Source organism: Aptenodytes patagonicus, chromosome 1 (genome assembly GCF_965638725.1).
Source record: "Aptenodytes patagonicus chromosome 1, bAptPat1.pri.cur, whole genome shotgun sequence".
NCBI lineage: Eukaryota > Metazoa > Chordata > Aves > Sphenisciformes > Spheniscidae > Aptenodytes > Aptenodytes patagonicus.
Window position 1 is genome coordinate 226,891,172 of NC_134949.1, and position 261,938 is coordinate 227,153,109.

General features: G+C 52.8%; 6 protein-coding genes and 1 long non-coding RNA gene across 9 annotated transcripts; 3 read left to right on the top strand and 4 right to left on the bottom strand.

Annotated features, from left to right (window-relative positions):
* Positions 1-80,450: 80,450 nt before the first annotated feature.
* Positions 80,451-143,408, bottom strand: SLCO2B1 (solute carrier organic anion transporter family member 2B1). Of its 2 annotated transcripts, none has more exons than XM_076328554.1 (15): positions 143,345-143,408; positions 129,876-129,979; positions 117,425-117,562; positions 117,162-117,324; positions 115,522-115,749; positions 113,742-113,840; positions 111,066-111,196; positions 100,015-100,123; positions 92,961-93,125; positions 91,176-91,368; positions 90,186-90,345; positions 84,806-84,975; positions 82,882-82,946; positions 82,056-82,176; positions 80,451-81,018 (listed from the first exon to the last, which is right to left on the bottom strand). In XM_076328554.1, the coding sequence occupies exons 2-15, from the start codon at positions 129,954-129,956 to the stop codon at positions 80,844-80,846; spliced, it is 1,998 nt and encodes a 665-aa protein (XP_076184669.1). In that variant the 5' UTR covers positions 129,957-129,979; positions 143,345-143,408; the 3' UTR covers positions 80,451-80,843. The 2 variants fall into 2 exon arrangements, with proteins under 2 accessions (XP_076184669.1, XP_076184670.1); XM_076328555.1 differs by lacking the exon at positions 143,345-143,408 and adding an exon at positions 130,195-130,213.
* Positions 143,409-162,985: 19,577 nt separating this feature from the next.
* OR2AT4 (olfactory receptor family 2 subfamily AT member 4) lies at positions 162,986-163,957 on the top strand. The gene has a single exon (XM_076340515.1). It carries the CDS (start codon positions 162,986-162,988, stop codon positions 163,955-163,957), a length of 972 nt encoding a protein of 323 aa, XP_076196630.1.
* Positions 163,958-171,489: 7,532 nt separating this feature from the next.
* LOC143161491 (disintegrin and metalloproteinase domain-containing protein 20-like) lies at positions 171,490-204,388 on the top strand. The gene is given in 25 exon segments (XM_076340609.1): positions 171,490-171,497; positions 171,580-171,651; positions 174,422-174,692; positions 174,694-174,755; positions 175,614-175,711; positions 176,992-177,074; positions 177,265-177,329; positions 177,431-177,509; positions 177,996-178,072; positions 179,865-180,060; positions 183,357-183,431; positions 183,530-183,601; positions 184,452-184,621; positions 185,598-185,673; positions 186,079-186,233; positions 188,531-188,699; positions 190,665-190,757; positions 191,448-191,640; positions 193,829-193,934; positions 196,001-196,184; positions 197,435-197,512; positions 199,542-199,653; positions 201,104-201,215; positions 202,276-202,330; positions 204,347-204,388. Coding segments are annotated over 25 exon segments (2,703 nt in total).
* Positions 204,389-205,181: 793 nt separating this feature from the next.
* LOC143155582 (uncharacterized) lies at positions 205,182-210,341 on the bottom strand. Of its 2 annotated transcripts, XR_012994437.1 has the most exons (4): positions 209,993-210,341; positions 209,197-209,652; positions 208,645-208,830; positions 205,182-208,303 (listed from the first exon to the last, which is right to left on the bottom strand). It is a non-coding gene; the product is annotated as an uncharacterized LOC143155582 (long non-coding RNA). The 2 variants fall into 2 exon arrangements; XR_012994436.1 differs by having other exon boundaries at positions 209,197-210,341.
* A 483-nt stretch (positions 210,342-210,824) lies between these two features.
* Positions 210,825-217,084, top strand: WDR73 (WD repeat domain 73). The gene is made up of 8 exons (XM_076340721.1): positions 210,825-210,931; positions 211,252-211,319; positions 211,825-211,913; positions 212,623-212,711; positions 213,659-213,726; positions 214,513-214,677; positions 215,727-216,101; positions 216,679-217,084. Exons 1-8 carry the CDS (start codon positions 210,825-210,827, stop codon positions 216,915-216,917), a joined length of 1,200 nt encoding a protein of 399 aa, XP_076196836.1. The 3' UTR covers positions 216,918-217,084.
* A 7,422-nt stretch (positions 217,085-224,506) lies between these two features.
* On the bottom strand, positions 224,507-243,472 carry ARRB1 (arrestin beta 1). The gene is made up of 16 exons (XM_076328556.1): positions 243,339-243,472; positions 234,167-234,197; positions 232,945-233,005; positions 231,753-231,797; positions 231,116-231,312; positions 230,141-230,200; positions 229,944-230,011; positions 228,911-229,046; positions 228,739-228,823; positions 228,576-228,648; positions 227,908-228,045; positions 227,613-227,696; positions 227,165-227,188; positions 226,005-226,075; positions 225,632-225,683; positions 224,507-224,771 (listed from the first exon to the last, which is right to left on the bottom strand). The coding sequence occupies exons 1-16, from the start codon at positions 243,356-243,358 to the stop codon at positions 224,660-224,662; spliced, it is 1,257 nt and encodes a 418-aa protein (XP_076184671.1). The 5' UTR covers positions 243,359-243,472; the 3' UTR covers positions 224,507-224,659.
* Positions 243,473-255,201: 11,729 nt separating this feature from the next.
* PDE2A (phosphodiesterase 2A) lies at positions 255,202-260,961 on the bottom strand (the record flags this gene model as incomplete). The annotated part of the gene is given in 18 exon segments (XM_076340828.1): positions 255,202-255,455; positions 255,674-255,780; positions 255,964-256,002; positions 256,318-256,430; positions 256,608-256,707; positions 256,876-256,950; positions 257,060-257,107; positions 257,224-257,311; positions 257,403-257,525; positions 257,643-257,713; positions 257,934-258,056; positions 258,292-258,369; positions 258,668-258,780; positions 260,407-260,472; positions 260,475-260,583; positions 260,681-260,748; positions 260,751-260,758; positions 260,898-260,961. Coding segments are annotated over 18 exon segments (1,616 nt in total), but the record flags the coding sequence as incomplete, so codon positions are not given.
* Between the last annotated feature and the right edge of the window lie 977 nt (positions 260,962-261,938).

Sequence of the window (261,938 nt, forward strand, 5' to 3'; positions counted from 1 at the left end):
ACCAGTGATGGTGTGGCCTTGGACACTCTTGCCCTTGGTGGCATTGCGAGGAAGAGGGAGGGGGGTTCAGAAGGTCCCCAAGGGGCAACTTGGGGAGAAAGGTGCGATGTGCAAGTGGAAAGAGAAGGTGTTGGACTTGCATGGTTGTGGGCAGGAGTCAGCCCAGCAATGCCAACTCTTTCAGGGGGATAAATGCTGCCCCAAAAGGGTGGCTGGGGACCTGGGTCAGTCACCAGGTTGTTGCAGCAGAGCTCTGGGCGGGTGTGGGATGGACAAGCTGCCCTAACACACCACATGGGAAGGTCTCATGGAGTTGGGCTTAGAGTAGCCAGCACCAGCCAGAGGTGTGGTGAACCGGGGCCTTTTTGCCTTCAGTCTGCAAGATGTGAGTGGCAGGGCTGGGGACGTGTGCTATCCCTGCTTGGAGAACTTTCCTGCCTCTCCTCATCCATGGTGATGTCTCCAAGCCTCCTCCAAGTCTTTCCCTGACCTTCCATCACCATCCCTGGCCAACGCTTTTGTCCTTCAGCCCAAATTGCACCAAGAGATCCCATTTGTGAGGTCTTGAGGAGGGCGTGGTGGCAGCGGGAGGCTGGAGAGCCCTGACTGGTCTCCTGGGCCCTTGATAGCTGTTAGCCTTGTCCATGTATAGCAAAAAACCGGTGGGGTAGGAGGTGTTGTTGGACAGAGGGCTCCCAGCTGGGTGGAGAAGGTGCTTGCAGGGAGGGATTGCTGTCAAAAGCGGCGGTGTGACTCAGCAGAGCCAGCAACCTGATATTTCCCTCAGGAGCATCTCGAGCACCATGAATCAAAGTCAGGAACGACCCACAAGGCAACTGCCCTCCAAAGCTTCCCGAGCCTGCGCTGGGGCAGAGCCCTGGCTCTTCTCCCTCTGCTGCTCCTCCTGTCTTGCACCCAAGCAGGGGGGGCTTTTCTCTGCCACCGGAGAGACCTGTGCCACCATGGGCAGGGCAGCAGAGGTGGTACCTGAGCAAAATGCTGCAGCCAGAACATTTTGCAGGAGAAAATGCAAAGAAGGGAAGTGATAACATCTGGTAAATGATCCTGCTGTTATTGCTGTTTTATTTGTTGGCGTATAAAATCCCAACAAGATTCATCAAGGTTGTGATGAAACCTTCTGAGAATCAAAGCAAGGGCTGCTCTGAAACTGCTGCATGGGAGGAGGAGCATGGAGAGCCCCCAACTTTTGACTTCTCAAAGACATTTTCTGAGTCACCTCCCCGGGGGACCTCTCTGCTGATGACGTGGGAGCTGAGGGAGATGTCATCTCCGCAGGGTCTCTACACCAGGGAGGGCAGATACCTCTCAGCAGCCCCCAAACAGCTTTTATGCTGGGCTTAGAATAGAGGTTTTAAAAAAAACCCTGCTACATGGAGAAGATTTTAGGGATGAGCAAGCCTGATGTGATGACATCCAGAGTTATTATTAACTTCAGAGCTGCTAGAATTGCTCAACTCTGGTGTTGCACCAAGGGCATGGGACCAGCTGGCCTGGGAGCAGAGCCAGGTCCGGTTGCCAGTATCCGTCCTCACCTGGAGGCTGCTGCACATGGGGAATGGGAGCAGGCAAGGCCACCTCCCTGTGCTGGCCTTTGGGGACACACAGTTGTCCCTGGTGTCTTGTTCTGGGCAGGGGGAATTATTTAATCTCTGGCAGCCCTGCTCCTCTCCCAGCCATGTTCACCTCTCCAGGCTGAAAGATGCTCCTTGGCATCTTCTCCTTGGGCTGCTGTAAGGGGGAATGTGTGAAACAGCTATTTCTGCATGAGGAATCTGTCCATCCCTCTTTGCCCAGGGTTGTCCCATCCGTCCACCCTCTAAGGGTCTTTCTCCAGGTACCATCAGCGTGTAGGGTCCCGCTCAAAGCAACCATCTCCATCGTCTCTGTTGAGGAAGCGTCTCCCTCCCCTCTAGCACCGACCCATGCCGGTCCTTGACCTCTCTCCAGAGCAACCCACCCACACCTTGCCATGGTCTGCCAGTATCCCCAGGGCTGGAAGGAACCACTCATTCCTGAAGACCCCAGGACATGGTCCCTGGAGGCAGCCCCCTGCAGAGAGCCGGTGGGTTGTTTGCAACTGGCAGAAGCGATGGTCCAGCCGTGGTGGTTCTTGTTTGCTGATCTGAAGCCTGCAAAAGATTAGGAGAAAACAGATGGCTCCTAATTGGCAGCGCCAGCTTACCTCCTGCTCTCCAGATAAACCATTAAATTAAGGCTTAAATCAAACTTCGTACAAGTTAGGAGGCTGCTTGTAATTATTTCGAAATCTACACAGACTTAAAGGCCTGGATTAAGGCTCTGTTTACTGTAAAGGATAAAAAACGCATGCTCTTTCCTGTAAGGCTGAGCAGCAAAGGGTTGAAGTGCTGGAGATGGGACTAGCAAACTCCTCAGCCTCTGACGCCCAAGGTTTTGGGGAAGAGCAAGAGGTCATGGACTTTGGCCATGCTTTTACGTGGTAGTGGACCTGTGGGGCCACCTGCGATGGGGCTACTGAGGACGACGCAGCTCACTATGGGACGTGTCAACACAAGCAGGAGACTCTGCAGACCCATGGGGAGCGAGAGCTTGGTGGCAGCCAGGGAGCGGTTCAGGGCTGATCAGAGACATGGGATATTTTTAACTGAAGCTGACTTCAATCATATGCAGCTCAATTAAGATAAACAAAAATAAATGAGGTAGCCATCAGCTGAGGCTGCTTAAAAGGGAGCGATGCCTCTGGAGCGCCTGTGAGCATCCCCCGCCGGAGCAGCGTGTGTTTGTGGCTGGTCCAAGGACGTGCAAGTGCATAAATCTATGTGTTTGGGAAAGACCTGTGTCACCTGTGTCACCTGTGTCCCTGTGCCAAGGCAGGGGCATTTCTACCCAGCCATTTCCACATTTCCAGGGTGCGTGAAGGACCCTTCCTGGCCCTTCCTGGCCTGACTTCAGGTGCATTCACACTTCAGAAAACCCAGGGGACATAAGCACATGCCTAAAGAATTTTCCCAGGCGCTGTGGGATTGCTTGAAACTTCAGACTTTGCTGGATCAGACCTTCAGTTCCTGACCTGTATGCATTTGTGGATGTATACAGCATTCGGAGCCATTCATCGTCAGTCAGGAGTGTGGCTCCTTTTTCCCTTCCAGGCAACAAGTAGCAACATCTCACTGAAAAACACTGATACCCCCAAAAAAGTCTTCAGGAGATGAGATTTTGTTGTTTTTCCTAGAAAAACCAGCATGCCTGCAACCCTGACCAAGCGATGTCTGAATCTTCTCCCTTTCTCAGCCCATCCAAGCAGGGAAAAGGCCCTCACCTCCACCCCAAAACCACTGGGGAGCTGCTATCTTTTCCTAAAATTTTGTTTGGGTGCCAAAATTTAACTTCTGCAGGAACTTTCTTGGCTTGTTACCGCTACGAGCAAAGCACAAGCCTACATAAACCTGGAAAGAGGGGCAATATCTGGAGAACGTTGAGACTCATGAAGGATAAGGACCCATCCTCAAGGTATTAAGGCAACCAACTCATCCCGAGTCAAGGCGATGCTTTTTAAGAACTGGGCCCAAAAACCTTGTCCAGGGTCATGCTGGGAGTCTGTGGCCCAGCCTCTTATCCAATGTCAAGGTCTTATGTGCTGATAAAGTGCAGGAGACGTTGAGCACAGCGAGTTGCGGGAAATAAACACTACCCCTTCCCTACTTTAAGTTTTGCAGCTTGTGGTTTGAATGCCAAGATTAATGGGAGGGTTTTGCAAATGTAAAAGCTTTATTTTGGGGGAAGAAGTGGTTTACTTGAGTGTGGCATGAAATTTTAACCTCTGTCGTTACATGCTTGGCTACGTCTGTTATCCAACAACGTTTAAAAAGCTACAGATGCTGTGATTTGTGCACCACAGCCCCCTCCTCCCTCCGGCTGTGCAGGATTAGCCGCCTCTTCTGACATGTGCTTTACTCTCTGTAATGCCCATTAATAAAGTTTCCTTTAATCCCAGATACTTCACAGGCGGAGGGGAGACACAAGGGGCAGAGAAGTGGAGCCGGAGCCTGGTGCATGGCTGAGGTCAGCGTGGTGACTCAAAGGGAGATGCATCCCAGAGCTGCTTTTCCTTTCCCCCCCCCGAGTTGGGTTTAGGGGATAGTTAAATCCTATCTGAATCCATAATGCTGCATGGCATCCAGTTGGCAGCCGGTCACGAGCGGTGTTCCCCAGGGCTCAGTTTTGGGGCCGGTCTTGTTCAATATCTTTATCGATGATCTGGATGAGGGGATCGAGTGCACCCTCAGGCAGTTTGCAGACGACACCAAGTTGGGCGGGAGCGTTGATCTGCTGGAGGGTAGGAAGGCTCTGCAGAGGGACCTGGACAGGCTGGATCGATGGGCCGAGGCCAACTGTATGAGGTTCAACAAGGCCAAGTGCCGGGTCCTGCACTTGGGTCACAACAACCCCATGCAGCGCTACAGGCTTGGGGAAGAGGGGCTGGAAAGCTGCCTGACGGAAAAGGACCTGGGGGTGCTGGTCGACAGCCGGCTGAACATGAGCCGGCAGTGTGCCCAGGCGGCCAAGAAGGCCAATGGCATCCTGGCCTGTATCAGAAATGGTGTGGCCAGCAGGAGTAGGGAAGTGATCGTGCCCCTGTACTCGGCCCTGGTGAGGCCACACCTCGACTACTGTGTTCAGTTTTGGGCCCCTCACTCCAAGAAGGACGTCGAGGTGCTGGAGCGTGTCCAGAGAAGGGCAACGAGGCTGGTGAGGGGTCTGGAGAACAAGTCTGCTGAGGAGCGGCTGAGGGAACTGGGGTTGTTCAGCCTGGAGAAGAGGAGGCTGAGGGGAGACCTCATCGCTCTCTACAACCACCTGAAAGGAGGTTGTAGCGAGGTGGGGTCGGTCTCTTCTCCCAAGGAACAAGCGATAGGACGAGAGGAAACGGCCTCAAGTTGTGCCAGGGGAGGTTTAGATTGGACGTGAGGAAAAATGTCTTTACTGAAAGAGTGTTTAAACATTGGACCAGGCTGCCCAGGGAAGTGGTGGAGTCCCCATCCCTGGAGGTATTTAAAAGACGAGTAGATGAGGCACTGAGGGACATGGTTTAGTGGGCATGGTGGTGTTGGGTTGACGGTTGGACTCGATGATCTTAGAGGTCTTTTCCAACCTCAATGATTCTATGATTCTATGATTCTATGGCGTGGGAAGGAGAGAGGCTGGGGTGGGCTGTGATCCTGCACCGCCCCTAGGAGAGGTTTCCCATGGGAGGTGGCACCATGGGCAAAGGCCACCGCTTCGCAACCTTGCGGCATCTCGCATGCCCCCTGCTCTCATCCGCAGCTCCGTCCTTCCTCCCTTCTTGCTCCCTCGTGAACTTTCCTCCCAGGGCAGCTTTGCCGAGCTCTGTTTATTTGGCATCCCTGGCTGACAGCTTGCTGCAGCGCTAATCACCGCTCTGAAATGGCAATTAGATTTGTTGTTCATGTGCATAGTACAAGCAGCCAGATTTACCGTCCTCTGCAGCTTTGCATGCAGACGCTGCTGCTCTGTTCAATTTTCATTAGCAGCGCCGTATGCCACACGTGGTGGGGAAAGAGGCACAATTACAACAAAATTTGAAGGTGCTTTCCCAGGAAAGGTAAGACCCCCTGGTTTTTCTTGCAAAGCATCATCCTGGGCTCCCCTCCTCCGCAGCATCCATCAGCCCAGGAGGAGGTGGAGAGCTCGGACGGGAGTCACAGGAGTGCTGGCCCAGATCCCAAGAGGTGATTTATTATTTACTGGGTCACATAGTGGAAATAGGAATAATAATATAATAAGTGATGCTAAGGTGTCACCTTGGTGCCTATCCATCACATGATAGGAGCTTCTTTGCCACCTGAGAGCTTGGGCCCCATGGGCTCCCTTCTAGCAGGGAGGGGAAAATTTGGTCTCTGTGTCCAGAGAGGTCCCAGCTCTCTCCCCAGCAGTGAAAGGACATGGTGCTGCATTTCTCTGGCTCGGGGGACCATGCGCTGCCGACTGCAGTCCTGCCTCTGCACAGCCGCACCTTGCTGAGGCCGGAGCAGGGTGTCTTGCTCTCAGCCTGGATTTGGCATCCCCCACCAAGGGATGCAGGGACTCATTGCCGCTCAGCCTGGTGCTCTGGGTCTGGCCAAGTGACTCACTGTGATTTTAGCACTGCAACGAGGCTTCACGGCGATGGTGGCAGCTGCGGGGGTGATGTAGGGCTGCAGGGAGGATGGAGAGCTGCAGGAACCAGGTTGGGCTTGTCCTGATCTACCAGGGACTGATCCCAGGGAAGGACGAGGACGGGGTGTTCCCGTGATGCGTGCTGTCTCCTAAGTCTTTGCTTGTGCTTTGCTTTGAGTAACTGGAGTTGGTTTTGGGGCTGCGTGGGGAGCTGTAGAGGGGGGGACTCCTTTTGGTGCAGAGTGACCATCTGTGCTCACCTTTGGGCTTTGACACTCCGTTTTGAACTGGTGTCCTGGTTTCGGCAGGGACAGAGTTAATTTCCTTCCTAGTAGCTGGTACAGTGTTTTGGATTTAGGATGAGAACAAAGTTGATAACGCAGCGATGTTTTAGTTGTTGCTAGGTAATGCTTACACTGGCCAAGGACTTTTTGGTTTCTCATGCTCTACCGACTGAGAAGGCTGGAGGTGCACAAGAAGCTGGGAGGGGGCACAGCCAAACTGGCCAAAGGGACATTCCATCCCATGGGACGTCATGCTCAGTACATAAACTGGGGAAAGCTGGCCGGGGGGGCCGCTGCTCGGGGACTGGCTGGGCATCGGTCGGCGGGTGGTGAGCAATTGTTCTGTGCATCACTTGCTTTGTGTATTATTATTATTATTATCATATTATTATTATTATTATAATTTTATTTCAATTATTAAACTGTTTTTATCTCAACCCACGAGTTTTTCTCACTTGTGCTCTTCCAATTCTCTCCCCCATCCCACCGGGTGGGGGGGAGTGAGCGAGCGGCTGCGTGGTGCTCAGTTGCCGACTGAGGTTAAACCACGACAACTGGGTAAATAGGATCATCATCCAGATTGGATCCAGCCATGGGGCTCAGGAACCAGAAGCCAGGGTGTTCGCTGGACCTTAGGATCTCCATGAAAGCATGGCTTGCTCTTGACCAGAGGGACTTGTGCCATGGTGCAAGCTGAGCTGTCAGGGAAGTTTGCTTTGTGACTGTCCCAATCTGAGGGCTCAGCCGAGTGTCCTGGGGCTGAGGGGATCAGGGCTGTATTTGGAGTGCAATTGCAGGTAGGCAATTCCCGGGAGGCTGGGAGGAGAAAAGAAAGCATCTATTGTGGCACTTGGGATGAAAAAGAAAATGGCGATGCTGGATGTGGAAAAAATTGAAATAATGGTAGCGCTCACCTGGGAGAGGGGGTCTGGGACATGGGCATTGCCTGCGGAGAGGGAAGGGAGGTGGGCTTGTGTCCTAAAGGCCATGTCTCCTTCAGGGGCTGGCACCCTGGCACAGAGCAGGGGCTTACCCTGGCTATAACCAATTGCCACCCCTCGAGCCCCCATTTCCAGTCTCTCCAGCCATCACTAATCTTAGCTCAGGCTGAGCTGAAAATAAAAAAAGAAGGTTTTGATGGAAGCTACACTAAAATCTCATGAATAACTGATACAGGGAGCATATTAACCTCTCAGCATGAACGATGAATATTGCTAATTAAACCTTTTTTTAGAGCAAACGGCTCCCAACAGGGCAAGTGCCACACCACGCACCCTGCCTCCTCTGAGACGATGTCTGTCAGACTCTGTCTCTCAGAGCCACGGTGAGCTGGCCGAGCATCCTTCGATGGAGGTGACAGGGAAAGATGTTACAAGCCCCATGCAGCAATCTGTTATCAGCAGTCATGGCACCTCTTGAGGAGAGCAACTCACTGAGTGCTCCCTGCTAACCCCAGCCCATGCTGACTTCGAAAAATCAGTTTAATGGTGAAAGAAGGGTTGTGCAGGAGATCTCCATCCCACATGTCCTCCAGCCATGGGCTGTGCCTCCCCGGGGTGTGCTGGGCATGGTGAGCAGAGGGAAGGACGTGAGCTGCCATGCACCAAGGAACCCGGGGATGAAAATGGGCAGGGTGTAGCGAGAGGGTTACAAAAGCATTGGGAGAAAACAACAAGGGGACATGGGGACACGGGACATGGTCCTGGGCAACGTAATCTAGGTGGCCCTGCTTGAGCAGGGGACAAGGTGACCTCCAGAGGTACCTGTCAACCTCAACCTGTCTGTGACTGTGTGATGCTGGGATCACCAAGGGATGCTCCAGCTCCTGACAATCCCCATCCTGAGAGCTGAATGTCTCCGAAGGGCTTTTAAGCACACGGTGTCCCTCTGAGCTGAGACAGTTCTTCACTCAGACACAGTTTGCATATGTTATAGCAAGGGTATGTATACAGAATCATAGAATCATTTAGGTTGGAAAAGACCTTTAAGATCATCAAGTCCAACCATTATCCTAGCACTGCCAAGTCCACCACTAAACCATGTCCCTAAGCACCACGCCTACACGTCTTTTAAATACCTCCAGGGATGGGGACTCCACCACTTCCCTGGGCAGCCTGTTCCAGTGCTTGACAACCCTTTTGGTGAACAAATTTTTCCTCACGTCCAATCTAAACCTCCCCTGGCACAACTTGAGGCCGTTTCCTCTCGTCCTATCGCTTGTTCCTTGGGAGAAGAGACCGACCCCACCTCGCTACAACCTCCTTTCAGGTGGTTGTAGAGAGCGATGAGGTCTCCCCTCAGCCTCCTCTTCTCCAGGCTGAACAACCCCAGTTCCCTCAGCCGCTCCTCAGCAGACTTGTTCTCCAGACCCCTCACCAGCCTCGTTGCCCTTCTCTGGACACGCTCCAGCACCTCAACGTCCTTCTTGTAGTGAGGGGCCCAAAACTGAACACGGTAAACTGAACGCAGTAATATATTATAGCAGAGTCCCCTGGCTATAAGACAGCCACAGCTGCTCTTGCAGAGGGCAGGTTACAAAGAAAGAGGGGTGGCCTTGCTCCAAGCTGGGCTATGCTGGGACTGACATGATGGTGGCCATGGTGGTGTATCTGATGGGGCAGGCTCTGCTAGCCGGCACTGTGCGCTCTGCTCCTGCTCTTGCTTCAAGATGAGGGTGATTTGCCCCATGTAGTTGGGGTTCCCTGGGGGTTTCTTACCCCAACCCACCCTTGTTTCATTTCTGAGGTCTCCCAGACCTACAGAGGAATGGGGCAGGGTGATCAGTGCTGCCACTGTCTGCCCTGCTCCACGTGATGTGGAGGAGGTGATGCTCCTATGCATCACCAGGCTCGGGGTCCTGGCAGAGCAGTCACCTGCACTCAAGTGACAGCAGAAGTGTCCTTGGGAGGTGGCTGCCCCCCTCCCCACCTCTCCCCGCATTGAGATGCAACACTGCAGGCACGAAAGCCTTGCTAAGATGGGTGCAATAATGATCCTTGGCGTTTTCTTTCTGCTGGGAGCTGTGGAGAGGGGAGCGTGTTAAAAGCAAGTTTTGATTTATTGCTGTGCTGAGGAAGGGGGGAGCCAGGAAAGCTCCAAGTGACGGTGACAACAGAGCTGAGGCACCGCTAGCTGCAGGTGTTTAGGAGGATGCCGGTTGTCAGTTTAGCTTATTGTATCCATGTACTAATTAGCTGTACTATGATATAACAGGATCTTTCCACCCAAACCATTCCCTTTCCATATCCCAAAGTTTCCCTCTTTCCTGTCTCTCCCATTTATTACTTCTTCTATCCCTTGTGTTGACCCCTAGGGAGTTCAAGTTGGTCCCTTAAAAGGAACTTTGCCTGAAACAGTGAGTTTTCAATACCGCAAGCAAATAAAAACCACAGAAAATCCATGTAATACAGTGGTATGAAACATTTCCATTTGATGCTTGTATGGAAACTGCAAGAAAGTGATGAGTAAATGTAAGAAGAAGGAAAAGATGCTTTGAATTAATAGAAAAGATTATTGCAGAGAGGCCTGACCTCCTAGCCTACTAGGAGGTAAAATCTGGGCATCCAAAGGTGGGAACCTCTGCTTGAACTTGTGTTCAGAGCTGCAGGAAGGCTAAATCCTCCTTCCTCCTAATCTCTATATAAACATCTTAATTCTTATAGAGCAACCAGATATCACTGTACATCCCATCTGCACCTAAGCAAGGTAAAAATTATCCCTACTATGTGATCAGGCTGGTTCTCTGACTTTCTACCTCTCACAATGTTGCCCAGTTACCTCATTTCCCATTAAACTAATGAAAACTAATTTCACTGCAGCACATCTTAGAATCATAGAATCACAGAATAGTTTGGGTTGGAAGGGACCTCTAAAGGTCATCTAGTCCAACCCCCCTGCTGTGGGCAGGGACATCTTCAACTCGATCAGGTTGCTCAGAGCCCCGTCCAGCCTGACCTGGAATGTTTCCAGGGATGGGGCATCCACCACCTCTCTGGGCAACCTGGGCCAGTGCTTCACCACCCTCAGCCTAAAACATTTCTTCCTTAGATCTAGTCTGAATCTACCCTGGTCTAGTTCAAAGCCATTCCCCCTTGTCCTGTCGCTGCAGGCCCTGCTAAAGAGTTTGCCGTCATCTTTTTATCAGCCCCCTTTAAGTACTGACAGGCTGCAATAAGGTCTCCCCGGAGCCTTCTCTTCTCCAGGCTGAACAACCCCAACTCTCTCAGCCTTTCTCCATAGCAGAGGTGTTCCATCCCTCTGATCATTTTCGTGACCCTCCTCTGGACCCGCTCCAACAGGTCCGTGTCTTTCTTATGCTGAGGGCTCCAGAGCTGGACGCAGTGCTCCAGGGGGGGTCTCACCAGAGCAGAGCAGAGGGGCAGAATCCCCTCCCTCGACCTGCTGGCCACGCTGCTTTGGATGCAGCCCAGGGTACGATTGGCCTTCTGGGCTGCGAGCGCACATTGCCGGCTCATGTCCAGCTTTTCATCCACCAGTACCCCCAAGTCCTTCTCGGCAGGGCTGCTCTCCATCCCTTCATCCCCCAGCCTGGATTGATACCGGGGCTTGCCCCGACCCAGGTGCAGGACCCTGCACTTGGCCTTGTTCAACCTCATGAGGTTCACACGAGCCCACTTCAGGAGCTTGTCCAGGTCCCTCTGGATGGCATCCCGTCCCTCCGGTGTGTTGACCGCACCACTCAGCTTGGTGTCATCTGCAAACTTGCTGAGGGGGCACTCGATCCCACTGTCTGTGTCATTGATGAAGATATTAAACAGTCCCGGTCCCAATACGGACCCCTGCGGGATGCCACTTGTCACCCATCTCCATCTGGACATTGAGCCGTTGACCACTACCCTCTGGATGCGACCATCTAACCAATTCCTCGCCCACCGGACAGTCCACCCATCAAATCCATCCCTCTCCAGTTTAGAGAGAAGGATGTTGTGGGGGACCATGTCAAAGGCCTTACAGAGGTCCAGATAGACGACATCTGTAGCCCTTCCCGTGTCCCCTGATGTTGTCACTCCATCATAGAAGGCCACTAGGTTGGTCAGGCAGGACTTGCCCTTGGTGAAGCCATGCTGGCTGTCTCGAATCACCTCCCTGTCCTCCATGTGCCTTAGCAGAGCTTCCAGGAGGATCTGTTCCATGATCTTCCCAGGCACAGAGGTGAGACTGACTGGCCTGGAGTTCCCCGGGTATTCCTTTTTTCCCTTTTTAAAAAGGGGGGTTATGTTTCCCCTTTTCCAGTCAGTGGGAACCTCACCGCACTGCCATGACTTCTCCAATACGATGGATAGTGGCTTAGCAACTTCATCCGCCAGTTCCTTCAGGACCCACGGATGGATCTCATCGGGTCCCATGGACTTGTGCACCTTCAGGTGCCTTAGATGGTCTCGAACCTGATGTTCTCCCACAGTGGGCGGCTCTTCATTCTCCCAGTCCCCACCTTTGCCTTCTGCGGCTTGGGCGGTGAGGCTCGGGCACTTGCTGGTGAAGACCGAGGCAAAAAAGTCATTGAGTACCTCCGCCTTCCCTGTGTCCTGGGTAACCAGGTCTCCCGTTTCTTTCCAGAGAGGGACCACATTTTCCCTCATCTTCCTTTTATCCCCGACGTACCTATAGAATCTTTTCTTGTTGCCCTTGACATCCCTGGCCAGATTTAATTCTATCAGGGCTTTAGCTTTCATAGAATCATAGAATCATTAAGGTTGGAAAAGACCTCTAAGACCATTGAGTCCAACCGTCAACCCAACACCACCATGTCCACTAAACCATGTCCCTAAGTGCCTCATCTACTCGTCTTTTAAATACCTCCAGGGATGGGGACTCCACCACTTCCCTGGGCAGCCTGTTCCAATGTTTAACCACTCTTTCAGTAAAGACATTTTTCCTCACGTCCAATCTAAACCTCCCCTGGCACAACTTGAGGCCATTTCCTCTCGTCCTATTGCTAACCTGATCCCTGGCTGCTCGGACAAGTTCTCTGTGTTCCTCCCAGGCTACATGTCCTTGCTTCCACCCTCTGTAGGCTTCCTTTTTGTGTTTGAGTTTGTCCAGGAGCTCCTTGTTCATCCATGCAGGCCTCCTGGCGTTTTTGCCTGACTTCCTCTTTGTTGGGATGCATCGCTCCTGAGCTTGAAGGAGGTGATCCTTGAATATTACCCAGCTTTCTTGGGCCCCTCTTCCCTCCAGGGCTTTGTCCCATGGTACTCTGCCAAGCAGATCCCTGAAGAGGCCAAAGTCCTCTCTCCTGAAGTCCAGGGGAGTGAGCTTGCTGTGCACCCTCCTCGGTGCCCTAAGGATCTTGAACTCCACCATTTCGTGGTCGCTGCAGCCCAGGCTGCCCTTGAGCTTCACATTCCCCACCAGCCCCTCCTTGTTGGTGGGAACAAGGTCCAGCACAGCACCTCTCCTCGTTGGCTCCTCTACCACTTGGAGAAGGAAGTTACCATCGACGCATTCCAGGAACCTCCCGGATTGCTTATGCCCTGCCGTGTTGTCCCTCCAACAGATATCGGGGTGGTTGAAGTCCCCCATGAGGACTTGTGGGCACATCTCTGGGAAGGACAATGGTCTCGTTGGGGCTGGCGTGGCAAATGCAGAGGTGCTGTTGCAGGCACGGAGCAGTCCCATTTTATCCCCAGACTATTTCCCATGCTGATCCACGGATGCTCTGCTACAGTAAAAGAGCTGATATATTTCTGCGCATTGCCCAAGAGAGGTGGTAATACCCCACACAGGGGTTCTGTAGCCCCGACAATTTCCTAGCAATCTAGAAAAGTATTGATTGTGCCAAACAGCGCATTCATGCTTCATCTCAGAGTGAAAAATTCGGTCCTGCCATGCAGTAAATTCAGCAAAGCATTCACAATTAATGCGCAGTTCCTGGCCATGCCTTTTGGATAGGCTGCCACGGACTGATTGATAATAGGAATTTTGCTAACTGCTTTAAGGGACTAATTAAAGAACAAGTTAAAATATCTGTGCTTCGGGCACTGAAAAACAACCTCAATGAGGAAGCTTTAAGATCGCATTAGTCTAGATGGGCTTTTCAGCTGTCCCTGTAGGATCTGCCTCTTTGCCCATCCCTCCTGTCAGCCCCCCCAAAAGGAACAACATCCATTGGCACATGCGAAGGCAGACTTAGGGGTCAATTCTTGCTCCCACAGGAGGTTTCTAAATTCAAGCTCACCTTATGTATGTCTACACTGGCAGGCAGACAAAGGTCCAAACTCAACCTGAGGTCTGAATGCCCCCACTGACCCCCCTGTATCTTGCAGACCTGTGCTTAGTCGCTGTCCCAGCTGGAGCTGAGGAGCCCCAGGAGCTCCAGGAGCAGATGAGGCTGGTCACCGGCACTGGCTCAGCCAGGACTGAAGGTTTTGTTCATGCAGTCTGGATGGAGAGGGCATGGCAGGGCAGGGCAGAGCAGGCTGCAGCCCTGCAGACACCCCAGACAGGGCTCTTCCTGATCCCAGTGCAGATGTTCTGGGGCTGGTTGCCACCCGGCTCATGGGCAACACGTGGAAGGAGACCACAGGAGCCACAGTGTAAACTAACAAGGATGTGGTGAAGGAGAGACTGGCACCCACATGCAGGGCTGCAGGTGCATTTGCCACTGCAGGAAAGATCTGATCAGTGAAAAACCCAACAAAGTAATGATGAAAGGGACTCAAACGCTACTGCTTTTTTTAGCAGATGGATGCGAAAGCTGGAGGTGCACCAGGCCTTACAGCAACAGCTAAGTGCCTTGGAAAGCAAATGTCTCAAGGAAAGATTGCCTGTTAAATGGAATAACAAATACCGGTATCAATATTCACTAGAGAGCTCGCTATCGCTTCTTCCTTGTCATCCAGGAAAGGAAGTCAAGCAGAACATCTGATATAAAGAAGAAGGGAAATGTAGAGGCTTAACAAACAAGATCCCTTCAGAAAACACCTCTGAGAGAGGGAAGATGAACAGGACTTCGCACAGAACAGACATGCAAAAGGCTGGGCAGGAATAGAGATGCCTTGTTTGCATCCGAGTGGCCTGCATGGGAAGGGTCTGGGCATAGAGGACTTTGCCAGCCCAATCTCCTAAGACCCAGCTTTCAGGATCCATTCCCTCCGTTCAGGAGGTTGTTGGGATCTTTCCCATCAAGGTCTATTATTAACCCACCCTCATTGCCTCTGCTTGCACTCACACCTTCCCGTTGAACACCGCGTTGTAAAATTAAACAGCATTAAGCTTCACTGTGAAGTCCCTGGAAAGGGAAAGCAATTTCAGGCTGACCGAAGCAATGGCTGGCCTGCTGCTCGGCCGTAAACACTGAAGACCGACTCCCCTCTTGAGTGCATGCACCGCCGACGTAAATGATTTCGAGCAGCAACCAAAAGGGGCTCACCTCAGTGTGTTTATGTATTCCAAAGGCTTTGCTGCTGTTCTCGTTTCATTTTGAGAGTAACCACATTCAGCTGGATGGTAATACCAACAGGAGTTGTGTAACCCCGGCACAGTTATATGTCTCTGCAGGAAAAGCAGGCACAGGTTGTTTAAAGAGCAAAGGAGCGCTGAAAAGCCTAATAGCATTGCAGAGTATGCACAGAAAAGGGCTCTGAGAGCCCATTGAAAATCAAGTGCCATTAAGGTATGAATAAGCAACCAAGGGGAAAAAACAAAAGGCCTCCATGTTATAAAGGGGGATGAGGAAGAAGGGGGTAATTCACTGCAGGGAATGAAAGTGCTGCATCAGTCTGATGGCTCCATCAACAACCAGAGGGACTGATCTGTATGTGTGCTGGGAAACATGCCACCATCCCAAATGATCTCTCCCCAGTGCTCTCCCGGTCACAACCCCCTCTCCTGAGTTATGGGGGTGACTGGGTGCAAACCTACCAGGTGCAAAACACCTCCCTGGGCATGCTGGCGTGAACAGACCCCCTCTGCAGAAAGGACCTCCCAGCGCAGGGTCAGTGGTGGTGTGTTGGCCCGTTTATCCCAGCATGGATTTCCTGGTTGACTGAGAGCTCCGTTGCTTTGTTCCCATGGACTGCTGCTAAAACCCCAGCCAAGGCTGGCTGGGACATTGGGGATGAAGGGCTCCCAGGAGATGCTTGGCTGTGCAGGATTTTTCCTAAGACACTGAGCTCTGCCCAGTATTTTCCTAACATAACACGTTCAGTCCCATCATATCCTACCTTCTAAGAGACGCAAAGGATGGCCCACCTGGTTTCCTCCTGTAGGCGCAGCTGATCTGTACATCCCCATGTCCCCCTGGCTGATGACCACGTCTTTCCATTTCCCCGTCACATTTCATTGCATGCTGTCACATTCCATTGCACGCTGTCACATTCAGCCTGAGATGCAGAAAACCTCCAAGGCAGAGATTATGTGTTTTTGTTTACATGGTGCGCTGTTTTCCCAGTCCTGGCTGGCCTCTGAGATCTACGGATAAGGAGATTTTAACAGCAGACAGTTGCAAAATAATAAAGATGATCCAGATGGGCTGGTTTCCATCACCCTGGCCAGCACTCCTGTGGGTCCGTGGGAAGTAAAAGGCTCCTTTCATTTGTTCCCAATGTCCTCCAGCTTCCCGGGCTCTCAGTTTTCACTCCTGTCCAGCACACATTGTGTATGAAGTGCTACGCAGCTGTATTAGGTGTGTTTCATGGGAGCAGAGCAGCCAAATAAGCATCTTTCAGCTCTGGTCTGGGAGAAACTGAGAGCACAGCCCGTGGAGTGGAAAGCAGCTGGGAAGGCAAGAGCAGGAGCTATGAGGCCATCTCGTAGCTGGGATTAGACAACCAATACCTTTTGATTTCCACCAAGGGGTCCATGAGACCCCTTGCACCAGCCAACAGCCTCAAAGCAGAGGGGTTTATGCCGTGAATGAGGATGCCAATCTGCAGGTCAGAGTCCTGCCTTGGCAAAAACACCCTTTTAATGCAGAATTGCCTTTGGATTCACGCGTGAGCAGACATAAAGAGACTGTAGCTTTAGTCCTGGCTCCTCCGTTACCCTGGAGGAAAACCATCGGCAAGTCTCAGTGACCCACAAGTTCAGTCGCTGAGCTCTAGAGGTAGGACTTGAAACAAATTTTCAGATGCTTTAAGGGAGGGCAATTGCAGGTAAAGCACTGCCTGGACACTCTGGAGATAGGATGCAATTTCCAGCTCTGTCAGTGGGGTACGGTGTGATCAGAACTGTGCAATCTTTCTGGACTCAGTTCCCAAACTGTAAAATGGGGATAATTCTGCTCTCTTATTTCTTGACGGTCTTACGTAGACTGGAAACTCTTTGGGGTCGGTATCATAACAAAGCTTCATTCATCGTGTTCCCTTATAGCATGAGCAGTGAAGGAGGAGCACAAGGAGGACACAGCTGCATTCAAGTGATACCTAAGCATCACCTTCATACTAAGGTTCCCGTGTAAATGTACAGCACTGTGAATTTAATGGTTGTGGTCCATCTCTTCCCGTCTTTTTCTGATTTACTCCCATCCATCCCATCCCTGCTTTGTGCTGGCCATTTTCCCAGTGGCTGCTGCTTTTTAAGAGGAGTCTGTCGGACTCTGAAAACAGATGATGACAGTAAGGAGAGCATTTGTGTACTGAGGGAGGGGTGATGCTGATGGGCGTCAGGGGAGGACAGCCAGAAGTGCCAGTGGGTGATGGATGGCTGCGATGTGAGGGGAAGTGCCTCCTCCCCCGGAGCCTGGGTTACACGAGGGAGAGATAACAAAGGGGAAGAAGAAGCAGAGAAGTGGATCGAAAGGATTTACAGCTCCTGCACAAGAATGGGGGGAAAACTCTTCGGGGTCGTGAGGGAAAAGGCAGGGGTGATTGCACTTGGCTTTGCAGCTGGCATTGCGAGAAGGTGACCCAGCTGCCAGGCACTGCAGAGTTAAACAACTTTCCTTGCTTGCTGGCTTCTGACATAGAAATATGATTTATGTGGGGGAAAGCTGTATTTTTACAGCCTTAACATAATGGCCTGACATTCCGGACCTTCAGTATTCCCCTGGCAAAGTGCTGGGTGAATGCCATTGCTGGAAAAGTCTAATGACCTCTCTGGAAATTGAGGGGCAGTCTTCACTTGGAGGAGGATTTTAAGAGCTTCATCCATGCAGCAAAGGACCAAATTCAGACCACTACATATTGAAAAGCAAATGTCCCATGTCCCATGTCCCAACCAATGCCCCCGTGCTACCCCCTGGACGCTGCAATCCCCTGAAGACTGTGGGTGGCGACCGGCAGGAGAGGAGCGTGGTTGTGGTCTGTTGCTGTACAGACAATGTAGTGCAGCAAGAAACAGCTGGGAAGAATGTTTTAACAGGGGAAAAAAAAGGGAATAAAATTGATAAATGCCTAGTGTGCATGTAGAGAGATATGGAGCGTGCCCCAGGTGCTAGGAAAGTTATTTGTAAGCAGCCATGAGTTGTTAAATGAATTTCTCTACGTTATCTGTCAGGAGCTGACTGCAGCTTCATCATCTTTGCTCATGACATAGGATTATTGCCAAATTATTTCTTGCTCTGTTGATGGCTCCTGAGCTGTCAGAGCTTTCCTCGCAAACGATGGCAAGTGCGAAGCTGGAAGATGTTTTAAGCGAACCCTGGTTCCTCCCTGGCTAATTGACGGGAAGCAGACGCAGCAGGGACAGTCGCATAGCAGAGGGGATTACTGATTATGGACCCGAGCGAGGAGTACAGCGATTTTTTTCAGTACAGGTTTCTTCCTGAGACAGATGCATTAGGGACCGTTTAGGGACGTTGTGGAGGATGCAAAGATTTAACTACTTAACAGCAGACAAAGTGAGAAAAGGTTTGGAGGCATCTTTGGGTTTTCTTTACACCTTCAAGAGTTTAGGCAGTGGAAATGAGAGTATCTAGGTGGGGATTCCTTTCCAGGGACATCCCATGGCACTGTGGCTCAGGTATGCACCCCAGAGCATCCTCCTCTCTGAGGGTGGCCATAGAAAAGGACTTCCATGGTTTAGGGGGACCACAGAAGCTAGTCTGCCTATTTCAATGGCTTGAAAATGTTTGTGTGTCTAGTCCCCAAATAAGTTGTTGCAGGGCTTCGTCCTCTCCTCCTAGGTCATCATTTCTGCTTGGAGCTCCTCACCCATCGGTGCAAGCAGCCAGAGGTGGTGCACGGCACTGCTGACTGCGTCCCTCACCATGAGCTGTCCTGGTTTTTGGAAGGAACAAGCTAACTTCACCAAGGCAGAGCTCGCACCTCGTTGTGGGAGTCTTGCAGCTCTTGTCCCCTTGGTTCTGCTCTTCTCGATTCCACAGCCATCATTAATCACACCCTGACCAGCTGCTGGAGGGTTTGTTTTAAATCTTCCCAGACGGCTCTGCAGAGAGTTCATTAAACACGAGCGCTTGCCATCCTGAGAGGGAATTAAATGGGAGTTAACACGTCTTAATGAGGAACTTAAATGCTGGGTAATAGAAATAACAGCTGAGCACTGCGGATTTCGATGCACAGATGGGACGCAGGGGACTTGTCATGAAGTGCCCGGTGATCTTACCTCTTGCTGGCAGGTGCCCTGATGGAAACCGTCCCAGAAATGGGGATGATGAGCTGGGCTCTGCCCTTAAAGAGCTGCACTGTGGTAGCCCTTCTGGGAGTGAAATTTCCCTGGAATCCTACATCCAAAGGCAATTTACTGCACAGCGGGGTGGAGGAGTTAAGCGTGTTTGCAGTGTGCTGCTAATGAAAAAATGGGGAGGGAGGAAGATGGGCAAAGAGAAAGATAAGGCGGGCGGCCAGGGACTGGAAATGCAAGCTGGAGAAATCGAAAGACGTGTTGAGATTATGTGGGGAAGTGATGGATGGCCACAGAAACGGCATTGTCCCCTCAGAGGGCAATTAATACTTGATATACTTTGATGATACTTCACTCCTATATTTAATCTAAAGTCAACAAAGTTTAGTGAGGAAGATGCTGGGCTTTGGAGGAGCTGTTGGTACAGCTCAGACAGCTAAAGGGAGAACCGGAGCTACAGCCCCCAAAACAACTTTTGCACCTTGGTGGTGAGGTCAGCCTCAAACGGCAACTCTCTGCCAGCAGATTGGCCCAGCTAATTGGTTAATTGGCTTCGCATGTTGTAAAGGGGTCCCTTGAAGTTAAAATCCCCTCCAGTGAGGATTTTCCCACAAGCCCCCCCCCCCGCCCCGATGGGACCCCAGAGAATTAGGCTCAGGTCCGGGTACGATCAGCCCTTCCTTCTGCTTTGCAGAAGCAGCACAGTCGTGCGAGAAGACTGTTGCTCTTGGTTTATCGGAAAGATGGCATAAAAAAAGCAATGAAAAGAAGCTTTAGAAAGTAATGTCTTATTTTTCTGATGTCTATGTATCTGGGGGCTGATAAATATTCGCATTTCCCTTGATAAAAGCCAGTGCATTAGAACTGTAATGGGAAGTGGGTCTGCTTCGCGGTGGAGTATAGATCTCGATAAATTCTAATCAACTGCTCAGGAATAGACATGGGGGAGTGGGGAATTGACAGATAAAGCATCAGCTATTAAAAGAAACACCGTACAGCTTCTCCGGGCTGGATAAATCAAGGAGCCCTTTATATTCATGTTCACGTGTAACCAAGGAAGGCAAATTGATGAGTGCTTGCGTTGTACTCTCGTGTCGGATTAAACTTTGATTTATGGCCTGAAAGATTACATTTAAATGTACCTGCTGTGGAAAATTCTTGTCTCCGTTTTTAGCTGTGCTTCTTCCCTACCAGCTAGGTGGTTAGTCAAGAAAATAAAAAAACTTTTCTAGCAAAGTCGAAGAGCCAGACACATATTTCAGCTGGACACGCAGGGGCTAAACTCTGCTCTCCGTTATGTCCGTGGGACTCTGCAAAGATCGTTTTGGAAGCAACGCGTGCTCATACCAAGAGAGCTTTAAAGAGGCATCTGGCCACTTTTCTCCCCTGATCCAAAGCCAGTGCAATTGGTGCTGCCACCCCTCCTTTACTCTTGGGGTCTGATGCATGAGGATTCACACGGTCAAGGGAAATCTCGGTGATGATGGAAACATCAGAGGCCTTTTCTCACCTGCGTGTTGACCCATCCGTGATGGAGCTGCCTGCAGTTTTCCTTTCTCGAGTGGACCGGGTCTATTCATCTCAGTCAGGCTTTGCACTGGTGCCACCAGCAGCACTGGGGACAGCCTGGGGCTCTCTGCACTGCATCGCTGTGGTGCTCCAAGGATGATCTTCAGCATCGAGCCTGACCTCTCAATGTGTTGTGGATGCATGTGATGCCTCTTGCTGCTTTATTTAGCTGGGAACTAAGAAACATGAAAAGAAGCTGCTGGAAGAGCTCCTTCTTGTCAAGAAGGGAGCTGGCAGCACTTAAGGGAATAATTTCTCAGTGCACCTCACTCGGGCTGTGCCAGGCTCCGTGCCCTCAGGCTTTGTCTGACTTTTGGTGGCTGGAGAGGTAGGAGGTGGCTGGGGAGATGAACAGCAAGGTTGAGTATGAGACTTGGGGGATGAAGTCCAAGCATCAGTTGCAGGAGTGACTAGAAAGAGCTTTCCAGACAGAAAGTGAAGGAAGAAATATTACTCCGGTGATAAATCAAGAAGGACAAAGCTAGGCAGGGTGACTGTGGTGTTGGCCCATCTGCTCTGGCATGTTGGGGCCAGGATCGAGTGCTGACTTTGCTCCCTTGGCAGCTGCAGTGGTGAGCTGGAGCTGGGAATCATCCCCCTTCCCTGGTGCAAGGTGCCAATTCCCAAAATGTTCATTGCAGTCCCCCTCCGGAGGGTAACTGGGAGGGAGCTGGATGAGAAGAGAAGAGATTTTACTGATGGTCATTTCAGATGTGGTCGTATGCGGCTATTGATGCGCTGGGCCAGGCTGGGGGTTTCTGTCCTGCGGGGAAGGGTCAGGATTTAGGGTGGCTGCTTGCAATCACTGAAAATAAACCAAATACAGACCCAACACTCACCATAGGTCTGCTCCTGGTTTTGTTTCTTATTTCATTTCAAGGTTTAATTTATGACCCCTACCTGCCTTCAGAGAGGGATGGCAACGAAGCTGCTGGGCTCTTGGGGCAGCCTGGAGTCTTGATATGACCTTGGGCACTCCTGGGGACATCGGACAATAAATTTTGGAGGCAAACATTTCCCCAAAGGCACAGACAGGAGTTGGCAGCATATTCTGCCACCACCAGCCTGGCCTGAAAACTGAAGGAGTAATTCTTGATGACTTCTAATTTGTGACTTTTGTGTCTCACGCTCCCAGGCTTTCCTCTGAAAGCAGGACTAGAGAGAATAATAGCTTTGGCATGGTGACCGCTGTTCTCACATAATCCCCTGACTCCCAGAGCGCTGCTTTAGGCCAAGTTTTTGTAATGCAGCTTGTGACAGTCCAGGTGTGTGGTCTCACACTCCTGCACAGAGATGGTTCGGGTTGGTCCAGGAGTCACACGGAGAGCGGGGGATTGATGTCCCTTCGGTCTGGTCACCCACATCTTCCAAACCATGAGCCACGGACACGCACAGATCGCACCTCTCCTCTCCTTAGGTCTGTCCCTATCTTGTCCCTGAGCCCAGACATGTTGTGTGACACGGAGCAGCCCACGAAATGCATTTGCCTGGACCCAGCTGCCCAGCTGATGCTTGCCTGAGCTTTCCATTCCCAGCTTCAGCAAGCCCAGGTGCCTTTCCCTTGCTCTGCTGCAGACCACTAGCCTGGATAAGAAACTTGTTTGCAATTACCAAACGGAAGGGAGAGGAGAAAATTGCACATCGCTGATTGTGGGAGAAGAGGGAGGCTGGATATTGTGTGGGGCAGGGTCTCCCTTTCTCCTTGTAAAATGCTGGTGGAAGACTTTGCCCATCTGGAGGTAGAGGCACATTGCCATGCAAACGGCAGTCCCAGGGAGATCACCTGTGGGGGCTCAGGAGCAGCACAAATCCAATACTCGTCCCTTTGGGGAAACCACATTCACTGGGGTTGGCAAAAGCGCAGATAAACTGCACAGAGCAGCTTGGAGCGCAGCATCCACGCGGTTGCATGAGCATCTCCTTCCATCCTCTTCTGTCCCTGATTCTGCACCTGTACTTTGGGCCTGGTGGCATACACGCCTGGACCCAGCAGGGTGCGCTCAGGCCTGGCCCCGGGGCGAGCTTTTCAGGGGGATTTCACCTGGGACAAAATCTGGCTTCCCTGCCAAAATGGGTCCCTTTCACCCTGCAGGAAATCTGAAGTCTGCACCTGACCTGCCCACGGCAGGTCAAGGTTTTGAACTGAGTTGATGGGAGGGAGGTGTTTAGCCCAGCTGAACCGGGCTGGTTGGATAGCAGCATCGCTTTTCTCTCTTTTTTCCCCCTGGCATGAGCGGACCATGACATTGATTCATAGAATGGAGCAAATAAACGCATAACTCTGCCTATATGCAGATCTACAACTCACCGTGAATACTGGCGTGCTGAGCCCAAGTAATTACAAACACAGACTTTAATTTTTTTGCTGAGCCTGGTTGAAAGTGGCTGAAAGCCCGGACAGCCCTGCTTAGCTGGAATGAGTGAACCCTGCTTCATCCCATCACCTCTCTGATGGCTAACTCTGCCAAGGCTCATATCTATTCCCAAAACCCATGCGGGACAGCTGTGGTGGTACACGGGGATGGAGGAGGATGGGGTCACCACCCTCTGCCTACCTGATGCTTTGCATGTCCTGGTGAATGCAGCGTCATTTCCAACGTTGGCCTCAGCAAGGCATCATGCAACAGCCTGATCTGTCTTCTCCAGGCTGAATTTCCCTGCTTACCAGTCCCACCAGTTTGCTTTGCATCTGCTAGAGAGCAGGTGCTGGATGAGGCTGGTTTTCCTTCCCTGATCTTGTCCTGGGGCTCCCACCTTTTCCCAGACCTGGGGACACTGTCATCAAAGAGGCCTGTGAAGCATCCAGCTCACACGGGGTCCTTGGAAGCACCCCCGTGTCATTCCTGGTGCTGAACAAGCCCGGCGTGTTTCTGAGGCAGCGTGAGGGGGAACTCTCCAGAAGCTATTTGGAATTATTGATAACCCAGGGAGGAAATCCTCATTATCTGATGGAGTGCCAGCAGCCTCTGCAGAGTGGTTTGGTGGAGCTCTACATGCACGGGCTGCACGAGGACTTGTGAGATCCCTCACTTCCCAGGGCAGATCAAACTCTTTTGCTCTCCTCCGTCCAGCCCATGTGGTGGGGGGAAGCCCCGGTGGGTCGCTGGTGTGTTTGCAACGACAAACAAGGTGGAGAGCTGACATGCGTGTTCAGCATAGGGAATGAGGCAGGGAGCAGCAGGGGAGAAGCACCAAGGAGGGAGGAGGACAACCATGGAGATGCATCATCTCCAGAGGATTCAGGAGGCAGAGAAAAGAGTGATGTGTGCTTTGGAGGATGCAGCGGCAATAAATCCATATTCTGCATTGTTTTTACCGGCAGGGAGGGTGCCCAAAGCATTTAGCTCCCCAAAACACTGGTGTTCAAGCTCCTGAGTAAAGACTGACAGTCACGGCAGCAGTGCCCACGCAGAGGAAAACTCAAGCAGCTCCTGGGCTGCCCAGACCTGGGGCTGTGCCATCCCCACTGCCTGCAGACGCTCAAGCCCCCGGATAAAGATGGCGCATGCCTTTGCACTGCCCAGGTCCACCCTGAGCTTGGGCAAGGGGATGGGGCAAACATCACCCGCTTGGTGTCATTTTAGTACCAGCGATGGGAACCACCACCAAAGCCTCCAGTGCAAGCAGCGCCCAGCTCTCACCCATCCCCTCCATCCTCTTCTATGGGGGAAACTGGTCTGAGATGGGTCAGACCAGCCCTGTGACAGCAGGATCGCCGGGGAAATTACACCCACAGCACCAGCCTTGCTTAGAAATTAGGAGCATTGTGGCCAAGGGAAGAAGCTGCTTGGCTGACTGCTGATGCAGAACTCTCATTTCCACCTCCATCAGTGTGCAAATAGCTGTTTGCAAAGGGAACTAGCTCAGAGAGGGACATTAACCATCCTCTTCCTCCCCCTGCTTTTCCTTCCAATGCCTGTAACTGATCCTTCAAGGCACCTGCCACATGCAAAATGCATTTTCTTGCTGGTTTCCAGGTCAAGGCTTGCTGCAGTATCAGAAGGTTTTGTCTTTGCTTGGGTCCTGTGGGGAGGAGGAAAGACGAGATCAACTTTTTCTCCTTGAACCAGGACCTTTAAGTCACTTCATATGTCAGGGCAGGAAAGGAGTGCTGAGCGTTTGACCAGAGCTCACCTGAAGGGAGGGATGACTCTGCTCCTGGGTTCAAATAAAGTCTTTTGAAGGCAGAAAACATCGCTGTTGTTCCCTGGCCCCTGTAATACAGCAATGCACTTCGTCAGTGGCAGTTTCCAGGGCCACATGAGATGAAGGCAGATTGGTGCAGCTGGGGATGCTATAGGGCACATGTTGGTTCACGCCACTCCTGGTGGCTGCACATAATGAAAACCTCGGTATTGCCTAAAAAGAAAGTAGCTCAGTTATCTGCAAAAAAAACCCCAAACAGAACAGCCTCAGGTGATCTACAGCCCCATCCAGCATCAGGGAGAGAAAAGATCTCACAAACTTGTCAGGAGATGATAGAAACGAGAAGGCACTTTCCACCCAGTTCATATGAACTTGGTTTGCTCTTCCCTCTAAATGTCTTCTCCAAGGGAAACATAGAGTGGTCCCATTTGATGGCTGAGGCTGCAGTGGGCTGCAGACGCTCAGGTGCCATCTCCAGCCCAGGTCATTGGGCACCACCATCTCCTGGGAACCTGGCAGGGAAATATCACAGCATCACCGAACAATGGAGGACAAGGCAGGACCAGCTGGTTCAGTGTGCTCAGGACCTTGTCCTTCCCAGGTTTTAATATCTCCAGGGATGGAGAGTCCATAGGCTTGGACTGTTTGGACTCCACTTGCTCCGGCTCCTCCAGAGCATCTTTCTCTGGCCTGGCCTGTCCCCAGAACGTGTTTTCCTGGGAACATTTGGGAGATGCAGCTCCCTTTTTATTAAAAAAAAAAAGTGTCATCATTGGTTTTGGTTAAATTTGAATCATTATCACCTGTAGACCTGCTGGCTGGAAGTGGAGCTATCAGCTGGAAGGGGCACAGGAGAGCTCAGTGCTCTACCAGTGCCAGTGGCAGAGCTGAGAGCAAAACCCTAATTCCCTCGTTCCCCATGTCTTTTTAACCATGAGGTCACTTTTCCTCGAAAAAAGTTCAAAAACGTAAGATGCACTATTTGTTCCATCAGCAGGTGGGGTAGAAAGAGGGGTCCCTGGGACACCCTGCTCCCCCTCCTGCAGCCGCTCAAGGAGCGGAAGGGGTCTCTCCAAATTTGGGGACACAGCAGAGGGATGGGTTGGGGACCTGCTTTGGCTTTAGCACATCTGTACCATTTTGCATCAGTTTTCTGGGGAGATTGCTCTCCTTCTCATTCCCTCTCTCTTTTAGAGAGCTGAGCAGAGAGTACCATCCAGCTTGTAAATCCTCCTCAACTGCAGTTTTACAAAAAAAAAAAAAAAGAAAGATGGTTTTCATCCTGAAACTGCTCCAGGCCCTGAATATTCACTTAAAAGCTTGGCAAAGGAGGAGAGTTCAACTTTCAGCCTCATTAACTAATGAAGCTCCCCACAGCTCTGCTGTTGCTCACCAGCCGCCGCTGCCCAAGAGGGGCAGGTCCTTGTCGGGGGGTCGGGAGAGGGCTATTTTTGATGTGTACTCCTTGTGCATATCAATGAAGCTCAGCAGGGGATGTGACCTATTTAATCTCTCTTCGGTGGAAATGCAACCAGCCCGAGGACTCGCTGCGTTTGGGTGGACGAACGCTGGGAGCACATTGGAGAGGTGAATGGATGCACCAGAGCTCACTTCTCTCCACCGCCCTGTGGGAAGAAAGCCACGACTGCTCCATCTGCCGGCACCGCACCATGGGGCTACCCCGGGTGAACTGTCCTCCGGGTGGAAAGGTCTCAGGGCCGCCCTTCAGGAGGAAGCCAAAGAGGTGCACGTAGACATCATGACCTGTGCCCATCAACAGCCTCGGAGACACGAGGCAGCTCAGCTTGCAGAGCCCCTCGGCCGTGGTGCCACCAGAGACGTTTCTGATGGGAAAACATCCCATCCATCCCTGTGGAGTTTTGTGTTGTGCTGAAACGCTTTCACTTTTAGCACAGAAAGAGAAGTGAAGTTTTTCACTGCAGGCTGAGGTGACCCAAACTGAGTCACTTCTGTCTTCTGAATCACAGTCCTTTGTTTTGGGTTGGTTTGACATTTATCATCGCTATTTGCTGTGAGGATGTCAGAGGAGATGAGGAGCTTGGTGCTCCTCTTTGCCCCCTCTTGCAGACCAGGAGGGGGACCTGGCTGGTCCGCAGTGACCTCCATGTGATGACGTGGGGTGCTCTGGAAAAGAGAGAAAAGCCCAGAAAAAGCTATGAAGCACCTGAGTTTCCACTCCTATGACGTGCTGGAGCAGACAGGCTGGTTTCATTCAGGACCAAATAAGCAAAAACTAGACTTTCTGATATTGCTTAATATTTGGTCTTTGTCCTTTTGCTCCATGGGGAGTTTCTCTATTTTGACATTTCCATTAAGGCTGAAGGTGAGTGTCGGAATTTCCCGAGGGATGGAAATTCTCATTTTCCTTCAGCCCAAATAATAAATCTGCAACCAATTAAACCTCCCACTCATCCCTATTCCACAAACGATGACCTCTTGGAAGTTCATGGCCCCAGCTGAGATGAAGCTCCTCCATTCCCCTCACTGCAAAGGCAGAAGCTGTTGCTCCTAGGGGACCCATTTTCCTGTCTTTTGGTGATTTTATTCCAGGCATTTACCTGGTCTAATTGTACCACCTCTTGTTTCTAGCCCACGACTGCTCTGGTTTGTCTTTACAAGGCTGCCAGCAAGCACTCTGGATTATTCACACGTATTTTGCTTGCAAACATCGGTTAGTTTGGTCACAGGCAGGCCCTTGTAATCATTATTCTTGCAAGGACCAGAAGTTTTTAGCCTGGTTTGTTTGTTTTTTAAATGTCAGCATCAGTGGGGTTTGCAAACACAGAGAGGGAAAGGGTGGTACAAATGTCCATCCTGGTGTTAAAGCCAGGAACCGAAAGTAAATTTAGAGACTTATAGGTTCAGGGAAAGGGTTGAGGGTGAGAAGAGGACAAGAGAGAGGGGCGATGGTGGTAGTATCTGATAGAGACACGGAGAGACTTTCCTACAACAGAATACAGTGCAGATAATTGCTAGGTCTGCCAGTAAACCGCCTGGCACTTCGAGAAGGATCCTTATGATCTTTGCACTTAACGAGGGATTTTCCTGTTAGCAAGTTCTCAGCAAGTTTGCACTCAGGGCACACCAGTGCTCTGCCCCTGGACAATGACGAGGTGAGACCTGTGTCAAAATGCCCCAAAAGCATCAAGTGACTGAGCTGGAACATAGATGCATACACGCTGATGGCAAATATGGATGCATAGCGCATAGGTGGTGAGGGTCCTGCCATCACTTTTGGCTCCCCAGTGCTGGAGTTGTCAGCAATTGGGATGGAGGTTATGGGAGAACAGGGAGAGCTACTGATAAAATAAGAGGCAAAAGCAAATGGAGAAATAATACATGAAAAAGGGGCTGTAAGGTGCTATTGATGAGCCTCTGAGACACTCAGTGCCCTGCGTTGGAAACTGATTGCTTGATGACATCTCTTTATCCACATCCTGCGAGCAAATGCATATGCATAGTCTCTGCAGGTAAACCTCAGACCCCTCTCAGGACCGAAGCAGCAGCTGGGGCTCATCCTGGGTTGCTATCTTGTCTCAGGGTCATCATCCGGAGGAGAAAAGCCATACCTCCCTCTTGCAGAGAATCGGGAACCGAGATGTGTCCCAACAGGGAACTGTCATTGTTTCTGGGGCTGTGTCATCCCAGAGGGAGAACAGCAGCGTGTGGCCATCGCAGGGCAGAGGCAAGAACCGTAGCAAGCGTGGGAGGAAGAAGATGAACCTGACTCATGCGCCGCTCCTTCAGCTTGCAAATGGGAGCTCACGGAGGCTGCTCAGGAACTAAAAGGATTCGGTGAGGCAGTCAGCTTGGACCTGGGCTGTTAGAAAGATGGATGGGGACCATATGCTTTATTAACTTCAGGGACACAGATGAACAGGCTTGAGGCAATGGGTGGCTGTCAGCTCTGTCACGGTGTCAGGTAGTCTCACGTTTGAAGGATTTCAAACCTGTCCTTTATTTCCAAGTAAACAGTAATGCCAGATGGGTAGCCTCACTCTGCCCAACCATTCAACTCCCCAGGTCCTCCTGGGCGTTCATGGACGTGCTGTACAAGCTGTCCCCTTGTGAGATGACTGCAGGTGTCTTCAGACCTTTCTGATGTTTGGCTTGCACAGGGTGAGGATAGGAAAGGACCTCCAGGAACAATAAGGGAAAGAAAGAAATCTGGCAAGGGAGTTGTTAGGAAACAACCACAGGGACAGGAATCAGCCCAGGAATACGGGAAACGAGAAGAACCTGGATTGCTTTAGAAATGAGGGAAGACGCTTTGCCTCTGCAGATGGAGGGGTGCAGGAGGGAAGCTGGGTGGGCTAGGAAAGCAGGCAGAGACACTGAGCACCCATCCGCGGTGGTGGTGGGATCGAAGGACGCAGCATAAGCTGTGGGGGATAGGTGGGTGCCCCGCTTGCTTTTAAATCCATTTTTTCCACTTTGAAACTACATTCCCTGTCAAAGGTCTAAAGGGGAATTGCTGCTGTGGCTTGAATTCACTTAGATTTCATGGACTTAACTATGCCCAACATGGGGAAACAAGAGACCTGGAGATCGCCAAGGCAGCTGAAGGCTGGAAAATGGTGCAGCTGGTCCTGCTAGGAGAGGGAACCTGTCCTGGGGGACGGAGAGCTATGGACATGGGGATGTTACCAGCACAATTCCCCTTACGAGATGGCATTGGGCTATGGTGGGCTGCTGGATGAGGGAGATCTTGGGTGATTTTATGAAGGACTTTCTCACCATGGAGAAGGAGGAACGTGTGTCCCTTGCATATACCGCCAGTGTTGACCTTAGTCAACAACCACAAGCATCAGCAGCCTCCTGGTTAAGTTACCACCAAGAAGCCTCATTACCTCTAAAAATGTAAGTCTTCCCATCCAGTCCCCATTAAACCACACTATGAAATCTGGCTGCCCTGATTCCCAGCAGTGCTGCGTGGCGGAGGGAGCGCTGGGGGGTCTCCTAGAGCTTCCTGACATTTGATTTATGAGCCCGAAATGCTGCATCACCATGAGTGGTTTGCGGTTAATAACTGATGCAGCAGAGCACTTGGGGCTGTGCAGGTAATAGGTGCTACGAACGTGCAAAACGGGACTTCGGCTCCAAGGTCGGGGCTAGGTAAGGATGTGAGATACACTGGGGAGCTAAAGGGCAGAGGGACAACTCCTTTGCCCTCTCTCTGTTGTGTTTTTTGCAAGATGTGGGAGCGAGTGTGACTCTGCTCAGCACAGGTTGAGTCTAACCCGCGTCTCTAAAGGTGCATCAGTGGTAGAAAACCTGCAAAACCTCCCTTGCAGAGACAGCAAAGAGACAGCCTGGAGAAGGGCAGAGGGATGGAGGGAGGTGACAACTGATAAATCACAGTGAGCAGACCAGGACTCCGAAGGACATGATGGCTCCGAGACTCGTGCAGAGTGCTCAACTTCCAACCCACCCCAGGTGGGTCACCCAAGCAAGGTGACCCCCCCAGGTGTGAGCTACCTTCAGGGTTAGGAATTCATTGCATCCCAAAAGTCACAAGTCCCAGGCTTGTTTACACAGGCAGGACCCAAAGGAATGGATTTGGGCCTCAGAAAATTGAAATTAAGGTTGTAGACTGTTCTTTTCATTTTTTATATCTTCCCTCTCCCAATCTTTAATCAAATATTTCTTCAGCTTTTTATATAGTTCCTATCAAAAAACCCCATCTGTAGAACAAAATTTCCCTCATTTCTAGTTTAATTTTTTTTCTGCGAGTGGCAAAATGTTCTTGTCTGAAAAATGTTTAATGAATTTTCCACTGTCGCTTGCCTTTATTAGCCGTGATTTCCTATTTCTGGCGATGCGCTCTGCCATTCCCATGTTCCAGAGCCTGCTAAATTATTCAACCCATTTATTTCTGACTTTGGGTATTGTTCTGATCTACCAGTACGCGCTAGTCAGATGGTAATGGGGAAGCTTTTCTTCATCAAGCCGGGGAATCAGCACAGGCAGCACCCGATACAAGTGCGTGGGGCTATTTCTCACCAGCACACTGATTTTTAGCAGCTCCACTGCAAAGTCTCTACCGTGCTCATGTCCCTCCCAGGCAAGATGCTGTGCCCTTGGGTGGCAAGCAGCAATCCTGGCCCCTCGCCTTCTGTGATCCCGCTACCCCACAGTCAGAGGAAGCTTATCCTATATTGGGGGGCTTACCCAAGGCACGGATGCTTGTGGGGACAGGCTGATTTTAATGACCTCCTGTATGGGAAAAGCTTCTCCAGGACATCTCTGCCTTGTGCTATGGAGAAATCCTTTCTGTCTCCAGTTTCCCATAAATACAATGTCGTACCTGCTCCGAAAGCGGGCTGGGCTGTTAGCATTTATGCGGTGCAAGGGCCGGGGGTGGGTGTTGGCTGGAAAGGGAATGCAGCCCACATGCGGGAAAACTGTATTTTCACACACTGCCTTTCTGACATCTGTTTGCTGGAAAAGAAATATACCTCCAGGCACGAAACAAATTGGTCCTATTTATGTGCCCTCCACCCATAAAGCAATCATTTGCTGCCTAAAAGCTCCATGCTGTTGGAGAAAAGGGCTTTATTATTTTGGAAAGCAAGGCTTTGGGGAGGAGATCATTATCAGAATTTAAGAGCTGGATAGAGGCTTATCCATTGCTAAAAGTCTGGTATTAAATGGGCTTCTGTTTACTGATATTTATGCTTTCAACCTGGCAAAAAAAAAGACCTTGATTTAACGAAGGATATCGCTACAAAGTATAAACTCATCAATAAGATTTTTAGCTGCATGCTCCTTTTGATTACCCAGTACCCAACCCCTCATTAAACATACATTACTGCAAGCAGGTGACTGAGGTGGGGTAGGCTGAGAGAAGCTGGGAGACAAGAGGTCACTGGTGCTGCTTTTGCCCTAAAACAAAGTCAAGAACTATATTAATAATTGAAGATATTATTCAGAGAAATTATCACCCTTTACTTAGGGGTTCGTGGCCCCAGACCATGGAAAAGTTGAGTTCTCGCCTCCAGGGGTGCCTTGCTCTCACACACTCATTCTCTGCAACATCTTCCCCCACCATTTTGGAGCGGTATCTCATCGTCTCGCACTGCTTCACAACAGCAATTAGGGTGCGCCGTGCCTGAGCCAACCCGTAACGCCACTGCACCATTTCCCGAAGCTCTGATTTGACTGCTCTGCCTCTCCAAAGCACCGTGAGCTGCTGCTCCTCCTTGGTTTAAGCCCCTTTGTTGTCTATCCCTGCTCTCCATACCGTTGCTTCTCCAGCACGGAAAGCCTGGCCCAGCTTGGCCTGGGAGATGGTGGGCATGGTTGAGTTTCTGGAGTTTCTTCCATGCTTTCTTCCATGCTTTCCTGCACTTTTCTGCATAAACTTCAGTGCAGCCACATCCTTGGACCTTCTAAGTCCCACCTTGGATGAGTCCCGAGCTGTGATACCTCCTGAAGTCCTGACAGCAGCCGGGTTCTCAGGGATATATGACCAACGCTCCCACCAATGACCAAAACTGTCTCCTTGTAGCTCCACCTGGCTGCAGATGCCACCTCCATCCATCTGGGACATTACCTGCCCATTAAAACAGCACTGCTTTTCCATCTAGCATTTGCACAGCACCCGGCGATGGGATCGAGTCCCCGAGGCAGCTCCTCAGCACTGCAACAACAGAAATAACTGCAATACAGTTGACCCTCCGTTATCCATGGGCAGCTCATCTTGTTTGAAGCTAAACCCTGTCACGGGTGAAGAGATGTGCATGCCATTTGGAGTCCAGGAGGGCTGATTTTCTCTGCCCAGAGGCAGCTATTCTGTCTGGGACCTGCTCAGGTCTGGCTACGGTGCAGCCCCAGCCTGGCGAGGCGATGCAGAAGCTCCCAGCGGTTCTGCATGGCTCTGGAGGCCTCCGTGGCCAGACCATCTGGAGATCTATGCACCACGTCCTGGAAGGGCTACAAAGCTGGACACACTCATCAGGGACTCAGATAAGTTATTTCTGAACCTGAGCAGCTTCTTGTGTTTGCGTGATGCAGCATTTAAGATGATAAATCCTCCGGGAACAGGGCTGTGTTGCAGAATGCACCATCGAATGCCCAGGCTGGGTCTGGAAGCAGCAGAGCTTGTATTATCTAGGTTTTTCCTCTTATTTGCAGAATTCAGTCTCCTGTTACCCTGGATGAGAGAGAAGCTATTGCAATCATAATTAAATGTCACATATATTTAACAGAGCGCAAGTCTCTATTCCACACTTCTTCTTCCATCTGGCTCCAGCACAGCTGAGATGAGACTCTTCACAGCCTGTGAAAAGATATTAGGGCAGTTTCTGTTTATCACAGCCATGATTGATGCCTGCAGTCAGCTCATGATATAATGAAGGGAGTTCAGGCAGTACAATGGGGGTGTATATTTAGAAGATGAAATAGTACCTTGTAAGCCATTAAGTATCGTAACATTAACACTGGGGAGTGTAAATAAGAAGCATAATGTAAGGGTTGGTGATTCACTGTATCGGGGAGTTTCTCTCCATCCAATAAAGTACCTATTCTCTCTTAAGAGGGAAGAGTTGGAGCTGGATGACACTTACTGTGAGCCCTTTCGTACCAGCACCTCCCCTTCTGCAAGCTCCGCAGACAGCTTGAATGAGTGATTCTTTCATTTACCCGCCCCAGATGGGGGAACAGGCTTGTGATCATGGCTGGTGAGTGGTTTGGCCCCCAAACCTGCAGGCTTGCCAGTGGCAATGTTCTCCGAACACTGCCAAGCCTATCTGCCAAGGGGAGATGAGCGCATCTCCATAAACAGAGCCTTCCTGGGATACCCCATCTCCTGCTGGATGGCTGGTTGCTGATAGGAGCCATCGCGCCAGACAGAGATGGATGGGGGTTTCAAGCCGTATGTGAAATGGGCATGTTTTCGAGTATGGGGCCAAGGAAAGCACCATGCGTCTTGGCCGTGCCATGGGCAGCAGCTGGTTCTGGTAGGGCCTACCTCCAGGGATGCAGGCAAGCTTGCGTGAGAAACCTGGGGAAGTTTACCTTCTGAAGGAAGATGAAGACGGTAGCAAGAAAAAGGCTTGGCCTTTTTCATCATGCTTATTTAAGTGAGGAGCTGTGCAGCCAGGCTGACATGGTAGGACATCTCAGATGTGTGCTGACCTCTTTGGCTGTAGCTCTGCTCTTCCCCATGTGTGCGCTCTTCTCTGCAAGCACTTGTCTGGTGACAGGGTGACTTGTGCAGCTGTGGCTACTTCTTTTGGATGAGACCTGCCCTAATGATGGTGTCATGATTATGGTATCACGATTACCTGCATCTTTGCTTTGGAAGTAGTGCCAGAGGCTCAGACTTGGCGTGGAGTCAAACATCTGCAGAAGAAAGCAGAAATGACAGCACAGCACATCAGGTGGTCAGAAGGGTTTAGTATTTTCTTGAACATCATAGGCCATCCCTGGGATCATGGTGGGAAATCAGAGTCCTGTTCTTCACCCAACATCTCCACAGGTGCATGCTGAGCACAAGCTACAGGTATTCCCAGGACAAAAGTAGAACCAAGCTTTGCTTCATTTCTGCTTCTCAGTCGCCCTAGATGGAAGAAAGACAAGAAAAGAGGATCTCCCAAGAGCTTGAGCTTCTGCTGAGCTTGCACCAACGCCCTTGCATTGCCAAATCAAAGCCACCAGCACTGGCTCAGCCCTGTGTTTACCCAGGACCTGACATCCTCCATTGGACCTCCCGCAGTCCTCAGAAACCCGGTGTCCCCTAATCCCGGAGAGCTTGCTGGCACTTCTCTGCAACCTCCTGTTTCCTTGTTCCTGCCAACAGCCTTGTTCAAAACATGTTAGATCAGGTTTGCAATTAAGTTCAGCAGGGGCTGGTTTATGACAGGTAATCACTGGGCTGTTGCCCGTAGGTAGTGACAGACCTCACCGATCACAAATAATTTCGATGTCTACCTTGCCACATGCCAGTTTGCATCTTCATTTCAGCTGCGATTCCCCTATTTGAGCTGACAGCAGCTCTCGCCATCTGGAGAGAGGTGTGCTTCTCCTTGGCTGAGCTGTTCAGCATGGAGCTGCCGGAGTATCATTAGCAAACATCAGAAACTGGAAGGCGTCAGGTGTTTATTTCTCCACAAGCTGTTCTGGGATGTCTATAAATAGAAAGTGTGCTCCAAAGTGACCTGAGAGCAAAAGCATGTTAGATGTCCATGGCTGGGTGACCTGAGAGCAAAGGCATGCTCAACAGCCATGGTTTGGTGATCCAAGAGCAAAAAGCATGCTAGATGTCCATGGCGGTGGCTCCCTGACTAAACTGGGGCTAAAGCTGAGAGCCTGGTCCAAAGCCACTTGTTAGAGGGAAGTCCTTTCACTGGTTGTGGTGAGCTTTGCAGCAAGCCCTTAATTTCTGCGGGTGAGGTTTCACAGTCAGATTGAGCTAATGGTAGCAGTGCGCGGCGAGCAATGGACTCTGCCTTTGGAAAATCTCCTATCCTGGCATGCCCTGGCCATGCTTCCCACCCAGTCCCTGGCCTGGTGCAGGGGTTTTTTTTGGTTGCATGACCCAATTTGGCCAGAGACTGTATTTTTCCCAGAGGGTATTTTCAGCCACAGTTCTGTCGTGCAGGTCCCCGGGCAGCCGCATGGAGAGGAGAGGGGTAGAACAGAGGGCAGATGGGACCCTTCTCTTGGGGCATCAGGTTGCCTTGGAAATAGCAACCTGCAGAGCCCATGCACAGAGTCTACCTTGGAGTATCATGGACACAGAGGAACCTTCTGCTTGGCCCTCCACCTGGGTTGAAGCCCATTGACTTAACCAAGCTCAGCTGGCTTTAGAAGCGGTCTTTGCTCTGCAAATGTCCTGGCCAGAGTGAAGGTATCCTCTACAAGCCACCTTGTAGTTGGGAAAAAGGTGAACCGTAAGTCTGCCCACCTGGAGGTGACCAAGAGACTGCAGAATCAAAATGACCATGGATTTCCTCTGTGGGGGAGGACAAGGCACCGAAAGATGGAGATGGAGACAAGGTGACCCACTGGAGCTTTGCCATCTCTGGTAGGAGATGTTCCAGGACCTATTTCCATAATAATGCCAGATACATCTAAATATGGCTATGTGAAAGAGCTAATCAGAAATGTTCATAATGATCTTGTGCCTGTAAGGGGAATTTGGGCTCATTCAACGAGCAACGTTTTACAGATATGTTTAATTTCAACAAATCATTGAAAAATCCCCAGAGTGGAGTGTTCTTGTAAAGTTGAAATGGAACAGGCTCGTTTTTCCTTTTGGAACTGCTTTTGGGGGTTTTAAATTAAGCACGTTATAATAAAAAAACCCTCCCAAACCAGACCAGAGTATTGTCCTCTTTAAATCAAAAGCAGAACAAGATCATTTGGCTTCCTGACAAATTGTTAGAAATTATTCCGAACAGGAAAAACTGCAGATATATAGAATTTCAGAAGATAAAAGAAAATAGTTTTTGTCCCGATCTGGGGTTGGGTATGACCCACGGGCTGGGGAGAACCGAGTGATTTTCCAGCATCAGCCGCAAGACCACGCGGACATTTCCACGGCGTGGGTCGCTACTTGATTCAGTGCAGAAGAGTGAATTGTCTCAAGACATCTGTGTCCTTCTGGCGTTATTAAAGGCATCAAACAAGGAACCAGCATTGCTGAACTACTTTGTCAGAGAGAAGAAAACCTCCCGGAGCAGGAATATTGACAGAGTTTATAAACTCTGTCCTGACCTTACCTCCTTCACATAAACTTGCTGGCTGAGTCAGGACAATAAATCTGCTGCATCTCATTCAGGAAGGGAAATTATTATCCCTCTCTCCGTAATGAAAGAGATTTTATTCTGAAGCCTGCCGTGCTGGTGATTTGCAGACCTTCCACGCGGCGTGGAGGGATTTATACAGCAATAACGCGGCCGTGCGTCGGGGTGCAGCTGCGTGGCACTTCCACGTCCCTGAAAAGGCATCCAGATGATTTTGCATTGATGCTGGTCACGGGAAGGAGAAAAAGAAGCAAGAAGAAAGATCTCAGCTGAGACCTAGAAACAGATGGGATATGGATGAGGCACAGAGGGATAAAGTGGAGAGCGTGCTGGCCCCAGAGCTGGGAAAAGAGGGATTTTGCACCAATGCATAAAAACCAAACACAAGAATAGACAAAGGGCAGAGAAGCAGGATCTGTTTGGAGATTACTCATTAATCTCATTAAATAAAATGGTTTTGCGCCTTTTGCAAAGGTCCCCCCAGGACCTTTGGGGAGCGCAGCAGAAAATGGAAGATGTGCTCGCTCAGGCTGGTAAAGCTGAGGTTGGACATGAGGACCTGAATCAAGGAGCTCTTCCCACGCTGGACGCAGCCTTCCTGGAGTCGAGAGGAAGAAGTAGGGTTAATTTTCTTGACGGCAAGAACCAAGAGCTTATTTATGATGGACAGCAGCTTAGTGGAGCCATGTTTAAACAGCCTTATAAAGAGCAGAAGTGGTTTGAAAGCTCTGAATGAAAGCCAGTCAATCTTTTTTTTTTTTAAAGCCTCAGCAGGCTCTAAGCAGAGTTTGGCTTTGGTGCATGGCAGATGGTTCAGGAGATGTTTCTCTGCTCTATACATAGTAATTTTTGACCTAAATCTACTTTTGCCTCTTCTACAGAAAGCACACGTATTTTTGCTGGTGTGGGAGATTTCCAGAGCTCTTCCAGGACAGATCTTCTGGGAAAGGAGGGGGCAAAGCCCACTGCCATCCCCTGGCAGGACGATGACCCGTCCCCAGAGACCATGCCGGGTGCTCTGCAGTTAATAGGGCCAACAGCTTTCCTCTCTTGAGGACGTGGGTGCAACGGGGCCAAATTTATTGCGCCACTTGAACATTTTTCTGCACCACTTTGACGCTTTGGTAGCCATTTCTAGGGTGCAGCTCAAGGCTCTGGGAACAAAACGAGCTGGGAGTCCAGCTCACCAGAAATAGCTGAAGTGAAGCTACGTTTGTCCTTGCACGGGCACCTCCATAGCAATGTCGATGACAGATATGTCATGATGTGAGAGTGCCTTTGGCCACAGAGGAGCTCAGACCAGCACCTGGTGAAATGTCTGCTTAAAAGCAAGATATGCATGAAGAAGGCAGATCTCTGACCTCAGTGCTGCTCTATCCAAGATGAGCAAACCCATGATCTCAGCAGGAACTTTAAAACCTATTAAAATGTAATGCTTCTTGTCTGCAAGCACTGCCTTTTGGGCAGGTACCTCCAGGGTTTTATGTCCGGTCCTGGTTGCTCATCCACAGTGCCATGAGGAGCCTTAGAGGTGGGACAGGATCTGAGGCCACCTTCCTCAGGCACAGATGACACAGGGTTTATGTGAACCATCAATCCCTAAACCCCAAAGCAGAAGGGTGTTACAGAGTCACTTGCAGTCCTCCTGGCAGGAGATCAGGACCGGTGACCGAGACTCACCCTGCGGCACCGCTGCTTTGCAGCCAGCAGCTATTTGCTTTCACTCTGCAGGCTTTCATCCCCCTGCTTTTGCCTGTGGTTAAAGAAGGAAGAAGAAATGAAGTCATCAGGGATGGTGTAACACAGGAATCCTTTCAATGTGCTAATGCGCTTGCATTAGCAGTAATGGGCACCACCACCAGCAGGCTCTCGGGAGGAGGGAGAATACAGAGCCGACCCACGCTGAATTCTTCTAATGCTTCCTTAATCCAACCGGTCTTTAAAAGTGTAATGAAAAGAGCTCCTGTTTACAAATAACCAGGGCATTGTAGGGTTTTGCAGCCATCTTTGGACTTTCTCGCTCTTCGGTCACTGCTGCTGAGACAACAGCCTGGGGCTGCGGGTTCTTCCTTGCATTGCGTTACCAAATCCCACCCCCAAAATCAGAAATCAGAAGTGTGTCCTGTTAAACGACCAGGTTGCCTAAGCTTGGTCTGATGTACGAAAACAACATTTGCAAAGTGCAAATCCCGCTGCCAGTTATGTAACTGAATTATCCCTCCATATGCCAGACAGCAATTCTACAGTTAATTGATTTTAATCTAATCATTTGTAGCCAGTCACCAGTTTTAATCAACCCTGCCCACCCCCAGCCCATCGTTTTGCATGAGCCATCTTTCCAGCAATTCCTGTTTTTTATTGTATGAAAGTCTGGTTACGTTTCATTAATTCTTGTCACATTACCACAACCCTCCATTTCCACATCCAGAGTCCAGCCACCTCAGCATCATGATCCATTACAGCGTACAAAAAAGAGCAGATCCTCGTTCCAGTTTCATTAGATTTTGAATGTTAATCAGCAAGGTTCAGAGGAGGCAAACCATGGTTTCTCACCCCTTTTCCTCTCCCTTCTCTCCCCCCTGCAGCTGGACAAAGCCACAGCCTGGCTCCAACGTTGGAGACCTGCTTCTTGCCTGGTGGCATCTGGTGTGGGGGCATCTGAACCAGGGCAGAGCCCAAAACAGTGTCTGTTTTGCAATGTGCTTCATTTTTCCTTGAGGAAAGGCACTCAGGACCTCCCACGTGAGGGGGAATATCCCCTTCATTTACACTGCTCTAATCCCGGCTCTTGTTAACAGTGTTAAACGCATCCTTGGGGATGGGCAAAGGAAAAGGCACAAAACCTTGTGGTGGTTGGGGTGCAAACACAGCTGTGAGTCGCCGTGCCACAAGGTGGATGGTCTCCCTAGGTGGTGGGTGATGGAGAGCAGGGGCAGGGGAAGAAGGAGGAGGGGGCGGGAGGGTGGGAACTGACCTCCAGGAGCATTTGAGAGGGCAAATTGCATGCCATGGACCAGGCAGCGCCCGCAAGTGAAGGCCAGAGCTTGGATTTGGTGCAAGGCTGGAGAAGTGACTGTAATTGGGATCAGTGGGACGTATCTGGCTAGCACTCAGGATGTGATCTGTGCCAGGGCAAGAGGCAGGAGAGACAAAATTCCCCCTGTTCAGCCTGGTTTGGCTGACTCCAGAGGCTCAGAAATGGTGGCCCTGCACGTGGCCCAATTTGAGTGGGCAGGGTGTCCTTGACCTGTTAGGAAAAGCTGGGTTTGGCCAGGAAAACTGCGAGCAGAGCTGGATTTTTAATCAAGCGTGAAGTTCAGGGGCTCTTGGATGTTCAGAGCTGTTGCTGGAGCGGAGATGTCTGCTCCAACCTGAGCCCAGACTCAGGTCCCGGCTTTGCAAGATTTCAATACCATTGGATTACTGAAATGTGATTCCCCCCCCAAAAGCAGGCACTGGATCCCAGATGCACAAGCGGCCAGTGCCTGTACAGGAGACCCCAGCCCCTCCTTCCCCTCCATATAGCTCCATAGTCCCTCCCCGATTTCCAACAGGGACACAACCCCACTGGCTGATGGGGTCATCCAGGTAGATCCCCAGAGATCAGACCTGTCACTGCTCCCGCGGTGGGGAACCCCCTTCCTGCTCCCATCACTGACCCAAGTGACTAAGTGATGCTGAGATGGAGAAACAGGCATCTTCCCAAGACCGGGGTTTGAGGGACGAGCAAAGGCGTGGGAGGGTTTTGGCTCTGGAAACTACCTACAGGCTTCCCATTTGTCTGGGTGAGTGACCCCAGCCATGGGGTCCAGTTTGTTCCTACTTAAACAAAAAAATACCTAATAAAAATAAAGGATTACTCCATGTCTAGTTGGAAACAACAGCAAACCCTGTTATTCACATAGGAACGTGGCTATTTCTTTCTCCTAAAGCATCTTTGTGAGGATCCACTTGCTGCAGCCTGCCCGGAGTTAGTGTGGGGGAAAGGAGATGCCAGGGAGTCTCACGGGGGGTTGTCCCTGCATCCTTCATGCCATCCTCCTGCTGATGCCGGGGGGACGTGGGCTCTGGAAGTGTCCTGGCTGTGGGGCCGGAGCATCTCTGTCCTGTCCTGTGTCTCTCTGGACGTAGCAGGGCAACCCCTCAACCCAAGGAGCAACCCCAGCTCCAGAGGGACGGAAACCCCACGCACCCAAAACGGGCCAGAAAAGGGAGCCAATCACTCCAAATAAGGAGGTGTCACATATAAATAATGTATTATCAGTGGAATTGTATAATGAGGCTTTTATGGACTACTAATAAAACAAACAGTAAAAGTCTCATTGCTGTCTAAGGTAACGCAGCCAGCATGAGCAAGTAATTTTGGCTCTGGGGATGATTTTATGTTTAATCCTCCCTCTCACCATTTAGGCCGGTTTTATACAGATATGAATTATTGAATCCAGCCAAACCTGCCCTGCACTCCAGCGAGCCATGATCTCCGTTGCTGAAGACTTGTAGTAACACTAGTACAACCACAGCGATAATACTCTCACAGGCGTTTCTGTGTTTATAAATGAGCTAAAATGATATATATAATAACTAGAATGAGATTACAACCTTTGTGCTGGTAATTGTATAGATTATCCAACTTTCATAGCACCTCTACATGTAACACGAGCATTTTATACACATTTATTATGCTATAGATAAACTTATGTATTAATTATTCATTTATAATTTCTAAGATTATCTAGCATAAGGCAAAATGGAGAGTACTCCAGTTGAGTGTTGACATTGGAGGCAGACTCCCAGCCATGAAAGCCTTGGCTGAAGCAAGGTGGGGAGCACAGAAGCATTCTTGCCTTCCAGAGGGAGCTTTCTCCATGTCCAAAGAAGAATGCATTAAGGTGTCTGCCAAGCCCACGATGATCTTGATGACCCAGAGAGGCTCATCAGCTCTTTGCTGTAGAGAATCCTGCACGGCTGGAGTGTAGCTGTTGCAGATGATTAGTGATGGAGACTGACTGAGTACAAGGGAACGTGATGCTTGTGCAGGAGAAAGAATGGCCTAGACCTCAGTGGCTTTGGAGGATTTTGTGTTGGACACCAGAAAGCCCCGTCAGTCTCCTTCCCTGCCTTTGCCAAATCCTCAGATGTACTGAAGCCACATGAACCCATTTTTAAAGCAGCACTGCTGGGGATCTGATGAATCTTCTCCCAGCACACCGATCTCCACTGACCGTGTCCACCCCAGACTTTCAGTCTTAGGCTCTGGAAAGGTGGCCAAAGCTGGTGAGGAGCAGCAAGCCCCCAGTGCCATGTGCTACACGTCCAGGGGGACTGGATGGGTGGACAGCAGAGGGCTCTCGAGCCCTCGGCAAGAAGAGATACCCAGCTGGGAGGATGCTCAATGTGCACTTGGCCACACTGTGAAACTCATTTGGGCAGGCTGCAATGAATCAGCTGCTGGAGATAGCGATGGTGCTAATAGGAATTTACTTCTGCTGTGGAGGAAGCTCGTTCCCCGATGAAATGCCACCCCTGTCGCTGCCAAAAAGGTATGGTCTGATTAGGTACGGCCAGGTTTCCCTGCTGGTTCCACTTCTGCCTGGCTGTTTTGCTAAAGCTTTTCTCAATAACTACCTGAGGAATTAAGCATCTTTCGGAGATAAAAAGGGGGGAAGAAAAAGAAAAAAAAGAAGCTCTGTTTTCTTGTGCAGAGAACCTGCCTCTGGGGAGCAGTGCTGTGGGTGATGAAGTGCTGGGAAGCGCTTGTGAGATCGGTCGTGCTGGGTCCTCCCCTTCCCACCCCACTGTCCCTCCCTGCAGGCACTTGTCATCAATCTGCCTTTGGCTCGAATCTGAGCGGGGGAAGGAGAAACTCCCTTCCCTCGGGATGGGTCGGGAAGAACCTGGAAGGTTATTTTGGTATTTCGAGTGGGAGTAGAGGGGGGGATACCAGATTGGGTTTTTCATCCTTCCCACATTCCCCACTGGAAAAAAAAACAGAGTTTGCCTCCCCTAATGCAGGAAAGATGCCCAAAAGAAGCAGTGGTGGGTTTCCCGTACAGGGCCTGGGGGGCTAACCCCCTTGGGATTCATATTTCCGTGGGGTCATCCACATTCCTTGTGAGCCTACATCTTCACCGTGCGTCGGGTCCCATCTATGCGATGAGGACAAGGAGCCATTTGCTTTTTTTTTGAATGGCAAAGGCTATTTAGGAGCCCAAGAGAGGGAATTCCGAAGCCCAGACAGGAATTAGGCACTTTTCTGCGCAGGCTCTGCCCTGTGCAATGCTCAGGGACGCCTGCCAGTCCCTTGCACCCACAGCATGGGCAGCACCAAGGCTCTGCCGTATTCTCTGTGCACACCCTACTCCCAGAATAAAGCTGTCCCATGGGATGAGATTGCAGAGATCGTGTAGATTCGTGCCGTTTCCCGGGGCCCCTGGTGGGGTGAGGCTGGGAGGACCTGAGGGTTGTCTCGGCCTTTACAAAGCAGGGAAGGAAATTGCCAATAACACCTTGCTCCTTGCCAGGCTGGCATCTATTGTGGAGATTTGCCTTTCTCATTTATGTGTAAATAAGCCCTTTTCTTTCTGATACCAAGCGGGTCCTGCAAGTAACTCTGGGTATGGAGGTCACCCTGTACCGGGGCTGTGAGCTGAGGACTCTGAATGTGCAAACGGAGTTTGGGAGAACAAAGGGCTTTCAAAAAACCTTGTGTCTGGCTAATCCCATATGACCTGACATCATCCTCAGCGTAGAGAACAAGGTGGCGAGCCTGGCTGCCGCTGAGCACACCTATTAAATTGTGTCCGTTCCATCATGAATTATGTATCTTTGCATTTCCATTTCACCACTGCTGCTTGTTTGATGAAATTCTCCTCTGTTGATAAGGATTAAGCCACCTTCTTCAAAGCACAGCACTGAAGCAGTCCTGTGTTTAATAAACCGGAGGGAGCGGGTGTTGCATTCCCGGGGGCAGGGTTTGCACTGCAGCACTCCGAGGCTGCAGCATCGTCCTCTGGTGCATCCCAGAAGATGGGAGGAGAGGCGGATGCAAACCAAGGGTGGGCACCCAAGTGCAACAGAGGTGATGGGGTTGTTTTATGCGCTATGCAATGTGTGGAGGTGGGCCGAGGGCTGGCAGACCTCACCCTGGGTCTTCCTTGTCTAAACACCGGTACCTGACGCTGGTTGAGATGCCCTGTAGCATCCAGCCCGCCACCCAGCAGACACTCCAGGAGCAGAGGGGCTTCCCCTGGGTTGTGTACCCCACCTGCCAGCCCTGCGTGGTGAACAGAGGTGATATTTAGCTGTCTGCTTTCTCATCAAACCTTGCAGATAGGAGGGAAGTGATTTACTCAGATATCATAACCTGAGAGGCCGGCACAAAACCAATCACCATCTCTGTCTTCATCTTGTCTTTTGTCTTTTCCTTGGGGAGAACAGCCTAGTGTCCCTACAAAAGCCACGGCTCTGCTTCTGGCAGGGGCCAAGCCTGCCTCTAAACCGTCATGAGACACAGCTAAACAGATGAGCCATTTGCAAATATTGGTCAGAGTCAAATACAAACAGCAGAGCACATGTGGACCTGCTGCTCTTTTTAGTGACAGAAGGCAGGAAGGGTTTGTCCTGGTTAAACACTGTCGGGAGAGGAGGAAGGTGTGTGCACGTCTGGCTTGGACATATTTGTAAGGTATGTGGTGTCCAAAAAGGGGCTCAAGGACGGTCCGGTTGCCAGTCCTCAAGAGTTTCCCCCGGACACTTTAAGATCCCAGTGTGCAAAGGCAGGAGCATTTCTATAGCAGATACTACCAAGAAAGCTCTCCATCAGGTAAGAGGCTGGAGGGTACCCAGAGAAAGGAGAAAATAGGGTCAGAGTCAGGGAACACTAGCAAAAGGAGCAGCATTTTTGTGGAAAATGGTGGGCACTTGTGAAATCAAGAGATCGGGAGAGCTCTTGGGAGCCGAGCGTTAAGATCATGGCGTTAAAGCAGCAAGTGCACATCCCATCTGGGATGTAGGTGCTGTGCACCCTCGGAGCAGCATGCACTGGCAGGGATGGGTATCCATCCACTCCTGCAGGGAGTCATGCAGTCTCTTCCATCAGCATGGCAGCTTCCATCCCAAAAGCTGTTAACAGGCTTTTTCTTTAGGTTTTGCCCCAATACTCTATCTGGAGTAAAAGAAGAAGCCACCACCTGCCATGAGGGTCTTACAGTGGAGAGAAACAGAAGGTAAGAGTGAAGAAGAAACAGCTAAATGAGATATAACCAGGCTTGACATCACCCTTCAGGGCAGCGGTGGCCCAGGAGGAGAGGACACGTCTCCTGCCTCCTCGTTCCCCGCAGAGCAGATATTCCCAATGAGCAGCCAAGGTCCACAGCGGGCTCATGATTCTGAAGGTGCAAGTGGAAGTGGGAATCTCTGGGAATGGCTGCCTCGAGCCATGTCCACGCCACAGCACTTAACTTCTGCAGGATAGATCATTATTCCTTCCTTGAGCATGCATCTTCCCTGCTTCCCACCAGCTGAGGTCCCCTGCTTATCCCCTCTCAAGACCTCTCATGCATCGACCCAGGCCTACCTGAAACGGTCCTGCTCTATTTCTGGCTTTCTCTGATGGCGTCATGACATAACTCTTTAAAAACACAACGCAAACAGGAGCGATATGCCCAGACAGCTCTATTCTCCAGTTGACCAGTGAGCCAATATTTGCTTTGATGTTTATTTTCTGAGAGGAAGGAAGATTGATGGGAGAACCAGGCATGCTGCTGATGTAACCCCATCTGCCTGCAAAGCCCATCTTCTTCCTCCACACGCGTGTGAGCACACACGCAGTTTGTCCAGGGGCTGATTAAAGCAGACCCCCCCCTGCACCCTTATCTCACCAGCCCGCTGCTGGCCCAGTAAACCTCTGAGGGTGTCATACCCCCCTTAGAGTTATTTTCCTGCTGAAAAGCAGATTACTGAGGCTGGATTTCTCTTAACCTGGATCATTTTGTTTCACTGGTCCGATTTGCTGCCATGAGAGGAGCTGTAAAGAAAGGGTGACCAAGAAGAGCCCAGCAGAGGAGGACCTCCTAAATATCCTTTGCTTTCAGCTTCAATATTGAACGCAAAGGCCTTGCACGGTATTCAGTACTCGCAAGTCATGAATCCCCAAAGCTCTCCCACAGCTCTTTCCAGAGTGTGCTGTAAGTGGTTTTTTGGCTGTCCTTAGCTCTCGAATGCCTTGCAGCCTTGCTCACACCTACTCAGCCTCGGCGGTTGCTTTCAGTCTCCAGCAAAACTCCCCGTCCTTGACCTCTCCATGGAGCTTTTCTCCTGGTTGCTATTATTTGAGGACTTTTTTTTTTTTCCTTTTACCAGAAAAAAGCATGACTGCTTCATACACTGTTTCTGAAGATTACCATCTGTACTAGCTTGAGCCCACAGAGTGAGAATATGGACTTAATGCCTGCAGAGTTGTCAAGTGCAAGGTCAACAGTCTTATTCATATGGATAACATCTGCATGAACATGTTCCTCCTCTCACACTCGTCAAAGGATAAAAGGTTTGGAGTGACGGTAGGGATCTTACAGGGACATGTGGAGATGCTGTCAGATGTTTCTGCAATTGCTTGTCAGCTAGTTAGCCGTGAAACCAGCCACCAGACTGGCTCTCTCCACCAAAGTGTGGGCAATTTTCCTTAATGAACCTACTAGAAGGTGGGAATGCTCTGTTTCTGGTGGTGTCTCTCCCTGTCAGTGTCTTGTCAAACCATGCACAGATCTGGCACATCCCAGGAGCTGGCTGGACCCCAGCCCTGCCCTGCCCTGAATCTTACCTGCCCTCCCGGGGGCCTCCCTGGGACTGGCAAGCAGAGCCTGGATACAGACCCAGGACCTGCCTGCTGCTCCTTTGCCCACGTGGGCAGGGAATCTGGGGGTGGACGGCAAACTGGAAGGAGCCTGGGGAGGGACTTAGGCAAAGCACGGGTGCCGGATGCTGGGGAGAGATTGGGGGAAGACTACAGATTTCCATCTGTATCTTGGAGCTGGTGGTGGCCACCATGAGCAACCCAACAAGCATCCTGGACTCCAAGGGGTAAAAGCGTTTGGTGCAGCCACAACACCCCCAACGCCCAAAACTGCCCTGCTTACCTCCCTCCACCTCCCCATCCTGCCAGGGACCAGGCACCGAGCAATTCGAGGCCAGATCCATGGCATTTAGGTCACTGTGGACAACCACCTGGTGCAAATGTGAGGAGCAAGCTCATCCACAGCCTCCTCCCTGTGCTGTGACCCCCACTGCATAGCAGAAGCCCCTCTTTGCCCAGCTGCACCTTGCAAGAGGGAAGGCAGGGCTGAGTCAGGCCACGGTGATGTTGCCCAGAAGCTCGAGCAGGGACTTTCCTTGCAGCCGAGGGGCTTATAACAGAGCTGTGCCCCGAAGGTCCCGATGCAGGTGGGGCTGCTTGGATGATTTGCACCGAAGGGTATGAGAAGCTCTGTAGTCTCCAGAGGACCTATCCGCATGGGATAGCTGGGTGAATCGGCTTCCTTTATCTCTGCTTTCTTTCCCCAGCAGTTTGTCAGTAAATCAGAGAGATGTCAGATGTTATCAGCACCTGCAACTTTTTTTTGGAAGTGGTACAGAAGCGCATAGGTGACTTTGAGAGTGCTGAAAAAAGGAAACAAGAGGTTAATAAATCTTCCTCTTAGCAGTATCCATTCCAGTGTCCTTATCCCACTCCTGGCCTTGCACAGATATGTGACACCCACTTATTCCTCAGCCATGTTGCAAAGCCCTGCTTTGAGTTCCCTCCTCTCTTTCTGAAGGAAGGAGAGGTGGGTATGTCCTGGGAGAAGGGGAATCGCTCCAAGGAGGAGTTACTGCAGGGGAAAGTTGATCAGGCTCCTAGTTCTGACCCTCCGCTCCCTGTGCTCAGCACAGCCCCGCACCGCTGTTCATTGAACCATGTGGGTGTGCAGCAGCTCAGCTCCAGGGAGGTGAGGGCAGTTCCCCAGAGTGAGCCAAAATGAACCTGCCAGGGCATCTGAGACAGCCGCAGGGAAAGAGGGGAGATGGGACACTCCGCAGGGCCAGGAGTGACGCTGGGTACCTGGGCTTAGGCAGCTGCATCCCACCTGCAGTCAGCTCCCAGCTGCAGACACCGAAACAGGAGATGCTCTCCTGCATCCCACCTGGCCCCCAGCCAGTCTAGCATGGCACATGTCCCCATAGGTCCTGTGTCCTCTCTGTCAGCCCTGCGTGGATGGATGGCTGAGATACCCCAGGGGTCTCACGTGATTTCAGATGCTCATGTACAGGCAGCTGGACCGAGCCAAGGGGATTAATGGCATACATGGGTGTCTAGAGCTGTGTTGGAGATGTCCCAGATGTGCGAGAGACCTGGATGCAAAGCAGGATGCTAAGGGCAGCTGAATTGAGTCCAGTGGAGGACAGGGTTATTGGTAGGTAGGTGCTTACTTTAGGGTGAGCAGAATTGCTCTCCAGACTCCACCAACAGCAATGACTATATAGAATCATAGAATGGTTTGGGTTGGAAGGGACCTCTAAAGGTCATCTCGTCCGACCCCCCTGCCGTGGGCAGGGACATCTTCAACTAGATCAGGTTGCTCAGAGCCCCGTCCAGCCTGGCCTGGAATGTTTCCAGGGATGGGGCATCCACCACCTCTCTGGGCAACCTGGGCCAGTGTCTCACCACCCTCAGCGTAAAACATTTCTTCCTTAGATCTAGTCTGAATGTCCCCTCTTTTAGTTTAAAACCATTTCCCCTTGTCCTGTCGCTGCAGGCCCTGCTAAAAAGTCTGTCCCCATCTTTCTTACAAGCCCCCTTTAAGTACTGACAGGCTGCAATAAGGTCTCCCCGGAGCCTTCTCTTCTCCAGGCTGAACAACTCTTTCAGCCTGTCCTCATAGGAGAGGTGTTCCAGCCCTCTGATTATTTTTGTGGCCCTCCTCTGTGCAGACTATATCTGCACTGAGCATAACAGGAGGTTAGACACCGAGCACGCATGCAGGCACTTCTTCTTAGAGACCTCCATTGAGGTGTCTACACACTGGACCCAAACTGTACCTATGTTTTCCACCAAAATGAGATCCCTTACACTGCTCCATGCCACAAAAACCTTTGAGTGGTGTTACGGTTGCTGTCCCAAGGTCCAGAGAGCCCATATCTGCAAGTATGCCAGCATGAGCCTACGGCCCCTTTGGTCATGCCACTTCCAAGATGAATGCAGGCTGCTTCTCTTCCACTCGCTCCTCAGCTTTTCCTCTCGAGAGAGATGTGGCTGCCCCATCCAGCAGTTAAACCTGATCTTCTCTTTCCTTTGCACTTTTCAGATCGTTTTCCAGAAGTGCAGCTCGGCGCTGGAAGAGATCTGCCATCTATTAATTAACTCGGTTTCTGACGGGTGTCATCATGCTGAAGGGATTTTTAAGGACAGCACTGAAAATGATTAAGGGTTAGAAGGGAGTGATTTATTGGGGGAAGATTAAAAGAGTTAAATATGTAAAGCTCAAATGAATGATGGCAAAGGAGAACCTGATGCCTGTGCAGGGTGGTTTGAAGGGTATAAACATCCAAAAAGAAGTGGTGGCATTGCTGAGATGGGGCATTTCAGCGAAAGCCCCTGGGGAAGGCTCAGGGCAAGCAAAGGGAACCTCTTTCTGCAAGCCTGCAGTTATCAGGGTCCGCACAGACCATTTCCAGATTCACTCCTTTAATTTAAATGCGATGAAGGATTATTGTCTCTAATGCAGCGGGAGCAAAGTGACATTGTTAGAAGCCCAGGGGTTTCCCCTCCCTTTTCCCCAGCACGGGCTCCTCAGTGCCTCGATTCGCTCCGTGCTCAGCACTGCTGCATCTTCCAAGCACCGGGGAAGCAGGGACCCATTCAGGACCTTACAGACTTGTCCTGGTGCCGGCACATATCGCAAATGCCGGTCAAGGCAGAGGCACAGAAAGCAATACCTGCTTTCCTCTGAAGCACTAGATTTTGCTGTCATAGACTTGCTTGATCAGAAGCTTCAATCTGTAAGTGTTGGTCAGATGCTGTCTCTGCAGAGCAAGGTAAATGCGGCGCTGGAAAGCTGTAAGTTATCCAGGCTGGAAAAAGCCTCTCACGCAGGGTTGTTAATAGCAAGATCCATCCAAAGGAGCTGTGGATGGGCTGTGTTTCCTTCCTATTTGCCATGAGAAATTCTGGTTTCCTGTCTTGCAGAAATACTTGTTTCCAGCAATACTGGTTTCCCTGCCTTCCTTCTAGCCGAGTGCACCTCTGTGCCTTAGAGGGCTGCAAAATGTTTATGCGCTGTTCAGATCACGGTTAAATGATAACCCAGCTAATGAGTTCCTTGGTGTCAACCGGTGTAGCTGAGAGGTCACTGCCGAATTCCAGCGTCTGTGCAATTAAGCATCATGCTCGTCTCCCCTGTTTATCTGACCTCACTCTTGCATAGAGCTGCTACCGTTACCCAAAGCTTCTAGAAGGTAAAAAAAAAATGTGTTGCAGTTAGTCTAGTCCTTAATCCCTTTATCTTTAAAAAGTTTGTACCTCTTAAACCAATGCTAGTTATACTTTTCTTATGGACAGCATTTTATCAATACAGCCAACTGGGACTGGAACACCAATTAAAGTCAGGGAGAGGAGAACTACAGCTGTAGCAGAGCACCTGATTTTTTTCAAAATTATGACATCAACTTAATTGCAACTTTCCAATCCATTTTCCCCCCAATTAATCTAAAGTGCTCTATTCTTAGGAGAATTTCGGAGCCGTGATAAAGCAAGTCAATGACCTGTTTTCTGACCCTCTGCTAAACTGCTAATGACTTTTTTGGCGGATTTCATCTCCATTTTAATTGATGATGGACACAGTCAAAACCTGGTTAGGAAGTTGTAAGCAAAGTTGTGCTCTGCCTTTTACGGCAGGGCCATCCAGTTTGGCTTTGGATGCAGAGAAAAAGAGTGGCTGGAATGACCCAAAACTGAGATGTCAGCTGTAAAAACAGGTAAGCAAGCAGTGCAATTAATGCTGGCAAAAGCGCCCAGCTGGACAGATGGCCCCTTTCCATCTAACTCGCATCAGGGCTTTGCTGTGCGGCTCTTTAATCCACCGTGTCGGAGCAAGGCTGTTGTATTTCCAACAGAAAGAAAAGGGGAGCAGGGGAGCTGGTGTTGGCAGTGGGGAGAGGGGAAAGGAGGAGCCTTGTACATGTCCATCACCAGCTGATGATCTCTGCTGGGTAGGAAGCCATCTGCTAATACTCCTGCACCTCTCCCACCTGAATCCCCACCAAGGCTGCAGCCCCCAGCTCTTACCTGTCCTGCCCCAGAGCTCAAATCTCCCAATGTCTCCCTCGTCCCTCATTTCCCACTGCTCTGCCCGGCAGTCCTGGTCCTCTGTCCAAGCTCCTTCTTCATCCCAGGACATCCCCATCTCCACCAGGGCACTCTCTCCCGACCTGCCCCATAGGCATAACTGCATGGTTGAGACCAAAGGTGTCCCCAGCCCATGTCCCATGTTTAAAGAGATGCCAAGGGAAGAAGAGGGCAAGCATGCAGGGGTACTGCCCCAAAACAGACATGCTGTTATCTGTCCCATCCCCTGCCCCTTTGCCCCTTGGTTTTCCTCTGGCTTTCCCTGAAGAGGCAAATCCCACCTCCTCCTCCTCCTCTTCCATGGGGGATTTCCATCACTTGCAGCTTCCAACATCTGTATTTACCAAAAACAGACTTGAGAAGGATCCTCAGGGCAGCAGGCAGGACATGTGTAGATCTGTAACTGAAACGATGCTGAAATATCCAATTCCTTCGAGGTTAGTGAGTGCTTACAGACTTCTCAGGAATGCAACCCGCAATTATCCACGCTGCTTAATTGCTAGCTCTCCTCTAGCCTGTGCCAGCCAGGTCTTCTCCAAATAATGCCCGGACACCGAGCAGGGTGGCACAGACCAGGGATTGCTCCTGGGTGGCAAAGTGGAATAACCCTCCACGTTTTGGGGAGGAGAGGATTCAGCGGCGTGGGCACCACCGTGCGATGCTGCCTGCCCTTGAGGCTGGAGAACATCTCAATGGGTTTAGCATGGGAGAGGCAGCGAGGGAGACTCCCTCCTCCCGCCTTGAGCTGCTCATGGGCTCGGTGATTTTCATAAGACCATGGGGAACCGTTACAATCAAGGAGGGTGACTGTGGCATTTTGAGAGCAATGCATAATTCTTCAAAGCAATGGAAAATCTCCACATCCTTCAGTAATCTGTTGTAGTGGCTAATTACCCTCAGTGTTAAAAACACATGGCTTCTTTGCAGTTTGAACATGCAGTGTTTGGCCCTTGTTATCTGCTAGCCATTAGCTGGCTAGAGGTAAGCGTCCCTTCATATCAGGCGTTGTCTGCCTTTGTTGGCAAGCACGGAGAGCAATTTAAGAACCTCTTAACCTTTACTGTAATAATCTCCATAGCCAGGACTTCTTTCATCTCTTGCAGTAGCGCGTGCTTTTCTAGCTCCTGAATCATTCGGATAACTCTTCCCCGCAGCTTCTCCCATTTATTTCTCTGCTCTTCTAGAGCCTGGACACAGGAACAGATCCATCATTGCAAAATGGCTTTCCAGAGAGTGCAGCTACAGCTAACAGCACGTCCCAGCTCCTGCACAACTTTCTCCTCTTAGCACATCCCAGAGCTGGGTCACCCCAAAATGTATGGTGCTCAGGTCATGGGCTGCTTGTAGCAAATATAGTGCAAACCATTATGGGTGTTTGGGATGTGTAAGACCAGATTAGTAGAAAACAAGACTGGAAAGGACTGGGAGAGCTCAGCTAGACGCTCACTGTCCCCAAAAGAGGGTCGATGCAATGAAACCCCTCTTGGGTGACACCTGGCTAAAAACCTCCCTGCCTCTACAAGCACTCAGCCCCAGGCTGTGTTCTCCTTCTAGCTGTAAAGACTATCTCAGCCTGGTTCTCCCTTGCTGTAATTTCAGTCCATGACTTCTTGTTCTGTCCCTGGAAGAGCTGTTTATTCTCCCCCTCTTTGCAATGACCTTTTACATAATTGAAGACTGCTATTGTGTCTCCTCACAGCCGTCCTTTCTCCAGATTAAATGACACCAACTGCTTCCCGATAGCTCATGTTTTCCCAGCCTCTGATTATTCTTATTACTGTCACATGAACGCTCTTTGGGTTGTCCTTGAAGTGAGACATTGAAACTGGACCCAGCGGTCCAGCCATGGTCTGTAAGCGGAGAAGAGTCAAAGTGCCACTTCTGCTGTCACCTCCTCACTGTGTCAGACCCGGAGAGATCACCCAGAGGTCTGTGCATGCCTGAAAAGGGTAAATAAAGCCTGATGGATGCCGCAGGGTGGTATTGCTCCTGCACTCCAGGAACCGGCTTGCAAGAATCATGGAATCACAGAAGGGTTTGGGTTGGAAGGGACCTCTAAAGCTCATCTAGTCCAACCCCCCTGCCGTGGGCAGGGACATCTTCAACTAGATCAGGTTGCTCAGAGCCCCGTCCAGCCTGACCTGGAATGTTTCCAGGGATGGGGCATCCACCACCTCTCTGGGCAACCTGGGCCAGTGTCTCACCCCCCTCAGCCTAAAACATTTCTTCCTTAGAGCTAGTCTGAATCTCCCCTCTTTTAGTTTAAAGCCATCCCCCTTGTCCTGTCGCTGCAGGCCCTGCTAAAAAGTCTGTCCCCATCTTTCTTATCAGCCCCCTTTAAGTACTGAAAGGCCAAGAGGACACTGCTTCTGGGAATTGCACCGTACAGGTTTCCCAGCAAGGCTTAATGCTGCAAGATCATGGAGATAAATGGGTTGTGGTTCTGCAGAACCAGTTCTACTCGGGGAGCCACGGTGACACTCCTGAAATTACTGAGGACATTGCTGTCACAGAAAGGAAGACTGAGGATGTATGACAAGAGGAAGGCAATTAAGATGCTCCCAAGCTATCCGAAAGTGTGATGCACCATTCATCTGTGCCAGAAGCCCTCGCATTTGTCAAAGCTTAAAGAGAATCAGACATAACTGACCTGGAGGAGAAAACCATCAGTGAGAAGCAATTGACAGTCGTACAAACGAAGCAGGTCAGATTCAAGTCTCTGTTCGCAAAGGAAATCATTAGAAATCACTGAACCCCAGTTTTGTTGGTGATGATAGAAGGAACTAATGAGTCTGGAAGTTTTACGAGCAACTGCCTGGGCTGCTGGAGCAGGGTGATTATTGGGGAGGGTATGCTATTTGTCATGATAACCATACCATATATTTGAAGATTTCTAAAGGAAAAAAAGAAGTTATTTACAAACTGCACCAAATTTTACAACCTTCAGTCTGTTATTGCTCAAGACAAAGATTTCTAAGGGACAAAATTTACGTACAAGCTAAGCTCTTTGTGGTGCATTCACAATATGGTAAAAGCACCAGTATCATTTGGTGCAAAGCAGCCATCTCAGGGGGCTCTTGAAGATTTTGGCTCCAGCTGAAACTGTGCATTTATTTCTGGAAATCCCCAACAAAATAGCTGACACGTTGGCCCCAACATGGGCCAGTGCCCAGACAGAAAACCCTCTACAAACCTCTTCTGCACCAAGATTTCTCTTTCTTCTTTCTTTCCACTAATCTATAGCAGAGATATTAGAATCATAGAATCATAGAATGGTTTGGGTTGGAAGGGACCTCTAAAGCTCATCTAGTCCAACCCCCCTGCCGTGGGCAGGGACATCTTCAACTAGATCAGGTTGCTCAGAGCCCCGTCCAGCCTGACCTGGAATGTTTCCAGGGATGGGGCATCCACCACCTCTCTGGGCAACCTGGGCCAGTGTCTCACCACCCTCAGCGTAAAACATTTCTTCCTTAGATCTAGTCTGAATCTACCCCCCTTTAGTTTAAAGCCATTCCCCCTTGTCCTGTCGCTGCAGGCCCTGCTAAAGAGTTTGCCGTCATCTTTCTTATCAGCCCCCTTTAAGTACTGACAGGCTGCAATAAGGTCTCCCCGGAGCCTTCTCTTCTCCAGGCTGAACAACCCCAACTCTCTCAGCCTTTCTCCATAGCAGAGGTGTTCCAGCCCCTGATCATTTTTGTGACCCTCCTCTGGACCCGCTCCAACAGGTCCGTGTCTTTCTTGTGCTGAGGGCTGCAGAGCTGGACACAGTACTCCGGGGGGGGTCTCACCAGATTATTTTTTAAATATTATTTGCATTCAGAGAACAGACTTGCTCAGCGTTGGCTGAAGACATGATAGAGAGAAGCCAGGAAGATAATGAAAGCAGGTGGAAATGCTGGCTGAGGAAGCAGAGGGAGTATTTTTATTCTTGCAGTGTCGCAAAGCCTCTAACTTCCACCTGGAAGCAATGAGGTCAGTCTTAAGGGTTTCATACAAAGACAAAAAGGTCACCTGAGTTGGAAAAATCTGTGGAGGGTTGAGGATTTTTGCTAGACTAGCCTTGACCTTACAGCCTCTAGCGTCATCACCGTTCCTATTCATGCCCATCCATGAGCACCACAGCCAGGCTCTACTCCGTGTGATTCACTTGGAAATAAAGAAAATGATGAAAAAGGAGAAAGTAAAGTCTCAGGAGAGTGCATATATCCTGTGACAACCTCTCTCTTCTTAAAGCCAAACACAAAAAATTTCCCATTTCACAACAGCTGAGACAAAGACCATTCCAAACCAGCAGGAAAAAGAGCCGTGCCTTCTCCCAGGTAGCCCAGCGCCGTGGGAAGGACATCCCTGTGACCATAGCACCATATGAATATAGAGCTGAGGGGACCCTGAGAGATTGCCTAGCCCAAAATCTGCACCAAAGGGTGGTGGAAAATGGCTGGAACCCCTTCTTTTCATCTCTTGGGTCGGGAGAAGGGCTCTTCAACAACTCTGCTTACCGTAGCTCCTTGCTTTGCCCTGCACCCAGAAACCACCAAGCAACTGCGTGCTGGCGAAGAGCGTCGTGCTTTGATGTGAGTGAATAACATCCCAGGAAGGTAGGACACAGATTTCTTCTATACCCTCCAAAAAGGGAATCTTTCCCCATTCCTCTTGTTCCTTTTTCTCCTCTACGCTCATCATTGCCCTGGGGCCCGCTGGCTTGGATCTCCCCATGAACCCCTCTCAGATGTTAGGAATGTCCCTGTAAGACATCTTAGGGCAGGAGAACCAGATTCTGTCTCAGCAGGGTCCCGTTCATGCCTGGCACCACCTGTGATGACACATGGATGTCTCCTTGGCCTTGGAAGGAGTCCTTCAGGCTGGACCTGCAGGACCAGGAGACACACATGGGACTCACAGGGGGTGCCCTGGGCTGCAGGCTCATGCCTTTTTGGAGCATGAACCTCTTGGCAGTGCAGCCGTGTAAGTTCTAATGAAAGGTTTTCTGTTTCCCTGGGTTTTTATTTCAACAAAAAAGCAATTTCCCAGTCGGTCTGAGTTCTTCTCAATATGCTGTCTTCCTCTTTGGTACTTTATGGTGTTAAATAGCTGCCACGTTTCACTCCAGGAGAGTGCAAATCCCTGTATTTCTTCCCCAAAAGGGCAGAAATAAACATGGAGGTAGTCACAAGTGAAACCACTCATTATTTTTCCATCTCCCTTATCTCTGGTACTTGAACAAGATTTCTCCTGTGTCTTTCTTCTCCTTGATCTTGTGTTTTTCTGTTCCCATCATCTTCTTATCCTCTTTTCTTCCTTCCCTGGGTTTCTGGAGTCCCTACCTTTTATGCACAAAACTAGCAGCTCTCTTTAATCAAACACAGCAATTAAGAAATACTCAATTACAAGTGTCACCCATGTCACAATTTATTCCTGGCTTCAGGATTTTGAGTTCACTTATTATTTCTGTGTCTGAAGAAGTCTATGGGGAATTAAGCACAGAGGATTGGATCGCAGAGAGAAAGCACCCCAAAGAGCGGCATCCCCCGTCTCCAGCAGCCCCAAACTGTCATTCCTGGGGATTCACCAGCTGAGTGTTTTATCCCAATGCCTTTGCAAGTCAGCAGACACCAGATACTTAACAGCTTGCTGGGGAGTCTTCCCTGCCCTCCCCGTGGTACATGAGGAGTCTAAGCAAAAAAGAGGGCGACTCTTTCCTGGGGTTTTTCACATCCCCGTTTTAGTACAGAGAAAAAAGACGATTATGGAAGTCATGAAGAGAAGAGGTTGTTTCGTACAGGGTTGGAAACCAGCTCAGGCAGCCATGCCAAAGCTGTCTTGGCAGAGTCAGACTGTCTTCAGCATCGCCTGTTCCTTCTGTGTGCACTCTAACCCTCCTCCTCCTCTCCAGGCTGCAATGACGAGGCACGAACAGATGTGCCAGGAAACACCCCCTTCATGGAATTCTTGGATGGCTGATGGATGGGGATGTAGGAAGGTTGCCCAGAGGGAGAAGGGGACACGCACATGCCCTACATGCTGGGAAACTCCTTTAGAACAACAGGTCAACCTCTCAGCTGGGTCCTTGTGGTCAAGAGGGATGAGGGCTAACTGGGGTCTGAGCCGTCATTTGAGACTCCTGCTTTGGGAGGATGCTAATCCCAGCCTAGAAATGCCCATGTCCTCTCCTTGACTGCAGGCTGCCCCACGGATAGTGACCCTGACAGAGATCTTTCCATGATGTATTTGGTCAGATGACTCTCCCTGCAACACATGTGGCCATGCTGTCCGATCCCACCTGCAGCTGATGATTTTGTTTTGACCAAAAGACCTAATTTTGCTTGATTTGGAGAGAGAAATTGTAGCTTACTTTTGGGAAGGAGGTGATTCCCGGAGGAACCAATGCTGCATTCTAGAAGACTAAAAGACACACAGTGGTTTCAAGGTACAACAGAATCTCCTTTCTTCCTTTTTTTTTCCACTCAGAAATTAGGTATCCTTGACCTAGCTTCTTCCCATCATGGAAAGCAAACGTGGAAGTGAAATACACTATTTCAAAGCTAAAACCCTGTAGCTCTCTCTGAACTACCAACTAGCCAAGGCTGAGCCATGAGCTCCAGGCTTTGCTCATTATCTTCTAGATTGCTTCATTGTTAGATGATTCCTGGAATGCTGTTGTGGTTTTTTCCGGACCATGCCTGAGCGTGGTTTGGAGGACAGCACAGGCCAGAGGTCTTAGCCAGATAAGCAGTTTGGATGCAGCCCATCAGCCAGGGAAGGGAGCAAGTTCATCTCTGCAGACATGCAGAGGTTGTGCTTCTCACCCTCCTCTGATTTACTAACAGAGACACAGCCTTTAGCAGTGAGTAAGTGCAGTTGCACAGGGGTTTACCGCAGATTAAACAGCTTGCTGTACAATTTAGTTCAGGCAATCATTCCTGAGCAGCGAAGTGGGTGAAACCGAGCTGCAGAAAGATCGTAAATCTGTGGGCTGAGAGGCAGAGGGCTGCAGAGAAGTTTCCAATGCTGCTTTCGGGTTGTAACTACCAAGCATGTGCTTTTAACCCTCGGAGCCTGAGATTCCCCTGCATAAACGATACTGGTCCAGCTGGCTACCAGAGGTGTCCAGTGCAGTTTGAGATGCCCTTGGGCATCCTGGCAGGACCCCAGCTGCCAGCCACCAAGGTCAGAGGCTTCTTGTAGGTCCCATATCCTGGCTGCTCGCCCCATTCAAGAGGATTCACTCTTGATCCAAGCTGGTCTGTGTTTACATAAAACTTTTCATGCACACTCATGTTCCTGGAAGACTTTTCACGCACACACATGCATAAACCACAGCACCGAGGAGGTCTGTGCAGCCACAGCGCTTCAGTGATTCCCTGCACTCAGGGTGAGGGCTGGCCATGGCTGAAATTTAGGGAAGGGGGAAAAAGGAAGGCCACTGGACTTCTGGCTGTGTTATGTGGTGGAAAAGGCTATTTCCCCCTTCATAGGAAACATGCATGCATTTATACTATCCCTTATAAATCTGCCCTTTCTCAGGGGCTGGACCCAGCACACTGGCCCTTATATTTGCATTTTCTGCCTCTGGACAAGAAAGAATAAAATAGCCATTAAGAAATGCCAGCAGAGGAGAGAAAATAATCTTCACGGCAGAATGACAGCTCTTTGGGCGTGAGCTTCCCCCAGCCAAGGTCGAGGATGGATATCTGCAGCCCTGTCTACTCCTACTTATTGCACCAAGGCAGCAATGGGATCTGTGGAGCAGGGAGACTGGGATCTGGGCTTCCTTCCTAGAAGGTGAGCCTTGGGGGCTTGCACAGTTCCTGATAGAGCAGGGCTCCAGATCTTCTCTCTTGATGGTGAGTTTTCAGGTGCCCAGCACCACAGCTGGAGTGATAGAAGAGGTTAGTCAAGAACAAGAGAGTCCGATTCCCCGCTAGTTAAGCTCAATCAGTCTCATTAAAGTTGCAGCAAGGTATTTTGGTGCTTAAAGGCTCCTATGGAGTTTGTCGCTTGCAAGGCAGCATATGTGATACCCCCGGGAGATGGGAAAACCATCTGGCAGGTGCCCACCTTCACATCTGGCAGGTGCCCACCTTCACACAGACCAGGACACAGTAGGAAACAGCCAGGCAGGTGGTCTTGGGATACCCAGACCTGAGGATATATTTTCATGAGGATGATCTAGTTTTCAAAAAGCCTGGATTGTCTAGCTCACCCAGAAGTGCCGCAGGACTGAGGAAGAACTGTTATCTCCATATTTACATAGGAGGTTCTGGAGCCAACAGGGATGACATGACTTATCCAACGACAAGGTGACAGCGAGGCAGCTAGGGACAGCGTCCCAGTCTACCCCTTACCCATGAGTCCCTCCAGCCCCACAAAGCCCTTGCCCTTGACCTATATAGTGCTGTGAACCACGATGCCATGATTGCAGAACCATTATCAACACTTCCCTGAGAGTTTAATTTCTCATTGCTATCTGTAAAAAAAAAATCTGAATACAATTAATATTACCCCGACTCCTTTCTTGCCTTCTCTGCTGAGTTCTTCTCCCACAGGCTGCTCGCATGCTCTGCTCTCGTGGCCATCTCAGTTTATTACAGCCCATTGACATGATGGATGCTGAGGCTTAATGATGACTTGTATATGACTGATAGAGAGACTGGGAAGCAGCTGGCAATATTCACTTGTAGATGGAGCCCCAAGTCCTCTTGCAGCTGAGTTCTGGAAGGGAGCAGGGAAACTGTAAATAAAGCTCTGAAATTGTTTCCTCAGGGAATTTCTGGATATTTCACACTTTGGGTCACTCAAAGCTGTCCAGGCAAAATATAGCCCATGGAGATGTTGCCCACGGAGATGAACATCCAATGACATTTGGGCCACCTCACTGCTGGCACCTCGACTCATCTGGCTCCTTCTGCTGGGCATGAGGAGGGGCAGAGAGGTCTGGAGGCCACTTCATCCTGCCTCAAGATCACGTGTGTAGACCATCCTCTGCTTACCCCTCCCTGCAGACCACAGGGGAAGCCTTGACCCTAGTTTATCAGATATTGAACACGCAGCCAGGTACATCACTGAGCTTGAGGCAGTATTGGCTGAGGCATCCACCCAAGCACAATCTCTTTCCGCTCAGGTTTCCTCTCCTACTATATAAAAACCATATATGCATTAGCCTAGAAGGACTGGCATGATCTATAGGCATGAGAAACTGCTTGTCTGGCTCTCCTCTGGATCAAGGGTCATATAAGAAAGAAGTGATGAGCCATCAGCAGGGAGACTTCTTATTGCTTGAGTGTTGCTTTTTTGCTTGTATCTGAATGTCCTCATTCTTGAGGTCTGAAGCAACTGAGAAGAGCAAGCAGCAATCCTTGTTTGGTGGTATGGGTGATGAGAGAGGATGGACCAGGGTCTGGTGGAGGCTGGGAAGACCCATGGTTCTCATGAGTCTGCAACAGACCCATCCCACCATCCATGATATGAGATGAATAGACCCAAAGGCAGCAGCCCAGGTGGTCTTGGGAGCGAAGGGACACCAGAGTGGTCAGCAGAAAAGCAGCAGCCTCTCTCTGCTCCTGGCCGTGGAGCCACCCCCATTAGGGATTTTACACAGAATCAGAGAAGGGATTAATTTTTAACCAACTTTTCCCATATTCACAACATTAAACTCACCATTCCTTATCCCGAGAGGTGCTGGTAATTGATAGAGAAATCTTTGTAGACCTGCCTGGGTTTCACTTGGCTTGCTCCTCCTGTCATCCGTCCAACATTTTAATTGTGGCCTTAGCTGATCAAACTGCATCTCTGCCTGCTTAATCTAGTAGAAAGTAAAGAGGTATTTTTTGCCCTGGCCTCAAAGCCTCTGACTGTGGCCACATTAGCGTCAAATGCAGGTGGATTCAGGCTGCCCAGGGCATGCTGGTTTCAAGCAACTGCTTTTCATAGTAAATATGAAAGCAAAGTGCAGAGCATCCCAGCCTGCCCTCTGCAAACAAGAGCTCACAGGGCCCTCATCCATGATGAGCGACTTCTCTCTGGGGAGTTCCAAGATTGAGTCCAGAGTCCTTTATTGAGTATTTAATATAACTGAAGCCTCTCACAGCACAGGAAATTCAGACTTACCTTTGTTTTCAAAGAGTTTGATTTTTACAGTGTCTGGTGAAGGACCTCAGCTTTTGGCTGCTGAAGCTCACTGGGAATGGTAGATACTCGTCAAATTTCCAGCATCTCTCAGGAGCTCCAGGCATGTTGCATCCGTCCTCTGGAAGATCTTGGGTTGTCCAGATATGCTGAGGGTGATGCTGAATAGCATCACCTTCCTCCCCAGCACTGAGATTTCCAGAGATCCTTTGGCTCATGGAGCCAGGATCCGCTGTAAGGTGGAGCATTTTGCTCGGAGTGTTGGATTGTCTTTGAAGACCCTGTTATGTCCCTCTGATGATGCAGGGCTGCATATGAATATTTCCCTTGGTCCAGAGGGAAAGGTCACCCTGCCAAGCCATTGCAGTGCTCAGCCCGTCACTCGGCTCAAAGCAGGGGCCACCTTCTGCCTACGCTGCTTCCCTTCCAGAGTAGCCCCAAGACTCCCACTGAGCCTTCTCTGCACATGTCCAAGGGACCCTAAATCCTTTTGTCTACCTGAAGGTGTGGGTTCAGAGGTGATACAGCAATCAGGCAGCTCAGGAGTGCACAGAGGTCGTTTGCTGAGGCCTGTGGGAAAGTCCTCAAAAGCTTAGCTGAAGAGCACAGAGAAGGCGCAGTAGCATCCCTCCTCCTCTTACCATCCTTCTCAGGCTCATACAGCGCCTTTCTCCAAAGCTGGAGTGGTTCTGAAGGCTCATAATTGGGGTTTGGGGGTTAAGGAAGGTGTCTTCAGCATGTGCAGGCACTTACACACAGACACACAACACAGCTTGTGCTCCTCTGAGCTCTTGTGCAAATCAGCTGCTTGCTCTTTTTTATCCCCCCGCACCTCTGCTGCTCCCTCTTATCCACCTCTGCTGAACAAAGGGCTCCGTGATACATCGGTGCCATATTGTACTCCTTCCCAATCTCCTCTTACTCTACGCCTGGGATTTCCCTGAAGGTTCTCATTTCTCCTTGGCTTGATTTATACAGCCGCATTAGAGAAGTGGCGCTTGCACGATCTATCCTTGTTATGACAGCCACGCGACATGCACCACGCACTCATTTCTCTTCCCCACTGACCTCGCCAGTCTTCGCTGGAGTGTGCTCGAACAAAAAGCAAAGGGGGAGAGCTGCAATTACTCTCTGCGGTGATCAGGGGAACATCGCAAAACAGTGTGGGATCATAAGCAACGCAAGCGCCCTGGTGATGGGTTGTCGTTCCTGCAGCTAATAAAAAAAAAAGTGGGGACAGACTTTTTAGCAGGGCCTGTAGCGACAGGACAAGGGGGAATGGTTTTAAACTAAAGGAGGGGAGATTCAGACTAGATCTAAGGAAGAAATGTTTTACACTGAGGGTGGTGAGACACTGGCCCAGGTTGCCCAGAGAGGTGGTGGATGCCCCATCCCTGGAAACATTCCAGGTCAGGCTGGATGATTCTATTCTATGATTCTAAAAGTTGGGGCTCCTGGAGTGGATGAGGAATCATAGAATCACAGAATCATAGAACCATAGAATCATAGAATCACAGAATCATCGAAGGGTTTGGGTTGGAAGGGATCTCTAAAGGTCACCTAGTCCAACCCCCCTGCCGTGGGCAGGGACATCTTCAACTCGATCAGGTTGCTCAGAGCCCCGTCCAACCTGACCTGGAATGTTTCCAGGGATGGGGCATCCACCACCTCTCTGGGCAACCTGGGCCAGTGCTTCACCACCCTCAGTGTAAAATATTTCTTCCTTCTATCTAGTCTGAATCTACCCCCCTTTAGTTTAAAGCCATTCCCCCTTGTCCTGTCGCTGCAGGCCCTGCTAAAAAGTCTGTCCCTATCTTTCTTATAAGCCCCCTTTATTGAAAGTAAGTATTGAAAGTATTGTTTGGTGGTATGGGTGATGGTATTGAAAGGCCACAACAAGGTCTCCCCGGAGCCTTCTCTTCTCCAGGCTGAACAACCCCAACAAGAAGGGGGAAGTTGAGCAGTGTTACCTTCCACAGTATAGATAAATAGTTGTGTGGTTTCCTTTTTTTCCTTTTCTCTCTTGAATTATAGAGAGTGACAGAGAATATCCTCTCGCCCAGAAATGCAGCTTTGAGTATTTGCACGTGCTTTGCTTCTTGCTGTGACTTTGATGCTGTGCTGCAGATGTGCTCTGGGTACGTGGTCGGTGGCTTTTTCAGAGTCCCGAATCCCCATCCAAGGGCGTGGGGCACGTTGGCTCGTGGATGCGCAGTCAGGACAATGGTTTCTTTTCCCAACCTTTTCCTCTCCAACCTTTCCAAGCCAAATCCCTGCTCCTGTTTCCCCTTTCACTCTGTACACTGATGCCCTGGAGCCCAGGCATGGATTGTACCATGATAGGGATTATCACTCTGCTACCCCGCTACACCATTGCATTTTATTATTGTTTTTTAAATGCAGAAAGCCCCAGGCATGTGCAATCGGAAGGACTGCTTTGCCCTGTGTTTGTAGTGCATGTTGCAGCAGTTCTTGGCTGTTCCCGACGCCTTGCTGCTAATGGAGGTGGATGCTGAGGATGAAGTGGTCATCCTAGGACTGGTGATGCTGCAGCCCAACTGAGGTGCAGTGGCTGGTCCCGGGTGACACAGGCATTCTGGGGCTCTGATGACTTAAATTTCTCCCCTGCTGTGTAAGATGGAGAGCTCTGCCTTGCAGGGACGGGCACACTTTGCTGGCCAGCAGCGTATGGAGGTTATTAATGGATGGAGTTAAAACCACTTGTACAGAGTGGAAAACTTCACACTCGTACTGTAAGTGCATCCTGCAGCTGTGGAGGGACATTGGCTTTAAAAGCCAGTTGAGGTTTTCCCAGCTTTTATTCCTCAAGTTGCTCTGTATCGTGCAAGGAGTCCCCATGGGATAACGTGCACAGCGCTTGCTGCACCTGACCCCAAATCGAGCCAGCAGCTCTCCTGTTCCTGGTGAAGCCCCAGTAGATGAAGCCAGGGAGGACCTTGAGCCTTCTCCTCCACAGCTGTCCCTGGTGTCCTCGGTCCCTTTCCACTTCACGTTTCATCTGTTGCACTCTTGCCTTTGCTTTTGTTCAATTCTTTCTCCTTCCCTATTTATTATTAATATATACATTTGCTGCTTAATTTCTCCCTCTTTTTCTATTATTTAACTGTACCCAGGATATGGATAGGGTCCTCTGGCTCAAAAGATGCTTTTAAATTAAAGCTGCAGCTGTGCATGGACCAGAAGAGATTAGAGGTGTGTTTGAAAGCCTCCATCACCTTCCAGGGCTTGGGTCAGCCCCGGCTGCTTTCCAGCATCCCCAACACGATGGGATCTGAGGGTGTTCATGATCTGCCGTGTTTTACAGAACCGTGTCCTTTAACACTTGGCCATTTGGTCGGTACGTGCCAAATTAAACCTTAACAATTACAGCAGGGCTGTTATCTTCGGAAGGGTTTAATCCTGCAGCCTGCAGGGATATTGTGCTCCTCTGAATAGTTTACGTCCTGCGTGATTCGGTGGAAAGGGGAGCGCAGGAGGGGGCTGTGTGCGTCAGGGGGTGGGCTGGGGACCCCGCAGTGGGATGTGCTCCCGGTCCCAAAGGGATGTGCTGAGGAACAGCCCCTTCCCATGCATTTCCCAGCACCTGCACAGCCTTCTTGCTCCCAGTCCAGAAACAAGCGGAAGGAGCTGTTTCCCTCCGGGAACCTGGAAAACAATTATTATTTTACATTTCTGGAGAAAAATAAACATAAAATTTCTTGGTGGAAGGAGGCAGGGCAGGCCGCACATTAACCCTTGTGCATCCTCCTCCCATTGTCCTCTCCCAGAGAGGCCTCATAGGCAGAAACCATCCTGGTGCTACCTGACCTGGTCCATCACAACCTCTTCTGTGGCCTCTGCTTGGCGGCCCTGCAGCGGTGGCAGGTCGTGTGCCTCCACCGTGACGTGCCAGCCCGTGGGATGCTCTTGCTGGATGGGGTATGCAGGAACATATTTTAAACATTTAGGACCCCAGTGTCTTAAATAACACTACACAGCTGTGTTTGTATAGCCAAATCTAGGCTGTAATGGGAGCTGAAATACTCAGTGCACACGGAGGCATGTGGACGTCTACATTTAGGGGATTTAATGTGCAAGCTGAACCGCGTCCCAGCATCTGTACAGGAGGGGTGAGGAAAGATGCTTGTGGCTTGAAAATTAGCATGGGCCTCATCACTCATGGGCTCATTTCTCTGTTCTGTGCACATCTTGCACTTTCAACGTCTCTCAGCCTCAGGAAAACGGGTGTGTGAGACCAGTACCCGAGGGACAGGTCCAGGGAGGTGCGAACGAGATGGTGGAGGCCACAGAGGAGATCAGGCGTCGCATCGCTGGGAGATGTTATCGCTTTGCAGCATGCTCCCTGCAGCTGATACCTTGCTTGAGCTGCCATAGACTCCTGGCTTTTTTTAGATACTTCTCACTCCTGCGTCATCAGTTCCCAGAACATCTTCTGCAACTGCTCCCTTGAGGTATGAGGAATCCTGGACACTTTGCAGCCAGGATTTCAGGGAACGACATTGGCACACTAGGCTGCTAATTGCAGCTTTTCTCTAGTTTCCTGGAAACGGTAAAGCTGTAATTTCCTCTGGGCTTGCCTGTCATTATCACCAGGGTCCAAGAGCAACGTGTTGCCTTGTGTGCCTAAACATCTTCAGTCCAGGATGAGCCCCAGCTCAGACCAGGGACACCTGGCTGTGTCACATCTCTGCTGGAGGGGATAGTCAGGAGGGCTGTGCCTCTTTCTGCTCCGTATGTAGGAGGTCGATGCAACAATACTCGATGCAAGACCTTCTGGAATAGAAGGTGATACTTGTTTTAATCCAGATGGGTTTCAGTCATTTGCTCCTAGATTTCACCCGCTCACCTTCTGCTACCCACGTGTCTGCCAGCACCAAGGCGTGTGTGCCTCAGTCTGCTCAGGATCATAGAATCATAGAATCATAGAATCATTGAGGCTGGAAAAGACCTCTAAGATCATCGAGTCCAACCGTCGACCCAACACCCCCACGCCCACTAAACCATGTCCCTCAGCGCCTCATCTACTCGTCTTTTAAATACCTCCAGGGATGGGGACTCCACCACTTCCCTGGGCAGCCTGTTCCAATGTTTCACCACTCTTTCAGTAAAGACATTTTTCCTCACGTCCAATCTAAACCTCCCCTGGCACAACTTGAGGCCATTTCCTCTCGTCCTATCGCTTGTTACTTGGGAGAAGAGACCGACCCCACCTCGCTACAACCTCCTTTCAGGGAGTTGTAGAGAGCGATGAGGTCTCCCCTCAGCCTCCTCCTCTCCAGGCTGAACAACCCCAGTTCCCTCAGCCGCTCCTCAGCAGACTTGTTCTCCAGACCCCTCACCAGCCTCGTTGCCCTTCTCTGGACACGCTCCAGCACCTCGACGTCCTTCTTGGAGTGAGGGGCCCAAAACTGAACACAGTGTTCGAGGTGCGGCCTCACCAGGGCCGAGTACAGGGGCACGATCACTTCCCTACTCCTGCTGGCCACACCATTTCTGATACAGGCCAGGATGCCATTGGCCTTCTTGGCCACCTGGGCACACTGCCGGCTCATGTTCAGCCGGCTGTCGACCACCACCCCCAGGTCCTTTTCCGCCAGGCAGCTTTCCAGCCCCTCTTCCCCAAGCTTGTAGCGCTGCATGGGGTTGTTGTGGTTGTTGTGGTGCATCATCTAGTGCAGTGAGGAAGATCAAGGCTCCAAAATGTCTGGTCCTCCCCATCTCTCTTGGATTCCTTTTCATTGGCAATGACAAACTTTTTTTGGAAAGGGGTCTGTTGTGGGTATCTTTTGCCTCAAGATCTTGCTTATTTTGGCTTCTGTGAACCTTAGGCAAAGCCACTGCATCTCCTTGCTCTGGGGCTAGGCACAGCTCCAGCCTGTCTCCCAGTGGGACAGCAGGATGAGGGCAGCTCATGGGGCATGAGGTGGCACCTCCTTGCCACCCCCCCATTGCCAGTGCTGGTCTGCACCAAAGGGTGGTTGTGTAGGGCTGTCTGTCGGGCAGAGTGGGAGTAGGGTTTTCCCCAGTGTTCCCAGTTTGTTCACTGTTGATGGTGTCCCCACTTGTCAGCATCCCATCCCTATCCACCTGGCTTTAGTGTTTCTACAGGTGCTTTCACACACAGGCATTTCCCGTCTCCCTCCACCCAGACCAACCTCAGCATCACTGTCACAGACCCCTGGGAGGCACAGGGTGGGATGCACCCGAGGGCACAAAGCCAGCTGGTGTCTCCTGTCCCCATGCTGGAAACACTTAGGGGATGAAGAGAGAAGATCTTTCTCCATCACTTGCTTCTCTGGAGACTCTCTGAAAGCGAATAGACACAACAGCTGATAAGAAGTGCTGTCCTTGGCTATCATGACCCATTCCTCTCCATCACTCCTCCTCCTCACCTCTGTCTCTGTGGGGTCTCCATACACTCTGACATGCTTATCTTTCTCTCTGTACCTGTGCCTACTCCATCCCTGGTGGTGTAGATACCATCTCTATGCTATCAACGTCCTTCACGTTGTGTCCTTGCCCACCATGCCAGCCTCTCAGCCCCCAGGTCACCACTTTATCCATGTCTCTGTGTTTTCTCCAGGGTTGCCTGATGGAAAAGCTATCTGCAAATATTTGCAGATATCTACCTGCATCTCTCTTGCCTCCCTCACATTCCACCTTGAAGGTCTCCCTTGAAAGCCGCCTACAAACAGAGCTGAGACTGAAGGAGTGGGTGATGTGCAAATCCACCGTGTCTCAGCCTGGCCAGACCCACGTCCTCCCTACGTGGCCGCTTGTCCTCCTGCTTGCAAAGATTTCTGAATATCTCTGTACTTGTGCCCAGCCTCTGCTCCAGAGCGCTCCTGCAGTCCTAAGAAATTGGGGAGGGGGGGGAACCTCCTATCAGCCCATCACTAGAGATGGGTGCAAAGTCCCCAAAACTATATGACTGCAATTTGGATACGTCCAGTCGCCAATGTGTAGCGAGGTCATGGCACTGGGAGAAGCAGGAGACAAGGATGGTGGAAAGGGAAACCATTTTTAATAGCATGTATAACAGCAAGAAGGTTTCAATAGCAAGTTTAGCTGGGAAATGTGTTTTTTCACTGAAGTTTGCTCAGAAAGTTATAATGGTGTGCACAGCTTGGAACCATCTCAGGTTCTGGTCTCTTCAGCAAATGATATTTTAACTAGAAAAGTGAGGTGAGAGGGATTAAAATGTTATGGCAGCCTTTATCAGCGCCGTCTGAAAGCACTTCTGTCCTTCAGCGCCCTGAAAGCAGCAGATTAGGATGAAGCTGGGAATATGCTCAATGACGCAGTGTCAGCACTTATCAGATCTGGAGGATAAAGGATGTTGTTCCCTCGCCACAATAATTTCAGAGCCTTCAACAAGCTCCCGCACAACTTCGTTATAAGTACATTAAGCCCCAAAGATGAATTTCATATTTCATGAGTAACCATTACTCAACCTGTCTCTAAACACAGAAGAGAATTGCTGATTTATTCTGCTCTGTTTGTCTTGGACCTTCAAGTAAGCAGAACTGGAAGAGAAGAGGGGAGGGCACTCGGAAATCAGTAGGAAAACTCATTCATTTTAGCAACACGGGGAGATAATTTTATGCCTCAAAGTGCAAGGGATCGTACCTTCTCTGCATAGGACAGCAAGTAAATTCTGGCGAATGCCAGTTTAATTTAAAGGGATGATATGAGCTTAAAACTCTTATAACGAAGGCCAAATCCCAGCAAATTCTACCTTTATATAAACTCTTGTGCATTCAGGCAGCTGCCATCTCCCCCACGTCCTGCCATGCTCTTGGCCAAGGGACAGGGAGGTCACCCCAGAGAGGGCTGCATCCCAGGCATGGGATGGTTGTTCTTCAAAGCACAGCTCATTAATTCCTTTTTTTTTTTTTTCCTGAAAGTATTTTGAGATTCAGCTGAATGAAGAAAGGTTTGTAAATGACAGGTCCTCTGCGACCTTCGGTGTCACAGCTCTGTAAGGAAATGTTGACCCAAGTAACTAGGACTACAATGCAAGAACCTCTTGAAAAGGACAGTCAAATGCCACGCAACACTTCAGAGCAGGAAACGAAGAAGGGAGCCATCGGATAAATGGCTAACAGGGATGATTTTCTTGGTCTTGGTCTGATGGTGCAATTACCGCTTACAAGTAAAGCCCACCCAAGCAAGCAGTAGCATTTCATGGGATCTGAGATATTTCTTTCTTGGTTCCTGTTGTCTAAAAAAAAGCACTATTTTGGAAAGCACAGCTGTCTCCTACCTCTCCCTGCCATGCACCAGGCAGACCCCAAATGGCGGTGGGTCATTGATCAAACCCAAGAGCAAAGCCAGCCATTAGATGACAGCAATGTTTCCTGCAGGACACAGTCTTTTCTTGATGATCTCCTGTCCAAAGAGTGGTGCTGCCCTGGCTCTACTTGTGAGCTCTCCCAGAGTCAGTGCGTGGCTCCACCTGTTTGTATAACTGCAGTTTGCTTGGAAAGCTGAAACTCTAAATTTAGAGACTCTGTAGAAAGTAAAAATTTGGGGGTGATACCTGTTACGCGGTGGAGAAGCATCTGTGCCACTTCTTTAAATGGGTGCAACAAGAGACGGTGGCAGCACAGAGAAGCAGAGGAGCAGCTCAGATTCTTCCTGAAGCCACGAATCCCTTGGCTCTCCCGTTCCTCCTTTCATTTGGTTTGATGGAAAAGGCAGGTGACCCTTTCTTTGCAATGATTCTGTTGGGCTGCAGCTGCTTCAGCGCGAGACCTTCTGGAAAGCAGCATCAGATCACGCCACGTAGGTGTGATTCAGTGATTCTCGACTTGCTACAGCATTACAGGGTCTATGAGCATCATATTGCCTTGTTCATGGATAGTCTCTGTCAACATAACGGTTGGACTCGATCTTAAAGGTCTTTTCCAACCTAAATGATTCTATGATTCTATGACACTGCAGGGTCTGTGCTACTGGAGTGGCAGATCCCCAAATCTGCTCCCACAGCTCCCCTGGTGCTGGGGTGGGAAGCCTGGCTGAAACCCTGGGGTCCATGGGCTTGCAAAGACCCCGGGATGGTGGCTCTGTTCCTACCCCCAGACAGAGATGTGAAGTCAAAACCCACAAAGCAAGGCAGCGAACTGACTGATGGCTGTGCCGGAGGCTGTTTTCATGCTTGCCTGCACAGTGCAGCGATCTCCAACAAGAAGCATTAATTTCTCTTACATATTTCCACGTTAGGGTCTGCTTTCTTTCATGTCGCCAGCTGGGGAACAAGCCACAAGACCAAGACAAGTGTTGTTGGACATGGGTGCTGCCAGATCAAATCACAGAAGCGCTTTGCATTGCTCTATAACCTGTCTCAGATGCTGGACCACAGCAGAGCTGTCCAAAAGCAAGCTCTCTTGCTCTCCATCTGCTTTGAAATATGAGGATTTTCTTCCCTTTTGCATTTAGCATTTGCATTTGCAACCATGCCTGATGTAATTCTGGGCATTACCAAGATCTATATGAGTTTTAACGCCCAAATAAACTCTTGGCTTTAGCTCTCCCACCCGCCAGCGAGATGCACAGGTGAAAAAAGTTGTTCTCTGGGAAAATATTTCCTGTGACCAATACTGAACGTGTCGCCTGCCAGGTTCACTCACCGTCACACAGCTGGCAGCACCGACACGGCGGCGATCCCGGCAGCGCTGCCAGCTCCTGAGCAGTGCCAGCTTGCACAGCTTCCCTGCGGGGTCCCGAGATGTCCCCTCTGTTTCGCTGCTCCTCGTCACTTAAGTAGAGCCTGGGAAGGGCAGGTTGGAAGAGGCTCAACAGCTTCATGTATATTTTGGTCTAGGAGAAGACTTTGCCTTTATTACAGTCACCTTGTGACTTTGGATTAGACAGACGGGTCTTTGCATTTCCCATTCCTAAAACCTTCCACTGGTGGATCCAGGGCTTTACAGTCTGCTCAGGCACCTCATTGCAGGTGAAGGTTTTTTTCCTGCTCCTCCACCTACACCTTTTCCCCAGCTGATAACTTTTTCTCCTAGAAATAACTGATCTTCCCTCCTCCTTACAGCTACGCTGTATGAGAAGTGGCTGCCACATCCCCTTTCTTGCAGGGCCAATTTTGCGCCCGAGCCTTCCTCCCTCGGCACGGCCATTTTGCTCTCAGTGTTGAATCCCAGCTTTATCGATTTCAGGCCATTTCTCCAATGTGCCGTGAATGATTTCAATTCTAATCCTGCCATCTGCAGCACTCACGACCGCAGGCAGAAATTTTATTAGCTCCTCTTTCTCTCATCATCCAAGTCATTAATTAAAATATTGATTAGTGCCAGAGACAGGACAGACCCTAGTGAGATTCTGCTGGATAAATCCTTTTGGGTAGGCAGTAAACTACCTGTAACCCCTGGAAGTGAAGCTTTCCAATTAAGCATGCTCTTTCCCCTTCTTTTTCTCCTCTCTGCATGATATTTTCATATGGCTGATAATTAGTTGATGAGAATATGGTGGGGTAGGGTCAAAATCCTTACTTAAGTCAAGAGGTAGCACAGCTTCCCCAGATGGGCCGGATACCTGACCAAAGGAGAAATTAAATGTTTGATGTGATCTGTCTGTGACAATCCATGACATTATTTTACAAGTGCTTGTACGTGGATTAGCAATTGCTTCAGCATCTTTCTGGTGCTCGGGGCTGAGCTGGGTCTGGATCCGCCTGATTTCTCAGTTTTCCCTTTCTAAGATCCTCCAGGAACCCCCAAGCTCTGTGAATTGTGGGGTTAATCGATAGCAGGTCAGTGATTCCTTGGCTCATCTTTTCAGTATCCTAGTGGGAACTTCCCAGACCTTCCTAAACTGAGTATTTCTGCCTTTCGTATATACATATATATATATATATTCTTTGCCTTCCTCTTCCCCAGACTGGGGGCTGGGTTTCTCTCGCAGCTCTATGGCTATGGCCAGGCACAGGGATTCTCTGTGGTTTTGCTGCAAACTGGGTTTCTCCAATGAGCATTTTCTGGGAACAGATTTCAGGTTGCCAGAGGCAGTTTGAGTGAATTTTAATAGAAACATTCAGTGGGTTTTGATACACATTTTTTCGTTGGCATTCTGCAAACAGTCACCAAATCCACATGGGACCATCCCTATCCCCTCTGCTGAAAAACCTGCTCCTTTAACAGCAGCAGATGACCAGGAGAAACCCTTTGGGCTTTGATTGCAGCAGAGGGGTGGCCAGGAGCACCCCAGGGAGAGATCTAGCTGAGATAACTAGACCAAGGGGATGCTAGGTTATTTAAAAGCTCTAGCTTTGCTCTTTTCCAGAAGAATGGGCATTGTGCTTAGCTATAAAGTAGCTCTCAGCTCCATAAATGCCTTGGATCCTTCCCCACTCAGACAGACAGCGACAAACCAGGTTCACTGAATCTTTGGCAAACTCTTCTGATATTTTTCTTCTCCAGCCTGCAGAGATTTAAACCAACAGTGAGTATTCATGGGTTGAAGACTACAGCCCAGCAGATAGTCTGTTTAGTGGGAAGGGGTTAAAATGCCAGGAGAGGCACCGGTGCAGATGTCTACAAGATGCAACATGTTGAAAACCCTCATGGAGATGGAGGTTTGGAGTCTGGGTTCCTCTGCCCCAAGCAAGGGCTCTAATCATGGGGCAATTGGATCAAAAAAGAGAGGTGCTATGGCTTTCTAGGCAGAGATCTCCCTCACACCTCCCTGGTATTTATCTCTGCTGGGTTCAAGCAGCTCCAGTACTGCACCTTGGCTTCTGCAAGCCTCAGTTTGAGGTGCTGATCTCCATTCCTGCCTTGTGTAAGAGACTATGGGGAAGGTTATCCCAACCACGAGCAGGTCCTTGCCATGTTAAGTGCTGGAAATGCAGCTATGCCCCTTTTTGAGCCTTCATCTCTGCTTGGCGGGACTTCAAGGCACCCAGCTCCCCTTCTACTGCTGGATGGATGGATGGAGTCTGGGTGTTGGCCAGGGACACCCGAAGAGCTGCTGCGCTTGGCTGTCTCAATTTAATACAGTTGACAAGAGCAAATACTGAATTTGCTGCTCTCACCATTTGCACCGCCATTTGTCACCCCTCGGAACGAGGCAGGCATCCTCCCCGGCTGGGACGTTGGTGTCACATCTTCTGCCTGAGTAGTTGCTGGCTTCTGGCAAGGGGCTGCCGGGAAGGGCTGGGTTATCTCTCATCAGGGATGGAGAAGGTGGCCTTGGTCATGCTTTGAGGAAATCAGATGGTCTTGGGAAACTTTTCAAATTCCTTCCTATCCTCTTTTCTTCAAGTGTGAGTCTCTGTTGAGTGTTGTGCTGATCCCCACACCATCTCTCATCCCACCTCTGCCATTTCCCCAGCTCCCCTGCAGTCGAGCAGTGCCTTGGGCATGCAGACCCTGTCCTGGACACAGCCATGCTCCAGTGCTGTGGGTTCTCCCAGTTGATGGGGGTTTGCGGGGTGAAACTGCCCTCCAGAGGCGTTAGCACTGAGCATCATCACTTTCCTACTCTGGCCAGTCCTGAGGAAGTCCCAGCTGTGCCTAGCCAAGTGCCTAGCTGCACTTTCGGAGATGTATGAAGGAACCAGAGAGAGACTGGAGGAGACAGTGATGGATTTATTAGGGGTTTAGAAAACGCGAGCTAGGGGGAGAGGTTGAATCTGTTGGGTTTGTTTACTCCAGAAAAGGGAAGGCCAAAGGGTAATGGATAAGTAAAAAAAACAGGTTGCTGTCAAAAGGATAACAATCCGGTTTTCCCCTGCGTCTCCCAAGGAAAGACAAGAGGAAGTGTTTATTTTGCAAAGGAGAAGTTTTGAGCTGGCTGCTCTGAAGGGCTTCCCAGTGCTCTGACCACTGGGCCGGGCAGCATGGGCGAAAGGGGAAGGACAGCTCTGAGAGGGCTGGTCCAGCTTTATCTTGGTGTCTCAACTCCTTCTGGTTCGAAGGTGACAGACGGTAGCTTGTTGAGGTACTTTGGGGTGGTGCCTCACTGTCCTGGGTACCACTGTTCTACCAGCATCGTGCTATCCTGGCTACCGAGGGATGTTGTGCAGCTGTTGGCACAGAAAGCTTTTTGGGGCTGGATGAAAATGCACGGGTCTGGGTTAGATCTGCCAAGAAAATGGGTTCAGGGCTGGTAAGAGAAGAGGAGGAGGAACTGGATCCATCAGGGGAAGGTTCTGGGCTGGAAACCTCAGGCTGTTAGAGACCTCCAGGTCACTACAGCAGCAGTGCTGGTGGTTGGAGGCTCCTCTGCAGGACAGAAGCACCTACCTGCTGGCCAGACCTGTCGTTTAGGGAAGTTTGCTGCTTGCCTGGAGCCCAGATCCATGATGTTATGGAAAAATTGCTAAGGCTCATCTAAATTTCCAGCTTCCCTTGGCTGTTATCCATGTGGTCATCACTGACTCAGCCAGGGCACACTGTCAGCAGATAAAGATGAATACAGCACTCAGGGTGTGGGGGAGTGGGGACCCATGTGGTGATCTCCATCCTTCCAGCCAAAGGGAAAAACCCAGACAGGTAACAATTTCCTGGTGCAGATGCTGCAGGGGCTGAGTAAGGTGATGCTCTATCACAGAGAAAAACTGACAGCAAATATGTCCACAGAGGCAGCTGGGGCTGCAGCTACCGTGAGATGGGTGAGTTGAGGGTCTGGAGGAAGGCGAGGAAAGCGAACAGCAGTTATGTTTCAGGGCTTCAGGAAAGCAGATTTTCACTTGTTTGGAGACTTGCTAGGCAGACTCCTCCAGGAGCAGCCATGGAGGGTTGGGGTTCCCAGGAGAGTGGGGCAGTTTGAAAAGAAAACTTTTAGGAACCCAGAACAAGCCACGATCTTGGGCAGGGAGAACAATAATTTCAGGGGAAGGCCATTGATAAGGAGCTTATCAGTGAACTAAAACACAAGAAGAGAACACACCACAGGAGTGAGGACAGGCAACAGAGGAGTGCAAATGCATTGTCTGGGCTCTTAGGGACACAATCCAGCACACCAAAGCCCAGCTGGAGATAGGGCCGATGAGGGACGATGTGGTAACAAGAAGGGATCCTATGGGTATTCTACTTGTCAAAAAAAGATGAGTGAAAATGTGGCTTCATTGATGGATGGGGAAAACAGCTGGTATCGGATGCTATGGAAAAGACCGAAGTTCCTAACACACCCTTTTAGCCTCTGTCTTTACAGAGAAAGCCATCGCCTAGACCTTTGTGTGCCCCAGCATGGTTGGGGAAGTAAACGGAGAGCCCAGGGGAGCAGCAGGACTGCTCAGAGAAGCTGGAACATTCACATCCACGGAGTCAGATGGGTTTCACCAGAGGGTGATGAAGGAGCCAGCCAACATGTTTGCAAAGCCACTCTATTATCTATGAAAAATTGTGATGATCTGAGTGCCAGACAACCAGAAAAGGCTGAGAAGGTGTGGGCTTGTGGGCAAAGGGATGTTAGATAGGCTGAAAACTGGTGGGACTGCCAGGCTCAGAGGGTAGTGATCAAAGGCTCTACACCTAGCTGATGGCTGGTAGCAAGGGGAATTATTGATCTTCAGGGATCAATACTGGGGCTGATATTGTCCAATATCTTCATCCATGACTTGTATGATGAGGCAGAATGCATCTCAGCAAGTCTGAAGGAGTTACTGAATTAGAAGAGGTGACATGATGAATGGGACAGCTTCAACCCAAAGCGATCTTGAGAAACGTGATGGTTGGGTCAACAGAAACCTCTGGGAAGTTCATCAAGAAGTGTGAGGTGCTTTGCACCTGTGTCAAAATAAACCCACTCCCCAGTACAGGCTGGGAACTGCCTGGGTGAGCAGGGACCCACCAAAGAGGCTTACAGTGCTCGCCAAGTTGAATTTAGGCCAACATACCACTCTCATTATGAGAAAGGCAAACCACATGCTGGCCATCCCCTATACTCAGTCCTGGTGAGCCCACACCTGGGATACAGTATGAAGTTTTGGGGTCCCCAGGTCAAGAGGGATGGGGAAAAACTGGAGAGGGCCTGGCGAGGACCTGGGGCACATGGTCCATGGGAAGAGGTTGAGGGAGCTGGGTTTGTTTAGTCTAGCCAAAAGGATGCTAAGGGCAATCTAACAGCATCCTACAGCTACCTGAAGGGCAGAGAGAATGGAGCTAAACTCTTCTCAGCCACAGCAGCCAGCGTGACAAGGGGCAACAACCACAAGATGTGGTTTTGGGAGCTTCAGGCCGGACACTAGGAAAAGCATTTTTCACCTGAAAGGTAGCGCAGCCCTGGCACAGGTCACCAGGGAGGCTGTCTCCATCCTTGGAGGATTTTCTAGGTCAGGTCAAAGTTGTGGCTGTCTCCATAGAATCATAGAATGGTTTGGTTTGGAACGGACCTTCAAAGGCCATCTAGTCCAAGCCCCCTGCAATGAGCAGGGACATCTTCAACTAGGTCAGGTTGCTCAGAGCCCCGTCCAACCTGACCTGGAATGTTTCCAGGGATGGGGCATCCACCACCTCTCTGGGCAACCTGAGAGTGTTGGTGATGGTCTTGCTGACTAGATGACCTCCAGAGGTCTCAGAACATTTTTGTGATTCCTGACCCTCAAGGCAGGACAGTTGAGCTCTTGAGGGGCTCCTACAATGTTATATTTAGTGACTGCTTAAACTAGAGGCTGCATTTTACTGCAGACCGGCAGTAAAAGCATATGTATAAAGAGTGTCAGCATATGATGAAAAGATGCTGTAGACCACAGATGAATTTGCAAGGGATTGATAAGAACAGGGTGATTCAAAAGTGATAACTCTGCGCAAAAGCAGCTCCCAGCCTTGGAGATATTTTCCTGCAGAGCTATCTGTCTCTGCTAACCAGCTTGCTGCCTTTGCTGGAACTGGTGCCGCCCACCCAACCTCCCTGCACCCTGCAAAGCCTTCTTGTAGTTGGGGAAATAGCCTTCCCTCCTCTTTTAATTCACCCTCTTGACCTTGTGCAATTCTCACCAGCCCTAAAGGCACTGTTTTACCTTCAGGTCTGCGACGCCCGGTACTACAAAGTGCTGCACAGAAACATCCAGTGCGTTCAGCTCCCGGTCTGGACGTCTTTGCTATACCTGCCTTGCTATAGGTTGTCTCCTTTAGCCTTCCTGGGGCACAAAGGAGCAAGACTGAAGAAAGTCAGTGGATTTACGGCACAGCTGGATTGACTCATGTTAACCTCCCCTACGCAATTTATGGCTGTTGCCTAAGGTATATCCTTAAGTGCTTTGTAAAATCTATTTTGAACTATCTCCAGGGGAATATCTCCTCTGGGGAAAACCTTGCAAAGCATAACAGCACAGGGTAGATTTTGCTGATGCTACACCTTCCTTTGCTTCCTTTTTTTGCAATCCTCCTACCTGCCTGCCCCTTGCTCTCCATCAAACGCTCCTCCTCCCACCTTGGTGCTGACAACCTTTTAATATTTCCTGCTTTTTATCTCCCTCCCTGCTGACAGCGGGAGCTAGCCTTTCCAAACTGCCTCTTTTTAATCTTCCCTTGCAAGTCAGTCCCTTTCAACAGTGTTCTTAAAGAGCACAGAGGAGAGGAAGGGGGAAAAGTGGTTTTATTTCTCTTTATAGAAACTCCAGCCCAAATTGATAGAAATTACCACAGCAAAAGCATAATAACAGGCCTATAGTTGGCCACAAAGCTAAGACACACTGTTTGCAATTGCCTTGGATGCTTATCCACAGAGAACTCTCCTCTGCTGGAGTGGTAATGAGGAAAGGAAGAATTCGGGATGTACCAGCTTGTGCCTTGCCTGAGAAAAATGTCTATATGATGTGACAGGAGTTTTCCAAGTGGAAAATGGACCTAGAGTCCCAAGCCCAGCAGTGAGAACAGGCCATGCTGGGACTGAGCTGGCCAGGCCGTCCTGCGGGTTGCTTCTGCATCCATCACGAGCCCAGCAGACCTCGCCATCATTCCAGCTGGATGGCCGAGGGATGGTGCAGCCTGCCTGCCGCCCAAAATAGCACTGCGAATCCAAGGGAGGTAATTGAACTCACTGTTTATTTTTGCGTGATGCTGTTTGTGAGCAAACTTACAAGACAAATTGCTGTGTAAGGGTTTTTTTCCCCCTGCCCCCTTTTTTCTCCTCCTTTCTATAAGCAGCACCACTGCTTTGGTAATCATGAGGATTAAGGAAGAGTTGCTGCAATCTGGGGGGCTTTCAGAAAGGCTGCGCAGTCATCCCTCTGAGGGTCTCCCTCTGACTTATAACAGAAGAAGTCTGGTGCTACGCTGCCCGCTTTGCAAGAGCACAGCTACCCCCCTGAGCCTGTCCCCACCGCTGCCCAACAGTCTGGCGTGGCAGACCCATGCAGCACAGGTCGAGCAAAGGGTAGGCAGAAATTTTGCAGAAGGATTGCACTGGCAGACCAAAACACAGAGCCCAGGACTCCTTGGACCTGTGCGGTGGCCACCAGCCAGGCTGTGCTGCTCTGGTGCTCGAGCATGGTCTGGTCCCCATCTGAAGTCAGCTGTCCTAATGGTAGGGAGGTGCAGCCTTTCTGGCTTTATAAAGTCATTCTGCAACCCCATCCAGGGGTATTCCTGGCAAAGCACATTGCAGATCTCAACTTTTCACGCCATACAAAACAAATTGTGTTGTTATTAGTTTGTTGTGGTTTGGAAAGTACCCTGGAGCAACTTGAGGTTGCGCTGAACAAGGCAGGAAACCATCTGCGAGCCGAGGGCTCGTGCTCAGCGAGGGAAGAACCTTCTTCTCCACCGGATGCAGCGAGGATGCCACAAATCCATGGGCTGCCAAGAGCTGGAAGGACCACTGCGAACATCATGGCCTGTCCCTTCCCTACTCCTGTCCAAAGAACCTCATTCCTATTCCTAGACTGTTTTAGAAACAGATACTACCTAGTCATGGCTTGAAAACTGAGAATAGTGCAAACCCCCCCCAGATTTGGCTTTCCGATGCTCATGGTTAGCATATGCTACTTAGAAACACAGACTAGAATCATAGAATGGTTTGGGTTGGAAGGGACCTCTAAAGGTCATCTAGTCCAACCCCCCTGCCGTGGGCAGGGACATCTTCAACTCGATCAGGTTGCTCAGAGCCCCGTCCAACCTGACCTGGGATGTTTCCAGGGATGGGGCATCCACCACCTCTCTGGGCAACCTGGGCCAGTGCTTCACCACCCTCAGCGTAAAACATTTCTTCCTTAGATCTAGTCTGAATCTACCCCCCCTCCCCGCTTTAGATTTACTTGTCCTTCCTTGAATGGGTCCACCTACATCTCTTCAGCATCCACTCTCACGTCTATCTTCTAACACCTTCTTTTAAGCTAGAAGTCACTTCTGTGTGTAGGTACCCATGAACAGGGCTGTAGACTTTCTTAACCATCTCCTCAATGAACAAAAGGCACTGCACAAAAATACACAGAAAACCCTAAAATAATAATAGTAATTAGTCTGTTACTCTGAGGTATGTTAACTGGGTCTCTCAAAATGGCTGGGCAAACAGGCTGGTGAAATATCTAAACCAGCCACTTAACCACTGGCCTTTCCACCCTCCACCACCATACTTCTCTGCACACCCGACGCCTTACCATAGGACTCCTTGCCAGGGTGTGAGGAGTTAATGAATTTTCTCCACCGTGCATTTCTTCTCCCTTCTGCATATTTGGGCTGAACTTACAAGTTTTGGCTTCTCTACTGAATTCCATTCTGGAGCCAAAAATTACAAGTTACCCAACGGTCTGTGGTTGCACACTGATGGTATGAGACTGGCAACACAATTTGTGCTCGGGTGGAAAGGAGCCCCGAGATGGGAAGAATGCAGAAAATAGAGGCAGCTGCACCAAAATAACACCAGGCTTGACTTTTACCCCATAATTACAGCTGCATCTGACAGTAATCTCTTCAAGGAGCACAGCAAGGCTGTCTGGCTCTGTGGTCAAATGGCTTAGCCACGAGCTCTGCCCAGTCTGCAAGAGGGCTGGGTTCAACCTCCCTTTTTGGTCCTGCATCCCTGGGAAAAGTCCTGCCTTTCTCAAACTGGAAAACGGGAAGGAGCCTTAACACTCACATGCTTCGGGAAGCTCCTGTGACAAGTACTGATAATGCAAAAATAAGAACTATTATTATTTTTGCTGCAAAATGTGGCCGTGCTGCCAAAGCACGACAAGTCTGTGGCTATTGGAGTTTCTCTCCAATAGCTGGGCCCGCGGTTCCTTTTGATGTCCTCCCCAGTGCCCCCATCCCTGCCCCTTGCCGCCAAAGCAGCATCTACACGGCAGCTGGGTGAAGCATGTGAGTTGATCCTTGCAACGGTCCACAGCCTGGGACAAAACTCCCATCAATGTCAGCTGAAGCTGGACGAAGCCTTCAAGAAAGAGAGACCATCTAACACCACGCGAGCAAAAGGAACAAGCACAGCTGACGTTTTGGGGACAAGGACAGACCATCATTCATGGAGACATATGGGTTCAGTACAAAACCATTTCTTAAAAATGATTTATTAAAAAAACCACAGACCCCTTCAGCTATACGGTTAATGTTCAGTGCTAGCATCACCAACACTGTCAGCAGGAACAAATGCTTTGGAGGACATAAATCCAGAAGACTGCAGTGTCCAAAGGTTAATGTGTGTGGACTAATCCATGTGAAGGAGCAAGCACCATTGAGGTGGAGGCGGCAGGCGTAGAACAGCATATGGACAGACTCCCACAGCAGTACAGAAGTAGTACATCCCACCCAGCAGATTAGGAAGCAGCCCCATCGTCTCTCTCTCCAAGCATCCATCCTTCACAGTTCAAGTGTGGGGTGATTCACATGGCTTCACCCCACTGGACACGGATCGCAATTCACATTTTTGGCATCACACTTTGGATTCTGGGCTCTTTATGGAGTTTCCTGCCAGTTTCTCCTTCTCTGGGTCTGCCTTTGCCTCTGCTGCGTTACTGGCTTCCCTCTCCTGCCGTCCGAGAATCACATACACAGTCACGAAGCACAGGAAAGCACCCACCTCAAAGAAAAACTGGAGACCAAGATACCTGTGGTGTGGAAACACAATAAATCAGGGCACCAAGCACCAACACCCAAAGTCCCCAGGCACCCAGCAGATACTGAACACGGGGATGGGCTCCTTGGGCACATTCAGCAGTGGGCAAGCAGCAGCTGCAAGCCTGGATCCTGAGAAGGGTGGCAGAAAGAGGAGGAAGAGCTAGGAAGAGCCAGGAATAGTTACTTCTCTTTGGTGTTACATTAACAGATCATCTCTCCTGGTAAAAAGGAGGCATATAAAAACATGTCTTGGAGTTGAGGGTGAATAGGACTTGCTGCAGCTACTGGGCAGGGAGGCACTTAACGACAAATTTGCAACAGGGATGGAAGACCACCTACAGCTCCCTTCCAGCCTCCCCACCGTGCACAGACTGGATTTGGTGTCCTCTGTGTGTCGAGCTGGGCTGTTCTGCTGGAAGATGAACCCCAGGGTGCAAGACACCCTGTGTGGAGCCTGCACCACCTCACAGGCAGCTTTGAGGCTGGGGTCACCCCTGCTGCTGCTGCATTACCTCCACGGAGAAGGCGTCAGGACAGGCTGCTTGTGTTTATGCTCATGGAATAAGTAATAGCATCATAGAACAGCCCAGGTTGGAAGGGACCTCAGAAGATCATCTTGTCCAACCTTTCATGGGAAAGGCAGCCTAGATGAGATTACCTAGCACCTTGTCCACTCGCAACTTGAAAACCTCCAGCAATGGGGACTCTAATACATGCCTGTGGAGGTTGTTCCAGTGAACGATTGTTCTCACTATAAGCAGGGAGTGCTTCTGGAAGTGGACCTCTGTGATCTGTAGCATCAAGTTAGCATGGTGCTTGGCATGGTTTTGGCTTGTGCCGATGACTTCCCTGCAAACCATTCCAGAGCACTGCTGGGAGCCAGCACTGGCCAGGGGTTACGAGTGTCCCTGTTTGCTTACCATGGCATGTACAACAGCTTATCCCGCGTTGGAGGCGGCCTGATGCCACGTTCCCCCTGTGTTTCCCTCTGCACCCCCCAGCCTCTATCCTGACCGCCCATCCCTACCTTTGCCTGAAGAGGTTATTGTCGTAGTATCTGCAGGCTGCCTTCCTGTCGCACTTCTTCTCCCAGAGGATGCAGGTCGTGTCGATGGCGCTGCCGTACAGAACAGGCCCCGGCATCCACGCTGGAAGCAGAGGGTTAGAGGGGCCTTTGTTAGGTTATGGGAGCACCTCTGCCGGGACAGACCCAACCCTGGTTACTTTCCCGTGTCTTAGGGTGGAAAGTGGCTGGGGATGGTTTTCTTTGCTGTGGCCTCATGAAGCCACTGGTCCTGCACAGCATGCCAAGGGCTGGTTGTGTGTTTGCACCCCACCAAGATGCAAGAAGGTCCTTCCTTCTCATTGCTCTTTGATAAGGGACCATCGCTCATCCCAGGAATGACGCTCACCTCCTTCACGCACTGCACTCCTTCCCACGACTGCAGTTCTGGGGGCCTCCAGGTGAAAATTAATTTCCACCGTAAGAAAAATAACTAGTGGGCTCACAGGACATGGTTTGCAGCCACCCTGATATGCTGGAGGCAAACATGGCAGCATCTGCACACAGCCAAGGGTTGTCCTCCTGGACCCAAACTTATTCCCTGCCCTCTTTTATTTAGCCGTGTAGATGTAGTCCCCCGGAGATGCCTCTTCCCCTCCCCACCATGTGCAGCCCCCCCAGACCCTGCAAGGCAGCATCTTTCCCTGGCTTAGGACAGGCTTTGGTCAGCCTGAAACTCTGAATAAACAGCACTTCTGCAGCCCTGGGGCTGCTCAGGGATGAAATCCCCACAAATCCCCAAGAGCTGCCATGATTTTCCAGGACAGCATTTCAACACGTTGTAATTTACCTAACACTCTCAGCAGCATGAACTGTATCCCAACCGCAAACGATTTGTCTTCAGGCTGGATGCTCCTGAAAAACAAAATGGAAAGCGTGCCCTCTGGCATTTGCGCAAAGATGGATGTTTTCCTCCCTGGCATCGCATGAAGCCTTACCCAAAAAGTCACCCTTCAACCCAACCACCAAGGGCCCCAGGCAGTTCCCATTTACGTTAGCAAAAATGATGTTTCATTCATAAGGGCTAGAAGATTGCCACAGCCTTTTCTTGGCCTGAAAAACCTACCAAACTCTGTAGGAGACAGGGAGGAGCTCAGCAAAGTATTTTTGCTTTTAGTTTAAAGAATCCGTATGAGCAACACACAAACAGAAGCCAATATAGCCGCTGGCTCTGCCAAACACAAGCAATACAAGGGGTGCTTTTTGTAACTGGAAGAGAAAAGTGATTTACTCGTTGAGGAAGTGGCTTTCTTTGAGGTGGGATGCCCCAGTGTATATCTTGGTGGTACCCCAGTTTTCTGAAATAAATATTTCAGGCTGTGTTTCCTGCTGAGGTCACACATGGGAGAGGACCGGGTGGCAGCGGAACCCCCCCCCCCAGGGTCATCCCACCTCAGGGGACTCAGCTTCCCTTTCCTCTCTGAATGCCTCGTGTATGCATAGCTCACTCATGGCATAAAAGGTGATTTAATAATGCCTGGGGGTGGAGGTAAAAACAGGTTTTAACCACAGCTTTTCCCTAAAAAGCAACTGGAGTGCTTCCACCACAGAAATGTGCTTGGAAATATCATTTATAGACTAACACAGAGATTCCCCCCATGGCTTTCCCCTCTCCCCCAGCACAGCCCCAGCCTCAGCCTCCCCTGCCCGTCCCAGGCTCCAGCCCCACCAGCCTGGGGCTCGCGTCGAGGCTGGCTCCAGCCTGCCGCTGCCTGCCCTGTAGGCACCTTTCCAAGGGTGCGGGAAACTAGAGTCCTAATTGCTTCTCTGCACTAGGAAGGGAGGCTGTATTCAAGCGAGATCCATCAGAAGGAAGGAAGGTAATGAAACTTCTTAACACGGAGCTGCATTAAAAAGTGCCAAAGTACTGCCGTGCTAAATTAATGCTGAGTTAATGGTGCATCTCGTTACTGAGATATCAGCTGTGGGTGGGGAGAAGGAACAGGATGGCTGCTGGATCTGAAGGTTGTGCTGAGACCAGGAATGAGCGGTGCTGCGGGCAACGTGGGGTTCCTGCGAGCCCCACGGCCCCGTCGGTGGGGGGAGGTTCTGTGGGGGCCTGGCATGGTGTGACACCCACTCGCCCGCCGGCTGCTCCTTGCCTGAGCCTGTTGGTGAATACCACGTTGCCTGCAAGAGCAATTGGCCATGCAGCACTGGTGGCTCCATGATAAAGCCTCCAGCAGCCTGAAATCTCCACTTGCTGCTTAACTCCATAGGCCGTTCAGCAGCAGCAGCCGAGGAGACCTTGGAAGAGCCTTTGCAGTCTTAGGGCAGCAGGAGCTCTGTTAGTGCAGGGTCTTCAAGAGCAAGTCCCAAAGGTCTCCCCTGCTTCAACATTTGAGACTGGAGATGCTCGATGTTTCTGTCCTGCCCAGACATGCCAGGTCTTTGCTAGCAAAGCACAGCCTGCTCCCGAGACAGACATAGCCTAGAAGATGGACAACCACAGGCACCGCCAGATGACAGGAGCAGGGAAGGCCCATTCCCCATTCCCTGCACCAACCCATGCAAAAACCATGTAAAAGCAATGGGAGGAACTGGGCACGAGGTGCAACATAGGGCTGATTTAACCCTCCAGTCCCTCAGCTGGAGAAAACCTTCCTCCACAATTCAAGGACCCCTTGGTTTTCCAAACGCAGCCTCTGGATGCCTTTTCTGCCATGCTAAAAGGAGTGGCTGCACCTAGACCATGGCCAACCCAGTCTGCTCACCTGAGGATGAGCATGAAGGACGGCGTGTGGGATGTGCTGGCGAGGATGCCCGCCAGGCAGGACAGGACCACAAAGGGCAGGAAGAGGTGGGAGCAGCCGGTGCCGCAGGTCCCGGGCTTGGCAAACCCCGCGAGCCCGTTTTCAGAGATGCAGCTGCAGTTGGTGTAGTTCTGCAAAGAGGAGAGAAAACCCAGAGGCTGCTCAACGCTATGGAGATACCAGGGATAGCTGCCAGCTGTCATAGGGAGGGAGGGTGTTTAGGTTTTGTCTGTAAATAATTAGCAGTAATTAGCACTCAACACTTCAGGGAGCGGGGTGGGGGAGAAAAAGAAACACATGCAAAGAAGCTGGCTGAGGATAACAGACTGAGTGGATGAGGAAACACATTTCCCATCCCCACTTCCAGCTTCCAACATGCTGACATCTCTGAAAGAAGGTCCCAGTCATAGAATCATAGAATCATAGAATCATTAAGGTTGGAAAAGACCTCTAAGATCATCGAGTCCAACCGTCGACCCAACACCCCCACGCCCACTAAACCATGTCCCTCAGCGCCTCATCTACTCGTCTTTTAAATACCTCCAGGGATGGGGACTCCACCACTTCCCTGGGCAGCCTGTTCCAATGTTTCACCACTCTTTCAGTACAGAAATTTTTCCTCACGTCCAATCTAAACCTCCCCTGGTGCAACTTGAGGCCGTTTCCTCTCGTCCTATCGCTTGTTACTTGGGAGAAGAGACCGACCCCACCTCGCTACAACCTCCTTTCAAATGGAGTCCCACCAGGTCCCATGGGCATCACGAGGATGCCACACGGGTGAGCACGCACAGCTGATGGGGGACCACAGCAGTACCTCGGTTCATCTCTCTGTGCTTCCAGAGGCCCCTGGAAGTGCTCCCAACCCGGATGCATCCTTGCCTTGTTCATGTGAGCCCCAGCAATGCCTCCCTACCCCCTGCAGCAATCTTTCTATGCTCGTGCTTCCAGTTTCACGCCTGTTGTGCACTGAGGATGCTTACGCACAGGTTTATTTCCATGTCATCATTTGCCAGCTGAACGCTTTGGCATCCCGCATAAATCTGGAGTCTCGGCATGGAAAAATCTCACCCGCAGCTCACAAAACATTCAAGCCTGATGTGAGCTTACTGGCCTAGTTTACATCTTTTGGAAGAAATCTCCAGGGGAGCAGCCTGGGCTCCATCACCTGTACCCAGCTTGTCTCCTGTTGTGAGACTCTCCATCCAGGGGCTACGTGTAGAGCAGAGTTGGCAATCAAAGCCAGAGCCCAAGCTCAGGGGAGTATTAAATCAGAAAACACTTGCTGGGGGAAAATGCAAAACCTCACCTTTGAGAGAGGGTCATAAATAATCGGCACAGCGTTAGCAAAGGAAGGATGCCCCGTGGCGAGGGATATGGATTTTTTTCTTTTTCTCCAGATTTTAGTCACAATTCTCTTTTTTTTAAACAAGAAACCTCATTTTTTTGGAAGAGACCTTTAAATAAAACGAGCATGATCTTATTGTTGCTGGAGGGGGACAGATTCACAGCGGGATGCGCTGTGCAGAAGGATGATCCAGAGGCAGGAGCAGCCCAGGGTCTCCCAAATCCCCATTCCCACATCACTGCCCGGGGAAGCGGCATGGCTGATGCCCGTAAATGAGACTCACAAGGAACTGCTCCCTGCTGAGAGCACGGGGGGAGATTTGGGATGGAAGGGGACACAATCCCTCCTCCCACCTCTAGGAAAGAGGATTTAATATTTTAAATTAAGACTGGGATTTATCTTCTCCAGACATCTGAAATGAACTAAACCAAACTCATCATCTGGGCTTCTTCTGCAGTCATGGAGGGAGAGGTGGGTCTCCAGAGGACGCACCACAGATGAGTGCCTATGATAGCTGAGATGAATTTGGGCCAAAGCAGTTAACAAAAATGCAATTAGATAAATTAAAACTCATTCGATCTGTGCAACTGCCACCTTTTACAGAGAATTGGAGTCATGATGTTTAGGGGACTTGCACAAAGCCAAATGGAGACAAAGGGCTGGAGATGCACGCGATGGAGTCACGAGGCAGGGCTCTGCCCCTTTCATTCAAAACCTCGGAGGATTTTAGAGCAGGGAGCATGATCCCGGCTGCAAAAACCTCTGAGCAGGAGGGGCAAGGCACAAAGCCACCAGCAGCCCGTCCCCATGAGCTGCATCGCCTGGGCAGCAGTGCCACGAGGCTGACGCAGCACCAGGGCTGGGAAAAACCACCCGGCGAAGCAGGGAGAGGGCAATAACTGAGAGCAGCCCTGAAACCAGGGCTGCGGTTTCTGGGCAGGGACGGGCTGCCGGATAGCACACGGCCAGCCCCGGGTTTTTCAGGGCTGTGCGTCAAACATCCCCAACAGTACCATTTAGCAATTGTTTTCTTAAGAGAGAAAGCTGCTCACATCAAACTCTGCCTGATGCTGTCTTATTTCTTCTTTTTTTCCCCAGCTGGGACCTTCTGGTACCCTAAATTTTGGGGGGTGTGCTGACCAGCTCAGATCCAAGCCAGCTGGCAGCAGAGGGATGTCCCTGCTCCCACCCGTGGCCATGCACGAAGAGAGCAGAGCGGGGCTCAGAAACCCAAGAGCCCCATGGCACGGAGATTCCCGCAGTCCCAGGGGAGGCCCCATGGCCACCTCACTTCAACAGGTCACGCTGGACCCAAACAAATAACAAAGCACTAAAAGGTTGTCACTGCAAGGTCCTGCTCTTGGGCAAAGTTTGCAGGCTCCTGCTGTTGCCTGTGAAATTTGGGGACATCGGGCGATGCAAAGAGCAAATCCCTTTCTGTGCACAAGAGCTTTCAAATGAGAGTGTTAAAGCCAAGCTTGCACTGTGCAAGCTTCCCCTGGAAGGGTTGCAGCAAAGCTGAGCACAAAATCGCAGGTTTTCCTGCACACTGGGAGTGTTTCTGGAAACCCAGGCGTTTGGGGCACGGAAAGCAGTAGGCAACAGGTCCCTGCACTGGCAAAGAGCTGCTGAAAATAGCGAGGAAAGTGTAATACAGCAGAGAAAGCAGGAGCTGGAGGAATGCCATGAAATGCAATAATCTCATTTTTCCTTTCCTGCAACAGGTAATACCCAAAACCGGAGAGGGACTGAGGTTGCTCTGCAGACACCTGAGCTCAGCTTCTAGTCCAGCATGATAAAGGAGCGGAGCTCAGCATCTGTAGCCACATCACTGTGTGCCATGACCCCCCCCGTCCCAGGGAGATGCAACGTGCTCCAGCTACTACGTGCTGGCACATGGCTTGGCATTTATAACAACATACTGAGATACAGTCCCTGTGCGGAGGAAGCTCTCACACAACTTAAATTGAGTCAAGAAGCATCAATAGGTGGAAAGAAGATTCAGCACATTATCTCAGCGCTAAAGGAAGAGCTAATGCTGGCTTGACTAAGTAGCATTTGCATGGCACCATCAAGGGAGCCCTGGTTTTGTTGGAGCATGTGGCTACACATAATAATACATATAATGAATGCAGGAGTGGGTCACATTCAGGAGCACGGGATGTCAAAGGGCTGGAGGCATCTTTGAGGAGGAAGAAGCAGTTGAAAAGGATCTGCTGTACAAAAGGCAGGCGCAGGGATGCAGAAAAGCACGTTAGGGACTAAGCTCTGGCAGAAAACATAATTGTTATTAAAATGAAGTGGTGTTAATTAACAAAATGCTGCTAAAAAGTGCCCAGACAGTCCCATGCTGCCATTATATCCTGTGCCAAGAACACAGAGGAAAACTACTCACCCTATATGGATTGCTAACATTTTTCAGCTAGGGTTTTGAATTGGCAAAGATTTCCTTACTATTTATTTGTTGAACTGTATTGCCTGGAGACCCAACAGACAACTGGCACTGGGAAAACTCAGCCCTACTGGGGTTTTGGTGACAGGCAGGGAGCAGCAGAGGAGAGAGAAGCACATGGCAGCAAAATAACCCGGCCAGGTCTGCAAATGAAGGGAAAGCCAAGAGCAAACCCCATTTCTCTATCCCCCGCATCAGGGCTCTCCCACTAAATTATCCTCTCACGCAGACGCTTGGCTTGACAACCGGTACTTATGGAGAGGATGCACACTGAAACTAGATCATGATTTTTTAATCTGCAAATCTGCAGGCTGAAAGGTGGAATAACACTGCTCTAACGAGGCCCTCCCAGAGCAGTCAGTGAAGGTCTGCTAAATGTCAGCACTGTGTGTGCTGGGGCAATGGTCCCTCCAGGCTTGGCTTGCCCAGAGCACACAGAGTTGCTCCCTGAGTCCCCAAAAGCAGGATTTACCTTCCCTCTCTTCATTCTCATACCTGATCTATAGACGTAGCCTAACTAAAGCAAGTCGTATGATGGAAACGCCCAGGCTGCTTCTGCAACTGTAGGTATCAGTTGAGTGTTTTCAGCTGGTATTTCCCCCCCACTCTGCAGGAGGGCTGTTTGGACCAAGTGCAGTTTTGCATTTTCCTTCAGCAAAAAATAAATAAATTGTTCATTCTAGGCTTTGAGCAGTATTTTAGGTCAAGCCCAAGCAAATACTATCGGGTGAGCAGCCTGGGTGATACCTGCTGCCAGACATGAAGGTATGTGAAAATGTGTGCCACCTGCATTGATATTTTGCCTTCACAACCCTGAAAAAATGGAAACACTCAGACTCCATCCAGTTTCAGAGAACTTCAGGCCTGTGGTGCCTAAATTGGGAGCCTGGTTTCGGTAGGTCCCTATTCAAGGAACACAGATGGGGCAATTCACAGCAGGAGCCTGGTGGAGGTGGGTTGACTCACCCCGTGGAGAAAGCATCCCTTGAGTACAAGAGGCATCCATGGGCTTGGGGTCATGCTAGGTGCTGTGATTAGCCCTTCCCACACTGCACGTCCTCCTGTCCCACCGCAGGAATCACAAGCTAAGAAAGGTGACCTCGTTGGTCACCATTTAGGTGGGAAGGGAAAGCAGAAGGTCTTTGCATCTTCCATGCAAAAAGACCACTCGAGCTGCTGGGTAGCAAGGGAGATATTGAAGCTAGGGTTTGTGGAGCAAAACCTGACCTGGGAGGGAGCAGTGGATGGGGAAGGACACCTTGACATCCTGAAAGGCTGGATACTAAAAGGTTTCTGCCTGCTGCTTTGGCCAAGGACCTGCGCTGGAAAGGGCTGCGTTATACTGGAGAATGCTAAGAGACACCATCTACAAGGGGTTTTCCTGGGACGTTCTCAAACTTCCCCTGCTCATCCCACAGGGTCACGGAGAGCTTGTCCAACACCCACTAACATCAGAAAACCTATTTGCCAGACTTGAGCGCTGCATTGGTCATCCCTCATTAGCCATCCCAAGCCAGGACACTAGTGCAGTGGGAATGACTCACCAGGACTGAGTTGTTGCCTGCATTGATAATTACGACTCTGCAGCCAGCGGAACAGGGTGAGATGTATTCAATAGCGTTAGAGCCGCAGATGGGGTTATAGGCTTTCTCGGGGCAGTTACACTGGAGGTTACACTCCAAGGCGCGGTGTCCAAATTCAGAGCTACGACGGGAAGAAAATATTAATGCATGGTATTGAGCCTCATTAATACACATCTTATATAGAAAATACACAGCATGTATATCAAGATTAGTAAAGAAACACTTGATTGCTTAACAAAACCTTCCCCATATGTAAGTGAGGACCCACAGAAATTCCACTATAACCCCCCCAAGCCTTTGCTCTGCCTGGGCAAAGCATCCTGACCACGAATGGTCAAGGGAGTCACCCACTTCCTTCATATTTGGCCCCAAATGAGGGGTCTTGGGGTATTTGCAACACCACACCATGGGAGGTGGTGAGCTTCCCACTGAGGGCTCGGACCAGCTTCCACCAAGACCACAGGATGCTGAACATGTGAATTTACAGCAACTTGGATCAAGCCTTGAGGGAAGACAAGAAGGTCCTGCCCATGTTTAGCTGCGTAGGGAAGCAGCCACGGCTTTGAAGGTGTGATCCCAGGGCTGGCCCCTGCCCAGATTATTTGCCTGTGAGTAACGTGCCGCACTTTCCAACATGAAATCGTAATCTTGTGCTGTTTGTGCCAAAAACACCTGTTCCCAGGTGCCTTGCTCTTCAAACATATTGCGGGTTTCACCACCAGTCAATGAAGTTAGAAGTAAGGACGCAGCAGATTCAGTGTTTATTCACAAAAGCATTAATTTCTAGCCTTATTTTATCACCATTAACTGTTTCCCAAGAGGGAATAAGCCCATTTCTGCATATTCTGCTTAAATTCCACCTCCACCCCAAGGAGTGCAGCTGGGGATGGGGGGTACCCACAGCCCTGGGAATGACCCACCCATGCCCAGCCTAGCTGGAGCCGTCAGTACCTCTCACTGTAGGTAACGCCCGCGACCTTCTGCGTGGGGCAGCCGAGGAAGAGGAGGGGGAAAGCCATGAGCAGGCAGAGGAACATGCCAAGGACGCACATGGCGCTGCATTGCCTCAGGGACATCTGGAACCGCTTCAGGATGGCGCCACCCACCACGATCCCCACCATCGCCCCAGGGATGTTCACAGCACCTGGGGAAAGGCAGGTCTTTGTCTTCCATCCCCCGACCCCCACCAGTCCCTTCATTATAGCAAAGGCCCAGATGATTTCTTGTTGGACTCCTATTTTTCACCATCGGTGATAGGGAGGGGACCAAGGTTTTTGCAGGGACTGGTGGGATAATGCTAGAAAGAGCAGTTTTACAAAAACAGTGGGACCCCACAGCAAACTGGCTGTCTTATGTATCCATGCATGGAAGATGTAGGGACCAGTGAAAAGCCATGCTTAATCCAGAAAACGTGATTTTTCAGCGTAGACAGGAGAAAATATCAATGGAGCCTGGAGAGGACATTTAATTTCCGCGTAATGCAGCAACGTGCCCACTTCCGTTGTCATCATTACAAAACCGTGAAGGTTTCCATGACAGGCTTGGAGTTTTGCAAAACCCACCTTACAGTGGGATACCAAAGACGTGCAATCTGTTTAATTCAACAAAGAATCAACAGGGAGGTTGCTTTCAGCCCATAAATACCCACACAGGGAAAGGCTTTCCAACTACAGAAAGCTTTTTGATCTAACGGAAAAAGGCAAAGCAAGATTCAGTAGCTGGGAACAAAAGCTAGAAAAATTCGAACAGGAAATATGGTGCACATCTTCAACAGAGCGGGTAAATCAAGGCTGGGAACAACTCAGCAGGGCACGTCAGTGGAGGACACCCCTGCTTCAGCATTTAACCTTTCTGCCTGTATTTAGCCTGGGTTGCTGGGCTTTACCAGTCTGCTCTGCTCACGTTCTTCTGATTTATTTGTCGCAGACTTCAGAAGGCTCTTTCTCTGAGGATGCATGCTGTTTGTTCAAAAATATATTTAAAGTACTTCTGCGTCTACATCTCTGAACTCCCCAACTGATTGTAAGAGTAGGGCTTTATTCTTCCTATTTTTATTACCATGAGACGCTGGCACAGGGAGACCTCAGCCCCGGACAGGACATTCTGGATATCACAATACAAGCAAAAGCAGTCTACTCTCACGAGCACATATCTTGCTTAACACTTATTCCTTTCCTTCTTAACAATACCAACAGCAAGCAATTAGCCCAACCGTTACAAGCAATTAGTCTAACTATAGCAAACATTTTGAAGAGTTTAAGCATGATTATTACACCAGCCTGACTGGCCTTTTGCTGCAAAGTGCCTTCAAAATGCATGCATACATTACTGAAGTTTTTAATTTTATTTACTATCTACTGTTTTAAAGGCCCTTAACCCAATGATCGATGTAAAGTAATCCCTGCTACAGAAACGTGCACAATCCATATCTGATGTTTCTTTGTTCCCTTGATGCAATGAGTTGGTTTCCTCTCCTTGATTACAGTGAAGAGCTTTAGATAGCAAACATTTCTCCAGGTCTTAAAAGATTTTATTCTAGCAAGCTCCGGCTGCAAGGTAAAGGAAGGAAGGTAGATAGTAGCTGAGAAATCACATGGGCAAGGACCTCGTGCCACGTCTGTCTGTAGGTAATGGAAGGAGACTGGCAGCTCCCGAGGGAAAGGTGCTTCTTAATAATCTCTAGATTATTTTCTAAGAGGTGCTCAAAAGCTGGCAAGCCTTGACAGCAACACTTACCGATGATCATGTTGGCCAAGGATGCCGTGAGGGAGAACTGTCTCTCCAGGAACTTCCCCATGAATGTTGCTAAACCAGCAACCATGGCAGAGAGGTTGACCTGAGCCAACACCACCAGCAGGTAGACGGGATGACGCAGGTTCCTTAACAGGACCAGAGGAAAATCTGAAAGGAAAAGGGGAAACCTGTTGCATACAGAGGAGGTGTACGGCAAAATATTAATCCACGGAAAGTGGCAAAGCTTTGAATTTTCCTTCAATTTTTGTGCAGAATTAACTCTTTAGGAGCGGTGAGCTCTTCCGAACATTTCATTTTTGTAAATGAATGTGTGCTTTCAGGGTTTATCATTTCAGGGCTTGATTGTGTGACCATTTGGATATTAAAAAGTCAGGATGAAGCATCAGGACTTTGCAAAAATTAAACACCTGAACACTGAGGTTTGTTGTGAATAAAGTAGATTTCATCTCAGCTAACAGCAGCCATCTAATGAGAGGCATCTTATTTAAACTGTCTAGGGTGAGAGAGGGAAGCTGACGACCCTCATCCCACCTGCCTCAGGAATCAGCCATGGGATGGGTGAATCAATGGCAGAAGATAGTTGTTGCAAAAGACGAAGCAAAAAAGTAAGGTTCTCAGTGCAAAACATGTCCAGCCGCAAAGTGAACCTGAGAAGAGAGCAACTCCTCTCTGGACACGTCCCAGCCCTGCAGAGCTCACCTCCGTATCTGTTAATCCTTTTGATTTGCTGCTAAGGTCGATCACACGTAATTTCTGCTGAAGCCCATGCAGCGGAGACTGGGAACTGCTCTAAACACACGTGCATGCAGGCAGCGTATAAAGGGTCTGTGCTAGCGCAATGGGAAACTGTTGGAGGCATCAGCATCAGTAGACTAGACTAGACTAGACTAGAATATCTGCAGTTGGAAGGGACCTACAACGATCATCTAGTCCAACTGCCTGACCACTTCAGGGCTGACCAAAAGTTAAAGCATGTTGTTAAGGGCATTGACCAAATGCCTCTTAAACACTGGCAGGCTCAGGGCATCGACCACCTCTCTAGAAAGCCTGTTCCAGGGTTTGACCACCCTCTCGGTAAAGAAATGCTTCCTAAGTAAACTCTACATGGAGCATCTTGACCAAAGAAAATTGGTATCTCACATCAACGCTTGGGTGATGTGCTCAAGCAACCCTGAACATCTGCTAATGCAGAGGACAAATCTGCCGCCTTCTTGCTGAGCTCTTCTTCAGAGCTGCCAGGGTCTTATGATGCCTTAGGAGAAAGGCAAGTGGCCCTGTGACAGTTTTTCAGCCTCAGCTGAACCTCTGTAACTGTGTCTGTATCTCCTGCCTTCAACGGGTGGACTGTACCGGGATGGCTGAGAGCAAGATCAAAACCTGCATGTCTTTCCCCCACCACCCACAGGCTGAGGGCTGCAGCGTTGAGTCATTACAGGGGTTGCTACAAACACACATGGCCCAAGTAAACGCAGCCTCAGTTCCTTTCCCTGAAGCTTTCTGGCAGGGCTTCTGCTAGAAGAAATACAAAAGTAGCTGGGAAGTCATTAAAAGTTAATTTATTTGTTTGCTGAGGTTGCAATTTCAATGTCCTTTTTGTTTCAGTCATAAAAATGTGGTTTTTGATTACAGGCAAGAAACACTCCAGCAAATTCCCCTGTGGCTGAACCCTCACTGCTTGAGAAAAAGGTATCTTCAGCCTGCTCAGCAAAGACAGCTGCCCTGCTCCCAGTGCCGCAGGAATCGGGATGCCCGATGCTGACACCCGCCAGCTGGGAGGCTGCGGTTCTCCAGCCTGGAGGGATTTCTCCTTCGTGCACATCCTGAACCCACTTTCTGCTCGTGCCTTTGCTCCCCCTGAACCATCACCTTCCCCCGTGCTCTTTGTCCGGCTTTGCAGCACACAAGCAAAAGGCGTGCATAAGGGTAACTTCCACACAAACAGATGATGAGTTTCCCAGATGAGGGCCCTGAAAGTCAATATGCTGAAGCAGAGATAAGGAATTAACAGGGAGGATTAATGCAAGGGCCTGCCGTAAATTAATGGTGTTAATTCTTAGCAGCTCACAAACAATTGGGACAATCTTTATAACTGCTCCAGCACAGAGGCACCGGGGGACTGGAGAGGGAGAACTATCTGGTGCTTGTCTGGGAGTTGCCCCAAGCTGTGTATTTGTTTTAGCTGTCCTAAAAAGTCATGTGAAGAGCAAAGGTCCCTCCGTGGATGCAAGGGGGTCCTCCATACACAAAGGCAAAGCTCTCGTTCATGGGAGTATCACCTCTCCAGCTCAGCACTTTGCTCTCAGGGTTAGGCAAGCAGCTAAAGACGTTGGGGAGCAGCAAACTCAGGGCACTGGAGAGGGTCCAAGTATGCAAGGCAAGTTCAAGGACCCTGAAATACTGACACGCTGGAGAGCTGGGAGGCTAGCAGTCAACTGGAGAAGGAATGAGCTGCAATATCTCTGTGCTAGACCAAGGTGAACCCCAAAGAAGGGAGGTGGTTTTGCTCTTAAGTATCGTTACAGGTCTTGCTTTTTGAAGCATATTCCTACCTAGTTTACATACTGGAATATCTCAGACATATTGCAAATATGAAACCTCAGCTTGCTCGCTGAAAGATCTCCTGAGAGATAACCCAGCCTTTTGTGGGAGTTAGTGGGAATCTTCCACCAAAAAGACTTATTTTCCTTAGAGTTCTTCGGTCTTTTCAATCAAACTACGTCCCCTCTGCCACCCCACATCAGCGCTATAAAGCTACGACAGCGAGCAGGTCATAGCTTCATGGTGGGAGGCAGCAAGACTGCCGTCCTCTGCAATCACCATCTCATTACTAATTGGATCTTCCTTATAGCTCCAGAGACGAAGCTGGGCAGATGCTAAAAACAAGTGGAAACTTTAAAATAATAATAAAAAAAATTCCTTGAAACTATCTTTAGGCACCATAGAGAAACAAACAAGTCACAAGCCCAGTGTTTTAATTGCTTTGAAGATCACCTTTAATGGATTAATTCCCAATATGTGCAACAGAAGCTGCACATCCTCCCAGGTGTTTTCAACAGAAGCCTAGAAATTAGCAATGGAAATGACTTCAGGCTAGCTAAATCCTACTTTCTTGATTACTGTGAGCAGGTCCAATGCCTGCAAAAGGAGCAATTTGCGAGCACGAGGAGCAGGGTGCAACCCAATGTCATCCAGCGCATCTGTGCAAGAGCCAAGATCATTCCCCACAGTGCCTTGACTTTCCTACTTTTGAATAACGCCAGTGAGTGGAGCCTGCTCCCTTCTTGGGTAATTGACCTCATTGTTTGGAAATGTCCCCAGTGCTTTGCCTGAGTATTTATCCTGTACACGGCTCCATCCTGTTATTGCTGATTGTGGATGGAAAAGCTCTTCCTGTCCTTGAGGCAGAGTTCCCCGGGCTTTGTGAACTGCTCTCTGCTCATTACGCCTTCCCCCAGAAAGATTTAAAGCCCAGTGGCTTCCAGAGAAATGGAGAATGTGAAGCATCTCATGGGATGGGCTCTAACCCATCCTAATTTTTTTCCCAATAAAGTAAACAGCAAAAATTCCCGCAAGCCTTATTTTGCTTTCAGTTATCTCCACGTGCGCTGAACCAACAGAAGAAAAATCACACAATGCAATCCCTTCTCCATAATCATGCTTCATTTTGCATCATTTAAGCTGAAATAAGTGACTAAATAACATTTCTGAACATATTCCTTCTCCAGGTCAGCTCAGTAATTTAAGGCTTGCCTCTGCCAAGCCCTTAAGAAAATGATGAACACTTAAAGGCACTCTTCCGTCTTTTTCTGCTCAAGAGGCGGACTCAAGCGCTTTGCTGAATCACAGCCTAAGCAGGCAGTGTCTTTCTCACCTGGAGTTTCCCTCAGGCTTGGGCCAGCTTTGGAGCAGGAGCTGTATTTTCCCCACCTGTCAGTGCCAAGGCGAAGCCGTCCCTGTTCCCTCCAGCTGACAGGCAAAGGGACACTTCCCAACGGGAGATGCTGCCTTCCTCCCAGGTGAAGCATTCCTCGTCCCAGGTTGAGTTTGCAGCCATCCCGCATGGGTGGCCCGTGTGAAAAGACGAGGCCAGTTTTCAAAACGCTTTAACACCAGCGATGAGCCAACTCCAAGTGTTGACTCAATTGACTCCAACCCCAAGTGCTTTGTTTGGGCAGACCCAACACTGATGGTGCCAAGTACTTTCGAACTGAAAGTGGATGAAGATCTGCAGATGAGCCAAATAAGAAACCACAGCCCTAATCTCTAGGCCCGTTTTTCAACCTGCTTGCTGTATTCAAACACCTCAACCAGAGGGAGGACTCTGTCTTATGAGGGATGCGGGAGGAACAGGACTGAAATATCATGGGGAAAAATCTGAGATCTTGTGCGGTCCTTGCTTGATCCAATCCCTGCTGGCATCCTAATGCTTTCCTTCATCCCACCCCGAACAGGGGACCCATAGCCATCAGCGACCTTCTTCCCACCCCGAACAGGGGACCCATAGCCATCAGCGACCTTCTTCCCACCCCAAACAGGGACCCATAGCCATCTGTGGCCTTCATCCCACCCTGAACAGGGGACCCATAGCCATCAGTGAGCAGGGGACCCATAGCCATCTGTGACCTTCATCCCACCCTGAACAGGGGACCCATAGCCATCAGCAACCTTCTTCCCACCCCGAACAGGGGACCCATAGCCATCAGTGAACAGGGGACCCATAACCATCAGTGAACAGGGGACCTATAGCCATCAACACTGGGCAGGCCTGGGGCTGCCTGTCCCAGGGACAGCACCAAAGTACCGGGCAGCTCTGGGAAGGGGACCATCTGTAAAACCTCCCCTCGAGATGCAGATGGACCGGCAAGCAGATGAGGTCCAATCCACTTCTTGCCATCTCCAGCATTAGGCTTAGCCCCTTGCCCATAAAACTAACATATTTCTTACAGGCAGTGAGGAGCTGTGAGCATAAGACTGAATTAATATACAGGTTGCTATTTCTCTTGTAAGATATTATAGGAATCTGCTTTGTGTCGTTTCTGCTGGTGGATTGGCACTGCCCATCTCCTAAATGCCCATCTCCTGCCTTTCTGCAGCGTGGGCTCCTGCTCCCCGCGCTGCATGCAGAGACGCCAGGCGCAATCAGAAAAACCAAGGAGGTACGACTCAAAGATTTCACAGCACAACCCCATCAGTTCCAGCCCTCTGAGACCAGCAAAGCAGGACCCTTCTCCTTCGGGAGCCGGGTCACCCTTTTGTACTGGGGTGTGGTGGAAAAGGGGCTCACTATGAACGCGGTACGGGGACCAGGCTGTCCTACAGCATTTCTCCATCACATGTGTTTCGTTCTGTCTCTCTTTTTAAACAACAGAAGGGATAAAACAGCAAGGTGATTCAGGCTGGAAAATCTCCAAACGCTGTTTTCATAAACTATCGTATAGAAAAGAATAGTAAAAATAGAGAGGAAAGAATGCTTGGTGACAGAAAGAAGAAACAAAATAAGCAGAAGAATCACAAAATGGGAGGTAAAATTGTCTTTCTAGTGACCCGTAGATGAGCTAGCACTGAAGTTTTTAGACTTCAACCAAATTGTCCCCCTCTAACCATCACACACTAGCTACCATCCAGTTTTTGGCTCTAGAAAGAGTTTTCTATTAAAAATCCCAGTGATTTCAGCAAGATTGCTCTCCTGACAAAAATTACAGACACTTAATTTTTTTCAGGACTGGGCTTTAGGGGATATTTCTCAGAAATAATGAATTTATTAGCACAGCTCCTGCAGCCCTGACAACAGCAACCTTGATGCAAACCCTGAGCCGAGCCTGCAGCTCGAGCAGAGGTAAGATATTTCCTTCTCTCTTCACCCAGGAGCAGGGAGCTCATTTTTATTCATTTTTCAGAGGCAAAGAACAGAGTGCCGGTGTGAAAATCCCACCTGAGTGCTATAAATCTGTTCCCACACAGTCGCTTCCATCACGCGGGTTTTCTAAATGACAGTGCAACCAGGTCAGAGGGGGAATAAACCCCCGACTTGCTCCTCTAATTTAGCATTAGGCTAGCGAGCAAATGGTGCAGCTAGCAGAATAAAAACCCGCCCATGCTTGTCTGGCTGTGCCTGGCCTGCACTGACCTTAATAAAACAGAGAATTTCCAATAAATTAAAGGGATAATATTCAGGAAATATGGAGGAAGCAGACATGGGTTGACTTCAGAGGGTCACTTTTCTTAAGTAATTGCCAAAGTGCAGAGTTTTTCCTTCAAATAAAACCCAACCCCGAGCAGTAACCTCCACAGACTAAAGTCCAGCTGATTCCCTTCAGCACAAAGAGCTTACTCATTTCTAAACAAGCTAATTGCATTGGATTAAGATCACCCTGTACAAACGTGCATCTGATTTTAATTGCTCAGACCCTGGCTCCACGCAGTGCCGGCCATCCTCAGTGGGACAGGGAGGGCAGCCTGGCTCTGATATTGTCACCAGCCTTTAAAGGGGGGGGAGTCTGAGGAGGCTTTTGGGGATGAAGAGCTGCCAGTGCTGCTGGGGGTCTGTTCCTGCTATGACCTGAGAGCTGAGCAATAGCAGCTGGATGCACCCAAGCTGCAAAACCCCTCTAACTGGGGGACTCTTTCCCTTCCCATGGCTCTGCTCCGGGCTCACAGTTTGCACCCCTCTTTTCTGCCTGGTTTTGGGCTCCGACGAGGTTTTGGCCTCCATTTCCAACTGCCCAGATGAGCCATAAAGCCACGCAACATTGAGAGCTACCAACCCCAGATGCTTTGATCAGCATGAGGTGGAGCTGGGTAGTCTGGACATGATGGCAAGCATCAGCTGTGAGCAGACGAGGAAGAGATCTGCAGGTCTAATTAAACCTAACTACGCCTAAGTTCCATCTTGAGGCCTTACCTAAGAGTTAGGCTGAACACAGGGAGGAAAATCCCTTTTTCTTACCAGCATTGCAACCTGCCCGTTGCCAGGACGTATGTTTGTGCAAGCAGAGAAACCCCGTCCAAGCGGGAGGCGGGGGATGCACACACTTACGTTTGATGAACTGGGTTAGAGAGAGGCTTTGCACGTGTTCGGATCTCGACCTGAGCTGGCTGAGCACATCCTCGCTCTTCTTGCTGTCGCTCTCCTTCCCACTCACCACCTGGGGACAGAGGAGAGGCTGTCACTGCACCGACCATGCCGAAGTTTCCACTGAACTCGCTTTTTCTCTCCCAAATCACGACAAACAGCAGCCCGTGCTTCTTGCAGACAGAGTCTGCAATGTTTCTGGGCTTGGCCAGCACTGTCCATGTCCAGCGTGGGATGTGCGGCCGCCACCGGGCAGGTGTCTTCCCACCCGTATCTGCTGTTCCGTGCCCGCACCATCAGGTTTCCAATGGGGCTGAGAGCATCCACGCAGCTGTCTGCGTTATAGGGGTAAGAGCCAACTTCCCCCCCTTTCCCCAACAGTAATGAATCACACTTCATAAATATTGAGCTGGGCCATTACCCAGGTACAGCACACCGTGTGCTCAGCTCACATTAATATGGAAAGTCAGGAGGTGTAAGCCTTTGCAACGGGAAAGATGGATACCCTTAGGGAGACGCTTTTCTTCCCCAGAAGGTCTGTTTTGGCCCTGTGTGCAGGGGAAGCAGGCACGGGAACCCAAGGAGCGATGCACCTAGACCTCCACCCTAAGCAGGTTTGGACACTGGTTTTGGATGGAGGATGAGCATTTCCCCTGTGCCTCCGTGTGTACCGTAACAAGCTGCTGTGCAGGTGCCTTTGCCCCTGTTACCAGCAAGGACGGTGGGCCGCAATTGTAGGAGGAAAAGATCCAGGCAAGGAGGGGGTTTGGGAGGGAGGCAAAATATTTTTCACCTCCTACACTGGTGCTGGCCCAGAGCCACCCGGAGCGGGGCCATACCAGGGTGTACGGGGAGCAGCTACAGACCCCTCACCTCTCCCAGCCCCTTTCCACTCTTCTCCTGCTCCTCGAAACCCCAGCTGACTTCCAGCAACTCCTACTCTCTTCAACGCTTTTCATTTTTTTTAGCCACATCTTTCCCACTGAACAGCAGCAGTATGGAAATGACATCCTCCCCCACCCTGGTCCATGGAAGGGGACGGATCCTGCAGCTCCCTCCTTTATTCCTTCTCTATTCAGGGGAACAACACTGTGCAGCTGGAGGTCAGATGGGGCCAGCATCTCTGCTTAATTTAGCCTCAGCTGGTGCTTACGGCTCTGCAGGACATTAATCCAGGTGCTCGCAGGCTCTGTGCCCCAGGTGTCACGCTGCCACCGCTCACGAGCAAAGAGGTGCTGGCAGAAGAGGAGAGGTGGAAGATGGAGGGCTTGGATCATCCAAGGTCCACCCCGGCCTCATTAGGAGATGACTGCATGTCCGAGGCAAGTGTCCAACATCCCATTAGCAAGCGGGAGGCCAAGGGAGGGGAGGGTTTCTTGGATGTGCATCGGATCCCTTGCTCTGCCGGCTTTTAGGGGAGTCACTGGATGGAGGGCATTAATTAGATTAGATACGCTACTATACATGTGTAACAGCAGAAAGTGTTCAGCGGGAGTGCGGTTTTCACGGAAAACCACAGCATATTTTTAGCCAGAAGGACAGAGCCAGCGGCCCCGTCTCTGACACCCCACATCGGCTCAGCAACGGCGCTGTTGCAACTCTCAACACAAATTTAATATGAGTCAGACAAAGGAGTTCATTCGATGTTCTTAATTCACAGAAAGAACTGGACAGCTCTTTGGCTAAAATGACCTCTTTTCCTTTGAAACCTAGACTGATTATTAAACGTGGGAGAGGTCAAAATGTCCCGTGCTGCGAATGCCACATTCCCTTTTTGAAGAGCCTCTACAAGGCAAAAGTGATAAAACTCCTTTCATGGTTTTTAATAGTCGAGCTTGGAGAGTAACACATTTTTCAAACGCAAAGATAAAATCCAGCTTCCTTTCACTTTTCAGTTAGGTTACAGGGTCTCTTCTCTCTGCTCTAGAACTGCAGTGTTTTCCAAAAATACATTCAAGCTGTTACTGACTGTGGCTTTCTCAGCTTCCAGCTGTTTGTACTTCAGAGAAGTAACAGTCTGCTGGGCACTGTCTGCACATCTAAAAAAAAAAAAAAGCCCCAAATCCCCCCAAATTCCCCAGTCCAGGATGCCTCTGCGGGAGCGGGACATTTCTGTACACATCTGCTGGCTTTGCACCCGCCCGAGGAGCTGCTGTCTGCACATGGAGCAAAGCCCTCGAGGAGGAGGAAAACTGCTCTCCCCGCGCTGGCTTGGCTCCATGATATATTTTTTTGCTGCCTGAAAGGATCAGGAAATGTGTTCGTTCCTCTGGGATGAAGCAGGCGCGTTCACATGCCGGGGAAGCAAGCTGAGGAGGGACCGGCACGAATCCTGCCCGCTCGCTGCGGGCAGGGAGGCGAACGGTGCTGGCTCTGCTGTTGGAGATGCTCGAGCCCTGCCGACGATGCCGTGCTCCCACCGCAGGCCGTTTTAGCATTACTCAAAGCGGGCGATTTGACAAGCCGGCGTCGGTAGGTGCAATAACACGGGCTGGTTGCTCAGCACTCCCCCGGCCGTCTGCCGCAGCATCGTGCCAAGGAAAAACAAACAAATGTGGGAAACATCTTGCAAAATGCCCCCACGCTTGGATTTTTCAGGATGATTCCTTAAAGGACTCTGGTGCATCTTCACCGGTGAATGGGCTCTCATGTTTTTGCAACGGGATTTTCTTTATCGCCGTCACTTCTAGCCTCGTGGGGGGATGGAGGAGGCAGTCAGGCTTTTGAGGAAGGAGGATGAAGCTCCCCCACGCTTTGCGTTAGGAAGAGCATCCTTAACCTGACCTCGACCTGGGGAAAGCCTCCGTTTCCCTGCACGGACATGAATAAATCAGGTGTGACTGAGCAGGGCTGAGACCTGGACTTGCTTTGCAGGAAAGGCAAATGAAGGCAGCTTGCCTGCGCGCCGGGCTCCTGCTTTCACCTGCCTGCTATTGCACCTGCGAGAAGGGCAGCCAGAGGTCCTGGCAGTCTGGTTTTGTTCAAATACACCACTGGAAAAAGGGATAAATGACCTGCTCTGTGACAGAGAGGTTTTCCTTGCTTAATTTGAGGCTTCTGCAGAGTTTCCCTCTGGCTGTGCAGAACCTGGCACTCCCGGCTCAGCGAAAAGTAAGGTCAGAGAAGCTATTTTCATATTAAATAAACAAAATGTAAAACCTCATAGCTTGGAAAAGAATTATTTTCCTCCTGACAAGGTCGTGCTCCCTACAAACACTTCATTATGCCTCTTCCAGCAAGTGTGGGTCCCACCAGGGACCCTATTTCCTAGAGCATTAAAATAACCAGCCAACAGGCACCTTGTTCACGCGAAATGGGATGATTATTTTTAGCTGCCATTTGTGCCTGTCTTTAAAGCTCCCTGGGTAAAATCTGAACGTAGAGACCAGCCCATTCCTGTAACATGCCAGTGGCACCACCATACCCTGCCACTTGGCCCCCAGTTGCTCCCCAGATAATGCCCTGTATTTCTAGACTGCCTTTGCTGGTGCTTTAGGAGCTTTAATGAGGAAGCCTCAGAGCATCGCAGCCCCGGGAGCGAAGGCTTCCAGGCAAAGACTTAGATTTCCCTGTCCCCGCTCTTTAACCTTTCCCCATTAACTGATAACCCAAATTGGAGCCGGTGTTTAAGAGAGTTCCCTGTCAGTTATTTTCATTTCAGCTTTTCGCGTGCACTGGAAATGCCCCAGGTCACTGCTGAATAAACGTGGGAGGATTTGTATAAATGCAGGCAATCTGTCCCAAGACAGAACCTGGAGAAGTTACTTTTCACCCCCCCAGCACCGTTGCACAATGTCTCTGCCTGCACAGAAGGGTTGAGTCACTGTCCCAGCACTGTCCCACCACGCTGGACCTGGGGTGTCCACTGGGACCCCTAGGGATGACCCCAGACAGAGCTGTCAGCTGTTTGCACCCTGCAAATACCCTCCACACGTTGGGAAGTCCCCAGTGATGCAAGTGAAGGGCAGGAGGCTCCTTGCAGGTTCAGGCTTGCTGGTGCAATCCCATGATGTAGCCGAGAGCAGCACCAGTGTCCGTGGGGCATCCTCAGGGCAGGGCAGGGCAGGGCAGGGCAGGAGGGGTCCCGGCTGCATTTTACCTGCAGGAGCTTCTCCTCATCACAAACCTTCTGCTTTGGGACTGGAGGGACAGGCGTTGCCTGGACCTTGCCAAGCAATGCTACCTCCAGCAGGAACAGCGACGTCCAAACATTTGAGGTGAACGCGTGTAGCCAGGACCCAAACACATCTCTTTCAAAGTTTCTCCGTGCTTGCAGCCCCCTCCTGCCACTGTGCACCAGGTGCTTTCTGGGATAAAACAAGTCAATCCAGTCTGCACGCTGTGGTCCTAACCTTGCCAGCTCCCCACTCCACAGCTTGAGGTACTGCCCAGAAAGATGGGTTTTGCCCTGGGAAATGGGAGGTGACTTCTTAACCCTCTGCCCTGCCACGTGCATCTCCTCCAGGATGAGGCTGCATGTCCAGCTTGGTGTTCCCCTCTTTCCCCAAGCGTCTGCTTCAACTATCTGGCAGGCCAATTGAAAGTAAAATCTGGAGATATTGTACAGATGACAGGGGACACGTCCCTCACCATCCCAGCAGAAAATCCCATCAGATGCACTTTGCTAGGCCACCACAGAGCCGTTGCATTTCTGCACGCCCTGAGCACTCCCGCAGTTCACGTCCCTCCAGCCCCACCGTGAAACGCCCCCAGCAATCCACCTCCTCTGTTCTGCAAAGGATTTCATCCCCTAGCCTCTCCCAGTCTCTCCGTCCCATCCCACGGGAGATGACCTTGCCCCTTCCACCTCCCCTGTTAGCAATGCCAAAGAAGGAGCATGGTTCCTTTCCACCCCATTTCTGCACTTCTCTCAGTTAAAGTGCCACACGTGAAGCTTTTTGATGAGGGACCCAACACGAATGAGACATCATTCTGCTCATCTCTTCTGGTTGGCACCCACATGTCCCCCAGATGGATGGGTACCTTGAGTTAGGGGCTGATGGATCAGCAGCAGCCTGTTCTCCCTCCTCAACAACACCGGTGATTAAATAAATAAAGGCAATGCAGCAGGTCTAATCTCTACAGACCTGGGCAAAGCAGAACATGCAGCATCAAATGGGAAACCATTAGCTAAACCGGAGAACATGAAAATTAGGAGAGTAAACGCAACATGGCTAAATAGGAGAAAGAGAGCGGAGCACCCCAGAGGGATGTACTGAGCTGCTGGGAGGTGCTGGTGGCTTCCTTGGTGGTTTGGCGGAGAAGCCCCAGCTGATATTTTCAGTAACCCCCTTGGCATAGTGAGAAGACATGTACTAAATCTGCAGAAGAGAAGGAAGGTGGGAATTGTCCACACAGAGTGGGCTGGGACACCATATAGGAAAAACTAGGCAACTAGAGGGCTGAAATGACAGAAACCGAACCAAACTTAGTGCCAAGGGCACAGCCGTACACTTAGGGTTTAAAACTAATTTCTGCTACACAGCCAGAAATGTTGGAAATGAGAGGAGGAGAATGACAAATAGCTCCAGGTCTCTTTCTGCATAAGCATATGGTGCAGCCATGGAAGGAGTAAGTGAGGAAGAACTGAGGATGGTGTTTCCAGGAGAGCTGGGGGAGTGCAGACCCTGCTGCACCACCGCTGGAGACCAGATCCAGACTGGTGCAGCACCAGGAAAACCAGCTTGTGGCTGGCACGGGTGAAGAGCAGAGCTCCTGGGATGGAGAAGCTCTTTGGCAGTGGAGGACTAGCTAGCCTCCGTCGCCCCCCAAAAGGAAGGTTTTCTATAACCACACCAATATGGCAATGAGTAGGAAAAAATATTTAATCAGGATTAGGGGCAGAACAACAAGCTAAAGGCCAAACTACATACTGGAGATTAGACAAAGCTTTGCAACATGCAGGGAAATAAGTTTCTGAAACCACCTAACGGTGAGGCTTGGGAGGAAAGCACTGATGAGATGGACTGATACCCAGAGGGGATTGCGTGACATTGAACCGGAGCCACCAGGGCTTGGACACGACCGGGGCATGTAGACCTGCTTCCCATAAAATCCATCTGAGCTTTCTCACGAGGCATCTGTTTGCAGATGAAGTGCTGACATTACAGGGGAGGCTTTGTCAGGGAGAGGAGGAAGTGTCACTCACCCCCTTTGTACGGCGTTTGGGAGATGTTTGGTTCTACGTGACTTTGGAGTGTCACAAAACGAAACCTGAACTGGGAGATAATTGGGTGTGCAAGACAGATCTTGCACATGAGAAATGCTGAGCAAGGGCAATGCTCCTGCTTTTGTTTAAGGTGCTCCCGAGAGCACCTTTCCCCTTTTCAAACCCTTTTCAAATCACTTGCGGAGCTGCAGGGACTGGGGAGGTGCTTTACCAGCTGCAAGGCAACAGACGGTAAGCCTGCAAGACAGACAGACACTGTGCCCAAGCAAAACCACGGGGAAAGCCTTTAGCAGACAGAATACAACTGCCTGGGTTGGGATACGATAACATCGCCAGTGACAGATGGTAAAGCACGGGCTAAACTTCGGCTACTCAGCAGCTGGGAGATGCTCAAGCGCCGTAGTTCCCCACAATCCAGGACACAACCCCGAGAAATGGTTCAGGCTCATGGAGGCAGGATTGAACCGGAATTATTGGAAAAAAAACCCGGTCTTGACTGGAAACAGTTCATCCAGTAACAGCCTCATCTTCTCATCCCCTGCCTGAGATCATGACAACTTTATAGCTTTGCTGTGATTGTCCCTCACATAGGATTATTCAGGATACTTTGGTGCTAGAAACTTACTGACAAGTTTCAAAGCAGAGGAATAAAAGTGTTCTGGGTCTGGAGTGATTGATTTATGAAAAAAGATCAAAAGAGCGAACTCTCATTATCATGATGTTAACATTAAGTGCACAAGTCATTCCAGGAACTTCAAAGAAAGAAGCTATAAAATAAAGGTAAAGCTGGAATGTGGCTGTAGAATAATCTAGATCTGTCTCTGCTGATGGGAGGAGGCAAATAAGTCTCCAAATAGACAGAGGGCTGTGCTGTTATTCAGTGTTTGCTGGATGATGCCCAGGGAAGACAGCTCAGATGAGTTGTACAGAGTGAGGCAGGAGAAAGAAAGGAAAATGAAGTTAGGATGAGAATCGGAGAGGAGAAATATCACTTTGGGCGGCACGAAGGACTGAGCCATGGGCCAGTCTTTGCTGCTGTGATCTCGTTTGGTGGACGCTGCAGCGGGGAAATGTACCCACAGCTTGGTGTGGACACATTATTCCCAGGCAGCCTCATCATCTACCGAGACGTGTGTGGTCCCAGGGGTCTTCAGACAGCAAGTGGCACAAGGACAGCCCGGTCTGGAGCACCTGAAATGCCTTTGTGACCTCCAGAAATGAAGCCCACAGCTGGTGGTGCAGAAACATCTCAGCTGCTTCTGCGGACAGAGCAGATCTGTGCTTGTCCCATGTGTTATTATGGCTGCCGAGCCTGGAGGTGTTTGCTGTGGGTAAGAGATTGTGCTGGGGCTTTACAAACATGGGGAAAAGCCCAGCTGATGCTTCAAGTACTTGCAGCTTGTGGTTGTTCTGCTGGTAGCTTTTTTCCTGCTTTGGACAGGCAGAGACCCTGAAACTGAAGGCAGCCAAGGAAACGCCAACCGTCTTTGAAGCTGCAGCTTTATTTAGACGGGGGTGACCCAAAGGTTATCACAATGTCCGTTCTTGGTGACCTGCTGGGCTGTAAAACCCTGAGGTGACCCCATCCCTCCCTTCCCTTCTGCAGTGTGTCGGGGACGGGGCTTCGTGCTGCAGAGCCCGGACAGGGAGCTAGATGATCAAAGGACTGGGAAGCCTGCCACGTGAGGGAAGGCTGAGGGAATGGGGTTTGTGGAGAAAAGAAGGCTTAGGGGAGACCTTATCACCATGTTCCAGTATTTAAAGGGTGGCTACAAAGAAGATGGAGACTCCCTTTTTACAAGGAGTCACTTGGAAAAGACGAGGGGTAGTGGGTACAAGTTACTCCTGGGGGGATTCCACTTGGGCACAAGAGGAAAATTTTTCACAATGAGAACAATCAGCCATTGGAATAATCTCCCCAGGGAAGTGGTGGATTCCCCATCATCGGACACTTTTGGTTCGGCTGGCCAGGCTGCTGGGCCATCTTGCCTAGACCGTGCTTTTGCCAAGAAAAGTTGTACCAGATGATCCTTGAGGTCCCTTCAACCTGGTATTCTATGATCCTACAGGGGGGATCCCACCTTTCCTCGCTGCAATGCCGCATCTCCCTCTCTGCATCCCAAACCAGAGCCAAGCATAAGAAGAAACAACAGCTTTGCTCTGCGCGATGAGAGGAAACCTGGAAGCAACCCTAAAGCCACAGCATGAGCCACCGCAGGTCCCACCCTACTGGGGAAGGGTGGCTGCTCCGGCTGGGGCAGGGGAAGGCAAAATTGGGGTCAACGCTTTACCAGCGCTGAGCTTTGTGCCTGGAGACACACATTTCCTTCCTGCATTGCATGTCTTACCAACTCTACCCATCCCTTCTACAGGGTTTTGCAATATATCCCCGGCTGATGCTCTTTTGGAGGGGAACCATGTCTCTAACAAGCTCCACGGCGGGTGCAGTAGTTTGGTGGCCCTAGAGACGCTGCTGCCTCCAGCTCACTGGAGAGGAAAGGGGGCTGCCCTTTGCGATGGAAAAGCGTTTGTGCTTACACCCTTAGCCGAACACTGATTTACTCCAAGGGCAAGCAAGAGAAAGTGATTTATGTTTTTTTTCTGCTGTACCTACAGAAAATCAACCATGACAACGCAGACTTCCTACAAAGCTTCGAGTGCTCCCACAGCAGACAGATGTTTTACCCAGAACAGCATCTGGCAAAGTTTCTAAAGAGGCTTTTTTTTTTTTTTAAGCAGGGCCCCTTGCTGCTGCTGGCGGTGCTGATACCCCCATGGGACAGGCACGAGCTGGCTCGGCTGGCCCTGGCATCTCCCGTCCTGCAAGGGGGGCAGAATTTTGCCATCCCTTAGATTATTTTCCTATTATTATTATTTACTGTAAACAGTTTCCAAAAGCTTTCTGGGGGAAATGGTAAAATGGAGAGAAATTCAGGAAGAGCTGGGCTGCAAAGGCATAAATGGGTGCTCAGCCATGTGGAAACACTCCCTACAGATATCAGCCAGTAGAGCAGGTGACATCCTCCTGCTGTTTTCTTAAATCAGCATCCAACCAATCCTTCCTTCTGCTCTTCAAAACTGATCAGACTGATCAGAGTGCAGCACTTGCGAAAAAGTACAGTTGTTTTAGTTTGAAGTACATTATTTTCTCTCAAGAGCCATTTATGAAATTAATATTCCCATCAGCCCTAATAAAGAACCTTTCTCCTAAGATGTAGTGTGCCACCCTTGCACACTGAGCAGGTTCTGCTAATATAGATCATCTGTAATGACTTTAAAGTGAACCAAGCTTCACAAGAATAAATCGGGCACATTGCATTCAGTATCGCCCTCATCCTGCAAAGTGCTGAGCGGTTTCCACCCCACTACCTCGCAGAACCACAGCACCTTTGCAAACCTCACAGCACATATAACCCAGGAGTAGATCATTATATCTCCAGAAGTGTAACTGGTACAACAGGTCACATTTTCCCAGGCAGGTGGAACCCAGCTCTCCCTAAGAACCACTCATTCCTGCGGAAATTCAGGCAGTGGCAGGAGAAATGAAGAATTATTCTGCACCAGACAGCACATGGACTTGTTGAGACAAGAAAGTTTCGATGCTGGCCCAAGGCAAAATATATGTAAAAGACAATCACACAGGCTAGAGTATGGCCAAGACATCGAGACAAGAGCAATTTCACCTACTAAGCGCGTCCCAGCAACTTCAATAACATTCAAATCCATTGCATGACGCGTCCTCTAAAAGAACAATGTGCTTTGTATTACTCCGCACGACATGCCGGTTGCCAGAAAACCGGGACCTGCAGCCAGCAAAGCGCTTGGGAAGCTCGCAAGCTGTTTTGCATCTTGGCGTGAGCGCTGAAGCACTCAGGAGGGCTCTGGAGAAGTAAAAACCCTGGTAGTAAACACAGGGCAAAGTACCGTCCCACCAGCGGGCTCCAGCAAGACCCAGGGACGGGCATCCCCCGAGCAAACCGCAGGCAGGCAGACGTTGGTTTGGCTTGCAATAACAGGTCCAGGCTGCTAAAGGCTTTTCCCTGCCAGTTATCTCTGGGGACTTTACAGAGCCAGGGTGTTTAGGGGCTGGAAAGTGTCTAAAATCCTTTTGGCCAGCAAAGAGGTCGCAGTGAGAAGAGGTGGTGGGTGAAGCTGGATGCTGGAGCAGCAGCTAACCCCGAGCCCCATGGACAGCGAGTGGTGAAAAGGGGCTTTTGCAGTAGAAACGAGACAAACCACCCTCCAGCCTCAGTATTTCAAACACCCCCAGGGTACAACCCACTTCTAAGGAAAGGCTCCTGATGCATTATTCGTATTTCCTATGAACTGGGACCGATTCCCCCATCGGGTTTTCCTGAAGGGAAACAAGGGCCGTTGGCACAGCATCTCCTGCCAGCTCCCTGAAGAGATGCAGCAGAAGGAGCAGGACCATTGCTTCCCTAAAGAAGGCAAGGAGTCCCGCCCCCAGGTGAGCCAGGAGGGTGGCTGTGAGAAGGACCTCAATCCACACAGGGCTCGGCTGGTGCTATACGTTCCTGTGCAGAGGAATCAACACACGGGTGCTGTGCCCCACCACGGAAATTATCACATACATTAAGCTGCTTGCACCAGGCCGGGTTTCACTAAGCATCTGCTTAGCATACAAGAGCCTCTGACACAGGAGATGAGAGCAAGCTACAGCTCACATCTGACTTCGGGATGCAGCTATAAACTGCACGACCACTTCCATAGTCGTGTTTCCCACGGACGCAGCAGGTAATGCTGGCGGCGAGGGAGGAACGTGCATATAAATACATGAGGTATTCGCGTGCAATGCCAAAAGGGCAATCCGCAGCACCTCTCCTACCTCTTTTGGCATTTCCCGTGGGAAGAAGAAATAAGGGACCGCAGACACGGCCACAAGACTGGCTGCGACCAGGAAACCGAGCCACCAGGCGCCGACCCACCGCGGGTCTTTGTTCGTAAGCTGGACTCCGTCTGCAACACAAATGGAGAAAACTGGCATTAAATCAAAGGTGAACAGAGGGATCCCAGTGCACCAAAGGGATGGTGATGGGTGGCCCCAGTCACCCCAAACGTCAGCGTCCTCCAAAGTGGTGGCTCCCAACCTGGTGACCATCAGTTTTGGAGTCTGAGCTGTATTTGCACCTGACTCATCCCACGGTGCTAAATCGCATTTCATTCTTCATTATCACCAGGGTGTCTAAAAACCCACTCAGCCCTTTGGATGGAGACAGCTGGGACAGGGATGTCCTAGAGCTGGAAAGGCAAAGGAAAGCATCCCCAGCACAGCTTTTTCAGAGAAGGGATACCCATGTTGTGAAAAAGCTTGGAAATACTCACTCAAGGGGATTAAGCCATGATATCTGTCAAGACAGAAGGAAAAATCCTTTCTTAAGATTAAAATGGAGTTAACTCCAATTAACTTTCAGCATCCAAGAGCACTGGTTTACTTTTTTACAGTCTGGCTACCCACACAAGGACCCCCTGTTCACAGCAGGGCTTGGACACTGGAGCTCTGCCCACCAGTCTGGTCCATCAGCCAGTGCCTGGTTTGCAGCTCAACCAACGGAAGCCGATCTTTAAAAATGCTTCGATAAGGGTTATATCCCTTTCTCCTGACCGCCTTCCTTCAGTTCACCCAGCCTCCTCTCCTGTCGTCCTCAGGGCACTCTGCCAAAGATAACACTTTCTGTGGGGAGGGTCCTGGGCATAAATAAAACGGGATATGCAGAAGCCAGAATGCAAATTCACAACAGGGTGAGTCTGAACCAAGAAATATTTCTACAGAAAAAGGGGATACCTGTGGTTAGACAGCATTCATGAGCAAGCCCAGGAAATGAGTCCTCCCAGAAACCTCTTCCTTAACTGTGAGGTTTAACACAAGTTGAGCTATTCTCACTGCGGGGGTGCAATTAAAACTGCAATCAGTTTACTGGATTTTGGTACGGTGGATACTGCCACATCTAATTTCCCATCTCTGGAAGTAACAAGTGATGGGTCAAAGAAATTCGATGATCTCCTCCCTGCATGGTGCATTTAGCAAATTGGAATTTTAAATCCCTTCCTGAATAAACACCAACAAGTTTTTTTTCTAGGAAAACTTGAGTTAAATTAGATTTAGCATTAAGCAGCCACAGCTCGATAGCTTTCCCCAGTAGGCTGAAGATATCTTTAGGCTGAAGACAGCTCTAAAACTGGGTGTTTTCCAGTTCTGGCTACTCAGGCACATTTCTCATTCAACGTCCATCTGCAGAAGATGGCTTAGAAGAACTGAGCATCAGGGTGTGCAGGCAGACTGCAGACCCTAATCCCGTTTCTTCATCCTTCAGAGGCAGATAAACCAAGACTCCAGATACCTCGCCAAAGCTCACCCACTGAGGAGGATGGATAGCTGCAGCAATAAGCTTGGAGGTGGCCTGATAGGAGGAGGCAACGTCGAGACTAGAGTGTGCTCTTGTGCTGCAAATGTCATAAATGCATAGAGTGACAAAGTCCAGGTGAAAAAACATCTGATGAAGTCAGTGAGCAGGAATGAGCCGGAGGCACCGAGAAGGAGCCAAAGCTAATGCATCCGCAGTGTCAACACCCGCTGCTCATCCAGCTCCAGCCCTGATGCTCTCTGGTCACCACCCAAAGGACCATCGTCCTTTTCCTCGCGTGAGGATATGCTGAGCTGCGTAACGTGTGTCTGCTCTGTTAATAACCGGGAAGGAGCCTCTTGTTTTCCAGGCTGGGTTTCGAGAGCAGCCAAAAAGCAGACGACTACGAATGCTTTGACAGCACGGCTCAGGAAGAGCTTTTAAAGGAAATCCCTTTCATGCTCCTCTTTTGCCCTACCCAGCATTTCTCTTCTACTTGTTTTTACCTTCCTCCCATCCTACCCTTCTCTCTGCTTCTTCACGTCTCAGGGTCCTGGTACCCGTTCTCCATCCCTTCTCTCTCACTTCTCCCCTCCATCTTTCTCTTTCATGTTTCTCTCTGGGTTTTGCTCATCCTCCACATCCCCACTCTTCCCTGGTGCTGGCTGGTGGCAAAATGCTCCCACTGCTATTGCTGGCATATGGCAGAAAAATCACAGAAGAATGAAAATCAGGTCTGCTCTAAAAGCACGGTGCAGATGGGCATCCCTCTAACCAGACCTGGCAGCAGCCCCGGGGTGAGGGATCCCCAGGTCTGAAGGAGGAGAAAGCGCTGATTGAAATATGGGATTCCAGCAGCCACGGGGCCAGGTTTAACCCTGCAGATGTGTGTGTGACACCGAGTCAGGTGGGAAGGACCCACTTATTTGGGCCATCCAACCCAGCACTGACGGGACCGGTCCCAGAGCATCCCCAGGTGGTGGAAGTGATTTAACAGGGGAGACGGCAGCAGGCAAAGGGAGCCAGCCCCTGCCCTGCAGGTTGCACCCTCATCCCTTGGGGGTCGAGATGCCCAGAGAGGGGATGAACCGCTGCTGGCTCAGTAAATGGGATGCAGTGCGAAGGGTGCCGCCCGGCTCTCCGAGGGCACGTTCACTCACCTCCGGTGACTTTGTCAATGTCGACGTAAAAACGCAGCATGGCAGAGCCCAGCATGAAGGCCACTCCCGGCCCGATGGTGGTCACGGAGAACAAGATCCCTGCAGAGGGGCAAGAGCAGAGAGGGTCTCAGCCTCGCGTGAAGGGACTAGGGGGGACAGGAGGTGCCTTGAGGCAGGACCGCGCTGGACCAGGGTCCACCCCATCTGCCTCCAGCACGGGCTATTTCCCTGGCAGCTTTCTTATCTCATGCATTTCAAAGGAAAACAACCCCGTGCTTTCCAGGTGTCGTGGTTTAACCTCAGTCGGCAACTGAACACCACGCAGCCTCTCGCTCACTCCCCCCCCACCTGGTGGGATGGGGGAGAGAATTGGAAGAGCACAAGTGAGAAAAACTCGTGGGTTGAGATAAAAACAGTTTAATAATTGAAATAAAATTATAATAATAATAATATGATAATAATAATAATAATATACAAAGCAAGTGATGCACAGTACAATTGCTCACCACCCGCCAACCGATGCCCAGCCAGTCCCCGAGCAGCGGCCCCCCCGGCCAGCTTTCCCCAGTTTATGTACTGAGCATGACGTCCCATGGTATGGAATGTCCCTTTGGCCAGTTGGGGTCAGCTGTCCTGGCTGTGCCCCCTCCCAGCTTCTTGTGCACCTCCAGCCTGCTCAGTCGGGAGAGCATGGAAAACTAAAAAGTCCTTGATTTAGTGTAAACACTGCTCAGCAACAACTAAAACATCGGTGCGTTATCAACTTTGTTCTCACCCTAAATCCAAAACACAGCACTGTACCAGCTACTAGGAAGGAAATTAACTCTATCCCTGCCGAAACCAGGACACCAGGATCCCTCCACAGGAAAGGTTTTGCAAAACTCAGATCTTTCCTGCCACTTTTCTTCAGCCTCCTATAAGGACTGAAATACACCCAGGAACAATATGTGCCCCTTGGCATAAGAAAGAAATCCAGGAAATGCAAGGTTTTTTTACAAGCTTGAGGAGATAAAAGTTATCAGCAAACTCTCCTGTGTGAATTACTGATAAAAAAATTAAACACATGTAAGATTCAAATCCTATCTTAGAGGTGATCTTTTCAAATACGGTTCAGAGGTTTGGAGCATCTACCAGAGCCAAATTTGATGCTGTACTTCCAGTCTCTCGGCAGTAACGACCTGTTTTTGAGCCACCCTTGCTGTCCCATTCAGTTCAAAAGGCAGATAACAGCTGGAAAAGGGCTAGAAGGACCTACAAGGACCATCTTGTCCATCCCACCACCCTGGGACATCCCTCGCTGCTGTGTGCCCAAGCTGTTCTCCAGCACCCCCTCCGCTGAAGGATACTTGCCCACCTCCCAGATGGTTGATCCTGTTTTTTTAGCTTCCTATAATTTTCTCTATATCTAAATAAAGTCTTCATTGCTGCATCTTGAGCCCATAGCTGCCTCCTGTGAACATGGAGATCAGATTATTCCTCTTCTCCTTGTTGAAGCCTTTTTGGAGGAGGACACAGTTATTGTCTCTCTCTCTGGCTTATCATTCTCAGGCCAAAAATCCCAGCATCTCCCCCAAATCATGTTTTCCAGCACTCCTGGTCTGTCTGCAGTCTGTCCAAGCTTGAAGCGGATAAACTATTTTTGCAGAAACCTTCCTAGCACTGGGTAGAGCAGAAGGGCTATAGCAAGCTCTGCTCTCATTAATGCAAATTAGTACCGTCTGGCCTTGCTATAGAGGGCTAATTCTGGTTTCCCCTCCTCCCACAGCAGCCCCAGCCTTACCCAAATAGAGGGGGGAGTTCCTCTCACTGGCGAAGTCGTCGATGTAGGATATCCCAAAGGGCTGGATGGGGACGCCACCGATGCCCAGCAGCGCCTGGGCGATGAACATGACAAGGAGAACCTCGTGGTTCTCCCTGGCGGCGTGGGGGGTGCAGCCGGCATTGCTGAGGTTCCCCTGGGACCCCGGCACCCCAGGCTGGCACAGGTCAGTGGTGTTGCTGAACATGCCTGCGATGACAAGGGGAGCAGGTCTAAGGGGCTCAGTCTGGAGAAAGAGCTTCCCTAAGATAGCGGCAAGCACGTAGATGTGCACTCAGTAGATGTCAGGTGGGAAATGTCAGTGGAAGAAAATGCAAAGTGCAAATATTACTGTGCAGACGTTCACAGCGAGATGGATGCACATGCCATGAAAAGCCACCTCCATGGAAAAAGCAGAGCTGAGGTCACTTCCAGGACCTTTGATAGATCTTGCAATAAAGGTAAGTGAGCAAAACTGCAGATTTTGTGAATAGCAACTCAGGAAATGAGAACTTTACCCAGAAATGGATTACAAAGCTGCCTAAGTGAAAGTGGTGATTCTAGCACCCTTATCTTCCCTAAAATACTGGGGGAGGGGGTGGTGGTGTTTATAGCAGGATTTCCATGGTTATGCCCCAAATCATACGCAATTCTGAGTGCTTGACACAAGGCCACCTGCACAGCACTCCTGAAACGCATGGCTAATTGTTTCCAAATTGTCATTAGCACCTGACCCCCTGTTTGCATCCATGAATTATTCACCTATTAAGTCTTCCTTTGGTGGCTGCAGCTGCGTGGACCAGCTGTGCTCTCTCTGACGAGCCAGAGAAAAGCTGTTTAATGGAGGTTTCTAAAAGATTTGCTGGACCTTCATGGCAGGATTTGGGAAGGTAACGAGAGAGTGGTCTTCTCCTTTCTTTCTTTTCTCATCCCTTCCCCTTCCTTCAGGGAGAAAATCCCAAATCCACCCTGACCTGCTCCTCCATGAGTGATTTACACCTGCATGTGTCTCACAGAAGGTTGATTTTCTAGTGGGGTCTAAAACCTCAAAGCATTCCCTCAAAGACAGCTCAGCTGGGCACAGGAAGACAGCTGAGGTAGCTCATAAGCAGGAGAAGTTAGGTGTGAAACCAGTGCTCCCCCATTGCAGACAACAGCGTTCCACCCCCAAAGCTGCCCTGTTGGGTTGAGTCAAGCTCCTTCCCGTACCTCTTGTTTCCTTCCTGTAAAGGGCTTCAGTGTTCATGAGACCTTATCTTATCTACGTTATGAAAATAAGGGAACAGTTCATGTGCATGAGGACAACTTGGCTCAACGCATGGAAGATGAGAGCCCCGATGGCTGGGGAAGACCTTCCTGCTACCCGGTGTTTGTCTGCTACGTGGATGTGCAGAAGACAAGGAGAATCAGAGGCACAGCCTACGTTTTGATGGTTTTCATGCCCTTTCCTGTGGTTCCAGCTGTCCCCTGGCTCTGCTTCCCACCATTAGCTGTTGCCTCTCAGGACTGAGATGATTTCATTCTCATAAAATTAAAATTCCTTGAGGACAAAATTACAGCTTGCAGCTCCCAACCCCTTTGTCTGTCCCAAAAGGCATAAGATAAGTTCCTAGAGTACCTACTAGCAACGGACTGGTCATACTCATAGGGTCCAGTTATGAAGTGGGGGAGAGACATGAGGAACCCGGCCAAGGAGACGAGGATGGCACCGCAGCCGATGAAACGGGGTCTGTGCACTCGGCTCCCAAAGTAACTTATGAAGACGATCAGCAACGTGTTTCCAACCTGCAGCAGGACACACAGACCAAGAAGTCTCACAAGGGAACGACTGGAGCATGGGGAGAGCGTTCACCAGGTAGACTAGGAGAAGCAAGCTGGTTTTCACCTCATTGAAGGAAGCGAGCAGCCCTGATGTCTGACTGGAGAGGCCATATCGTCTCTCGATGGTTGAGATGGAGCTCTTCAGATAGCCAGAGACCAGGAGCTGGGAGAGCTGCAGGAGCCCGTGGCAGAAAACGAAGAACTGTCAACACAAAAAGAGAGCATCCAGCATGATTACGGCAAGCTGCAACATAACAAACTGCATCTCCTACACAAAGGTGTGATTATTGAACATGAACCTTTGACCATGAGCCTTTGAAACATTACCCCCATTCCTGCCATCAGCGGTCTTCTGAAATTAGGTCAGGGCCATTAAATAGTCCTCTGCCAAAAATGACAATAGGATTAGTATTTGTAAGGAGAGTGTAGCTTCTTCAGCTGAAAGTGGCTTTGGACAGAGAGATCATTTCACTTGGGATACTGCTAGTTTGTGTTGGCCTTGACCCCGAGATCCAGCAGCAGGAGTGGAAGGTTACACAACCTTCCCGCTCCCCTCCAGCCCGAGGCAGGCAGCCATCCCCAGTGCTGGCAGGAGCTCTTCTGGGACAGGAACGAGCCCTTCCGAACACAGCAACAAACAGCTTCTTTAGAGAAAGTCAGGAGAAGGTCAGGGAGAATAATTCAGACTTTCTCTTTTCCTTTCCTTCTGGATGTAAAGGACGTATCTCCTTTTGGAGAATGTGATGATTCGTCTCCACTTCCAGAAGGAAACCTTGTCAAAGACCATCAGCTCCCAGAAAATTGTCTGACCTCGTCTCCTCCAGAGTTTGGGACATACTGGTGCTCGGCTACCCAGGCGAACACGTGGCTCCAACTGCCCCACCATTACTGAGAGCAGCATCCATCTTCCTGCCCCTCACACAGAAGCATTTTGCAAGTGCCAAATTAACTGTCCCAGGAGGGATGGAGACCACCCACCCTTCATCCACAGCTCTGCAAAGCACTTCGCAAAGGAAAGGAGGTGGCAAGTCATCTCCTTCCCTGCTGCCACGTGGCTCTCCACAGGCATCCTTCCAGTCCCCAGATGAGTTAAAACAAACTAACCAACCCAAACGGTCGCGTACCCTGAGGAGTCGGACCACTCATCTCACTGCAGGACGGGCTGAATAGCCCTGGGTCCTTGCAGAGCTGCTGCCCTCAGCCTTGGATGCTGCCCAAAGCCACAGGGTGCTGCTTTTGGCAGACGTTTTCCCAGTCGCTGGCCAGAGCTGGGCGTTGCTCCGGCTCTGCATGTTTTGCAGCCAGCTTCCACCAGGCAGGAGTCTCGGCCAGAGGAGCTGCTCAGCCTGGCCTGGATTTCTGCTATGTCTCGTTCTGATACAGAGCTGAAGTGGGGTCACTGCCAAACTGGACTGCTGTGTAAGCAGAGGGACTATTTACAGCACAAAAAGGGAAAAAAGAGGATGGTCAAGCCCCCTCGGCTCCCTGAGAGCTGGAGAACCGGGGTATGGGTACCACCACCAAAAGTGACGTGTTGGCATCATGTAAATCAGGATGCGATCCAGGACCTTCCCCCTTCCAGGCTCATGTCACCACTGAGGGGTACAACGTGTATGGACTAAGAAAATGTCACCCAGCCAAAGGAAAGCTTTCCTAGAGTCAGCTTTGCTAAAACTCCCACGTTCCTGCAAGACACACTGGCTATGTCCAGGCACTGTTTCCTGCATACGTGAGTTCAGATGGAAACGCTGAGGTCAGGTTAATTTTCTCCAGGCAGCCATAACGCACAGCCTAACGGGCATGCCAATCCAGGCACATTGGTTTACATCAGCTCAGTAGCCGCCCACCACTGCCCCACATCCTCTTCAGCACAGGAGGTCAAAATGGGTTGGGAATCTGCTATTTTATTCTCCCCTATCTGGGCAGACTAAAGCACAGAAAAGAGAGATGGGCCTGCGAAGGGCTTGCAGTGGCTTGGTGTCAGCACCGGGGAAAGACCCCGGTTCTTCTGGCTCCAGGGGCCGTTTGCTGTTAGCCATCAGATCACAGCACGGCTGGTGATCTGCCAGGAAAAGGAACAGACTCATGGACTTTAGACCTGCTGGGGAGATATATGTCCCTCTTTGTCTTCGGCTGCACACACGGTGCTGCATTTTGTCCTGCAGCAAAAATCACTTGTTTACATTTCTGTATCTGATCAAGACATCTGGCTCTCTAACTTGTACGGTCCGGAAAGATGCTCTTCGCACCTTACTGACACCAGCATGACCCTCGTAAAGAGAGGGAGAGATTTCCCTGAGGACCAAATGCTGCAGAGCATAAGCTCAGCTCTGCTCGAGAGCCGCAGGGCATAAATGCCTACAGCATCTCCAAGTTGCCAGAGGTCATATGGACATGCGCTTCTCCTGTCCCAGGAGATCTCAGCAGGGCTAGCCCTACAAAGCCCGCTTTCATCTAAATCCTTCCCTGCCAGCAGAGCCTGCTTCTTCATACTCCCGGCAAAAAGAGGGAGAAGCAGCAGACAGCAGTGTTGTTAAGAATGAAGGCAACACACTAAAATCAAATTATATCTGCTTACCAGCTCCCGGGTAACAACCTCCCAACCTAGAGCATCTCTTTCCACCCTCTCAAAGTACAGGCTGTGAATCCTGTCCACACTACAAGCCTAACGCGGCCTTGAAAGTGGGGTGTGACACCAAGAGCCATGATTCAGGCCTCTTCCATTCAAATGCACGGCTGCAAGCTTAGTTTTGGTTGAGTCCCAAAGGTTGAGTCTATACTTGTACATGAAACAGGCCGGGGGCCATTCTCTGACGCCAAGGCCAGTGGGAACAGGATAGCCTGCATCCATCCTATCAAATTCACTGAGCCTTCAAAATAGGGTGGTTTCACCCCAAATGCTTGCTGGGAATGGTCCCCAGTCCTCAGCGTCACAGGTTTTTTGGGAAAGCAGCAGCTGGCCCAGGGCCAAGTCATGGAGTAGGTGATAATTCAGAGGTACAGCCAGATGAGCTGTAATGCTGAGGTCTGCTCGGGCTCTTGGTGTGCTAAATGCCCCCTCCATCCCTGGAGGAGCTGATCTGGGGACCGGTGTCAACATACCTAGCCGTGCTCCCCCAGCCTGTGCTGGGGTGAAGGTGCAGGGCAGGCTCGGTCCTGCCTTTGGGATGTGCCCAGGAACGCGGCCACACCACGATGCTCATGATAAGAGGGTTTTGTTTTTCTCCCAGCAAGCTGTTGCTTGCAGCTCCGGTCATCCAGACCAAAACCCTGCACTGGAAGAAGGATCCTGCACTTTCTGCAGCCCACAGAGCAACCACCACCTGTGTCCCTCCAGTCTGCTCGGGTTTGGGGGATGCCCTCCATGCCACAGCCTGGAGGGCAGGACTTCAGGGGATGAACATCCAGACTTGGAGTGCAGAGAGCTCCTTCACTGAAATCTGCAAGGGGTTTTTACAGGCTTCTCTCTCCCTTTTCTGGAAGAGAAAAGCAGTACTGCAGGTCCTGGGGAACACGGAGAAGAGCAAAAGCCTGGGCCAATGCAAGAGTATGAGGACATCGTTGGTGGCAGGACATCCCGAGGGGATTGCAGCAGCTTAAGGAAACCAGAGGCGGAGGACAGAGGGCCTGGGTAACACCAGGAGCTGGTGGGGTGTTTAAAGACAGCACAGCAAAAGCCCTCAGGTATGCACCGTGTCCCACCGAGGGAGCGGGGGCGGTGAAAGAGCTGCAAAGGCATCCAACCGCAGTGCAAGCAGCAGGATGAAACGAAGGGAAGGAAATCCCCACAGGCTGCCCGGCAGAGCTTCCTAAGATCAAGCTATCGATAGCAGTTTTTAATTAAACGTTTCAATCTCTTTTCTTCAATGCATGCCTTTTTCAAAAATGACTGCTAACAACCAAACACATTAGAGGGGCCAACATCTAACATTTCTGCACTGTCTGCGTTGAAAGAGCAAAGACCACGAGATTTATAAAAACCTGGATACCCAGATAGTAACTGCACTGGTTGCTGCACAGAAGTTTTTAGACACAAGTCAGAACACCAGAGCAAGCAGGGGAACATTTAGAAAGTCAAAATCAAGATGGAAATGGTTGGGAAGGAAGAAACAAACAGGAATGTGAAGACCATTGCCTGCATTTTCTCCAACTTCTGCAGCGATTGTAAGTCAACTAGTTCTGGGAAAATGTCACAGAAAAACTCGGCTTTTTGGAGGATCTGCCAGATTTTGTGTTTCCCATTTCTCCATGATGGTGATTTGCTTTCCTAAGGTAGCAAAGTGGGAGGTCTTGCTTTGCAAGCTTTGCAAGGTCAAGTCTCCTTCTTGCTCCTCAGGGAGTCATTGCGGGCAACCACCCTAACCACGGGGCATTTTTAGGCTGGGGAATATTTTAATGAGCGAGAAATAGAGAGCTGGTAATTGCTAGTGTGTGATTTCCAGTTTGCCCCATTGTAGCTGTGATGGTGGTGGTGGGTGGTTGAGCCACAGCAGTGTGTCTATCACGGGGCTCCTCTGGGACCTGCCATGGTATTTGATGCAGGGCCGACCACATGCAGACTCAGATGCCACCCTGCGCCTTTCTCAGCTAGGTCTGGGAGATAGCCCATGCCACAGGGCAGGCAGATCCTCTGCATCATCTTTCTGTGCCATCTAGTTACTTTTCCCAAGGACTTGAGGCTGGGGTCCCTCCACACCTGGACGGGGTCTGATGGGCTACCCCAGAAGCAGGAGATCGGAAGGTGACCTGGGTCTGCAGACACCAGCCTTTTCCCAAGACCTGGGCCCCGACAGCAGGTCGCAGTCATGGAAAGACAGGAGCAGCCCCAGAGCTGGCTGCTCCCAGAAGCAATCCCAAGTCCAGCTGTCTGGCACCTCTTTCCCATTATGGGTCAAGCCATGCTCACATCCTTTCCCCTCTCCATCAGTAGAATTAAAACAACTTGGAGAATCGAAACGAGCGCTTGCACAGGCTGAGGAGGAAGGAAGGGAGAGGTTTTTTTAAATGGCTTTTTTTAAAAAAATAAACATCTGTGAAGCATTATTATAAGAGCCTGCTTAGGCTCTGTGTTGGGATAACACCAAACATCACACTAGACCAGGGACAGCGGCTGCTTGGTGCTGATGTACCCCTGCCAAAAACAACCCCCTTGCAGTACCAGGGTGTAGAGCAACCTTCCTCCTTCGGAGATGTGCCACGTCTGCTTCCCACCACCAGTGTGGCATGGAGAGTGCCCGAGACATTTTCCCAGTGCCCCAGAGGGAAGAGCGGCATCCCCACCAGGTCTTTGGTGAGGTGCCCTCACCCACAGGCAACGACATCCCAACCCAACATCTATACCCTCCACAACCAGCACTGGGATGAGTGCGTCTCTGCTCTACCACACGTTGAACAGGAGCTTCTCTGCAATCGTGCACTCTTGGAGGAACTCGCTGCTTTTCTGCTTTTCTCTATATTTTTGAATATATTCTTGCAGGCTTTGCTCTACTAAACCTTGCATCTCATCGGCGAGGTATTGCTGCTCCCACTCCGCACGTGTAAGAGAATAGAGAAATGTATTCAATCCTAAGCAGCCAATAAATTGCAGGACTGGGGATTAAACACCAGTATCTCCTCTCTCAGTGGTCTGGAAAAAACTTCTTACAAGGCTTCCATTGTGTTTCTAGTGTTGATGATGCAGTTTGGCAACAAACCTTCCATGTAAGGGCTCTGAAAGTCGCACACACAGTCTTGCCCCAGTGGTCACAGGGAAGTCCCTATCACGCTGTTTCCATGTGTTTGGGAGACTTCTGCTGCTATTTTAAGAAAGGGTTTTGTGCCTTAGCACATGATAAAATCCTGTGCACTGGGCTGTTACAGAGAGGAGAAAACGGGTCTGGGAGGAATCAGCTTGGTTCCAGTTTAATCAAAACCAGTTGCGTGTAATCGGGCACAAGTCCCTACCACTGCGCAGAACCACTTGTAATGAAGGCTTGGGGCAGGGACAGCTCTGGTTTGTTCTTGAACTAAAGCACAGAGCAGAAAACATCAAGGGCTGAAGCTCGCACAGAGGGTGAATGTCCTCAGCCAGCTCCTCGATAGCTTTAGGAAGTGGGCACGTGCACGCCATCCCTTGAGGAAGGGTGTTGGATCCACAGCTGTGTCTGCAAATGAACCTGGAAGCCACCTCTGGGGCATGGAGGTTGTCGTGCATGTCCTCAAGGTGCAGGATGGCAACAGGCAGGGTCTGGCAGGGATGGGAAACATGTGGCTGTGGGACCACGGCATCCCCCTGGAGCCGCTCACCTTCCCACGCGTGTCCCTACCAGGAGGGGTTTCACCAACCTCGCCGCTGGCACGATGCCTGAAAACACGTGCACCTGAGACAACCCAGCAGTGACCGCATTAGCAACCACAGTCTTCACACGTCCAAGTGGCCTTTCAGGTCTTCCAGATACCCCAGTTTTATTGGCCAAAACCTCTTCATACTGACTACAATGGATCACACTATGGGCTATGCTTTACTGCCCAGCAAGTCATCGCTCTCAGTCTGCTTCCTCTTCATCTGCAGGTGAACTGTTGCTGTAACACACACACAGGCTTTCCAAAAAAGTTTCTCCTTCTGTAGCAGTCTCCGTCAGAGGATCCCAAACTACTTCTCCATGTCTTTGCATAAGCAGCTCTTCAGCAGAACTGCTCTTCCCAAACTCGTGTGTCTGGCGTGGGATGCAAAACGCTCCTTGAAGCCAAGACAAGGTGTTGCACTTCACTGGAAGCAGCAGCAGACCTGATTTAATCTGCTCTGATGGACTGTAGGAATTCATGCCAAGTATCTTAAAGGCTCAGGGACCATCAGCCCTGGGAGCATTCCCCAGAAGGGCAGTTTTGAGTTATGCTTCTCAGTTGCATTTTGACACGCGGCGATTAGTTTTCGTGACACACTCTCTCTCTCTGTAGGTACATATATATATATAAAAATTACACTGCTGTGATTTTTGGTCCTTCAGCCACTTCAAACGCGTAAATCACATTGTGCAATGGCTTTGTGTTTCTGCAAGAACCACTCAAACCCTGGACTTGAAGTTATGTTTTCCAAGGAAGTCATTTAGAAACCGGACAGGGTGACCTAACTTCTTGAAAGCCAAAAAAAAAAAAAAAGAGATCTGGGGAAAACATCCTGTGCTGAGTATAATTGTGTGCTTGGTGACATGCATGGTCAGGTCAGCTCTGCCTTTGGGGTAAAAACAAGTCCTTCAGCAGTTTAATGTGAAACTTAGGGTTGGAAAAGAGGATTTGCTCTCCTTGGCCGTGTGCCACAGACAGGATAACGCCTGGCAATGCCAGGATAACGCCTGGCAATGGCTTCAGCGAGGCTGGTCCCAGCCTGCTGTGATTGCAATCATCCCTGCAGCCTCCTGCAACGCTGCTCTGACCTGGAGGGATCAGTCAGGGTTTCTCTGCTGAGCTTTCCAAGCAGAAATTCAGCAGTAGGGTGTCCATCGGGAGCAGAAACGGTCTCCACCAAAATCACTTTCTGCCCTTCTCAGGGTGGTCTCCAGGGACCCTTCAGAAAGCGATAGACTCCAGCAACATGGGCAGTTTCAGAGCTGCCCATTGCCCTGCCCAGGTCTGGCCTGCAATATTCCCCATGAAGAGTTTCCTCCACATCTACCTTCATAAATACCTTTGCTCAGCAAAATAGATGTTGATTCTGCTCACAGACCCAAGCTGACTTTGCACCTCAGTGGCTTTAATCTTTGAAGTTTCAAACCCCTTTAAAATTTCTCCGCAAGGAGAAATCAATGGGATTTTATTTTTAAAGATAACCTTGCTGGCATGTAAAAAAAACCAAGAGCCAAATGGACTGAAAAGAGGATCAGGAGAGAAACCTCAGGACTGTATGGCACCGAGCTCTCCCCTCTCCCGTGCCTCCAGCCACTGGTAACCCTCTGCCTCTGTGACTTCTTCTGAGCTCATTTCCCCTCTGCCGCAAGGAATGAGGGTGATTAAATTACCAGCATTTGTAAAAAAAAAACCCAAAACCCAAAATCTTCCCCACAAAAGTGACAGAAATCTTAAGCCTTTAACACTGGCTGTCATCCTTTGCTTTACAACCTAGTGAGACTCTCTAAATTGGCTTCCAGCTACTCTGAATGTATCATTAAATTGGTGATAATGCTGCCACTATTGATAAGGTGTAAATTATTCAACCAAAGGAGAATGAACCAGCCCGTGGTTCTGCAAAGAGTTCCTCAAACGCTCAGCTGGAGAGGACCTGAGGTTGCACTGAGTCCAGCAGGACACTTCCAGCATTGCCTTGCCGTAAGACTTTGAAGAAGCAAGGTTTATATGACTGGCTCTGGCTTACGCTAAAATTAAATGAAAAGACAACAGAGAGAATGAGGAATCTGATCTCCCAACTTACCAAGTCACTACCAACTCTCCTAAGTAAATGAAACCATCATTTCCCACACACGCTTGCAGCGACGTGCTAAGAAAAGCTCATGTTAAATCATGTGCGTGCATACTGCATACGTACAAAGAAAATCCCCAAACCTGTGGCTGCATAATAACAGAAAAAGCATTTTCCATCTTGTTCTCCATTTATTCGCCCAGCGGTTTTTGATCTGCTCCCACATCATATCACCTCTGGCTCCCCCAGACCTCTGTGTCTCAAGCTCCCACTTCGCAACAGTCTCTTCCCATAGTAGTCTATTCTCTGCACCTGTCATCTCTGTTGTTTAAACAAGAACATCTTGAAAGTTGATGTTCATAAGCCAAACAACATGCTCCATTGAACACAGCAATTGTCATCCAGCTGGACCAACAGTTGGCTTAGTTTTAGTTTCCTGCTTCCTTGTGATGTGTAAGAAAAAAGCACAAAATTTCCAGAATGTCCTTTTTGTAGAAAAGAAGATGGAAATATGAACTTGATTCTGATGCAAGCTGAGAACTCGCGTTTTCCGACAACACTGTAGTCAATGCTGATTATTACTTCCACTCTGCAGATACTTGTCTTACCTAAATGTTTACACTTTTTTTCTTCTGAGTGTTGCTACACTTCTCCAATAGTATCTTGTAGCAGACCACCAGTTGCACAAATTGTGTGATCATCATAGAATCATAGAATTGTTTAGGTTGGAAAAGACCTCTAAGATCATCGAGTCCAACCGTTATCCTAGCATTGCCAAGTCCACCACTAAACCATGTCCCTCAGCACCTCATCTACACGTCTTTTAAATACCTCCAGGGATGGGGACTCCACCACTTCCCTGGGCAGCCTGGTCCAGTGCTTGACAACCCTTTCGGCGAACAAATTTTTCCTCACGTCCAATCTAAACCTCCCCTGCCGCAACTTGAGGCTGTTTCCTCTCGTCCTGTCGCTTGTTACTTGGGAGAAGAGACCGACCCCCACCTCGCTACAACCTCCTTTCAGGTGGTTGTAGAGAGCGATGAGGTCTCCCCTCAGCCTCCTCTTCTCCAGGCTAAACAACCCCAGTTCCCTCAGCCGCTCCTCAGCAGACTTGTTCTCCAGACCCCTCACCAGCCTCGTTGCCCTTCTCTGGACACGCTCCAGCACCTCGACGTCCTTCTTGGAGTGAGGGGCCCAAAACTGAACACAGTGTTCGAGGTGCGGCCTCACCAGTGCCGAGTACAGGGGCACGATCACTTCCCTACTCCTGCTGGCCACACCATTTCTGATCCAGGCCAGGATGCCATTGGCCTTCTTGGCCGCCTGGGCACACTGCCGGCTCATGTTCAGCCGGCTGTCGACCAGCACCCCCAGGTCCTTTTCCGCCGGGCAGCTTTCCAGCCACTCTTCCCCAAGCCTGTAGCGCTGCATGGGGTTGTTGTGGCCGAAGTGCAGGACCCGGCACTTGGCCTTGTTGAACCTCATACAGTTGGCCTGGGCCCATCGATCCAGCCTGTCCAGGTCCCTCTGCAGAGCCTTCCTACCCTCCAGCAGATCAACACTCCCGCCCAACTTGGTGTCGTCTGCAAACTGACTGAGGGTGCACTCGATCCCCTCATCCAGATCATCAATAAAGATATTGAACAAGACCGGCCCCAAAACTGAGCCCTGGGGAACACCGCTCGTGACCGGCCGCCAACTGGATGTATCTCCATTCACCACAACTCTCTGGGCCCGGCCGTCCAGCCAGTTTTTGACCCAGCGCAGAGTCCACCTGTCTAAGCCGTGAGCCGCCAGCTTCTCCAGGAGAATGCTGTGGGAGACTGTGTCAAAGGCCTTGCTGAAGTCCAGGCAGACCACATCCACAGCCTTTCCCTCGTCCACTAGGCGGGTCACCTGGTCATAGAAGGAGATCAGGTTGGTCAAGCAGGACTTGCCTTTCATAAACCCGTGCTGACTGGGCCTGATTGCCTGGTTGTCCCATACATGCCGTGTGATGGCACTCAAGATGATCTGCTCCATAACCTTCCCTGGCACTGAGATCAAACTGACAGGCCTGTAGTTCCCCGGATCCTCCTTCTGGCCCTTCTTGTAGATGGGCATCACATTTGCTAACCTCCAGTCAACTGGGACCTCCCCGGTTAGCCAGGACTGCTGATAAATGATGGAAAGTGGCTTGGTGAGCACTTCCACCAGCTCCCTCAGCACTCTCGGGTGGATCCTATCCGGCCCCATAGACTTGTGTGTGTCTAAGGGGTGTAGCAGGTCGCTAACCATTTCCCCTTGGATTGTGGGGGCTTCATTCTGCTCCCCGTCCCTGTCTTCCAGCTCAGGGGGCTGGGTACCTGGAGAACAACTGGTCTTACTATTAAAGACTGAGGCAAAGAAGGCATTAAGTACTTCAGCCTCTTCCTCATCCTTGGTCACTATGTTTCCCCCTGCATCCAATAAAGGATGCAGATTCTTCTCAGCCCTCCTTCTGTTGCTAATGTATTTATAGAAACTTTTTTTATTGTCTTTTACGGCAGTAACCAGATTAAGTTCTATTTGGGCTTTGGCCCTTCTAGTTTTCTCCCTGCATAACCTCACGACATCCTTGTAGTCCTCCTGAGTTGCCTGCCCCTTCTTCCAAAGGTCATAAATTCTCCTTTTCTTCCTGAGTCCCAGCCAAAGCTCTCTGTTCAGCCAGGCCGGTCTTCTTCCCCGCCGGCTCGTCTTTCGGCACGTGGGGACGGCCTGCTCCTGCTCCTTTAAGATTTCCTTCTTGAAGAATGTCCAGCCTTTCTGGACCCCTTTGCCCTTGAGGACTGCCTCCCAAGGGACTCTGTCAACCAGTCTCCTCAACAGGCCAAAGTCTGCCCTCCGGAATTCCAAGGTACATGGGATTTTTTTAAAAATGCCATTAGCACTACATAAAGAGAAAAGGATTCCCCACCACCTCCATGAGCCAAGGATCACGGATCCTCCTCTGGAAACAAATGAGCGTGCAAACACCTTTGCAAATAATGAGCTGAGGAGCCCCTCTGGTGCCGACACAGCCATGGGTAGGAGATGAGAGGCCGTGAACATCTGCAGGCAAGCTCAGGATCAGCATGCTAATCCCACACAGGCAGCACTGGCCCCACCACCAGAAGATCTCAGCTTCTACTGCATCCCGCCTCACGCCTCTTCCCAGCTTTGAGAAGGGGAGAAAAAGGGACCTTCACCCAGGGTTCCCCATGGCTCAGCGGTTTGGGTGCTCCAGGACAGAGGAAACATGGCTTCACGCCCACGTTGGCGAGTCGAGCCAGTCCTCTGCCTTCCCTGGGCAGCCCTCTGACCATCAGACTGCTGTGCAGAAGTGACCACCACCTCCTGCCGTCCCCACCACAACCAACTTGTGGGACTTCTCCAAAGGGCTTAATGAAGCCCACTCATCTGGTTGCCTGCACTGGACCTGGCAGAGCTCTTGGGTGGAAGTATGGAGGAACCATCTCCCTGCATGCCCCCAGACACCCAACAGCAATACAAGAGGAGCCGGGTGAAATTACACCAGGGTCAGGCGGCATTGCAGGGCTGGTGGCCTGAGTCATTGCTTAGGACATATGTTTTCAGTGAATAAATTCAAGCGAGGGCAGGGTTTAAGCCAACTAGATGCCATTCCTTGCCAAAATGGGGGCTAATACCCAAAGCTTTGCAGGCTGCTGTGTGCTGAGCTCCAAGACCGAGCACCAATTTCCCCTTTCCTCCATCTCTGCTTGCCCCCATTACCTGCATGCATTTATCATGGATATCATAAAAAAATTATTTCCGTGAAGACTGAGGCTCAAAGCTGCTTTAAGATCTGGGATTTGTTTCTCTTGAATGTTTGCTTTGGGCTCTGGGAGTTTCACTGACAGAAGTTAAATACTGCAGAAGCTGAAAGTTAAACTTGCATTGCAACATCGCTGTCCCACCGCTTGCTTTTGGACGGATCCAGCTGCACATCCAATGGCACTTCTGCCGTAGGGAGCACCCAGAGCATTTTCCAAATACATTTTATAAACAGAAATCCTGCCAATGCCTTCTGTAGAAAGCTAAACTCCTCTTTACCAGGCAAGCAATCCAAGGTGGGGGGGAGTTACAGAAAGCAGGAGGTATTTACCTTGACACTGAGAAATGGGTTCCTGCAGAGTGTTTTCCGGGACCGATCCGGGTAGCTGCTCTTTGTAGTGGTACTCGTCATTCTGTCAGATCTGCTTTATCCGCCTGCCAAAATAAATCATTCAGCACAATGCTGAGTTGCTCTGCCTGAATTCATCTTGCTCAGCACAGCAAAATCCTGTCATGCTTTGCAAACACCCACACAGCAGGCGCAGGGTCATTGTAAGCAATTATTAATTATTCCTGGTTTTCATTTTCTTTTAGCGCTTCGCTTTTGCGAAGCAAAAAACCAGCATGCAAAACACTAACACGCTAATCACCAGGGCACATGAGAGGTTAAAAATTATCAATCATTTCACTTCAAAGCAACAAAGCAGCGCTGGGCCAGGATCTCGGTATTCCCAAATCCCAGCCATACCAGAGCATAACTGGGGCCAACGCTGTTCAACATAATCAAGGCCAATCCTGTTTAAACATTATCCGGGTGAGTACTGATTAACATCCTTATCAATGACCTGGGTGATGGGGCAGAGTGCACCCTCAGCCAGATAGCAGGAGATGCAAGACTGGGAGGAGCGACTGACACAGCCGATGGTTGTGCTGCCATCCAGAGGGACCTCAATGGGCTGGAGAATCCCACCCTGAACCCCAGCCGCAAGGAGCATCCTAGGGTCTTCATACGGTGACTGGGGCAGGCTCTGATCTCCACCGTGCTGGTGTGAATCTCCTTGAGCCTTATTCTCCTCCTCATGGTAGTGCAGCTCCACAAACCCCAGAGCAGCTCCTCAAACCCCAGAGCAGCTCCTCAAACCCCAGAGCAGCTCCTCTGATTTGGTTAGATACAGCCGAGACCAGGATCCAGCCTCTGCATTATATATTGCGCTATATCAAGCTGTCTTAGCTTTCTAGGTATGTTTGCAATGCACGTTACACAGTGACACTGTAGTTGAAGGTCAATGCTATGGAGTGAGAAAAATACCCACAGCATTGAAGAGATGGGAAAAGGGGTTGAGAGGAAAAACCCAGCTGGGCATTAGCTCAGCTCTTGAACGGTGCTGGAGCAGTCTTGGGCCAAGTGTGAGGGATCTGCCCAGACATGAAGATCCCACCAAGTCGAGGCCAAGCTCACCAGCTGCAGCTGAGGTCACGTTTGCTGCTAAATGTCCTCATGGGATGTAACTGGTTTCAGCTCCCCGTCAGACAGGGCGGATGGTTGCACCAGGGCGAGGCGTGCAGAAGTGTGTGCATGAGATCAAGCAGCTTTGGAGACGCTGGCCGGCCAAATTGCCTTCCCAAGAGCAGGCTATAGACAACCATTGCTCTGCCTAAACGAGGGTGCGTTTTGGGGACTCCCCTATGGGCTCAGAGGCAGGAGGCACAAACAGCTCCTGCCTGCAGGAGGGGGGTTCAGCAAGCCCTTCTCCATCCCTCCATACGCTGGGTCTCTGATGGATTAAAGCCCTCCTTTCCTGCCTCTCATTTTCACCCGCGGTGCTTTTGCATCTCCCCTGGAAGAATCCTTCCATGCTTGCTTTGTGGCTCCAGGCCACCACCTAAATTTAACCACGCAAAGAAATGTAAATCCGTGGGAAGCCACCGTCCCCTTCTCTGCCCCGCTGACCTCCTTCCCTCGGACCTGCGCTCCCTCCTCCCTTCTCCCTGGCTACCTCCGTGGAGTGAATGATGTGCGGGAGGACGATGTCTTTGTTGGGTTTTTAGTACCCAGACTTCCTGCTCAGGAAGCTGTATTGTTTGCAGGCACGTTAAACCCATTAGGCTTTAGCTTGTTGTTCAGTACACTCTAATAGATGTTTCCATCTCAGCGGCATCTGCAAGCTCTACAGCAAATGGGGTGAAAGGCTTTACATTATTATTTTGCGTAATTCTATTTCCCCCATGATGCGAGGCAAAGGAGCAAGTACTGTAGCCTCAAACAAATTAACAAATGTACGGGTTGATGTAAATTCTAGCAAGAGGAGACTGTCTTAACTATGGCGTTGATACAACCCTTAATTGCACTGCACAGGAGAGGTAAATTCAAGAGGGGGACCTGCATACCGCTGAGTTACAAGCTCCACGGCATCCTCTGCAAAAAGCAATTGCTGCCCTCAGCCCCATTTCAAGAGACGAGATATTGCTACAACAAAATACAGGATGGGATCAATAAAGTAAATTCGTTCGTAAATTAAAACATCCATGAAAAGCTCCCCTGAACCTCTGGAGGGTTACGCAGTGCAGGAGCAAAAGCACCTGCCTGTCTCCGGACCATGGCATCCAATATTGCCTGTCTCTGGGAGCAGCGCTGTGATTAATTATTTACAGCTACCGACTTTGCTGCTGGAGCCTCTTGAAAGCTCAGGGGTGACACAGGGGAAAGAAAAAGGGTGCCAGGGTAGCAAGGGAGGAAACTAAAAGGAGTCTGAGCCCGGATTTCCAGGGATGGGCATGTTCATGGAGCTGGTAACCACTGTAGGTTTAATGTCCTTCTTTCCCTGGTTAACTATATTAATGTCTTTGCTAGCTCTCCTCAACAAAGATGCACTCAAGCAGACCTGCAAACAACAAATCCTGTGGTCTACAGGAGTATTTTCGTCCCCCTGCCCATCCTTTCCAGGCCCTCCTTTAAATGTGTGCACCCTTTAACCTTTCAGGGTGTCCAGGAACCTGCTACACCTGGAAATAGTCCAACCCCTTCCCTAATCAGCTTTCATAGTCTTCTTGGTAGAAGAAAATGGTAGGAAGCACTGGTAGAAACGTTTTCACTAATCCCTGCCCAAGCAGGGTGTAAAAGCCCCTCACCCTTTGCCGGGCACCACAATCACCCCAAATTTCCCACACCGCCACAGAGGAACTCGGTTCTTCTTTCTCCAGGGGAATCCCTTGCCTTGACAAGCTGCATCATCTGTCAGCAGCTGGTGGCCAAGGATGCACAGCCAAGTCTGACTCCATCCCACCGTGCACACCTTCATCTCACCTTCAGCAAGGTTTCCTACTTCCATTTCGGTATTACCTGAGAGTGTGCTATGGAAGAGGGAGGGTGGGTGAGCCACCGAGAGACCCGAGGGGAAACACAGCAGAGATCTGAAAAGCTGCAAAGGTTGCCAGCAGTTAAAAATGAGAATAACCTACTGCATTTAGATACTGCTCATCCACAACGCTTCTTTAAGAATAAAATGAAACAGAAAAGTACTTTGATCCAGCACAAAGGACAATGAGCAGACCAAATAAAAAGGCAGATAAGACTTAGTTGATAAAAAAAAATTTGCATGACTAGAGCAGCATGCTAAGGTCAGTCTGGTTCTTGTTTCCTTTGACTGGATCGAGTCCATTTTGCTCAGCCCAGCTCTCCCATAACGCACCGTATCTCCTCTGGGGATGGCACTTGCTTGGCGAGAGCCGTGTTTTTCTCCTAGTGGATGGACATCTCCGGATGGAAAGAAAGATTATTTTCGATTAATGCAATTTCTCCCAGGTAAGGTCAAGAGGTCTCACTGAATTTGCTCCTCTGCAGGGAGGAGGCAGAACTGGCACTGCAGGATTAGTGCCGCAGGCTGGGTACGGCAGGGGAAGGAGGCAGAAAGGAGGGATGAGATAGCAAATACCAGAAGGTATACCTGCATCAGAGTAAGGAGAGAGGAAAGCAAAAAGACCAAAACCCAACGGGACTGGGGGGGGGGACACACGTGCCTGGCTCAGGTCTCCAGCCCTCAGCTCCCCGACGGCCCAAGCCCCCTCCAGCACCCCAGGAAGAGGATGTACGGTGGGAATTGCTATTCCTGCCTTGCTCCAAGCATCCCCGCGCGTTTGCCGTGGTACCTGTGGAGCACACGGGGGCCATGCCAGCACAGTGCAAAAAGGGGAGAAATAGTCAATCCCAGAGTGCCACCCCTTGATTTCGGAGAGCCTGACCCAAACCCGCTCCCAGATCAGCCCTGCAGGACCAGGACCGACAGCACCCAGCTCCCGACCTCAGCTCCAGAGCAAGCTGCTTCCCATCTTTGTGCCTCAGTTTCCCCAAGAACAAGCCAGGGAATAGGTACCACCTGCCCCTATAACGTGTTTGGGGAGCAGTGGATAAACTGGGACAGGCAAAGGCTGTGGGTTGCGACAGTGGGGGCTGACTTAGCACAGCGGGCGCCATTCCCCGGCCGCGCTGGGGAGGAAAGGGTGCTGCAAAGAGCCTTGCTTAGTCCTCCCTGCAACTTCTGCAAGCTGCATCCAGCTGTGCCCTCGAAGGCACTTTGTCCTGAACAATAAAGCGCCAGCTGACGTGCTGCTACAAGAGCGTGGACTGCCTAACGACCTCCATAGCATCCCTGCAGCCGAGCACCCGCTCCACGCCAAACCTCCTCTTCCAGCTCAAAACTGCATTAGGAGGGTGTCGGACCAAGGTTACCCCACATAACAGCGGGGGTTTTAAGCCAAGCAGCAAAACATTATGTTTGGTTTTCAGGGTGCCGTGACGGGGGCAGCTTCGGTGCCTCTCACAGCTGCAGGAGGTGAGCAAGCTCCTTCCCAGAAAAGCATTTTGCAAGGCTTTTTTTGCAAGCAGTGACACCACATCTGCAGCATCGCAAGGAAGGAACTAATCCTGGGTCTGTGAGACCAGGCTCTTGCAGACGCTGTGAATGCAGCACGCCAGCACCACTTACAAACGCAAGCCCAAAGTGACCATCCCACCTATCTTAATTAGCTACCCGAGAGCAATTAGGCTGTGTTTGCACAACATATCATGATTATACAATGTGCTTAATGAGTGTCAGAGGCTGCTGTCTGCGAGCTGGGGAATGCTGTCCAGAGGGCTGGGGTGGCTGAAGAACTGGGCCGTGGCCACGGGCAAATCCCTGCCTGCAGGAGCGAGGGCAGAGGTTGCCCCGAGCTGCTTTCAGACCTGAGGGCAGCCTGGCAGCATCCCCTCTCCTTCCCGAGCCCCCTCCAGCCAGCCCCAGAGACACGGTTTCTGCACGGTGGTCTATTGGTGCTGGCGATGGGACATTTCTGCAAAGCTGGAGTAGATGCCACCGCTTGACTTCAGTCCTTTGCTCCTGGTGAGACACTCATCAGGACAACACGGCCGCTGGAAGCCTGCTTGGTGAGCTGATGGCCTCTTGCTGACCAAAGGGGATGAGCTTGCCCCATACATGGATGGGAAGGGATGTCCGAGAAACACAACGGTGGGGCACGGAGTGATGGCAAAGGCATGTTTCTCCCCGACCACCTTCCCAGTGGAGGTGCCTTAGCAGCGGGGGTCTCCTCCACCTGGGATGGTCTTCACCACGAGCGGCAAGCAGAGACAACGCAGCCAGCGTCTGCTCCCCGTCACACCTTCGCATCTCGCTAGCCTGCAGAGCAGCTGCAGTTCTGCTCTGAGAAACCCTTCCAAGCATCTTCATCCAAACACTTCACTATTCCTCTTCCCTTCCCCTCCTCAGCCACGAGGATTGAAGCCCCACGGCGAAGCAGCTGCTGCAGCCGGCTCCGGCGTTTCTGCACTGCTCTCTCGTGTACAGCTGTACCCATCAGCTCTGACACAGCTATATTCACTTACACACATCATCAGAGGGGAGAGGTGTTATCTCAGCCCAGCGAGGTATTTATGACGCCAAACGCTGCTCTGTTGGAGCTCTCAATGCTGCGTTTCACCTTTTCTCCCCCAAATCACAGGAGCGTGAAATTCGTCGGCTAGGGAGACGCAGCCACCGAGAGGCTGGTGTTGGGTGGGATGCAGGGTGACAGGCAGAGGTGGCAGGATCCGTGACCGCAAGCGGTGTCACTGACCTTGGCACAAAGCCCTTTAAAGCCAGCGCTGCACCCTGATGAAGCAGAAAATTGCTTCCTTATACACCTGCAAGTAAACTCTCAAGCAAAATTGCTTCTCCCATAAAACTCAGAGGGATTTTCTGTGCTCAACAGCAGCATTTAGGAGTCTAGCTAGGTGCATGGGTGGCCAGGTTTCACCGAGGGTGACCTCTGGGAGACAATGTTTTCGGTGCAGGGGCTCAGTGGAGCGGCTCATGCAGCAGGACCCCAACCAGCAGCTACCAAGCACCCACAGGATTTACTCATATACTCCAGGGAAGGTGACGGATGGATGGTTGTTCAGAGAGCACAGGTGCCTGATGCTGCAGATCCATCAGCTGATATTATTCCTTCAGCTACGGATGAAGGATTTGTCCTCAGAGTCCCTTTTTCTCCACGTTTTTGGTCTGGGTCACTCGGGAAGGCAGAGCCTGGCACGACAAGCCCCAGGTGTTGTGGGTACAGGGAGCTGAGCTTGGACGTCGCCAGAAGGCCAGTCCCACACCAGCTGATGCCATCAGGCTACGATAAAATATTGCCATTAATTACAGCCTTGCTTGCCTGACGTCACCGCTCCCAGGAGACAGCGACCTGCACAGTGGCAAAGCAGGGGGCTACAATCGGGGACATAACCCCCATATGTACAGAGCTTGGCCAGATAATCTTGCAGCACAGATTACGATGCTCCGCTTGTCCCCAAGCTGTCCTTTCTTTGATACCAGGGCAGCAGAGGTACCCCAAAACCTCCCAGTTTCTCTGGGACTTGCACAATGGTCCTGACTGCGATAGCAGGGGCGCAGGCTTGGTGGCACCAGAGTCCTGTCCCATTCCCGAGGACACAAATCTATCACGACGCCTTTATTAATAGCAGCGCGGCTCCTGTTAGCTGAACAAGGAAAAGCACGCACTGGGCTCAGCAGAGCTTGAGTAAATAACGGCGAATGTAACAGAGCAAATTAAATCCCAGCAGGGGAGACAAAATGCCAGCAAATATCCCGTAATCTGTCTTCCTTCTGCTGAATTTCTAGATAATTTACATTCATTGGTCGTAAAACCGGAATAGTGTCAGTGTGTGCATTTATGAGCGTGCCTGTGTTAAATGGGAAGCTGGCTTGGAAAATGTGGGTGCAAAGATGCTTTATAATCCAATGTATACACATCATTCTCTCCCTGGAAAAAGACTGAGGGATAAAATGGATGTGTAAATGTGCCCAAAAGCTGTTTCCATCTTGCACCAACTGGCAAAAAAAAAAGCGAAAATGAGATCAGCCCAGCTCGGTGACTCTTTATAATGAGAAATGTGTCAGGGATGACACATCCCGGAAACCCCACAAGAAGCTAAACCAAAGGAAATCTGTTACTGAGAAGTTAAAAGATTAAAAGAAAGAGAAAAATTGGTGTTGAAACCCATGAAACACAACCACGGGCGATGAGGAAGAGGCACCAGCCCTGCTCCGGCACGGGGCAGGACCGGGTGCTCTCCGGAGGTCCCTGTCAGCCCTGACCCCATCTGATTTGGGAAGGATGAAGGCCTCCTCCCCATTTTTGTGATGAGGTCTCACAGAGCTCCCTCCCCTCCTTGGCACGCCCTGTCAGATGCTGGAGCCCTTCTTGGAGGGGTCCTCACCTGCTCCAGCACTGCAAGATGTGGTGAAGGTGTTGATGCTCACCTGGCGGTACCGAAACAGAGATGGGAGCTCTCACACCGTCCCCCATGGAGATGAGGCGCTGCAAAAGGGTAATGTGGAGGAGCTGGAGCTGTGGATGCTGTCACGCAGCTGTGGGGTTCACCTGACCCTACATCTGCACTGGGGACACCTGCCCCTGAGCTACCCCCTGGACAATTGCATCCAACGGAGAGAGACCATCACTTCCACGGCCCAACCCCACCTGACGTGGCCAACAGAAGAAGTAGGACAGCCAGTCGCATCCTCAAGATGTATTTGCTAATGGCAAAGGCAGCAACATATCCAGCCCACAGACACGGTGCAAAGTCCAGCAGTCTGATGTAAGGTGAGATCAGCCGCAGCCGCACTCATTCCCTGGGGGGACACATGGCAGGATAAAAGGGAGAGGGTCTTCCCACTGCGAAAAAATGGGTTGCTTTTGGGTGGTCATTTCTGAGAGAGCACGCAGCTTTCCTGTAGCTCTGCAGATCAAGGCCAGCAGAGCCCTAAACATGGCATGGGGCTGTCCCCATGTGCTGGATGACCTTTGTGGTGGCGGTTGCCATCATCATGCATCTTTGGGAAGAAGACAACACCCATCGCAAGGGCTGAGGTGGCCTCGCCTGCAAGAGGGGAAAGCACCCGAGAGCAAAAGTGGCTCGGAACGCAGAGGGAAGGAACTGCAGAGGTTACGGGCAAGGGGAGGTGTTGCAGCTGAGATCCCCAATCTCGGCGCACTACAGAAGCAGCAAGGCTGGGAATTGCGTAATGACGTGAATCATCCGCACGGTTTCGTTTTCAAAGGCTGCCCAGGGCTACGGAGCCGTCGGGGTCCAGTACCCCCAGAGACACACACACACACACACCCCCCCCAGCTCGCCGGCTCGCTCCTGCTGCTTCCCAAGCTCTCGCGGGATGCATCCCGCTCCGTGCAAAAGCAACGTCTCGTTAAACCTCGGCGCAGCTCCTGCCCTTATTTCTCCCCGTGTGAACTATGGGTTTGTTTGTGCTGGCAGGGTGAATGCGGTTCAGCTCAAGGACGTGTAAGATGTTTGCCAGACAGGGAGCTCACGGCTTTGCAAGTTTTACTCCTTCTCTATAAGATTTTAGGCAGACTGTTGAATAAAAGGTTAGCCCTCTCCTTTGGACCATGCCAGATGCTGAGCATACTCTCGTACGGGGAGACAAACAGATGTGGCGTGTACCACAGAAAAGTGATGTCTTGTGTCCTCGGTGGGGATTTTCTATTCTAGCACCACCTCCTGTGTGTTTGGCAGGGAAATACTCCCTTCTTCAAGCAGCTCAAAACCTCAGGATAGGAGTTAAAATGGTGAATTAAGTATGAAAATCCCTTTCCCCAGGGGGGACCTGCCTTTCCGTAGGCTGCAGACACAGTGCTCGAGTCTATGGAGAAACATCTGCCAAAAGAAGTCTGAAGGAAGGTGATCCCAAACCAGAGTTTTTTTAATTTGGGATTTCATACACTGTAAATACCTTCCTGATAATTTTTTTCTCCACACTTCACTGATGCTTGAACAGGAGTGAAGACTGAGAAAAAGATGAGCTTTTTGCTGAGTATTTCTAAAGAGCTGTAAGACTTTGCGGTGCTGTTTGCAAGGAGCAGCTGGAGGAAATGTATGAAAGCGAGAAAAAGGCAGGAGCCAGAGGGGCTCCAGCGACTGACGGATGCAGACACGCTCCGACGAGAAAAACTAACTTTTCGAAGGGGAAGATATTGCAAAATGAAAAGCAGGAGATGCTGCAAAAGCCTTGTGCCTTGCACGCACGGCCTGAGTGAAAGCCCAAGTAGCTCCCTGGAGCACAGTCTCCCTGGAGCAATCTAGATGTTGTTTGCTATATATTATCTATAACTTCTAAAATAAAAAAAAAAAAAGAGGATTTTCCACCTGCACACACAGTCTGCCCAGGACCGTGGATCTGATCCCCCACGCTGATGCTGAGTATCACATGAGGAGCACTTACACACCAGCTCGCTTGCTTCCTACCCATTTATTTCCACGGGACATTCAAGGGCAGCTCTTTTCTCCCTCCAGACCAATCCATAGGTTAACAATCAAAGCGTCCCCAAATTCTGGGGGGAGACCGGTAAGATTTGCTTCACCAGGAGCTGTGAACGATGCCGGCCACCCGCACGCAAAAGGGATTGATTGGAGGGAAGGTGCAGAGAAATGCTGCTACGATGAACAGGGAACTGAGAGTAGAGCTTAGGAGAAGTGAAAAACTTCCTTAGCCAGCAAAAGAGAGGAGGAGAGGAGCTGGTTATAAACACCCAGGAGGAAACACTGAGGGTAGAAGAGAGCTGGTGCCATTACAGGGCGATGCTGGGACAAGGAGCAAGCGCTGGAGCAAGCCCCAGCCCAGTGCAGCCGTCGGGGGCTGGAGCTGCCACGGGAAAGGGAAGAAACACTGATATTTTGGGCAGCAGGGGGAATTAATTCATGTCACAGCTACATATCATTCTTCCATTATTTAATATTAATGGACTGCAGAAAGTCGTCTTTATTATGGAAGGATGTTGTTTCTTTTCTTTTTGCTGCCAGGTTTTTTTACACCCTTTGGAAGAAGCATCTCCTGCTCACCCTGAGAGCAGGTACGGGCTGGCACACTCAGACAGATCAAGGAAGCCCAGTGAAAAAGGAGATTATTTTCTGGAAGTCCCCAGACTTGCAGCTGGAGCCACATCTGGCTCCGGCTGAGCTGCCTGTCTGCAGCCCGGCACCCGGCCGGCAGCAAGCCCTCTCCTGCATCCCTGGGAGCAATCTTGTCCAATCTTGTTTCTCCAGCCAGCCACCCACTATCGATCTCTCCTGGAGGATATTTCAGAGCCTTGCAGTGTTTGAATCATGTTTCAAGCCAGAAATTCCCCTTGTCGCTTGCTGCTCCGCAGCGTCTTACACCACTGTCTCCATCTTTTGAAAATTAATATTTTCAAAGCCTGGGGGCTAACGACAGGTCCCGGGTTGGGTAATGAAGCTCCCAAGCCATCCCTCAAGTCCACATTTAGCAAGGTAATGGCTCGAGACACCAAGCATTTAATCCACGGGATGGCTCAAGCCAGGGCACATGCAGCTGGTTCAGGATAAAGCTGGGATGTGCTGCCGAGCTGCAGCGAGAGCAGCACGGTGCAGACCAGCACCCCCAGGGAGGCACTGGGACCAAACTGGGAGCCAGGAACCACAGAGGAAAGGGGGTTGGGATCTATTTTTGACCAGACCAGGGTCCCTGGAGACTCCTGGGCTGCTGCAGGGGAGGCAGCAGACCAAGCAGCCCAGCAAGACTGAACGGCTGGGTTAGGAGTGCTCGGGTGAGCCAGGATGAAGCATTTCAGAGCCTGGAAATGCCACCCACGCCCAGCAGCACGGCTAGCAAAGGTAAGAAAGCTGGAAGTGTAGGAGGGAAATCAAAGAGAAATTAGAGCACGTTGCAAAATAACCGAATAATAAATAACAACCAAGAGGACTGGGAGTCAGGAGGGCTCTCGCAGCCAGCTTGATGCCAGTGGTCCCCCCAACAGCCCTTCAGAAGCTTTATGAGTGAATTGGCCAAAGCAGAGCACAGCTTTGTACATGTCTGTGCAAACAAGGGCAGGGCAAACCCTCACCCAGGCTGCACGGCTTTTCAACAGCTGCTGACTCTTAGTGGATGGCAAAGCAGATGGGTGCCACGATGGGTGCCACAGCAGGGAGGCAATGCTCCTTTCTAACGCTTTTCACCTTTCTGGCATCTTCTGCCTGACCACAAGACACCATAGAACAGTGCCGGGTAGGGAGTGGAAAAAAACGCAGTCATGAAACTTCTGCAAATAACTGATAAAAGGCCCTTTGGAGCAGATCGATATGGCTTGGGCCACTGGTGAGAAATCAGATCCTGATGGGAGCTTGGATAAAGGATGCTCCATTGCCCGCTGGAGCTGTACCAGCAACCGTGGGCGAGCTGCACTGCCCTGCCTCAAGCGGATGCTATATAAGGTTATCATATACAGCTGGTAGGGTGAAATATAGACATGAATTTTGATAAGCTCCTGAAGCAGCTCAGCTCTGGCCTGTTTGTATGGCTGGGTAATCTTGGTTCTGCTCATAACTAGCCGTAAGTGTCTCTCTTTTTTGCCTCATTTGCCCCGTTCTTTGATTTACTCCAACGTCCTTGACCGGCATTTTTCTTTTTGCCGTGGACCTGGAGCACCAAGAGCAGCAGTGAAGAGCTCAGAACCTGCTCGGGTTGGACACGAAGCAGCAGGACCTGACAGCATCCCTGCTAGCATGATCCCACCCGTCTCCCAGTGCGCTGCAGGGGTTCCAGCCGGAGAAAGCCCATGGCACGGCTGCAAACCCATGCACACTGTGAAAAGGTGCCTCAGACACGTATCCGGGTGAGACAGGAGGGGGGGGAGGGATGTGCCCTTCTGACACAGCAATTGCCCCAAAACGCCAGAGATGTAAGAGATCCAGGGTGCATCCGTACACGCACCTTGCAGGGAGCCTTGGGCATAACATGTCTCTTAAGCGAAAAGAAACCTGCTCAGTGCCTGGAGCAGTAACAGGTTTTACAGTTTCTGTAGGTGGGCGTAAAGCACCCTTGAGCAACCCTGAGTCTGTGTCCTGAGGCGTGCCCAGATAAACCTCTGCTCCCTCTCCCTACAACCTGGACGTACTGCCAAGGATGGGGCAGCCTTGCCCCTGGCTAACCAGATCCACAGGGGCTGGAAGCTGAGGGGGTGCAACAGCCCCCACCCAGGGTGGGACATCCACCCCCCCCCCCCCCCCCCCGTCCCAGCACAGCCAGCCCTGTTGTCCCCATGCCCGCCAGGGAAACTACAGCTGAAACCTGACAGAAGCAACAAGCATGGCCAAGGCGTGATCAGCTGGGCTGGGCGAAGCACAGCGCCTTCTTCCAGCGTTTAACCTCACCTCCGAGTGTTAAAAATCAGGGTTTTCAGGGAGGACAGGCTGGTGCCACAGCTGACTCCCGGGAGGATATGCCCACCTCCAAGGCTTTAAGCACTGGCCGGTTTAAGGGACACACCAGTTCCGCCATTTGCAAGACCCAGGAGAAACCAAGAAGCCTGCTTCACCCGAGACCGGTCCAGCTAAGGAAAACTCAGCAGGACGCTGGCAGGAGCAGGCAGAACCAGCAGCTCAGCCCTGAACACAGGGCTTGTCCCCAGGCTAAGCCGGCACCTCTCCTGAGCAGCAAATGCACGTAACAAATAAGAGGGATGCAACCCATCACCCTGGTCACTGGGCTGTTTGCATCTTCACCCACAGCCTGCAGAGCTGCAGAAAGGCTTTCCCCCTGGCGTTAACCCTTTCCTGGTCCCTGCCACCAATCTTTTTCTCAGAGCCAGGAGGTCACATCAGCTTTTTCTGACCAACATGGTGATCCCGCCTTGAATCGGTTCCTCTCCCAAGCAAGGCACTGCCGGAGAAGCTTGGGTCCGGCCAGGGTCCCCGTGTGGCACTGACACTGTGCCAGCCCAGGCACAGGTCAGGTCCACGCCTGCCTGGCATCCTCCCCACGAGCACGGCAAGACCTGGGGTGAGAAGAGGCGTTGCCATAAAAGACGAAGCAAAACTGTAAGAGAAACCAACCGTGGCAGCCTCAGGGGTTGGGAAAACTCCCTGTAAAGGGAGAAATAAGTGGAGCTGCCTTACTGGAAAAAACAAGACTCAAATAAGTAAGCGCAAGCAGAGAGGAAGCGACAAAATACATGTGCAGAAAGCCGGCACGGAACAGGCGTGCAGAACATTTGTAATTGCTCTTTTTTTTTCCCCCCTTTAGCTTTTAAGCTGCTGGGAAAATCCAGCTCCTGAGCCAAACGGGTTCACGGAGTCTTGCAAAACAATACAGGGAAAAGCAGCATGAGAAACTTCACATCTACCGAACCCTAAACCCGTCCTGCAGCCCAGAGGCAGACCCTGAGCGAGCTCGGTACTGAAGTTATCCTGAGCATCTCCTCGCAGCGGGCAGGTGCTGCCATACTCACAATTTCAGGACTCTCCCGATCCCAATCCCACTGCGCTGGGAGCAAAAGTTTTCCTCTGCCAGCGGCTGCTGGGGCCATTCACTACTTTTACTTCCCAGCCTGGAGGTGGGGATGGGTGTGTGGAGGTGGGGCTTAGGCTGCAATTTCAAGAGCCAATGTACATTTTAACCAAAACTTTTGCAATCTCTTTCAATAGGATTTTTTTAATGTTTGTTTGGTTTTTTTTTTCCTTCTGAAGTTGCAATCCAAAAATGACAGAGCTGCCCATGCGGGCAGCTGATACAGGGCTTTGCAAACTGCTTACGCTGTCCCAGTCCAAACCGGTCTTTGCTTTCGCTCCGTCTTCTGGCTCCCGTCTCCTCTCCCCCCCGCGCAAGGGTCCCATCCCTCCCAGCCCTTTTCCTTACATTCATCATTCATTTTCTGTTATTCCAACTGCTTTATCTGCATTTATTTCTTTACCTTTCGAAGCTGTGGTGTTAGCCTGGGATTAATTATTTTTCAATAACTCTCCCCGTTGCTTTTTTGCACTAATCAGTAAGGCATTTCCAGATAAGAACCAGAGGAGTTAAGGAGCAGGCAGCCCCAGCTAAAGCTGTCAAGGAGAACCCGGGATTTCTCCCTTTGGGATTCTTCTGGTGCCTTTGTGTGTTTGGGTTGCAGGCAGGGGACGGCTGCGGGTGGGCCTCGGGGATCTCCTCTCCTTGCTTGGACCCGGGTGGATGCTCTGCCTGGCTGCTGGCACGGCTCCTTCCCAGCCCCACCATCCTTCGAGCGTGTTCCTCCTCCTCACCCATGGTTGCTGGGTTTGCTCCACCTGCTGCCGGCTTGGCTGGAGACGGTGACCCGTGTGTGCCCGCAGTGCCATGGATGGAGCTGGCCCTGGCCCCGGCCGTCTCCGTGCTGCAGAGAGATGAGGGGGATGAGCTGCTGCCCGCACTCAGACACCATGAACGGAGGCATGGGGTGAAAGCAGACAGGGCTACCAACTTGTTCTGGAAATGCATCGGCAAAGAAAAACTGGGTTGTCCCTTTTGCGTGAGCAGGGGTGCGGAGGTTGTCGTACAACCTGGGAGTCACCAGGACCCGCCGCCGAGCATCGCCGGCGAGGCAAAGCAAGACGGGCTTTAGCTCGTCACAGCTGGGGAGACACCCGCAATCTTTGGGTGGAGGCAGGGGGATGAAGTGTGAGGATGCCGTCCCCGGCGGGAGCTGGCTGGAGGGGCTGTGTTTAACCTGCGGGCTTGGAAATACGTCCGAGCACCCAGGGGAGGACACTCACCTTACCTTACCCACTTTGGGAGCTCGATCCACCCTGGGAGGCTCTTCTCAGTCAACTCTGCAGAAGGAGGTGATGGAAACATCACCAAACGTGGCTGGAGATATTGCAGGTGCTCCAGAGAGCAGCATAAACTGCCTCTCTCAAAACAGGTCCCTGGATGTCCATCCCTCAGACCTCCAGCCCTGCTGGCCTTTTGCAGCTTCAAAAATCAGCATTCTCACAGTTTACTGGGAAACCTGGCTGTCCCCGTCCGCTCTAACGTTGCTCGTGCATTTCCCTGCTCAGAAAATCCGGGACCCTCTCTGCAACCATCTGCAGATGGACTAGCTCAGATGCAGAGCCCGATTTATAAAAGCTCTTAGGTGGGACTAGCAAGACGGTCCCTCTCCAGCTCCCTCCCCTCTCGCCCTCCTCCTGCTGCTGTGCCATGGTGGTGGGAAGCCCAGAGGCTGCTCAGGGACCTGGTAGCTTGCAAAAAGGTCAAGGAGGGAAAGGTTTTAGTAGAGCAACCTCAGTTATGGATCCTCCGAGGCCCAGCCATGACCTCGGTCCAGGGGAGCCCAGGTTTGGTAGCACTCCAGGACTGCTGCAGCCATCGTTGCCTCCCTTGAGCTTTCAACGGGATAAAGAGGGCAGAGCAAGGCTGGCATGAGGTACGGGGTCTGGACAATTAATGCTGAAAGTGTTTTACTGCTTTGCTTGATAACCCACAGTCTCTGGAGGTAACATTTTCAGGACCAAATGCCATGAGACTCTATGAGCTGCTGCTCTTTCAGTGGATCATGTACCCTAATCCTGCAAACACTTTTGCAAGTTCACCTTATAGTCTCCATAAAAGCCATACGTGTGCATCTTTTTCCAGAAACCCAACCAAACAGGTTGTTTTGAACCTCTTCAAATACCTGGATTTCAAAAGCTCTGGAGGACGAGTCCATCCCTTCACCTGGTGCTGCCACTTGGTCAAAATGCTGCACCCTGCCCAGGCACTGCTGCTGGTCCTTCCCGCTGCCTTCCTCAAGGATGCCTGGGGGTACATGGCCTCGGCTGCCCTGAACATCGGTGTCCGGGGCTGTCTCGGCTGCAAATGGGCGCCCAAACCCAGGTGGGGTTTGCCAGGGCAAATTCACACTTGGATTTCATGATGCTGCAGCCTGGAGACGCAGACAGCTGCAAAGTCACGTCCGAGGAGAATATAAGGTAGCAGGGGAGATGGAGAGACCTTTGGTGGGTTCCCCATTCTCTTTTCATCCCAAAAGCCACAACAAGCTCCCAGATGGAAACTCCGAATGGGATATTTTCCAACTCAGGGCTGCGGTGCAGCAGCAGCCGAGAAAGGCACAGCCATATTTTCCTCCTGGCATTTCTTGTTGGAGTCTGAGGGATGGGACAGACCAGCCATGGGAAACGGGGCACGCCGGGCAGAGGGACTTGATGTTTCCGAAGGGAAGATTATCTGCTTTCCCTGCACAAGCTCATTAAATAATAATTAAACAACCGCTTTATTAGCTCTAGCAGCAGAGATACATTTTGCTAAGTAGGAGACAGCCAAATCAGTGCGTTCAAAAATACTCTTCACCCAAGTGACCCTGAGCTGTCCTCCCAAACAGGGCTGCATCAGGCAGATAATGCAGTGCAGAGAAAATAAACTTTATCAACTCCCGTAGGCTCTGCGATAACTCAGGAAGGCATTATTAGATCTAAAAAACGTATTATTAATATTTTACAGCTGCATGACTCCTTTCTTTCCAGAGAGGCTGTGCAGCCTGCACAGACAGCCCCCCAGGACCCACCAAACGCGGTTAATTTGGGGGTGGGAGGTCAGAGCTCCTTGACAGGAGGGAATAACCTGGTGGGAAGAGGAGACTCTCCAGCTGCAAAGGAGCAAGAGGCAGGCACCCAAAATGGCCCGGACGAGGGGACCCTCACCCCCCATGCCTAGAGAGCGGCAGGGAAAGGTGGACACCCCTTTCAGCAGCAATATCACACTGCAATATTGCACAAAAGAAGAGCACCATCTATTGACTGCTCTTCCTTAGCGCTTCATTTCTAGCTGCTGTGAGCCAGCACGAGTTTGGCAAGTGCGCAGGCTGCTGCTCCATCCCAGGACCCGGGTGTTTGCCAGAGCACCCTCGAAAGCAGAGGAGCATTGTCTCCTTGCAGCAAAACGCCCTTGTCCCGCTGGTCCAAGCCGGCTGCTCGATGGCACAGCACCGGGTTGCATCTCCATGGTCAGACAGGCTCCTCCCGCAGCCCCAAAGGCTGCTCACCCGTCTTTTCCCTTGTAGGACGCAAACAGCTTCCTGCAAAGCATTAGAGCTGAAGAAGAATTTGGATCTAAGCTAATGGATGCCACGGGACAGTGGGTGCACGCAGCCCGGCCGTGGCCATCACGCACTCCCCTGTGCAAGGGGTGTGCAACAGCCGCCATCCCCTTGGGCTGCGGGAAATCAATTAGCTATACATGAATTAGCAATATGAACTGGCATTGCATCATGTGGGAAAGGGATGCAGGAAAAAAGCCCATGAACTCCTCGGAAGGAAAGTGTTCCTGTTGGTGCCCTAGCCCCGTGGCTCCCAGCTCGGAGCCGTCTCCTGCCTGCTGCTGCCACTCTCTGACCAAGAGCTTTCCTGCAGTTCTTTCAGCTTTTAGGTCACTGCAAGCCTTTGACCTTCAAATATTTGGACACACAGACCCTGAGTGCATCCCGTGTAAATGAAAAGGATAATTCCTACTGAAAACCGAGCATTAAGGAAGTCCCAGAGACTAAAACCTGAATGGGCTACATGAAGTGCTTTAATAAAAAGAAATTATACCAATCTCATTACAGTCAGTTCAATGCTGTTAAATCCTCCGGAGGACGTGGTGGAAGGACTATTTCTTGGAACAATTAAAACCAGTTTGCAGCAAACGATAGCAGCACTTATCTTGTGCAAAGAGATTATAAAATTTCATGTGTCTGAGATTTTAAGTGTCCACAGATGAATAAATTGGGGCTTCCAGCCTGGAAGAGGCCACGTTAGCAAGCCCATATCTGCCCAGGCTCTGCTGGTTACCCCAACTCTGCTCTAGGTCCAAGAGTTAAGCTGGGTTTGCAAAGGAGCAGCTCAGCGTCCTGCATTGGAAATGGGACTCATCTCTACTTGTGGGGCTGAGGCTGATCCTTTTCTGCATGTGGGGTTAGGAAAAAACAGCTGGATTAGGGCCGGGATTTGACATCTGAGCTCTGCTGACGTCTTACAGAGAGCCGGCCAAAATCCGAGACGCAAATGTTTTGAATTCTGTAGAAATTGTTTGCAGAGCTGGGATCTAAACTGGGGGGCCGGAGTCCACCGGTGGCAATTAGCCACCTTGCTTCTATATATTTTGGGGCTGCTTCCTGAATCCCTGCCTCACCTTTTAATGCATGTAGGAGTTGCGCTGAGAGCTGTCAGCAACCGTAGCACAGATGTCGATGCAGGCTGAGTTCAGAAGAGGAAAGCCAAAGACAAAAACAGAGGCTGAACTCATGGTTCCCTTTCCTGTCCCTCAACCACGGGACTTTCCTTCCTGTCCTGAAGAAAGAGGAATCTCGTGGGCTGTGCAAATGCAGTGAGAAGTATCCTCGTTATTCTGCTGATGAACTTCATCCTGAAATTCTTCTACAGCAGCAGAGGAGGGAAATTTCGAGGCATATATTCAACTGAAATTTCAATTCTTATGAATGGGCAGTGCTACAGAGACACACGGGAGAGCAAATTGCAACACAGCAGGGTTTCAACATTTGCAGCAACAGCTGGGAAGGGGCAGAGAGGAATCCTGCCTTGGGTAAGGAGGAGAAAAGCAAAAGAAAGGGAAAAAGTACAGCTTTCCCCCATTCTGTTCTTGCGAAACTGCCAGCCCGCTCCCTTGGGCGTGACTATTTTGGGACAGCATCACCCGCGATGTGTGAGATGCCTGTAGCCTCAGAAAATCTTTCAAAATATGAGAATGTTTTTTATGAATAACACAGAAGGAATAATGTTTCCTGAAGGATGTGCTTTGACTTGAAAACTTTCCAGTGGGGGATTAACTCCGCACTCGGAGGCTGCCTGAGCTCCGAGCATTTATGTTGCTGCGTAATTGCACAAGATGCATTTCTCGGAGAGTTTCAAGTCTATTATAATGCACTTCGCTCCTCGGGGACGTGCTGTCAGAGAGACTGCGATTTATGGACAGAGGCCATCATGCTGTTTGCAATTCAGTTTGAAAAAAAAACCAGCTTGCAAGTCATGATGCTTCGCAGCCCGGTCCAGATTTCCACCCCTCGCTACATCTGAGTGCTAGGTGTTAATTAGGAGACCTAATGGCATTATATAAAGGCAAGTGGCTAAAACGTGAGTCTGCACATAGCAAGAATGCACTGAAACACCTGGTTTTCTATTTTCTTTCTTTTTTTTTTTTCATGAAGCACGTCATACAAGTCGGAGCATGGTGGAAAACAAGGTCCTTCCTTGGTCGAGGATGTCAGCTGGGTGAGCGCTTACACCCACCGTCCTTTCAGCATGGCTTTAAAATGCTGAAGGTACTTTGCAACGCCTTCGTTGAACACACAGTCTTTCTGCTGAGGCAGCGGATGGATACTAATTAACGGCATTCACGATGGCAGCAGATTTATTGAAGCTTAATGTATGGGAAACAGCCCCCCGACCACGTCCACTGTGGGCATCTTGATCCACATCTAATGGGGAGATGCAAGGTCCTGCCATCTCCTGCCATTCCCTAAAGCCTTTCTGTCCATGCAGGCTTACAATTAGTCTTAATTGCTTCTAATGACCTGAGTGCTGATAGCAATGCCATGAGGGGGGGCAGAGTTTCTCCTAAGAAGGATCTTACTGAAAAGTAATTAGTCACTGAGCCAGACTGCACAGCGAGTTCAAGGCGGGCACCACCGGATGCTTAATAATTGAACGAGTTCCTGCTTCTTGGAAGCGTTTGTAATTTGCAGTTGTTATTGAAGTGAAACTTTACAGGAATTTATACACAGAAATCCTTAGAAGAACTGTGCCTTTATCAGCCCTCAAAGTTATCTAAATTATAATACTTTATGTCTTTACTAGAGTAGGCTAAATAAATTGCTATGTAAGTAAATGTTATTACAGCCCTGATAGAGCACTGCATTCTTCCCATTTTCACCAATATCCTTTTTCTTTTTTTTGAAGATATTTACTATCACCTATCCTTTGAAATATAATCCCACCAAGCCCAGACCCAGTCAAACCTGAAGGGATGAGAAAGAATTGTAGTTGGTTTCTAGAATGGCAAAGTCCTTGGGAAGGAAAGCCAGGCCGTATGACCCAGCGAAGAGAGATGTACTGTTTGGGCTAAAGTAATTTAAAAAATCATTTTGACATTACGAAAGTCCATCTGGGAGAATTTCAGTTAAAAACGTGCAGGACTGAGAGATACCGTCCCTCAAGAAATGCAGCCCATGAAATCAATGACGTACGAAAACCCTCGGGGGAAGAAAAGGGCTTGGGGATTTTGCTCTCCGTGATGCCACCAGCTGGATATCGCTGAAACTGGAGAGCGATGCTGCAAGGATGCAGGGGACAGGAAAGGGCAGATCGTCTCCAGCAGACTCCAAACTGGGTTTCTCCAAAAAAAAGCTAATACTGCAGGTTCAAGATGGGGTTTTTTTTACCATGTCCTCACCAGGACAACCCAGTAACAACAAAAATCGTCCTGAAATTGCTCTGCCCTAGCACAGACTTTGTCGGGGAGAAGGGGGCCGGTGGAGGTGCGAGAGGGTTGCATGATGAGCAACTCTCTGCACAGAGGCTCTCTGGCTTTCATCCATAAATCCTGAACGAGGAGCAGAGGCAGCAAGTGGGGAGAGCAGGGAAGGAGCAGGACTCGGATGAGGACCTAGACCCATGCAGAAATAGGGTTAGTCCTAACAGGGGTAGAAAAGAGGGATGAATCATAGAATCATAGAATCATAGAATCATTGAGGTTGGAAAAGACCTCTAAGATCATCGAGTCCAACCATCGACCCAACACCCCCACGCCCACTAAACCATGTCCCTCAGCGCCTCATCTACACGTCTTTTAAATACCTCCAGGGATGGGGACTCCACCACTTCCCTGGGCAGCCTGTCCCAATGTTTAACCACTCTTTCAGTACAGAAATTTTTCCTCACGTCCAATCTAAACCTCCCCTGGCACAACTTGAGGCCGTTTCCTCTCGTCCCATCGCTTGTTACTTGGGAGAAGAGACCGACCCCACCTCGCTACAACCTCCTTTCAGGTGGTTGTAGAGAGCGATGAGGTCTCCCCTCAGCCTCCTCTTCTCCAGGCTAAACAACCCCAGTTCCCTCAGCCGCTCCTCATAAGATGATGATGGGTCAGTCCACCCAACATCCCAGATGTCTGTATCTTAATGCAAGGAGTGTGGAAGGGAATAGGAAGAGCTGGAAGCCTGGACTTGAGTCAATGGCTCATACTGCCCCACCAGAGACCCAGCGAAACAACCTCCATAACTAGAATATTAACAGAAAAAGGACTAATGTTTTCAGGAAGGGCAGACAGGAGCAAAAGAGGAGCGTGATGCTTTCTGTACCGCCGTAGAGGTACGGATTTACTCTGAAGTTCAGACCACGCCAAGAGTTAGACCAGCTGAAAGTCTGTAGGAGATGGGACAAGAAAATGAACACTGTTGTGTGGGTCTGCTACAAAGCCATGAAGATCAGGTGGAGGAAGCTTCGCAGGCAGCTAACTAGGTCAAAAAACCCTGGAGTTTACAGAAATGAGGGATTTTCAATTCAAGGGATGGATAGAAAGTGTTGTAAAAGCGTGGTCTGGTGCTCTGGTTTCAAGCCAAGAAGGAAACCCAGAGAAGGTGGGAACTGGCTGAGATCGCTGGGACAATACTGAAGAGCAGCAGGAGCACGTAGCGGGGGATCCAGCCAGCAAGGACGGCCACCAGAGCCGCAAGGATGGCCACCAGCACGTGGAGAGGAGGAAGCCCAGGGAGAAGCTGGTCTTCTCCATGGTGGCATTGCCAGCCAACACTGCTTAATGGCTTTTTCACATCAATGGTCACCAAAAGGTCAATGGCAGCTGTGAGCAAAGTAGACACCTACAGTGGAGGGGAATGGACAGAGCCAAAAATGGTGAAAGAGGAGTTTTGGGAGTGCTTAGATAAGCTCAGTATTTTAGAATTGCTTGGGCCCTATTTTGGAGGACTTAAGGACAGGGTAATTTCCAGTGCCGGCTTTGGAAAGTCACGGTGAGAGGCTGTGAATCTGGAAGAGTGCAGAGCGAAAGCAGCTGAGAAAACAGGCAGGAGCCACGCTAAGCTGCACCGTGCCGGCTGTGCACGGAGATAAGCCAAGCTTAGAGCCAGCTATTGCTGACAGCCAAGGAGAGACAGTGCGGGCAGCGCCACGGTGACATTCAGCAAGTTCCAAAGTCCTCCCCGTCAGAGCCTCTGCCTGAGCAGGATGACACAGAATAGCCTCAAAGTATTAAAATTTAACTTTTTTTTTTTCTTCATTTCCAAGTGATGATCAGGTCTCACAGCAATGCTGACATGCTCCATCGCTGATCTCTGTTTTACACCAGGAGAGCCTCCCATGGGCAGGACACTTGGCCACGTCTCCAAAGGGCTGAGCTCAGCTGCAGCGACATCAGAAAAACATCTCCCAGGCACAACGGCACCTTCTCATTAAGCCAGGCTAATTGGATTTTCTAAATAGGAGAGGAATCGCTCTCTACAACCACCTGAAAGGAGGTTGTAGCAAGGTGGGGTCGGTCTCTTCTCCCAAGGAACAAGCGATAGGACGAGAGGAAACGGCCTCAAGTTGTGCCAGGGGAGGTTTAGATTGGACGTGAGGAAAAATGTCTGTACTGAAAGAGTGGTGAAACATTGGACCAGGCTGCCCAGGGAAGTGGTGGAGTCCCCATCCCTGGAGGTATTTAAAAGACATGTAGATGAGGCGCTGAGGGACATGGTTTAGTGGACATGGTGGTGTTGGGTCGATGGTTGGACTCGATGATCTTAGAGGTCTTTTCCAACCTAAACAATTCTATGATTCTATGATTCTATGAAAATGTCCACATCTGAGCAATCGTCCTGCTTGTGAGGAACTCTCAAAGGTTGCACGAGCAATTGAGAAGACACCTGTGTCCAGGTGGCCAGCAGCCCACCTCGTCCATGAGATGGTCCAATAGGGGCCCCAAGAGTATAACCATTTACAACTCAATGTTTCCTTGAGTCAGGACAGTCATTAACTATTTAGCAACCCTGAATTTCTCTTCCACTGGCATCCCAGGTCCTTCATTGAACTTGTGTCAGCTTTATCTCATAGTATCCCATGGGAGGGAGTTTCACGACAGGATGGATGGGACACCACATGAAGAGCCACCTCCTCTTGTTTGCTTTGATGCACCCGCTGATGGCTTCATTGGATGTCCCTGGAGTCACAGTGCAAATTCGGGCATTTAGGTTGCCCAGAGAGGTGGTGGATGCCCCATCCCTGGAAACATTCAAGGTCAGGCTGGACAGGGGCTCTGAGCAACCTGATCTAGCGGAAGATGTCCCTGCCCACAGCAGGGAGGTTGGACTAGATGACCTTTAGAGGTCCCTTCCAACCCAAACCACTCTGTGATTCTATGATTCTAACATGAGGCTTGCAAGGCCCTGACCAGCCCATGTCTCACGGTAGGGTTTCACCTGACCAAGTGGAGACTTCCACCTCCAGGTAGCTCCTTTGGGCTCAACAGAAAAAAAATGGATGCTCTGAGGATGTGGTGCCCTGACCCATGCAGGTGACAGTCCCGTTTGGAGGGGGAGGTTGGACTGGTGGCCATGAAGGTTCTTCCAGCCAACCCTTCCAGGGTCTGCACCATGGGTCCAGGGCAGATATTGCTCCACCAGCGCATTTGTCCAAGTCCCTGGGCTAGGCACGGCTGTGCTGATATAATCCCAAATCCTTTCTTCCCTCATAGCACTGCGCTGGGGAGGATTAGAAGCGTGTCCATTGGTCATAAATCCACCATAGGTGAAAACCTGAATGCCGTATACAGAAACAGGTTGTGTGACTTGCATGGACACTGCAAGGAGGTAAGGCATGAGGGACTCTCACCCAGGTGCCAGTCACTCGAGCCATGTATCCCCCCAAAATAACTAGCTGGGGAGTATTTGCCTGTTGAAAAGCTGGTGGGAACATTCAGAGCCGTCAGCTGGTATTTACCACCACAGCTCAGGATGGAGATGGACGATGGAGGGGAGGGATGGATGGATGGATGGATGGATGGATGGATGGATGGATGGATGACCTCTTCTGCCCTGGGCAGAGAAGAGGAGGAGTCCGGCAGGTCCTGGGGACACTGGGCCCCCCAAGGCCGGGGAGCTGTGTGCTGGTGTGCCTGGGGGTGGCAGTGTTAGAGCGGAGAAGGAGGACGCTCCCTTCATGCAAGCAGGGAGCCTGCAAAGTCCCGGAGTCGGGATGCCCCGAGCTCCAAGCATCCTTCACTCCGCAGCCCGCCAGCTCTCCAGAGAGTTCTGGGGCTGGGGATGAATTTTATTTCTGTGCATATCTCTGGAAAAAGGGAAGAAATAAAAAAATAATTAGTTTATCTGACAATTTTTAGCTAGGCAAAAGGAAAAAGCAAACAGCAGTTCTGGGTTCCCGCTGCTCACAGTTTTGTGTGAGCGAGGATTGCACCCACCCACATCTTGAGCAGGTCCTAGGGACATCCCGGCTTCCCGCCAGCCTCAGTTTCCCCATCGGCAAAGTCAGGGCTGTTCAGACAAATTTCCCAGTGAATCAAGTTGCCGCCACCCACCTCTCAACCCGCTGCACAGAAAACACCCAGCCCTGCCTATAAATTTGGGGCTGCTCACCTGAAGAGCCATCCTGGAGGCTGTGGGGTACGAGCTGCATGAGACCAGCTGTGCTTTGGGGAATTGCTGAGTCCTTTGCCCCTTTTTAACAGGATGGCACGTGCCTCGTGCACAGAAAAACCACAAGCACAAGGGGGGAAGGAAGGTGTCATCCTCACCCTGCCCCAATACCCTTCTCTGTTCTTGTTTCTGCAACTTGAGATATGGGGGTGATTTATACAGAATTCACGTGCTGTAGGGAAACGCACTTTTACGGCATCCAAATACCGATTAGATCTAGCCATGTCACTCACCTTGTTCATAGCATATCCATTTATTAATCTTCCCTTATTCAGCTATTTTTTTAATTATCAATCGTGCACACTTGGTGAAATTGGGTAGCTGAAGAGTGACATCCAGCATTTTAGGCACACAAAGAGAAATGAGCATTTCCCTCCCCAGAACTTCTGAAATTCAAAATCAATGGTGCGGTCAATAATCTTTTAAACGGGGGCAAGCTGGGTTCATCATTCCAAGCATTAGTTTGCTCCTATATAGGATCACTCCCAGCTCGAGCAGGGAGCAGGGTGGAGGGGATGGAGTTCAGGTGAATGCAGATCTGACATTTGAAACCCCCCCAGCAGTAGGACCAGCGGATGCTCACTGAAACCAGTAGAGGAATGGTTTAAAACAGGAAAGTCCTGGTTTTATGCAGCAGGCAGTGCACCTTGGGGATTTGCAGCCCATGAGGCTGTAGAGATGTAGAGGACCAGCAGGTCGAAGGGGGATTTACAGCCCACGAGGTTGTAGAGGTGCAGAGGACCAGCAGGTCAAGTTGACGGACAACAGGTCCATGAACAGATGGCGAAGGGACGGTGTGAGAGTTTTGGCTGCTGGGGTAGTGTGAATGCAATGGAGCCCAGGAAGGGGCTCTCCCCGTTAGCATCTCCACTGCGGAGAGCAGGCGGCGTGAGCTGGGCCATGGTCTGACACGGCTGGGCATCAGCTGTGCTCTTACGTTCTTGGCCAAACATTGCTAATTTATTTTTATGCAGGCATGTTATTTTTATTTTCTTTAAAAAAAAAAAAAGAAATAATGAAATAAAGAGAAAGTTATTTCAGATGGCATCAATGTAAGAAATTTTTACATAAATCATAGAATCACAGAATCATTGAGGTTGGAAAAGACCTCTAAGATCATTGAGTCCAACCGTCGACCCAACACCACCATGCCCACTAAACCATGTCCCTCAGCGCCTCATCTACTCGTCTTTTAAATACCTCCAGGGATGGGGACTCCACCACTTCCCTGGGCAGCCTGGTCCAATGTTTCACCACTCTTTCAGTAAAGAAATTTTTCCTCACGTCCAATCTAAACCTCCCCTGCCGCAACTTGAGGCCGTTTCCCCTCATCCTATCGCTTGTTCCTTGGGAGAAGAGACCGACCCCACCTCGCTACAACCTCCTTTCAGGTGGTTGTAGAGAGCGATGAGGTCTCCCCTCAGCCTCCTCTTCTCCAGGCTAAACAACCCCAGTTCCCTCAGCCGCTCCTCATAAGACTTGTTCTCCAGACCCCTCACCAGCCTCGTTGCCCTTCTCTGGACACGCTCCAGCACCTCGACGTCCTTCTTGGAGTGAGGGGCCCAAAACTGAACACAGTATTCGAGGTGCGGCCTCACCAGTGCCGAGTACAGGGGCACGATCACTGCCCTACTCCTGCTGGCCACACTATTTCTGATACAGGCCAGGATGCCATTGGCCTTCTTGGCCGCCCGGGCACACTGCCGGCTCTTCGCTGGACCTTTTCTCTTTAAATCTAGCATATAGGTGAAAATGAAAGTATTTTCCAGCAAGTCATAGTTAGGAGAATGAAAGCACTTGTGCTACTCTGGGACATCCGCAGGGTACAGCAGTGTTCATGAGTTTACTTATGGGAGAACAAAAAGTGGCTTCAGGATGACACCCCACATCTGCAGAGCAGCCCGAAGTGTAACCTCTCTCCATAGACCAAGTCACCCAGAGCTTCTTAACATGTCAGGGCTGAAAAAAAAAAAACCAACAAAACAGTTTAAAGGGTTTAAGACCTTTAAAATTCCTACTGCATGCTCACTGGGACCCATGCAATCTGAGGCTCGGGCTCCCCAAGGTTTCGGCACACTCCAGCACCGGCCGTGCAAGCCCCGATTACGCCGTCCCTGGACATTAATCATTCTGAAAAACATTTCTAAAACCCCAAAGACCTGCAAGCCACCGAGAGACCAATTTGCGCTGTTTTCACTGGCGTTGCCACCTGAGGGTAAGAATTAGTGTTTCGAAACAAACATGTTTGGAAACGGAACTTCTCCCAAATGTTTACGGGGAGTATTTTTAACACGAGCACCCAGGAGCTCCGCCGTCAGGGGCACCGCGTCTGCTCAGATGCAATCAGAACTTCGAATGGGAAATTGCTCCAGAAGGTGTACGTTAGAAAATGGATGGAAACGAGCAGAGTCGTTACCTGTCCTGTTTGCGCTGAGCGTGATCATGGCTTAGCATGGACGTTATGTGCTCTCATGCCCATGGAGCAGGGCCAGATCCTGCCTCCTGCATGGGGAAAAGGGGACACATGCCCTCAGCCTTCTTGCACCAAGACGTGCTCCGAGAAGTGACCGCAGAAACCAGATGACCAGAGATGAGCATGCGAGGGGGGACAGGGAAGGATTAAAGTGGGTAGGAGTGGTAGCAGTGTTGATTTGCAAATTGGCAATGTTTGCAAATTTGCAAAAAAGTTTTGCAGCTTTGAAGATTGAGGGGGGGTGAGGGTGGGATGGGGGTTTTGGGCTCCAGGCATGGTGAGGAAACCCTAGGGAGGACCAGTGAGGCTCACGCAATGGAAGACAGCAGAGGAGAAGCGATTCATGAGCTGGAGGAGCAGGGTGTGGCAGTGGGAGAAGGTAGCTCAGACAAGTCTGAGGGCAAAGGGAAGGAGGGAGAAGAAAAGGAGATGAAAAGAAATATCTTATTGGTTGTAAGTAATGAACTGAGCTGAACTAGCTCGGGGCTTGGCTCTTCTGCCATCCCAATGGGTGGTCCCAGCCAGGAAGAGTGGGAGCTCCCAGGCGAAAGGGCTTGGCCTTCAAGAGAAACCGTGGTCTCATTCAGGAAGGTCTGGTTGGCTTCTGTCTGACAGCTCTGCTGCCCTGTCCCACACCTGGCCAGATGTGCTCGGGAAGGGGGAACGGCGTGGGGAGGCTGCTGCTCAGTGCAACCGTAGCACAGGGAAGGGATTTGTCCCCCACCCAAACACTGGGACAGGTTGCTCAGAGAGGTCATGGAGTCTCCATCTGTGGAGATACTCAAAACCCGACTGGACACAGTCCTGGGCAACCTGCCGTAGATGATCCAGATGATCTCAGGATCTCTCCAACCTCAACAATTCTGTGATTCGGTCATTTGTCTCACGGCATTTAGCAGCCTCCTTTGCTGATATCTGCTAGTCACGCTTGAGCAAGTCCCCGCAGCTTCATGTGTAGCATTTTCATGGTGCAATTTCTCCAGCTACGCCAGACATCTGCTTCCGAATGAGGTGAGCTTCCCCAGCGGACCCTCTCACCCACCATGGCCTGGAGCAGGAACAGGGACCTCAGATCTGCTGAGGGTGTCAACGTTTGTGCTGACCTCTCCATCCTCCCCCCACCATGGCCATCCCACCTGGGACAGCTGCAGACACCATGGTGGTGACATCACCAGGGTCCTACAGAGCTGCACTCCTGGGAGGAGATATCGCAGATACCACCAGACATTGGTGTGCTCAAGACCATACAACATTCAGGTCTAGCAGACTGCTGTGAACCAACTGACACCTTGAACATCTCTGTCCTGTCCCCAGGGAAGCCAGCGATGACATTTTAAGCCGGAGCAGCTCTTAGTCCTGAGCGTGTGGGTGTTTCACAGAATTGGGTAGTTTAATGAAACTGCCATCCTGAAGGAGGGATTGTTGTCCTGTAACGCATTTTTCCACCAATTTGTTGAGAATGAGCAGAGGCTAGATAATCCCAGGATCATCTACAGTGGGTGTATCTGAAGTAATTAAAGTAATTAAAACTTAAATTATAACTGACAAGGCAAGACCACAGCTCGAATGGTTTATAATCAGCAATGAGTTCCTCCTTTGTGCCACGCAAGGGATATTTTATTACCTGTTTTCTAGAAGAATATTAGAACTAAATTTTCAGTTGACTAAAGGTAGGGGAGATTTTTCTCATCCGTAGTCTAAGCTCAGGAAAGCATAGTTTTGTGGGTTTGTCTGCTTGGAAACATAGCTGGTGTCCCCCTGTTAGTCCCTGGAGCAAGATGTGGACTGCAGGATAACATCCACAGCAGAAACATGATGGAGAAGGTGTGAACCTCACACCAAAACCTATCAACAAGTGTCGTGAGCACTTGGCGGCTATCAAGGACACTAAGTCCATTCAGGAGTGACTTTGCACAGCTCCACCACATTATTGTTTCTGGCTGTGGTGGCTCTTGGTCAGGACGTGGCTGGAGAATGGCCAGGGGGCAAGATAATCATGAAAATATACTGAGGATTCAAAGATGCATGCAAACCACCCACTGCAGTAAAAGTTTATTTCAAAGATTCTGTTTAAAAACTAGCTGGCCCAATCTGGCATGAATCCCACCTCACACTTTACAAATAAAACCAAACTGGGATCCATCTTTATGTCCTCAGGTTCCCAAAAAGATCTCAACCTCTTGCCAAGCCCTCAGCGATGCTCTGCTGACCCCATCTCCCCCAGCCTGAGGATTCAGCCCCAGGACATTGGACCCAAGGAACTGGTACCTGAACCCCACCTATATTCTGGCTTGGCTTCTTCTCCCAGGGAGGGAGGGAAAAATGGGAAAAATGACTTTGGAAAAATATCCTGGGAAAAATGACTTTGAGGACACACTCCAGGAGCACCGCCAGATCCCACCATCTGGCAGAGCTCTCCAGCTCTGTCATTTGTCAAAGATATGACTGCAATTTGGGGGAATAATTGGGTCGGAGCAATGGAAATGAGGCTGGTTTGAGTTTCTGTTATGTATCCAGATCCTCCTGAGATGCAGGTCGGTGCATTATTCATTAATTGCTAATACTGTAATCAAATCTGTATTTTTCTGTACCGTGTCCAAGGACGCATCCTGCACCACAGAAGCCTGAGTGCATCAGAACCTATTTACACAGGACAGGATTTAACCCTTTCTAATTGCCATCCAACAGCTTTGACTTAAGATGGTTAGAGGACAGTGAAGATGTTTATGTAGGCATCTGGAGCAAGACGACATTTGTCTGGGAGGACATTTGGAGAAGGAGTTTAGTAGCTCTGAATTGCCCCTCAAAGGGAATGCATCCCTCCATTGACTATAGAGCCAGGTGGCAGTGCCTTCTCATGCCGCATGCCAGGATTTCCCAGTCCACACAGCTCTCAAGGGCTGTCATTTTTCCCCTTGGCCTCAGCCACACTTGACAAAGCCTCCAAAAGAAGAAGCTATGAGGTTTAGAGGCGATGGTCTCGGGCACGGCGAGGGCAAGGAGATGGGCTGCTCACAAAAGTGGCCCAAGGACGGCTGAAGTAGTCACCCGGTTGTCCATGTGAAGGGGTTGTATGTTGGCCAACATACCTAGACATGCCTAAGCATGGTGCATGGAGCAGTCCTGGGCTCCTGTCCGAGGTAGAATTAAGAACCAGAGGCCAACCTGCAGGGATGGCACCCAAGGAAACTCCCGAGCAGCCAGAGATACTGCCCAGCCCAGTCTCATGCACGTTGTCTTTGCGATTGCCCGCTCCTCCTGCACCAGCTGAGCCACGTACCAGGCTTGACCTGAAAATCCTGGAGAAAGGAGATGGAGCTAGAATAGATACAGGTCGGGATCCTCTGTGGTTGCATTTGCATTTGGGCTGTGCCCACATTTGGGAGAGCTGCCGCTGACCCTACCTGAGAGCTGCTCCTCTGCCTTGGCCGTGCGCTACATCTTCGGTGTATGCCCCGGGTGGTGTGCAAGGGGAGATGGAGACTTTCACGCCCTCCAGAGCGCAACCCAGGCATTGGAAAGGAAATGCCAGAGGAAGGGCCAATATTGAACCATGGGAAGCTCCTCCAGATCTGGGAAGAAAAGACTGGTCTTCCTCCAGTGTTTCTCCACCGGCCTCGACACAACAGCTCACTTCCATCACACGACAAACTTTGGGTAGTGAAAACTCTTCCTTTGCTGCTCTTGACTATGCAAATCTGTTGTAGGATCTCCATCCGCTGTGAGCTGCGGCGTGCAACAGGGGGATTCAAAACTGTTGAGATACTCTATCGGGAAAATAACGTGTGGGTCTCCCAGCTCAAGGCAAGAAAAACATCACGGAGAGCATCTCTGGGTGGGGAGCAGGGCAGCGCGTTCAAATATGTTCGATACCAGCAGTGGCTTTGCCCGTTGATTTATTGCAGGAGTTTTTCGCTTCCCACTAAGGATAACATTAAGGAAGGGGAAGACCTTGTTATAACTTCAAAGTGCAAGTGAGTTATTGTTGATACTATTCTGTTAATACGATAATATTTTTTAGACTAAGTGTTTCATTTTGATTTACATGTTCTTATGGGGTCCAGGATGGAAAACTATGATTGTAATACATGTCAACAGGCTCCAAAGAATGAGAATTTGATCTACTATGTCTGAAAACAACTTCAAATCAATGCTAATTTTGAAGACATTACATGCTGGCAATTTTAATTCAATACAATAAATTCTCTTCGGTTTTTTAATAGCGTGGCATTGTTTATACAAATTACATCCTCGAAACTTACCAGTTTGGAAAAAATAATAACGAGAAAGAGAAATGGAGAAGGGTAGATCAGATGAGAGGTAGAGAGTAAACAAAATATCAATTGTATTTAAATCTCAGTGTGGCAGAAAATCTATTTATTTGTAATATTAAATGGAGCTCTCCTGTATGGTTATGGAGATGACTTTCTGGGTGAAAGGTAAAACTATCTGAAAATTACCAGAGATTTAATAACGTTAAGAAATTGCATGAGACCAACCATTACTTTCAACTAGTTGTGGCCAAGCACAAAACATTTCCAAGAGAGCTTTATTTCTCCTCTCTTAAATTGGGATAAGGAAACCAAGAAAAGGCATAAAAACTTAATTAAGCTTCATTTCTCCTTCTTTTTTTAGCATAAACCTAATGAAAACAAGGGTGGTTTTTCCTCTGAACATTATCTTAGTTTCGATTTACCCAATGGTAGAGAAAATAGATAAATTCCAAAGGAATTTGTGCCTAGGAAAGTGCAGCAGCTCTTTCGCGGCTTGAATAGAAGATGCTGGAAGTTCCCAAAACACTGCTTTATTTTGCCGCAGCAAGCAAGCATATTCCATAGGGTTTGGGCAGAACAGTCCTCTCCAATCTGCATTCAATCTTTACGAGCAACAGAGGAAGTATTTCTATTGAGAGGGAAGAAAATCTTTGTAACGCAGGAATCTTAAAAGCTCATAATGTAAAATAAACGGAGAAGTACGGCCTGCTCTTTCTTACCCTTCCTGGAGAAATCCAAAAAGTATCACAAGTTTATATGAATAATGCAATTGTAGAGCTACATTATGTAAAATACGTAAGGGCTGTAAGCTGTCCCACATCGTGTTCCCCTCCGTCTGAGCTGAAGTCACTGGCAGATACTTATTCCTAGTTTTTTTATTACAGTGTCTTTGAACTTCATGAATCTCTAAAACATTTCTTACTATGGTAAAAGACATGAGGCTGACCTACACCAGCCCAAAAAATTACCGTGAAAGTTCCTTTGCTTTTATGTACCAGGAAACGACCTGGAAGTAAAAGAAGTTCTACATTTTCATCTGAATTTCAGCAACAGCAGCAGCAATCGACTGCGTGCTGCAATGACCGTGGGAAAGGCAGTGAGCTGCAAGTAGCCACCCAGAGGTAACATGGGCACGAAAACCGGTGATGAGAATGACTTTGGGTAGCAAAGATTGTAATAACCTAGAAAAAGAGAGATGGATGATTGACTGTTTCTGAGCTAATTCCCTGAATTCCCTTAGAGAAGAGAAATGGGCGTTTCCATAACGCGACTCATCTCCCCCACGGTGCCGAATGGGGCAGAGGAGCTGCATCCCCCAAAATGCCCCTTTTCCCCACGGACCAGAAAAGGGAACCAGGAGGACCGGTGCAGATGGGGGACTCTGCACGAAGAGCACCCAAAGCCAGGTGAGACGAATCCTTGCCCTTCGTGCCCAAAGCTGAAGAGCATGCCATCTATAGACGTGATCCACATCATCAACAGAGAATCCAAATCATCTTAATTGCGGGTTAGAGACAAGAGGGGCCGAGCTGTGTCTTGCAACGTGCTTGGCTCTGCGAGATTTCATCCAACGTGCGTTTTCCTTGCAGAACCTCTGCAAAGCTCCTTAGAGAAAATGCCTTCCTGCACATCAGCCTGTTTCCTTACTCCCTCTTCATCCTCGCAGGTGTTTTGACCAGCCCCACCATGGAAAGCTGCAGCAGCAACGCTTCCACTAAAGTCTTTTTCTTGGTGGGGTTTCCAGCTTTCCAGGATTTCCAGACCCCCCTCTTCGTTGTGTTTTTGCTATTCTACCTGCTGATCCTGGTTGGTAAGGCCGTCATCATCACCGTGGTTGTGGTCGACCACACGCTCCACAAACCCATGTACTTTTTCCTGATTAACCTCCCTGTGTTAGACGTGCTTTTCACAGCCACCACCATCCCCAAAACACTGGCAATGTTCCTGGGCAACGCTGAAACCATCTCGTTTTGGGGCTGTTTTCTGCAGATGTACAGTTTTCATGGGTTGACGGTAACCGAGGCGCTTCTCCTAGCGGTCGTGGCTTACGACCGCTACGAAGCTATCTGCAACCCCCTCTGTTGCCCGGCCAAGATGACAAGAAGAGTGAACATCCAGCTGGCAGCGAGTGCCTGGATCACTGCGCTACTAATACCCGTTCCCATCATCACGCAGACCTCTCAGCTGGCTTACAGGGACACAACCAGGGTTCACCACTGCTTTTGTGACCACCTGGCAGTGGTACAAGCCGCGTGCTTGGACTTCAGTGCCGATTTCCAGACCTTCTTGGGGTTCTCCATCGCTATGACAGTGTCGGTCATCCCTCTGTTGCTTGTCACCCTCTCGTACGTCCACATCATCCTCTCCATACTAAAGATCAACTCCAAAGAAGGACGCATGAAAGCTTTTTCAACGCGTACTTCCCATCTGCTTGTGGTGGGCACTTACTACTCCTCCATCGCTGTGGCGTACATGTCCTACAGAGCGGACATCCCCGTTGATGTCCACGTCATGAGCAACGTTGTCTTCTCTATTCTAACTCCCTTGTTAAACACCATCATTTACACTTTACAGAACAAGGAAGTAAAACCTGCAGTTAAAAAGTCTATTTTTCTGAAAATCTTTCCCCTTTCTAAAAAATTTAATTTATTTGGGTAAAATTTACAGCAGCGCAGAAGCCTCATGCTGTTTATTATTTCAGTCCTCTGGTTAATTAAGACATCATCGCCTTTGGAGTTCTGTTTGGGTCCCCTGAACTGTGGTATATCCTATGTTAATGTATTTCAGCCTATTTCTGTGAAGTTTTTAGTAGACTTGCTGTAATATTTATAATTTTCTGGTTTGGTTTCTATCATTCAGTGACTAAACCAGAGATGCACTAAATAAAGCTGTGAATGCACTAAATAAAGTGAAAATGCACTAAATAAAGCTAAGCAGTACCACATTTCTTTGCACTTTCCCCTCCACATTGTGCTGTAGAGGATGCATTATTTTAATTCCTCCATTTAAGAGCTTCCAGGGGTGGTAGCAGTTATTTTCCCTAGAAATGACAGGGGTGACCCTGGACTGTTACTCCTGGGTGAGGAAACTAAAAAATCACTTTACGGGACTGCAGAACTGTGGGAAAAGTTAAAGGTAAATTAAAAACGCAGCTTGTACAGCTGGATGAAACGGTGCCCATGTGCAATACGGTGCCATCAACCACCTCTTATATCCAACAGCCTGATCCACAGGTTCCTGCACTAGGAAAGCCGATGTGAAGCAACAGTCAACAAAACACCATGAACCTCAAATTTTACCCAGAGATGCTATCAAGCATCAGAAAGTGTGATTGCTTATCTGGAGCTTATTTAAGTCATTTTTTTCTCCAGCGCAGGCAGATAGTTGGGTGCAAATGAGCATCTCTGACTTTTTGAGACGTGCCTGATTTTTTCGGTGGTTAACATACTGAAATACATGTCTTTCCTACGGCGTCTGTTTAACGGAGCCTTTCAAAGCTCGTTAAAGGTGTTGGGGTCTACAATAGAGATTTGGGGAAAGGCTTGGGCTATCTCCTCACTCATTCTTCCACTAACATTTTTAACTTGAGATGCTGATTCAACCCAGATTCAATCCATTGCTTTGATAGCCCATGTAAGATCAGAAGGGTCTCCGTTCCCAGTGTACAAACATTTTTACCCTCCTGTGACCAACCTTCAATGCTCTTGCCTGCCTCTGAGCAGAGGACCTCCAGCCAAGGAGGGCTGGAGCGGTGGAGACCCTGCCAGCCGGGCGAGGAGGTGACAAGGGCCGCTCTCCTGCACTGTCCACCACCAGAAATGTACACGTAGGTTGGGGATTAATTGAAAGAGAGTCAAGAAAGAGTTCATCTAAACATAACAGTAATTTTTGGCAGAATACATTATTTTTTAAATGTTTTTTAAACATTTAGTGTTTCCCACTACATTGAGTCCCTAACGTGCAGAGCGTCTTCTCTATCACGAGTGTGTGAGCAGGAGCTGAAAGCTTGTGCGTAAGACACCGGAGGCATTTGCGTGGCATCATCTCGGTTGCCTGACAGTGGCCACCACGCTCAGGCATAGGCTCTTGCTCCAAATGAGGAGGCACCACGGGATTCGTACAGGGAACAAAAGATGCCCGTGTGTTCGTTAGCACGTGGGCACGCAGACATGGGCATACACATACACATACACATACATGTGAGAGCTGCAGTAATGAAGTAAATCCTGGCAAAAATAGTAGTAGGTCTTCTTCTCAGATGCGAGTGACCTTCCAGCCGTTGTGGTTCCTCTGCGTGTCTTCAGCCTTCGTTTGCACGCATCCCGCCGAAGTGGAAAGGCTGCCGGGAGGTGGAGCACAGAGATTCCCCCAACAGAACAGGGACGCACCCTGAAAACTCAGCACTGATCCCCTGTTCGCAAGAGAGGAGAGCTGCACACATGTTAAGAAAGAGGTTTCCACCAGGGATCTTGCAGACACACGAACAAGCACACCAAGTTCAGGTGCCTGAAGAGATTTCGTGGGACCAGGAGGTCTCTAATGAGCTTTCGGGACTTCCAGGATTAGACTGTGTGAGAGAGTGGGCGCCATGGATCATTAAAAATAATTTTCCCTTCATCCCAGTTTGCGCAGACTGTGGCCTTTGGGTCCAGGAGAGCTGACGTCTCCTCGCAGCACGAAGCTCCATCGCTTCTAGTTGGACCAGAGGAGAGCTTTCAGTTGAAATCCTCTCCTAACAAAGTGTTTAGCAGCAAAGAACTGTTCATAATGACCAGTAAAATGTTCTTTTTATTACTCGCACAGTTAAAAACTGAAGCCTTATTTCCACTTCGATGTTACTCATTTCCAGCCATAAGATCTCGTTTCATTTTCTGTCTGACACCAGATCCCTGTTGTCCACGTAAATTCACATACGAGATGGTCAAACTCTTCTTTATGAAATGGGTGCCCAGAGGCTCTCACTGTAATACACATTTTCCAAACTTCTAACTGTTCCCATGATTTTTCTCACAACCCTCTTTATGTTTTAACGTTCTTCTTGAAGGATAGTCATAAAAACTCGATATAATAATCCTGTATTGGCTGCGCCATCATCAAACAGAGATTACCACTACCTAATGCTTCCAGCATTCCCCCCCTGATATATATAGGATTGTTTTACTCCTCTCAACAAGTCATTTTGCAGAGACAAGTGTTCTTGAAAAAAAAAGCCCTAAATATACGAATCTTAGCTACTGTTCTGATTGCGTGGATTTTTCCAAGTGCCCCAAGGACGGGAAGCAGCCAGCACGTCGAGCAGGGAGCTGTGCAGGGCCCGGCATCGCGGAGGTGCTTAGCCCAGAGGGGTATCCCCCAACCCATCAGGGCTTGCACGCCTTTTTCACCCACAGCTTGGAAACTCCTCCCAAAGCCCTGGGGCGGGATGCTGGAAAGGGATTAAAAATTCATTGCAATCCGGAGGAAGAGGGAGCATGGTCTACGAGGAAATGGGGAGTGCTGTGCTCTCCCCTCGGCTAGTCATCAGGAAAAGAAAAATTAAGCCATGGAGAAAGGACGCGTTTGGGTTTCCCCCAGCGCCAGCGGGTAGGATGTTACCAGCTGCCGTAAAAATCCCATGGTGGGCTTGGGTGACGGCTCGTAACCACAAACCGCAGTGGGAAATCAGCCACTGCAGCCACAGGGGTGAGATGCTGAGACCCACCAGCAGCACCGCTCCTCCCCTTCCAACACCCATGGGCAAACTGGGGTGAAAAAGCCCAAGAAATGAACAAAAAATGAACATCACCTGTCGCTTCTTAAAAGTTTGTTTCATTATAAGGGAATAAACCTCCCCCAAGCTGCAGGTGTCCCCTCTGTGTTCTTCACAGAATCACAGAATCATAGAATCACTGAGGTTGGAAAAGACCTCTAAGATCATCGAGTCCAACCGTCGACCCAACACCACCATGCCCACTAAACCATGTCCCTCAGCGCCTCATCTACACGTCTTTTAAATACCTCCAGGGATGGGGACTCCACCACTTCCCTGGGCAGCCTGTCCCAGTGTTTAACCACTCTTTCAGTACAGAAATTTTTCCTCATGTCCAAAGGAGCCGTCTACAGGAGCTGCACCCAGGAGGCACCATTCCAGCACACGCACCTTTACCTCTGGAAATTATTACGATAAAGCCATTACTGGGACTTCTGTCCCCCCTTGCACGTTGCGGTATTGCTGGGACTTAGCCTCGAGGAGGAGGGGACCTTTCTAGGACCTCCCGAGAAGAAGCAAAGCCTGCAACAAAGGGAAGAGCCCCAGTGCCGCACCTCACTGCCAGCACGACTATAGAAAAGAAGGAAATCCACCCAAAGGATTTTACATCGTTTTTAAACGGAGTTTTCCCCTCGTACGATGTGAGCTGTTCATTTACTTTGAGGAACTGGACTTTTTTGCCTGGGTAGAGCCTGATGCTGTTGGCTGCTCAAGAGGGAAGCAATGACCTCGGCTGGCTCTTAACATCTGCATTCAAGGGCAAGATCAGAGCAGGCAGGGCAGAGAGGCTTGCAACCAGCATTCAGAATAACATTACAGAAAATAACTACCAAGATAGGATGCTAAAGCCTTCCCCATTTCCCTCATTCATCACATTTGACAACATAATCATTTTGCCTAACAGCTAGAAACCATTTCCAGCTAATATTATTTGTTACCTGCAGCAATAGCATTATACTAATATCTAGAGGGTCATGCAGCTGCCTTTTACAAGACATTGTAGTCACATAATGCATTTTCTGCTCCAAAACCTCATCTCATTTTCATATGAAACAAAAAGTAAATAAGAATTACATCGAGCAGAAGAACCTGCAGACTCTGAGCACCAGTTTTCCAGATGTAGCTGGGTATTTCTGAGCCGTGAGAGGCAGCCTGTTTATGAATATGAGCCCCCGAATCCTTCCCACACCCAATTTGTATGTCAGCCAGAACAACACTGCCAAGTACTTTACTCTCCATCCAAGCTGCAAATTTTCTCACCTAATACTCATTATTGTCCTTAAATTACTCCAGTGCTCTCCACCTCGCCTTTGGGGATGTCAGCCCCCCTTCTCCAGCCCCTCCACATCCCAGCAGCTCAGACTGCTCTCCTTTCTCAACCGAAACCTTGCAGGAAAACCATGATTTGATTTTTTTTTCTCATTTCAAAATGAAAGAATATCAGAAAATCAAATCATGTGCGGTTTTGCATCCATATAAAAATATACGCACCCCAAGGAGCTTATCAGTGCCCACATTAATCTGATGGTCTCCCCCTCCATCGCGAGAGCCCTCTCCCCCTTGACTTGCTGCTGCTGCTTCATGCCTGAGATGCCCTTCCCGAGTGGGTCATGAGCTTCTATGTTGTGCAAATTACGTACACATGGATGCGAAGCAGAGCCCGGATTGTTTCAAGTGCCATCATAATAATAGCTTAAAATGATATAAGAGTTTATGTAATCTATTTTGCAATCAGAATTCTTCTACATAAAGTTCTTGTAAAAGCAGATATTCTTTTTCCGTGGTTCCTTCATGCTCACCATCGAACACAAGAACTTCAAAATACATTTGCTTTCATTGCTTTTTGGTTTGTTTTCTTCGTTTTTACATGGCGTCAAGTGAAAGCTTGCCTCGCCTACCACAGTGCTCCACAGGGAAGGCACCCAAGGGTACCCCCCCGCACCTCCTTCCCCCCCCCGCCAAAAGCACAGTGCTCACTGGGGTCACTCAAAAGCCTCCAAAGAAACCCCTGAGCGCCGCAAGCAGCACCCCGTGTCCCCCCCCCAGCTGATGTCCCGCCCTTCTCATCCATCGGGGCCAAGCTCTCCAGCTGAGCTCCTCCATAGCCAACAAGGAAATAAAAGAGACATATTCAGGGGTAAGTCATCTTGCCTCTTGTATTTCTCCATGCGGGACGGTCTGCACCTGGAAATGTTTGCAATCACCAGGGTGACTGGGCAGGACACTTCGTCTCTCCTTAAAGCAGATGAGTTCTGGTCAGCTCACAAGGGATCTTGCTGCAGCATCACAGCAGGGAAATGCAAAGCCGTGAGGCTTCCAGGGCTGTTTATAGATTTAAGAGCCAGGGAAATCTGGGTTGGAAATGTCACAACATCCGCAGCAGAGCGATACACATTCTGGTTAATTGTTTTTAATACAAGTAAAACCGCAGGTTGAGAAGTGGGTGTCCCTGCAGGCAGACCCCCAGTCACGCCGCTTTTCCACTGAGACACGTCGTGGCAGAAGTCCCTGAATCTGGAGGACGAACTCATCGTTTCCTTGGTGGTTTAACACCATTTTTCATAGTCTGCACCAGCGACGCGGCACTTGGTAACAAGGATAATCTGTTTTTTCCCCTCTGCTTTTTGGATAGATTTTTCTGCTTTCGACTGCATCCCTTCACTGCCGGAGATCTACATGACATTTGCTGTGTATTTATCATGCTGGGACAGTCTGAAAATAGTCGGGGGGGGAGGGGGAAGGTTTTTTTTGTACACAGAAGAAGAAAAGCCTTATGGCCCGAACCCCAGGGAGGCTGGGGAACAGCTGGGAAGCCACTCCCAAGTCACGCTCTACTGCAGCTTCCCTGCTTAACGGCTTTCTTCACCATTTCTTCCTCGGAAATCTGCACAGCTGCAAACCCCACCAGGGGCCAGGTGTCTTTCAGAGTCTGCCAGTGGTCGTGAAACCCTTGGTCTTCCCTGCACGCCTCTGCTTCGAGTTGTCTCCTTTCCCATGTCCTAGGTTGGTGACCTGCCCTTTCAGAGCAGGGACGTTGCTGTGTCTGAGATGAGATGGCTCCTCTTTCACCCGACCAGGCAAGGAGGGATCAAGAGAGATCCTCCTCCCCGCTCCTGCTGCTGGGAGCCTTCTCCTTGGTCCCTCTGCACCATGCTGGTGGGAGCAGGGGAGACACCATGCCCTGGAAGATGCTTTTCCCATGTGAGGCTTGTTCCTTGCACTGGGGGTGAGCTGAGCCCTGCACACCCCAAGGGGAGGGAGAAGGAGAGGCAGATGTGCAGCGTCTCACCATGAACCAAATCCTCCAGCTCTTGCTGTTGGAAAGGACGGGGCTCGGGGAGGTCATTGCAAGGATCCTGTTTGGCCCCACACATCTTTCTACAAGTCTTCAAGACGAGAAAAAGCAGTAGCATCCTTCCGCCCTTGCAGCAAAGAATAGGATGAGAGGAAACGGCCTCAAGTTGCAACAGGGGAGGTTTAGATTGGATGTGAGGAAAAATTTCTGTACTGAAAGAGTGGTTAAACATTGGGACAGGCTGCCCAGGGAAGTGGTGGAGTCCCCATCCCTGGAGGTATTTAAAAGACGAGTAGATGAGGCGCTGAGGGACATGGTTTAGTGGGTGGTGGTGTTGGGTCGACGGTTGGACTCGATGATCTTAGAGGTCTTTTCCAACCTTAATGATTCTATGATTCTAAAGAAGGTGAATGGTGTCCTGGGCTGCATTAGACAAAAGTGTTGCCAGCAGGTCAAGGGAGGTGATCCTTCCCCTCTGCTCAGCACTGGTGAGGCCACAGCTGGAGTGCTGGGTCCAGTGCTGGGCTCCCCAGTACGAGAGACGTGGACATACTGGGGAGAGCCCAGAGAAGGGCCATGAAGATGCTGAAGGGACTGGAGCATCTCTGCTATGAGGAAAGGCAGAGAGAGCTGGGACTGCTCAGCCTGGAGAAGAGAAAGCTCAGGGGGATCTCATCAGTGTCTATAAATACCTGCAGGGAGGGTGCCAAGGGGACAGAGCCAGGCTCTTCCCGGTGGTGCCCAGTGCCAGGACCAGAGGTCACGGGCACAAACTGAAACACGGGAGGGTCCCTCTGAACATCAGGCAACACTTTTCACCGTGAGGGTGCCCGAGCACTGGCACAGGTGGTCCAGGGAGGTTGTGGAGTCTCCGTCCTTGGAGATATTCAAGAGACATCTTGACACAGTCCTAGGCATGTGGCTCTAGGTGGCCCTGCTTGAGCAGGGGGTTGGACGAGAAGACCTCCGGAGATCCCTTCCCACTTCAACCAGTCCGTGATTCTGCGATTCTGTAGCTGCTGGGGGAGATACTTGGTGCGGTTGCAATCCCACTGCATGCCAGTGTCCATGCCAGGGAATTACTGCTCCGCAAAACTATGTGAATCCTAATTCCTTGGGGGGGGGGTCGAGCTTTGTGAGCGAGATATGGGCTTGTACTGCCTTTGTGCTACTTTGTGCGCTCCTCAGCCCTTGGATTTGCTGTCCATAACAGTTATTTTATCTGTTTGCCTCCAGGAAGCTTCTGGTCTTCCCAACGTGTGCGCACAGATACATGGAAGAAGGGTTTTCTGGTCAAACCCGAATCTGGTAAGTCTCCATGGTTCTTTGTGCGTGGGTGAATTTCAAATGTGTCGGTGGTGTCGTTCCTCTGCTTGATAGATGCGCTCGTGCTGGTTTGGCTTTGTAATCTGCTTTATGGCCTAAAACGCAATATTCCCTTCGGTCACAGGCTGGAGAGGTAGAAATGCAAGGACACTCTCTTCGGTGAAACATGTTTCTTATGCACAGTATCATTTATGGGTTTAGGAGTAGCTGCCCAACATATATAAATTATACTCGCTAACGTTTATCAACTTCATTGCTAGGGAAGGAGGAGGAAGGTGAATTTAAAAGAACATCTAGGGAAAGCGCTGAAGCCCTTGGCATGCAAACCATTGGCTTTGCCGACTGTGGGTCATTCGAGCAAACTGGAAACTGCTGGTCTGGCTCCTCCTGCGGCGCAGAGGACAGCCAGGAAAGGTCCACATCGCATGCATCAGTCTGCTTCTGGTTTGGATGGGAGTCTACGGATGTCCGTACCCAAGAGGGATTCGAGCAACTGAGACGGGGCACCCAGCTTTCCCATCCTCGCCAGTTCCCCACCGCCTCTTGTGCCTCCTTCCCTCCTGCCAGCCCTCTCCAGCCCCTGCAGTGCACTGGGGCGGGCCGGCCAGGGCTCAGCCAGCCGCGTCCCCTGCAAGCCCAGGCAGCAGGAGGGATGGCGCAAAGCAACGACCAAACATCACCGCTTTTCTAGCAACATCAGCAACGGGGGAACGGGACCCTCCTGCCTCTTGCTGGCAGCGGCAGCTCCGCTGCTGGGCTGGAGCAAGGCAGGAGCAGCACATCCCCAGAGGATTTTTCCGCTTTGCTGGCTATTTTCTACCTTTAAGATGTTAAGAATCACTCGGAGATGAGCAGCGCAAGGTTTTATTTTGCGGGGAAGCTGGGGGCTTCTGCCCCCACCCAGGGAAACTCGGCATGAGCTCAGTGCCTTGGGGCAACGACGCTTTCTTACCTCATCGCATGCACAAAGCTGCAATATTATTGTGCCCAACTTATCATCCTTTCCCCGGTGGATGAGATCTAACTTCAACCCTACTTCACGCCTCCTGGCTACCCTCACCTGTGTGTTCTCACCCTGGGAAGAGTCACCGCTGCTGCAGCTTCTCACATCAGCCTTTTCCTTTGATTCTTCCCCTGACATCTCTGTTTTGCTTAATTTAAGCTTACCTATGTTTGGTTGTTATGTTTTGCAAATTATCTAGCATTTCTATCTTGAAGACCTACAGAAGCCTGTCAATGTTACTCCATCCCCTCCAGCAGTCTCTGTACATGGTTCCTCCTCCTTTATGCTTGAATAGTCATTACTTTCTGTCTCTTACCCTCTGTCGTGGTTTAACCTCAGTCGGCAACTGAGCACCACGCAGCCGCTCGCTCACTCCCCCCCCACCCGGTGGGATGGGGGAGAGAATTGGAAGAGCACAAGTGAGAAAAACTCGTGGGTTGAGATAAAAACAGTTTAATAATTGAAATAAAATTATAATAATAATAATAATATGATGATAATAATAATAATAATAATAATAATAATAATAATAATAATACACAAAGCAAGTGATGCACAGTACAGTTGCTCACCACCTGCCGACCGATGCCCAGCCAGTCCCCGAGCAGCGGCCCCCCCCCCCGGCCAGCTTTCCCCAGTTTCTGTACTGAGCGTGACGTCCCATGGTATGGAATGTCCCTCTGGCCAGTTGGGGTCAGCTGTCCTGGCTGTGCCCCCTCCCAGCTTCTTGTGCCCCTCCAGCCTGCTCAGTCGGTAGAGCAGGGGAAGCTGAAAAGTCCTCAACTAGTGTAAGCACTGCTTAGCCACAACTAAAACATCGGTGTGTTACCAACATTGTTCTCACCCTAAATCCAAAACACTGTACCAGCTACTAGGAAGGAAATTAACTCTATCCCTGCCGAAACCAGGACACCCTCCCAAAAAATCCGAAAAAGGAACAAAGCTACCACAGGTTAAAAGAAAACGTCTCCTGTAAATAAATACCTGGTTAACAGAGATGATGTTCACAAGGGTAGAAATTAAAGGGGAGACAGCCGGGGACTGGTTTGAGTCCCACGTACTTTGTTATGCTTTTGCAAGAGAGAGGGAAGAGGAGCAAGCAGAAAAGCGGCAAAGTTTCCCCCCCCACAAATTACGAAGGGAGGTAAACGTGGTTTGGGAAGCGCTGCAGAGAAATGCCGCGATCCTGGATCGCTGGGTGACGGGGCAGCCGCGTGTTGGCGTTGACGAACGCAGGGTAATGCACGTGGAGAAAGACAAACTGACAACATGCACTAACGAGTTGGAAATTAGGTGTCACCACTTGGGAAAGGGCACGAAGACAACCACGGCAGCTCTCTGAAAACAGCAACTCAGCACCATCGGCTGCCCCCGAAATGGAGCAAATAATCACGAACACTGGGAAGCAAACAGAGCAAAAGCAAAAGCATCATTATCCCACACAGTGTCCTGAATCCTCAGGTACTGCACCCAACGACTTTATCTCCTCATCCACCTCAAAATGGATTATTTGGTGTTTCTCCCGCCACATACACACCCGCAGAAGCTTTGCTCCAGCCCGGGCTGGCTCTGACCCTTCGCGTGTTGCTCCAATTTTGCTCCTGCGGTCTCACGCCGTGTTCGTCGTGCTTTGTCTCCTCTGCTGGGGATCACTAAGGGCTCCCAAAGGGCTGATCTCTCCCTGCATTTTTTGCCTTCCCTCTACACTTCAGTACGTTTTCCTCTGCTTTGCATCCGTGCCCTCCGCAGCATTTCTTTAAGGACCCGCCAGGCCTCAGCTGAGGAGTCACAGGCGACCCAGGTAGCTGGGAGCCTCCATCCCAGGGGAAGCCACACCGTGCCCGGGTGGCACGTCCAGGAGAAGAGCCTCGTGCCACGGGCAGGAGATGGGCTGAGCTTGGTCGTGACCCCCTTGCCCAGCGCCGTGCCCCTGGGGGGAAGGAGAGACGGCAAGCACGTGTGATGCAGCATTTTCCGTTTAAATGCTCCGATGAGAAGAACGACAGTTTCAGCATTAACGGACCCCTGATTTCTGGAATTCAGTTTTGTGGTGCTGGGAAAGGCACAGGCTGAGGGGCAGGGGGTGCTGGATGCCAGTGGGAGGACAGAGGAGAGGGCCCAGGTGGCAGGTGGAGGTGGGACAGGACAGGGCGGGACAGAATGGGTCGCAGGTGGAGGAGGGACGGCGGCAGTTGGAAGTGGGATTGGGGGGGCTGGAAGGTGGCGGAACAGGCCCAGGTGGCAGTTGGAGGAGGGATGGGGATGGGATGGGGATGGCATGGCATGGGGATGGCATGGCATGGCATGGCATGGCATGGCATGGCATAGGGACAGGCTTAGATGGGATGGGATGGGAAAGGATGGGTGGCAGTTGGAGGAAGGATGGGGTGGGGTGGGGTGGGGTGGCATGAGATGGGTGGCAGTTGGAGGAGGAAGGGGAAGGGAGGGAAGGAGAGACTAAGGGAGGGGAGGGAAAGCAGGTAGAAGGGTCTTGGGATGGTGGGAGGTGGCAGATGGAGCCCGGGTGGCAGTTGGAAGGTGGCAGGGCAGGGCTGGGTGGCAGCAGGGTGAGGGGTTGGGGTGGGGGCAGGACGGGTCCAGGTGGGGACAGGACATGGAGGCCCCCAGCGCCAGTTGGCGGCGCAGGAGTGGAGCTGGATGAGGGCAAGCGCAGGGGCTTGGGCGCAGCTCGGGGCTGGAGGGTCTGGGGGCAGTTGGTGGGGACCAACAAGGGGCCGAGGGAGTTGGGGAGTGGGGCCGGGCGGCTGTTGGGAAGGGTGGGATGGGGCTACAGCCAAGCAAGGTGGTGGGGATGGAAACAGGGTGACAACCCCCCCCACTCCCCCACCCCCGCGGTGGCGCAGGCACGGGGCAACTGGAGGGGTGGGCTGAGGGCAGGGGAGGTTGGGGTGGGGGCTGCGCTGATGGAGTGTCCCCACAGGGCTGGCCTGGCCTGGAGGGGCACAGGGATGGGGACGGGGCGCTGCCCACCCCCAAGGGGCGTGTGGGTCACGGCAGTGATCCTGCTCCTCTGCCCAGGTGAGGGGCAGGGAGAGGGGAGGATGGAGCAGGGCTGGGGCTTCCCCAAAGGGCAGGGTGGAGGGGCACGGGGGGATGTGGGTGGAGGGGGGTGGGATGGGAAGCGGGCAAGGGGGGATGTGGAAGGCATGCATGGGGTGAGACGGGATGGGGGGCGTGCACGGGGGGATATGAGTGGGGGACACGCATGGGAGGACGTGCGCTGGGGGATGCGGGCATGGGGACACGTGTGGAGGGACACGGGGGACAACAGGTAGAGGGACGTGGGCTGGGGGACGCAGGCCGGGGACGTGGGCTGGGGGACATGGGCTTGGGGACCTTAGTCGGGGGAAGGCAGGGTGGGGGACACGGGCTGGGGGACACAGCCTGGGGCATATGGGTGGAGGGTGGGGAAGGTGGGCTGGGGACACGAGCAGGGGGACGCGGGATGGGGACAAGCAGGGAGGGACGTGGGCTGCTGGGGAAGGTGGGCTGGGGACACGAGCAGGGGGACGCGGGATGGGGACAAGCAGGGAGGGACGTGGGCTGGGGAAGGTGGGCTGGGGACACGAGCAGGGGGACGCGGGATGAGGAGAAGCAGGGACAAGCAGGGAGGGACGTGGGCTGGGGAAGGTGGGCTGGGGACACGAGCAGGGGGACGCGGGATGGGGACAAGCAGGGAGGGACGTGGGCTGGGGAAGGTGGGCTGGGGACACGAGCAGGGGGACGCGGGATGGGGACAAGCAGGGAGGGACGTGGGCTGGGGAAGGTGGGCTGGGGACACGAGCAGGGGGACGCGGGATGGGGACAAGCAGGGAGGGACGTGGGCTGGGGAAGGTGGGCTGGGGACACGAGCAGGGGGACGCGGGATGGGGACAAGCAGGGAGGGACGTGGGCTGCTGGGGAAGGTGGGCTGGGGACACGAGCAGGGGGACGCGGGATGGGGACAAGCAGGGAGGGACGTGGGCTGCTGGGGAAGGTGGGCTGGGGACACGAGCAGGGGGACACGGGATGGGCTCAGCATCTTGTAATTACAGAAGTCATCTCATTTTTCCCCTTTTTGAAAAACGTTCCCTGGCGTTTCTTGTATCCTAAGCTTCACTAGAAGCCAGAACGGCAGAGCGCTGCTCAACCACCTCCTTTATGCCTCTCACTGAAGACAGATGGACTTGCAAAATTTAAACATACCAAATTTTTCAAACTTCCACTTAAAATCCTCCTTCTGCACTGCAGGGGTGGGGAATCCTTCGTTGCCTGGTGTGATTAATGCCCTTTTCCCCTAAACGCAGAATCTCTTTCAGGTTTTATTGAAGCATCGAGGATCGTCTACTCCGAAGTAACGGTGCCCAGGCGGCTGGAGGCAAAGGACGGGACCTTCACAGAGGTCATTTGCTTTTTAGGAAACGTTTTTTAAAAACACAGGTCGGACCCTGCCTCTGCCAGGGGCCGCGGGCGGGTGCCGAAGGGAGAGCGGGGTGAGGAGGCTGCCAAAAATCAGCCAAAAATCAGCCTGTAAACAGTGTTTCCACCGTTGGATTAATTTCCGAAATTAATCAGTGCCTCGGCCGTTCCAGGGGGACATGTCCTATTTAATAAGGGCAGAAGGAAACCACCACATCGTCCATCTGACGCGGGCAAAGTAAGGCTCTTCCCCAGTTTTCCTTCCTCTGCTCTTTTTCGCACAGGGCCATTTCGGGGAATTAATTAACCCGCACCGAGGATTTCTGCTTTGCTTTTCAGAAATTTGATAGCCAAGGACATCCCAGTTTTCACGTACAGTCCGGAGGGACACCTGATAGCCGAGTTTCCATATATTCAGGTAAGTTTAGACGTCTGTCAAGGATGCATCGACAGCCAGAACTACACCAGTGGATGTGAGCAAGGGATGGCTTTCTGTTTCTAAAAAAATCCGTTATTTTTACACCGTTGGTTTAAAAACAGGAAGGAAATTGTATAGAGACTGATAAAAACTGGAAAAACAATGTCAGATTGATCAGCACACTTAATTTCCCTCTCAAATTTTTAAAGTTTTTAAAATAATTTTACTCCATCAAAAGAAAAATTGAGAAATCAAAAAAAGACCCCCCGAAAACTCATCATTATCCACTGATGAGCTCTCAGGATCCTGCTTTTTCCCTGCCTACCTTTTATGCCTTCGCTTTTTTTGCACGCGAAACACCCCTTCCAAAGTGGTGAAGGGCGGATTTGGGGAGGTTTTACGTGTCCCTTTACCGATGCCGGGGGTTTTTTTGACCTGGGCATGGGAGCTTTTCCCGCAGCCTGAAGCCACGTTTGCACCCTGCAGGACGACTGCTACTACGAGGGGTTTGTGGAAGGCTCCCCGGGATCCACCGTCTCCCTCAGCACGTGCTTCGGGTTCAGGTAGGGCTCTTCCCAGGGGGAGGACGAGGGGTTCAGTATCAAATTAACCGGGCTGGGCATTTAACTCCCTTTTCAAAGCAGGTGCCCTCACTCCTGCGTGCATCCCGCCACTAAAATTCAAATCTTCAAACATAGCTCAGAATTTTTTTTTTAGCACTACAGATTTTACAGCATCTCCAGTACAGATTTTAAAGGCAGACATTCCATAGAAAAACAGGGTTTAATGAAATTTTTGGCCAAAGAATGTGCTTTATATAGCCTCTAAGCAGGTAGCAGGTTTGACATGCCAAGACAGCTCCAAGACTTACTTTAAAAGACAGTAAACTAAACAAGCGCTTCTCGAGAAACTTTCCTCTTCCAGCACACTCCGCATCTGGGATATTTCTGATTTCTGATAGCGCAAGCTCTGAACATGAGACAGAAAGCGTATCTGTACGGGCGTAACAGCCTCCTGCAAATCAGACTTCCCAAAATATGGGTGGTGACCCATCACGGTCACCAACGTCCCTCTTGAAGTCCTTCCTGTAGAACGTACTCACTTTATAACACCAGTAAAACAAAAAAGGAATACCAGCGCAACCTCTCCTCTTAAGAGGGCATTTAAATGAACCGTGCATAGCTCAGCAGTCCTCTTCTTACATTATCCCTCTGCAACGTTATCAAACGCAAACCTTCCACCTTCTCCAGAAATAGCAGCCCTGGGGAGCAGGAGCCGCTTTTTTTTTTTTTTTTTTTTTTTTAAAGAGGTTGTCCTAACTTTGAAAAAGTTTCGTTTTACTTTGTACTATTTTCACTGGCTTTGGTGGAAGGAAGTTATCCAGCCTTCCACGCAGCTGTCCACGACTTACAGCATCCGGCAGAAACGCCCCCGCTCTGCCCCAGTGTCGGACTCCCCACAGCAAGTCTTAGCTTCCTTCACGGCCTGGATGCAGGGGACTCGCGGGGGGGGGAAACTGGCGATTTTTTTTCCCATTAAAGATCTTCTCGACAAATGCACCAGCACAAGCGCCTTAGCAAAGCCTTCTGGGTTTCCAGCTCAGTGTTTGATGAGGTCACGTTTTCCTATTGTGATACGCAAGCCAGTAATTATGAACATTTTAGGACTAAATAACTCAAACTCTGGCAGAACTAAGACCCATTGAGCCTCTCTTATGAGACCAGGCATGAGATTGAGATTTGGCAGACCTACCTGCACCTTCTTTCTCAAACGAGCCCCCCAAAAGGTCTCTGAATTAAGTGAGGTTTTTTTAGGATGCGAACTTATTAGCAGATGCAGCCTATTTAGCTGCAGCGTCTACTTAAAGACGGATGCTCCTTGGAAGAGCCGTAGTGCGGAGCTTTTATTGCCTTCTCACTTTCATTTAATATATAGCATTCATCTGCAGCTTCTTTACTTTTCCCCAAAGCTGCCTGATGGCTCCCTCAAGGCTGTCTTATGTATCCTAAACCTTGGGCACAACACTTTTTTTTCCATAAAAGATCTTTTAGGTGAGCTCCTTGTATCTTCTCAGGAGATCCCTGCCCCCAGGAGCAGTGGTATGAAAGAGCTAAATCTTTCCATATCCCCCCTTTCAAAAAAAAAAACCCAACCATAAAATATGGGCTGATCCCAATAGCCCTGAACCCCAGAGGTGGCTCCTGGAGCTTCTACCTGTTGGCGAGATGCTGCCCCACATCTCCAGCCACGCTATGATGAGCACCCTGCACCTTGTTTGTTTTTGTACTTACTAAATAATTTAAGAAGTCATTTAGTTCACATCTTTTACTGACTTCTCTGTTTGCAAATTCGCAGTGGAGTTTTGCAAATTGGAGAGCTGAGGTACGAAATCGAGCCCGTGGAGAACTCCTCGACGTTTCAACACCTCATTTACCGAAGGGCGTTGGAAGGCGGCTCACGGTGGCTGTGCCAAGTGCCCGAAGAGCACAAGGACCACCTGCCCGAAGACGGAGAACTTGCGAATGGGAGTCGTAAAATCCTTGTTACCGAAGTAAGGACTCCCCATCCGCTCCCGTCGATGTGGCACACTCGTGTCTATAAGTATGGGTTACGTTAAATGCTGGGAGCGATCTGACCATAGGGAAAATTCCTGTTGCATTCATAAAAGCGTGACAGAGGTTTCACACTGTAAAGATCTGAAAGGTCTGGAAGCAAACAGGATTTCTGTATAGTGACGATGAGCAAAGCACCCTCACATGGTATGGAAACCATACCTACAGCCACGCCTAAGCATCACACTGTGAAATGAAGACCCCCATTTTGTTTCTGGAGGAGTGTTAGGTAGCACTTTGTCAGGTGCAGATCATCCTGCCCTGGGTTTGCCTCTCTCTTGAGATCCCTTCCCGCTTGCCAGTTCATCTCACAAACCCTGAAAAAAATATTCAGGTCTTAAAAACGGTGGTTGAAATGAAAGTGGAAGTAGCAAACAAGAATTTTTTTAAGACAGCGATAAAGAGAAGAGTTGACATGTCTGTCAGCTCCAGAGGTAAAAGCAGCTGAAGGTTTCAATAAACAAATCTGAAATTATTAATTATTTTTAAAGACAGTTAGATAACGTTTGTAAATAAGCTGTGACCGGAAGCTATAGAAGCAATGATTTCAATCGTTACTGACTTTCTATTACAGATACTCTATCGACAACCCAGTATTTTACCACCTGACTCCAGAAAGGAAAGTGTAGACTCGTGGACCAGGGGTCTGCATCCAGAGCTCTTCCCTCCAGACCCTCTTCTTGTAGGGCTGCCCAGCCAAAGAGCCTGGGGAGGACACAGCTTGGCGGGTGGGATGTGCTCCTGCGATGTGGCTGCTATCAGCCCCTCTGACAACAGTCTTGAGCTCCATCTCATAGGATCGTAGGATGACCCAGGTTGGAAGGGACCTCAGGAGGTCTCAGGTTCAGCCTCCTCCTCCACGCAGGGTCAGTTCTGAGGTCAAACCAGGTCGCTCAGGGCTTTATCCAGTAGGATCTCGAAGACTTCCACGGATGGAGACTGCACAACCCCTCTGGGCGACCTCCTGCAATGCTTGAATCTTCCTTATTAGTGTGTCAGAAATAGATGCTCTGAGGATGCAATTCCCCTTTTCTAGAGAAACCTCTGCACACCTTCCAGCGCCCTGTCCGTGCTGCCTTTCCCTTACCTCCAGAGCGACCCGGAGGTGCAAGTCTTTGGGGCCGTGGCTGGGTGCCTCTCCCCCAGCAGTCATTTTGCTGAAGTCTTGTGAGCACTGAGTAAGGGGGGAGGTTATGTCGCCTGCCCTTACTGATGCTGCTCCCGCTCCTACATCCTATTTGTTTGCTTTCTTTTCCCCTCATTGAGTAGCAGAATAATTTCGAGTCTCGTGACGGTTCGTCGTACTTCTCCGATGGAGTTGTTCGCAAATCTGCCAGCATGCTGTGTTAACCGCAGGCTGGTGGGATAGATGTTGAACAGTTTCTGCTCTGGGTCTGACTACCTTGGAACTTCATTTAATGCATCTCTACATCTTGGCAATAAAGATCAGCAACTGCTCTCTCTCTGTCTCTAGTTATTAGTCACCTTACAGTAAGCAAATCTGAACGCTACTACCCTGGTTTGCTTAAATTACACGGAAAAAAAACCTTAGCGATGTCAAAATGCACACATCTGCTGGTTCTCTTCTGTTCAGAAACACAGTTTCCATGTTATCAAAGGAAATTAGTTTGTTCTGACATCACTTGATATTGGATATTACTGATATGGTTGTTTTCAGAAACACCTTGGTTAGAAAAACAGTTTATTTGCTTTGATTTGTGAATGCTTTTAGAGCTTGTGAGGACTTTTGTCATTGCTGTTCCTGCTTTTGAAAGAGCCAAGATAAAGTGTTATTTTTGTACCTACGAGTGTGGATTATTTATAGCGACCGCCTGGCCTATGCCAGCGTACTGTGATTGCATTCGGTGACAGAATAAGGAGTGACATTCAGAGATGCTGCCTCCTGATAATAACATGAAGCATTTCGATGAAAGAATTACTTACCAGCTCCCATGGTGAAAATACAGTTTTATAAATTGCCATAATTTCACTGAATTTACTGAGAACCTGCCAGGGAAAGAGGATAATTTATAATAATAATAATAAAGTGGTATTTGTTCAACAGAGGAGAGACATGAGTCCCCACGCTTAAAATGACTTAAGCAACAGCATTTTTTTAGCCATGCATACTTCTGCAACAGCCAAACCCTTCAGAACGTTGTCTTTCTGCGACATAGAAACTCCTCCTCTCTTCTACCACCAAAACGCCTGGGAACTACCCAGGAGAAACGCTAACGTGCCTTCCTCACCCCCACCTCAGCCAATGCCAAAGCAACCAGCCAGGTTTTTGTAGGGTCACCTTCTTTTTCTCCTCGTTACTTAACAAATCTGCAGACCTCGAACGCTCTCACAGTCTCACCGTGTGCTCACTCCCTCAGAGATGGGACATTGCTGCCAATGAGCAATACCTGCTCGGAGGAGGAGAAGAACCCCCCAGATTACCCCTTAACCAATTGCTACCAGCAATTAACGTGCTGGATGTACAAAACGTAGAAGTCAATGAGCTCTACCCAGCCCAAGACTGAGCGCGTCGCACTTAGAGCAGATTGTAACTACGGAGCTGCCCACGCACAGGTAAATGTGCAAAGGGCACAAGCAAGAAGTACTAAAAACCTTATTTCCAGAGGCTGCTGGATCCCAGGCGCAGTACATGGTGCCTCTCACTGGCTGGGTCTATCGGTGGGCACGCTCCCATTTGCTGTATTACGCAGGTGTGCTGGGCAAAATGAAGAAAAACTAAGTTATTTTTGTGGTTTTCATACGGCTGGAACAATTTTACCTCAGGACCAGTTTTTATCTGCAATTATCAGTTTACCCTCCTGGTTTCTAGCACTGAGCTGCTTGACGCAGGCAGCTCGTGTTGACCCCACTCAATTCTCCCTTTGACGCAGTCTTTGCGGTGCCAAATTTAATGATTAAAAAATGGTCCAAGCACGTGCAGAAGTCTGCAGCTCGTAGGGAGACGATTTAAGACGAGCAATGCCAGGTAATCCCCCCGCTACCAAGAAACACCCCCCCTACAACTGTGTTCTGTCTCAGAATCTCTCTGCTCTCGCCCCGATTACTCGTTACTCTCATTAATCCTTCTCTAATGCATAACTGCTCTGTGTTCTTGTACTTAAGGGAAATTCTGGATTAGTTTGAGTAACACCACTTTGGTTTTTTGCAATGCAGTGTAAGCTTTAAAGCTCCTGAACATACCTCAATAACCGCAGTGTCATTTGTTCGCTTCCAGGAGGTTCCCGGTCTCCAGATCCTGCCCGTGCCCACCAGATACCTGGAGCTGGCTCTGATCACAAACAAAGAGCTGGTAAGCATCAGAAATCATCGCCATGCTACGGCCGCTGTGTTATACTGGAGGCAGTCCTTGGCGTTCAGCGTTGTAACGCAGCCCTTCTCCCCTTTCAGTTTAAAGTTAACAACTACAACGAAACCCTGATGCTACATCTGTTCATCTCCATTAGCAACCTCCTGAACACGGTGAGTTTTAATGACGTGGTAATTACGATCGCCATTCTGCTCCGTTGGCTGTCTGTCTAACCCGCCACCCTGGGAAAGAGATGCATGATCTGTGCCTGACCGCAGCTCCTCTACCAGGAACCCATGTGTTCCTCAACACTATAAAACCCACTTCAACTGTTAAAAAATTGCTTCAAATATGAGTGAAGTCAGTCTGAAGATAATTGTGAAATCACCCCTTTAAAACAGTTGATTGGGAATATGTATTATTGCTACCAAACGCTTTCTGGTAGCTCATTACGATCCCCCTGTCTCGTCACCTCCTTCTTTCTCCGAGTCCTCTAAAACAGCACTTGAGTTTTCATATTCTGCTGCTTCTGTGTGAATACACTGACAAGGCGCCAGCGCATCGTGGACATGAGGAAAAATTTCTGTACTGAAAGAGTGGTTAAAGATTGGGACAGGCTGCCCAGGGAAGTGGTGGAGTCCCCATCCCTGGAGGTATTTAAAAGACGAGTAGATGAGGCGCTGAGGGACGTGGTTTAGTGGGCATGGTGGTGTTGGGTTGACGGTTGGGCCCGATGATCTTAGAGGTCATATAATCATAGAATTGTTAAGGTTGGATTTTTCCACCTTAACGATTCTATGATTCTATGATCAGCCACAAGCTCAGCCATGAGGCGCTCAAAAACGAGCTACAAAGAAAGCTCCCTTAAATTAATACAATGCACGAAAATAAATGGCATGCTCAGCTCTTTCAGCTTTAGCAAGAAACCGGTTCTTGCATGAATAACGCGGAGACAAGCGCGGTGCCCAGGGTCGCTGCACGCCCCGTGGGCTGCAGGGGATGCAAGCTCTCGCCGTCTTCCAGGTCTACAAGCCCATGAAGCTGCAGATCATCATCAGCGCGGTGGAGATGTGGACCGGGACGGACCGGGTGACGACCGCCCACAGCCTGGCCCGGACGCTGCAGGTTTTTGCCACGTGGTGTCAGAGGGATGCTGTCGGTCGCATTAATTACGACCATATCCAGTTACTGCTGTAAGAGTCCTGCGTTTTAATCGCTCAGCTCACATACCGGCTGTGGGGAGATAAGCAGGGAGCAAGAATATTTTCACCTCTTTCTTCTTCGAATTTTTACATATACATGCTGATAAGTCTTTTGTCCTGGTGATATCTCGTGGAAAAAAATGTAACAGCTTAATCAGTCCATGTACTAATCAGCACATATTTGTCATGTAAATTGATACAAGAATTCACTTTTCCCTTTCACTGTCCTCTTTTATGTTTTTCCACACATGTACACACACAGAGTGTACAGCTTATTTCCAATTTTGATACATTTGTCTGCAACTGAATTATTTTAATCTCATTTTTAGTTTTTACTCTTTTTTATATATACAAGCCACTCATTTTTTAGATACAGTAATTCATTGTTGTGTGGTTTACAACTCCATATTTCAATTAAACCTCTTTGCTAGCACGAGGGAGTTAGATCTCAAACTGCAAGATGTTTAATCACTTATTTCGCTCATTTGCTTTTTAAGACCTAGCACCTTGTTTCTGTTTTGTCTGTTCCTTTTTCCTTTATTTTGGGGGAAAGAAGCCTTCTGCATAGTAAAATATATATCTCAAAATTTATTATTTCTTTTTTCAAATTCAACATATTATATTGCCAAATCTTTTTAAAATAAGTTTGAATAATTTTATTTTACTGAAATAGCCTATAGGCCACTCTTCCCTTTAAAGAAGGGAGGAGGCCAATGAGTTTATAAACCGTGGCTCTGTTTCCTTAGCATGATGCATCGCTGGTGCTTGCACACCTGATCTGTGGGTACCAGCCCACCTGCACACGGGGCTCCCATAGGAGAAATGGGTGACGCTGGGCTTTTCTTCAAGAAAGGAGCTCCTTGTTACCCGAAACCATTATTTTCCAGCTGTAATTCAGGCGATGCATCCCATTATTGAGACAAAGTTGTTCTGCATTTCTTTAACGTTCAAAACTTTCCTGCTGCAGTGGCCAGCACTACAAGGAACGGGGATTTGCCTGGAAGGGGACAATGTGCCAGATGAACTCCATGGGTGTCGTCTCGGTAAGGGGAGACCTCAAGGGCTTGCACTGCCCGAAAGGAAAAACAAACCTTTCATATCCACAGTGAACCCTGGGAGTTGATTTTACCTAACTCGTGGGCTCAGGCTTTTACCGATTAGCAGGTAACACCTAAAATGGGCATCTAAAGGAGGTGACGCTGGTCTTGTTTTTGCCATTTCTTAAAGAAGATGAGATGGTGAAGGAACAGTTGTCCAGTGCTTCCCCAGACCAACTCCTTAGGGGTCCTTTGGTTTCCCTAATTGGTTGGTTGCCAGTGCAAGTCCCCAGCTAGCACAAATTTCACAATTACCGAGCAAAACATTGGAAGTCTAGATCTGAAGTTCCCCACATCAACATACACTGACTTGAGAAAACATGGACCTGTGGTTTTTCTTCCCACCTGCAGTTCCCTGGCCATGACACCATCAGCGACATGATGACGCTCGCCCACGAGATAGGCCACAGCTTAGGCTTCAGCCACGACGACGCGAAACAATTTCATGACAAATTCTGTGATTGCAACTGCACCCGCAGCGGATGCATCATGCGAACATCCCCGGGGTAAGTAAAGCTTGGTTTTCCCTCCATCTCTGAGGGTGAGATTTGGGTCATTGCCTTCAGCTCTCCACCTCTGAGCAACCGCTGTGTTTCTGTAGGGGGGTGCGTACACCCATTCCTCCACAGCGTTTTTTAATCTTCCAGCTCAACTTGGCAGAGGAATGGGAGTCTAAGTTGCCCCTGCTTTGTGCAGGTGGTTGGACCAGGGACTTCCAGAGGTCTCTTCCAACCCAAATTACTCTACGATGCTTTATCAAGTGAAAATAGTTATTTAGATAACACAAGAGACATCAGCTCTCCCAGAAAAGTTGGCTTCCTTGGCTCCACTGGTCACAGTATAACTGTTCATTTATTTTCCTCTGCTTTCTCCAAGTGATGCTTGCTTTTGGCTTCTTCACAGCTGCATTTTGATGCATCCCGCAGATGTATGGGTTACTGCATCCCCTCCTCTTGCACTGGTTGTTTGCAATTGCTACCCATGAAAATGTATCTTCCAGAAAAGGTGCCTCGTGTACAAGGAGCTGCTCCTCATACCTGCTCTCTTGATATATGACCATCATGAAGAAAAGTAATTCCACTAATTAATTAATGTGTCCTGAAACCCGTGAAGAATATTTGGCAGATGTCAGCTTCTGTTGTTTCAGCATCAAAGAAACCATACGATATTGCAGGAACATCCCTGCGGTCAGCTCCAAGTACTGCTGATAATACAATGTCTTTAAAAATGACTCATTCCCCTCAGCTCTAGAGGTCTGCCCAACACGCAGTGAACTTCAGCAGGCAGTGAAGGTTGCTTCATTGCAGATTTGTTTGCTTCCAAATCCTAAGGTCCTTTTCTTGGTGTGAAGAAGTCCTCATCTCCGTTTCACTCTCTGCAATGCACATACTGCAGCAATGAGAAGGACACAGGCTCTATGCGTAATATTAGACCCTTATCTTTACCAGAGACCAACTAAGCCTCCCTGAAGACGTTAAAGATTTGAGAAACTGAAGTCTCCTAGCAGATTTGTCTGCGTTTTCAATAACATCAGCATTGAAACAGCCCTTTCAGTGCGGTCACCAGCAGTCCTGCTTCACCCCGTGCTGGTCCCTCCCATCCCGTCCGCGTGGAAGTCACCTCCTTGGTGACCTCGAGGTGACGGAGGACCCAGCACACAGGGGCTGGGGTGAAAACCTCAGCCAGTCAGAGCACTGTGTTTCATAGGTCTCTGATCCTTCAGCTTTTGCTGCCACCCATTCAAATAGCAACCTTGTTAGCCTAACGTACTCATTAAATTTATCTGTTTCCAAACCTCTCACTTCAGGCAATAGTTCTTCCAGAATTCCTAAATGGCGATTAATTGACATGTTCAGTCAAGTTGCTTCCATTTTGGCTGCAGTAATTTCCATGCCCATATTTATGCACAACACCAGCAACTCTATTTCTGACTCATCCGTCTTCCATCCACTGCTGCTTCTCACCTGTCCCATGATGTCCATTTTTATTCCTCATCAGTCCTGTCCATATATCACCCTAGGGGTATGTAAGCCCTCAGCACTTTAAGGGATGTCTGCACAGCCTTGTTCCTTATTTGAATTATTAATGATTCTATGATTCTATGAATTGCTCTGTTGTCCCATCAGTGCTGCCTGACATCGTGCTTACCAAAGCTGAGGGCAAGCTCTCATTTTGTTTTGGGCCACATCTACATTTTCTTTGATATCTGCATCATGCTCACTACTTTACCATCTTACTTCAGCTTTCTTCTTAATTCGTATGATTACAAACTGCACTCAATTTCTCTTTTAAAATCCTCTATAAGAGGTAACTTCACATCTGGAAATTCTCATGCCCACGCTCCTGCACAGTTCACGAGTAGCTCTCGTTGATTTGAGCAGCTACACATGAAGCCACCCTGTTTCTCCCCTGGTTACTTTGCAAGTTCCAGGTAGTTTTCATAGCGTTCACACGAAAGCAAGTGGATCCCTCTTTCACACCCGGTGATCTGCTCTCCACATTGTACGTTGCCATGAATCACACCCAACCTCGCGTTGTCTGTAGTGTGTCCTGTCCTCCACCTTCAGCTTTCCACAACAACCAAAACACTTTCAAAGCTGCTTTGTGGCCTTACCCTTTTCTCATCCAGGCAACTGTTCCTGTCTCCCGTGTCTTTATTCATGAAAAAAGGAGAGAAAAAAGGCTTATTCCCCCTAAAACTGCCCATATTCCTCTTTGCTAGTTAATCTATCTGTTCTTTGAGTCCATCAATTACTTTATGTATATGGCATGGTTATACATAATCAATATTTTTTTCTTACAGATCTTGCTTGGCATTCAGTAACTGCACTATGGGAGAATATTACAATGAAGTAATAAGAAAAAATCTACCTTGTCTACTCAACATACCATCTTTAAAGCCATTTCTTCTTGATCTCTGCGGCAACGGTGTCTTGGAAAAAGAGGAAGAATGTGATTGTGGCAGTGACGAGGTTAGCAATTAAATATTTCACTGCAATCTACATGTTAGAGTAGCGTTAGTAAAATCGTGGTGGCTTTGCAACAACAAAAGCTCCCTGACTCATGGGAAGTAATCATCTTTGAAGTGTCACACATTCAAACAAACCCACTGGCTTCCACTTCTGTGAATTCCCCTGCAGTGAGGGTTTTCCCAAATATGGCTTTATTTGTGGGCAAAATATGCATGATATGTGTAAACATATGCAGAGCATATTTAGAGGTAAATTCAGGTTTTGTTCCGTGGCTACGGAGGGACCTTTCGCGGCAGGCTGTGCAGAGCCAACGGTGGACTCTGCAAGTGTCTGACAAGGAGTCACGCTGCTGGGACAGAGATGAGACCTCTCCATACCTCGTCCACATGGGAAGGTGTTTTCCTTCTGGCTGTACTAATGTTCGTAAGAATGAGGGGTCTGAAGAAAAGAAAAGTATCTGATCAGTGCTGCAGTCAAAGTGGGAGACTCTGCAGAAGGGACATGTCTTTGCCTCCAAGCTGCCCTATACACAAGCAAGTTACGAGCACTTGCATCTTCTTGTCTGTAAAACGAGAGTTTTTCTATTTCTGTTCTTTCTTCTGTTGTATTTACCCTGAAGTCAGTGAAAGAAGTGCTTTTCTGAAGTACTTGCATGTTGGTATCTTTGCGGCTCTAATTCCAGGATCCATGCAGTTGTGACACTTCGGAAAGCTTGAGTTTTCCAGTGGAAACTCTTGTTTGCGTTTTGTGTAATCGTTATTTGTACAAAGCTTCTGCAGCTTTGTCAAAACTCAGCCTTTGCCCTGACACTTCCCACGCAGAGCTATCTGCACGCGTTTGATGTCTGGGCTTGGGTTGAACATCCTGCACCTTGCTGATAAAGAGGATTCACCTGCTTTAAGAAATTACGCTAGGAAAAAACAAACCCTACCACCTACAGCCCCCCCAGACCCCCGGTCTCTCCAACAACTGGTCCCAGACCTCTTCTCCTCCGTCAGGCACGGGGCTCAGCCACACAAGTGCCCTGACCAGGAGACCCTTTTTATCATCCCCTTTCATCCCCCGCTCTTTTCCATTTTCCCATAATTCTTCCTCCCCAATCCACCTTAATCTCTCCCTGCCTTTGGTCCTCCCCCTAACCATCCCACACAAAGCTTTGCACATCCCCACATTTGCCTTAAAACATCCCACAGTAAGTTTTACACAATCTTACATTCCCTCTCAAATACCACATTGTAAGTTTGGTCTCTTCAGGAGACCCAAGAAAATCTTGTTTTCCGTCAGCAACCTGAGAGCTCTGGTCTTTGCTAATGTCCCCATTATCTCCTCTTCGTCATTGTTGTGTGATCAGTTCATTACTGTTCCTGTCTCCTTTCCTTGTTTTTGTGCTAAAAAGCCATTAACCAGCTCTCCTTACAAAGCAGATACCCTTACATCCCAGGTATCCTGAAAATTTGAGTAACTAATTTTGTTTATGTGACAAAGTTCAGAGCCCGTCAGCTCTAGCACCTTGAATGATTTGGAACTGGGAATTTGAATTTTTAAGGAAATGGTGGATCATTGCCGAGAGAGTTTTAAAAGGGAAGGAAGGAAAGAATGAAAGAAGGAAAAGAAGGACAGGAAGGGAGACTGATCTCTCCTGTTGTGCTCAGAGGGTTTCCAAGTACTTTGGAAACATTAATGAACCTATTTTTAAAGCATCCCTGTGAAGCAGGTAGGTTGGCTGATTAACAGAGGAGATGAGCTGGAAGCATTAGTGTTGAGAGAAAAATGCAAATTGTTTTAAGTGTCTACACGAGGCATATTTCCCCTCGACACAGAACTCCAGAATGTCCAGAGTTTGAAGAGTAGCAGAAAACAGCAGTTTTTCCTTAACTTCCTTCAATTCTGTGTCTCTTAAGCTAGAGAAGATGATCCAAATAAGAAACTCTCATACCGAGATGGTACGGCATTATTTACTTGCAGGCGTGCCTCCAGGAAGGATGCTGCTTCTCCTCCAGCTGCTTGCTCACACCGGGGGCCTCTTGTTACAGAGGTGAATGCTGTCACAAATGTCAGGTAAGTTATAACAGCAACAACTGTTGGCTTTGCAATGCAGGGTAAACTAATGAATTAATTGTTTTTTCAAAGCCGTTAGGTGCTATAATGTTTATTTCCTGCATTCCTCGGTATATCTGGTCAGAAAATATGCATAAACTTGACTGGAAACTGCACATGCTTAGGTAGAAAACAAATAGTTTAGAAACACTGAAATTATGTCAGACAAAAACCATCAGCAGGAGCAGCAAAGCAAAGGTGTAAAGGCAGAACCGACTAACCCAACACGAGCATTGGTGTCATGGACCAAACGTCCAACAATCACAAGTCTGGCTGAAAGGAAAGAGGTTTTAAAACCTCATTTACATTCCTGCCGATTTTGAGCTTTTAGGGAAAATCCAGCAACATTGTATTTGTAGAGGCATTTCAGATTCAACCTGAAATGCAGAAATAAAACCACGAGTTTCTGTGCTGGAATATCAGCAATCAGCATTTGCAATGTCTCAATTTCCGTAGGACAGCAAGGACTTTAGTCCCTTACGCCCTCCTCCAGTCCTTATTCTGCCTGACTTTTTGCAAATCCAAGTGGCTGTCCTTCATCTTTTTGGGACATTCCCTAAGATTTTGCCACATGGGTTTCAGTAATTTGGGCCAGCCGCTCCAGAAAAAAAAATTCCATTCAAAACTCGTTTTGTGGGCTTTTCTTTACAGTTTCAGCCAGCAGGAAAAACCTGCAGAGAAGATAGGAGCGTATGTGATCTCCCCGAGTACTGCAACGGCTCTTCAGGGACCTGCCCCGTGGACATATTTAAGCAAGACGGAACCCCATGTGGTGACAACGACCGCTGCTACGATGGGCACTGCCACAGCCACGAGGCACAATGCAAAGCTTTATTTGGCAGAGGCAAGATATCTCACCCAAGGAACTGCCAGATCGTCTATATGGAATTAGCCCTCACCTTCAGATAACACTTCATCTCGCGTCTCCTCCCCTTTCCCTGCCCTCTGCTTTAAAAAAGTCTGTTTTTTCCACAGTCACTGAAGGTTCACTGTTTACTCTTTGTAAGGCAGGCAGGCCTAGACAGCTGGGCCAGTTGCTTAAGAGTATAAGTACTTAGAATCATAGAATCATAGAATCATTGAGGTTGGAAAAGACCTCTAAGATCATCGAGTCCAACCGTCGACCCAACACCACCAGGCCCACTAAACCATGTCCCTCAGCGCCGCATCTACACGTCTTTTAAATACCTCCAGGGATGGGGACTCCACCACTTCCCTGGGCAGCCTGGTCCAGTGCTTGACAACCCTTTCGGCGAACAAATTTTTCCTCACGTCCAATCTAAACCTCCCCTGGCACAACTTGAGGCCGTTTCCTCTCGTCCTGTCGCTTGTTACTTGGGAGAAGAGACCGACCCCACCTCGCTACAACCTCCTTTCAGGTGGTTGTAGAGAGCGATGAGGTCTCCCCTCAGCCTCCTCTTCTCCAGGCTGAACAACCCCAGTTCCCTCAGCCGCTCCTTACTTGCGTAAAAAATACTACAGAACACTTTTAAAATACCCCATGATTTTATAACAATAGCTGTATAGCTATCACAATGTGTATATAAAACATAGTATTGGACTCTATGATCTTAAGGGTCTCTTCCAACCTAAATGATTCTATGATTCTATATATTTACAATGGTTAGGGTAACAGAAAAGGGGTTTTCTCGGGCAGTAGTTGTTGCAGGGCTGTTTGGGAACGTCCCATGCCCAGCGTGCAACGGGAACGGCAGCTGTGGCCACCCTGTGACCCTGTAGACAGTCCCAGAAACAAAGATGCGCTGGAGGCAGTCGTTGAGATCACTTCTATGCCTCTGAAAGCAACCACACCCTACAACTCGTGCACCTAAATTTCCCCCGGTTCAAACTTGAAGCATGCATGTGATTTTTTTGAATACCTGCCCACATCCTCTTTCAGACTATTTCAGTTCTGGAGGAAGTAACCAAACTTCCCCAGCGCACGTGTCCTGAGGCTGCGGCAGAGCGGATCTCTTCTGCACTCCCTCGTTAGTGATAGCAGTGACGCCCATCACGATCTGAGTCCTAGGTATCTTTATAGACATGCGTAAGTCTTCTGCAAGTAAAACCAGAGCTCCTCCGTGATCTACCACACTGATGAGAAGTTCAGAGTCTCTGGGAACGCCTGCACGTGAAGACAGTAGCATTTCTCATGAAAGGCGTTGCTGGGGAAGGCAAGGATATTGATAAGGCAGAATATTTTGATAAGGCAGAATATTTTTGTCATCATTTCGACACGGGACACCGAAGGAACTGTCACGTGAACATTTACGTGGTGCTAATGTGGCCAACAGTGATCTCAGCCACCTCTGCAGGACAGCTGGGAAGCCTGGCAGTTGGGTTTGAGAACATTTTGGATGCTCGAAAACTTGTAAAAACGCCTGACGGGAGTCCCGCATTGACCACAGGCTCTCCATCTTTTCCCTCAGCGCTCTGTTACTCTTATACAACACTGGGTGAATATAAAGATGTTCTGAAAAAAACAGGAGTCCCCTGGGTTAGAAATGGTTTTGCCTTACTGAAATCCAGATCTGTGAGCAGTTTCTGACATCCAACAGGAATTAGCGTTGCTAATACTGAATATAATGGTGGCAATTCTGGTTTCAGGGTAAATGTAAGATATATTGACCTGTGTCACACAGCAAGTTAGAATTAAAGAAAAAAAAATAGGTTTAGGAAAGGTTTGAGGCTTTTAATCCAATTTTCTGCTCCATGTTGTTCTGTATAAATGATGTCTACATAAAACGTCTGCTCTGATCATTGGTTGATCTCTTGGTGGCAAATCCATTCATTTAGCCACTTCATTCTCACACTGATTATTCTGATCCAAAAGACGACCAGAACCAAAAGAATAGGTAAAAAAAAAAAAAAAAATTGCCCTTTATGGGGCATGGCAAGTCAAATGCAAGCTGTGGTGGACTAGAACTTCATTTCAGAAAAAAAATCACAAAAATCATCTGGAGGGATTACGGGGGGCGCGTTACAGTCCCTGCCTCTCCGTGAACGCCTCCCTTTGCTCTCTCGCTCTGCAGCCGCCCACCGCGCCCCGCTGAGCTGCTTCAGGGAAGTGAACGTTCGAGGCGACCGGTGCGGGAACTGTGGCTGGAACGGGACACGCTACACTAAATGCCTGGAAGAGTAAGTGCTGGTTAGTGGTGGTTACTGGTGTCCCAGTCCTGCCAGTAGCCAGGTAGGACTGGGACGCCACTCTTGCGCATTGCTGTACAAGGCAGACAAACAGAACACTTCCTAAAAGTTTTCCAACTTGAATTTTTTTTTGTTGGGATTAAGCGCAGTAAGAGAGTCAAAAGCAAAAACGGTGTCGGGAAAAGGAGTGCAGCTTGATCGTGCCCCTGTACTCGGCCCTGGTGAGGCCGCACCTCGAATACTGTGTTCAGTTTTGGGCCCCTCACTCCAAGAAGGACGTTGAGGTGCTGGAGCGTGTCCAGAGAAGGGCAACGAGGCTGGTGAGGGGTCTGGAGAACAAGTCTGCTGAGGAGCGGCTGAGGGAACTGGGGTTGTTCAGCCTGGAGAAGAGGAGGCTGAGGGGAGACCTCATCGCTCTCTACAACTACCTGACAGGAGGTTGTAGCGAGGTGGGTGTTGGTCTCTTCTCCCAAGTAACAAGCGATAGGACGAGAGGAAACGGCCTCAAGTTGCGCCAGGGGAGGTTTAGATTGCATGTGAGGAAAAATTTCTGTACTGAAAGAGTGGTTAAACATTGGAACAGGCTGCCCAGGGAAGTGGTGGAGTCCCCATCCCTGGAGGTATTTAAAAGACGAGTAGATGAGGCACTTAGGGACATGGTTTAGTGGACATGGTGGTGTTGGGTCGACGGTTGGACTCGATGATCTTAGAGGTCTTTTCCAACCTCAATGATTCTATGATTCTATGATTCTTACACAACTCGGAGGCTCTGCTAGGCTTTTCTGGTTGGTTTTCATAGATGAAGGAGTCATGTACAAGCATTGCTGAGAGCCTACCCGTATAACAGTCAAAGTAGGGAGGAATTTGAGGCAGCGTTTCTTCAGGTTGGGTTCTTCTTGCACTTTACTTTCAACCCAGAAAGTTAAGTGAGGACGGTTTTCTTTTTACAGGAACTTACAGATTTTTCTTCTTTGCTTGTCCAGAACAGCCTTAAATCTTATCTCCCAGTATCAATGGAAGTTTGGTGCACGATACTTTCCAGCTTTCCCGCAGTAAGGGGTCATCCCATCACCAGGCGAGGGCTTTGATAATGGGTTCAGTTTGATAATGGGTTCTCTAGCCCTTTTTCTCCTATAGCATCAATTCTTTTCATGTTGCTGCCATGTGCAGCAGTCATCAGTCAGTACATCTTGAAAGACATCTCTAGGTAGGACATCGCTGTAGAGTGCAGTCCCTCAACCTCTGAACTCATCACTCCCCAAGCCCTCCTCTGCCGTCCCGTCCTGAGGGCAGGACCTGCTGAGAATGACCCACATCTGAGTGTGGATATGGACAATCATTCAAAAGGAAGGAGATTGTTTACCAGGACCTTGGAGATTTGCTGTCCCTATGCATATCAACACTCACTCAAAAATACGCAGTCGCTAGTACCTAACCTTCCTTCATGCTTGCACTTCGGCAGTTCACCAAGGAGAGGGACATGGCTGTCATTAGGGGAGGCACTGGGATGCAAATTCAGAATTTGAGCTTATTTCCTATTTTCCTACTGAGCACTACACAAGCAGCACCTGAGCTTCACTGTTGCCACCTCTGGGCAGAGAGACGAGTTTCTGAATAACTACACCCATTTCCTCCTGGCGTAAACAGCAGTATTTCTCATACAGTATATAAAATGGGCAAAACACATGAAAAGTGCAGGTCAAAAAGTCAAATGCAAGTGTCTCTGTAGCTTCTGGACAGATACACCAAAGAGCTGTGCCTACGTGCCCAAGGCACTGACACCAACTGGCATAAAAGAGTCTGTGTCAATACTAGTTAAATGTCGTTACCTCAGAAAAGAGGTTGTTGGACGCAAACTGCCTAAAAGGATTGATCCTGGACAGCTGGAACCTCTGACGGTGCCCAGGGTTGTTCCCAGTGTGTGAGCTGGAAGGGGCCAAATTTGTACCAGGGTGCTGCAATAGCTGATGGCACAGTTGTGTACCAGCACCACGGATCACCACGTCTTCAGATGTCTCTACAGACCTTGCAGCAGTCTGTCTGTCTGTCTATCCCAGGAACGTCCTGTGTGGAAGAGTGCAGTGTGCCAACATTAAAAGAGTACCAGTCAGGCAAGATGGCGAGACCGTAGTTCAGACTACCGTGAACAATCAGCTCTGCTGGGGACTCGAGTTCCACCTGGCTTCAGACACTCCTGATGAGGGATCAGTCAAAGACGGCACATCGTGCGGTAGAAACAAGGTACCCTTAGAAAGCTTAGGAGGATATATGAATAGTACAGGATGGAGATTAAATGGAAGGATTTTGTTCCTAAAGGAGATGTTCTTGATCTCTGATACAAACCCATAGTGCCTTCTGTTAAAGCCTTCTTTAGCAGCTGAAAAATAGCAACCTCTTGTATTGGTTTTGTGGGTTTTTCTCCCCTGAGACTGAGTGGCTAACACAATAGCTGCCATTTTTTCCATTAGAAGGGAAAAGCAATAGATTGTACTCTTCTTTTGAAGCTACTAACCAAAGCCAAAGTTTATTTGTTGTACATAGAAAAGAATTTGAAGTGTTGTTCCAAGAATAGGACTCACTTCTTCCCTTTGACCCAGAAGACCAAATTCCTATCAAGCTGGTGACATACTGAAGGATGAGTTTCCTGTTACATGGCAAGGAAAATATTTCTAAGACAAACAGAGGTGCCGAGTTCCACCAAAAGGGAAGGAGCTGCTCAGTGTTGGCTTCAGCAGAGTTCTCCTTCCAGGAGACATGGGTTTCACACCACCAAATGCAAACGTTAATTCCAAAAATAACTAATTTGCAAGGCAAAAAGTGGAAAATACATCTCCTTCATTCTCCTTCTGCACAGAGGAGATGCGCTTGTGTCTCCTAGAGCTAGGAAGATACTCCAAGTTATTCACTGAGCAAACAAAACATCTTCTGCAGTTCCAAGGTCTTGTTCTTGTCATGTGGACTGGACAGGACAAGACAGGAGTTCCTGAGCCACAAACTGCCGGGAGCCGGAGAGCATGCTGGGGAAATAGTGTTGCATGTATGTATAAATATCAGGGTGGTTGTGCAGGGTCTGTCCAGGGGTCCATCCAGCCCAGAATCCTCCACCAGTCTCGGGCAGGTACCTAGGGAAGGGTATGAACAGAGCAGGCACGTATGGTACTTCCTCCTAATACCGGCACTACCTTCAATTATTTTCAGCTCTTCGTTACTCAGTTCCTGAGGTAGAAGCGGTTTCTGTGCATTTTGTAACCCTCAGTGGGTTTGTTCAGTCTCCCCTTTGGTTTGTCTTGAACCGGGAACCCGACATCTTCATTTTACGCTCCCCTAGTGCTTGTTTGGAGAAAGAAAAGTCTTGAATGAAATTAAATGAATGGCTGAAAAGACTTGGCCCGCTGTTTCTCACTACTTTTATCCCTATTCACCAGTCAGTGCCCTCTCCTAGTATCTGTCATTTTATCATTTCACTAATACAAATCCGCCTCTTTCTGCAGATATGTATGAACAGGACATGCGTCAGCGCAGCTTTTCTCAACAATGATTGTAGGGCGAAAAAATGCAATGGCAGAGGGGTAAGTAGAAAACACCTAACCATCCTTCGAATAGCAGAGTATATGAAGTGTAAATTTGTCTCTCAAAAGCAGTATTAGAAATCCAGAATCATTCCTAGTTCAGCAGCACAGAGATTATTTTGGTTTTCACCCACGACTGTCCTCCCAGATTCTGCTCTGGCCATCCACAGCTCTTCATAGCAGTGTTTGTTGGTTACTTTTACCGTTTTTCTTCTTTGTTTCCTCGAATATTGTGAAAACCAACTTCCACATCGTAACGCTTCATCCTTCATTGCGTCTGTCAGTGCTACTGAATTTAAATTAGGTGGAGTTGGAGAGATCTTCTAAAAAATGCATGCTCAGTTCCACAACTTCGCTTTTCTTACAAATACCACAGAAATGGCATATTTTGTACATTGGCTGCACTTAGTCTTAGGTAAAACCTACATTTCAGACAGTAATACTGGCAGAATTATTTCACATGTGGATTTTTTTAATGACATCACTTCCAAGGTACCTGCCCCTTTCCAGACAGATGTTATTGTAGATGAGCAGAAGATCTGTCTGGGTGTTAGTGTGGATGCTAAGGGAGATATTGGGAATATTTGCTATCACCTGTCCTTTATCTGTAATATTGCTGAGGACCAGTAAGAAAAGTTACCGGCAGTCTGTCAACCTGTAATTGGAAGAGTCTGAGGTCTGCTTTTCTTCCGCTCTGTCACCAGCTGTAGGTGGCTGAGTCCATCAGAAGTTATGTTCTTGGCAACAGTGTTCTCAAAGTAGTTGGAAAAACCATGTCTTTTTGCTGTCTCCAGAGAGAAAGGTTGTAACCCAAAAAAATGCACGCTTTTTTCTTGGGAAGCAGTTCTCCAAACTAAACACACGCCCTTGAAAATTAGTAATTATTGCTCTATATGGTTTGGGCTGCACAAATGAGTGAAGAAAGCTAGCCTCAACCCTGGCTCCTCAGAAGAGGAGAGAGAAACGTTACCCAAAGCAGAGACACTATGTTTGGGTGGGAGGTTGTCACTACCTACATGGGTGTGCAAATTTGAGATGTGGGGGAGCAGAGCTATGGGTCCACACTACCAAACAATAACACAAACCTGGACTAATAACATATAATAGGAAATCAGCCGACAAGCATCTGAAGAGGGTTAGAGAGGCTCACTTCTGCATCACTTCAGTGCGCGCAACTGACACAGGCTGACCGCAGACCCACACCGCAGCATGACCCAGTATCAGGTCGGTAGTCCCAGGGGAGCTCTTCCCTCTGCTCCTGGTCCACAGCGAGGATACTCAGGCTGTTTGGCAACCCTCGCTGCACCCCATGAGTGGTTCAGCTGTTACGGACCGTGAGAACCGAGGATCGCAGGAGCCGAGTAATCCAGCCTGGACAGGACAAATAAATGTGCAACCAAGGGAGTCACGGTCCTATCTTGCAGGAAAACCTGTAATTTTTGAATCACATGAAGGTGACAAATTCATTTTGGACATATTTGTGAAATATGTTGTCACGACAGAAATAGTCAAAGCATTCACAAGTGCAGGGTAGCTCTGCAATAGAAAGACTGCAAAAATGCTTTCCAACTTTGAGATTAAAAACGGCTTAAGAAATGCAAAAAGCACTCCTACTAAGTTGGAAAAAGGCAAATATAACCATCTTTCACCTTCTATATGTTGTTGTCTCTCCCCTGCTGTGTTTGTAGCACCTCTTCCAACAGGACCATCACCTCAGTGACGGATCGGGAACTCCCACTGCCCTCACTTCGCCAAAGTAGCAGACACCTAATGATCGGTACAAGCCAGAGAGCGCACGACAGCCTGTGACCGGGGCACCAGTCTATCACCTTTGCACAAAACAGGCTGAGCATTTCCACGGTGGCACCTAAAGCAGAGTAACAAATTTATCGTAGGACATGGATTTCATCCAGCCTGTCTCTGCTGTGCCTGCCAATAAGCTGTGCTAGCAGCCTATTCCCCGGAGAAATGCAGGGCCACCTCATGACTTCTTTATTTTTCATGCCGTAAAATATGTGGTTTCTTTTAGGTGTGCAACAGTAAGAAAAATTGTCACTGCGATTTTGGATGGGCCCCTCCAGACTGCAAGCTGGAAGGATTTGGAGGCAGTGTTGACAGCGGACCACCTCCTTCTTTTAACAGTAAGCACTGTGGGGTGGGACCGCTCTGCACATCGCACTGCCTGTCTTAGCTTTATGTTTTCTTCAACAAGTTCAGCAGTTCTCCATCTATACTTTCAGATCACTTTAGATTTTGTTCAGACATCTCTTCGTCCCTTGCTATTTAGCCACGTCAGATATTTTTTTTTCCTCTTATCTCACCTTCTTTTTTATCATTCCAGTTGTGCTTGCCTTGTCTGACTCTATCAGACTACTCTCAAAGCACCCACATGAACTGCAGATCGATTCCATTAAGCGCAGGGGCCAAGCAGCCAGCACACCGTTCATCAACATGGTTTATGAGGGGTGTCGTTCTGAGCTCATCAAACCCCTCTTAGGAGAATCTTCCTCTCCTCTCTCCAGCAGAGCTCCAATCCTGAGAGGACAGGACATAAATAAATATGATCCTGGCATGTACCTCTGAGAGATATACTTCTGCCTTCCTATACATTAGGTATTCCGTCTTGCCGATTAAGAAATACCACACAAGTCACTCAGCAGTACTCCACAAACCCATCAACACCCGACCGCTGACAGCTCTTCCCCAACCCTCTTTGGGGAGGGGAAGCTCTGCTACTGACGAAGAGACATTAGATCTTTCTGCTGTTTTTTTGACCAAGCAAACGGCAAGTTGCTCAGGCAGTAACGGGCCCACTGGCAGTGCAGAAATAGAACTCTTGAGCAGATAACAGTTTCTATGTTAAATCAGCCGCTCTTCAAAGGATCAACCCATTGCGATACTTCACATGCTTGCATGGAGGGGAAGGTACCCCAGTGGCAATGTTCTCCTCCTCTCAACTCATGGAGAAAGGCCGATGCCAAGTTTTGGGCTTCTGCTAGGGTCTCCTTGGGAGTTGCTTAGGTGTGCTGGGAGGAGCCAACCCTGTTACACTTTCCATACGAAAAACCTCTCGTACTTATTTATCCATACACTAACTACACGCTGAAGCCTCAGCCATTAGCTGAAGCAGGCGTTCAGCTCACGTTACTTTTCCTTCAGTGCTATATTTGGGTATTTCTCCATCTGTGCATCCTCATCAGGGAACCACACGGGAAACCTTCCTGCTCGTTCGTTATGTCCTCAAACTCCTTACCGTGCAGTCCCAAAGACTCTCCATTTCCAGGCCTATATAGCATTGCTTTAGCCTCTACACTGTACACCTCAAGGCTTTTTATTGTTTCTCAGAAAGGTAAGAACGCTGGTAGCTCCCAAGTAGCAGTGGTGGAGGTGTCTTGGAGACCCAGCCCAAGAGCAGAAGGGAGGGAGCATGCAAGTGAGCATCTGCTCATTTGGGGTTGAGTGTGCGTGCTCATGAATATCTGAACATGTACTATCGTACATGTACTGATGTTTCTACTAGCGTTTTGTTGTGCCAGAAACGTCTGAAGTGCACAGAGCGTAATGTTCTCTCTTTCTCTCTTCCATTCCAAGGGTTGAGAGCTGCAAGGAATATGGGAAAAGCTGCGGGAATGCTTCTTTTATTCGTCTTGATTCTGGCCTTTTTGCTGTACAAGAGGGTTGCCATTACTCAGCAGATCCGAAGGTAGGTAAAGCTCCCCCAATCTTTACATCACCTCTCAAAACTGAGGCACATTTAACAATTTCTAAGCAAGGTTCTCGGCATCCCTTTCCACGAAGGGCATTACTATGAGTTCACAGTGCAATGCTGGCCACCAAGCTCCTCTTGCTTTGAAGACAACCTGCAGGGTAATGCAACCAAACGTGCTCTGATCTGTGAGCAGGTCTTTGTCACAATTGCCTCTTAACCAGAAATGGCAGCTAGAGCTTAATAGTTTTTAATCCTTTCTGGCACTTTCCCCCAGAAGTTTTGAAAGGAAGATTGTTGTCTAACTTCAGGATAATTTTTGATAAAGTTCAGCTTTTTCTAAATGGCTCTTCCTTTTTTCTTTTTTGGAATGTTTAATCCCTTTTTTTTTTTTTTCTATCTTTTCCTTTCATTTTCACTTTTTTCACTCGCTGAAAAATGCAAACAAAAGTTGAAAAAAAGAAAGATTTTTAAATAGTGTGCGGAGGATAAATGCTCCCTTATCCTCTTACTGTTTTGCACATTTTTCCCAGGTCAAATGGGTTTATAAGCTTAACTGAAAGAATATGGGAATGCGACTGCAGACAGACAGGGAGAATGTTCAAAAATCCCAAACCAGAAAAGGAACGATGACATTCCCCTCGATGATCTCTGCGCACCCACGTGCTTCAGATTTGCTGGGCTAGTTTATCCTGCCAAGAAGTAGAAAAAACCACACGGAGGTTTGTTCTGCTCTTTGCAGCAAGACTGTCTAGTACCCAGCTACCTCATGAACTACCAATTTAGGTGTCTCTACCCTCTGTTATAGCCTGCAGAGCAGATATAATAAATGCTTTCCCCTTACCGCGGTGATCTGTGGTATCTCTGGATCTCAGGTAAGAGACAGGATTTAACTTACTTCACAGTTCTATTTTCCTGTCATTTTACATATCCATGTCAGAGAACACAATTTCAAAAAAACACCCAGCATTTCTCGTAAGGTACTTGTCCATGAACTACAGCAAATTATTCTGCATGAAATCACTGTCCAAAGTTCACTGACCCCTCTATGTCACAGGTGGCGACTTAGAAGACAGGAAAAACCCCATAATACCACTTCTCCTCCAAAAGAAGTAAGTGTTTTCTCCCATTCCCAATTTAAAAACGACACTCGCAAAGGGGTTTGGGAAACTGTAACTTCTCAGTACTTTCCAAACATCTTTTTCCTTTCTCAGTAATTCTTGCTCCCCCAGTTCTTTCAGTGCAAGTCGAAAGCTGCCAGCGAGGATACACCCAAAGAGCATGTGCAGCATACCTGCAGAAAATTGTTTTGGTTTATGGCAAAAGACAGTTCAGGGTAAAAATACCAAATTCCTATAAATAGAAGTGTATTCAGACTGACTGCTTCAAGAGCTGGCATTAGCGTGACAACACAGCTGAAGAAAGCACAAACAAAATACTAGCCCTCGTCAGAAAATAAGAATTTTGTCTACACTGGGACAAATATGACATTTCTCCCAAAATGAGGCGGCAGACATCATGGTGTCCAGGCAGGGAGCTGCCAGGCAGGAGGGTCAAGTTCAAGCCTCTGCTCTGGTCCTGGCCATGGGGCTTTCCTGCGGTGCCTGTCGCTATTCAGCAAGGCTGCTCTGTCCTCCAGGAATGTGGCTGATCTAAACTACGTCAAAGCTGATGCAGTTTTACCAGATCAACTTTTCCAAGGAAAAGCTCCCTGGGGGGGAAAAAAAAAAATCTTGCCTCTTCTAGTTAGAAAAGTAGAAGAAAACAGATAAGGAACCAGAAAACAGAAAATACAGTAAGAAAGAAGAGCAGCTAAGGTCTCACCTCGCACCATGTGTGCGGGGATCACCCATCCAGGAGGCCCAGAGAAGAGCCCTGGGGCCAGAAACTCATGGTCTTCAGGGAAAAACTGGAAGATGCAGGTTCTAGAATTTGAAGAGGTGACTGAGGGGATATTGGATAATAACCCCAAATACATTCAAGGCAACCACAACTGAAACCTTGCTTTTTAGGTTTATTGTGGGCAGAACAAAAAAATGATGAGACTGAACTGCAACACAAGACATTTTGGCTAGGAAGAAGTGAAAAAAATGCTGTGTTTCTTTTTATATGGCACTGAGGAGGTCCACCGCATCCACAGTGATAGTTCAACAAGTGAACCTAAAGAGACAGATGGGGAAAGTTACTTTTTTCTGTCAATAGTTAAAGTATGGCAGTCATTGTCACAAGATGCTGACAAAATCAAGCGCTGAACAAAGAAGATTAATCTTGTTATCTATCCATGTGACTAATCAAAATTTTAACCGAGTATTAACAAAATAAGTAAGAGGAGAGCAGAAGAGGTAGACTAGGAGAGGTATGCTAAGTCTGACATCTTTGTATTAGATGTCATCTAATACATCATGTGTGATCTCTAAATGCCACAGGACTCTAGAAATGACAGATTTGATGAAATGCATGTAAATCAATTCCATTGAGGCAATGCAATTTAAGAATTTCACTGCAAACATTATAAATGAGAAAAGCCATTGAAGACAGAAAACACACATTAATTAGGAACACCAGGGAAGCACTGAGACACCAGGGCAGAGGTTGGAAACTCCAGCCCAGGGAACAGCAGCAAAGAGAGGCGGTGCCTTGGTTGCATTTGCAGGTAATATGCCTAGAAACGTAATATACCGTGACAACTAAAGGAGTTATAAACAGACTATGAACTGGCCCAGATCAAGGCCCGTCCAAAGCAGCACCTCCAGGACACAGCACGCAGTAGCAGACTGGGGAAAGCATCATCACCAGGACACAGCGAGCTGACCCTTGTCTCCCGAAGTTCTGCTGACGGCCAGAGCTTGCATCTAGACCACTGTATTTAAAGGTCCCGTTGGACTCACCCTCCACAAATGCGTCTAATCCCTCTGAACCTACTTATCCTACTGCCTCCTCGGGATCCTGTGACTGTGAATTTCACCAAAAAAAAGAGTCATCACCCTCTGGAAGTGCATCCTTCTAAACAGTGTCACTGTTCCAGTATATATTCCTTAAAATTGTAAACACTGGACTCTGTGCCACCAGCAGGCTAACAAAATATTAAGTAGAATATGCTGTACTAACCTTAACATTTTATTTTTCAGGAGAACCTGGCAGAGGAAGAGGAAAGTCCTTCTAAGGATTAAGCCAGAGCAGTGCCCCTTTGCAGGACACAAGTCCCCAGAGGGTTGAAAACAGCCTAGGCACGGCTCCGAGAGCAGCCTCACACATCGCTGGTTCTGCAGGAACTGCAGGAAGCCATGCTTCCCAAATCTGTCACATTAGTTTTGGTTTTGTTCAGCTTTAAACAGCAATGTTACCTTCACTGAAATAAAGAGGTTTTCTTCCTATTTCTGTTTACAGCAAATATCTTGTTTTCTAGGAGGACACCGGACTCCACGCTCCTCCAAGGGTTTCCCTCTCTGCTTCCTAAGCATTTTACCTCTGCTGTGGCACCAGTCCGGGTCATCACTTTATGGGTCTTGCAACCTCTGTAGGCAGGCACGTGGCAGGCTGTTATCTCGACGTTTTGAATTTTTTAGGCTGTGTTGTGATTTGCGAGTCCAGGGCGACTGACTGCAAACACACAACCCTAAGAACGCAGACCTTGCCTGTGGCCAGGACAAGCTCACCACTACGTGCCGGTGTGTACCTGAAAGGACGCATGGATTGCCAGGATGAGTCCTCAGGACTCTTCAGCCTCCTCTTTTAGACTGGCTGATGGAAAGTCAACCTCCCGGTTCCCTACTGTCTGCTTGGCAGACCAAAGAGCAGCCACACCATTTCTTGGATTTCTCAGAAAAAGAAGAAAAAAAATAATTGCATTTCTGCTTGAAATCATAGAATCATTAAGGTTGGAAAAGACCTCTAAGATCATCGAGTCCAACCGTCGACCCAACACCGCCATGCCCACTAAACCATGTCCCTAAGTGCCTCATCTACACGTCTTTTAAATACCTCCAGGGATGGGGACTCAACCCCTTCCCTGGGCAGCCTGTTCCAACGTTTAACCACTCTTTCAGTAAAGAAATTTTTCCTCACGTCCAATCTAAACCTCCCCTGGCACAACTTGAGGCCATTAATACTCATCCCTGAACACACTGAGCCACGCCGTTGCCTTGTATGGGCCTGGGTTTCAGAGTTACAGCAGAGGATGGGGCTGGATGGGCTCTGTGGCCATAGAAACGTCCACAAGGTCTGCTGCATTCAAAAACTGAAAGAACAAGGAACGGGAAAAAATACTGCATCAGTGTGTTTGCCACAAACGATCCGACACCAATTCTTGGTAGCCATTCCTGTTCTATCAGCTGATCTTCCCCCAAAGAGCACCCGAGATCCTTGTGGCTCAAAACAGCTAACTCCCAGACACAGTCTTGAAGAAGTGGCCTTCCCACCTCTACCTGAAGATAAGCAATGACTACAAGGGAAATGCAATAGTCCCAAAATGACATTTTGCTTGCAGGGAGGTCCTGAAAACACCACTGTCCACCACCTTCTCCCTGATTTTCATCAACATGTCACAGTGACTGGCACTGTCTTGGCCAGAGTGAAATACTCTTTAACTTGGTCCAAAAGGCAGGCTCTTCAGGGCAACCAGCCTGCAAGAAAAGCAGGTCTACCAAACTTTCCAAGAACTCATCTACATCGCTTTGAAGTTTACTATAAACGTACAAGGGGGGATCATTCTTGGTGTGCAGCCCACAGGAACATGAAAGAATGCTGAGTATCTGCAGCCTGAGGAACAGCTCGTTTCAGCACATATCTCATCATACCCCTCAGAGAAGGAGTACTGACCACCACCTCTACTGTGCCCAAGACAATAACGCACTCGGGAACTTCTTCGCCAAATAATGGATGTTCTTAAGATACCTGCACAGAGAAAAATTCTTTAAGTGTTTCATAAATTGTATCCAAAAAAAAAATCAGTCTTCTCTTACTATAAGGCATTGGAGCCGGTAAAACAACGGTGTCTTCAAAAAAGCAAATATGAGGTACCTTCATCTACATTCAGAGGAGTCACGCACATCTCGTCCTAGAAGCCTTTGTAAAAGCTCCTCAGATCATTTTGTCTTAGAGACCATCTCTGTGAGGCACACCAGGCTGCCTCAGAACCTTCTCACTTCCCATTCTTCCTCTCCACATGCTCGCAGGGATTCTGTGGTGACAAATTATCATAGAATAAAAAAAGTCTCACTTCTGCGTCTTGGAGAAATACAAATGTCCTCTTTATATAGAGCAAATGGATTGTTTCCACATGGGGGCTACATGAACAGGTAAGTGCCTTCAGCCATGAACGAGGAATGATAAACTCAGCCTTCACTAATTTCATTCTTAGACCTTCAGGGCTGAGCAGTACATCTTCATGGATAAGCTCACTCTTCATACAAGAAGTCTCTGAAAATCCACCTAGTAAAATTTCTTTGACAAATAGAGTCTTTCCTCTAGTCTTTCACCAGCTCTAAGCTTTCAGCAGTGATAATCACCATTCCCTGAAGACTGCAATATGCCCATACCTCAATAAGTGATTAACTAAAGAAAAACTGTGAGAGTAGCCAAAGGGCTCTGCCAGATCTTACAGATCCTCCCTACGTGACAGTTAAGGATCACAAAGGAGGTTATTTCTCTCCCGAGTTCAGAGAACAGAGCTGAAAAGAGCACTGCCAGATTGCACAAAAACAAGGGCTTGGCACTTCAGGACAGGTTCAAGAACAGGCTGTCTTACAGAGCTCATCAGCCAGGTTCGTGGTCCCAGCGGCGGAGCTGGTCCACCTTGGCCGTCGAGGTCGGCTGGCATCCTGCACGTGTGTTATGGTTTGCCAAACTTCATCGTGTGCACTTGAAGTGGGATAAAAACTGAGGATCTGCCCAAGATATGACCTGTACATGAGAGTAAAGATCCTCAAAGAACTCTTCTTATTAAACTGTTGTGAGGACTTTTCAGACTCAGGCTCTCAAACTCTGGAAGAGTTTTCCCAGAAACAGGTAGACCTCAAGAGCTGCTCGGTTTGCTTTGGCAGCGCTCCCTCCTAGCTGTAACAGCTGACGATCTAGTCCCTTGCTATTCCACTTCTGAGGAAGAGGCGATACGCAGATTTGCACTGCAGACTCGAAGTCTTCAGGTGGCACTGCCACCCACAGAGTCATTGCTTCAACGCCACCAAAGCTGGGACACAAGAGGACCACGCTTCTGTGGGTAACTCACGAAAAGGGTAACTCACCTCGTGACAACCGAGTTTTCTGAGGAGTGCCGCCATGGCTATCCGAGTGACTTCTGGGGTACAGCAGTAACACCGGACTGCGTGGGGCTGCACATACGCATACATCCACCCCATATGGGGTCAGATTTCAGTTTGTGCAGAAAAGCTACAGCGGAGTAAGTCCAAATAACATCCTGAGCCTCTTTCCAAGCTTCTGAGGGGGGCTCAGCTATAGATACAGCAAGGGGAAGTATTATTTTTATCCTTGTAACTACCATGTAACATTCAGACTGAAGACTGCTCGGACATCCAGTAGGCAAGTACCATTTCACCCTATTTACAGCGTGTATCAGTTCTCAAAGTGACGGTTTCCATTGCTAGCTCCTTCACAGTTTCCTTTCCCAACGTACATGCCTGCCCAAAAACAGATACAGTGCAAAGTCAGTGGGCAGAGAGAAGCAACTAAGGCTGTAGTACGCTGGGTCTCCTTCACTCCGCCAGGCGCTCTGCATGCACAGACCCTGCTGAAAAAAACAGCAGTGTCTTGTATTTTCTTAAAATATATGTGGCAAAGTCACATGGTGAGGCATAACGAAACAGCTTAGCCCCTTCCTATTATTCTAACTCTGTAACAAACGTTCCTATTTTTTACTCTTTCCTCGTCAACAATTTGAAACTGAAATACTTCTTTTCTGGAGAGATTCTGAAAAAGCCTTAAAATGTTTATTTTGTTTCAACTTAAATGGTCGTTTCAGTTGTTATCTTCGTCCAGGCTTTGGTACTTCAAGAACACCCCACGTTATCTGTAGTACTGGAGGCCTTTTTATCTGTTCCTCCACTTACCCACTTTGCTCCCTCAGCACACTGGAAAGATAAAGAGAAGATAAAATAAAAGGCAAGAATGTGCAGAGAAAACCCTTTTCGGGCTCTCTTCCCTCCCCACGTGGGATCCACGGCATCCAGCCACTCCCCGCACTGTTCTGCCTCATGCTCCTCCTCCTCAGACAGCGGCCACCGGGAGATAATTTCCAAACAGTTATCGCCACCCCCTAAACCAGTCACTGGAGTTCAGGGGAATCACAGAATCACTGAGGTTGGAAAAGACCTCTAAGATCATCGAGTCCAACCGTCAACCCAACACCGCCATGCCCACTAAACCACGTCCCTAAGTACCGCATCTACACGTCTTTTAAATGAGACACAACCTGTTCCTTTGTGGGCTGTAAGTGATGCAGGGCAGTATGAGAGCGAGGCCGCACCATAGCTCACATCCGAACATCCGGCTCCCAGCCCGTCCTCTGGTATTTCTCCTTCTCTCTGTTCTCACGCCTTGCTGGGGGAGCACCTTGCGCCGACTTGGCCGCTTGCCTGCCTCAGGCTTAGCTCACGTCCTGCAATTAATGCACACAGATGAGAAAAGAGTTAACGGGAGAAGGTGACAAAAGGCGGACATAGCGCTGAGCTCACGGAGTGCCACATCTCTGCATTCTCACGTGCAGCTGGTACTGTCGCGGCTTTACTCCCTGGCTCACTCCAACATCCGTCACAGGCTTCTAACAATCAAAGGTATTAAAACAATCACACTGTTTGCATTAAAAAAAAAAAAAGCCTGCAGTCAGTTTGTTTCAGATTCTTCACACGATGTTTACTCAACACTTTCTTTTTGAATCATAGTATGTAGAAAGAATTGCTAAGACAAGGCTTAGTGAATTTCAGACCGTTGAGCTATTTCACAAAAAATAACGTGAATGAAATACCTCTTCCTCTGCACGTGAGAATTCTTGCCATCCTTTCTCTGAACAGTTCCAATACCAACGTATCTTGAAGTGACAAAGTGGAGGATGTCAGGAAAGCAACCACCGGAGAGGAGAAGTGCTTCTCGCATCGACCAGCTCCGGTTACTGCTTCCAGAGCAGCGCGCAGCCTCTTGGCTGAAGGAAGGGGTCTGGCTTTCCATCCTTGTTTTCACAGCACTTCTGCCTCTGTACCTGCTTTTGCCCTTGCTTCCTTCTCGCTCACTTCTGTACTGACAGCCCTGAATGAGCCCCGAGCACGGAGTTCAGGCAGCACAGCCCAAGTCTGAACCCGTCACGTCACCCAGAATGTCCTACCACCTCTCCAAGTACTTCAGGTGCCCAGGAAACGGCCCTACAAAACCGCCCGAAGCATCTCCATTCCTCTCTGACAGCTTCTGCGGGACTGACGTGGACATGCTGAGAAGTGAGGGAAAAAATAAACAGTACAGAACGTCAGAGAACACAGGAGACACTGCACAGACTAAAAGATTCTGATGTATTTCTGTAAAAACAAGCTGTTTTTCTGATTACTCCAGAGCCACCTCAGAAGCTGTAGGCTGCCACCTTGCAGTGTTACAGAAAATAGACCCAGCTTGCCTCACAACACTGTGCATGCCAGCTAAAACCCTGCCAGAAGGCAGAAAAAGCACAATAATCTGTAACAAACTCCCAATTATCACCACTCATCCTGAAGCGTCACTGTTACAGGCAGCGAACCGCAGCTGGGAGCAAGTTAGCTGCGCCGATCCTTCAGCACCTGGTCCGAGCCTACGCTGGAGAGAAACGGGAGGGGAACGTAGCGCTGAAAGAGCGATCGTCTTCTTCAAACGCGGGCTCACGGCGAGGCCCAGCCCTGCAACCTCAGTTTGAGCAGCATCCTCTTGGCGGAGGGGACCGGAGCCGACGCAGTAACACAGCGCTTGTCAGGAAAACTGTGAAGTACCTAAGAACGACACGCGTTTGATTGTCAAAAATGAGAAAGCAAAGCCTATGTTAAGGGGTAGCTGGGAACCAGCACGTGACCACCACGTTACACGGAGGCACCGCCATGAAGGGCGGAGGTTAGGCCGGCTTTTACGAAGATTCGGGAGGCTTCCGAATTTATCGCCGCCGCAGCCGCGCGCGGGTGCTGCCGTGCGTCTGCCGAGCCGCGCAGGCCGGCGCCGCGCCGCGCCCGACGGATCTGCGCGGAAGCCTGCGCCGCTGCCCGCGTTCCATTGTCAAAATAAGACGTGCGATTAAAGACGACGACGACGCACCGGGACCCGCCCGCGCCTCCCCGCCCTTCCACCGGCCCCCACACACACACAGCGACGCGCTGCCTGCAGGCCACGGTCACCCCCAGCACCCCGGGACCGAGGCGGCTCTCCCCGCCGCACCCCGCCCTCCGCGGCCTTTCCCCCTCAGGGAGGCGAGCGCCGCCCGCGCTTCCCTCGGAGCCGCCGGCGCCGACCGGCTTCGACCGGCCGCGGCCGGTTTTGAGCAGCAGCCGCCGCCGCCGCCGCCGCCCCCCCGCCTCGCCCGGCTGTCGTCACTGCCGCGCGCCGCCGCGTGGCGTCAGAGGCGCGCCGGCGCGGGCGGGCGTTGCCATGGAGGCGGTGGGCGCCGGGAAGGAGGAGGAGGAGGAGGAGGAGGAGGCGGCGGCGGCGGCGGCGGTGGCGGCGGCGGACGAGTGGCTGCTGCAGTCCCTGCGCCTGTGAGGGAGCCCCGGCCCCGTTCCCCCGGCCCCGGTCCCGGTCCCACGGCCGCGGTCCTGGTCCCGTTCCCCCGGCCCCGGTCCCCTGGCCCCGGTCCTGGTCCCGGTCCCGGTCCCCCGGCCCCGGTCCACCGGCCCCAGCCCCGGTCCCGCGGCCGCGGTCCTGGTCCCGTTCCCCCGGTTCCCCGGTCCCGGGGCCCTGGTCCCGTTCCCCCAGTCCCCCGGTCCCGGTCCCGTTCCGCCGGTCCCGGTCCTGGTCCCGGTGTCCCGGTCCCGGTCCCCCGGCCCCGCCAATCTCCCCTCCCTCCTTCTTCCCGCAGGTACGAGGACCTGCACACCTTCGAGCTCCAGGCGCCCACCCGCGTTATCGAATGGGCCCGGGGGAACCGTGAGTGGGCTAGTACCGGGGGGTAGTACCGGGGGGTACCGGGCTGGAGGGGGGAGGCCAGGCCAGGCAGGGCCGCGCGGTACCGGTGCTCCGAGGGACAGGACGGGTAGGCCTGGGGGGAGGAGAGGGGCTGGGCCGGGCCTCCGGGGGCGGGGGGTAGGGGGTAGGGTGGCTGGGCCGGGGCCCCGGGGGAAAGAAGGGGGCCAAGGGGCTGGGCTGGTGCCCCGGGGGCAGGGAGGGGGGCCACGGGGCTGTGGAGGGGGGGAGAAGGGGGGCCACGGGGTCGGGCCAGGCCAGGGCCCCAGAGGAGAGGTCAAGGTGCGGGGCCAGGACCCCAGGAGCGGGGGCCAAGTGGCACCAGGGTTCAGCCTGGGCTGGGGCTCTGGGTCCGGGGCTCAGGGATGGACCACACTGTGACTCGGGGGTCTGGCTCAGGGAGGGTGGGCCAGGCAGGGGGGGGGAGCATCCCTCACCGTGTCCCCGGTTCTTCATCCCCACCTCCAAGGGGTCTGTGTAGCCGGGTACGGACCGTCTGGTGGGAACGAGATCCTGCAGCTGCTCCCACCGCCGACGCTGCAGGCGAAGGAGACCCAGGTGGGTGTTGCAGCCAGGGTGGCACCAGGTCGCTCTGTCCTCCTTGGCCTGGTGTCTTCAGAGACCAGCCTAGGGCTGTGCTCTGCTGGGCTTCACGAGCTGCTGTTACCTGGTCTCAGTTGCTCTGACAAGGACTTGGCCAGGTTTTGAGCAGCTTTGGTCAAAAGGTAAAGCATGTAATTCGCCCGGTTACCGCCCAGTTGAGGTAGCACAGGTTGGCGGTCCGGTCGTGTAATCCTGCTGCTCTCCGGGCAGCTTGTGCCATGAAAACTCCATCTCCAGATGTGCGAATGAAAGCGTTTCATGGCGAAATAGGACCAAACGAAGAAGGGACTGGCTGAGATGCCCGAGCCTGGGGCACCGCACTGCTGAACAGCGAGGTCGGCCCTTGGGTGGGTGACTTCTACGCTAAAGTAGAAGGTGGTGTTTGGTCGCTGGGTAAGCAGAAAGCTCCTGAGCCGGACGTGCACGGATGGTAACGAACCTGGTCAGAGCTCTCGGCAGAAGCTTTCTCCATATATTTTTTTTCCTCCCGCTATTTTGGGATGCTTCAATCTTTTAGCTTCTGTTGAAATAGGCATTACTGGGCAGGCAGGAGCTTTACCAAGTGAGGGTGTGTCTCGTCTCTCTTGTCTTTTTTCGTGGTCACTGACCGCACCAAGTTCTGCACCATTAAGTGTGAAGAAATGACTTTGCCTCTGATTTCTAGGGCCTGTGTCCAGAGAGAGATTTCAAGGTGGAATGTGGTGGATTTTCAAACCGCCCAGTGTACAGCCTGAAATGTGTGCCGGACACCAGGTATGGCCACAGGGTCCTTCCAGGGCGTACTGGAGATGGAGAGGGGGCTTGTCCACTGGGACAGAGCTCCTTTTCCTTGCCTGCTTCCCAACCCAGCTGGTCGATCCTGCCAGCTCTGAGAGCAGCGTGAGTCTGCGTGGAGGTTTGCTGGCCAGTGACACGTAGCGGTCCTCCCAGAACCCTGTCTTGGTGTTTGGAGAGGAGCCGTCTTATCAGGGTGCTCAGCAAAACGGGGTGCACCCCGCTGCTGCAGTACTGAAAGCTGCAGTGGTGTGTCTTGTGGGGCAGCTGGCAGGGAAACTGAAGCTGCTGCTGGATAACTTGGATCCTCAGCTTCTTCCAGAAGTGAGCCGCAGGGGCTGCTGACGTGGATGCCGGCTCACCGGGGAACCCCTCCCTACCTCACTTCTGAGCAACGGGGGCCTGTATAGGTTCCTTGCTCTGCCTTTTCCATCCCTTCCTTCCGCATTTGGCGCTGCGTGGAGGTGCTCAGCAGGCAGAGCAGGATACTAGTGGCTGCTGCCACCGCTCTGTAAGTCCCTGTGCGTGCGGGTTCGGAAGGTTTTTCCCCGCCGTTGATTGTAGACCAAACAAACACGCTTCCCTCTGGCTGACTCGTTTCACGCGTTCAGCGCTCTCTTCCTACGCAAGCCCCCGTTGCTACTTTGGGGTTCTTTGCACCGTTCTTAGTCTAGCGCTTTTGGAAAATGTGCTAATTAAATGCCGTTGCCTGGGACTGTGTTTTCTTGGGCTGTGTAGAGCACCCTGGCATGAGGAGTTCTGGGATCACGGTCCTTATGGCCCCTTCTCTGCTCCAAGCAGAGGCAGGAGCTCCTGAGCGCAGGAGCACAGCCGTGCTCATCACAACCCGTTTGTCCCAGGCCGGGGAAAAAAAGGCTGTTCTCTGCTCCTGAAGAGTTTTGTGGGGTTATTTTTGTTTCCTCAAGCTTGCTGGTGACGAGTGGACCGCCAGACAGCTCCCTCCAGGTCTGGCAGGTGTCAGCAGAGGACTCTGGTAAGGGAACGTGTTTCTGAGCTTGAGTAGTTTCTCAATGTAGCCCTTGCGTCAAGCATCTCTTAACTTCCCCTTCTTCCTGGGCGTAAAATGAGGAGAGGAGCGCCAGCCCCATTCAGTGGGGTCCTGAGTGACTGCCCTTGTGTGGCAGGGGCTGGAAAAGGGCACGAGACAAGCGTCTACACTAATTTTGGCGGCTTGGAAAGTTGTGGACTTGACGGCACGAACCTCGTAAGGGAATTAGTAGGTTTAGGCCTGTCACGGTGGCTTTCCACTTATCTGTGAGCTCTTAGTGATAGAAACAAAAACCCTAATCATAGCTGGCGCAACGTTCCCTTAATAACTCCGAGGGTTAGAAATAAAGAGGTCCATACATCACCTTTCAGGATATACCGTGAACCACCTCAGTTCTCCAAGCCTGTGTCTGCCTGCTTCTAGAAAAGCGTTGCCATTGCTTTGTCTACTCTTGTGAAATACTTTGAAACCACCAAAAAGGAAGTGCAAAATGTTATTAGAGGTTTTCTTATTCCTCTTCATTGAAAATAAACATCTCGATCCACAACTTTCCATGCATTTTGCTAGATTTTAAATGGCTTGCTGTCAATCCTTGCTGGATGCGTTGGAAAGAGTGGTTTTATTCTGGAGAGGGGGTTAGTCATAACTGGATTTCTTACTGGTTTAGTAGGTCACTTTTAGCTTTGCGAGGCGTCTTTGTGAAACAGCTTAACCTTGTGGATTACTTGACTCCCGATGTGTTTTACAACTGCTTACGTCTCTTTCAAATAGATGTTATTAAATCTGTAAGTGCCATACCTACAGAAAACGGCACTGGGCAACCTTGGGCTAAAATTGCAACCATTTCGGCCAGAGCCCCGTGGGTCCTTCACGGCTCAAGACTCGACAGCGTCCAAATTACAGAGGTTGAATCAAGGAAAAATGTCTACGTGGCAGGTATTCAAACCGAGTCTAATGATCAATTTTGGAAAGTTGGGGTTTGGGTAAAGCAAGGGTAACTGCTCGAGTGGCAGACGTTTCACTGGGTGGGTACTTCCAGACCTGTGCCAAAGGGTGTAAAGATATTTGCAGAAAGTACGTTGTATTGAGGAAAGAGGTTACAATGCTCTGGTCCATCTCCAGCTTCTCACTACTCCCGTGACAGTGATTTCTCAGGCTTCTGCCCCAGATCTGTGCCCTACGAGACCTCCGTAGATGGTTTCAGTGCAAAGAATTGGGTTAGCAGAGGGCTGCTGTGTACGTTGTCCCAAACGAGGGAGGTGCTGGCCCCAGGGTCACATCGCTTGGGGTCCTTGAAATCGGCATCAACTTCTGAGCGAGCTCTGTGTTACTCTCTGATCTGTCCGTGCGGATGAGAGGAGGGATCATGCCAGTCTCGTTAAACCAGCCCTGCCTTACCGTGAGGTGGTGAATCCGGGTCTGGTTTGCTGGGGGTCCTGGAGGGGTCCTGGAGACCGTCTGCCTTCACCTACACAGTAAGACTCAGTCCCCACACACCTCATCCCCTGGTGAGGAAAATGTGTGTGTCCAGCGGCTGTAACGCAGCGGTGCTGAGCGAAAGGAGGGAAGGGCAAGCCTGTTGCTGCAGGGCCCTGCTGCGTCCCCCTGCCACAGGGACTCGTGTGGCTCCCACTGGTGAGGGGTAGTGCTGGAGGCATCTGCTCTCGGAGCCCTGGTCCGTGTCAGGTCCCCCATGGGAGCTCGAACAGAGCTACGGTTAGTCGTGGGCCTGCCTGTCTCCTCTGCCTGGGTGTTAACATCACCTTCCAAGGGGTGCAGACTGTGCCCACTCCACACGGATCCTGCGCGGAGATAATTCCCGAGCAGGCTGTCAGTCTCTGCTGCTGGCTGTCTTGAACTAACTAGCACTGCTTGAAAGCCACTTCCAGGGACGAGGCTAGAAATCTGCTTTCTCGGGCGAGATCGCAGCAGAGAAATCGTGCAAACGCTTCTCGTGGCATCTGAGAGCTGCCTCTCTTTTCTAGCCTCCAGAAGCAGCGAGGAGCTCAGCGGCCTGGCGTTCCTGGATTGCAACACGCTGCTCCTCTGCTGTGCCAAGGGGCAGCTGTGCCTGGCTGACGTTCGGCAGCCGCAGAGTCCCTTGGAGGCCGTGTCCGTCCCCTCGGCGCCGTGTGGCGAGCGGTGGTGCGTGGGAGTCGGGCGCGGACCTCAAGGCTCTGACTCAAGCTCCCGGCCCGTAGCTTGCCTCTCGAGCGGAGGGCACCTCACCCTAACAGACGTAAGAAAAACCTCAGAGTCCTTGGCCTCAGCAAAGTGCAGAGTTCCCTCTCCCAGCTCAGGTGCAGAGTTCCTGTGCGTCTCCTGGGCTCCTGCTCTGGAAGGCTGCCTTGCCGTTTCAGGTACGTGCTTTGGGCAGAGATCTCCTTTTCTGATCTGTATTTCTATCGAGGCCCGGTTCAGCCCACCTCACTTTGAACACCCCAGTTAGGGGGTGGTTGTTGAGAGCTCCTCCTGGAGCCAGCAGAGATGCGAGCTAATCGTCCTCTGCAGCTGCCTCTCTCCGACAACTACAGAAGGGGCCTGGATGGGTTCTGGGGGACTCCCGCTTCCCTCCCGGGGGAACAGAGACCCCGAGCTCTTAGCAAACAGTGCCCTGATAGTGCCAGTGACAGCCTGGCCACAGGGATACTGCGCTGGTAAGACCGGCTGGGCAGCAAGGCTGCCTCTTGGCCGGAGCATTGCGAATTCAGACTGGTGGATTTGCAGGCTTTTTGGATCTGGCCCACGTTCTCCCTGGCAGCTGTTAGCTTGAGACAAGCTCCTCGGAGGCTTGGATGCTCTGCTGTCACGGGTTTTCAGTCTGGGCCTTTGTCCTCCTTTCTGTCTCAGCAGCCCTGCTGGGAGGTGAGCGTCAGCCCAATGGGGCCAGAACAAGCAATTTACTTCTGCGGTCTCTCCGATTCCCTTTCATTCAAGGTTTTGATGGGACCGTGCACGTGTATGACGCGCAGAGCTGGGACAGCTCTGGCCGGGAAGCAGAGCCCGTCTTTGTTCACAAAGGCCACGCGTTCGGCGGATGGGACGGCGGCGGAGGCCCTCCCCTGGTCACAGTGCACACGTGGCATCCGCAGAAACCAAGAACTTTATTGTCAGCGGCAAGCGACGGTTCCCTGCACGTTTGGGACTGGGTTCAGTCTTGTGGGAACTGTGGGTAGATCACGCTTTCGGTGAGATGTGGTGTGTTTCCTGTCTGCTCTAGTTTGCGTAGGCCGCGAGGTATCTGTTTGCACGCGGGTACTGTTTTGAGACAGTTGTAGGGAACAGAACCAACTGTAAAAAGTCCTATTTTAATATAGTAAAAATTTTGGTTGCGTTACTTGTTCCCCTGTGTACCAGCCTTCACATGATAGCTGTGACTGCGTGGTAGCCTGTCGTTCTGGTCGTGTCTGCTAGCAGAGAGCATCTTGCCGTCTTTTTATCGTAGACCCCTGTCGTGTCTGCACCATACTTTTCAGGAGAAAACGGACAAAAAAGCATGAGTACAGTTTGAGGAAAGGGGCCATTCTGTGGCATATGTAACCTGTCGCTTTCCAGGCCCGAAGCACGGCGGGGGGGGGGGGGGGTGTAAGGCTGTACACCCCATGGGGTGAAACATTTCATCACGTGTGTGTGTCACGAGTAGCGGCCTCCGCTCAGGAAGTCGCAGTGCAAACGCAGCCTGCTTGCAGCCCGCAAAAGGAACAGGAACAACCTTTTCAGCCCCAGCCTGCTACGAGCTTTGCCCTCCCCCCCGCGTAACTGGAGAGCACCCAGTCTAGGAAAAGGCCTCGGTATTTTTTTGGCTCTCTTCCCACCAACTTGACAGTTTAAATTTGACCCAGCTAATGCGATTTCTTGGGCCTGAGGAATTGCCTGCAAGGCAATGACTCTTGCGACGCCTGTGCTGTTACCGAGGTGTCGCCTGGGGGGGGGAAAAACGTCTGCTCCTTATCCCGAACATGAAAAATGGCATCTTTCGTGGAGGAGCTGGGGAGGAAGCCAAGAGCCGCGGCAGAGCCCCGGCAGCGGGGCAGGGGAGGGATTGCGGGCAGGGGGTGCTCACCCGCGAAGCGGGGGACCCTGGCTTGCTCTGGCACGGGGCGGGGGGGGGGGGGGGGGGTTGCTTGTGCTGGAGCAGCCAGCCTGGATCTTGGCGGTGCCAACGCCTGCGTGGACTCCCCCCCCCCCCCCAGGCTGTGTCCCCTCAGCTCCGCATCCCAGCACCCAGCGTTTGCCGTCCCCTCGTGCTTCTAAGTGCCTTTTCACGGTTATTTCTGGGGTCGGGAACTGCCGCTCTGCTTCCCTCGGAGGAGGGGTGCAAAGGGCCCCCCGCTTTTCTGGGGGGGGGGGGGGGTGTTGAGGGCAGGTGAGGGGTGCGCTGCGCTGGGTGAGTTGGGGTGAAGGTCGTACTTGGGGAGGACGGTGCTCGAAGCGGCTGGGGAAGCCTTGGCGCTGGGAATGCGGTGTGCCGAACCGCGCTGTGCCATGGCAACAGCTCTTCGCCTGCGGGTGCTAAGGCTGAAACCTGCTCCCGTCCACGCGGTAACGATAACACGGGGAAGCTCCGCGCTGCTCCTGCCGGCACAAGCCGGGTGGGCTTTTCCACTCCACACCCAAAGCTATCCCTGCCTACGTGGCAGCGTGTGAAATGGGGGGGAGCGTGTCCTGCTCGAGGGCAGGGGGGGGGGGTGTTGATGCTTTGCCACCTCCCAAAGCCACAGGCCTGTGTCACCACCAGCAGCGGCAGTCGTCGTAGCAGCGAAGAAAAAAGCCTGTTTGAGCCCAGGAGAACCTGGGCACTCATGCGGGAATGCCTGGTCCTCCTTTCCACCCCGGGGCAGGGTCCCCAGCAAAACCAGTCCGGCTGTGCCAATGTCAAACTGGTGCGAATGGGTTCTGGCCAGGGGCCCGGGAGGATTTCTGCCCCGGTGAGGGGCGGCTAGGAGGGCTCCTGGCTCTCCAGTCTCTGCGTCTGCTGTTGAGCGTGTTCCTGCCTGCTGTGGGAGAGCACAGCGTGCCCGTCCCCTGCACCGAGACCTCCAGGTTCGTGACTTTAGGGAGGTGGCTTTTCTGGCCCAAGGCTGGGACCAGGCGCAGTCCCGGGAAGGGCAGCGTGTGGCTGACGGGTACAAAGGCAGGGAGGGTTCCCTGGGTGGGGACCCTGGAGCTCAGTGGATTTTTCTCGAGCACCCCTGGGAGCAGGCGATTCGGCAAACTGAGGTGCACAGCTCAAGCTGCTGCAGCTCCTCTCGGCTCCTCCACAGCACCGCGGCCTTTCGATGGAAACACCCACCAGGGTGAGGGTCTGGCCCTGGAGGAGATGGCCTCTGAGGAGGAGGGATGACCACTGCGGTCTTCCCAGCAAGCAGGCTTTATCTCCCTCGCTGTCTCCTTTGCAGGGACGCGGTGGAGGAGCTGGCAAGCAGAAGCAGCAGAGCCAAGCCTGACCCCGTCCCACGTCACGGCGATGCGGGTAGCGCGGAGAGGACAGGGAAGCAAACTTGCTTGGCTTTCTAAAGAAATGGGGCTTAAGCAATAGCACAGTTTGTACTCATCTAAACTTCCCCCCCCTTTTTTTTTTTTTTCCTCCCTCCCCAAAATAGCTTAAGCCTTCTTGTCCAGCTTGAACCAGATTTGATGGGGGACTGGAGATGTCCAAAATATTAAGTACTTGCAGCTGCCGTAGAGAGGGATTATGCACGGAGGAGGGATCTCCCTTTAAACATGACGCTGGAGAAACTCGCGCTGGGCGGTAAGGGCATTTCTCCCAGAAACGCACCACGCGGACCTTCAGGCAACGCCTGAACGTTTGGTCAGAGTGCCCGGTTGTGTGACTGTGGGGACCTTGGCTTTGCCCTTTGGTGGGGAAGGTTGGGATGGCTCCTGGCCCCAGCACAAATGCCGACGCCCCCGAGATGGACCGACTTAAGGACGGTCTCTCCTTCTCCGCAGCATCACTGTGGCAAGGGGCAGCTCGCAGCTGCGTTGGACGTGCATGTGTCCAACCTCTGCTCTCCGCAGGACCACGGAAAGGTCCTCCAGGGCCCCTGTCTTCACTGAGGCAAGCCGGCCAGAGCTTTCCTCTCTGGTTTAACCCCAGGGCAAGGTATCGCAGCTGGGGAGAGCGAGCGGGCTGGACATGCAGGGCTGGAGAGGTGTTTCCCAGCAGGGAGTGGATCCGGAATGGTGCTGTGGATGCTGGCCAGAGCAAGCTGTGCTCTGGGTTCCTCCTCCCTTGCCCGGGAGGGGACAAGCCCCTTTCCTGAGGGGCTGCCCCCCAGTTCAGGCCCAGAAATGGGGGGGGCTATTTGGCTCATCCCACAGTCCTGGCTCCTCCTGCTCCCTGGGGGGATGTGAAGCTCACTGCAGCATCAGCTCCCCGCCGCCTGCGCACCAAGGCGGAGTGGTCCAGCCCTGGAGCTGCCGTCACGCTGCTCCGTGGACATCGCCACCCTCCTCGCTGTCCCTCAGCGGGACGCCCACCCAGTGCAGCCCTGGGCTTGGGCTGTGGACTTCAATCACCTAGAGAGATGTGCGGGCATCGCTGCGTCCTTCGGAGGAGAAGCGGGGGGGTTTCGGGGCCTCCGTCCTCACTGCTCTCCCTGCCTCCTCCTCAGCCCCTTGCTGGGAAGACACGGTTTCAAACCGAGTGCGAGTCTGGGTTTTATTCTGCAGTGCGAGGCTGTGTGCCGCAGCAGCGAGGGGAGCTACAGCGAGAGCAGGAGCTCCGTCTCCTGCGCCCAAACAGAGATTGCGAGAGCAGAGGCAAACTTCAGGCAACTGTTTTGTGCAACACCGGGGGCTGAGAAGAGGCTGATGCTTGCAGCACTGCTGCCGACAGTGCTTTTGGAGGCTGCCTGGATGTTTTTAAGGACTGGGGGGGTTCTGCTTCAAGGCCTTGCGTTGCTCTCGAAAACTTCTGGGCCGTATTTGCAGGGAGAAGATTGGCACGGGCTGGCCTTGGCTGGATTTAACAGGGCAGTGCCTCTGTGTGTGCCCACTCCCCTGGCAGCTGGAGCATCCTCCGCTCCTTGAGAGGCCGGGATGCCTCCGTTTGCACCAAGGGCCATCCAAATTGCCCTATCCCACACGATAACGACACAGGCCTGGTATCCAGCGCTCAGCATCGTCCCTGGGAGTTGTTCCTCCGTTCTGCTACCCTGGGTATGAACGCACAGCAGCACAGCACTGGAGAGACCTCAGCTTTTACAGCTGCCTGGCTGCTGCAGGAGGTTGGGGTTTATGATTCTTCTCCCAAGCAACAAGCGATAGGACGAGAGGAAACGGCCTCAAGTTGCGCCAGGGGAGGTTTAGGTTGGATGTGAGGAAAAATTTCTTTACTGAAAGAGTGGTTAAACATTGGAACAGGCTGCCCAGGGAAGTGGTGGAGTCCCCATCCCTGGAGGTATTTAAAAGACGAGTAGATGAGGCACTTAGGGACATGTTTAGTGGACATGGTGGTGTTGGGTTGACGGTTGGACTCGATGATCTTAGAGGTCTTTTCCAACCTCAATGATTCTATGATTCTATGATGAGCGCTATGGTGGTCGGTCGTCCTTCACGCTTGTGGACACCAGCTCCCGGGTGTATCGAGCCCTGCAGTGCCAGCCCTTAGGGCACAGCTTCTTAATCCGTCAGCTGTGAGGAGTTCCTCAGCAGGGCGCAGACTGGACATTGCTCGTTTAACAAGTATCTCGTTAGCGCGCCGAGTTCGCCGGGTACCGCGTGGCCTTGCATTTCGTTTCCTAAATCATGCCCGGTCCCTGCTGTGGGATACAGAAACCTTCGTCTCCTCCCTGGCTCCCGCTGAAACATGAGCGTGTCCCTGCGCCCGGGGGAAGGCTGTCATCGGTGCTGCGATGAGGGGACGGAGGGGGACCGGGTGGCTCGGTGGGCAGGCGCTGCTGCTCACGCTGGTCCTTGGCAGGAGGAGCGGGATTCCCCCTGCGGTGGCCGTGTCCATCTGCGCTGGTCTTCTAGGACGGCGTCCCAGCGGATGGAGAGATGCCAGCATTTCTGGGGCAGGGCACAGCCCGTCGTGAGAGCGACACGTTGGTTCGACGCCTTGCCCTGGATGTCTGTCTCCGCTGGCGGGGAGCCCAGGCAGGGCGGGCTGCAGCCGCCTTAGTCGTTTCTCACCCAAATGACCAAGATTTCGGATGTTAGCTAAGAGCAACGAGGGTGCTGGGGTGGTGGGAGCTGTGCAGGTCGTGCCTGCGCGGGCGGCTCTCCTGTACCCCCCCCCCCGCACAAGAGACAGCTTGGTGCGAGTCCTGTGGCGTTTCAGCATCGATTTGTGTGGTTTCTGCTACAGCCTGAAGCTTGCAGAGTGCACGCACACACGTGGATGTTCGGTGTGAGACGAGGACAGGAGCCAAGCCGGCATTTACACATGCTGCGTCTGCGTGAGCTTGGAAGCCAGGACACGCTGGGGAGCAGGCGGACGCGATGGCCAAAGTCTCCTACAGCCAGATAAGGGGGGGTTTGGAGGGGCAGACACCGAGTCCCAGAGACCAGGCAGGGGTGTCCCAGCGCCAACATACGGGCAGGCAGCAGCCACAGGGGTGCTGGAAACGCCGGGGCTGGAGATGGGATGCTGCCGGAGGCTTACTTGCATAGAATCATAGAATCATAGAATCATTGAGGTTGGAAAAGACCTCTAAGATCATCGAGTCCAACCGTCGACCCAACACCACCACCCACTAAACCATGTCCCTCAGCGCCTCATCTACACGTCTTTTAAATACCTCCAGGGATGGGGACTCCACCACTTCCCTGGGCAGCCTGTTCCAATGTTTCACCACTCTTTCAGTAAAGACATTTTTCCTCACGTCCAATCTAAACCTCCCCTGGCACAACTTGAGGCCGTTTCCTCTCGTCCTGTCGCTTGTTCCTTGGGAGAAGAGACCGACCCCACCTCGCTACAACCTCCTTTCAGGTGGTTGTAGAGAGCGATGAGGTCTCCCCTCAGCCTCCTCTTCTCCAGGCTGAACAACCCCAGTTCCCTCAGCCGCTCCTCATCAGACTTGTTCTCCAGACCCCTCACCAGCCTCGTTGCCCTTCTCTGGACACGCTCCAGCACCTGTCAATGCACGAATAAGTTATTTTACCAGTGAGGAAACGTGCAGCTGAGGACAGGAGCAGCGGGACCGTGAGATGCTGCGACGAGGAAATCTGCCCTCGCGAGTCTGCGTTTGACTTGCTGGGGTGGGACAGAGCAGCACAGCAGAGAGGGGGGGTGAGAGCCTCCGTACCCCCCCCCCCCACGCCCCAGCACCGCGATCGGGTGCCACGCTGTAGAAGACCCCAGGGCTGTGCCAGCTCCCCTGTCCCGAGCCAACAGAAGCGTCCAGGCGCTGGGACCGTATTTTTTGGGGGGTTTTTTCTGAGTTTAATAAACTAGAATAATTTATTTGACAGAACACGGAAACATCACAGATACGGTGGAGAAACCAAAGAAGCAGGTATCAATGAACAGTACAAAGTAACCACTTTACAAAAAGAAGTACCATGCTGCCCATCAGCTTTACCCAAAAATAACGGGGGGGGGACGACGACTCAGCTCTGCACCCCCCCCCCGGACAGGAGGGGACACAGCTATCCCCACGGGTTGCTCTCAGATGACTAACGCTGACTGCAACGGCACAATAAATAGTGAGGACGGCCTCTCGGTCGGTGGTGGGAGACCCGAGACCCCGGCAGACCCCGGCGGGGCTCCCTGGGGTGGGATGGGTCCCCGAACACCCAGCAAGGGAGCCCCAGGACGGGCACCGCCAAGCCGGGAGGCACAAGCATCTGGTGAAACACTGGTCAGGGTGGCAAATGCTGTGTTCCCCTTCTCCCCCCCCCCCCCCCAAATAGGTGCTTGACCCCATGCAGGCACAGACAGGGGGAGAACATCAACCAGGGGAGCTTTGCAGCTTGGGGGGGGGGGGGGGGGGGGGGCGAAGCGTCCCTGGTGTAACCCCGCTGGGAACAAGCCTGTTACGCCGTGACCCTGCTGCGCTAAGAGGCTTTCGCAGCCTCTCCCAGAGCAAGCATCGTGCGGCTGGTGGCACGGGCCCACGGGGGCTGCGTGTCAGCTCCAAGTCCGCCGGCCTTAACCTGGCCCCCGGCAACTCGCCCTTCTGAGCTCGCTTCCTCCAGGGAGGCTACGTTGGCGTAAAAACCGACGCAGCTGAAGAATAAACCCCCGGGGTTGGCCGCTTTAGGAGGATTTGGGGGTAAGAGCGAGGGGAGCGACGCCCGCCCGTCTTGCCGGCTCCAAACCCCGGTGCCGGGTCGAGCCTTTGCCGGGGAGCAGCTGGGCTCGGGTCTCGGGCAGGGTCCAAGGGTCAAAGCCAGGCTCGCGCATCCCGGGGAGCGGGGACACATGCAGCAGGGCCAGACAGGAGGGGACAGGCGGTGGGCGAAAGGAGGGGACATCCGAGGTGCGCGGGTGCCCTTTCCCACGAGCAGGCTGCCTAGAAAAGACCCCCCCCCCTCCCCGTTCTGCTGCACCCACCCCCCCACCCCCCCCTCCCCGTAGCAAACTGGTGTGAGACTGGACTATATAAAACGCATAAAAGAGGCAGCTCATAGGAAAGGGCTCTGAGCGCAGGGGGAAGGGGCAGGGGGCTGGACGGGGGGGGTAGGGGGGGGGGGCTAAGGGGAGGGGTCCTGCGACCCCGCAGCCCCCCCCCCACCCCACCTCCAGCACCCCTCCGGCCATGCCCTGCACGGGAAACGGCAGCTCTGGCAGCTGGATGAAGAGTGACAACACGGCACAGCTGGAAGGTTATAATTGCTGTCGCCATCAGGCAATCCATAGGCTCCCGGTACAGGTAGAAAACAAAATTAATAATTATACAAAAGAGAAGAAGCCTAATGCACGGGTGTTACTGGCGCACGCCGGCCCGGCGAGCTGGGGGGGGCTCGCTTATCTGTCGTTGAGCTGCGGGGAATTTGTCTGCTCCTCCTCGTCCTCCTTGTCGTCCTTCATGCCTTTGAGTCGCTGGCGGGCGAAGTCTTCGAACACGATGTCGTCGTCACTAGCGGAGACACAAGGGAGTGGGGCTTTATGGGGGGGGACGGGACGGGGTGCACAGCGAGCCCGGGATTTGGGGGCACCCACCACAAGGCTGTCCTCCCGGCTCGCACGGCGAAGGCAGGCGTGCTCCCACATGCTCAACCTGCACCGCGGTATTTCAGCAGCTCAGGGGGCTCTTAAAACCCCATCCTTCAGCAAACAGCCTCGTTTTTCAAAGCTTTACCGACGCTTGCCCTCTGCGCCCCCCCCCAAAAAAGCCCCCAAACGGGTGGCTGCCTCGGTGCTTGCTCGGTGAGCAAGCTGAGCAGCCCAGGAGCGACGTGCGGTGGGCACAGCTCTGCATCGGCAGCCCGCAGCATCGCCGGGGCTGTCTGCACCGTTTGCTCGGCTCCTTGGGGACCGCAGCCCCGCAGAGAGCGGCTGGGTTGGCGGAGCACTGCGAGAACCTCCCAAAACCACTTATACCAGCACAGTCGCAGAGCTGGGGATTAATCCAGTCGGTGCAATGCGGCTGCAGCGTTGCCAGCCCTGACGCATGCACCCCCAGCCCCGGGGACACCGCGGGGACACCCCCCACCCCCGCCCCGACGCACGATCCCGGCGGGCGCTTTCTTACTGCGGTTTCTCCTGGTTTTTTGGAAAGCCATGCAGGGAGATGGCGAGGGAGGAGAGAAGAGAGACGGGCACGGCATGCGTGAGGGGTTACGTGCACGGGGTTAGTCATGGCGTGCTGATCCCACAGCACGGCACGGCAGGGCACGGCAGGCGTTAGTGGGTTAGGGGGGGGTGCCATGCAACCTCTGTAAACGCTTCGTATTCCCACACAGACCCCGGGCGAGGGGGGCGGGGGGTGTCTCTTACTTTGTGTCAAGCTCTATCAGATTTGTATCTATGGGCGCCTCATTTTCTGGAACTGAAGAGAGGGAAGTATGGCACAGGGTTAGTCACCGCAGACACCGGGGTCGTCACCGCTGTCCCACCGGGCGGGTGCGACCCCCCCCCTCCCCGCCCTGGGGTTTGGCTGCACCGGGGTGATGGGGGCACCCCGCCACGGTTTTAGCTCCGGGACTTGCTGCCCTGCAAACGAGGCGCCGCGGGCTCGACGGGAGCTGAAATCTCCATCGGGCACCGCGCAGCCTCGCTGGCACAGAGAGGGGAGCGGGCTGGCCCCTCTGCCCCCCCACACACACCACCCCAAAGAGGGGCTGCCCCACACCCGGGGCCCGACACTCACCGTCCCGGTGTGCCAGTTCCTCCTTGGGTTTGGGATGCATCAGCGTGAAGGGCAGCTCCACTGCGACGTCGCTGCAAGAGATGCCGGGGTAAAGCACGGGGCTGCCTGCACTTTGCAGGCAGAGCGGGGCAGATTTGGGGGGGGGGTTGGGGGGCAGAGCAGCATCACGCATTGCAGCTGCCAGGGAGACCACAAAGCCAGGCAAAAAAACTTTATTATCCTCCGCGTAGCCTCTTTACGGCTATCACGCTTCTTGCTTGGGCTTGACCCCGTGATTTGGGATCAGCGCAACCCCACCACCACCTGCGGGGCCGGCAGCTGGGCCGGCCAGAGGGCACGAGGGAGGGGATCAGCGCAGGGGGAAAAAAAAAAAAATCTGCCTTTTAGCAGCTTAGCAGCATCTGGGGATCCAAATCCCCCGGGTTTAGGCTGCGTGCCGGCAGCGCCGTGTGAACGGCAGCGGGGTCTGGGCACTCCCGGCGCTGCGGGGGAGGGATGGAGGAGGCGCACTGAGCTTCCCAGTGCTCAGCGGGCACAGTGGCGGCAGGGTGGGACAGCCCGAACACGGCCCCGAGCTCCTCCGGGGACGGGGTAGGACGGAGCTCTGCCTCTTCCACCCACAAGCGTGTTGCAGCGGGGGGGAAAAAAAAACGTGTTGTGTGGGTCAGCTACAGCCCCAGTGTCCCCCAGGAACGGCGAGCGGGCACAGGCGGGCGTGGGGAGCCGTGGTCCCCGTGGGACCCCGCGGGAGGGGAGCGATGGGGACCGGGAAAGCCCCGGAGACTCTCCTCCCCACGGCTGGAGATGCTCAGCCCCGAGGAGCCACCTCCACGCTCTGCTCAATGTCCCCAACAGCAACCACGGGCCCTTCTCACACCGGCCCCGCTGCTCCGGCACGGGGTGGGGGGGGATGCAGGATCCGACCGCCCCCGGCATCCCCAGCCCCACAACTCATCAGCCCCACCACCCCGGTCCCGTCTCTGCGGGCTGCCTTGGCTTTTGGCTTCGGGTTAGCCGGTGACCCCAACGGCGGTGGCATCCCGAGGACAAGTGTGGGGCCGGGGTGGCAGTGGAGGGGACCGAGGGGATGGGGGGGTTACAATGGGGGGCTGCTGCGGCGGCGATTTGGGGGCGTTCGGGGGGAGCGGCGTGGGCGTTACCTGGAGGCGAGGTCTCCCAGCAGGCTGGCGTGGGTCAAAGGAGACAACGCATTAGTCACCGCTCCCCAAGGACACGTAACCCCCCCCACACCTCGTGTCCCCCCATGCTGCTGAGTCCCGGGAGGGGTTTGGGGGGGCGATGAGCCCCATCTGCGGCACGGGAGGGCTGCAAGCGGGGCCCCACCCTGCAAAAGGTGCTGCAGCACAGAGAAGGGGGGGAGCGGGGTTGTTGTAAGGATTAATGACACACACACACCCCCCCCCAGCAATGGCCACGCCAGTGTCCCCAGAAAGGGCCACCTTGCCCAGAGCTGGGCTCCGCTGCAGCTTCACCATCCCCGGGAACCACGCAGCATCCCGGGGGGACGCGCCGAGGCCGGTCCCAAGCCCAGAGGAGAGCAAGGGAAGAGCGGGGATGCAGGGCAGGGGGGGTGTCCCCAACACTCACCCTCCTCGGGACACCACCAGCTTCACCTTCACCTTATAGGAGACGATAATGCCCAGGATCTCCTTGTTGGCTCCGTCTCTTAACCTGGAGGAAGGGGCAGGTGGGGATCAGCGAGGGGATGCCCATGGGGACCAGCCCCCCCTTCTCTTGAAGGTCCCCCCACCGGGTCTCCTCCACCCCGAGCATCACCCCTGGAGCGGGAGATGGATGCCCACCAGGGCTCAGTCCTCCCCCAAGCCCGCCCGCGCTGCCGGAGGGAGCAGGAGCCCCGGGGGCGGTCGGGGGGTGGGCTCACAGCGTGCTGGAGGCCAGGTTGGTGTCCTCGTGCTTGAGCTTGCCATCCAGCGCCAGCCCCCGCTTCTCCCGGTTGTTGGCGAGGAAGGGGGTCAGGGTGTAGACTTTGCAGAACGTCGAGCTCGGGGCCACCATGTCGCTGGGGACAATGGCCACCGTCAGCCAGGGCCCCACGCCGGCCCCACAGCTCCCCCCCCCATCTCCAACAACCCCACGGTCACCCTGGACATCTCCCTCCCAGCCCGGGGAACATCTCCATCCCAGCCCCAGCCTGGGGAACATCTCCATCCCAGGCCCAGCCTAGAGGACATCTCCATCCCAGCCCCAGCCTGGGGAACATCATCCCAACTCCAGACCAAGCCCAGACACCTCCATCCCAGCCCCAGCCTGGGGAACATCTCCATCCCAACTCCAGACCCAGTGCAGCAGATATCTCTGTCCCTGCCTCAGCCTGGAGTTCATCTCCGGCCGGGGGGGGACACAGAGGGTGACATCCCCCAAGGTGCCATCGAAAAAAGGGTCTCCATCTCCCCGCTCCTCCCACCAGGACCTGCTCGCTGAACGCAACATCCCACTGCTTTGAAGGTGCTGCATTGTGGCAGGAGTCCCCCAAGGCCCCTCTGAGGTCCCCGGGGCCCCTCGCGATGTCCCCGAGCAGCCGGTACTCACTCGGCGTCCTCCACGGCCACCGGGCACTTGTACTGGGCGGTGTTGAAGAGGCAGATGTCGGCGTACTGGCGCACTGGGGCGAGAGATGGAGAGACGGGGGGTCGGAGAGGGCCCCCGTGGGGACGGGGACAGCAGCCGGGGGGGGCGAAGCCATGCTCCTCACCTGAGATTTTGATCTTCTTCACCGTCTTGTTGGTGTTGTTGGTGACATGGACGTTGACGCTGATGGGCTCTCCGTGGTAGTAGATCTGCAGGGAGCAAAGGAGGGGGGGCGGTGAGGTCCCCGTCCTCGCCGGGGTCGCCCCGCCGGTGTCCCCTCCCCAGTCCTCGCCCACCTCCTTGTCCAGGGACGCCTCGAGGTGCAGCGGTTTGTCCGACATGAGGAACTGCCGGGTGGTCTCTGCCATGGGCTGGGGGCCGGGTCGCTCCGGCGCGTACTGGACCTTACGGATCACCAAGCGCACCGAGTTCCTGGGGGGGGGGAGACGGCGAGAGGAGAACCCAGGCGTCCGGCTGCCTGCAGGCAGCTCTGCCCGCAGGCTGCCCTCTTTCCCGGCCCGTTTCGGACGTCAAATCCCTCTTTTCTTCTGGTCTGCTGGGTCAGGAGAAGGATGTCGTGGGAGGTCCCGGCTGGATGCCCAGCTCGCCTGGGCTGCGAGGGGACAGCCCCACGGCCGTGCCAGGCTGCCTGCGTGGCCCCACGTCATGGCAGGGCTGGGCTCCTTGCCTGCAGCGCAGCGGTAGATGTCTCCATCCCAACCCCTAGATCATCTCTAATCCCACCCCTACCCTGGAAAGCATCTTCATCTCAGCTCCACACTGGGGAACACCTCTGTCCTGGAGAGCTTCTCCATCCCAGCCCCAGGCTGGAGAAAAGTCTCTGTCCCTGCCCCAGTCTGGGGAACGTCTCCATCCCAGCCCCAGCCTGGAGGACATCTCCGTCCCAGGCCTAGCCTGGAGAACCTCTCCATCCCAGCCCCAAACTAGAGGACATCTCCATCCTAGCCCCAGCCTGGAGGACATCCCCGTCCCAACCCCAGCCTGGAGAACATCTCTGTCCCAGCTCCATCCTGGTGAACATCATCATCCCAACTCCAGCCCCAGCCTAGCAAACGTCTCCTCTGTCCCAGCCCAATCCTGGAGGACATCTCCATTCCAGCCTCAGCCTGGAGGACACCTGCATCCCATCCCCATCCTGGAGGACACCTCCGTCCCAGCCCCATCCTGGAGGACATCTCCATCCCAACCCCATCTCACCCACCGCGGGTAGCAAACCGGGGTGCCCCTTTCCCCCTGCGGGGTCGCAGCCCCTGCCAGCACCCCGAGGATGCTGCTCCCGCCCGGGCTGGATTGATCCTCTCCGCTCACCTCTTGTGGATTTTCTCCTCCAGGTTCTCCGCACAGAAAGCTTTGACCTCATAGTCCACACCGCAGGCCTGGAAACCAGGAGTGGGCAGAGAAGGAGGCAAAGAAACCCCTTTGCACGCCCCCCCCTGCCCCAAGAGGTGACCCCAACCAACGGCCAGTCTCCGCTGCCCGGTGGCACAAGGACTGGTGGACCTTACCTTCCCTGTGTCCTCCGGGCCCGGCTGCAGCGTGACGGAGCAAGGCAGGTTGGGGGGGATCTGAAGGGGAAAGCGGGGTTAGGAGCGGGGCCGGGACCCCCAACCCCGAGCCGGCTTTTTGCCCCGGAGACCCGCGGCATCACCCGCTCGGCTGCGGGGCCGGGCGCTGCGTCCCCTCCCGGTGCTGCCCCGGCTTTTCCCGCCGCGGCCACCATTTCCCCTTCCCGCCTGCGGCGAGGGGACAGCCAGAAAGGATTTCCTCGTTTTCCTAATTGCATTTCCTAATTGCGTGGTGCCCTTTTCCTTCAGGCTGCATTTCAACCCGAGTCCCGCTCTGTATCCGCCCTGGGCAGCGGCTCCGTCTCCTCAGACCCAAAACCCGAAGGGTCACAAAAAATACACGGTTTTGCGGTTGGTTTTTTTTTTTTTTAATCATCTGGGGGATTTGGAGGAATTAAGATTGTTTCGCAGGGGGTCAGGGCTCTTTGCGAGCCCGCGGGGCTCAAGCGTGGAAAATGCCACCAGGTCCCCAGTGGCTCCGGGCCGGGGGGGTGGGGGGGGGCAGCTGCCATCACCAAAGCTGCGACGGGGAAATTGGGGGTGCGGGTGCACCAAGGAGGGGGTCTACCCCCACCCCGTTCCCCAAGGGAGCTGCCTAGGTTCTGCTTCGCTTTGGGGGAGCACCCCAGGATGGTGTCACTGCCCCGGTCATGCTCAGGGCATGGACCCCCTGTGCTGGCATGCGCCCCATGCCTCAGTTTCCCCACTGGTGGCTGCTTTTTGCTCCCGAGTTTTAAGATCCACTGCATTTTCCCTAAAATCCAGCTGCATTTTCATCATGGGTGACAGCATCTCATCCCCAGCCGGGACCTTACGGGGCCGGAGGGGACCTCAGTGTCCCCAGGGGACACACACCGTCCCCTCCAGCAGCAAGGGAAGAGCACCCAGGAGCATCGCCACCCGCTGCCACCCTACCTCGAAGGTGAAGGGGTAGGCGTGCTCGCCCAGCTTCTTGATCAGCCGCTCCTGCAGCCGCGTCAGGGGCTTCTTCTCCTCGGGGACCGGGGGGAAGGCCTGGGCGTTGGCCACGAAGAGGTCCTTGCGGAAGGTCAGCCCCAGCACGTCCAGGTCCTCACGGCCGTAGCGGAAGGCGCAGGTCAACGTCACGAAGACTGGGGAGGGTGGCAAGGGGCGGAGGTTGGTGGGAGGGTGGCATCATGGTGTGGTGGCATCACGGCGTGGTGGCATCACGGCATGGTGGTATTATGGCGTGGTGGCATCACAGCACGGTGGCATCACGGCACGGTGGCATCATGGCTCGTCCCGGTTCCACCAGCACCGGGAAGCGGTGGTGGCTCCCAGGAGGTGCCACGGTGGGGAGATGGGGACGCAGCCCGGGGACCAGCCAGACGCACCTTGAGGTGCCCACCACAGGACCCCCATCCTCTGCAGGACAGGGGACCCACCGCGGGGACAGGGGGCTGGAAAAACGTCACCCGAGGGCCCAGAGATGCCAACGCCAGGGCAGGACCGCGCGGGGACACCGGCCGTCCCCTGCGGTGGTGCCGCCTCCACGGCCCCAGGCATGAGGGACCCCGCAGGGAGCCGTTACCTTTTCTCTCCTTCAGGTACTCGGGATCCACCAGCACCACTCCGTCTGCAAGGGAACACCGCAGGGTGAGGGGACATGCCGGCAGGGACGCGGGGGGACACCGGCAGGGGCGGGGGGCGGGGGGGGACACACCGGCAGGACTGGGGGGACACGCCGGCAGGGTCGGGGGGACATGCCAACAGGGTCGGGGGACAGGCTTGGCAGCGTTTGGGGGATATGGCAGCAGGGTCGGGGGCGGACGTGCCGGCAGGTTTAGGGGGGACATGCCGGCAGGACTGGGGGACACGTCAGCAGAGTTGGGGGGGGACACACCAGCATGTTTGGGGGGGGGGACACACCGGCAGGGTTAGGGGGAACACGCTGCTAGGGTTAGGGGGGGATGTGGAGGCAGGGTTAGGGGGGGGGACACGCCAGCAGGTTTAGGGGGGGGGAACGTGAAGGCAGCTTTGGGGGGGACACGCTGGCAGGGTTAGGGGGGGACATGCCAGCAGGGTCAGGGGGATGTGGCAGCAGGGCTGGGGGGAAAACACCAGCAGGGTTTGGGGGGGGGGGGACACATGCAGGCAGGGTTAGTGGGGGAAGTACTGGCGGGGTTAGGAAAGGACGTGCCCCCCCTTCTCCAGAGAGGCATCACCTCAGAGCTGCCAGCCGGGGCTGGGAGGGGGACACGGTGGCAGGAGGGGGACAGGCTGCACCCGCCGCACACAGGGGACAAGCAAAGACATGGGGGGGGGCCACGCCAGGGACCCCGGGAGCCCCACGGTGCCCAGCTCCTCATGTGCAACCAGCCACGCGGCTGCCACTGAAGATGGATATATCTCAGTATTTCTATGTATTTTTTTAATTTATATACGTTTTTAAAGCCTTCTCTCTGCAGGATGAGAGACAGGGGGGATTCAGACTCTGCCTCCCGGGGTGATTAATCCATGGAAGCTGCAGGCGTCTTAAATGAGTAATAAAATGTGAGTATTATTCAAAACCGGCTGTTTTCTGACTCCTCTGGCGCGGGGGCTTCTCCAGCGGCTGTCCCTTAGGGATGCAGCCAGTGCCAGCAGATGGGGACGTCCCCAGGGCATCTCCCGGTGGGTCCCTGCTCCCCAAAAACCTCTCCTCCCACTCACGCCAGCTCACCCCGGCGCATCCCCCCCCCCCCCCAGACTGAGTTCCCCGCCCCCCCCCCAGCCCCACATACCCACGGGGTCCACCACGTCGATGTGATCCACGAAATCCCTCTTCCCCAGGTAGACGGTGAGCTGCGGGGAGGGATGGGGGGGGGTCAGGGATGCCCAGAGCAGCCCCCCGGGCTCCTGTGGCCGGATCCGTGCCGGCAGAGCTCCAGGGGTGTCCTGGGGTCCCCCCGTCTGGTCACCACCCGCAGGGGTCCATCACCCCCATGGTCCCTACGTGCCACCCTGTCCCTGCGGCACCCAAAAGCCAGCCCCGCCCCCCCCCCAGCCCCGGCCCCAGGCAAAGCCTGGAACCCCTCCAGATGTCCCCAGACGTGGTGGCGTCTGGAGGCACTTGGCATCTGGGGACATTTGGGTCAAGGTCAAGCCTCGGCTGGCACCCCATGGGCTTGTTCCCGTGGGTCTTGCCGATGGGGCAGGGCTGAGCCCCACGGCGTCACGCTCCCGGCTTTCTCCTGGTGGGGAAACTGAGGCAGGGGGCACAGACGTATCACTCAAGGGTCAGTAGGAGCATCCTCCCTGGGGAACGCTGGGGGATGCCGGGCACGATGGAGAGGAACACCAGCTCCAAGCTGGGAGCGGGCCCCGGTGCCGGTGCACGTTGCCGCCGGCTCGGACGGTCCCCGGCTCACCGGCTCGGCATCCCTGGCACCGAATCCAATTTGCCTCCCGCCGTGCGGCCCCGGCAATCCCAGCCGGATCCCGGCTGGAGCTGGTTAGCTCCCCACCCCAGCCTCGTCCCATTAGGTGATTGAATAAATAAGCCTTTCCCTCCAGCGCAGGGCAGGCAGGAGCAGGCAGGAGCAGGCAGGAGCCGGCAGCAGCCGGCAGCGTGACTCACTGCCCCTGGCAGCTGCCAGGCAGGGGGTTACGCTGCCAGACCCATGTTGGGGGCTGCCTAAAAACCCCACGGGCAGGGCTGCCTGCACCCCGGCACCCATCTTCTCAACCCCACGGGGAGGCTGCAGGCAGCTCCGCCACCGACTGAACCCCCTGACCTTGGGCAAGCCCCTGCCGTGCCTCAGTTTCCCTTCCTGCTGGCGTGGCAGGATGCTCAGGCAGCAAGCAGCTTGCAGGGCATCTTTGGGGTCTGGGTACGTGCCTGTCCCTGCCCCCCCCCCCCCCCCAGGCTGTGCTCACAGGATTTGGCGGGGGGTCACCCCAGGAAGCACCGGCTCCCCCCGCTTCCCCCCCATCTCCCCGGGGAGCCACCGGCCTCCCGCTTACCTTCCCGTTGGGACTGGCTTTCTTAAACACCCTGCAAAAGAGCAGAGGGGGGGGGGTGCGGTTAGCGGCTGGGGCACGGGGCGCCCATGGGTGCTGCGGGATGCGTTTGCATCACGTCAGGGCGGCACCGGGCGGGTGATGGTACCTGACCCCACACGGCACGGGACCCACGATGCCCGGCCCCCCACAGCGTTGCGGGGCACAGACTGACGGTACCTGACCCTGTACACCGTAAGGGGGCACAGACAGCCCATTCCTGACCCCATACGGCACTGGGGAGCCTGGACATTCAATCCCCGACCCTATACACCACAAGGCAGCAGCCAGCCCCCAGCCCCGTGCCTCAGTTTACCACCCGGGTGGTGCGTTGGGGCTGGGACGGAGCCGGCGCGGAGGCAGGGCCGGACGCCTTCCCGCAGTGCGGTGAGGCCAGGGGAGGGGTTTGGCCCCTTGCCTGCAGCAGGCAGGGCGTCCCGGCAGCCAAGACCTCGTCCCTGGGGGGGGGAATCCCTGCACGGGTCTGCCCCGAGCGGGACGGGACGCCCAGGGACTGCGCGCGGCCCTGCTGCCGTGCGAGGTGCCGTGCGAGGTGCAATGCAAGGTGCCCTGCAAGGTGCCCTGCAAGGTGCCGTGCAAAGGCCCCGCTGTGTGAAGCCAGGCTTTCTGCAAGCCAGGGAACAGCACAGCAGAAGGGCAGTCCCCGGCAAGCGATACAGCCCCCAGCTCACGGCACGCGGAGCTGCCTAGCCCACCCCAGGAAGACGGATGTCATTTCTCCAGCCCAGGCCGAGCGGTGCGGGGAAGGGACCCTGCGGGGCCGGGGGGGGGGGGTGGAGAAGCACCCGCCAGTGCAGCCCCAGCTGGGTGCCAGGATCCAGCCAACCCTCGGCATCCTGATGAACGAGCAGCCGCAGCCGCTGCCAGCACCCTGCTCCGGAAAACAGAGGCGTCGGGAAGCCAGCACGGCACATCGCATGGGGAAGCCTGCAGGCAGCAGAGCTGCATCCCAGCACCCAGCCGCCTTCCAGCACCTTCCTCTCTGTTTATGGCTTTAATTTGTTTCTAATTACTTGAAAGTAAATTAAAAATAAGGTTTGCTCTGCACACACGGATATTAAAAAGGGGGTTGGGGCGAGGGCTGGGGCATCACGGCACGGCAGCTCCCCCGGGGACAGGGACGAGCCCTGTGGGTGCCCGGGGAGCTGGCAGCAGCGTGGGACCACGGGGACACGTCACCCAGGACAGGGGCACCCTGAGGGATGAACCCCCACCCCGGCATGTTTGCACCCGCCGTGGCTGTGGGGTGACGGTCCCCACCGTCACCTCTGCCTCACGGGACGTGGAGCGCACGGATGGATCCCAAAGCCACTGGAGAGGCGAGGAATGCTCCTGTCCCCAGGGTTTTCCATCCATCCTCCATCCCAGGGGACGCCCTGCACCACGGAAACAGCCCCCAGGCGGCCCCCTCGCCCCCCCAAAACCCCTCTGCAACACCCCACAGAGCCGCGGGAGAAGGATGTGGTCCGACATGCCACCGCAGCGGCGCAAGTGCCAGGAAAGCCAGAGCATCCCCAGTCTGCCCGCTGCAGGCAGGGAGAGGGCAGGGGCAGGCAGGGCTCCCTCGCCCGGCACCAGCCTGATTTCGGAGGCTGTTCAGAGCCTGCCCTGGCACGAAGCCACCTGTAATGGGTTCGCCTCGGATAATCCCTCCTCGCCTTTAAATTCCATTAAAGCCATCCGGGAAGATTAGCGACAGCGGTTCAGGCTGAGAAAAACAGTTCCCAGGACGGCTGCTCGGCTCTGCCGAAATACCAGGGGCTCCTCCGGGCGCTGCCGGGATGGACCCTCGCCCCACGGCCAAGGAGAGCTGCCGGCAACCCACCGCCTGCGTTTGCCCGCGCCCCGCCGAGGGGCAGGCAGGGAAAGCGGCAGCTGGTGTGTTTGCTCGGCACAAGCAGGGGAGGAAAACAGCGGTGCCGGTTCGGGCCGGGTCAAACGCGCGGTGCCCAAGCCGGGGGGTGAGGCGGCGCGGGGACCATGGCCGTGGCAATGGAGTGGGATGCGCTGGGCGGCCACGGGCACCACGCCGGGGGGGGGGGGGGGACCACCCGGACACGCACCGGGGAGGGTCTTTGCACGGCCGAGCGCCGGTGGCTCGGTCCTCCCACCGAGCACAGCCTTGATAGGGGCATCCACGGACCTGCGGGTGACCCTCGTCCCCGTGCCCAGATGCCAGGGCCGTCCTCACACCTATGCCAGGGTGACCCTCGCCCCCATGCCTGCGTGCCAGGGTGACCGTCACCTCTGAGCCTGGGAGCTGGGGAGACCCTCACCCCTGTGCCTGCATGCCAGGGTGGCCCCCACCCCTCTGCCCACGTGCCGGGGTGACCCTCACCCCCATTGCCCACGTGTTGGCCCATGCCGGACGGACAGCAGTGCCAGGAGCGCTCCCGAGTGACAGCGAGCCCCAGCACCAGCCTCACCGGCCCGGCACAGCGCCGGCGCTCAGCACGGCACAGCCCTGGGCTACCAGGGACATTCATTCCCTTGCTCCCATCGTGCCCGGTGGCACTGTCACCCAGCAGGCATCACCGCCAGGACCCCGGGGACCGGAGCACCCAGCAGGGCACCGCTCGGCTCTGCGGTGCGTGCAGCCAGCCGGGGAGCAGGATGCGGCCCGCGTGGGCAGGAGGAAGTGACGTTGCTCCTTCAGGGAGCAAATTTCCACCATCCCTGAAATCCCAGGGAGATTCCGGGAGGCAGCTGGGGATTCCTGGGACCGGAGTCGCTCTCCCCAGCCCCGACGGGGAAGGGGCTCAGCACGGAGGAGATGTCCTCTGCCGGAGATTCAGCAACGGGAAAAAGGGGGGAAAAAAGGGGATTGCTGAAATTCAGCATTCCCTCCGAGCAAAAATGCATGGTTCTGCCGGGAAAGGGCCCTTCCTTGATGTGCTTCCAGCCCAGCCGGCTCCTCCGGCAGCAGCTCCCATGCTGGGAAAGCCCGGGCAGGAGAAGGAGGAGGGCAGGGAACTGGGCAGGGTGCTGAGCCGAGGCTGGAGGAGGGCTGGATGCCGAGCAGCTCCAGCAAACCCCTGGCATCACCCTCCCCCAGAGGCAGGAGGATGCTCTTATGCTGTGCATCAACCCCCTCGCCTTGCCGTGCCTCGGTTTCCCCACGTCCTTTGCCCTCGTGCATCTGCAGAAAGAGCAGGGAGTTACTGCCTGGGGGGGGGGGGTTACGGCCCTTGACCCGGGGAACGCGGAGAGCACAGGGACACCCCAGCACAGAAAACCAGCGAGGAGAGGAGGTCAGGCCCCCCCGTGCCGACGGGGCGGCTTCGCCCCCGCGCAGGCTGTCGGCAGGGCCCATGGTGGGGAGGGGCAGCACAAGCGTCCCTGCGTGTCTGTCTGCCTGCCTGTGTCCCGACAGCCCTGCGTCCCTGTGTCTCTGTGTCCCAGCATCCCTGTGTCCCTGCATCCCCAATCCCTGCGTCCCCGCATCCCTGTGTCCCCACATCTCTGCATCCCTGTGTCCCTGCATCCCTGTGTACCTGCATCCCTGCATCCCTGCTTCCCTGCGTCCCCACATCTCTGCATCCCTGTGTCCCCACATCCCTGCATCCCTCTGTCCCTGCATCCCTCTGTCCCTGCATCCCTGTGTACCTGCATCCCTGCATCCCTGCTTCCCTGCGTCCCCACATCTCTGCATCCCTCTGTCCCTGCATCCCTCTGTCCCTGCATCCCCACATCCCTGTGTCCCCACATCCCTGAATCCCTGTGTCCCTGGAACCCTGTCCCCCCGTGTCCCTGCATCCCGCCCCCTCGAGAGCCGTGGGGCCCAGCGTGGCCTGGCCGAGCTCTGCCCGGGGAGTGCAGCAGGATCGGGCCCGGCGTCGGGCTGCCGCCGAGGGAGCGGGGGGGGGGGGAGGACGGACACGACCGGGGGGGCCGGCCTGCGCCTCCGCACTTATTCCCTTGAGCCCAGATGAGTCCCAGGAGACGACAGGGGCCATTGATAAATTATCTGCCAGGCGCACAAACACTCGGGACAACCCGCAGGCTGTCCCAAAGCCACCGGGAATGTCGGGAACGTCGGGAAACATCCCACCGGCCTTTCCCGGGTGGCCTCTCCTCGGGGGGGGCGGGGGGGGGGGGGGATTGAGTTTTCCCAGCCGAGATGGGAGAGCTTTTCCACAGGCGGGATGCTCGGCGCGAGGGTTTGCCGGCACCGCGGTCCCCGGCGTGCAGGATGAGGGCCGGATCCTGCGCCAGCGTGAGCAAAGCCGGCGTTAACGGGAACGCTGCTGCAATTAAATAAATGGGGGGCATGGGGGGCGGGGGGCGGGAAATAAAGGGCCTGGACTCATCAGGGAAGGGCGGCAGCGCCGTTACTCAGCATTTCCCCTTCCCCACAATTAATTAATTCATTGTTTTTTGAGGCCAAGGGGTGATCAGAGCACCCGGCCTCGAGAGCCGGGGACGGAGGGGGCGATGCCACCCTCCTGAGAGCCCGGAGCCATCAACAGGGGGGTTCTTCTGGGTAACTAATGAGGCGTTACATAAAAGCAGGGTGGGGGGCATCCTCTGCCAGCCTGTCACCCCCCTGTCACCCCACATCCCCCCGCCTTGGGGACCAGCACCCAGGGGAGACCCCGGAGAGGCCTCGCGCCGGGGTCAGCGCGGTGATGTTTCGGCGTGCCGGCTCCTGACCCCGAGCCGTGCCGGGAAGCCCCAGGAAACATGGCCAAAGGACGGAGGCTCAGCCGGTCCCGCTGCCAGGACCCCCCCCCCCCCCCCCCACCCCCGGGGACGTTGCGGGAGGGAGGGAGCGGCCGTGCCTCCTGCTCATCCCTCATTACACAGACGAACCCGCTAATGAACCCCGGCGAAGGCGAGATCGATGGCGGGCGCTGCAGAAGCGCCGAGCAGGAAACAATTACTCACCGCTCCTCCCCGGCACCGCCGGCACCCGCCTGCCCCGGCCCCATGCCGGGGGGCCCCACACAGCCCCACGCTGTGGGGGCAGGAGTCGTGCGCGGGCCCCACGCCACGGGTGCAGGAGCCTGGGCTGGCCCCACGCTACGGGTGCAGGGGTCCTGCACAGTCCCACCTTAGGGGTGCAGAAGCCCCACAGAGCCTGGAGACCCGCCTGGCCCCATGCTGGGGGTAGAGGAGCTCCGCGCAGCCCCGCGCTACGGGTGCAGGAGTCCTGCTCGGCCCCACGTTACGGGTGCAGGAGCCCCACGGAGCCCAAGACCCGCATGGCCCCACGCTATGGGCGCAGGAGTCCTGCTTGGCCCCACGCCATGAGTGCGGGAGCCCCACACACCCCCACGCCACGGGTGTAGGAGCCTGGGCTGCCCCCACCCCCCCCCAAGAAAGACCTCCACGGGTGCACGTCCCGGCGGCCAGCTCCATCCAAAAGCACCCGTGGGAGCAAGGAAGGGGCACGCGGGGACACGGTGGCCTCTTGCTCTTCAGCAGCCGCTCGATGCCAGGGGGGACCCTCGCCCACCGCCGCTGCCGGATCTGGAGGGAGGGAAGGAGGAAGCACGGAGCCTTCCCTCCCCCTCCAGCCCTTCCTGGTGTCAAAACGCTGGAGACATGAGGCAGGAAACCACCGCCGCTGCTGCCCATCGGTGATTTCCAACCCCGGGGGGCCCCACGCCATGGGCTGGCAGCCCCGGTGCCCCCCGAGCCCCCCCCAGCACGCTGCCGCGAGGCCGGATCCTGCTCTCCTGCCCACCTTGCCCTCTCCCTGCCATTGATCCGGTACCTTAATGAGCTCGTTAGGCACACGTCCGGGGCTAACGATCGCTTTATTTGGTGGCTGATAATTGAGTGGGGTCCGTTTGATCTCTGTTGGGAAGATTTACGAGGATTTGATTCCCCTGGGCATCGGAGCGGGGTCTGACGGCAGCGCCATCGATTGCCTTTGAACTTGGGGCGGAGGAGCTGGGGTTTTCACGGGCTCTCACGCTAATGGGGCCGGCAGGCAGATCTAATTAGCCAGCGCCGCGTTAGAAGGGACCTCCGGGGATAACGGAGCCGCCAGCAACCACATCACACGCTCCGGCATCACCCCGCGGCAGCGGCCGGTGGCTCCGTGCCAGCCACACCGGGATGAGCCCGGAGCACCGTGCCAGCCGATCCCAAAGCAAAAGCATCCCACAGGCTGAACGCTGCGTCCCCGCATCCCCGCTGCGTCCCCGCATCCCCGCTGCATCCCTGCATCCCCGCTGCGTCCCCGCATCCCCTGCCAGGCTCGGTGGCAGCATCCCCCGGCCGGGTCGGAGCTCCGCTGGCTTCCTTGGCAAGGAAACACCTTGGCTGTGGGATCCGGGATGTGTCTGGATCCTGCTGTTATTACCAGAGTTTGTTCTCCAAACAACATCCAGGAAGCAGGAGTCTCCCCTCCCGGGCCACCTTCCAGAGCTCCTTCTCTTCCCAGTGGAGATCCCTGTCCCGCTCCCGGACCCTACGGCTTCATCCGGGGGGATGCGCAAGATGCCGGGACTGCGAAGCACCCCAGGGGACCGGTCGGCCCCGGCGTGGTTTGATGCTGCAGAGGGGCAGGATGGGACCGTGGGGCCAGGGGAAGGGTGCGGAGGGGTGCCAGGCGCCAACCGAGGTGGGCTCTGCCGCACCGGGACCACCGCGGCGCTTCCCCAGCTCCAGCTCCAGCCTCGTGTCCACTGACCACCGAGAAACCACCCTCCGCCACGGCTCAAACCACAGGCCACCGGCCGAGCAACCCACTGGCCCACGGAGGCCAGCGGGCGGCCGTGGGGCTGCAGCCGCCCTGGCTGGGTGCTGGGTGGTGGGTGGGAGGAGCCGGGGGGGGGGGGGGAGGGGGGGAATGCGTGTTTTTGGAGAAGCTGCAAATAATTAGGCAACGTGTTCGGCGGCGGCCGGGGCTGGCCTGGTCCCCGGCGGTGCCAGCAGCCACAAACTTGCCTGTTTACTCCGCCAAGCCGCTTCCTCCGGCTCTTCCCACCGCAGGGCTTTGAAGGGGGCTCGGCAGGAGGCTGGGAACGGCGGCACGATGACGCACGGAGCCGCACCGGCCGAGCCCCTGAGCACCCCACCAAACCCGGGGACGGCTCCTGCACCACCACCACCCACCCACCCCCCCCACTCGGGGTTCGCCTGCACCCTGGATGTGCTCCTCACCCTGCGTGGAGCACCCAGGGCCATGCCAGCAGCAGGGTGACCCCAAACCTCGCGGCACCAAGGCCGGTCGCCCACAGACGTGGAGCGCTGGGACCCCCAAGAAAAGCGGGGTGGCCCCACGCTGGCACTGGAGGAATCAGCAGAAATGATGCTTTTGGGGTATGCGACGGTAAATCAGCTCCCGCAGCCGAACCCCCCGACCCCTCTCCGGCGGCTTCGGGATGAATCCGAGCAGATTTGGGGCTGGAGCTCCGAACCAGAGTCAAAAGGGAGATGGGGGGGGGGGGAAGATTTGTCAGCCTAATTCCCTTCCCCGGCTCCCTCCGTACGTGCTGCGTGGGCAGGGAGAAAATCAGCTCATGCCTCTCCCGCCTGCACGCCTGCCCGCCGTCGCTGCCAGCCTATGGGAACGCCGCTCGCCCGCGCTCCCCCGGGGAACCCGAAAATCTCCCGGGGCCAAACCAGCTGCATCCCGGGGATTGCACCCGGGGCGATGGGGTGGGGGTGGGGGGGAACCCAACGGGTGCTCCAGCCCCAGCCCCGCTGCTCCGAAAGCGGGCTCCCCTCCCGTCCCCCCGACTCTGGGGGGCTGCTCGCCCGCTCTGGGGGTGCGACATGCCGGTTCTTGAGAATTAGGGATGCTGAGCCAGGGGGATGTGGATGCTGTCAGCCACGGCCGGGGCAGCAGCACCCGGGCAGCCTGTCCAGCAGCAACGCCCCCCAACCCCCCCCAGTGCTGGGGGGTCAGCAGGATCCCCCCCAAATCCCATCCTGCCACCCCAAAACGCTGCAGCGTTTCTGGAAGGTTCTGCCAAAGCAGGGCCGGACCACCTCGTCCTTCCCTCCTGCCGTGGGGCACAGTGGTGGCATCGGCTGCACTGGAGCCCCCCGATCCTGACACCCAGGTGCCATGGGGGGGACCAAGGGGAGGGCAATGCCACCCGCCGCCTGCCTGCCCGTGCCGGGGGGTGAGCGGGAGCACCCCTAAGTACCTGGCCCTAAATAATTAATGATGGGGAGGCCCAGGGGACCCAGGTGACGGATAGCACCGAGCTGGAGCATTAACCCCTTGGCCACCCCACCACGACAGCCAGAGCCAGCCGGGGAGCCGGCCAGACCCTCCCCAGACCCCCGATGCACGGGCTGGCGGGGGTCACCGGGCTCTCCCATGGCATCCCGAAATCCCAAAAGCCTGTTCCCGGGGTGGGCACCTCCACGGGTCCGTGCATTTGCCGCAACCATCTTTGCCGCACTCCGCACCCCAGGCCCCGGGAAACGAAGGGCAGCCGGAGGGTCCCCCATCCCTATCGGCACAGGGGTCCCCGAAGCATGACAGCCATCATGGTGGCTCCCCTGGGACCGAGGCGTCGCGCGCCATCATGGTCCCCGCGCCTCCAGGCCTGGCACGTGCTCCCTAACACCCCCCGAACGCCACGGGGGGGACCAGGGCCTGGCTCCCCGGGGTCACTCCAGGCTCCCACCCGAACCACAAGCAGGGAAGAGCCGGGGTGACCTCCCTAAAACCACCCAGGCTCCAAATCAGGTGGGAAGAGAGCAGGAAAACCTCCGAGCACCGGCCTCAGATCCATGGCGGGGCTGGGGTGCAGGCAGGGGTGCAGGCAGGGGCGCAGGCAGGGGCGTGGGACCTGCTCCCCAAGCCTCCGGATCCCCGCGTCCCCCTGGACCCTGCCGGCCTCAAGCCGCCGGCCCTTGGGCTGGGGATGGAGACCCTGGCTGCCGCCCCGCACCCCAGCAGCGAGGGGACCCCCGGTGGGGACCCAGGGGACCCCTCCCCGGCAGCCCCGGGCAGCAGTGGCCAGATGTCGCGGCCGAGCCCCGGAGGGCTCGGTGCAGGCAGCCGGGGAGCAGGCAGCAGGCAGGCAGCGCCGACACGGGCAGCAGAGGTGTTCCGGGATCCCCCCCCCCCGCTTCCCCCTTTCCCTCCGCCATGCCCGGGTCCGCCACCCCGGGGTGCCCCGCTCCCCCCCCCAAAACTCACCGGGTGCCTTTGTCTCCCATGGCCCCGCCGATCCTCCGGGCAGCTCGACCGGGAAGCGCCGACCGGGGCTTGGAAAATTACTGGCTGGATGGTGGAAGGGAGAGGAGGCGGCGGCGGCGGCGGCGGCGGCGGCGGCGGCGGCGGGGCGGGCGCTGGGCTCGGCACGGCTCGGTACGGCTCGGCCCGGCACGGCGGCAGGGCTCGGTACGGCACGGCCCGGCTCGGTAGGGTTCGGTCCGGCTCGGTACGGCTCGGCCCGGCTCGGTACGGCTCGGCCCGGCTCGGCTCCGGTGCGGGCGCTGCCGAGCGCAGCCCCGCGCCGCCGCCGCCGCCGCCGCCGCCGCCGTCTCCGCCCGCCCCCCAGCGGCGCGGCCCCGGGGCGGGGGGCGGCGGCACCCGCGGGGCCACACGCGCGTGGAGGGGGGGGGACGGACGACACGGGGGACGACGACGACACGGGGGAACCGGGGAGGGGGTGGGCGGGTGGGGAGGGGGGGGTGTGCACCGCCCCGCGCGTCCCCGCGGGAACGGAGGGGGAGGCGCGCCCTCACCCCCCCGCGCACGCACACGCGGAGGGAGGGGCAGCCCCGCGTGCACCGGGGCCCACTCGCGGAGAAGGGGGGGGGGGGTGTCCGTGTGTGTCCCGTGTGTGTCCCGTGTGTGTCCCGTGTCCCCCCACCCCCGCGTGCAGCAGGACGCGGGCACGCGCACCCCATCCACCCACCCCCCCACCCCCGTGTGCGCGCACGCGCACAGAGGGTGGTAGGCACCCTGCACCCACGCACACGCGCGCACACACGCGCATACCCACACCGGCGCGTGCAACACGCAAGAGGGCGGCGCGCGCGCGCGCGCACACACACACACACACCCACCCCCCCGTGTGCCCACGCACACACCTGCACGCACACGCAGGGAGGTGCAAACCCACCCACACCCGTGTCCACACGCTCACGTGTGCGTGCGCACCCCACCCCCCCCAACCCCCTTCTGCAGGTACACCTCCGCGTGCGCACACCCCTCCGCACCCCCCCCGTGGGTGCGCACACACACCCCCCCCCCGTGTGCAAACATCCCCTCCCCAGCCCCTGCGTGGGGGCACCCACCCACGTGCACACCCACGCCTGTGCACACCCACGCACACTCGCCCCCCCACGTGCCCAGGCTGACCCACCCCCCGGCACCGCTGGCTCTGGGGTGGGGTCCCGCCTCCCCCGTGGGGTCCCACCTCCCCCGTGGGATCCCGCCTCCCCCGTGGGGTCCCGCCTCCCTCATGGGGTCCCACCTCCCCCGTGGGGTCCCATCCCCTCCCAGGGGTCCCGCCTCCCCCGTGGGATCCCGCCTCCCCCGTGGGGTCCCCCCTCCCCCGTGGGGTCCCCCCTTCCCCGTGGGGTCCCATCCCCTCCCAGGGGTCCCGCCTCCCCCGTGGGGTCCCCCCTTCCCCGTGGGGTCCCATCCCCTCCCAGGGGTCCCGCCTCCCCCGTGGGGTCCCGCCTCTCTGTTGCGGGAGAGGGGACCCTGGAGAGGGGTCCCACGGGGTCACCAAGCCCCAGGGTGGCACCGGGAGCCCTGGGGACACTGGGGACTGTCACCCCATCGCTCCTGGCCCTCTCTGGCAGCAGGACCTGCCCTCCCCAGCTGGGGGGGGGGGGACTCGGGGACACGGGGACACGGGGACGTGGGGACGTGGGGACGTCCTCCCCTGCCCGGCCCTTGCCCACTGCCACCCCGGAGCCGGGCAGGGTCCGGGGACACCCCCGACGTCCCTCCCCTCCTCCAATGGGGTTCAGCCCTGCCTGCGGGCAGCCCCTCCCCTCTCCTTCTGATTGGCTACCTCCTCCCCCCCCCCCCATTCGCCCGCCTCCTGCAACAGAGCAGCCAATCGGAGCCGCCGTGGGACCCGGTCCGGGTCGGTCCGAATGGGACCCGGTTTATTCCCACGGGCACCCCCACCCCTCCCCACCCCCCCACCCCCCCTTCCCCGGCCACCCACGGAGCGGGGGGGGGGCCTGCGCCGGGCAGGAGCAGGCAGGGACGGGCAGGAGCAGGCAGGGCCCCCCACCCCACCCCCCCCCTTGCCCCCCCCGACGGGGCGCGGCACTTCCCGCCTGCGGCTTCGCAACCGCGAGGCCTCCGGGGCGGGCAGCGAGGGCAGGCAGCGGGCAGCGAGGGCAGGCAGCGGGCAGCGAGGGCGGGCAGCGAGGGCGGGTAGCGGGCAGCGAGGGCAGGCAGCAGGCAGCAGGCAGCGAGGGCAGGCAGCAGGCAGCAGGCAGCGAGGGCAGGCAGCAGGCAGCGAGGGCAGCAGGCAGCGAGGGCAGGCAGCGAGCAGCGAGGGCAGGCAGCGGGCAGCGAGGGCAGGCAGCGAGGGCAGGCAGCAGGCAGCGAGGGCGGGCAGCGAGGGCAGGCAGAGGGCAGCGAGGGCGGGCAGCGAGGGTGGGCAGCGAGGGCAGGTAGCGGGCAGCGAGGGCAGGCAGCGAGGGCAGGCAGCGGGCAGTGAGGGCAGGCAGCGAGGGCAGGCAGCGAGGGCAGGCAGCAGGCAGCAGGCAGCGAGGGCAGGCAGCAGGCAGCGAGGGCAGGCAGCAGGCAGCGAGGGCAGCAGGCAGCGAGGGCAGGCAGCGAGCAGCGAGGGCAGGCAGCGGGCAGCGAGGGCAGGCAGCGAGGGCAGGCAGCGGGCAGCGAGGGCGGGCAGCGGGCAGCGAGGGTGGGCAGCGAGGGCGGGCAGCGAGGGCAGGTAGCGGGCAGCGAGGGCGGGCAGCGAGGGCGGGCAGCGAGGGCAGGCAGAGGGCAGCGAGGGCGGGCAGCGAGGGCGGGCAGCGAGGGCAGGTAGCGGGCAGCGAGGGCAGGCAGCGAGGGCGGGCAGCGGGCAGCGAGGGCAGGCAGCGGGCAGCGAGGGCGGGCAGCGAGGGCAGGCAGCGGGCAGCGAGGGCGGGCAGCGAGGGCAGGCAGAGGGCAGCGAGGGCGGGCAGCGAGGGTGGGCAGCGAGGGCAGGTAGCGGGCAGCGAGGGCAGGCAGCGAGGGCAGGCAGCGGGCAGTGAGGGCAGGCAGCGAGGGCAGGCAGCGAGGGCAGGCAGCAGGCAGCAGGCAGCGAGGGCAGCAGGCAGCGAGGGCAGGCAGCGAGCAGCGAGGGCAGGCAGCGGGCAGCGAGGGCAGGCAGCGAGGGCAGGCAGCAGGCAGCGAGGGCGGGCAGCGAGGGCAGGCAGCAGGCAGTGAGGGCAGGCAGCAAGGGCAGGCAGCGAGGGCAGGCAGCAGGCAGCAAGGGCAGGCAGCGGGCAGCGAGGGCAGGCAGCAGGCAGTGAGGGCAGGCAGCGAGGGCAGGCAGCAGGCAGCAAGGGCAGGCAGCGGGCAGCGAGGGCAGGCAGCGAGGGCAGGCAGCGGGCAGCGAGGGCAGGCAGCGAGGGCAGGCAGCGAGGGCAGGCAGTGGGCAGCGGGCAGCGAGGGCAGGCAGCAGGCAGCAGGGGTGCGGCCCTGCCTGCAGCACTGCTAGGGAGGAGGGCCGGCTCGAAGGGAGCCCCGGGGACACCTCGCTGCAAGGCTGCGCCCATGGGTGCACAGGCACCTGGCTGCAGGATTGCAGCCGGCTGCAGGATTGCACCGCTGGATGCGCTGGTGGGTGCACAGCACCTGGGCGCAGAATTGCACCGACAGATGCACAGCACCTTGCTGTGGGGTTGCACCCATGGGCGCACAGCACCCCACTGCAAGGCTGCTCTGGTGGACGCAAAGCACCTTGCTGCAGGATTGCACCCATGGGCGCACAGCACCCCACTGCAAGGCTGCTCTGGTGGACGCAAAGCAACTTGCTGCAGGATTGCACCCATGGGCGCACAGCACCTGGGCGCAGGATTGCACTGACAGATGCACAGCACATCACTGCAGGATTGCACCGATGGTTGTACAGCACCTGGCTGCAGGTGCACAGCACGTCACTGCAAGGCTGCACTGATGGATGCAAAGCACCTGGCTGCAGGATTGCATCGATGAATGCACAGCACCCAGCTGCAGGATTGCACCCACGGGTGCACAGCACCTTGCTGCAAGGCTGTGCTGGTGGGACCCTGCTGCAGGATTGCACCCATGGGTGCAACCCACGGCTGGGCACAGCCCTGACCCCCCACCTGCCATGGCGTGAGCCCCAGGGCCCCATGGGGACCCACCGTGCCGGGGTGGAGGGACAGAGGCATTTGGGGGGTTCTGGGGCTGCCCCGGGATGTCTGCAGGGTGCAAGGTGCTCCCCGCACCGAGGAGGGGACAGCACGGGCGGGGACCCTGGCTCTCCGTGCCCTGGGACAGGATGCGGCCCCGCAGCCCTGACAGGGGCAGAAGGGCCAGAAGCTTCTCCGCCCCACTGGTGCTGTTTTGCGAGGGGATGCTGAGGCTGCCCGGCTGGGGGGCACCCAGCTGCCAGCCCCCATTGAGCCCCACCCACCCACCCGAACGCAGCCTTGGTCCTCAGACACACACCCGCCCCCCTCCCCCCCCCCCCAGCCCCGTGGTGGACTGTGTCCCCAGAACTGGGGACACTGGGGACGCTGGGTTTGCCCACAGCGTGGCCACGGTGCAGGCAGCAGGTGCCATCTAGTGCTGGTGCCCAGCCCGAGCTGCCCGCCGCAGGCAGGGACCCCCCCACCCTGGGAACCCAGGGCTGGAGCTGGGGATGCTGCAGGGGACCGGCCAGGCACCGGGCAGCAGGATGGGGACAGGGAGGAGGCGGCGGGGGGGGGGGGACACACGGGACTGCTCAGCTGCTCAGCCCAAAATTTTTGGGAGCCCAAAACCCACCCCGGCTCCGGGAGGGGGCTGGCTCATAGGTGGGGGACGTGCCGGACCCTTACCTGGGGTCACTCAGGTGGGATGCCCAGGGGACACACCTGCGCCCTGCCCAGGGGACACCTGCACCCCACGGGGACGATGCTGCGCGGGGCACAGTCACCCACCCCAGCATCCTCCTGAGGCCACCCAGGCAGCGGGGACAGGGTGGTGGCAGCCGGAGGAGCAGCCAGGGAAGGACAGACAGACAGAAAGCGCTGGCTGAGACACACAGGGGGGACAGCCCCGAGGCCTGGGGTGAGGGGCAAGATGTGCGGCACGTGGCTGTGGCCACCCCACGTGGCTCCCAGGAAGGCAAAGGGACGTCACCAAGGGCACGGAGCCATCGGTGTCAGAGGTGGGGGGGGGGGGGTGGGGAGCTCGTGGCTGGGGACCCCAAATGCTGCTGGTGTCCCCCGGCAGCACCAAGCCCTGCTCCGGGACTTGCTCTGCATTAAAGCCGATGCACAGGATTTAATCCCGGGACTTGCTCTCGGCTCCACTGCCGGGTTTAACCGGGGCCGCGAGCGGGGTGGGAGACACTTGATGGTTTTTGTAGTTTTGTACTTTTTCACCCCAATTTTGGCAGCTTGCACAGCACCGGCACGTGCCAGCGTCGAAGCCTCCAGGGACTTTTCCGCCGGCATTAAACACCGCTGCCCGGGATGAAGCCATCAGCTCGGGCCGGGATGAAAGCGCTGCATTGATCCTGGGTAATGAATTGCTTGTTAGCGGGGCGGCTCGTTAGGCCGGGAGCTGGAATGAAAACCGCAGCCCGGATGCGAAGGTGATGGGCAGACCTGAGCTCTGCTCGGGGTGGGGTGGGGTGGGGGGGGTGTCCCCTCCAGGGCCGTGCAGGGACGGCTGCTGGACCCAGAGGAGCAGCCCGAGGGTCGGATCCTGCACCCCTGCAGCCCGGTGCGCTGGGGGAAAGGACCCATGAGTGACCTGAGGCACGTCACGGCCGTGCAGTGCAAATGGCAGCGTGATCCACGGCCGGCCATGGGTGCGGGGTCCTGGCCCGGCCAGATCCTGCCCTCCTGGCTGAGGGATGGGGGGATCCCAGTGCCGGTGGGATCCTGCGGGGGGGGGGCTGGGAATCCTGTCCTGGGGGGGGGGTGGTCCACTCACCCCATCGCATCCTGGCACAGCCCAGGACCGGGCTGGACACAGAGGGGTCCCAACTGGGGCCGGATCCTGACCCAGTGTCAGTCATGGGGGGAGTCCCAGCCCAGAGCTGGGAGCAGGGGCAGGGGCTGGCACAGAGGGGGTCCAGCCCAGCCAGTCCTGCGCCCCAGCCCCAGCCCCAGCCCCAGCCCAGGTGCGTATGTGGGTCCTGGTCTGGGCCGGATCCTGTGCCCCAGCCCCAGCCCAGGCACAGAGGGGTCCCAGCGTGGGCCTTATAGAATCATAGAATCATTAAGGTTGGAAAAGACCTCTAAGATCATCGAGTCCAACCGTCAACCCACCACCACCACCCACTAAACCATGTCCCTCAGCGCCTCATCTACTCGTCTTTTAAATACCTCCAGGGATGGGGACTCCACCACTTCCCTGGGCAGCCTGTTCCAATGTTTCACCACTCTTTCAGTAAAGAAATTTTTCCTCACGTCCAATCTAAACCTCCCCTGGCACAACTTGAGGCCGTTTCCTCTCGTCCTGTCGCTTGTTACTTGGGAGAAGAGACCGACCCCACCTCGCTACAACCTCCTTTCAGGTGGTTGTAGAGAGCGATGAGGTCTCCCCTCAGCCTCCTTTTCTCCAGGCTAAACAACCCCAGTTCCCTCAGCCGCTCCTCAGCAGACTTGTTCTCCAGACCCCTCACCAGCCTCGTTGCCCTTCTCTGGACACGCTCCAGCACCTCGACGTCCTTCTTGTAGTGAGGGGCCCAAAACTGAACACAGTATTCGAGGTGCGGCCTCACCAGTGCCGAGTACAGGGGCACGATCACTTCCCTGCTCCTGCTGGCCACACCATTTCTGATACAGGCCAGGATGCCATTGGCCTTCTTGGCCGCCCGGGCACACTGCCGGCTCATGTTCAGCCGGCTGTCGACCAGCACCCCCAGGTCCTTTTCCGACAGGCAGCTTTCCAGCCCCTCTTCCCCAAGCCTGTAGCGCTGCATGGGGTTGTTGTGACCGAAGTGCAGGACCCGGCACTTGGCCTTGTTGAACCTCATACAGTTGGCCTCGGCCCATGGATCCAGCCTGTCCAGGTCCCTCTGCAGAGCCTTCCTACCCTCCAGCAGATCAACACTCCCGCCCAGCTTGGGGTCGTCTGCAAACTGACTGAGGGTGCACTCGATCCCCTCATCCAGATCATCGATGAAGATCTTGAACAAGACCGGCCCCAAAACTGAGCCCTGGGGAACACCGCTCGTGACCGGCCGCCAACTGGATGTAACTCCATTCACCACAACTCTCTGGGCCCGGCCGTCCAGCCAGTTTTTGACCCAGCGCAGAGTCCACCTGTCTAAGCCGTGAGCCGCCAGCTTCTCCAGGAGAATGCTGTGGGAGACGGTGTCAAAGGCCTTGCTGAAGTCCAGGCAGACCACATCCACAGCCTTTCCCTCGTCCACCAGGCGGGTCGCCTGGTCATAGAAGGAGATCCTGCATCCCAGCCCGGGATCCTGCAGCAGTCCCAGTACAGGCCGGATCCTTGCCCAGGCCCAGCTCCAGCTACTGCCCCGGGAATGGGGGGGGGGGTCCCAACGTGGCCCCCAACCGAGCACACGGGGGTCCCTACCTGGCAGATGGGGGTTGGGGCTGGGGGGGGGGGGGGGGGGGCGGAGCATTCCAGGGGGCTGGAGCATCCCGGGGGGGACACAGAGCATTCTGGGGGTCTGGAGCATTCCAGGGGATCAGAGTATCCCAAGGGATTGGCGAATCCCGGGTGGCCTGGTTCATCCCGAGGGATCATCCTGGGAGGTCCAGAGCATCCAGGGGTCTGGAGCATCCTGGGGGATGGGAGCATCCTGGGGGTCTGGAACATTCCAGGAGGGACCAGGGCATTGTGAGGGGGGGACCGGAGCATCCCAGGGGGGGCCAGTGCATCCCAGGGCACTGGAGCATCCCAGGGGACCGGAGCATGGCCTGAGCCGGAGTCCCTCCCCAAGGCCAGTTTTGGGGTGTGTAAGTCTCAGCTGGAGCCACCCAGTCCCCACCGGGGCTGTGACAGGGGCTGGGGGTGACCTGGGGGTCCCCTTGCAAGGGAACCCCCTGCCTGCACCCCCAAACCCCTGCCTGCACCCCCAAACCGTGCTGTCCTCACACCGGCACGGCGCGCAGCCTCGCCTGCTGCACACACCTTGCGTGCTGCTGCCCTGCACCCCTCGCACGCCTCGCACGCCTCGCACGCCTCACGCACGTTCAGGTTCATCCCCAAACGCAAGTTGTCCCTCCCTGGTGCCGCTGCACATCCTTGAGGACACACGCCCCCTCCCTGCTCCGGAGCATCCCCCGGGACCCCCGATACGAGGCACCCACTGACCCGCCGCGGGGAGATCGACGTATGAAATTTATTTAGGAAAACCAAAACCCACCAAAAAAAAAAAAAAAAAGAGGAAGAGGAAGAGGAGGAGGAGGAAGAAGAAGAAGAAGAAGAAGAAGAAGAAGAAGGAGAAGAAGAAGAAGAAGGAAGGAAAAGAGCCGTCTCCTCCTCGGGCTCCGTTGGAGAGGGGAGGACAGAAAAGCCGGAGGAGGTTTTGCACACCCGCGCACGCCCGTGCACACTCGTGGGTGAGCCGGGCTGGGTGCCGGCTGCGCCCCCCGGTATCCACAGGGGTATGTACAAGGGCGGGAGCCGGGAAAGCATCGACCACCTACGGACACCAGCGGCGGGGGCTGGAAAAGTGGGATACAGCTGGGAAACGGGCATCCCTGCGTGTCCCCCCACGGCGTGGTACTCGGGATGCGGCACCCCAGTGGAGGACACCCCCACACCCCACACACACACCCCCCCGCATCCACTGGCACCGGCTTAGGATGGCGAGACCCCTGCATCGCCGGGCAGCCCCGGATTGGCACCAGGCAGGGAGCGGTTGTGCCTGCCGGGACGTTGGTGGCACGGCCGTGCCGGTATCACACCGGGGATGGAGCCGCCTTCCTCCTCGTGCAGTTTGGGGGTTTGTTGCCTTCTGGGACCACCCCTGTCCCCCCGTGTCCTTGCACGGCGGCGTGGGGAGGGGGGGGAGAAGGGCTTGAGGGGGTCTCGTAGGCGAAGCCATGGGCCAGCAGCCAGAGGCGGTCACCGGGCGGGTCCTACCGGGGTTTGGGCAAAGCATCTCGCTAAAGGCATCTCCGAGAAGGTAAGGCAAAAGGAATTCAGTTCACTTCGTCCCCGGGGAGCGGCTCGGCTTTGGGGTCTCCCGTTGCTCCCACAGACACACGCGCTCCGGGTACCCCGAGAAACCAGGCGAGGCGTCGCTTACAGACGAGGCCACGAGAGGAACAGCCGCCCCACAGCCCAAATCCGGGAGGGACCCGTCGCGCTGGGAGCATCTCCGTGCCACGGGGACCTGCTGCGGTACCGCCGGGGCTCGGCGCTGGGATGGTGCCGTGGGGTGCCACGGCGGAGCGGGGACGGTGCGGCGAATGGCCCCATCGCTGCACACAGACTGCCCTTGACCCTGGTGGGACCAGCCCCGATGGGACCGACCCTGGTGGGACCGACCTCGGCAACGCCAGGGTTTCACCGTGCCACTTCCATCACCTTCGCCTGCCGCGACGGCGGACCCACCAGCTGCCATGAGCTGGATGATGCAGTCAGGGGGGCTCAGCCCACCCCAGTCCCTCAGGGCTCAGCATCCACCCTCATCCCCGGCCCCTCCTTCGGCTCAACCCCGGCAAGGCGAACTGCTCGCCGGGGCTCACCCTGGCCTAGTTCCCCTGTTCATGGGTGTTTCGGGTGGCTTTGGTTGGGGTGACAGAGACTCGGGCCACACACAGCTGGAGGGACCCTGCAGGGCTGGTTGAGCAGAGCCCCTAGGGCTGAGGGGGTCCATGCATGGTGGGTTGTGGGGGTGGAGGGACCATGGGGAGGCCAGCAGGGTCCATGCATGGTGGTCAGTAGGACAGGAGGGACCACAGGAGGCTGTCACCATCCATGCATGGTGGTCTGTAGGACCAGAGGGACCACGGGACAACGGCAGGGTCCATGCATGGCAGTCAATAGGTCCTGAGGGACCACAGGAGGCCAGCAGGATCCATGCATGGTGCTCGGTAGGACCAGAGGGACCACAGGAGGCCATCACCATCCATGCATGGTCATCTGCAAGGACCAGAGGGACCACAGGAAGCCATCGCCGTCCATGCATGGTGGTCTGTAGGACCAGAGGGACCATGGGACAATGGCAGGGTCCATGCACGGCAGTCAACAGGGCAGGAGGGATGGTGGGAGACCAGCAGGGTCCATGCGTGGCCAGAGGGGCCACAGGGAGGCCAGCAGGACCCATGCATGGTACTGAGTAGGACCAGAGGGACCACAGGAGGCCATCACCGTCCATGCATGGTGGTCTGTAGGACCAGAGGGTCCACGGGAGGATGGCAAGGTCCATGCTTGGCAGTCAGTGGGACCAGAGGGACCACAGGAGGATGGCAGGGTCCATGCATGGCAGTTGATGGGATCAGAAGGACCGCAGGAGACCAGCAGGGTCCATGCATGGTGGTCTCCAGGACCAGAGGGACCACGGGACGCCGGCAGGCTCCATGCACAGTGGTCTGCATGACCGGCGGGACAATGGGACACTGTCAGGGTCCATGCACAGCAGTCAATGGGACTGGAGGGACCACACGAGACCATCGGGATCCGTGCACGGTGGTCTGCAGGACCAGAGGGACAGTAAGACACCGGCAGGGTCCATGCACGGCAGTCAATAGGACCGGAGGGACCGCAGGAGACCATCAGGGTCCATGCATGGTGGTCTGCAGGACCGGAGGGACCATGTGACACGGGCAGGGTCCATGCACGGTGGTCAGTATGGCGGGAGTTGTGAAGCCACTGCAAGCTGGGGATGCTCATGGACACGTTGGTCGCCGGTGCAGCCGCTTGCAGAGAGGAGGCTCCCGGGTGGGCACCACGCTGCCAAGCCAGAGAAACACCCACGTGCTGGGGACATGGTGGGGACACGGTGGGGACCAGACCCTCTGTGGTGTCCCTGTGGGAGCACAGCCCCCCCGGTGCGTGCAAACCAGGAGTCCATGTCCCGTCCCCCCCCCCCAGCCCTGGCACGCGTGTAGCCCTTGCAGGGGACGTGGCTGCGTGGGACCAGGCTGGGCGAGGGACACAAGTCCTTCCACGGGTGAGTGGGTCCAGGGGTGCCCGGTGGGGGCGGGGGGGGGGTGTCTTTTAGCCAACGGATGCTCGGCAGCTGCTGGGAAGAGGCAGGAGCTGGTTCTGCAGCGTGGTGGGGGCTGGTCTGGCAGGACCCGGCACGGGACGCAGGCAGAGCATCCCCATGGCCATGGCCATGGCCATCCCGCTCCGGGTGCCTCTTCCCTCCTCCAGCCAGAGCCGGCCTCCTTCCGTGGGCCTGATCCTGACTCCTCTGTCCTCAGACCTCCCAGCCCCCCCCCTCCCACAGCCTCATATGCCCCTCTCTGGGGTCCACGGGGACCACCCCCCCCCCCCGCGCCCTGCAACCCACCCCACCAGCACTCCCACTGCCCCTCGCCATCCTGCCTCCGTCCCGCTGACCCCTGCGGACCCAGAGCCCCATTTCAGGGGGATGACCCCTCCGGGGGTGCTTCCACCGAGGACATCGTCCCCATTGTCACGCTGTGGGGACAGGACCTGCAGCCTTAAGGCAATTTAAAGCACATCCATTCCCCCAGCCCCAGGGTGTCCCCCCAGTGTCCCCGGCCACCGAGGCAGAGTCCCAGCGAAGAGGGGTCCAGGGACCACCGGGTAGAGGGGACACCTGAATACCCGCCCCGGAGGGAGGGGACAGTCACCCACCGGTGGGGAAGGACCTCACCGTGGTGGTCCGGAGTCACTGATGTCCCCCCAAACCTCCTCCCAATGGGCTGGGGGACGAGGATTGGGGATGCTCCTGGCCCCCAGCCCCGGCCTGGCCCCCCCATCACCCCCCCTCACTCAGCCCCCGCCTCAGGCTGCCCCCCCTCGGGCTCCAGGCAGCCGTTGAACTGGGGGTCGGGGGCCTGCGGGTCGTATTCCTCATCCAGAAAGTCCAGGGAGTTGTTACTGGGCAAACCCCGGATGGTGAATTTGTGGGAGACCTTCGTCCACTGCTCCCGATTGCTGGCCACCCTCTCGTAGAGCTCCGACGCCTTGGGGAAGAGGTCCTGCAGCAACCTGGCGGGGGGGGGGGGGCACCCCATCAGCATGGGGGTTGCACCCCCTTAGATGGTTGCAACCTCGCTCCCCCCCATCCCCACTGCTCGGAAAACCCCCAAAAATCTGCAAGACCCCCTGCCCAGCACCCCCCGTCCCACCCTGGCATGGCAAGGGGAGGTGATGGGAGAGGGGGACCCCCCCCCGCCCCGCCCCCAGCGCCAGCCCCGAGGGCTCACTTGTAGATGGGCATGGCGATGTGCTCCATGAAGCTGATCTGCAGCTCGGGGATGTAGGCTTTCTCCCGGTCCATCATCTCCAGCGGGCGGTTGCCCATGGCCTTCTCCTGCAGCGGTGGCAAAGGGCGGGGGGGGGGGGGGGGGGGGTGTCACAGCTGGTGGCTGTCCCCTCCCCATTCCCAGCCAAGACCTCCTTGCCCGCCCCCCCCACCTCATCCGAGCTCCCCCCCCAGCGCTTGCCAAGAGCATTGGCCAAACCCAACCCTGCGCCAAGCCCTGGTGCTACCTACCAAGTCACCCTGGGAGAAGAACTCCTTGTAGATCAGCTCCTGCAAGGGACAGGCTGTCAGCACGGCTGGGGGGGGTGCATGCCTGGGGTGACCCCCCCCCCCACACCCCGCCTGCCCTCCAGACCCCTCTCCACAGCTGCAGGGGGAATGGCTCTGCTTTGGGCAGGGCCACGCTCCTGGCATGGGGGGCTGCTGCGTGGTCCGGGGGTCCCTGCATGAAGGGACCCCCCTCCGTGGGGCACGATGCCACTGTGAGGGGCAGCCTGGTCCCCCGGTGCCTGGGGACATGGGGGTGCCCGGGGGGGGGGGGGGTGTGTGGCATTCAGGGGGTCAGCCCCATGGTGTGACACTCACCGCGATCTTCCTGGTGGTCTTCCAGCCCTTGGTCTGGTCGGAGAGGTCGCAGGAGGTCATGAGCAGGCAGAGCAGCAGGCTGCGGTGCTGCTTGTTCTTGGGGTCGTAGCCCACTGCCGGGCAGGGAGCGGGGCAGGGGTTGGGGCGGGGGGCTCGGGAAGGAGCCCCACAAACCCCTATCACCCCCCCACACGAGGACTTTGGGGACAGCCGGGACCTGCCATGCCACCTCCCAGCCTTGGTGGGATGAGTTCCCACCACATCCCCAACCCCAAGCGCAGGAGCTTCACCTTCTGCCATCTTCTGGAGGTCCTTGAAGATGCGCAGGTGGTGGGCCAGGTCGGTGGCCAAGATGATGTCCCTCATGAGGTCCAGCATGCGCTGGTAGTCCTGCAGGGCCAGGCAAGGTGGCTGGTGTGATCGGCTCCGTGCCCCTGCCAAGCCCCTGCATCCCAAGGGCCGGCTCCAGGGGTGGGGAGCCGGGGGTCCGGAGGGGATGAGGGGGCTCAGCTCGGGCAGGGGGGTGGCATGGGAGAGGGGCCAAGGCTGGGGGCTCACCTTGCGGGAGAAGTGGTCGAAGATGTTGCAGCCCTGGCTGTTGAGGATGGCGATGGCTTGGGCGAAGTGGTGCCTCTGCGGGAGAAACCGGGGCCGTGGGAGCAGGCAGGGTGCAGGCAGGGATGCTGCCACACAGCCGGAGCCCCGGAGCCGGGGCAGGGGGAGGTTTTGGGGAGGACCTTACCTCCATGACGGAGCCCTCCGAGCTGTACAGCGCGGCCAGGACCGATTTCTGCAAGGCAGAGCGGCCGGAGTTGCAGAGCTGTGGGGGTGAAGACCCCCCCCCACCCCAAGCTCTGTCCCCGTCCCCCCCCACCCATGCACGTCCCAGTGCTGGGCTCGGCTCACCGAGGCCACCTGGAAGGAGTTATTGGTGCCTCTGTGGTCCAGGTCGTGGCACATGCAGGAGATGAAGAGGGCAAAGATCTCGATGTCTCTGGGAGGGGGGAAGGAGGGAAACTGAGGCAGGCGGGAGGGCAGGGATCACCCCGGCCGGGCCGGGGGACGGGGACGGTCCCTGGCCTTACTCCAGGTAGTTGACAAGCTCCAGGTTCTTGTAGAGCAGGTAGCAGAAGTGGGAGACGGAGAAGGCGTGCATCCAGTTGTGGTAGGGGGGGTCGCGGTAGCCCTTCTTCACCATCAGGCAGAACCTGGCGGGGGGGGGACAGGGCCATGAGGAGGGGGGGGTCTTCGCCCCCCGGGGACCCCCCGCTTGCCCAGGGGCCCCACAGGTGGGCATGGGGACAGGGACGGGGATGGGGACCCACCTGGTGAGCGTCTGGCGGTCCATCTTGTAGTTGTTGATGAAGTTCATGTCCTGCAGCATGCTCAGGATGGCCTGCGGAGGGGACAGGGTGGGTGGCAGGGGGTGACGACGCCCAGCAGGGTCGTCGTCCCCCGTGCCACCCCTGCCCCTGCCTGGCAGGCAGGGAGATGCTCGGGTGTACAGTCGCATCCCCCCTATCCCAGCCCCCCAGCACCCTGGGGTGGGGGTACACGACCTGACCGAGGGCAGGCAGGGGACAGTGGCAGCTGGGGACCATCCCCGTGGCCCTCACCATGGAGGTGTCGTCCTCGGGCAGCGAGCGGGGCGTGTAGGTGAAGCTGGCGAAGTTGGGGTCGATGGTCGACACGGGCTGGATGCCCTCGCTCAGCAGCTTGGTGTACTCGTCATCCGACACCTGCGGGAGCCATTGTGGGTGACCCACGTTGTGACCGGGTCCCCAGGGCATCCCCAAGCTGTCCCCCGGGCCCCGTCAGCCCCGGCGAGAGCAGAGAGCCCTGGGGTGTCACCGCCGCCACCCCCCGCCCCCCCCCCCCCCCCAGTGCCACCACCTCGGGGTGGAGCGTGGGGGCACCACGCTGGCAGCGGGGGTCCCAGCTCGCGTCCCTGTCCCCGTCCCCACGCCATCTCACCTTCATGTGGTACATCATCATCTCGTTGGCCAGGTGGCTGCGGTACTGCGCCTCGTTCACCTTCTTGTACAGCAGCGACTGCAGGCCGGGAGGGGGGTACGGGAGCGCTGGGGGCGGGCAGACCCCCTCAAACCCCCCCCAGCACCTCCCCAGCCCACCCTGGCCCCCCAGCCCATCCTTCCTTCCCACGTGTGCCCTCCCCATCCCGTCCCACCCCCGTTGCCACCACCGCTTGTCCCCAAGGAACAGGGACCACACACATGTCCCCTCCCCATCCCCGTCCCTCTGCGCTGTGGCCAGCTCTGGGGCAGAGCGGAGGGCTCCCCTTGCCCCCCCGCCCCCGGGTTGGGGACACCCCCCCCCCCCGGGCACGTACGTGGGCGATGCTGATGCCGCAGTAGATGGAGAAGGCGGTGGCCAGGTCCTCGTCGAACTTGCTGAACCAGGGGCCGTTGATCTTGTTGACCAGCTCCGCCACCCCGATGACCTCTGGGAGCAGAGGGGGGACAGGGGGCAGGATCGTGCCCACGTGCTGGGGACAGTGCTGTGCCCACATGCTGGGACAGGATCGTACCCACATGCTGGAGACTGGATTGTGCCCACGTGCTGGCACAGGATCATGCCCACGTACCAGGGACAATGCTGTGCCCACGCGCCGGGGACAGGATCGTGCCCACACGCTGGGGACAGTGCTGTGCCCACGTGCCGGGGACAGGATCATGCCCATGTACTGGGGACAGTGCTGTGTCCACATACTGAGGACAGGATCGTGCCCATGTGCTGGGGGGACAGGATCATGCCCACATGCTGGGGACAGCGCTGTGCCCATGTGATAGGGGACTGGATCGTGCCCACATGCTGAGGACAGTGCTGTGCCCATGTGCTGGGGACAGGATCGTACCCACATGCTGGAGACTGGATTGTGCCCATGTGCTGGCACAGGATCATGCCCACGTACCAGGGACAATGCTGTGCCCACGCGCCGGGGACAGTATCGTGCCCACACGCTGGGGACAGTGCTGTGCCCACGTGCCGGGGACAGGATCGTGCCCATGTACTGGGGACAGTGCTGTGTCCACATACTGAGGGCAGGATCGTGCCCATGTGCTGGGGGGACAGGATCATGCCCACATGCTGGGGACAGCGCTGTGCCCATGTGATAGGGGACTGGATCGTGCCCACATGCTGAGGACAGTGCTGTGCCCGTGTGCTGGGGACAGGATCGTACCCACATGCTGGGGACTGGATTGTGCCCATGTGCTGGCACAGGATCATGCCCACGTACCAGGGACAATGCTGTGCCCACGCGCCGGGGACAGTATCGTGCCCACACGCTGGGGACAGTGCTGTGCCCACGTGCCGGGGACAGGATCATGCCCATGTACTGGGGACAGTGCTGTGTCCACATACTGAGGACAGGATCGTGCCCATGTGCTGGGGGGACAGGATCATGCCCACATGCTGGGGACAGCGCTGTGCCCATGTGATAGGGGACTGGATCGTGCCCACATGCTGAGGACAGTGCTGTGCCCGTGTGCTGGGGACAGGATCGTACCCACATGCTGGGGACTGGATTGTGCCCATGTGCTGGCACAGGATCATGCCCACGTACCAGGGACAATGCTGTGCCCACGTGCCGGGGACAGGATCATGCCCATGTACTGGGGACAGTGCTGTGTCCACGTACTGGGGACAGGATCGTGCCCATGTGCTGAGGGACAGGATCGTGCCCACATGCTGGGGACAGTGCTGTGCCCATGTGATAGGGGACAGGATTGTATCCACATGCTGGGGACTGGATTGTGCCCACGTGCTGGCACAGGATCATGCCCACGTACCAGGGACAATGCTGTGCCCACGCGCCGGGGACAGGATTGTGCCCACATGCTGGGGACAGTGCTGAGCCCATGTGATAGGGGACAGGATCGTGCCCACGTGCTGGGACAGCGCTGTGTCCACATACTGGGACAGGATCGTGCCCACATGCTGGGCCAGCGCTGTGCCCGTGCGCGGGGTGGGGCACCACGCCCGTGTGCAGGGGCACAGCGCTGTGCCCCCCACGCCGGGTGGGGCCGTGCCGCCACCCCCCCACCCCCCACCCCCCCCCCCCCTCACCCTGGTTCTCGTTCTTGATGGGGAAGCAGAGGATGTTCCTGGTGCGGAAGCCGGTGCTGTCGTCCACCCCCGGTAGAAGAGCGGGTGGGAGTAGGCGTCCTTGATGTTGAGGATCTTGCCGGTGGTGGCCACGTGCCCGGCAATGCCCTGGTCCGCGGGGATGCGGATCTCGTAGCTCTGCGGCAGGGAGAGGGGGGGGTCACCGGCACGGCTCGGGGGTCCCTGCCCCCCCCCCCCCCCCCCCAAACCTCCATCCTCTTGTCCCCACGCTCACCTCGTCGTCCACCACGCCGCCGTCGAACACCTTGGCCACCAGCTCGTGGCTGAGCCGGTCCAGCAGGACACGGAGCATCTGCAAGAGACGCCGCGGCCGCTCGCACCCACCGGGGTCCCGGCCCTGCCCCCGGCACCCCACCCGCGCGCGTGCGCGCGCGCGTGTGTGTGTGTGTGTGTGTGTGTCCCCGTGTCCACCCACGCCGGGGCCCACTCACATCTCCGCGTTGCTGAGGTTTCGGGCCTCCGTGATGATCTCCTGGAGCAGAACAGAGACGTCATCTGCAGGGCGGGGGAAAGGGTCAGGGAGCCCCCAGCCCAGCAGCTGCTGCCCGCCCCATCTCCCCACTCATGCAATGAAAGGGGGGGGGTCTCAGCTTCGGTCTGCACCAAGGGTGGGCTGTGCCAGCACCCCCCCCCCCCCCGCTGTGGGGGCACAGCAGAAAGGCCTGGGGAGCGCAGAGGGACGGGGTCCACACAGAGCGTGTGGGGGCATGTGCTTGGGCATGTGTGTGTGCATGCGTGTGCACGTGCGTGTGTGTACACCGAAGGGTGACACCGCCTGTGCAAGTGGGCAACAGCGTATGCAACGCAGCAGGGTGCTTGTGTGCAGCGCGAACTGCAGCTGTGCAGGGGCGTGTGCAGCAGTGCAGGGCGTGTGTTCCTGCAGCAGCACACGTGTGTGTGCAGCAGCGCATGTGTGCGTGCCTGCAGTGTGTGTTTGCCTGCAGCAGTGCAGGTTTGCCTGCAGCAGTGTGTGCACGTGCAGCAATGTGTGTGTGCAGCAGTGTGCATGTGTGTGCAACAGTGCGTGTGTGCATGCAGCAATGTGTGTGCGTGCAGCAGCATGTGTGTGCATGCAGCAGTGTCTGTGCAGCAGTGCGTGTGTGCATGCAGCAGCATGTGTGCGTGTGCAGCAGTGTGTGTGCAACAGTGTGTGTGTGTGTGCATGCAGCAATGTGCGTGCCTGCAGCAGTGTGTGTGTGCATGCAGCAGCATGTGTGCGTGTGCAGCAGCGCATGTGTGTGCAACAGTGGCGTGTGTGCATGCAGCAGCGTGTAGGCAAGCAGCAGTGTGTGTGTGCAACAGTGCGTGCGCGTGCAGCAGCGTGCGTGCGCGTGCAGCAGCGTGCGTGCATGCAGCGCATGTGCGTGCGTCGGTGTGCGTGCAGCTCTGTGTGTGCCTGCAGCAGCGCGCGCATGCAGCAGCGGGGCGCGTGCATGCACGTGCCTCAGCGCACGCCGCGCCTCTGCGCTCGT

Coding starts and splice junctions, on each gene's coding strand:
- SLCO2B1 (XM_076328554.1), bottom strand. CDS start 129,956: ATGACGAGTACCACTACAAAGAGCAGCTACCCGGATCGGTCCCGGAAA. Junction 115,750..117,161: donor GTATGACCAGTCCGTTGCTA/GTAGGTACTCTA, acceptor TTGTCATCGCAG/GCATGTTCAGCAACACCACT. Junction 113,841..115,521: donor GAACTCCCCCCTCTATTTGG/GTAAGGCTGGGG, acceptor GCCCCTCTGCAG/GGATCTTGTTCTCCGTGACC.
- OR2AT4 (XM_076340515.1), top strand. CDS start 162,986: ATGGAAAGCTGCAGCAGCAACGCTTCCACTAAAGTCTTTTTCTTGGTG.
- WDR73 (XM_076340721.1), top strand. CDS start 210,825: ATGGAGGCGGTGGGCGCCGGGAAGGAGGAGGAGGAGGAGGAGGAGGAG. Junction 212,712..213,658: donor AAATGTGTGCCGGACACCAG/GTATGGCCACAG, acceptor TGTTTCCTCAAG/CTTGCTGGTGACGAGTGGAC. Junction 213,727..214,512: donor GGTGTCAGCAGAGGACTCTG/GTAAGGGAACGT, acceptor TCTTTCAAATAG/ATGTTATTAAATCTGTAAGT.
- ARRB1 (XM_076328556.1), bottom strand. CDS start 243,358: ATGGGAGACAAAGGCACCCG. Junction 228,649..228,738: donor GAAGAAGATCAAAATCTCAG/GTGAGGAGCATG, acceptor CTCTCGCCCCAG/TGCGCCAGTACGCCGACATC. Junction 227,189..227,612: donor CTGGTGGTGTCCCGAGGAGG/GTGAGTGTTGGG, acceptor GACCCACGCCAG/CCTGCTGGGAGACCTCGCCT.